Here is a 265,545-nt window from a genome sequence, read left to right as displayed (position 1 = left end):
CTCCTTGAGTTACACTTGATCTTCATCCCTCACAGCATGGTTATGAGGATCAGATGGGATAAAGTACAAAACACTATTCCATACTTGAGCCTGTCTACTGTTGTCACTCTTTGGCCTAGTGTACTAATGCTTGGGGCTCTTGGAGTCTAGTCTCCCAAGAGCCTTCCCCAGAGAACAGTTTTGCTGAGCCTCCTATAAGATCCTTTGCTTCTACCTTCACTACATTTGACCAAGTCTCCTGGTTACCTAGGAGAATTTGCCAGAAAGTGTGCATGTGACATGAGACCTGCTTGCTCTTTGGGAAAACAGGTATTGATGAATCTCTTCTCCTGTTCCCTTCTTCCTAGCATGGCCTCTTGTGGTTGCAGGGTCCCCATGCAGCCGAGGTTGACATGAGAAGGTAATCCTATAGGGAAGGAAATGTGAGAGAAACCCCTCCTTGAGGAATAAAAGAAGCATCTTGAAGTCAGTGACATGGGGAATGTGACTCCTGCCAGGCTTGCTGTGTCCTTCTATCTCCATTCAGTTTGTGCATCCTGTCTTCTGCAGCCATCTGGGAAAACTTGATGATAGCAGTTTGTAGCAAGATCCCTGCTGAGAGGATCACAATAGAGTAATCGTGAAAGCTGATCTTCTGATGCTTAAGTAGGCTGGGAATCTGCTGTGTCTTCTGTGTCCCTTTGGCTATGACCCCTGGTTCTCTGCCTGAGCCAACTTCTCTCCCCTTCTCCAGCATCCCCACTCTCATCAGACCCTTTTGAAAGCCAATTAAGAGCCCCTCTGAGTGAGCCCTCTCACACTGTCTTATTTATCCGTCAGCCTGAGGACCTACAGAAACCCATCTTCCCACACTGTACCCATCTTAGTTCATTGTCTCCCTTCCTTTAATTGTAGCCCAACATCGCAGTTGGGCTACAATTGCGATGTTGGGCTACATCACCTCAGGCCTACATCACCCTTATAATTCACATCAGTGGCCTTCTTTCTGTCATTAGAAGTCACTCTGACATTTGCCTGCATATTTTGGCCTATCTATTTTTCTCATCCTCTGAAACTTTATTTCTTCCTCCTGGAGCTTTCCAGGCCACCAGGTACCCTCCTTGCCTTTTTATTCACTTAACGTTCTTTCACTCCACCCCTAACTTTTATCTTTGTTCCAGGATTTCTGCTACTAGACCCTATTGCCTCTCAAACTCTCAAGACTGAGACTATTTTTTCAATACTCTCACCACCTTTTGGCCACCAGACATTTTTGCCACTGATTCCTACTTTATTATTGGATTATCTTCCACCTCTAACATTTGCCTTTTCCCTTCTTCCTTCAGAGCACACTCAGGTCCTATTCTCTAGCTAGACTTTGTGTCTGGACTATTTTACCTCACCTGACTCCTGACTCAGGATATCAGCCTCTTACGCATGAATCTCTCATTCATTTTTTAAAATATTATTTCTAAAAATCGAGATATGGTTCCCATAGCATAGAATTCACCCTAAGAAGTATACAATTCATAGTTTCTTTTTATATTCTCGAGGTTGTGCAATCACCACCACTAATTCCAAAACAAATTCTTCATTTCAACAAGAGTTATACCATTGACATACTGCTCATTCCTCTCTTCTCCCTGCCCCTGGCAATCACTAATATACTGTCAATCTCTCTGGATGTGCCTGTTCTACATATTTCATATAAGTGGAATATATAACTGAAATTTTGTGAATATATAACTGAAATTTCTTTCACATAACATAAGATTTTGAAAATTTATCCTTGTTGTAGCATGTACTACTTACTTCATTTCTTTTTTATGGCTGAATAATATTCCACCAAAACATTTGCATTTCCCAGGAACGTACAAGAGTTTCCTCTTGACCAATGATGTTGACACTTCTCATGTGTTTGTTGGCTAATAAATGTGTTATAGTTTGGCAAAACTTCTATTCAAGTCTTTTGCCTATTTTAAAATTGGGTAGATTGTCTTTTTGTTGTTGAATTTAAGAGTATGTTATGTATTCTGGATACTAAACCCTTATAAATATATGACTTGCAAATACTTTATCCCATTCTATGAGTTATCTGTTCCCTCTCTTGATAGTGTCCTTGGAAGCACAAAAGTTTTTAATTTTGTTGAAGACTGATTTTTCTATTTGTCCTTTGGTTGCTCAAAAATTTGGTGTCATATCTAAGAATCCATTGCCAAATCCAAAATTATGAAGATTTACTCCTGTGAGTTTTTGTAAGAGTTTCATGGTTTTAATTCTTGCATTTACGTCTTTAATTCATTGTTGTTTGATGTTTAATGTTGTTGTTTCTTTTAAGTCAATTAGTTAATTTTTATTGAGATACAGTTGACACATAATATTGTACTAGTTTATTTATTTTGCTGTACCGTGTAGTGTTCACCAACCAGGGATCAAACCTGTGCCTGCTACATTGGGAGTGCAGAGTCTTAGCCATTGGACCACCAGGGAAGTCCAACATTGTATCAGTTTTAGATGTAGACTTCATTGTTTTTATTATAATAAAATACACATAACATGGTATTTCTCATTTTAAACATTTGTAAGTGTACAATTCAGATTCAGGAATTAGATACATTCACAGTGCTGTATAATGATCACTACCATCTACTCCTAAAACTTTTTCATCTTCCTCAACATAAACTATGTACCCATGAAATAATAACTCCCTCTTTGCCCTCTCAGAACCCTAGCTTCTGGTAGCCTTTATTCTACTTTCTATCTCTGTAAATTTGCCTACTCTAGGTACCTCTTATAAGTAGATTCATAGAATATTTACCCTTCTGTGTCTAATTTCACATGTTTTAATGATTCACCTATGTTGTAGCATATATGAAAATTTTCATTTCTCTTTGGGTTGACTTATATTCCATTGTGTGTATATATACTATATTTTGTCTATTAATTCATCTTTTGATGAACACTTGGGTTGTTTGCAACTTTTGGCTATTGTGAATAATGCTGCTATGAACTTTGGTGTACAAATATATGTTCAAGTTCCTGCTTTTAATTCTTTTGGATATATACCTAGGAATAAAATTGCTGTGTCATATGGTAGTTCCAACTTTAACTTTTTTTATTTTAATTTATTTTAATATTTTATTTTAATTTATTTATTTGACTGCACTGAGTCTTAGTTGCAGCATGTGGGATCTAGTTCCCTGACCAGGGATCGAACCCAGACCCCCTGCACTGGGAGCATGGAGTCTTAGTCACTGAACCACCAGGGAAGTCCCCACCTTTAACTTTTTAAAAAACTACCAAACTGTTTTCCTCAGTGGCTGCACTATTACGTTCCCATCAGTAATGCACGAACGTTCCAATTTTTCCATATCCTTGTAAACATTTCTTATTTTCAAGTTTTATTATAGTCATCCTATTATTTGGTAGAAGTGGTATCTCATTGTGGTTTTAAAATTTTATTTATTTATTTAAAAATTTATTTTACTATTTATTTTTGGCTGCTCGGCTTTCTCTAGCTGCAGAGAGCAAGGGCTACTCTCTAACTGCAGTGCGGTGACTTCTGTTGTTGCAGCTTGTGTGTCAGTAGTTGCTCTGAGCTCTAGAGTGCAGACTTGATAGTCATGGCACTTGGGCTTAGTTGCAACGTGTGGGATAGTCCCAGATCAGGTATCAAACCTGTGTCTCCTGCATTGGCAGGGAAATTCTTTACCACTGAACCACCAGGGAACCCCTATACTGTTTTAATTAATGTAGTTTTATGGTAAGTCTTGAAGTCAGAAAGTGTGAGTCCTCCAACTTTGTTCTTCTTTTTCAAGATTGTTTTGGTTATTTGAGTCTCAGATGGTGAAAAATCTGCCTGTAATGCAGGAGACCTGGGTTTGATCCCTGGGTCGAGAAGATCCCCTGGAGAAGGGAATGGCTACCCATCCCAGGATTCTTGTCTGGATAATTCCATGAACAGAGGAGCCTGGCAGGCTATAGTCAATGGGAATGTAGAGTTGGTCATGACTGAGCAACTAACACTTTCGCTTTTTCACCAGAGAAGCCCTATACTCTTTTAATTACAATAGTTTTGTGATAAGTTTTGAAATCAAGAAGTGTGAGTCCTCCAACTTCGTTCTTCTTTTTCAAGACTGTTTTGGCTATTTGAGACTCTTCAAAAATCCATATGATTTTAAGGATGGTCTTTCCATTTCTATGAGAAAGGTAGTTGGAATTTTAATAGAGATTATGCTGAGTCTGTAGATCACTTTGGGCAATACTGACATCTTAACAATGTTGTCTTCTTTTTTTTAAATTTTATTTTATTTTTTAACTTTACAATAATGTACTGGTTTTGCCATTTATCGAAATGAATCTGCCACAGGTATACATGTGTTCCCCATCCTGAACCCTCCTCCCTCCTCCCTCCCCATAACATCCCTCCATGGACATAGGATTGTTTGTATAGTTCTTTAGTTTCTTTCAGCCATTGTTTTGTAGTTTTCAGCATATACATTATTAACCTCCTTGGTTAGATTTATTCCTAAGTATTTGATACTGTATGTGCTATTAAAAATGGAATTGCTTGCTAATTTCCTTTTTGGAAAAATGTTTATTTGCGATGTATTAAGAAACACAATGGATTTTTTGTGTGTTAATCTTGTACCCTACAACTTTGTTGAATTCATTTACAGCTCTACTAGCTTTCTTGTGGATTCTTTGGGGTCTTCTATACATAAGATCATGTCATCTATGAAGGGAAAATAGTTTCACCTTTCCTTTTCAATTTGAATGACTTCTATTTCTTTTTCTTATCAGGGAGAACTTCCAGTATAATGTTGAATGACAGTTGTGAAAGTGAACATCTTTGTTCTGTTCCTGATCATAGGGGAAATGCTTTCAGCCTTTCACCATGGAGTATGATGCTAGCTGTGGGTTTTAAAATATTATTTTATATTTATTTTATTTTGGCAGCACTGTGCAGCATGTGGGATCTTACTTCCCTGACCAAGGATCAAATTTGCACCCCCTGCATTGGAAATGTGGAGTTCTCACCACTGGACCATCAGGGAAGTCCCTAGCTATGGGTTTTTTAAAACATAAATATTCATTGTCATGTTGGGGAATTTTCCTGCTATTCCTTATTTCTGAGTTTCTGGCATAAAAATTTATCTGAGATGATCATGTGTTTTTTTTTTTTTCCTGCTTGTTTTATCAATATGATGTTTTACATTAATTGATTTTATGTTGACTCTCTGTCTCTGTCTCTCTCTCTATGTATATATATATATTACATATGTGTGTGTGCTAAGTCGCTTCAGTCATGTTCGACTTTTTGTGACCCCATGGATAGGAGCCTGCCAAGCTCCTCTAGCCATGGATTCTTTAGGCAAGAATGAGTTGTTGAATAAATGGAGTAGGTTGCCATGCCCTCCTCTAGGGGATCTTCCTTTGGGCTTCCCAGATGCTACTAGTGGTAAAGAACCTGCCTGCCAATGTGGGAGACCTAGGGACGTGGGTTCAATCTTTGGGTTGGGAAGATCCCCTAGAGGAAGGCATGGCAACTCACTCCAGTACTCTTGTCTGGAGAATCCTATGAATGGAGGAGCCTGGTAGGCTCCAGTCCATAGGATCACAAAGAGTTGGACATGACTGAAGTGACTTAGCATGCTTGCATGCATCATATATACATATATATATATGCATCATATTTATATATATATAAAATCTAGGATCAGGATCATATTAGCAGGAGTCTAGGGGTTCCTACCAGTCCATCCTAAAGGATCTGTCCTGGGTGTTCATTGGAAGGACTGATGCTGAAGCCGAAACTCCAATACTTTGACCACCTCATGCAAAGAGTTGACTCATTGGAAAAGACCCTGATGCTGGGAGGGATTGGGGGCAGGAGGAGAAGGGGACGACAGAGGATGGGATGGCTGGATGGCATCCCCGACTTGATGGACATGAGTTTGGGTAAACTCTGGGAGTTGGTGATGGACAGGGAGGCCTGGTGTGCTGCAATTCATGGGGTCACAAGGAGTCGGACATGACTGAGCAGCTGAACTGAACTGAGGATCTCCTAATAATAGGGTGTATATATATATATATATATATGTATATATATATACATACATACACACCCTAAAAGACTCTACTAGTATTTGTTGTAGAGCAGATTTGCTAGCAATGGATTTTTGGGTTTTGTTTATCTGGTCTTAATTTTTCTCCCATTTTTGTGTATATTTTTGGTGATTTGATTATAGAATTTTTCTTTCAGAACTTTGAGTATTATGTCATCCAATGCCTTCTGGCCTTCATAGCTCTGATGAGAAATCAGCTGTTAATCTTATCCCTTATACATGATGAGTCACTTTTCTCTTGCCTTTTTCAAGATTGTCATATATTCTGACAGTTTAGTATGTCTAAATGTGGACCTCTTTGTGTTTATCATACCTAGAACTTGTTAAGCTTCTTGAATGTGTAGACTAGCATTTCATTTAACTTGGAAAGTTTGGGCCATTATTTTTTTGGATATCATTTGTCCCCCTTTCTCTCTCTCCTCTCTTTCTGGGACTTCCACTCTTTGTATGTTGTATAGTTGATGTTGTCCCACAGGTCTTCTAGGCTCCATTGATTTTTCTTTATTTCTTTTTCTTTCTGTTCCTCACATTGGATAATCTTAATTGACTTATCTTCAGAATTGCTGATTTTTCTTTCACCAATTCAGATCTCCCAGTCTTTGCTTATCTTTCTGGGACTATTTTTATTTATTTATTTTTGTTGCATTGGGTCTATGTTGCTGCTTATGGGTTTTCTCTATTTGCAGTGAGCTGGGGCTACTCTTCATTATAGTGCATGGGCTTCTCATTGCAGTGGTATCTCTTGTTGTGGGGCACAGGTTCTAGGCACATGGGCTTCAGTGATTGCAGCATGCTGGCTCAGTAGTTGTGGCGTGAGGGCTCTAGGGTGTGTTGGCTTCAGTAATTACAGAATGGGGTTTTCAGTAGTTGTGGCATGTGGTCTCAGTAGTTGTGGCTTCTGCGCTCTAGAGCACAGGTACAATAATTGCAGCACATAGGGTTAGTTGCTCTGTGGCATGTGGAATCTTCCTGGACCATGGATCAAACCCATGTCCCTGGCATTGGCAGACAGGTTCTATCCACTGTACCACCAGGGAAGTCCCCTTCTGGGACTATTTTAGAGTCATTTGCTGACACACAGGACACCCACTCCCAACCACTATGGAACACTGATGACAAACCTAATCAACTGTTCAATCTTCAGCAGCTCCTTTACATCCTCCAACCTGGGAGGACCTTTTGCAGCATAAATGGAGCCAGCTTTTCTAGGGTTTCCCCTCTCTGCACAGTGAATCCCTTGTAGCTGCTGTCCTGATTTCTGGTGGTTGCTCCCCACTGGGATCCTCTTTTGTTTTATTCAGTGGAATTTCTAATGCCCGCTCCTCTATCCCCCTCTAGTTTAAATGCAGGCTAAATATTCCCCACTGGTTCCCCAGTCCTGAACCCTGTTTTATTTCCAGCCCCCTACATAATGCCTACCTTCAATCCTTGCTCCCACTCTTACAACCTTCTTCTCCACCCCAGACTAGGGCCTTTGGAGTAAACTTTCTGACCCAGTATAAGGCACAGTCTGTTGCTCCAACTGAAATAATACCTGCTACGGAAGCAGACTGAAAATTTGTGGGATTTAACTTTTTTCAGTATGGCCTGGGTACCCAGCCTTATATTTCAGTTTCCATTTTTCTTAGAGAATTTCCTATAAATAATATTTGGAACTAACTAAAACACCACCTTTGAAAGAGTTCCATGTTTAACACTAGTGGGTCTGGGCCTGCAGGATCTGAGTCTCTGGCACTGATGTGGCCTCAAGGCAACTAACAGACAAATCTCAGAAGGAATGTTCATAGGCTTTCACAGTCCTCAGTGTTTACAGGCTAAAATAGTGATGATCTAAGAATGACCACAAATCCTCATGTAACTTCCGAGAATGGCAAGCTCAGGTTGTAGGCAGAGAAAGGCCAGCTTGAGGGCTTTCTCATTTAAGTGCCCCTGACCTCAGATAGTTCAGCCTTTAAGGTGTCATAGTTTATCCCCAGAGAATACTCAGTGGGGACATGACAGTTTCTGAGATCCCAGATCCTCCATGTCCACAGAGAGGTGGGAGAGAGCAGTCTGTCTCAGGAGACCTGGATCCCAGTGCTTCAGGCCTCAGGAAAGAGCTAGAATAAGAATTTAGCCCTGGGTGAAGAGACGGACAACCCTAGGAGACCTGAATAGGAAAGCACTGAGTAGGGGATGCGGGATTAAGGATCTGCCTGCCCAGGATGGGATATTAGCATACGTTTTGTAAACAGAAGTCCCTCAGTTTCTGCACTGGAAGGAATAGTCTTCACCAAAAGTACATTGAATAAAAGAATGAGTTTTTCTCATAGGTGTTGTCCCAGGATAAAAAGCAAGGGCAGGAAGATCCCTATTAAAAGTCTACACTTTGTCAGCCTCTGTATGGAGCCCAGGCTCAGGTGAAGACAGAGTTGTCTTCATGGCATTGGGATACTGAAGTTCAGGAGGGCATGGTCATCGTGGGTCTGATCCTTGTTCTCTGGCTAGCACATCCTTTGTGGAGGATAGTCTCTATTTCCTATAATGCAGGATATTTATTCTTTTCAAATCTTTGTTTCTTCTGATAGCTGAGTGGTATCTTCTGTCTTTGCTGAGTTTTGGGTCCACATTTTGTAAATTCTGTAAATCTGGGCTTAGAGGAAGGAAGGAAGGAGTCAGCTTTACCTTATATTGAGGGCCTACTTGGGCTTCACAGAGGTGAGCAAGGCTCAGGAGGGAGGCTGACAGTGAATATCCACCCCATCATAGCTTCATTGTTCTTGCTCAGATGCCATATTTTTAAAATACTTTATTTTTTTTCATAATACTGTCATTACAAAAAAATACAAAAAAACTACTATAAAAACATTCAAGGGCTTGTCAAAGTGAGAAAACCTAAAAACCCCATCCCAGAACCTGGCTGAAGCAGTCTTAGCCTAGCTCCTTCACTATTTGACCTTTATACAATTGTGGGAGTGGGGTGGGATCACACAGGCATCAAAGGGCTAGAAATTCCCCACGCAGCCTCCATGAAGGGTAAGAAATAAGTAGCTTCATATATCACAAAAATGGGATTTGGAAGTTTAGGGGTGGCTAGGCCCTGAGTTCAGAGGTGTGGGGAGAAACCTGTGACCCTGAATCTCTTGGTGGGGAATAGCTGCCACCTGACCCCAAAGCCCTTTCTCTTCCTGATGAAGGTTGGAAGACAGACCGTGCCCTCCACCTCTTAGCCTTAATACAGCAGGCCCCCTCCCCTTCCTCTACCCTTGCACATTCCTGGGAGCCGCAGGGAAGACAGAACTTCCAGCTCTGCAGGGTCTGGGCAGGGTAGCTGTCAAGAAGGCTGCTGAGGGTCCCATTCACTTCCCTGCCCCAAATGAAAAGTGTCTCGTGCTCAATGGCCCGGTTCATGGGTTATGGACCTTCCCTTCCCATCTCAACCCTGGAGAGGCACACATAGCTCTAGGTGTGTGTTTTGTGTGCATGAATAGGTGTGTGATAACCTTGGACACTGTGGACTTGAGGGTGGGGCTGGGGTGGGAAAGCAGTGTCCATTTTATCCTCTTCCTCCCTCAATAGGAGGAAGCTGAAGGGAAGGGAAAGGAGAGGTATTAGCAAAGCTGAGAAGGGAAGGAGGACATGCTATTTACAGGCGTGGACAAGGAATCTCTATATCTTCAAGTAGCACTCAGGTCATTCTCCAGCCACTGGAGTGGGAACTGGATTCAAAGGTTGTGACATGAAAATTGACCCCTGGTCTGGGCTAGCTCTCCCCACCTCCCTCCCACTCCCCCAGGGCAGCCCAGCTTTGAAAGGGGTCAGGGATAGGAACATTTCCCCTGAAAACCAGTGGCTTTTTTTTTTTTTTTTTTTCACTTTAGAAAACGTTGCCAGTGTCCAGTGGACATCAAGCTGGGTGCACAATGGATGGGGTGAGTGTGGGGGGTATTGCTGTGGTAGACTCTGGGTTGGCTAGGGCAGAGCCTAGGAACAAGGTAGGTGCTGCTTAAGGATCTGCCGTGTCTGTGGTGTTAATCTATCTGGGAACCGAACTTTGAACTCGACAATGAGATCTCCCCGCTGGGTGGGCACCTTGGGGAAGGGAAGGCCCTCCCCACGGAGTCTCTTCACGGTGCCTGGCTTGATGACATCATTGCAGGGCAAAGGGATCACTCGGCCATCAATGGTGGGAATGTTCACGGTGCAGCCGCACAGCGCCTAGGGAAAATTAGAGAATGAGGAAAATGTAGGGTAGAGTGATTGGAAGGGAAGAAAAGTAAAAGTGGGGAAGAAAAAAATTTCCATCACTCCCACCCCCTGCCCAGTGAAAACATGATCTGATCCAGGCCCCACCTCCTTGAGGCTGATCAGGGCACTGTAGAGCACGTTGGTACCGTCTCGGCGGAAGTGTGCATGGGGCTTGTCTTTGAGCACAAAGACGATGTCGGCAGGGATGTTGTCAGGTGTGGCATCACCCTCTTTGGGGAAGGTGATCTTGGTGCCTTCCTTCCAGCCACGCTTGATGACAATATGCAGGATCTTGTCCTCGGTTCGCACAGTTCGCCCGTCAGGGTTGAGGCGCCGCCTTGTGATCTTCATGCGTTTGGTGGAGCCGTGGTAGATTTCCTCCAGGGACACCCTCAACTCATGCACCACAGGTGGGTCCTGAACCTTGCGCCGAGGGTATAGTGGTTCTGGGGCTCGCCTTGGACCCCTACTCAGCCCATTGAAGCCAAAACGGCCAAAGGCGCCAAATGGGTCGTCATCTTCATCCACATCCATGTCATCTGGGTCAAAGCCACTGAAGGGACGAGCCGAGCGACTGCTGGCAAAGAAGATATCGAAGGGGTTGGAGCCTCCAAAGAAGGAGGCAAAGGTGGCATGGGGGTCTCCATGGAAGGTGTAGTGAAAGGAGCCACTGGAGCCACCGGAGGAACCGCCACCAGTCTTCAGGCCTGGAGGGAGAAAAAGTTAGGGGCAGTGCGGCTGGTCTCCGCCCCACCCCAGTCTCCTCCCCTTGCTCTCTAGCTCTCAGTTCATCAGCCTAGAGAAAGAAGCAACATTTAACTCCCACAGAGAGGGCTGGCCTAATAGAGTAAGAAAAATCTCTGGCAAGATTAGTTTCTACTTTTTTATAAACTTAATAATAATAAGGCACATCCTGAGGGTCAAAGAGGCTGAAAAGCTAAGACTAGAAGACTTGTAGGATGCAGCCTCCAGTGCTGTAATCTCTTCCATCTACCTGTGACCCAAAGATGTCTCACTAAGCCTTGAATAGCTGGCCTGGGGTCATATTACAAGTCATACCTGGCTGCCAGATTTACTTATCTCCAAAGACAGGGCAAGAGGCAGTCACAAAGAATTTGACCATCCAGGGGGCTAGTAAGTGACTTGTCCCAAATAAGGTAGGGGTATCATCAAGGAGGAAGTCCCCTCTCAGTCTACTTCAAGCACAGTTTCCTCTTTCTGACTCCCACCCAAATGGGAAATCAGGAGGGCCCTCAAAAGTAGGAAAGATCATTAGCCTGGAGAATACTTATTTCTCTACAAAAAGTTTTAAAATGCTTCATTCCCACACTCAGGGCTCACAGTGTTGCACAGCTCCAAGGGGTACCATGCACAAAAGGGGCAAGTGTAGACTGTGCAACACCCTGGAGTACACAACACCAAGCTTTCTCCCCATACCTTATGTCAGAGCAACCAAAATGCATGAATGAACTGGAACATTGCAGTGGTGACCCCAGCGACTCTCTCTGGAGTCAGGTTCTATCTCAGGGGCCCAGATTCCTGGAGGCAGCCTTCATGGGGCATGGTGGTGATGGTGATGGGAGTAGAGGGGGGCAGGGCATGTGTGGGGAGAAGAAGGAGGTTAACACTGAGAAATGATCTAGGGTATACAGACTCAGGGCTGGGGCCCAGGCTAGGGGAAGGGACTCTTCTCTTTGGGACCTATATCTTGATATTTATTGGCTGTGGAAGCCTGAGCCTGAATTAGCCTCCTATTTCCTGGGCCCACAAGAAGAGATTTGGGTTTCACTGAAGAGGCCAAGAGGCAAGCAATTCAGTGACTTGTAACAGCTGCCTCTTCATCCTTCCTAAGATTCAAAGTCTGTTCTTTCCTTCTACTGGGGGTCTGATTGTCAGGTGAACTCAAGAAGCTTGGCAGAGCTCAGTGAGAGAAATTGGTCTGATGATGACAGGAGGGGGTAATTTCTCTGCAAGGATTCCTGCTGTACCACTACTACCCCCTTTTCAAGCTGGGAACAACTTGTCCCTAGCCAGGGTGCACAGAGTCTATATTCACAACTGTTCTGGCTGGCTACTGGGGAGGGGGCAGGGCAAACAGAAACACAACGTGCATTTCCAAGGCTGCTTCTCCCTTCCCAGGCCCTGGATGTCTCCTTAAGGTTGTTCTGTATCCCCAGGAGCCCTCCTGGGGTGTAGATCTGTGTTAGAACTAGTGTCTGGACCTAGGGCCCAAGCTTTGCCCTTCACTTAAGTTTGGTCTTGCAGAAAGAAGTCTACCAGCTTCTCTGGTGATTCAATGGTAAAGAATCTGCCTGCAATGCAGGAGTTCAATCCCTGGGTTGGGAAGATGCCCTGGAGAAGGAAATGACAACCCACTCCAGTATTCTTGCCTGCCGAGTCCCGTAGACAGAGGAGCCTGGCTGGCTATAATCCATGGGGTCACAAAAAACTTGGACACAATTTGGTGACTAAATAACCCAGCTCCTACCTTTTTCCTAATCAAGATGAGGCCAAGCAGAGGAATGAATGCAATTCCTAGACAGGTCACATGGTGGCATGGTGTCTGCACTGCTTTCCTCTTCCCAACCACTACCCTTCCCATCTCTCTACCCCAGAGAGAAACATTTCTTAGCTGAAAGAATACTGAGGATTCCAGCAACTGCCTGGTGAATCTGGGAATTGGCAAGTCTAATAGGTGAGGAGGGAATAATGGAAGGAATTTTGGCATGGAGAATAAGAAGAGAGGGTTGGGAGGACTAGGGTATACAGAGGATTGGGTCATGTAACACAAAGCAAGGGCTGGGGAGAGGAAAAGAACATTCTTTTGAGTACCTACTCTGTGTCAGGTACAGTACATATCATTAGCCCATCTAATTTTGAGACTAGAATGGGGAGACTGAGGAGGATAAAGTGGAAGAAAGGTAGATGCCACTGGGGAGGAAGGGCAGTTCCTCCTGGAAAGGAGAGTCCTCAGCTGTGACAATGTCTCTTAATATAGCCTGACAGGTGCTTGTGGCTGGCGGGTGGCAGGCGGCCCTGAGGGGCAGGCCCAGAATTAGCAGCTACATCATGCCCGTGGGATGTGCTGGGAGGAGCCGCCCTCTCAGAGGCTTTATTTGGACCTTTCCTGCCACCCTATGCGTGGCCACCAGCTACCCCAGGGAGGGGGCAAGTTGCCAGCAGCAGTTCCCGTTCCACTCTTGGATCCCTGCCACTTCCTCAGGGAGTCGAAACTCTAACTCTGTTCTGCTGGCCTGAAGTGGGCAGGAATGGGGCAGGGAAGGGGACAACCATCTCTAGCTCAGAGCTCCAGTAGTTAATTCCCCGGCTGCTTAAGGGCCAAACTTTTATGCTGATGATTGTAAATGCTCTGTCCTCAGAGAGCCACACACTCCCTTTCCTAACCTTCCCCATCAGCCAATGAAGCAGCAGGGACTTCAGGCAGGACTAATAAGGCTGGGAGGGAAAGAAGGGCGGGGAAGGCCTCTGGCTCTAGCTTCTCTAAGGCCTGAACTTGAGGAGGGAGAGGGGCAGAGAAAGGCAGGGAGAGGGATGGGGAGCTGAGACTGGGGAGTGTGTGGTCTCTTTTTTCCTCTGGATGTCAGTGCTGGGAACACTTGTGCCTCTCACCCTTTTCTCGGTCTCCAGTTCCCTGCTTTGAGAACTAGGTCACCCAGGACCCCCAACAAGGAAAGACATCCAGTATCAGGCTGGGGCACTGCCCTCTTACCTTCCTCCCCATACTGGTCATACAGGCCCCGTTTCTTAGGGTCACTCAGCACATCATAGGCCTCTGCAATCTCCTTAAACTTCTCCTCAGCGTTGGGTTCTTTGTTCTTATCTGGATGGTACTTCAAGGCCATCTTCCGATAGGCTTTCTTGATCTCATCCTCGTTGGCTCCAGACGGGATCCCAAGAATCTTGTAGTAATCCTTTCCCATCACAGCCACTGGACCGGCACTGGTCTCCTTGTTTCTGAAAGAAACCAGGGCTGATCCTTGATGCCACTGTTCCCTTCTACCCCGGTCCTATTCCTGATGATCTTGAAGTTCCTAAATGACTCACTGTGTAACTTTCAGCAGGTCATGCCTGTTCTGTGGGCCTCTGTCTCTCCATCAGTATGACGAAAGGTTTGGACTAGAAGATCTCTTCCAGCTCTGACATTCTAGGATTCTGTGATTCTTTGTTTAGCTCCTGGGTTTTCCCAACAGGAAGCTGGGGGCTGTGGCCCAAGTCTCGGGGCTATTCTAAGGCCTAGGTCCTTGGGCCAGACTGAGGACCCCCACGAGCCCAGCTGAGTGTGGCGGTACCATGGACTGACAGATCCACACACAGGAGCTGGCCAAGATCAGTGTACTGGGTGAGGTCACCTGAGCATCGTGGTCTCCTACGCCATGCCTCAGGCATGGTGCCCAGGCTAAGGGCAGCTGGGGCAGTGGCCCAGGACTGGGGACGGGCCTGGGTCTTCAGCCAGATGCCTTGGCCAGCCAGGCTGAGTCAGGTGTGGGTGCTGAATTCCTCTCTGCCATTGGAGACCCCAGGTCTTCCTACCCCCACTCCCCAAATTATGCTAAGCCTCAAGTGTGATTCAGATCAGAGGATGACTAACAGCCTTGGAAACTGCTGTTTCTAACTCCCTCATTAGCACGGGGGTGACACTGCCCTTCTAACCAGGGCAACAGTTTGCTTTACTCATTTCCCAGTGTCTACACACAAAACTGTGTTTGAAGACATGTCTGTGCTGTGTAAGCATCAGTGTTAGTGAACAAAAGCATCCTAGGGTAGGGTCTTTTTAACCTTAGTTTTTAGGAGACAGTTGGGCACTAACCAACATTTCCTCAATACCTTTTCTACCAGTTCTTCTCTCTCACCTGCTGCATGGTTTAGGATCTGGCCCAGTGCCAGGCCCATACTCCTTTGATAATCCCTTGCATGCTGGGTGCAAGGGCATTTGTTATTTATATGAGGGAGAAACACAGGACTCTTAATTCTTTCACTCTAATCTCCCTCCATCAATGTCTCTGTGGTGGATATGAAGGAAGGGCATTTTCCTGTAGCTAGAGCTATTTGGGGGAATGGCCAGAAGCCATTCTCCGACCCAAGACTTGGCCAACCCCTGCCAAAGCCCAGAGTCTTTCTAGCAATGTCCTGGGCTGGCAGCCACAGCTGAGGCCTGCTTTTCTGCCTCTGATTGCTTCAGAGAGGTATACAGAGTTTCCTGGCAGGAGTAAGGGTTATAATGGGTAAGGGGAGGCCTCAAGGCTTCAGGTAGACAAGGACAAGAGCCCTAACTCCTGCCCCCACAGGGCCTGTTACAGGTGGCTGGGTTGACTCATGGTTCTGGGAGTCATCTCACTCTGATGAAGAGAAGGCTCCAGTAAGGTGGGTACTCCCCCTTCTCCCTACCAGCATGTCATGCCTGGTGGGGGGAGGCTGCAGTTGGGGGAGGCAGAAAAGAAAGAGCATCTGGGGGAGGGCAGCCATTTTCAGAAGCAGCAGTAAAAGCCGTCTGAGAGGGAGCTGGGGGTGGTCTGCCACCATCTCTGCCTCAGCCCACACTTTCTTTCCCCTGAAACTGGGAAGGAACCCTATCACACCAAAAGGGTGCCCCCAGAGAACTACAGCACCCTTTAGGCTGAGGGTGAGTGGAATGGCTTGGTACTGCTCTCATCCTCCCCTCGCTGTCCCTGCATTACCTCTTCGTATGGCCAGTTTCCTCCCTGGCAACCACCTGCTTGCTGTTCTAGATCTATAATTCTCTTGCCTCCACAGACATAGGGCAAGCTCTTTCAGGAATTGCCTTTTTTCTTTCCTCCCTCCTTCCCTCCCTCCCATACCCATGAGCCACATGTTGGAATGACAAAGGAATCCCATGGTGTGGCACTGCCTTGGATGGAGAGAATGTTAATGTAGAGGCAGGAATGAAAAATGAGAAATAGCAAGGGGGACTGATCCAGGAAAGGGGAATGATTGATACAGAAAATGAAGTACTGAGGGAGGGGGATGAAGGATGAGAAATGGAAATGTCTGAGGTGGCAAATGGGTTACCAATGGGATGTAAAGAGTTGAAATACTAGAGGAGGTATTTGTGGAAGATGGATGCCTGAATGGTTTGGTATAGGAGATGAATGACAAGGGGGTGCAGTTCATTCAAATGTAAGGGTGGGACGGAGGGGGATTCTTATATGTAATTGGGGATGAGATGAGATGGAGGAAGCAGATAGGCAATGGAGGAGGATATGACATGAAGAATTTGACTTGGTATGGATATGAGTGCCCTTCTCCAGAGGGACTTACCGAAACTTTACAAACCCATTCAGCGTCCACGCTCGAAGTTTTAAGGGCTCCAGCTGAATTTTAAACATCAAGCTGGCTAAGAAGTCTTCTCCCCAGAAGTGTGGGAAGCTCCGGAAAGCTCCTCGGGCCTGTAGTGGGGGTGCTGCTGGGGATGGGCAGGAGAGCACTGTGCGCTTAAACATGCCCAGCCCAGCCCCTCACCTCGGATCGCTCCACCGGAGCCCGCTTGGAAAGCTGAAGCTCTGGAAAGCCACCTCCTCAGCGTCTCGGGCACTTGCCCAGCAAGCCTTGTCCGGTGCAGCAGGAGCTGGACCTGATCCCCAGGTGTGGAGAGTGAAGGGGTAGGGTCCCGAGATCACCTGCTCTCAGGTGCAGCGAGGTCTGGCTGATTGTGAATGGCTGTATGGCAGTGTGACAGTAAGGCTGGCAGTTCGAAGAGCGAGTGCTTGTGAGTGGCAGCGTGGGTACCTGTGACAGGTGTGATTGTCTGTGAGGGCCTTAGAGGCAGTGTGTTCTTCTCGCCTCTCCTGGGGAGGAGCAGACCCCAATCCCCAAGAATCTACTCAATGAAGTCACTGACGGGGAGTCTCCTCCCTCGCAGATGGGCGGGGTGGGGCGGGACAGAGCTCGGCTGGGACAAAAGGCGCGGCGAGGAGAGGAGGGGAGGGAAGGGGAGGGGGCTCCGGCGGAGGAGGGTGGTCGGTGATGTCACCGGCGCTGGCTGACTGGGCTGGCTCAGAAACGCCTCCGCAGAACCCAGTGCGACCCGGCCCGACCCTCCCCCGCTTAGACGCTGGCTGCCCACTCTAAGAGGGTCGCGGACATCAAGCACCTTGCAGACTCCGCGTCCCCACACCCCCGCGGCGGAAGAGTCGATGGGCCCTCAGTGTCCCGATCCCCGCTCCCCCCGAATTAAGACCCCTGGCTTCGCGACGCCCCAATCCCCACCCCCGGGACCCTCGAGTCCTGGCTCGGCGTCCTCACCGGTGAGGAGCTGCGGGCGCCGCCGCGGTCCGTCAGACAGCCGCTGCCCCCACCCCCGGCTCTGGCTCCGCCGCCTCCACTAGGGACAGGAGTCGCCCGCCCGCCGGCGGCAGACAGCCGGCCCGGGAACCCGCCCCCACAGCTCCGCCTCCGTACTGCCCATTGCGCCGTCTGCCCGTCACTCAGCTCAGCCTCTGTTGTAATTGGACAGCTTTCAACGAGTGGTTCTGTGGTAGCCGTCCCTTCCTCCGCCCCTGTCACCCGGCCACACGCGCACACATTCCGGGCAGTGATTGGTATGAGTCTGATTGGTGCACTCTGGAATCAATCAACCACACCTCTTCGCTATCTGGTCATGTCATTGGTGAAAGGGACAGAGGGCGGCAACTCTTCGCGCCCTTTGATTTTATTGGTTGGTCAGTGGGGCTTAGACCCGAGTTGGGGGACAACTATTTTAGTCCAATCTCCGGTTTGAGAAGGTGGGACGTACTGGCCGCTGCTCGAATCTCGGGAGAACCTTCTGGAACCCCTGCAACGTCAAAGGCAGGCTTAAAGGAAAACTGCGCCTACCAGTTGGCGGTGACTCCGGGCATTCTTTCCTTTCTTCATTTAGGAGAGTAGGGGAGAGAATAGTGCACCCTGGGAGGTGTAGTCCTTGGACCAGGGTCAAAAGGTCATTCCTTCTTACCTGTCTTCCATTGAACCGTGAACTTACCTTGCCCTGACCTGATTTAGCTTTACCTTACCGTGACCCGGAGTTGACCTGATGTGACCTAACTGAATCTCAAAATAGGCCCCGGTAGATGTGCATAGTACTCTTCCTGCTCTTTTCTTTGTAACCTGGTAGTTCTCCACAATTTTAGCACCTCCATAATTCCCTTTCTGAGTCCCCTTTTTATCCTCTGTATGTTTCTCTCATTCGTGTTCCCTCATGAGCAGCCCCTTCTCAGCAACCCGCATGATACCCATTAAAGTTCTTCCTATTATCTTTCATTTTACTTCCCCTTTGAGTTACCATTAAGGTAACACATGTTTTAGACCCGTTTGACTTTCCTCCCTTCTTGCCCCATAGGATCTCCTGTCTTTCGCCCATGATCTTTTGCCTTACTCTATTCTTAATCCTTATTTATTCCCATGAGCTCCCCTATCCTCGTCCCCCTTTTAATCCTTCATCTCAGTTCCACATGATCTTCTTTCTTAACACCCTCATAATCTCCCATTTCAGTACCCCCACCCCCATTAATTCTCAGCCCCAGTGTCCCCGATGTTCAGAGCAGGCAGGGCTGCGGAGGCGGTTGCCAGCGGAAGCCGACGCTTGAGCAGACACGGTGCCTGGCGCCCACGTCACTGTCTCCCAGGCCCATCTGTGCTAGAGGGAGCGGGGGTGGAGAGGGGGTAATCCAGGGGTGAAGAGAGGGAAGGAGTTCTTGGGAGCTTTGAGGACAAAGGAAGGGCCAGAGCAGAAGCTGTCACCTCTCTTTCCTTGTGGTTTCCCAGAGGCAGAGTATGAACACCCATGAAGTCATGCAAACTAGATGGAGCTTGAAACTGAAGCTTGGAGGGCATCAATATCTAGGACACAGAACAGAACAAGAGGGGAGTCTAGGGGTCCTAAGATCAGGTCTGCCTATTCTCTGCCTGATCTGGCTTTCTGGTTATCATGATGGGTATTCCAGGAATAAAGGGGTGTGAAGGAAGGAAAGGAAGTGTGGTAAGAGGAGGCAGGGTGAGGGGGGATAAGGAGAGGAGGGAGAGAAGATGGGGTAAGGGAGTAGAGGAGTAGAGGCAGGTGAGAACAGGTGTAGGGGGTGGGGAGAGGAGGGGGGAAGATGGGTGAGGGGGTGGAGGGAGGGGAGATGGATGAGGGAAAGGGGATGGGGGTGGAGATGGGTTGATTAGCAAAGGGATGGGATAGAGAGATGAGGTGAGAAGGCATGAGAAAGGGAGGGGAGGTTGGGTGGTGATTGAATGAAATAGTGTGACATGGAGGTGGGAAAGGGAGGGTGAGGGGGCTCAGGACTGGTACTGGCTCCTAAGGGCTCTCAATCTTCCACCTCCAGATTCATGGGGGCCTGGACTGTGGGAGGCTCTGCTTCTTCCTATTCCAGTTCTGTCTATTTTGCCTCCTCCAGCCTTGCCTGTGCCAACACGGAGGCAGAGTTTAGTCACCGGCCTTTACCTGGTCCCAGCTAATGCTTACGTGTTGGCTTAGACCTTCAAGGGGGCAGAGCTGTGCCTTCAGTTATTGGTGGCACAGATTCTGTTGTTTGCCAAGTTTGCAGTTGCTGTCCTGTGTCCCATTGTCCTGGGTATCAGGTGTGTGTGAGAGGAACCAGGGGTGCCTCAGGGTGTGGCAAAGGGTGTGAGGAAGTAGGCTCTGAAGGCAGACTGTTGACCTTGTGACGTTGCTTACTATGGTGCCTAATTTCCTCTTTTGTAAAATGGAGATAGAAAACAGCCGTACCTCATAGGATTGTTGAGGGTTAATTAAGGTGACACATGTAGTGCTGACAGCTTGGCCTGAAGTTAATGCTCAAGAAAGTTAACTTATTCTATATGTTCACAGATATCTGGATATGTGTGTGCATCTATAAACGTTGGAGTCTGGAAATTATTTGTAGTGTTGTGTTTATCATGCAATTTATGAGTGAAAGTGTATCTGTTTAATTATTTTTGCACAGTAGTGTGCTTGATTCTATGTTATTTATTGTAGGTATGTGATTTTGTGTTACTGTACATGTATGATTAAGTGTAGGCCGGTGTCTGTCTACATGACAAAAAGTGGATGAAATAAGGCTTCATGGCTGTTGGTACGCTGACACTGTCTGCCTTTGTATGCATGCATCTGTGATCTTGTCAGTTCCAAACACCCCCCATTCACCCTCTCTCCCTCTGGAGACGTCACAACCATAGATGTCCCTCATTTCCTCACCCTGAGGGAACCGGAACCGGGGGCAGGGGCGGGGGTGGGTGCCAGTGAGGAGGTGTTTAGACAGGAGCACATGTTCCCTCCCAGACTGTGTATGGGAGGGGGAGACCTCTCTCACGTATATCCTGAAGGCTCCAGAGGAAGTGCTCCCCCCAGCCTGTTCTCAGTTCCCTGTCTTGTCACCATGGCAGCAGTTGCCAGGGGCTCCCAGGGTTGCTAAGATCTGGGTGTGGGAGGCTGCCAGCACTGTTGCCAGTAGAAACAGAGAATCCTGGGGGAAAGGAAGACTACCCCCACGCTGCCGGCTTTATGCAGTGACAGGACTGTTTCTTGGACCTCTCCTGTGTCCCAAAATTGATCCTATAATTTGTATGTGGCAGTACTAGGGTTGGTGGGGGGCTTTAACAGGAAGCTGGAACTAGAATACAGAAATTCACATTCTGAAGAGATAAGGGGCTCTAGCCTGGCTATTCCTATCTTTAAGGTTGGGAGGCTCTTAGAAATTAGTGATTTCCTTATTCTGTCCACTATCACTTGTACTTCTCCCCTGGCAATATCTCTTCTTAAGTTCTCCAATGGAATGGTACTTATCTGATGTTTCACCTCCTATAGGAATACCTGTTGACCCCATTATCCACTGACTCCTTTCTGTAGTCAGACTCTCTGCATATCACCTGGATACACACTTCATGCTGACAGTTTAGCCCAGAATTCAGCCCCACAATGAGCCCCAACTTTGGCCTCAGCCTGAGACACTGATATTGGTCTTAGTCATGGATCAGGTAGTTCCCCCATCCAGCCTCAGTCTAAGCCTTCTCCTAGATCTTTTCAGATGAGCCCTAATCTTGACACTGATACTTGAACACTGACCAGTCATCTAACTCCCAGGTACTTGTCTAGTGTCTCCCTGCCTGTTCTGAACCTACACTGACTAGTTGTCATCTTTTTTTAGTCGCTAAGATGTGTCAGGCTCTTTGTGACCCCATGGAGTGTAGCCCGCCAGGCTCCGCTGTCCCTGGGATTCTCCAGCAAGAATACGGGAGTGGGTTGCTATTTCTTTCTCAAGGGGATCTTTCCAAGCCGGATTGAACCCATCGCTCCTGCTTAGCAGGTGAATTGTTTACCACTGAGCCACCGGGAAGCCCTGCAATGACTAGTACCATAAAAGTTCAAAGGGTTTTTTTTTTTTTTTTTTTTGCTTTGGGGTGAGAGAACAGTACTGGGAATGACCATCAGAGGGCGTGCAACATCAGGTTCTGAGCACATGCTTCTCAGAGCCCACCTGGAAAGGGGATAATAGGCGAATTATGATATTGGATCTCTTCTCTCAGGTCAGGGCTCCGAGCTGGAGGCACAGCAGTTGGTCTAAGAGGTTGAACTAAAGAAATTAAGGCTTCCAGCTCAGTAATGCTGATGTTTTGGGGTCATGTGGGTCTGTACAAGCTTGGATCTCCCTATAGTTCAGCAGGCCTCAGGGCTGGGGTTACTGAACTGAATTCAGTTCAGTTGCTCAGTCGTGTCTGACCCTTTGCGACCCCATGAATCGCAGCACGCCAGGCCTCCCTGTCCATCACCAACCCCAAGAATTCACTCAAACTCACGTCCATCAAGTCGGTGATGCCATCCAGCCATCTCATCCTCTGTCGTCCCCTTCTCCTCCTGCCCCCAATCCCTCCCAGCATCAGAGTCTTTTCCAAAGAGTCAACTCTTCACATGAGGTGGCCAAAGTATTGGAGTTTCAGCCTCAGCATCAGTCCTTCCAATGAACAGTAGAAGGTGCCTAACCACTTACTGGCGTCGCAGGCCTCAAGAGAACTGGAGACCTGGGAAGGCATTTCACCCTCAACGTCATATTTATGTCATATGCATGTATGGCTTCACTACCTTCCCTGGTATTCAGTTGTCTTTTGGTCCTATTGAGCAGAAATCTGCCCCTCCTCCACCTTTGATCTTAGCTCTGTTCTTGAGGTCATATCAACCTCACTGGTCCCATCTACCAGACATCAGCCATTTGCATCCCTCAAATCTGCTCCTTGATAGGGTGAACATGTCTCAGGCCTTCATGGGTTCCTCCTCTGCCTTGTTCAGTTCCAGCTACTAAGACCATGTTCCCCCAGCTGTGGTTCCAGCTACTAAGACCATGTTCCCCTGGCTGTGGTTCAGTTCATGATGCCTGGCTCTGATTAGCTTTTTCCAGGGGTGCCAGTCAGCATACTAGCCAGCCCACGTCCCTCCTCTGACCCTTTCTTTCCATGTAGCCTCAGGTTACATCTTCACCAAGTGAAGACTGCATCCTCTGCTCTCCCTGACCTGCTAAATCACATCCTGCCTGTTTTGTACCTATTATAATTTTAAAGGAATGTTATTGTTTATTAAAAAACAAAGATACTTGAAAGTAATGAAATAAAAAACATTTTGGCAATACCTTCTGAGTTTTAGGGCAGTCCTTGGATTTGGTAGTCTCTGTATTTGATGCTTCCTTAGATGGGACAAGGAGGGACTTAAGTGCTCACTTTAGCAGCACATATGCTAAAATTGGAACATTACAGAGATGATTTGCTTGGCTTCTGCACAAGGATGACATGCAAATTCATGGAGCATTCTATATTTTTGTTTTCGATGAGTATTAAAATGTAATAATGTAAAGTGACTGTGTATATGAATAAATGAGTATATTCAAAAAAAAAGAGGGACTGAAAATCTCTAACTGTCTTGGCTGTGACTTCAGCACTGTGGACAGAGGCCAATGGAAGTATCCCCAGCTATGCCTGGGAGGGGGTGGTGCATGGAGTGATACACACACAGCCTTTAGGGGCCAGAAATTCTTGCTGTTCACTCAGTGCCTTACAGTGTAGCAAGCTCTTTTCAATTACCAATTTTATCCTGTCTTCACTCAACTATCAGCCTAGGAGGCAGACAAAATGAAGTGTTTTCCAGATTTTTACAGATGAGGAAACTGAAGTTTAGCAAGGCCAGACTAAACAACCCTATGAGTGGGGTGGGAGAGAGAACACTAATTACTCCACATTTAGCAAATTTAGTGATCACTGCTCTACTCTGGCTCAAGTGCACTCCTCTTTATCTCTAGGGAAAGTCAGAGTGGGTGGAAGTTTTTGTGGAACCGAAGCTCCAGCCAACCCTGGGAACAAGTGGCAGTTGGTATGAGGAACAGAGCTGGGAGGGTCTGAAGTTCCAGTCGACTGTCTGAATGAGAGTGGGGAAACCTTTCTTGTCATGAGGGTTCACAGAGGTCCAGCTTTCATGCCTTTTTTCTCTGTCCCAGTGCTTGACTTCACTGAGCCTGGAAACAGGAGAAAGGATTTGTAGGATGTTATTGTGTCTGAGCCTGATGGAGTTCTGTGGGAAAATTCCAGGAAGGAGTGGTGTGGGAGTCTGTGAGTGAAGGGGGTGAGTTGTGCAGGTGGTTAAGAAAGCCTCTGATGGGGGCTACATGCCTGGCTACCTATGTATGCCTCTTCCCTGGGGATGGAAACAGAAGGTGCTGGACCATATAGCAACTTTATTTGAGGTGTACTTTGACAGGCAGCACAATAAATTAAGAGCATGGGCACCGAAATCAGACTGCCTGACTCCCCTACTTCCTAGCTTTGTGACTGTGGAACCTCACTTTTACTTTCTCATCTGTAATACAAATCACATAGGATTGTTTTGAAGATTAGCTTATGCAAAGCACTTAGAACTGCCCAGTACATAGTAAGTGCTAAAATATTAGCAATTAACAGTTGATTCTTGAACAATGTGGGAATTAGGGGAGCTGATGCCCCTGCCACAAAAATCCTCTTGTAACTTTATAATTGGGCCTCCATATCCCTGGTTCCACATCTGCAGATTCAACCGAGGATTGTGTGGTACTGTTGTACCTATTTATTGAAAAAAAATCTGCATATAGTTAGACCATGCAACTTAATGGCCTCTGGTCCCTCGAGTTAGCTGTATTTGTGTTTGGGGCTCCCATGGTTTCAGAGTGGAATATCTGCCTCTGATCCAAAGTCTAGAGACGCTTTCACGTCTACAGGGACTGGCTCTGTTCTTCCCAGGCAAAAGGGATGAATTGGGGATTCCATAGTCCTTTGAAAACTTTTCCAGATCTTAGTTTGTCCAACCTACCATATCACATTAAAACAATTAGCAAAGATGGCGAGGAAACTCTCAGACCAAGGAGAGCCCAGACCAGGAGAAAACAGCCAACTAGTAGTCCACACTTTGTAGTTCAGCAGAAACTGGGAAGGGAATGTCTAATACTGGCCCGTGGTGTGTGTTTGGGGGCAACACACACCAGGGAGGCTCAGAGGACTTACCTCTTCCTCAATTTCTTCAAAAACTTTGACTTTTCTCTTCTGTGCCCCCATCTCCTCTGTGTTCATGGTGGAGCCCCTGCCTCCTCCCACCCGCCCCGCCCCCTGGCAACCTAGCTGTGGGCTTCCTGGAGGCTACAGCTGCTCCTGTTTTAGATTCAGGAGTTGGCCAATGATAGGAAACCAAACTGAAACTCGGCAGGCACCCTGAACAAGAGAAAACAGAAGCCAAAATAACATCACAATCTTTTTATTATGATTTCCATTGTGCCCAGCCTCTGGGAATATTAGCTCCTTCTGGAGTGAAGGCTGAGCCATGCGGAGGAGCATGCAGCTATAGTGATGGGAAGACAGGGCCTGGGGATGTTCCCCTCAGCTGTCAAGTTACCTTCTGAAGAACAGCATTGGATCCTCCATTACTACTTGAGTGCTCTCACAGCCATTTGGCCAGAAGACAAATCAGAGGCCATCTCTCACAGGAGGCTACGCTTGATGGCCTTTGTTTCACCAAGGATATGGAAAGGCCTTGCTACTTATACCTTGATGTTCTTATCTGTGGTCATCCCAACCCATGCTACACCAACTGGAATGTTATTGGGCTTCTTAGTCACTGACCTGAGCAGATCTAACATCCTCTCTGATCTGAGTTATTGGGGCATGTGGCCCAGAGGGAAGAAAGTTTTTCCTTAGTGCTAGTGGGGTCTACTGGAGATTCTGTAACCTGTTCATTTTCTTTCAAGGTTGCCTAAAGCAGTGGCAGCAAGAAAGCAACAGCAGGGAAAACGCCTAGTCCTACCCTACTCCAGGGTGAACCATCGAGAATAGGCATGATGCATTAATACCCCCCACTCAAGGAGGCCTCTGTTGTCTGGGCTGTAAGCTAAGGGCCCAGAGAGAGATTCTGGGCAAGCTGAAACCCGGTGGTGTGGAGAAAGCAACTATTTTATTTCACTGTAAAAAGAGGGGTAAAAAGGGGTTTGGTTACAGGTGCTGCCAGGATGTCCTGAAAATCTGGCATCAGTAGTGTTTTGCCTTTAAAATGCCAAGTATATATCTGTCTTTACTCTGTTGGTTTGATGGGACCTGCAGGATCATCAGAGCCTGCTATCAGTCCTGCCCTGAGGTTCCTCTTGGCTTTGTGGTATTCATGGCTGGCCTGGGGCCCTACCAGACAGCTTCTTCTTCTTTTTTTTTTTTTAAATTGTTTTTCGCTTCAGTTGTGTCTGATTCTGTGCGACCCCATAGACGGCAGCCCACCAGGCTCCCTCATCCCTGGGATTCTCCAGGCAAGAACACTGGAGTGGGTTGCCATTTCCTTCTCCCAGACAGCTTCTTTTGAGCTTCTCTCTTGCCTTTAGGCTTCTTGGCACCACTTTTACTGAAGCCATGAGACCTGCAATGGTTGAGGTTGAGGCTTAGCAGCCTAGGCACAATCCTGAACCCAATACCCAGGGAGGTGCTCTCTTCCCAGGTGGTTTGATTCTGTGCTTCCCATATTGTTGACAGGAATGGGGGACCCCCATATTTGGTCACGCTAACAAGGCCAGGGTGACATCCCATAGGGAGCACCAGGGCCAGAAAGGCCAGTATCTGGCCTGCAGTCACACTTACTTAGGCTGAGGACAAAAAGAGGCAACATGCTTGTGGCTTCAGCCATGGCTATCCTCTAAGGAAGAGCTCTTGAAATGGATCAGTATCTATGAGCGAGGAAACCGCTCTATCCCTGGGATCAAAGGGGCCTGTTGCTCAAAAGCGTACAGCCTCCATCTACTGGCAAAGGCTGATCTCATGAGAGGAAGCCACGGGACAAATCTGAGGAGGCTATGTGGCCACAGCTATTGCCTCAGCTGACTCTCAGTCCCAAAGCTCCACTGCATCATCCAGACGTCCCTGCCTTTATATCTGAGCATGGAGAAGAGGACTGTGGGTTAAAAACAGACTGAGGACAAGTAGTCTTCAGAGGAGCATCTGTGTAACCTCAGCCTCCCTTGATTGGGGGTGGTGGTGCAGTTGGGGGTGACTGGGAAAAGAACTGATCTCTGCAATTTTGGGTAGCTAAGATGGAAACATTTTCTCATACTCCTATTACAGTCAAACACTAATTTCTGTACTTGGCAGAATTTCAGTCACAATGATGAAAGGGCTTGAAAAGGAAAGGAAATGAGCTTCACTAGGTTTGGGTTTGGGTGGAACTCCGGGAGTTGGTGATGGACAGGGAAGCCTGGCGTGCTGCGGTTCATGGGGTCGCAAACAGTCAAACATGACTGAGTGACTGAACTGAACTGAGGTTTATAAAAGTTTGAATGTCTCTATACATCCTGGAGAGAGGCCCTGTGGATTAGGACACTGCAAGGGGAAGCCTCAGAAAGGCGGGTTGGGACAGAGCTTCTATAACTCTTAACTTAGGGAGCAATGGAACCTCTCCTCTCTCCTTTGGTAAAAAGTTAGATGCCTATGGAGAAGAGACTGCTTGCTTTTCCGTCCTTTTCTGCTTCCTAGGACTCCTGTGACTTGGCACTCCACCCTTTCATGAGGACAGTGTCTCTTCTGGGCCCTTTGCAGCATGTCCCCACCAAGGAAGCTTGCTGTCCCAAAATAGGGAGGGGTGGTCCCAAATGGGTCAGATCCTACTGTGGAAGAACCCTGGGGCCTGTTTTGCCAGGCCCTGAGATACAGTTGGCCTGCTCTAGTGGCCTCCAGTCTTTACACTCACCCACAGAAAGCTAGAAGCTGCTGCTCCAGAGGTAGGCATCACCCTGGTCTGTGAAAGATCAGGGAACAAGAAGATGGACTTCCAATCCTTGTGACTGACAATGAGGCAGGAGAAAAAAGCTGTTCAGCTCTCAAAGCCTAGACTTTGCTTTTACTCAAAATGCCTTGTCCTGAGATCAAGCAGCCCAAGGCCATTGACATAAAAGGTGATTTGCCAGGAGAGTAAGCAAGAGCCCTTGTGCTTAATATGGTTTAATCTTCTCAGTGCAGAACCCCAGGATGGGCTGCTTCAGATGCAGTCCTTGGGCCCAAGAGTCATGTGCTTTCTCTTTTTTTGGCTGGACTAAATAATGGCCCCTCCTACTGATTAGTTTTGGGAGTGTGGCTATGGAGTATTTACAAAGAACGGAGCCATACACATGAACCCAGTTCATCTTCTGTCTGCTTCTTTTCAGTCTTAAATAATCCAACCCCAGAAGCTTCTTACTTGACTTTCAGGTCACGCTGTCTCTACAGGAGGAGACCATATAGTGCCCTTGCCATGCCCCAAGTTACAGCTCCCCGCTATCCCCTGAGCAACACTTAGTTGTATGCTGACTTCTGTAGAAGTGCCTAAAGGAATGGGGATGTGTTAGTTTATTTGTGACTGAGACAAGCCCCTCTCGAATAACTCCTGGTACCAAGTCAGACCTTGCTAAACCTAAGTCATGAGGTTAGAAACAGAAACTTGAACTTCAGGACCTATGCTTACCCATAGCATATGCTGACTGGAGAACTTGATAAGAACTTAGGAAGAACAGCTGGGGCTGAGAGGCCAGGCTGGTGGCCTTGTGGTAGCATCTTTTTGCCTCCAAAGTCCTCCCTTGCCAGGTCTAGGCCCTAAGCTTGTGGGGAAGAACATGCAGTGAGCAATGGGGAAAAGCAGCAACTCAGGCAATATCTTAGTAACAGGGAGAAGGGAACACCTCCTCCTTCTGTGAGGCTTTGCTGAGACTTTCTCTGTTCAAGAGAGCTGAGATCTTCAAATCATCTTAGCTTCAGCCTCTTATGCTCATTGTCATGTGGTTTGAAAGGAGTTCCTGTTTAGGGTTCTGTATGCCATACCATGGCACACTTTTCTATGTCTGCAGTTAAGCTAAAGAATGGAAAAAAATGAGCCTTCTTTCCTCTTTCATCCAGGCCTGCCCTCACTGGAGCTCAGGCTTTGGGTCTCTGTGGTAGCTGACTTGGGTGAAGCACCTAACCCAGAAGGCTGTGACTACTGCCATCATACCTGTTCCATTTAGGCCTTGGGTTCTTGGCCATGAGCACCCCCCTAAAAAACAGGGGTCAGGATGGCTCACCTTGGGTTTGGACTGGTCTGCTAAATAAAGACTTTTGGACTTAAATGACCTGGATGAGAGGGTCCTAGATTTCTGGGTCCCTGGGAGGGGCTGCCTCCCCCTTTTCTAACTGGCACTCCACAGATTAGCTGCCTTCTCTGTCACCAGGAATTGGAATTTAAATAAATAATAAATAAATAATAAGTGCAGTGGTGGTCTTCAACCATTTTCCCCACCCCAACACATCCAAGGGACATAGCACACACCTATTAGAACAGTGGTTCATCACAGAAGGGATTTTCAGTGTGGGAAGAGGGAGTCTGTCAGCATCTCTAGCAGAGTATGTGAGTCTGATATGCCCCCTTATTAAGAATCACTTGGCCAGAGACTGATCTACTGTAAATGAAAACTGGCCAAAAGAGAGACCCCCCCCCCCCAATCTATACCAGGGGCTTCACAAAAGAACTTTGGTCTTTCTTCAAAAAAAAAGAAGTCTCAGGTCTCTGATGGTATGGACAGCTAGGTGTGTGTGTTTGTGTGTGCATGTGTGGGCACACATACGTACGCAGTGGCAGGTCCAGTCTGTAGTGTGAGGGCAGGGGGTGGTCCTGCAGCAGATGCTGCCAAAGCTCCCAGGGCTTCTCCATGTGGCAATGCATTGACCACCTCTGTTGTGAGGGAAATGGTGACTTCAGTGCCATAAAGCTTAGTGATAAACTGAGATGTGGACAGTGCTCCACCCCCAGAAGTCTCAGTACCAGAGGTTAGTGGGGAAAGGGAGAAATGAAAGGAGGGAGAGAATGCCACTGTCCCCAAACTGAGCTTTTCTGCTCCATGCTATCCTGGGGGTTTCAGGTGAATGGCCAAACTGTTGGGGCGAGCAGCCAAGATGTAGATGACACTCTCCTGCAGGAAGGTAGGCCAATCCACGAATCTGGAGTGGAAGCAAAGAACAGATTTGTGAGGCTGGTTGCTGAGTCTGGAGGCTCAGGAGACCTGATCCCCACAGCATGGCTTGAGCTGGGCAAAACTCAGGGCAGTCCTGGCTTGTGTCTGACGTGGTGCTGGCAGACTGTGCTTCCAGGCTGACAGCCCTCTAGCCCTATGGATCTGGGGTCAAATGCACACTCTTGAAGTCTGGTTTCTGGGGTGGGCATTTGTTGTTTTGGGGTGATGGTGGGTAATGCTCAATCTTACTTGTGTGTGTGGGGGTCAGGGTATAGACAGCCAGGTAAGGAGGTGTCACTCACCTGGACTCAGGCTCTGTGGGCAGTGGGGCCTTGTCCTGACTCTTGCTGCTGCTGCTGGCTGGGCTGCTGTCTGCTATGGGACCCACATGGCTGACACTGTTGGGTACAAAGACATGTGGTTAGAAGTGGGACTGTGAAAGGTCTGCCCTTCCCATATTCTGGTAAATCCAAAGCTCTGGTGAACCCCTGGATATGTACATCCAGGCTTTTCTGACATGGGTGACAGAGTTTGGAGTCAACGCTGAACTATGCCTTGGCCAGTAGGAGTCACGGCCACTATCTAATTCACAGAAGGATCCTCTCCTGGCTATTGGACGAAAGGGCAGAAGAAACAGGGAGGCAGGTACCTTTCATACCAAGGGACAAAGGAGGAGGGTAGGTGAGTGGGGGCAGGGATTGGTAGGGAGTGGACCTGACACTGCAGGAAGGAGCCTCAATGGGGCGTTTGCAGAACCAAGAGTGCTGGGCACGGTGGCATTCAGCCTCGCTGATCGTGCTCCCGCTGCCCCGGGCCAGGAAGGTGGCTCGGGCTCGCTCCCGCTCCTTGACTGTTAGAAGCCTTAACAGAGAGTTCTGTGAAAGAAGAGACAAATTAAGACCTTGGAGATGAAAATATTTTGTAAACTGTCAAGCCATAGAGAATCCTACCTCCATTATCATCTCTGCAACCTCCCTTTGAAGCTGCCTGGAGCCTTTCTGGTAGCACCAACATTTGCAGTGAGGTCCAGCGCAAATCAGTCTTCCTTGGGCAGTTTCCCCAGCCCAGGCACTGGATCACCTGTCACTGGCTGGAACCTGAGCCCTTTCCTGGTACTGGTTCCTGCTCAGAGAGTACCCAGTGTTCCCCCAACCTGCCTGGCATGCTTCCCAGGGCTCTGTCACCCAATATCCCACAGACATCACCCCAGCTGGCCCTTACCTGGGGACGCAACTGCTGTAGAAGCAGGAGGGACTCGTGGGACAAAAAATCAGGCCACTCGACATGTCCTCGGTGTTCAGGGTCCAGGGCTGCAAACTGGCGGGCTGCCTGCTCCTCTTGTTCCTCACTGAGAGCTCTGTCACTGTTCCCTCTCTTTGCTGTTTGGTGGCGGTAGCGTAGGAAGTCCTCCAGCGTCAGGGAGCAGTCTGTGGGGAGGCACTGCATGCTAGCCATGCCCACCCTTCTCAGCATCTGGAGCACCTTGACTCACCTTGAGTGCACCCTCCAGAGCCCCTATGCCCACAGCTTTTGTCCAGTCTTTGTCTCCATAGCCAGGATAACACAGGCTGTGACCAGGGGTGGGTCAACAGCTTGCAAACAGGGTTCCATTTACACCCTTGCCCTCCAAATTCCAGATTATTCCTTGCATGGTTCATCCTAGAAAGTATGAAGGAGAAACCTTCCTGGCCTTCTCCATTGGCAGTACCACCCAGCCTTACCAGGGATAACTTTACACTGCTGAAAGGTCTCTGTGAGGCTGTACATTTCCTCCTCAGTTAGCAGCAAGTTGAGATTGTCCTGAAAAAGAAGAAGAGCTAAATCAATGGCCATATAGGCCAGAAAGAAAGGCCAAGGATCAAGAAGGGTGAAACAGTATTTCAGATGGAAGGCAATTATGGGATCATCTAATCCCAGCCTCCCATTCACAATCAAGGAGACTGAGGCCCCAGAAAGGGGAAAGGACTTGTTCAGAGCTGTCCAGCTCTGGCTGGGATCATCCCCAGAACCCAGTTATCCTGGCTCCACCCCCAAGTCCCTTTTACTAAAGTAGTGGCTTTTGGATTATTCTCCGAGATAGCTTAGGGGCTCCTTGGTGGTGCCTTAGGAAGCTGCTGCAAGCAATAAGGGGGAAAGTGGGTAGGGTTGTGAATCCTCAGCTCCATCAACCAGAGTAGCTCCATCTTTATCTATTTTACATATCTGGCCTCTGTGTTAGACTGTGTTCAAAGAGTATTTTAGTTTAAAAAGTTTAATTCTAACTCCAGTTTCCATATTTGGTAAAACTGTTTAATCCTAAAGTTGTATCACTTTCACTCCAGAATGGTTTTGAAAGAGATGCCATCATGAAAAATTTCCTAAAACCAAATGAATTTTTCTTTTTAGTGGTGTCATGGAAGTTTTAATTCCAAAAGAGCACTGACATGTTATTTTGTTAGCATTAATTTATAGTCTTACAGTCTTTAAACTACCAAAGATTCTTTACAGTAGATCATTTCCTCTCTAAAATACCAGAAAAGAATAGGAACAGACATTTCATGACTATTCATTTGTGGATTTCATGAAGAATCCAAACCATTCTTTCAATAAATACTTTTTGAGTACCTAGTATATACTTGGCACAATGGTGTATAACATTGTGAGACGTTCAGTACAGCTGGAGTGTAGAGTGTGACTGTGTGTGTGTGTCTGTCTTGGGAGAGGGTAGGGAGGAATGATAAATGATAAGGGAGGTGAGGTCAGCAGAAGCCTGATTGTGACGTGCCTCAAATACCCTTTATTGAGTCCTTCAAACTGGGCCTTTTTTCCTGAGAGCAAAGGGGAGTCACAGAAAGGTTTTTAAGTGTGGAGTGCTATGGTCAGCTCTTTGTCTGCTGTGTAGAGAATGGGTTACATGGGCAAAGCCTGGTGGCATGGAGGGCAGTTAGGTGGTTGATGCAATAAAGAAAAGATGAGTGGCTAAACTAAGACATGAGAATGAAGAAGAGGGGAAAGCTTTGAGAGAGACTGGGAGGTAGAGTTCAAAGGACTTGCTGACCCGCTGGATGTGAGGGGTGAGGGAGAGAAATGAGTAGGGGCTGGTAACTAGCGGGCGGTGGTGGTGTTACTATTTACAGAGGCAAGGAATGGAGGGAATAATGGGTGTGGGGAAAAAGATGAATTCATTTTGGGGCATGTTGAGTGTGAAGTACTTGTGAGACATTAAGATGGATATAAGAGACAGGAAATTTAGGTTTGGACCCACAGATTTGGGAATTATTAGTATTTAGGTGGTGGAGTAGCCACTGAAGTAGATGAAGATCCAGAGAGAGAGAATATAGTGGGAGAACCCTGAGAGACATCAGCATTTAGGTCTGGGACAAGAAACTAAGGGCACTTAGGAAGAATGGTCAGAGAAGGAAGTTGGGAAGAGAATCAGTAGAGGGTACTGGAAGCCAAGAAAAGAGAGTTGTGCAATGTAGAGGTAATGTTAACAGTGGTTATACAAGTCAAATGGCATTTTACTGATTTTCTATTTTCTCTGATTTCCATATTTTGTGTAAAAATTCTCACAAAAATATCCATACCCTAAAAAAAAATGGAGCAATAAGAAGTGCTAAATACATCAGAGAGGTCAAGTAAAAGATTCCTGAGAAAAGGTCACTGAACTTGACAGTTAGGTCACTGGTGACCTTAGAAGAGCCAGTTCAGCAGAATGATGGATACACAAGCCAAATTACAGGTGGCTGGGCAATCACAGGAGATGTACTGCCAAACAGAGTTGCTGTGAGTGAAAAAGTTAGCATTTGGAGGAGTGATGACTAGGAGAGACTGCCTGTAGAGGAGGCTCTGCTGTGTCATATTCCAGCTGGGGAGAAGGTATTCCTGTGACTAGAAGTAACTGTTCTATACTTCACTTTATGGACAATAACACATGGAGAATGTGTTATTTGTTAGAAAGCAGAACATCTTTACTTTCTCCTTGGTGGTAGGAAGAAGAGGGGATCAACTTATAATCCTTACTCTGAAATCAGTGAATAATGAAGATCTGCAGGGCAACAGATCAATAAAGCAAGACTTGAACTCTACTCAGGTTTACTGAGAAATAGACATGAATCTGTATTTTTATCTTCTCAAGAGTTAGAGGACATTTATGTATAATTTGCAAAGTTCTGAATCAACAGGTCTTTGTTACTTAAGTCACAAAATGATTACTTCAGAGATGAAGAAAAAGGCTTCAAAGAGTTATGTAGAAGGCCAAATGAGGATCTCAGGACTAAGAACTTTTCCTGAGGTAGAATCTATTCTTACTGAAAGCAAGCCAGTTAGGCTTTCAGGTTGGTTTTCCAGATGAGTACAATGAATGACAACTATCAACTATTAGATTAAATACTGTTCCAAGCAAGACTTCCCTCATTGCTCGGTTAGTAAAGAATCTGCCTGCAATGCAGGAGACCTGGGTTTGATTCCTGGGTGGGGAAGATCTCCTGGAGAAGGAAATGGCAATCCACTCCAGTATGCTTGCCTGGAGAATTCCATGGACAAAGGAGCCTAGCAGGCTACAGTCCATGTGTCTGGAAAAGTTGGACACAACTTAGCAACTAAACCACCACTGCTCCAAGCAGAATCAATTTTGAATAACTAGGTCTCATCCTATGCATTCTGTTCTCCAGCTCAGTGGTTCTCAACTGGAATGTCCTGTTCCCCCAGGACACATTTGGTAACATCTGGAGACATTTTTGGTTGTTGCCACTGCGGGTGAGTGTTACTGGTATCTAATGGGTAGAGGCTAGGGATGCTGTTAAACATCCTACAATGCAAACAGCCCCCACAACAAAGAATTACTGTGCCCCAAGTGTCAACAGTACTGAGCTAGGGAAAGCCTGTCCTAGCCCTTGTATGTACTATTGGAACACTCTTCAGGTCACTGCCCAGAAACCAGTGTTGTAAGACTGGGCCTCCAGGGAAAGGGCCCAGTCCTTAGCAGTGCAAGGCTAACCGTCCCTGCAGCCAAGGCTCACACAGTAGTGGCAGCTCCAGCCTGTTTCCGTGTGGGCCGTTTCGGTCACTTCTGCGGCACTGTCTCCCTGGATGTAGCCCATGCGGCGTAGGCAGCCATCATGGAAAACCCTGGTGCAGACCCTGCACGGGAAGAGACTTTCGGCCGTCCAGACTTCACAGACATCACACATCTCATCATTAACAACCTGGGGAAAGATGGCAGCAGTGAACAGCAGCAACATCCTAGGCCACCAAGCACAGAGCTACCTGAATGGGACTGAGTGTCCCTGGAGTAACCTAGAGGAGCAACTCCAACTGAAGCCACTGTTAGGGCAATAGAGCTTTCTCCCTGGAAGATAAGAACCAGCAGGTTCTTCCAGCTGCTCAGGCCTCTGTGACTATGTTTCTGAGCAGGGATGCTATTAGCATTTTTGGAAAGAATAATCTCTTGTGAAAGACTGTCCCAGGCATTGCAGGACCCTCAGCATCCCTGTGTTTCTTAGCACCAAATACAAGAGCAACTCCTAGTTTTGTGACCCTCTCCCTACCCCACCCAAATTTCCAAATGCCTCCTATAGAGAGCAATATTCTCTCTTAGGTGAGAGGGCTGGCAAAAGACCACCTCCCCCCATGGTATCACTCCTTATCACCTGTTTCCTCAAGTTTTATCACTAAGTCTATCCAGGATATAAGATTTTTATTCTTGGGGAAGAAATTCAAAGATTACTCTGACTCAGCTCCATCTTTCTGGTTTTAAGTCTTACTTTAACCATACCCAGGCCTCCCTGTCCTGCTCCCTGATCCTCAGAAGGTCTAAAACTGGAGGACTCTGCCCTTTTTGGACACTCACAGGCTCTCTGGGCTCCAAGCGGATATCTGGAGGCTTGTCGTCATCCAGCTTCCGGGTGGGGCGGATGAAGGCAGGGGGTGTAAAATGACTGGTCCTGTCAAACTCCTCAGGCTCCACTCCACGCCCATCCCGGAGCCTCTCCCAGGAGGCACGGTTGACACTGCTCTCTTCTTGGAGTGCTGGGGCACTTGCCTCTGCTTCTTTCTCCTCCTGCACCTCTTGGACAGAGCCCTCTACTGTGCCACGGCGAGACCCTGGAAGCTCACCTGTGCGTCGGATGGAAGGCCTGTCCCGCAGCCCATCCTTGAAGGCAGACACAGCCAGGCTCACCTTCTGCACCTGTTCTACCGTCTGCCGCTTGGACATCAACACCCCCATGGCTCTGTGGACAGAAAGCAGAGGGGCCCAGATTCAGCCAATGGTTTATCATGTTAGGCCAATGCATTTCAACCATTCATCTAAGTGGCAAATACTATTAAACAGCTTTTCCCTTTTCTGGAACTCAGTAGCATGGTGGGGTGGACAGAGCACTTGTTAAGGAATCAGAAGACCTTGGTTCTATTTCTGACTGGCCCTGTGACTTTGGTTTTCCTGTTGGTAAAATGAGGGTGACCTACTCAGCACACTTCACAGAGATTTTATGAGACTAACAGTAGACTAACGTAGACTAGAAAGCACTCTACAAACGTGAGATTGGTATCTCTGTCTCCCTTCCTGTCCCAAAGCCAATTAGGTCTAGGGGTCCCAGGCCTCTGCTACTTTGAGATAGTTGGAGACCAAAGAACCCAAGTCAGCCAAAGATGATCTAAGGCATAAAGCAAGACTGCAGCTACACCTTTCAGTCTTGGGACTGAAGGAATGCTCCTCTGACAAGTGCTAAAAACAAGAGTCCATATCAAATGCCTACTTTTTGAGTCAGAATGCATGAACTCCTATTTTTGGAGGACTGAATGCCTCATTCAGGAAACTCGGTTACCTCATACATGTAGTCAAGGTCTCAAACACTTCCTTTGCCCTCTCTAATTAGTAGCTATGCCTGTTTATGAGTCTGTCTGTCGATCACAGACAACCAGGCCATTACAAGCTTTACAGTGCTTCTCACACTTGTAAGCCTTCACTAATGTCATGCTCACCTTTTCTGCTTTGATTCTCTGGACTGTTGAACAAAGGTCTATATTCTTTACAGGTTAAAAAAGTACATTATTCTTGCTTTTCCTCTGTAGTACCAGGGCATTGGAAAGTGAGGGCACAACATGGCACACTGCAGAGCTGGTCTGCTATTTTCTAGCCTGAAGGGTCTTAGTGGAATTCAGTTGGGGAACGTCTATTCTAAGTGGAACAAAGAGTCCACTTGCTCTCAATCCATCATAATCAAGGCCTATTGAACAGTAATTTGTGCACGACACTGATAGCTTATCATTGGAAATAGAAGGCGGGGGAACAGAGTCTCACCACTCAAGCTACTTAATACCAGAACTCAAAGAAAAATAAGACAGAGTTCTGGAAATGCCTAAAGACCATACAACTCGGTGAGACTATACAACTGGGAGTCAGAGTGGACCTTGAAAGATGGGTAGGAAGTTATCCTCAGTTTGGGGAAAAAGGTGACAGAGGGAAGGAGGAGAGATTCAGGCCGATTAGAAGGCTACTATAATAGTCTAGGCAAGAGGCAGAGGGTTTAAACTGAAATGGTAGCAGCAGGAACGATACTGACTGAGTTGATTGGATACTGTGGAAACAGAAATGTAGGAATAATTGATAACTTGATTGGATCAATGGAAAGGGCGAGAGGGCAAGTTATATTTATTTCCCAGCTTTATTGAGATGCTATTGACATATAACGCTGCTTAAGTTTAAACTGTACAATGTGATGGTTTGATAATCATATTGTGAAGTGTGTACCACCATAAGGTTAGCACATTCTTTATCTCACATAATTACTATTTTGTTGTTATTATGATGAGAATGTTAAAGTCTACACTCAGCATCTTTCAAGTACACAATATAGAATTTTTAACTGTGCCGTCAGCACTCCTACATGGATTGGGGAGTCGACAGTGACTTCCATGAGGAAACAATAGTTGAACTGAGCTCTGATAGATGAAGAAGCACTAGCCAGGAGGAAGGAATCATCAAAGGTCCAAAATGGAGAAAGCATTCTTCACTCTGTTTCTACGAGTTCAGCGTTTTTAAATTCCACACACAAGTGAAGTCATACAGTATTTTATTCAGGATTTTCCCACTTGACTTATTGAGATGGCAGTTTTAAATTTAAAACTAACAAGAAGGGTAGTGCCATTTATGGAAATTGGGAAATAAGAAAGAGGGATGATGAAGTTGGATTTTATACATGTGGAATTAAAGATATCTCTGGGACATTCAGGTGTTATGCTATCCACAGCTTAAAACTTTTCAATGGCTTTCCAAAGCTTTCAGGATAAAGTGCCCCAAATCAGTTTCTTTCTTTTCCAAAATATTTATTTGGCAGCACCAGGTCTTAGTTGTAGCCCTCAGGATCTTCTATCTTTAGTTGCAGCACATGGGATCTTTAGTTGTGGCATGAGAACTCTTAGTTGTGGCATGTGAGATCTAGTTCCTTGATCGGGGACTGAAATGGAGTCTTAGCCACTGGACCATCATGAATGTTGTACCCTTTGACCAATATCCCCCCATTTCCCTCACCCCTCACCATCATGAAAGACGCCAAAATCAGTTTCTTTACCATGGCCTGTAAGGCCCTCCTCAGTCTGGTCTTCCTTTTTTATTCTGTTCTAACCACACTGGTCTTCTTTTAGTCTTTTTTTGCCATGCTTTCTCCATTTTGGACCTTTGATGATTCCTTCCTCCTGGCTAGTGCTTCTTCATCTATCAGAGCTCAGTTCAACTATTGTTTCCTCATGGAAGTCACTGTCGACTCCCCAATCCATGTAGGAGTGCTGACAGCACTGTGCTCTTCTGCTTGAGAACACGCTGTCATTATATATTCAATAGGATGATTATTTAATCAATGTCAGTTTCCTCTATTAGACTGTTTTTACCCTGTGTAGTATCTACCTCTACTGACTAGCAAAGTATCTGAAAGAGAAAAGGCATTTAATAACATTTCCCAGTTAATTAATTGTGGATAAGTCTTTTTTTGTTATTTTTCAGAGACGTCTTAATACACATAAAATCTGATGACAGCTACGTCTTCTTTCTAGAAACAACTATTTTATGTGCCACAATAGAGCAAATTCCTACTCTGTCTAGCTGCTTGCCCTGCTATCACTTGTTATTAAAGGAACCCAGCTCATTTTTTAAAATTTATAAATTTACTGGTAAGAAAGGAAAGATTCCATTTCCCCTTTTGTAAAATTTGTTTTTAAAATTAAAATATGATTAAAGAATATTTGCTGTGAATAAGTGTCATTTACAGGATGGTAGCAACAGAGATTTATTGAGGCAAGATTTATTGATCAAATTCAGGAAACTGTTTAAGGTGATTAAAAACTCATTTTTTCCCTCAGTTGTAAACAAATATTAGACCACAGAAGAATGGTTAAATTATGTTACAATGGAAGACTGAACAATATGAAAATCATTGAGGCAAAAGTAAATTGATTAATGTGGAAAGATGTTAAAAATATATGAACATTAATGAAAAAGGCAAGTTACAAAAATGCTCATGTTATCTAATCTTTGTTAAGAAAGGATGCATGTTTTTCACATTTTTGTTAATCTGTTTTTTCTCATTTTCCTACCTTGCACATTTTATAATTTAAAAAGTCACAGAGGCAACTTGGTGCCTTGCTTTAGCTATGAACCTGCTGTGACCTAGGACATGTTATTCTACTGCTATGAGCTTCAGCTCTTTATCTGTTAATGCGTATGTTCGGAATATGCAGTCTTAAGCATTTAGAATGCTCATGTTCTTTTCTACATTCTTTTAAAAGTTCATGTGAGCTCTTGAGCATATGAGGGTACACAGCTTGGGTGGGGCTATGGGTGGAGGAGAGAGTGTGTATGTTAGAGCTTTGCTGAGGCTGTGGGCCCAGGGAATCCGTCTTCCCTTTTTTTTTGGCTGTGTAGCATGGCATATGGGATCTTAGTTCTCCAACCAGGAATTGAACCCATGCCCCCTGCATTGGAAGTGAGGAGTCTTAACCACTGGACTACCAGGGAAGCCTCCAGGGGGCTCCTGAGTGGCTTGGTCTGTAGTCCAAAGACACTGCTCACATGCCTTATGAACACTACTGTGCTCTACAGTTAGGTGGAAAAGCAGGTTCCCAACTTACAATAAGAGGAACAGGCAAGGAGAATGCAAAACTAACACTAAGCCCTTCACTGAGAACCTTCCTCATGATCAATTACTATTTCCAAGGCCACAATGTTTTCCTCAGAAACCTTCCATGGTATGTTTTTCACATTTTTGACTGTGGCCCACAGTAAGATATATAGTTTACGATGTAACCCTGTACACACAAAGTTATAAACATATGTTCATAGACCTATAACTGAACCCAAAGTTTTGTGAAAGAATCCTAATTTTACTACATGTCATGCTCCCAGGTATTTTCTGTCCTCTCTATTCTAGTTCAAAGGGCAATCTTGATAGTGACTCTTTAAAATGACTTGATAATTTCATAACAGGTCTGGACCTGCAATTTGAAAAACAGCCATAGAGTAATTATACATTTTTAATTAGAGAACTGTGCTTTTGTTTTTTGACTTAAAGATGGTTACCTGGGTTGGGAAGATCCCCTGGAGAAAGGAAAGGCTACCCTCTCCAGTATTCTGGCCTGGAGAATTCCATGGACTGTATAGTCCATGGAGTTGCAAAGAGTCTGACATGACTGAGCGACTTTCACTTTTCACCTCTGAAAGACAAGGACAACATTGTGGGGTATAGGGTATGGTTTTCCCTTGACTGGAATGATGTAAGAATTGAATTCTCAAGCCTGTCTTAAGAGTCTGTGTGGTTGGAGGGTCTAGAAAATCTGGACGGTACTAACATATTTTTTTTAAAAAACACCCTTTAATTTGAAATAATTCTAGATTCATGCATGCGTGGTCAGTTGTGTCTTTTTGCCATCCCATGGACTGTAGCCTGCTAGGCTCCTCTGTTCATGGGACTTTTCAGGCAATACTGGAGTGGGCTGTCATTTCCTTCTGCAGATACTAATATACTTTTGACTGAAGAAAACCATACTGTATAACAACAGTTTGACCTGTGGGCATATGTAAAATAACATTTATCAGAGCATTTATTTTTACAGCCATAAGAAGGTGAAAATTACCTTAGTGGGAGAATTATTAGAGAACCTGTGATATATTCATGCTATAAAAATAAAGAGGAAAAAAACTGGTTTAATCCAATACAAACACTAGTTTCAGAGCAATGACTCTCACTGGCTGGGCATATAGAGGTATATATATCAGAACTCTAGGAAACGGGAAGAAATAGTGGATTGAAAAAGCATATCAATTGTAATATATTTATATTTGGAAAACAAATATTAAAAGCCATCACCTTTTCGGGGGGTATGTAACACAGACTACAAAACAGCAGAGCTTGACAGTATTCTCCTGGTTCCTGAGAAGATATAGAAGGTGCTATCTCTCTAAACAGCTGGGGGTAAACTCCTCCCACAAGTTGTAGTAGAAGATTCAGAAAGCAGTCATAAGACACTAGTGTTTATCAGCAAGAAGGCACAAGTTAAAAAAAAGGTTGATAAAAACTTATTTGGAGACCTGGAATAGCCATATCAGATTCATTTTTTCAAGAATGATTCACTGGAGGAAAAATCAATGGTGTGCATTTGATTCTTAGTGGCTTTTTTAGATAATAAGAACTCTGAACAAAGTCCAGCCAATTAGGAGGGTTATAGTCTGTAAGTGACCCAACTCATTAATAGTGTATTGGCAAACTAATCATAAGCATATCCCAACACACTGCAGTCCTGCACAACCCTTATTCTCTGTAAGGATGCTAAGAATCACTATTAAGCTACTCAATTGTTAATGATGTCACTGCAGTGGATTTTTAAGTCTGTCCTTAAAGGAATTTCAATGGAGACTGAAGATGACATCCACCATCAAAACAGACAGACAGATATACATAAAAATAAAAAAACACCTTCTAGTCCTGACCACAGGATCTTCAAGGACTGCTATTCCTTTCTGTTTTCTAGGCCACCTTATGCCCACAAGGGCAGAAAATATAGAGCAGAGGCATTAAAAAGAAGCATCAAAAATCCAAACAAGAGCCCAAGTCATTTTGTCTTGACATGGCTTTAATTTTGAGAGTCAATTGTGAGGATGCAACAGAATTAGACTTCAAGAGTGAGGCTGAAACCCTTAATGCTTAATGGAGAAGGACTGAAACTATATACAAAAGACACCTTGATTAGAAGCAAGTATTCTGAAATATCCTGCACCTGGGGTGTTTGAGAAATTAACAGAATCAGTCCTAATTTCTAGAGAAACAAGTGGCAGTGATTAGTGATGGGTAAAAACAAATGCCTGGTGAGAAAAACCTGGCCTCTCTTGTGCTGGAAGGAGTCCTAGGAAGAAGAGTTAAAAGGAAATCAAGGTGCACAAATGCCATAAATTATATCTAATGATTACTCCTTTTGCTGATGGGTAGAACTGGGGTTTTCTGCCTCCTAACAAGGATGAAGGAGGGATAAAAAGACATTGTCCCAAGAATGATGTGACTGTCAGAGGATGTGTACTTAGAGAAGGCTTGGGAAAAAACCTCATGGGAGCAGGAGCAGGTGGTGGGAGTAAGAGGGAGAGGAAGGTAGAACAGGGCTGTCTGAGTCTATGATCTGGAGAAAACTAAAACAGATGACAACCAGAACCTTTCTTCAGGGAAGAAAAGTCTTTACATGCATTTGTCAGGCAGTAATACATATGTGGGCAGCCTTAAATGTGTGCGTGCAAGGCACACCCATTCTCTGCAGAGCACATGCTTACAACAAAGTGGGATTATTTATAAGGGCAAAGTGGTGGGAGTAAGTGGAGGAGGGGTTGCTCCATAGCAGGAGCTGGTGAAGAAATAAGAAAAGGGAAGATGGTGAGGGAACCTCTTCCAAAATTCTCTATAAAGATTTGTAGCTCTGAGGAGCCTGGGAAGCAGCCCTCTCCATAGGCAGGAGTCTCTTCACTAGGCATGCTAAATGTCAAGTACATTTACTTGTCTTCATATGGTTCTTGTATGGGAATGGCAGCTATTTGAAAAAGGCTCAAAAGTAACTATAAGTGATTGTTTGGAGGTTCTGAGGACTTCCCTAGGCAGGAACAAGGTAAACTCCCCTCTAAGTTGGAGGACAAGGGAAAACAACAAGAGTGGCTTTAGCAGATATTAAAAGTAATCCCAGTTTTTCACTGAGATTGAGAGGGAGAAAAATCTAAGTGGTTCTCACTGCCTTCCACAGAGCATGTTAACTAGGCAACAGAAAAAGTTTGAGATCATGGTGTCACTACCCTTTTACATCCTCAATGTTGGCCACAGAGACTGATCAGGCCAAATCTCCAAAGTTCAGTTCTAGAAGCTATACGGTCACCTGCTCATCTCATCACATCTACTCTGCTCTTTGAGGGGACCCTGACTGCTGACTCAGGGCTAGTCAGGGTGAGAACAGGTGATCATACAGTAGTTGTGGGTGATATCTCTGACCACAGGAGAGAGCTACAGAATTTTAGAATTTGGCCAGTTTCCATAACCACAGTGATTTAAAAAAGAGAGAGACTAGTATTACCAAAGTCAACAGTCCCCTGCATTTATGCTGTATCCCTGGGCACTGTGACCGGCCCAGAGGATGGCAGTTGCTCTGAGGGCACGTGCAGTAAACTTAAAAACATATCTCCTCCCTCCTTGGTCTGGGACGGAGCAATTTAGCATGAATAGCATCTGCAAATAAGGGTGAAAAATTTCAAGGTTGTTGACAACTGGCTCCAGGTAGCATGTGCCTAAAAAGTTGTCTGAGAGCCTCAGGGAAAGCCACACACCTAATACAGAAGGTGACTAGCCATAAGGATATGGAAACCAGTAGAACTAGGGTCTCCAAAATGTAGAATGCACAGCATAGACTCTTTAAGTTCACTGTGCACATCATCAACCTTGCAACTTTAAACACAAGCAATCAAAGAGTCCTCTTACCCTCTGCTGGTCTTTGAGGAAATTCAAGCCTGAAATAGCCTGGCTGATCTCCAGTGGCTAGGTGCTGCTTTAGGAATCCAGCACCTCACCACAGTGCTCATGGAGTCTATTTCTAGTCGGCCATTCTGTTTCGGGGCATAGTCTCGGAGAAGGCAATGGCACTCCACTCCAGTACTCTTGCCTGGAAAATCCCATGGACAGAGGAGCCTGCTGCAGTCCATGGGGTCGCTAAGAGTCGGACACGACTGAGCGACTTCCCTTTCACTTTTCACTTTCATGCATTGGAGAAGGAAATGGCAACCCACTCCAGTGTTCTTGCCTGGAGAATCCCAGGGATGGGGGAGCCTGGTGGGCTTCTGTCTATGGGGTTGCACAGAGTCGGACACGACTGAAGCGACTTAGCAGCAGCAGCAGCAGTCTACAGACTACTTTTAGTTTTCATGTCTATAGATCCTGAAGGGGTCTAACTGGTATCTCCCTGTCTTTTTCCTTCTTCTAAAGATTTATTCTCTTCTTCTAAACATTTATCCAGTGCAGCAGCACTGGCTTCTGTCAGCCCAGGAAGATACAGTCACCCCCAACTGCACAGGGCTCTTCTGGGGTTTCCAAGGAGCAGAAGGGCTGAAGACTGAGTAAAAATGTCTTCTAGGCCTCAGCTCAAGAGAATGAGACATGAGGGAGGTGTTGTTGTTTAATATTTTCTGGAAGTCCAAAAGCTTTAATACACATGAGGACAAAATTATGCTAGGCTCTATAGCCTCTGGGAGCCTGGGATTAGTCTTCATGAAAAACTACAGTGCTGGCTTCCCACAGAAGCATAGCTACAGTTAAGGAATAGCACACCATCAGTGATTAGCTGGTGTGATTGCACTTAGCAAGCAGAGCTTTTCAGCAAGATGGAGACACTCCCTGTTCTCTGCTCTAGGGCCCTGAAGCACAGACTCAGCCCCATTTAATGCATTCATTACACCTGAATTATCACGACTTACTTATTTGTTGATACTACATACATTTGCTGAGTACAGCCTACTATGTGTCAGGAACAAATTAGGCACTTAGTAGCTGTTGGTAAAATGAATAAATGGAACCTTACTCAGCCTGTGAGAAAGCAGTGTGAGTATGTGTGTGTGTAGGGGGCATAAGTTTAGGATTAAAAAAAAAAGTGTTGCTTGAGCTAAATTTTGAAATATGAGTGGGAGTTACCCCAGTGGAAAAGAAAAAAAAAACCGGCATTCCAGGAAGAGATAAAAACACATGCCAAAAAGACAAATCAAAAAACAAAACAAAACAAAAAAAAAGCACACGCCAAGGCATGGAGCTATATGGGGACTCTCTCATGGGTTAGACGGTATGAAGCCAGCCAGGTGCTGGAGGGAAATAGGCAAAGAAACCTGCCTTCACATAAGAATTAGCCCAAAGAACTGGTTTGAGGTAGTATGCTGAATCTGTTTAAGGGAATATGTATTTGGATTTCAGGGAAACTCAAACCAGAGAATTGGGTTTTCTGAGGCCAGGTAGTAGGATAGCCCTGATAAGTCCCAGGGCTGACCAGTAAGTACACTGCTTGGCCTTTGGCCCAACAGGAAACTCCTCTTCATGGCCTAAGAGCTGATACGTAGTGACTGTAGTGAATCTTTGGGGCTGTCCCTCTGGGAGACCTGTAAGTCTGATTAGGAGCTCAAAAAACAAAATGAAATGAAACAAAACAAAACAAAAAAAAAATGGAGAGAAAGCCAGCTAGCCAGCCAGCACACTGTTGTTTTAGTAAGAAGACCCCAGTAAGATGAAATATTTCTCAAAACCAAATAGAGATCATGTATATAACAGGGCTTTATAAGTTATCCGACTCTAAGGTACTGTCATCATTATCATAGAGAGGGCCAAGAGTGTGGCCAGTTCACTCAAAGCATATGGGCAAAAAAAATTCTGGCAGGGCAATGCCACGGGGACTGAGAATGTGGTTGCTAGAGGAGGCACAGAACAGCAGTTGCTTTTTAGTGATGCATGATGATTCCTATAGATACTCTGTAAAGCTGTACTTCTCTCTCTCTTTTATCTTGTTATATTAAATGATTAAAGAAATGCAGACTGATCCTATTTGAATTCCTCAAGGGCTAGAAACTCTCATCTTTATCTAGCATAGTGCCTGGCAGTTGGTAGCACTTAGTAAATGTATATGGGTCTCTGAAGGGATTGCTGGAAGGGGAGAAGAATGAAAGGAGATGTTATAATGGAAAAAATAATCATGTCTCCAGCTGGACACTGATGGTCTTGGTTTCTTGGTCCAAAGCTGGTAAGCATTTCTGTCAGAATGTGGTCATTAAGATTGAGGGGTTGGAGTGGATAATGATATTCCCATTAGAAATGAATAAAGCAATTTGGGAAATGAAGACAGCAGAAACCAAGAGCACTGCTGGAAAAAAGCATGTAGGACTAGAAGATAATAGATTCTGTAGCTAAAAAGAAATATTTGCATAAATATGATCCACTTCGGAACAGGTGTACTGGAAAAAATACAAGGAGTATGAGAAATGGGCTGGGGAAGATCCTACTATTCGTATGTTTGAGAAACAGGAAGCATTGTCCAGAGATGGCAAATGTAGAGGAACCAAACCATAGGAATGTGGTCAGAAGATGAGGAAGATTAAAGACTGAAAAATCCAGACTCATTTGTGTGCACTTAAGTGAAATTGTGTGAGCCATGTTCTCTTTTATTTCTCTTTAGAGCTTTTTTTTTTTTTAAGTAAAAGGCCACCTGGTGACATCCTTCATACCCATTGAGGAATGATTTGATTTGCAGACTCATATTGCAATTAGAGGAGAGATATTCTTAGAATTTTATAATCCTAATGTTTACCCATTGCTGGACATTAAAGAAGTGATATCTAGCACCTGGAGCCATCTAACAGTTTTTCCAGGGTCATGAGTGGGTGTGATACAAGTTTAGGAATAAAACTCCAGTGATAAATCTGAATCAGAGCAAAGATCATATTTGCAGGCTTGTTCTGATTTTCTTTAAAAAAATACATCACAGTTTATTTTGGTGTGTTAAACTGATGAGAGGGGTTTGAACTGAAAGGGGATTATAAACAACTCTCTAATGGGGAGGTGCTTAACCAATATCAGCCTTTGTCAGTTTACTTCACTGAGCAGTGCATGAGATGCCACACCCAGGTTATTTGGTTTTCTTACAGGCCTGATCTCTCTTCTCACTATGTAACCCCAGGAGCCCAGGGAACTCTATTCTATTAAAGGAGAATGTCATTAGGTTTGGCTATGTGGAAGTAGAAAGGACGGGGGATAGGAAGACTCTTCCAGAATGGCTTTGTGGTGAATTCTATTGCTTAGCGCCCTCACCACTCCATTTTTGGACAAGAAACCAGTCTATCCTTGGTCTCAAATTCACACCCTTGGGATTCAGGTGGAATGAAAGCTACCACAGCCCAGGCGGTGAGATGAGGATGCCTCACTATGTCCCGCACAGACCCTTTGCATTCCTCAGACGATGGACTCCCAGTATGCTTTCCTTGGCTTTGAGCCTTTTCTGCCTCCCCCTCATCACACAGAGGCACTATTGGTCAGATGTCCGAGTGGTATCTGTGGACCAATGTCTGCTAGTGCATGTAGTCAGATGGCCACAAAGACACTGTGGGTCATGCTTCCTAACAGTGATCACTCTCTCTGTCCTCTCCCTCAAGGATTTTGCAAGCTGGGAGGGTAGTCTCAGAATACTCCATCCTCTGAAAGGTTCCACTAGTCCCCCTGAGCAAATCCCATCAAAGACCATACCCAGAGGCCTCTTCCAAACCCAATTAAGTACAGAGCCACCCAGAGGCATCATTATAGTGGGGCTGCCAGTGAAGGAGCCACACCCTGAAATCTGGGGATTCAGTGGAAATCAATTCCTGCAGTAGTCTCATCCCCAATTAAACTGTCTTCATCCACTTAATTAATCATCACATTTACTGAGTGTGTATACCACTGCAAAGCCCTATGCTTGGTATCTTATTGCAACTTATTAACAAGTAAATATTCTTGCTTCTGCCTCTCCTTGATACTTTTTCCCAAATAAACTTAGAAAAACAGATTTCAAGATCCCATGTTTTGTGACCTTGGGCAAATTGCTAAACCTCTCTTGAGTCTAAAGTGCCAAATGTTTAAAAGGGGATAATTTCATAATGCTGTTGTAAGAATTATATGAGATGTCAAGCTTCCCTGGTATAGTACTTGGCACATGGGTGCTCAATAATCTTACATATCCTTTTTTCTTCTGTCAAAGGATCTTCTTTACAGGACCTGGCTGAGTCAGTTGTTCTACTTGATTTTATTGCTTTTTAAATCTTGAGGGTCAAGCCCAGGGCCTCAAATCTCCTTTCTCTGCTTCAGAGGCATCAATGGTCCTCTCCCCTCTCTTTAAGAAGTTCTTGCCTCCAACTTGGAGCCAACTGGACTACCACAGAGAACACAAATTGTAACGGGGTGGGGGACGAATGGGCAAAGATGCAGTCCCACAAGAGCCCTGACTCTCGACCGTGAAGGAGGGACACAAGTTAGGGCACTTTGAGCCCTGACGGAGGTCAAGGCCAAAGACCTCTGAGCATATGGGAAGTTACTCCTGGCCTGGATTCCACGGCAGGATTCCTCTCCTCTCAGCCAGCGGCTCCTTCCAGGCAGTTCTAGGGTACTGCCTCGGGTCCTCTTGTATACTGGGCTCCTCTGTGGGGTCCATACCAGGTGCAGGCTCCTACGGCTCCCCTACGTTCCCAAATGGTCTTCCACCGAGACAATACTAGAGACCGCCTTTGCCCTCCCATAGGTACTCAGAGCACGGTCTCTCTGGGGATGGTGTCCTCCACATTGGGCCTCCCGGTGTAGCAAACGCAGAGAGAGCCCTGGGAGCCTCCACTAGCACAGGGGTCTTCCATGGGGGCGGTTCCGCACACCGCTTCTGGGGCTCGCCCAAAGGTAGTGGCAGGAAAACTCGGGGTTCATCCACTTACACAGGGACCCCTCGGGGACGGCTCCCACACAACACCTCTGAGTCCGCGAAGGGTTGTTCGCTGCCCGCAGACCCGCCCCTCACGGTGCCTGCCGGGTCCCCGCCGCCCCCGCCCCCGCTTACCGAGACCTTGTGGGTGCGGGACACGGGTCCGGGGCTGGCGGACTCTACACCGCGGGCCCCGCGTCGCCCATGGCCGCTCGGAAGCCGGCGTGATGGGACCGAGCGCCCGGAGCCGGCAGCGCGGGCGGAGCAGCAGGCTGAGGCGGCTGAGGCGGCGGCGGCGGCGGCGCGCGCGCCCCGAGCACACCCACCCTCCCCTCCTCGCGCGGCTGCGGCGCGTGCGCCCGCGCGAGACGACCTCCGCGGGCTGAGGGGCGCGCGCCCCGCCCCGCCCTCCGGCGCTGAGACGCGCGGCCCTCGCGCCTCAGCCGGCGACCGCGCGCGGGAATGAGGCTCCGAGGGATGGCGGGAGGGCCGCGGCTCCACCTGGGTTCCTCAGCCCGACCCGACGAGCCGTGGGTCCGGGTGCCAGTGTTCGCCCTCCACCAGCGCCAGACTCTGCGGCGCCCGGACTGCGGCAGCCCGGACGCCCGCGGCAAGGTCAGTGCCCGTCGGAGAAGGCGGCCCGGGAGGGGGCTCCGCGGGGAATGCGGCCGCTCCCAGTCCCGCCCGCGCAGTGGCTAAGCCGAAGCGCCCTGCCGCCCGCACCTGCCTGGGGAGGTGAGAATGACTCAACCAGCGGTCTCGCCGGGCTCTATCTTTCCTGCCGAGGGCAGCTGCCCATTCAGGTCTCCGAGCCCACGACCCCTGGCATTAGGGCACTCACCTTCGCAGTACCCTATGGCGAAGGGTCCAAATGAGCTTTCGCAAAGTGCTCGACTGGCCCAACTCTCAGTGAGCTGTTTCCTGAGATTATTGGCCTTTCATCTCCAGCAGCAAAGTAATGTACTTTAATGTAACCCAGTTTTTGCTGCAGCAACCTCATACCTCAGACTGTTTGAATAGACAGCTTGTCAGGAGGCCAGCAGTTCTGACGTGCTTCACCAAACACCACTCTCTGAAGCGGGCAAGGAAAAAACCGAGTCATAAAGCCCCTAGCACTAATTGTAGAGAAATAACTGAAAATATGCAAATGAAACGCCCAAACTTTTTATTTAAATTGTGTTTACATTTTTACCTACGTTCATTTTCTTGTGCATTCACTCCCTACGTCTCAAATACAATTCACATTTTTTGAACATCTAGTGTTTCGTTCTGTTATGTACTGTAGGAGACCCTCCAAAAAAGAATTCAGTTTGTTCTTAATGTCATGAAACTTACCAATAGGGAATATAAGATAAATATTTAAAGTGGGTAACCAACAAGGACCTACTGTAGAGCACAGGCAACTCTGCTCAATATTATGTAACAACCTAAATGGGAAAAGAACTTGAAAAAGGATACATGTATAAATGGATCACTTCGCAGTACACCTGAAACTAACACATCATTGTTAATCAACCATCAGATCAGATCAGTCGCTCAGTCTTGTCCGACTCTTTGCGACCCCATGAATCGCAGCAGGCCAGGCCTCCCTGTCCATCACCAACTCCCGGAATTCACTCAGACTCACGTCCATCGAGTCAGTGATGCCATCCAGCCATCTCATCCTCTGTTGTCCCCTTCTCCTCCTGCCCCCAATCCCTCCCAGCATCAGAGTCTTTTCCAATGAGTCAACTCTTCGCATGAGGTGGCCAAAGTACTGGAGTTTCAGCTTTAGCATCATTCCTTCCAAAGAAATCCCAGGGCTGATCTCCTTCAGAATGGACTGGTTGGATCTCCTTGCAGTCCAAGGGACTCTCAAGAGTCTTCTCCAACACCACAGTTCCAAAGCATCAATTCTTCGGTGCTCAGCCTTCTTCACAGTCCAACTCTCCCATCCATACATGACCACAGGAAAAACCATACTCCAGTATAAAGTAAAAAGTTAAGAAAGGGCTACATATTGCTATGACTTTTCAGCAAAGTGCCAGATACTATTCTAAACTCTTTAAATATATTAAATCATTAATTTTCACACCATCCCTTTGAGATTCTGTATTGTTTCTACCTTTTACTGGTGATGAAAATGAGGCGCAAATATGTTAAATAACTTTCTTAAGGTCCCATAGCTAATATGTGGTAGAAGTGAGATTGAAATCCAGGTATTCTGACATCAGACCCCAAATTCCTAACCATTTAGCTGTACTGCCACTAAGAAAGAACTGGCTGCTAATCATTAATATACAGAATTCTAAAATTAGTACTTGTTTCTCTTTTTTTTTTGCTTGGTAACATGAAAGAGAAGAGAGCTTTACATATAGTCTGGGGGTCCCAAGCCTTCTTTAGAATTACACTGTAATAGTGATTTCACAGATAGGGTTCTCTGAACAGTTTTCAGTAAGTGTTTTATTTCTAGGCAGTTCGACAGGCTTAAATGGAAGATGAGGCTGTAATAGTATCACTATATAAATCTTTGTTGGTTCATTCCTTCCTTCATTTAAGAAAAAAAGTGTCTCAAGCTGAGAACTAGAAGGGGTGTAAATTAGAGTAAGACACAGTTCTTTCTTTCAAGGAGATGTGATCTCACAGAGGAAACAGGTAATTGACAGAACCATCATGCAAAACAAAAAATGAGATGTGCTCAGTAGAGGAATGAAATACAGTGAAAGTTCCAAGGATTAGCGGGACAGATTACCTTGTGAATGGAGGTGCTTGGGTTAAGGAAAACACTTGTGTATTTCCTTCAGTTACTTCAGTCCTGTCCGACTCTTTGAGATCTTATGGACTGTAGCCTGCCAGGCTCCTCTGTCCATGGGATTCTCTAGGCAAGAATACTGAAGTGGGTTGCCATTTCTTTCTCCAGGGGATCTTCCCAACCCTGGGATGGAGCCCTCATTTCTTATGTCTCCTGCGTTGGCAGGTGGGTTCTTTACCACTAGTGCCCCCTGGAAAACTCATAATTTTCATTTAACTTACTGTTGATATTAAAGTATTACAGACAGTATAAAAGTTTATAAAATTCCTTTATTTTTAAAAGAAAATTACATGTAGAAAGGAAAAAAAAAGGAGAACAATTACATGCAAAGTTCTCATACTCGGAAGAGACAACTTTTTGTTATGTTGCAAGACTTATTTAGAGAAAGGAGAGCACATTGGTGAGCACAAACATTTTGAAGATGTTTACCTTATCTCTGAAGTGGGGGGCACAGAATAGAATGACGATGCACAAGGTAAGATTTTCAAGGTCAAAGGAATAGCAAAAGGAAAGCAAGGTGGGATTGAACAAGGTAGGTCTAGAGGCAGCCAGGACTCTGAGCAGGGTCAGAGGTTGCTGTGGAGTAGCCTGTACCACACAGACCTACTCTTGCAAGATAGAGATGGTGTTTTAACTTTATGTGAGTATGTGAGATATCCTTTAATTATGGCAAACATATGCCGCAAGTATTCTGGGATGGTATGATTTCAAATATTTGATTCCATTATGGCCACAAGTTCTTGTCAATGAGATTGACAAATACGGTCATCATATTCATGTTATTATCTAGAAAGTAGAGATCACTGTATGTTCAGCAAATGTTTAATAAATAAAGAGTTGCAAAAGTCGGAAAGGGGCTATTTGATAAGGAAGGAACTCAAAATACTCAGATGCTTTAATGTGTTAGGTAATAGGAAATGCCTATAAGTTTTTGAGCAGGAAGTAGCATGTTAAAGACCACCCCACGCATTTAGAGGTACTGTCTTTTAGATAAGGGACTGGGTGAGAGTGCATATGACCTTGTCATTAGTTTAAATGAAATTTTGAAATATAAACATGAGAATAAGGGTAATTTCTCCTTAGTTGTAGATAAAAACCTGTTGGAATATTAAAGAGACTGGTGGGAGAGGAGGAAGTGATGAGAATGCCACTGAACAATTTTTGTCCTTTCTATATCCTGTTGGTGACTTCCAGTGGAAGAGGGTTGTTGTTAGTTGCTCAGTAGTGTCTGACTCTTTGCAACCCACAGACTGCAGCATGCCAGGTTTCCTGGTCCTTCACCATCTCCTGGAGCTTGCTCAAACTCATGTTATTGACTTGGTGATGCCATCCAACCATCTCATCCTCTGTCGCCCCCTTTTCCTCCTGCCTTCTGCCTTTCTCAGCATCAGGGTCTTTTCCAATGAGTCGGCTCTTTGCATCAGGTGGCCAAAGTATTGGAGCTTCAGTTTCAGCATCAGTCCTTCCAATGAATAGTCAAGGTTGATTTCCTTTAGGATTGATTGGTTCGATCTCCTTGTATTTTTTTTTTTTTTTTTCACGATTGATCTCCTTGTAGTCCAGGGGGACTGCAAGAATCCCCTCCAAGATCTCTTCAAGAATCTCCTCCAACACCACAGTTCAAAAGCATCAATTCTTCAGCACTCAGCCTTCTTCATGGTCCAACTCTCACATCCATACATGACTACTCTAAAAGCCGTAGCTTTGACTAGATGGGCCTTTGTTGACAAAAATAATGTCTCTGCTTTTTATTATGCTGTCTAGGTTTGTCATAGCTTTTCTTCCAAGGAGCAAGAGTCTTTTAATTCATGGCTACAGTCACCATCTGCAGTGATTTGTTATTCAGCATTAAGTATGTTAATTGTAGGTTTTGTGTAGAAGTTCTTTATCATTTTAAGGAAGCCTCTAGGAGCTGAGGATAGCCTCCAGCCAATAGCCAGCAAGAATTCAGGGCCTTCAGCCTTATACCCACAGGAAATAAATTTTGCCAATAGTCTGAGTGAGCTTGGAAGTGTATTCTTTTTTTTTTTTAACTAATTTTTATTGGAATCTAGTTGGTTTACAATGTTGTGTTAGTTTCTGCTGTACAGCAAAGTGAATCAGTTATAGGTATACATATATCCACTCTTTTTTAGATTCTACTCCCATATAGGTCACTACAGAGTATTGAGTAGAGTTCCCTGTGCTATAAGGTTAGTTCTTATTAGTTATCTATTTTATGTGTAGTAGTATGTATGTGTCAATCCCAGTCTCTCAATTTATCCTCCCCCTCATTTCCCTCTTGGTAACCATAAGTTTTTTTTCTACATCTGTGACTATATTTCTGTTTTGTAAATTTATGCCATTTTTTTTTAAGATTCTACAAATAAGCGATATCATATGATATCTGTCTTTGTCTGACTTAGGGAGTATGCTTTTCCTTGATGGTATTAGTCTTCTATTGCTGTATCAGATTTTTACAAACACAGTGGCTTGAAACAATACAAATTTATTATCTCATAATTCTGAGGATGAATCCAAAATGAATCTTGTGGGGCTAAACATCGAGGTCAGCAGGGCTATATTCCTTCTGAAGGATATGGGGAAGAATCCATTCCTTGCCTTTTCCAGCTTCTGGAGGCCATGTATATCCTTTGGCTTCTGGCTTCTTCCTTCGTCTTCAAAACCAGCAATGGCTAGACAATTCTTTCTCATACTGCATTATTCTGACTTCTTATTTCATTGTCACAGCTCCTTCTCTAACTCACCTGCATGCCTTTTTCTCTTATATAGACCTTTGTGATTACATTGGGCCAACCCAGATAATCCAGTATAATCTCCAGTTTAAGACCCTTAATTTAATCACACCTGCAAAGCTGCTTTGCACGTTCAGTTCAGTTCAGTCACTCAGTCTTGTCCAGCTCTTTGCGACCCTGTGGACTGCAGCACGCCAGGCTTCCCGGTCCATCACCAACTCCTGGAAATTACTCAAACTCATGTCCATCGAGTTGGTGATGCCATCCAACCATCTCATCCACTGCTCTCCCCTTGTCCTCCACCTTCAATCTTTCCCAGCATCAGGGTCTTTTCAGATGAATCAGTTCTTCACATGAGGTAGCCAAAGTATTGGTGTTTTAGCTTCAACATCAGTCCTTCCAATGAATACTCAGGACTGATTTCCTTTAGGATGGACTTGTTGGATATCCTTGCAGTCCAAGGGACTCTCAAGGGTCTTCTCCAACACCGCAGTTCAAAAGCATCAATTCTTCTGTGCTCAGCTTTCTTTATAGTCCAACTCTCACATCCATACATGACTACTGGAAAAACCATATCTTTGACTAAATGGACCTTTGTTGGCAAAGTAATGTCTCTGCTCTTTAATATGCTATCTAGGTTGGTCATAGCTTTTCTTCCAAGGAGCAAGCATCTTTTAATTTCATGGCTGCAGTCACCAACTATAGTGATTTTTGAGCCCAAGAAAATAAAGTCTCTCACTGTTCCCATTATTTGCCATGACGTGATGGGACCAGATGCCATGATCTAAGTTTTCTAAATGTGGAGTTTTAAACCAACTTTTTCACTCTTCTCTTTCACTTTCATCAAGGGGCTCTTTAGTTCTTCTTCACTTTCTGACATAAGGGTGGTGTCATCTGCATATCTGAGGTTATTGATATTTCTCCCAGAAATCTTGATTCCAGCTTTTGCTTCATCCAGCCCAGCATTTCTCATGATATGCTCTGCATATAAGTTAAATTAAGTAAGGTGACAATATACAGCCTTGACATACTCCATTCCTGATTTGGAACCAGTCTGTTGTTCCGTGTCCAGTTCTAACTGTTGCTTCTTGACCTGCATACAGATTTCTCAGGAGGCAGATCAGGGGGTCTGGTATTGCCATCTCTTTAAGAATTTTCCATGGTTGTTGTGATCCACACGGTCAAAGGCTTTGGCATAGTCAATAAAGCAGAAGTAGATGTTTTTCTGGAACTCTCATGCTTTTTCAATGATTCAACGAATGTTGGAAATTTGATCTTTGGTTCCTCTGCCTTTTCTAAATCCAGCCTGAACATCTTTAAGATCTCAGTTCATGTACTGTTGAAGCCTGGCTTGGAGAATTTTGAGTGCAATTATGTGGTAGTTTGAACATTTTTTGGCATTGCCTTTCTTTGGGATTGAAATGAAAACTGACATTTTCCAGTCTTGTGGCCACTGCTGAGTTTTCCAAATTTACTGGCATATTGAGTGAAGCACTTTCACAGCATCATCTTTTAGGATTTGTAATTGCTCAACTGGATTTCCATCACTTCCACTAGCTTTGTTTGTAGTGCTTTCTAAGGCCCACTTGACTTCACAATCCAGGATGTCTGGCTCTAGGTGAGTGATCACACCATCATGGTTATCTGGGTCATGAAGATCTTTTTGTATAGTTCTTGTGTATGTTCTTGCCACCTCTTCTTAATATCTTCTGCTTCTGTTAGATCCATACCATTTCTGTTCTTAATTATGCAGATCAGGAAGCAACAATTAGAACTGAACATGGAACAATAGACTGATTCCAAATAGGAAAAGGAGTACATCAAGGCTGTATATCATCACCCTGCTTATTTAACTGCTTCATTGTATACTCCAAGGCCAAATTTGCCTGTTACTCCAGGTATGTCTTGAGTTCCTACTTTTGCATCCATCCCCCTATAATGAAAAGGATATATTTTGGGGGTGTTCGTTTTAGAACGTCTCGTAGGTCTTCAAAGAACCGTTCAACATCAGCTTCTATAGCATTACTGGTCAGGGCCGAGACTTGGATTACTGCAATATTGAACGGGTAGCCTTGGAAATGACCAGAGATTATTCTGTTGTTTTTGAGATTGCATCCAACTACTGCATTTTGGATTCTTTTGTTGACTATGATGGCTACCTTTTTTCTTCTAAGGGATTCTTGCCCGCAGTAGTAGATATAATGGTCATCTGAGTTACATTCACCCATTCCAGTCCATTTTAGTTCACTGATTCCTAAAATTTCGATGTTCACTCTTGTCATCTCCTGTTTGACCACTTTCAATTTGCCTTGATTCATGGACCTAACATTCTAGGTTCATATGCAGTGTTGCTCTTTACAGCATTGGACTTTACTTCCATCACCAGTCACATTCACAACTGGGTGTTGTTTTTGCTTTGGCTCCATCTTTTCGTTCTTTCTGGTGCTATTTCTCCACTGATCTCCAGGAACATATTGGGTTGACCTGGGGAATTCATCTTTCAGTGTCCCATCTTTTTGCCTTTTCATACTGTTCATGGGGTTCTCAGGGCAAGAATACTGAAGTGGTTTGCCATTCCCTTCTCCAGTGGACCACATTTTGTCAGAACTCTCCACCATGACTTGTCTGTCTTGGGTGGCCCTACACGGCATGGCTAATAGTTTCATTGAGTTAGACAAGGCTGTCGTCTATGTGATCAGTTTGATTAGTTTTCTGTGATTGTGGTTTTCATTCTGTTGGGTCTCTGATGAATAAGGATAAGAAGTTTAAGCTTTGCATGTAAGATAACCTATTTACAGATTCTAGGGATTAGGATCCCAGAATTAGGTTGGTGTATTTCAGAGATCATTATTCTACCTGTTAACCAGTCAAACCTCCATTTGAAAACACAGCCCAACCAACACCTTGATTGCAGCCTCTTGAGACCCTAAATATAACATGTTGCTAAACCATGTGGGAACTTTGAAAAATGTGAGATAATAAATGTGTTATTTTAAACCACTATGCTTATGGTAGTTTGTTAAAGAACATAGAAAACTAATACAATGGGCAGATTGTTCATAATATTTCCTTATCCTTTTTAACATCTGTAGTTCCTGTAGTGGTGTCCCTTGTTTTATTCCAGATAATGGGAGTTTGTTTTGTTGTTTTTTTTAATCCCTTTGGTCAGTTTGTCTAGAGATTTGTCAATTTTATTAATCATTTCAAAAAATCAACTTTTGTTTTAACCGATTTTCTCTATTGTTTTTCTATTTGTAATTTTATCAAACTTGAATCTTATTTTTACTATTTTCTTCCTTTTGTTTTCTTTGGATTTGGTTTGTTTTTCTTTTTTTTAGTTTAAAGGTGGAATCTTAAAAGTTTTGTCTGAGATCTTTCTTCTGTCTTCAATGTTTTTAAATTGAGATATAACTCACATACCATAAAATTCAACCTCTTTATATAATTCAGTGGTTTTCAGTATATTCACAGTGTTGTACAATGCTTACCAATATCTGATTTCAGAACATTCTTTCTTACTAATATAAATATCCCCAAACTTTAATATGTCATATTTTCATTTTCATTCAATTAAAAAATATTTTGTCATTTCTCTTAAGACTTAGGCTGTGCCTCTTCACAGTCCAACTTTCACATCCATACATGACCACAGGAAAAACCATAGCCCTGACTAGACGGACCTTTGTTGGCAAAGTAATGTCTCTGCTTTTGAATATGCTATCTAGGTTGGTCATAACTTTCCTTCCAAGGAGTAAGCATCTTTTAATTTCATGGCTGCAGTCACCATCTGCAGTGATTTTGGAGCCCCAAAAAATAAAGTCTGACACTGTTAAAAAAAAAAAAAAAGATTTAGGCTGTGGTACATGGGTTATTTGTAGTATCTTTAGTTTCCAATTATCTTAGGATATCCCTCTGTGTCTTTCTGTCATTGATTTCTATTTTATTTCATTATGGTTCAAGAATATATTCTGTATGACTTCATAGCTTTTAGATTCATTAACTTTTATCTTATGGCCTAGAAATATGGTCTACCTTGGTGAATCTTTCATGGATACTTTAAAAGAATTTTGTTAGCTGAGGTACTCTATGAATGTCAGTTAGGTCAAATTGGTTGACAGTATTGTTCAGGTCTTTTATATCTCTGTGATTTTCTATTTGCTTGTTCTATTGATTACTGAGAGAGTAGTGTTTACTTGTGAATTTGACTTTTAGTAATACTAGTTTTTTGGAGAAGGCAATGGCACCCCACTCCAGGACTCTTGCCTGGAAAATCCCATGGGCGGAGGAGCCTGGTGGGCTGCAGTCCATGGGGTCGCTAAGAGTCGGACACGACTGAGTGACTTCACTTTCACTTTTCACTTTCATGCATTGGAGAAGGAAATGGCAACCCACTCCAGTGTTCTTGCCTGGAGAATCCCAGGGACGGGGGAGCCTGGTGGGCTGCCATTTATGGGGTCGCACAGAGTCGGACACGACTCAAGTGACTTAGCAGCTTAGCAATACTACTTTTTGCTTTGTGTATTTTGAGTACCAGTTGTTAGTGCATATACATTTAGCATTGTGATGCTGCCTTTGTGAATTAACTCTTTTATCATTATGAAATGTAGCTCTTTATTCGTGGTAGTGGTCCTTGTTCTGAGGTTTACTTTATGTGACATTAGTATAGCCACATTAGTTTTCTTTTTATAGGTAAAATTTTTTTTAACTTAAAATTTTTATTTATTTATTTATTTTTGGTTGCTCTGGGTCTTCGTTGCAGTTCATGGGCTTTCTTTAGTTGTGGCGAGTGGGGGCTACTGTCTAGTTGCAGTGTGTGGGCTTCTTACTGCAGTATCTTCTTTTGTGTGTGGAGCACAGGCTCTGGGTTGTATGGACTTAAGTAGTTGTGGAATATGGACTCAGTAGTTGTGGTGCAGAGGCTTAGTTGCCCTATGGCATATGGGATGTTAGTTCCTGGATCAGGAATCAAACGAGTGACCCTGTAGAACTCGTGTTCCCTGCGTTGACACTTAACCACTGAACCACCAGGGAAGTCACTACTTTCGTTTTGTTTTGATTAGCGTTTCCATGGTATTTATATTTTCATCTTTTAACTTTTTATTTATGTATATCTTATTATTTAAAGTGGATTTCTTATAGATAGCATATGTGCGAGCTTAGTCACTTAGTCTGTGTCCGACTCTTTGTGACCCCATGTACTGAAGCCCTGCCTGGTTCCTCTGTCCGTGGGGATTTCCAGGCAAGAATACTGGAGTGAGTTGCCATTTCTTTCTCCGGGGGTTCTTCCCAACCCAGGGATCGAACCCAGGTCTCCCGCATAGTAGGCAGATTCTTTACCATCTGAGCCACCAGGGCAGTTGGTTACTATTTTTATCCAATCTGACAAAGTCTTTTGTTCAGTGATGTGTTTATACAACTTATATTGAACATAATTGTTGATGTGTGGATTTAGGTCTCTTCCTTTCCTTATGTTCCAGAGGAGGCAGTGGCACCCCACTCCAGTACTCTTGCCTGGAAAATCCCATGGACGGAGGAGCCTGGTAGGCTGCAGTCCATGGGGTCGCTAAGAGTCGGACATGACTGAGCGACTTCACTTTCTCTTTTCACTTTCATGCATTGGAGAAGGAAATGGCAACCCACTCCAGTGTTCTTGCCTGGAGAATCCCAGGGACGGGGAAGCCTGGTGGGCTGCCGTCTATGGGGTCACACAGAGTCGGACACGACTGAAGTGACTTAGCATTAGCATTTCCTTATGTTCTGTATTCAATCATTCTGCAATTGTTTTTAACATCTTTATTGGGAATTTGCATACCATAGAATTTACTTAAGTGTATGATTAAATGATTTTGAATTGTAGTTTTGTATAACCACCACCAGAGTTCAATTTTAGAATAGTTTTACCACCACAGAAAGATCCCTCCTGCCAGTTTGAAGTTACCACCCCCAGTTCAGTTCAGTTGCTCAGTCGTGTCCGACTCTTTGTGACTTCATGAACCACAGCACGCCAGGCCTCCCTGTCTATCACCAACTCCCAGAGTTTACAGAAACTCATGTGCATTGAGTTGGTTATGCCATCCAACCATCTCGTCCTCTGTCGTCCCCTTCTCCTCCTGCCCTCAATCTTTGCCAGCATCAGGGTCTTTTCAAATGAGTCAGCTCTTCGCATCAGGTGGCCACAGTATTGGAGTTTCAGCCTCAACATCAGTCCTTTCAGTGAACACCCAGGACTGATCTCCTTTAGGATGGACTGGTTGGATCTGCTTGTAGTCCAAGGGACTCTCAAGGGTCTTCTCCAACACCACAGTTCAAAAGCATCAATTCTGCGCTCAGCTTTCTTTATAGTTCAACTCTCACATCCATACATGACTACTGGAAAAACCATAGCCTTGACTAGATGGATCTTTGTTGACAAAGTAATGTCTCTGGTTTTTAATATGCTGTCTAGGTTGGTCATAACTTTCCTTCCAAAGAGTAAACGCCTTTTAATTTCATGGCTGCAGTCACCATCTGCAGTGATTTTGGAGCCCAGAAAAATAAAGTCAGCCACTGTTTCCCCATCTATTTGCCGTGAAATGACCGGACCAGATGCCCTGATCTTAGTTTTCTGAGTGTTGAGCTTTAAGCCAACTTTTCTTTCTCCTCTTTCACTTTCATCAAGAGGCTCTTTAGCTCTTCTTCACTTTCTGCCATAAGGATGGTATCATCTGCGTATCTGAGGTTATTGATATTTCTCCCGGCAGTCTTGATCCCAGCTTGTGCTTCTTTCAGCCCAGCGTTTCTCATGATGTACTCTGCATATAAATTAAATAAGCAGGGTGATGATATACAGCCTTGACGTACTCCTTTTCCTATTTGGAACCAGTCTGTTGTTTCATGTCCAGTTCTAGTTGTTGCTTCCTGACCTCCATACAGGTTTCTCAAGAGGCAGGTCAGGTGGTCTGGTATTCCCATCTCTTGAAGAATTTTCCACGGTTTATTGTGATCCACACAGTCAAAGGCTTTGGCATAGTCAATAAAGCAGAAATAGATGTTTTTCTGGAACTCTCTTGCTTTTTTGATGATCCAGCAGATGTTGGCAATTTGATCTGTGGTTCCTCTTCCTTTTCTAAAAGCAGCTTGAACATCTGGAAGTTCACGGTTCACATATTGCTGAAGCCTGGCTTGGAGAATTTTGAGCATTACTTTACTAGCATGTGAGATGAGTGCAATTGTGTGGTAGTTTGAGCATTCTTTGGAATTGGAATGAAAACTGACTTTTTCCAGTCCTGTGGCCACTGCTGAGTTTTCCAAATTTGCTGGCAGAGTGAGTGCAGCACTTTCACAACATCATCTTTCAGGATTTGAAATAGCTCAACTGGAATTCCATCACCTCCACTAGCTTTGTTCATGGTGATGCTTCCTAAAACCCACGACTTCACATTCCAGGATATCTGGCTCTAGGTGAGTGATCACACCTTTGTGATTATCTGGGTTGTGGAGATCTTCTTTGTACACGTCTTCTGTGTATTTTTGCCACCTCTTCTTAATATCTTCTGCTTCTGTTAGATCCATACCATTTCTGTTCTTTATTGAGCCCATCTTTGCATGAAATGTTCCCTTGGTAGCTCTAATTTTCTTGAAGAGATCTCTAGTCTTTCCCATTCTATTATTTTCCTCTATTTTTTTGCACTGATCACTTAGGAAGGCTTTCTTATTTCTCCTTGCTATTCTTTGGAACTCTGCATTCAAATGGGTATATCTTTCCTTTTCTCCTTTGCTTTTTGCTTCTCTTCTTTTCACAGCTATTTGTAAGGCCTCCTCAGACAGCCATTTTTCTTTTTTTGTTTTCTTTTTCTTGGGGATGGTCTTGATCCTCCTGTACAATGTCACGAACTTCTGTCCATAGTTCATCAGGTACTCTGTCTATCAGATCTAGTCCCTTAAGTCTATTTCTCACTTCCACTGAATAATCTTAAGGGAGTTGATTTAGGCCATACCTGAATGGTCTAGTGGTTTTCCCCACTTTCTTCAATTTAAGTCTGAATTTGGCAATAAGGAGTTCATGATCTGAGCCACAGTCAGCTCCCAGTCTTCTTTTTGCTGACTGTTTAGAGCTGCTCCATCTTTGGCTGCAAAGAATATAATCAATCTGATTTACTACCCCCAGTCAACTACAAATCTGCCTTCTGTCTGTATAGATTTACCTTTTCTGAACATTTGATATAATAGAATTGATATAATGTAATTATATAATATATGATGTTTTATACTTGGCTTTTTAAATTTAGCATGTTTTGGAGGTTCATTCATGTTGTAACATATCACTTCTTTCCTTTTTATTTTCTAGTAATCAATTGCATATACCCTATTTTTTGTTTAACTATTCACCAGCAAATGGAAGTTGGTTTATTTCAGGGTTTTGGCTATTATGAATATAATGCTGCTATGAACATTTACATACAGTCTTTGTGTAGACATATATTTTCATTTCTCCTAGATAGATACCTAGGAGTGGAATTACTAGAACATAAGAAGCGACTTAGCAGCAGCAGCAAGATACATAAGATACCTGGGTTCGATCGCTGGGTTAGGAAGATCCCCTGGAGAAGGGAATGGCTATCCACTCCAGTATTCTGGCCTGGAGAATTCCATGGGCTGTATATTCCATTGAGTTGCAAAGAGTCGGACACGACTGAGCGACTTGCACCCCAGGATATATTTATTTTTAAGTTTTAAAGAAACTGCAAACTCTTTTCTTAGGTGGCTATACCATTCTCCCCAGCAATGTTTGAGGATTCCACTTTATCTGCATATTCTCCAACACTTTTTGTTGTCTTTTTGACTATAGACATTTTAATAGATGGTAAGTGGTGTCTTATTGTGGTTTTAACTTTAATTTTCCTAATTACTAAAGATGTTGAGAATTCTTTCATGTAGTTATTGGCCATATATATACATCTTCTAAAATGTAAAACAAAATCTTTTGCCCATTTTCAAATTGTGTTGTCCTCTTATTGAATTCTTTATATATTCTGGATATAGGTCCTTTATCAGGCATCTAATTTACAGATATTTTCTGTCAGACTGTGGCTTGTCTCTTCCTTGTTTTATTGCTTAACTTTTATTGTATAACTTTTAAATTTTGATTAAGTCCACTTTAGCAATATTTTCTCTTCTGAATTATATTTTTGGTGTTGTTATGGTATGCTTATGTTTTAGGAACTTTTTACCTGATCCATGGTTATGAAGGTTTTCTCCTATAAATTTTATAGCTTTACCTTGTTTATTTAGGTCTGTGGTCCAAGTTGAATTTTTGTGTATTATGTGAGGCAAGGATATTAACTCATCTTTTCCAATTTTCCAGCTATCCAATTGTCCCAGCACCATTTGTTGAAAAGACAGTTTATTCTTCATTACATTGCTTTGGTACCTTTGTCAAAAATAAGTTGGCTCTATGTGTAAGGATATATTTCTAGACTCTCAGTTCTGTTTTATTGATCTATGTCACTGTCATGCCAGTATCATGCTATTTCAATTACTGTTGCTTTATGTTAAGTTTTGAAATTAGAAAATTTAAGTTTGTTCTCTTTCAGTATGTTTTGTTTATTCTGTCCTTTGAATTTCCATATAAAATTTAGTATCAATTTGTCAGTTTCTGAAACAAGACAGCTTGTGTTTTAAAAGGAATTGCATTGAATCCATAGATTTAGAGAGAATTGATATATAATAATATTTAGTCTTCTGTGAACATGAAATGTCTCTCCATTTATTTAGATTTTTATCTCAGAAGTATTTTGTAGTTTCCTGTATATAGCTCTTGTATTTATTTTGTTTAATCCTAATAATTGTGTTTTTAATTTTTGGATTACTCCTTGCTGGTATTTAAAAACACAAATGATTTTTATATAATCTTGAATCTGGTGACCTTCTGAACTAATTAGTTCTATATATGAGTTTTTATATGTGTGTGTGGTTTTTTTTTTTATTCCATGGTTTTTTAACATACAACATCATGTTATTAGGGAATGAAGACTGTTTTACATCTTCCTTCCCGATATACATGCCTTTTATTTCTTTTTGTTCCTTGTTGCAGTGGCTAGAATCATCAGTGCAATGTTGAACAGAAGTGGTGGGAGCAGACATTTCCTTGCTCTTGATTTTTAGGAGAAAATTATTCAATATTTCATAGTCTCCATAAAGATGATGTTATCCATGGGTTTTTCATAGATGCCATTTATCCTGTGTGCTGTGTGTGCTCATTCGCGTCTGACTCTTTGCAACCTCATGGACTGTAGACCCTCCAGGTTCTGTCAATTCTCTGTCCATGGAGTTTTCCAGCAAGAATACTAGAGTGGGTTGCCATTTCCAGACCCAGGGATTGAATCTGTGTCTCTTGTATCTCCTGCATTGGCAGGCAGATTCTTTACCACTTCGCCCCTTGGAAAACTGACATTTATTGTTGTTGGTGTTTAGTTGTTAGGTAGTGTCCGACTCTTTGTGACCCCATGGACTGCAGCATGCCAGGCTTCCCTGTCCCTCACTGTCCCCTGATTTTGCTCAAACTCATGTCCATTGAGTTGATAATGCTGTCCAACCATCTCATCCCCTGTTGCCCCCTTCTCTTCTTGCCTTCAATCTTTCCCAGCATCAGGATCTTTTCCAGTAAGTCAGATTTTTGCATCAGGTGGCCAAAATACTGGAGCTTCAGCTTCAGCCTCAGTCCTTCCAATGAATATTCAGGATTGATTTCCTTTAGAATTGACTGGTTTGATCTTGAAGTCCAAGGGACTCTGAAGAGTCTTCTCCAACACCATAATTCGAAAGCATCAATTCTTCAGCACTCAGCCTTATTTATGGTCCAACTCTCACATCTGTACATGGCTACTGGAAAAACCATAGCTTTGACTATATGGACCTTTGTTGGCAAAGTGATGTCTCTGCTTTTTAATACACTGTCTAGGTTTGTCATAGCTTTCCTTCCAAGAAGCAAGCATCTTTTAATTTCATGGCTGGAATTCTCATCTCTTCTTAGTTTGTTGAAATTTTTTTTCATGAATTGTTTGGAGTTTGTTAAATGTTCTTTCTGTGTCTGTTAAGGAGATCATGTAGTTTTTTGTCCTTTATTCAGTTAATGGTGTGTGTGTGTGTGTGTGTGTGTGTGTTAGTTGCTCAGTCGTGTCCAACTCTTCAACTGTTTGTGATCCCATGGACTGTAGCCTGCCTGTCCATGGAATTTTCCAGGCAAGAACACTGGAGTGGGTAGTCATTCCCTTCTCCAGGAGATCTTCCATTCTCAGGGATCGAATCCAGGTCTCCTGCATTGCAGGCAGATTCTTTACCATCTGAGCCAGCAAGGAAGCCTGGCTTCCTTGTAATGATGGATATTACATTAATTAACTTTATGTATTAAATAAATCTCATATTTCTGAGATAAATCCCACCTGATCATGTTTTTTAATCCTTTTTATATTTTGCTGAATTCAGTTGCCTGTTATTTTGTTGAGAATTTTTATATTTATATTCATGAGGAAAGTTGGTTTATGATTTGTTTTTCTTTTGATGTCTTTGTCCAGTATTTCTGTCATGATAATGCTGAGTTAACAGAATGAGTTGGGATGTGATCTTTCCTCTACTGTTTTCTGAAGAGTTTGGGAAAGATTGATATTATTTATTCTTTAAATTTTGATAGAATTCACATTTGAAAGTTTATCTGGGCCTTGGATTTTATTTGTTGAGAGATTTTAAATTATTTATTCAATTTCTTTACTTGATATGGATCCATTTGGACTTTCCAATTCCTCTTGAGTTATTTTTTACAATATGTATCTTACTAGGAATTTGTGTGTTTTGTATAAATTGTCCAAGTTATTGTCATGAAGTTGTTTATAACATTCCTTTATAATTCTTTTAATTTCTCTAAGGTTGCTGATGATGTCTCTTTTATTTCTACTTTAGAAATTTGTTCTCCTTACCTCTTTTTGGTGAATCTACTTGATAGTTTATCAGTTCTGTTCTTTTGATTTTATTGATTTGCTTCATTGTTTTCTATTTTATTGATTTCTATTATGTTCCTTATTTCCTTTCTTGTGCTAGCTTTGGATTTAGTTTGCTCATTGTTTCCTATTTTCTTGAGTTTAAAACCTAGGGTGTTGATTTAGGATCATTCTTTTCCAGTACAAGCATTTACCTGTGCCTTTTCTCTTGCCTTCTCATCTCCTTAGAATGCTGCTGTAGTGACTCTTTTTAAAAATTTTATTTATTTGTTTATTTTATTTTTGGCTGCACTCGATCTGTGTTGCTTTGCATGGGCTTTCTCTAGTTGTGATGAGCTGGGACAATTCTTGGTTGCGGTGAATGGGCTTCTCATTTTGGTGGCTTCTCTTGTTGTGGAGCACAGGCTCCAGAGCAAGGGATCAGGGGTTGTGGCATAGGGGTTTAGTTGCTCCAAGGCACATGGAATCTTCCTGGACCAGAGATCAAACCCATGTCCCTTTCATTGACAGTAGGATTCTTATCCACTATAGGGAAGTCCTATAGTGACTCTTTTTTAATAATTGGCATTGAAACCTCCTTCCTGTGGTTTAGGAATCACCAGTTTTATGAGTCTTGAACTTTGCCAATGGGGCAACCAATGCTTAGCTGGACATCCAGTATCCAGTACTAGCATCCACTGACCATTTCCAGTATATAGTTTTCAGTACAGCAGCATTGGCAATTTTAGCTGAAGCATCCAGGGTTCAATGACAGCAGCACCAGCCTCTTCATTGGACTGGTTATGGTGTGATTTTGGCTATGTTTACTCTGTGAAGTATCCTTTTGTTTTCATCTGTTTTCTTATTTAATGGGTTAATGCTGGAATTTTTTTTTAATCAAAAAAATCTATTTATTTTTGGCTGTGCTGGGTCTTCCTTGCTGCTCAGGCTTTTCTCTTAGTTGTGGCGAGCGGGGGCTACTCTCTAGTTGCAGTGCACTGGCTTCTCTTGTTGCGGAGTACAGACTCTAGGTTTTGCAGGTTTCAGTAGTTGCAGCACATGGGCTTGGTAGTTGTGGCTCCCGGGCTCTAGAGCACAGGCTCAGTAGTTGTGGCATACGGGCTTAGTTGCTCAATGGCATGTGGGATCTTCCTGGATCAGGCAGGGAACCTGTGTCTCCTGCATTTGGCAGGTGGATTCTTCACCACTGAGTCACCAGGGAAGCCCTCTGTTTGTTTGTTTTTTTTTTTCTGTTGTTATTAAAGCTTTATTCTGCTAAACACTATTGTTTTTGTTGTTGTTTAGTCCCTAAGTCATGTCTGACTCTTTTACATCCACCTGCTAGGCTCCTCTCTCCATGGGATTTCCCGGCAAGAATACTAGAGTGGGCTGCCATTTCCTTCTCCACCTCTATCTGTTTTTAAATCTAGGATCATCAGTCTTTCCAGGAATTTGCTGAACTACATAGTATTTTTTCAACAGACTCCTCTTCTAATTAAATCAGCCAAAGTTGTTTTCTGTTGATTGTCAGCCTGACTGCTGTATGCATGCTGCCTTATCTTGTCTCACAGTTTTGCTGTCTAAAACTTAACCTTATTTTAAAAGTTAGGCCAGATATTATATCCTTCACATCAGTTAGGTTAATACTCTTCCTTTGGGTTTACGTAGTACCCTGTGCTTATTCCTGTCATCATTTCTGCTATTTTCTAATCTCATTAATTGCTGGATTTCTGCATCTCTTACTAGACCATGAGTTTCTTAAGGACACAGACCATGTTTTATTCTCAGTGTTTCAAAGGCACAAACATAAATATTTGGTAGATATTTTTTATGCTCTGAAATTCTTTATTTGCCTCAAAACTGAATTATTTGCAGTGTTGGACTCATCAGTTATGCAGATCTGCTAAGGCCATGGAAGCCCACAGAAACCCTTGATCATTCCTTACAGCTCAGTTGCTTAGTTTCCAGCAAATGAAATTTAGCTAATTTCTAGGATGAGTGGCCTGTTTCTAAGATATTAAAAAGGCAGTTTTCTCTCTTTGAGTATGTCTGAATATTTAGGAGATTAGTTGATAGTTCAGTTCAGTTCAGTTCAGTCGTTCAGTTGTGTCCAACTCTTTGCAACCCCATGAACTGCAGCATGCCAGGCCTCCCTGTCCATCACCAACTCCCAGAGTCCACCCAAACCCATGTCTATTGAGTTGGTGATGCCATCCAACCATCTCATCCTCTGTTGTCCCCTTCTCCTCCTGCTTTCAGTTTTTCCCAGCATCAGGGTCTTTTCAAATGAGTTAGCTCTTCGCATCAGGTGGCCAAAGTATTGGAGTTTCAGCTTCAACATCAGTCCTTTCAGTGAACACCCAGGACTGATCTCCTTTAGGATGAACTGGTTGGATCTCCTTGAAGTCCAAGGGACTCTCAAGAGTCTTCTCCAACACCACAGTTCAAAATCATCAATTCTTCTGCGCTCAACTTTCTTTATAGTCCAACTCTCACATCCATACATGACCACTGGAAAAACCATAGCCTTGACTAGACAGACCTTTGTTGGCAAAGTAATGTCTCTGCTTTTTAATATGCTGTCTAGGTTGGTCATAACTTTCCTTCCAAGGAGTAAGTGTCTTTTAATTTCATGGCTGCAGTCACCATCTGCAGTGATTTTGGAGCCCAGAAAAATAAAGTCAGCCACTGTTTCCGCATCTGTTTGCCATGAAGTGGTGGGACCGGATGCCATGATCTTAGTTTTCTGAGTGTTGAGCTTTAAGCCAACTTTTTCACTCTCCTCTTTCACTTTCATCAAGAGGCTCTTTAGTTCTTCTTCACTTTCTGCCATAAGGGTGGTGTCATCTGCATATTTGAGGTTATTGATATTTCTCCCAGCAATCTTGATTCCAGCTTATGCTTCTTCCAGCCCAGCGTTTCTCATGATGTACTCTGCATATCAGTTAAATAAGCAGGGTGACAATATACAGCCTTTTCCTATTTGGAACCAGTCTGTTGTTCCATGTCCAGTTCTAACTGTTGCTTCCTGACCTGATTAGTTGATAAGTATGCTTTTTTTTTTTTCCTGCATTTACTTCTAATTTGTGCCAGAAGCATGTAACTTATTAGTGAAACTGGTTTAAAATCCAGTTCAGACCTGGAGAAAGGAGGGAAAAAAAATAACAATACACGTAAGAAAAAATCTGGCCATGGAAATACTTTTTTATATGTTCTTTGAGAACTGGTATCATATTTTATCTTTGTATTCCTCACAAGAGCTTGCACATAATATATATACGAAAATACATATTTTGAGGGGCTTCCCTGGTGGTCCAGTGGTTGAAAATCTGACTGGCAATGCAGGGGACACAGATTCGATCCCTGGTCCAGGAAGTTTCCACCTGCTATGGAGCAACTAAGCCTGTGTGCCGCAACTACTGAGCCAGCGCTGTAGAGCCCATGTTCCTCAACAAGCGATGCCACCAAAATGAGAAGCCCCTGTTTGCCCCAGCTAGAGAAAGTCCGCGCATAGCAATGAAGACCCAGCACAACCAAAAATAAATAGACATTAATATATATATATATATATATATATATATATATTTTACTCTGCGTCCCTTATTACTCTAAAATTTTTTGATTCTCTGATTTGGGGCAGCTCAGGAAATATATATTTGTGTGTGTGTGTGTATATATATATAAAATAAATATCAATAGGATATATACTTCTAGAGGAAGCAGACAAAGTGATTTTTGACCAAGAAGCTTGCAGATTTAGGTAGACTTAAAGTCTTATATAAACTGAGTGAGGAAGCTAGAAAGAATTTTTCTAAGTCTGGACTCTGAGTCTGCTCTTTGTACATGTGACAGCCCCTATTGTAAACAGTTTTGAAGTTCTTTGGTGATTGTTGGGAACACTCTTGTACAGGTTCTTAATCTGCTTTAAAAGGTCCTGTGCCTGATGAGAATAGACTGAAAACGAATTGAAGTGTCTGGAAGCCTCTGGAGAGCCAGTGAGTGGTGCTTGGAGATGATTCCTATTTCCTGTAAAGCATGTAAGAATTGGAATGAAGTGTTATAATTAGTGATCCACTAGCTCAAGAGCAAGCTCCTGGGCATTGTCATTCCTGAGAGAGGACAGGTAGATAGAGCTCCTAGGCAAGATTCTTGTTCTGTACTGGCCTTCATGAGCAAGCAGTAAACAAAGATAATAGACTTGGGAGAAAGGACTCTGTAAGCTGGCATAGAGTATGACTATAGAGTGGGAGGTATAGAAATGAAAGGCCCTGGAAAGGATACAGCAATATTAGATTAGTAATTGTTTTCCCTAAATATGCCCTCTCACACACAGAACCAGATTGCATAAGCTTCAGGGCTCATAAAATCTTAATATACCCGTGCATTCAGGTACATTAGTAATTACAGCATGTTGTGCTAATGTATCATTTGTTGTTTTTCAGTTGCTAAGTTGTGTCTGACTCTTTGTGACCCCATGGACTGTAGCAGCCCCAGCTCCTCTGTCCTCCACTATCTCCTGGAGTTTGCTCAAATTTACGTCCATTGAGTTGGTGATGCTATCTCACCATCTTATCCTCTGCTGCCCCCTTCTCCTCCTGCCTTTAATCTTGCCCAGCATCAGGATCTTTTCCAATGAGTCAGATCTTCACATCAGATGGCCAAAATATTGGAGCTTCAGCTTTAGCAACAGTCCTTCCAATTAATATTCAGGATTGATTTTCTTTAGGGTTGATTGGTTTGATCTCCTTGAAGTCCAAGGGACTGTCAAGAGTCTTCTCCAGCACCATAAGGATATTCATATAGTTCTGTGGAAGCACTAAAGAAAGGCATCTTGCTTAAGGTGGCATTTGAGTAGAAAGAGAATTTGTGTACCAGGAGAACAGGGATTTTTGTCTTTTTATCCATCACATACTCTCTACTACCTGGAACATTGCTTGGCACATATTAAGTGGTCAGTAGACATTTTGTTGAAAGAATAAGTGAGTTGGGGTAGACAGTTGGGGATAGTGTGTGTGAGGTGTAGTACCTGTTGGGGAGTGGTGAGTGATGTGGCTGGTGAATAGGTAGGCAAGAGCCAAAGCATGAGGTTTCTGTTACACTGTGCCTAATATTGGGATTGTCCTGCAGGCTATAGTGAACCCACTGAAGTCCTTAAGCTTGAGAGTATTACGATCTAATTTGATTTTAGAAACATCATTCTGGAAGCTGTGTGGAGAATGTAGCAGAGGAAGCTGAGATTTGAGTTGGGAAACTGCTGCAGTAGCCCAGCCAGGAAATGATTGGAATCTGAGTCAAGACAATGGGATTATAAGTAATATAAGGGAACATATTCAATATACAATTTAGGAAATAAAATGGCACATGACAAGCACAGTACATATTGAACTGTGAACATTCTTGAACTCTTGGATCCAGCTTAAAATTCAGTGATTCATATATTCACTCATTTGACAAATATATCATGAACACCTATTATGTGCCAGGAATTGTGTTAGACACTGAGGACATATTAAATAGCAGTGAACAGTTTACATATGTTTCCTGCTTAGAGTCTGAAAGATGTAGACAAGTAACCTGGCAGTTATAAACCTGTATTGTGTTAAGTGTTATGAGAGGAATTTAAGGTATTATAGGAACATATAGAAGGAATATCTTACACAGACTTGTGGGGTTGGTGAAAGGTTCCTGATAGAAATGATGTCTAAGCTGAAACAAGAAGAATGAGTAGAAGCTAGACAAGTGAAGGAATATGGGTGAGATGGGGGAAGGAGAGGAAGGACTCCGGAATGACTCCTCAGGCCAGGGTGAGATGACTGTGGACCATGGAGACACTGACAGAGATAGAGACAGAGGTGAAGGTCCAGGTACTGCTGAGGAAGAGGAGTTCAGTTATGCTTTGTTAGGTTTGAGAAACTTGTGGGACTTCCAGAGAGAGATGAAAGATATATGGGTTGGGAGTTCACAAGAGAGGAAAGGACTGGAGATGTAGATTTGGGAGTCATCAGGGTAGTTGCTGAAGGCATGAATATAGTTGAGACCATCCAGGGAGAGTGAATAGAGAGAACATAGAAGGAGATTAGGGACAAATTAAGAAAAAGAAGAAAGTCTTAGAAAGAGACTGAAGGAGTGACTAGACAGAAGAAAATCTGCAAAGAATGAAACCAGAAAGACAGAGGAAGGCAGAAGAACAGAGCAAGCAGTGACCAACTTAGGAATTGTTGCTGAGTTCCAGAATGATAATCATTAAAAAGTACTCATTGGATTAGGCAATGTGGGAGTTGCTGGGGTTTTAGCAAGAGCAGTTTCAGTGGAAGCATTGGTGGAAGGAACCAGACTGGACTAGGAAGTAATGGGGAATTCTGAGCTGTTTACTGCCAATACCCAGAAGAATGATAAATATCCCCATTAGAGGAAATTGGTGAGCATGTCATGCTCAGCCAAGGTTTTCCATATGCCCAGTGAGTTCTCATATGGAAAATGTCTCTTGTTGAGACTATAAATGACAATGAAGATTTATACTAAGTGTCTTGAAGACAGAAGAAAATGAAGAACCTTTTATTTATCATATTCTACCTATTGAGTACCTTCATTTATTTTACATAAATTTCCTTTAGATACCTTGGACAACATGATTGGAAAGGGCAGAGAAAGAGGGACTATCTATTTTCTAGGCTTCTGGGTGGGAATTCTGGTGAAAAACAGGGGATAAATTCTCCAGAAGATAACTACAGACTTTTGTGTTTCTGGTTTCTCTCTGTAAGATTTACCATTTATATCAAAACGGTTTGCACTGCCTGTGTAAAGTCAATATTAGACTTAAGCAGGAGTGGAAGCTCCATATTCTAGTCCTCGAAGGTACTAAATATAGTCATAAATTTTATTATCTGAAAAACAGTCATACTTATTCATCAGTTTTTAAGAATTCCAGTGATTAGAGGAATTATGAATGTTAGTAAAATGATATCTGTGAATTTGAAAGCATTTTAGCCTCATGTAGTAGACACACACTGATCTCCAGAGAGGCCATATATTATATTGGAAAAGAGTGTGGGTTCTGAAGTCAGAGAGATCTGTACTTGGATCCCAAACCTGCATTTGGTAGATTATGCCTTTGGGGTGGTCTTTTAACATCTCTGACTCTTAGTCTTCTTCTCACATGTGAAATGGTAGTTAAATAAAATAATGCATGTAAAGGTCTTGGCATAAAGTATGGACTTAATAAATGTCTGTTATTATATTGCCCAAGATTGTAAAATTGTTTGGTTCTGTAATTCAAATTTCACAAACATTGCTTTGCCCTTTATAAAATATTATCTTAAACCTATAACCACAAGGACATAGTAGAGATGGCATATACTTTTATGCACTGTATGTGGTTGTCTTTAATTTGGAATATAGTCTTTATTTATTTTGCTGCATCACATAGCTTACAGGATGCAGTAAGTTAGTTCTGTGATCAGGGATCGAACTTGTGATCCTTGCAATGGAAACACAGAATCCTAACCACTAGACCCCAAGGGAATTCCTTGGAAATAGTCTTTTTTGTTCTGCCATTGACTCACTCCTTTTTAGTTTTTTTTTTTTTTAATACTTTTTTTTTGTTTTGGTATATAGCCAATGTACAGTGTTGTGATAGTTATAGGTGAACAGTGAAGGGACTTAGCCGTACATATACGTGTATCCATTCTTCCCCAAACTCCCCTCCTATCCAGGCTGCCACATAACATTGAACAGAGTTCCATGTGCTATACAGTAAGTCCTTGTTGGTTATCCACTTCAAATATGGCAGTGTGTACATGTCTATTCCAAACTACCCACTGTCCCTTCCCCTCATCCTTCCCCCCACATCAGACATAAGCTCATTCTCTTAAGTCTGTACTCACTCCTTTTAATCTTCCTCCCATTACCTCAAATTTATCAAATGAGTTCTCTCCTCATACACCTGAACTCTCACAAATGACAGGAATCTAATTCTAACAAATTTGAGCAAAGGAAAACAAGGTTTATGTAATTGGGACGTCAAAAGTGGAGCTGAGTATAGGTTTGTAAAAAATGTCATCTCTTAGATCTGTTTTTTCTTTCTGTGTGGCCCCTTTCACTCCCACTTTCAATCCTACTGCAGCTTGGCTTCCTGAATACAGTAAGAAAATGGTGGGAACTTGGGGAAGGGTTTCAGGATTATGTTTTGCAGTTTAGCACCCTGAGAGGAAAGAAGAAAGAAAACATCTCTTTGCCAGCATCTGTATATAAAAGTTAGTTCAGGTCATTCGCTCAGTTGTGTCTGATTCTTTGCTGACCCCATGGACTGCAGCACACCATGCTTCCCTGTCCATCACCAACTCCAGAGCTTGCTCAAACTCATGTCCGTGGAGTTGGTGGTGGCATTCAGCCAGCTCTTCCTCTGTTGTTCCCTTCTCTTCCTGCCTTCAATCTTTCCCAGCATCAGGGTCTTTTCTAAAGAAAGAGTCAGTTCTTTGCATTAGGTGGCCAAAGTATTGGAGCTTCAACTTCAGCATCAGTCCTTCCAGTGAATATTCAGGACTTATTTCCTTTAGGATTGACAGGTTTGATCTCCTTACAGTCCAAGGGACTGTCAAGAGTCTTCTCCAACACCACAGTTCAAAAGCACCAATTATTTGGCGCTCAGCTTTCTTTATAGTCCAACTCTCACATCCATACATGACTACTGGAAAAACCATAGTTTTGACTAGATGGACCTTTGTCGGTGAAGTAATGTCTCTGCTTTTTAATAGGTTGTCTAGGTTGGTCATAGCTTTTCTTCCAAGGAGCAAGCGTCTTTTAATTTCATGGCTGCAATCACCATCTGCAGTGATTTTTGAGCCCAAGAAAATAAAGTCTCTCACTTTATTTTGTTTCCATTGTTTCCCCATCTATTTGCCATGAAGTGATAGGACCAGATGCCATGATCTTAGTTTTTTGAATGTTGAGTTTTAAGCCAGCTTTTTCACTCTCCTCTTTCACTTTCATCAAGAGGCTCTTTAGTTCTTCTTTGCTTTTTGTCATAAGGGTGGTGTCATCTGCATATCTAAGGTTATTGATATTTCTCTCAGCAATCTTGATTCCAGCTTGTGCTTCATCCAGCCTAGCATTTTGCATGATGTACTCTGTATATAAGTTAAATAAGTAAGGTGACAATATAAGCCTTGACATACTTCTTTGACAGTTTGGAACCAGTTCATTGTTCCATGTCCTATTCTAACTGTTGCTTCTTGACCTGCATACAGTTTTCTCAGGAGGCAGGTCAGGTGGTCTGGTATTCCCATCTTATTCAGAATTTTCCTCAGTTTGTTGTGATCCACACAGTCAAAGTCTTTAGCATAGTCAGTGATGCAGAAGTAGATTTTTTTCTGGAACTCTTGCTTTTTCTATGATCCAATGGATGTTGGCAATTTGATCTGTGGTTCCTCTGCCTTTTCTAAATGCAGCTTGAACATCTGGAATTTCTCAGTTCATGTACTGTTGAAGCCTAGTGTGGAGAATTTTGAGCATTACTTTGCTAGAGTGTGAGATGAGTGCAATTGTGTGGTAGTTTGAACATTCTTTGGCATTGCCCTTCTTTGGGATTAAATGAAAACAGCTTTTCCAGTCCTGTGGCCTTTGTTGAGTTTTCCAAATTTGCTGGTATACGGAGTGAAACACTTTCACAGCATCATCTTTTAGGATCTGTAATAGCTCAGCTGGAATTCCATCACCTCTACTAGCTTTGTTCTTAGTGATGCTTCCTAATGCCCACTTGACATGCACTCCAGGATGTCTGGCTCTAGGTGAGTGATCACACCGTCATGGTTATCTGGGTCATTAAGATCTTTTTTGTATTGTTCTTCTGTGTATTCTTGCCACGGCTTCTTAATATCTTCTGCTTCTGTTAGGTCCATACTGTTTCTGTCCTTTATTGTGCCCATCTTTGCATGAAATGTTCTCTTGGTGTCTCTAATTTTCTGGAAGAGATCTCTGGTCTTTTCCACTCTATTGTTTTCCTCTATCTCTTTGCATTGATCACTTAGGAAGACTTTCTTAATCTCTCCTTGCTATTCTTTGGAACTCAACATTCAGATGGATATATCTTTCGTTTTCTCCTTTGCCTTTCACTTCTCTCTGTTTCTCAGCTATTTGTAAGGCCTCCTCAGTTAACCATTTTGCCTTTTTGCATTTCTTCTTCTTTGAGATGGTGTTGATTACTGCCTCCTGTACAATGTTATGAACTTCTGTCCATAGTTCTTCAGGAACTCTATCTATCAGATCTAATCCCTTGAATCTATTTGTTACTTCCACTTTATAAAGTGGAAGTGTGTTACTATATTAAAGATAGAGCAAAGATGGTTAAGTAGAAACCTTTGAAATTGTTGTTTCATCTTCCTTCCTCTCTGAGCCAAGATGGTAATTTAGAAACAATATCACATTCCTGGAGAATGACTGAAGACCATTGCTGTCTTAAGGGATTTGATTTAGGTCATACATGAATGATATAGTGGTTTTCCCTACTTTCTTCAGTTTAAGTCTCAGTTCAGTTCAGTTCAGTCACTCAGTCGTGTCCGACTCTTTGCAACCCCATGAATCACAGCACGCCAGTCCTCCGTGTCCATCATCAACTCCCAGGGTTCACTCAAACTCATGTCCATCGAGTTGGTGATGCCATCCAGCCATCTCATCCTCTGTTGTCCCCTTTTCCTCCTGCCCCCAATCCCTCCCAGCATCAGAGTCTTTTCCAATGAGTCAGTTCTTCCCATGAGGTGGCCAAAGTATTGGAGTTTCAGCTTTAGCATCAGTCCTTCCAAAGAACACCTAGGACTGATCTCCTTTAGAATGGACTGGTTAGATCTCCTTGCAGTCCAAGGGACTCTCAGGAGTCTTCTCCAACACCACAGTTCAAAAGCATCAATTCTTTGGCGCTCAGCCTTCTTCACAGTCCAACTCTCACATCCATACATGACCACAAGAAAAACCATAGCCTTAACTAGACGGACCTTTGTTGGCAAAGTAATGTCTCTGCTTTTGAATATGCTATCTAGGTTGGTCATAACTTTCCTTCCAAGGAGTAAGCGTCTTTTAATTTCATGGCTGCAATCACCATCTGCAGTGATTTTGGAATTTTGCATTAAGGAGTTCATGATCTGAGCCACAATCAGCTCCCAGTCTTGTTTTTGCTGACTGTATAGAGCTTTTCCATCTTCTGCTACAAAGAATATAATCGATCTGATTTCAGTATTGACCATCTGGTGATTCCATGTATAGAGTTGTTTCTTGTGTTATTGGAAGAGGGTGAGTTCTCTTGGCAAAATTCTGTTAGCCTTTGCCCTGCTTCAGAGTTAACTGATTGAAATGCCTTTATCATGTTCTCAGTACCGTGACAACCACTGTGGCCAGAAGTATAAAACTCTACAATTGGCTAGGTCTGGGTCTCATGCCTATGCTATGGCCAGGAAGTAGAATACTATAATTGGCAGTCCCTTGAGAACTCATGGAGTGAAGGAAGGGAAGTTCTCTGAAGAAGAGGGGGAAAGGAATGTCAAGCAAATCAAAAACAAAAACAAATGTCCACTCCATCCTGTCAACCGAACCACCTCTTTCCTTAGGACTCTAGAGCTGTTGATTTCTCTTTGTTAAATTCCCTCTCATTCATTAGAGCAAATTAATTACTAATTTCTGATGATTTGTCCTTCTAAATATTTCTCATGTTTGTCTTCCTGTCCATTACAAATGCTATCTCCCTAGCTTAGATTTTTGTGACTTCACACCTGCTTGTGTTAATGAATTCCAAATTGACTTCCCTGCCCTCTCTCTGTAAAAGAGTCCCCCTAATTCTGTAGCTAAATGCAACTTCTTAAACCTCTTAATGAGATAGGCCAAGAACCAGCTACCAATAATAATGATTGTAACAAGAACTAACAAAATGCATGTGTTAAGCATTTATTATACACTAGATATATTAATAAGCCTTTATATATTTTATTTTGTTCTCAGAATAATCCTATAAGGTGTTGTGGTGGCCATGAGATTGTGCCTCTCATATTTCCTACTGCAGACTTTAATTAACTGGCAGCCCTAGCTGCTGCACTCTGAACCCACCACTGTATTTGCACAAAAACCACACTTCCCATGGACTGTTCTCAGCCTATGACTGAGCACAGCAGGGCTGCAAAGGCAGGCCGTTCCTGGGAGATTAGGACTCCTTTGACAGGCTACATTGGCTTGAGGATTTCCCATTGGCCTTGCCAAAATTTTCTTTGAATGGCATCACAGTCTAAGACTCTTCCTGGCTAACTTTCCTTCTTTCCCTCTTTCCTATACAGGGGTCAGACCTGCATCATGTTCTGAGATCTCTCCCATTTTCTCTCTCAGGAGCTCACCCTGCCACCACCATAAATTTCTTGTATATTTGTTTTCATCTTGATATCTGCTTCTTAGATAATTCAACCAGTACACATGGTCCAAGAAAACAGGTGGTAAGGTGGGGTTCTGGGCATGGTTCACCCATTTCCCAGTGGACAAAGATTATTCCCTCTTGGGTGGTTTGTGAAGCATAAGTAGTCCCTAGCACACAGTGATTTTCCAGTAGCTAAAGAGTTCACTGGAGGTGGCTTGGGAAATCTTCCTTGTTGAGGGAATTGACTTTACTCATGTGATGCTCCAACTGCAGAAGTTATGAGGGGGACAATGTATATGAAAACTGTGGAACTGGCTGGCTACTGCTAAGCTGAACTGATGCTTACTTGGCAGAGAGACAATGAGAATCAGAAGGCTATTAACAAATAGTTAAAGTCTAAGTATGAGAGCCCTTATTACTGCAGTGGAAGAGAGGATGTAACTGAATAGCAAACAGATAATCTGATTAGGTTGGCAGAGCTCCAGAGACATTTAAAAACAGTAAAGTTAGGTCTGTTATGCTAAGTTCAGGGTCCTGGCTGGGAAAACCTGGGACCCTGACTTGTGAGGTAGGGACATCTGGATGGATGCTTCGAAGGATATGGCTCTGAAGACCCCTCTCAACCATAAGAATTTGCAGAAGTGAACTGCTCTGTAACAGAGCTAGCATTTCTGTATTGACAGACATAAGATGTAGAATCTCTCCTCCCATAAGGCAGAAAGTACACCCATAAGAATCCCCACCTCCTCTCCAGGCTGCCAGGCCAGTAACTTAGAGTCAAATATTAGCACAACTTGCTGATAAGGGAGAAAAGATGTCATACACTGGAGGAACTGCAGGAATTAGCTAGCATGTACTGGCAGAAGCAAGGTGATATACATGGGATTGTATTTTGATGGTGCTTTGTCAGGGGACCTGAAGTATAAGACTAGGTAAGTAAGAATGTATACACTTCTGGACACTTTTGGGATAATAGGATTTAACACCCTAGCACGAACCTTAAGGGCCTGGGGTAGTTATTAGAGTCTTTAGCAAAGTGATAGCAATGTTGAGTAAAGTAGAAATTCTTGAGCTATCTTGGCAGATAGTAGAAGTGGCCCAATGATTAGTGGCCAGTAATGAAAGTGGCCCAAAAGTAATGGCTGTATTATGTGAGGCCACGAAACATACCCATTGATTATATTCCATGAGAGAGTTCAGGAGACAACCCATTCATGAAGGCCATCGGGAAAGTACTGGTGAGAGTAACACCAGCATTATAGTGGTCGCTCTTCTCTACAGATCAGGGCCAGTTGTAGGAGAGGTGGTCACAGAGCTGAGCTCATAAGTATCCATGGGGATGAGGAGCTTTAAGGTAATAGTATGTGTGTGCTAAATCATGTCCAACTCTGCAACCCTATGGGACTGTAGCCCGCCAGGCTCCTCTGACCATGAGATTCTCCAGGCAAGAATACTGGAGTGGGTTGCCATGCCCTTCTCCAGGGGATCTTCCTGACCCAGGGATTGAATCTGAATCTCCTGCATCTCTTGCATTGGCAGGAAGGTTCTTTACCACTAGTGCCACCTGAGAAGCCTGTTTAAGGTAATAGAGGCCACAGTAATTGTAATGACCTTCAAGGTCTAAGGGAACAGCCAAGGGACTTGAGCTGCATGAGTTGTGGCAATAGCAGTACAGCATGATGTTTCTAGGAGAAAAATAGGTAGCACAGCATGGCAAATATATCCTATGATGATTCCCCTAGTTCTTTTCCAAAGGCACCCATGGAAGCTTACTTGGGTGATTATATATTGGGAAGGGGAAAATACTCAAACATTTTTAGACCTACAGTCTGAGTTGACTTTGCTACCTGGAGACCCAAAGCATGACCATAGTTCTAATAGGTCATTTCAGTTCAGTCGCTCAGTCGTGTCCGACTCTTTGTGACCTCATGAACTGCACGCTAGGCCTCCCTGTCCATCACCAACTGCTGGAGTCTACCCAAACCCATGTCCACTGAGTCGGTGATACCATCCAACCATCTCATCCTCTGTCATCCCCTTCTCCTCCTGCCCTCAATCTTTCCCAGCATCAGGGTCTTTTCAAATAAGTCAGCTCTTTGCATCAGGTGGCCAAAGTATTGAAATATTCAACATCAGTCCTTTCAATGAACACCCAGGACTGATCTCCTTTAGGATGGACTGGTTGGATCCACTTGCAGTCCAAGGGACTCTCAAGAGTCTTCTCAACACCACAGTTCAAAAGCATCAGTTCTTCTGCTCTCAGCTTTCTTTATAGTCCAACTCTCCCATCCATATATGACTACTGGAAAAACCATAGCCTGACTAGATGAACCTTTGTGGGCAAAGTAATATCTCTGCTTTTTAATATGCTGTCTAGGTTAGTCATAACTTTCCATCCAAGGAGTAAGCGTTTTTTTAATTTCATGGCTGCAATCACCATCTGCAGTGATTTTAGAGCCCCCCCAAATAAAGTCAGCCACTGTTTCCCCATCTATTTGCCATGAAGTGATGGGACCAGATGCCATGATCTTCGTTTTCTCAATGTTGAGCTTTAAGCCAACTTTTTCACTCTCCTCTTTCACTTTCATCAAGAGGCTCTTTAGTTCTTCTTCACTTTCTGCCATAAGGGTGGTGTCATCTGCATATCTGAGGTTATTGATATTTCTCCCAGCAATCTTGATTCCAGCTTACGCTTCTTCCAGCCCAGCGTTTCTCATGATGTACTCTGCATATAAGTTAAATAAGCAGGGTGACGATATACAGCCTTGATGTACTCCTTTTCCTATTTGGAACCAGTCTGTTTTTCCATGTTCAGTTCTAACTGTTGCTTCCTGGCCTGCATACAGGTTTCTCAAGAGGCAGGCCAGGTGGTCTGGTATTCCCATCTCCTTCAGAATTTTCCACAGTTTATTGTGATCCATACAGTCAAAGGCTTTGGCATAGTCAATAAAGCAGAAATAGATGTTTTTCTGGAACTCTCTTGCTTTTTCCATGATCCAGCAGATGTTGGCAATTTGGTCTCTGGTTCCTCTTCCTTTTCTAAACCCAGCTTGAACATCTGGAAGTTCACGGTTCACGTATTGCTGAAGCCTGGCTTGGAGAATTTTGAGCATTACTTTACTAGCATGTGAGATGAGTGCAATTGTGTGGTAGTTTGAGCATCTTTTGGCATTGCCTTTCTTTCGGATTGGAATGAAAACTGACCTTTTCCAGTCCTGTGGCCACTGCTGAGTTTTCCAAATTTGCCTACAGAGACCAAATAATAAATGAAGTTCTTGCTAACGTCTGGCTCCAAATAGGCTTTCTGGGTTTGTGGATACCCTCAGTGGTTATTTCTCCTATTTTTGATTGCATTCATATACTTGGATGTTAGAGTAACCCTCACTTTGGGTTAAAGATATAGTAAAGATGGTCAAGTAGAAACCTTTGAAATTGTTCTTTCACCTTCCTTCCTCTCCGAGCCAAGATATTAAATTGGAAACAATATCACATCCCTGGAGAATGACTGAAGACCATTGCTGGCTTAAACAAGCAGTAGCCTTCATCATAGTTACTGTGCCAGATATGGTCTAATTGCTAGAACTGATCAATAAGGCTTTAAATATATGGTATATGGCCACTAATCTGACAAAAACATTCTTTTCACTTCAAATCAGAAAAGAAGGGATGGCCAACAATAACTCATTTACATTTTGATCTCAGGGCTATGTCAGCTTTCCTGTCCAGTCATTATATAGCTGAGATCTAGAGTGACTGGACATTCCACAAATCATCACACTAATCCATTTTATTGATGGTATACTGATGTGCTCTAGAGGGTGGGAGTAAAACCCTACAGGGATTCAGAAACCTGCCATTTCAGTGACGTTTTTAGAAGTCCAGTGGTCTGGAGTATATTGGCATAGCTCTCCAAAGTATAAAACAAATCGCTGCATCTTGTGTCCCCTACCACAAAGATGGAAGCACAGCACCCTCCTTGGGTTCGGGAAGCAATATTTTCTACAGCTGGGTTCATTGCTGTGGCTCACATAGAGTAGCAGAAGAGCTGCCTGCTTTGAGTGAGACCTAGAAAAGAAAGATCTCTGCCAATAGGATCTAGAGAATCCTCTGTTGTTAGAAGTGTCATTGGTAGGAAATGATGCAGTTTGGAGCATATATTAAATTCCAGTGGAACAATCACACTGTAAGCTCTTGGAATTCTGGCTTCTGTTGCCTCTGAATATCCAACCTGTCAGCAATAGGGACCAATGCTGAGCCCTTGATAGGGCACTTTTCCTTGAGCAGAGCAACCACCTACTTGGTGGCAAGTCAGCTGTTTTGGGTCTCTCCCACAATGGCAGGACCAGTGGTTCATCTTCACAGGGATATATGACTTTTTTTGGGCACTACCTGTAGTGCCTCAGTCAGCATCACTATTTAGGGGCTTAGGAAATGCCTGATCTTCAGGCAGGGATTCTCACATAACTTAGTATCCCAACATGGGAACCTCGTCAGAGTGAAGGATGTGTGGAGTGAGCCCGTGAGCATAGGTCCACTGGTCATATCACATACTGTACCATCCAGGGGCAGCTGGCCTCAGAAAATATTGAACAGCCTTTTAAAGACGCAGCTAAAGTGCCAGTGTGGTGGCAACACTGAAAGGATGGGGCACCATCCTTCAGCATGTAGTATATGTGGAGAGAACATTATGTGTGCTAGGTCCCCAGGGGGAAGAATACATGGGCCTGGGAAGAAAGGGGTGCAAGCAGAAGTAACCCCACTTACCATTACCCCCAAGGACCCAGAGAGGGGTTTTGTACTTCCTGCCTCTGCACCTCTGAGCTTTGTAGAGTTGGAGGTTCTGATATCTAAAGAAGGTGTAATTTTGCCAGGGGACACAACAGGGTTCTTACTGAACTATAAGCACTGGCTGCTGCCAGCGCATTTTGGACTTCTGTGTCCAGGGACTAGCCTGAGAGAAGAGCCACCATATTGGCAGAAGTAATTGACCCTGATCAGCAGGAAATGGTAAGGCAGTTTTTACTCAAGGTGGACAGGGAGGGAATAAGTGTGGAATTTCTGTGACGCAGTGGGGCATTTCCTTGCCCTTTTGATTGGACACATGCAGCAGTTCTAGTCTGAGAAGGGTGTGGTTATTCACAGCATGATTACCAGACCCTTCAGGAATGAAGGCTCAGGTTGACACATATGTTACTGATCAGGTTCTTGGCCTCCTTAATCAACAGAAATGGACCACAGGCCAGACAAGAAATTTAGACCTTAGGCTTTACTACGTGCTATGGGGTAAGGGTAAGGGTGTGTCCGGAGGTCTGGCCGGGAGTGGCTTAGGTGATTTGCCCACCCCTTAGGTGATATTTTGTGTAAGGAGCATGCACAGTACTCTGCTTTTGCTCCTGACTCTCCTTTTGCTCCAGGCTCTTCAAAAGTGGCAGCTGGGATTTTTGGTCTCTTTGTGTCCTTTGTCCAGAATTTGCCCTAACTGTGGCATGCGTGCAGTTATTTTTAGTCCCATATAGTTTCTTTGTATTTTGTTGCTGGAGGAGATGTGTGTCTAGTTACAAGCATTGCTGGCACTGCAGCAAAGGGTCCCAGGTCCCAGCCTGTCTCAAGGTCACCCTACCAGGTGAGTCACCAAGACAAGCCAAGGTGACAGATGACAGTGAGGGAAATTTAGAAAGGAGGAGGCAGGGTGTGAGTACCAGTTGCAGGCCTGAGATCAGTGATGGTGATGAGGATGACAGTCTGTTTGACTCAGCAGGCCCTTCCTCCCATGGAACCATGGAGGAGCTACTCCCCAGGCCCTTGTGGGGAGGGAGATGTGTGTGACCATAGGAATGTGTCTCAGAACTCCTACTGTGGGCAGCACAATCGATGTCCTCAGCTGCTGTGCTCTACAACAGCACCACAGTTTGCTCCAAGGCCCCATTTCCTGTAGTCTGTTTCCAGCCAGTGATGGTGCGCAGCAGGCCTGTTCCTGTGAGACAGAGGGCACCTCTGACAGAAGATTTTGGCCTGAGAATCCTACATCAGCTTTGCAGAAACTCTCTGAAAGTGTGGCATTCTGAGGTCCCTCCAGTACTGTCTTCCTTCTTTCCCTCACTCCTTCTTTTGGGTCAGATGTGTGTCACTATCTGGCACATCTCAGCCTTCTCCAGCTTTCTCCCCATTTTTTTTTCCCACAGGCACTTCCCCCAGTTACTTGCAAGTCTAGTCTGATCTTGGTATCTGCTTCTTGCTTCTGAACTAACACAGGTAGGTGGAAATTTACTGACTTTATAGATGAAGAAACTGTGCTTCAGTGAGGTTGAGTGACTTACTCAAGGTTATACTGTCAATAAGAGCCAAAATTTAAGTCCAAGATCATCTGGCTTCAAAGCCCACGTGCCTAGATTTCATATTTCCTTTTTTCCTGCTTCTGCAGTTTCTGTTGCCTTCATTCTCTCCCAGCCTCCTGGAAAGGCTTTTGAATATTCTAGTTTGTCCCTACCCTGCAAAGGCAGGAGGACTTTTGGGTACACTTGTAACAGAATGTGAAAGAAAGAACATTGTATGCTTGGGATCAGTTATAGTTCTTGAGGTTAAAGAGCTCCCCCCTGCAAAGGAGAAACTCAGGGGACTGTGTTGGTGAACTTCCCCTCCTCTCCTGGAGAGTGTTTCTGGAGTGTTAAACTGAAAGTTCCGAGTTTTATTTTATAAGAAAAACTGTATGACTTTAAACCATGATCTTACTAGTACCTGTCCTCCTTTTTACCCAAACTCTTCTATGAATTTTTAAGGTTTCCTCTTCTTTTTTTTTAAAAATTAATTAATTTATTTTTGGCTCTGTGGGGCTTCAGTTGCAGCATGTGGGATATTTTGTTGCATCGTGCGAGTTTTGTAGTTGTTATATCTGGGCTTAGTTGCCCCAAGGCGTGTGAGATCTTAGTTTCCTGACCAGGGATCTAACCCAGATCTGCTTCCCTGAAAGGGGGATTCTTAACCATTGGACTACCCGGGAGGTCCAGGGTTTCCTCTTCTTAATGAAATAAGACAGAATTTTTAAGGAATGAAAATCAAGAGTGTGTGGACTTTGTGGTCGAGCACCACCTGTGGAATTCATTCACCCATTTCTGGTCACAGTTTCCCTCACTGCCCTAGCCTCAAGGAGACCAATGTCTTTTACCACGCTAATTCTCACATGGACATACAGCTTTATGGAGATTCCCTGTTGAAAGCTGAAATATCTGAATGAGATGTTAGTAAAGGGTAACAAAAGGAAAACCAGCCTAGGGAGTGCCATCTGTCAGTAGCAGGCGATATGGCTTGCAAGTCAGCTTTGTTTTCAGAGTCTGCACGATGCATTCCATCTATGGACAGGTTACCTGAGATCGTCCCTTCGTGGCCCTTTGTGCGCCTCCCAAACCACTGCCTTTTACAGGAGTGAGACCAGATAGCTGTCTGCCTTGGGGCCCACTTTAATGGTTCTGTTTCAGATAAATTGTTTCCTTTCTTTGTGGAGGACCTGAGCTTGTCCTGGGGGCTTCCCAGGTGGTGCTAGTGGTAAAAGAACCTGCCTCCCAGTGCAGGAGACATAAGAGATGTGGGTTTGATCCCTGGGTCAGGAAGATCCCTTGGAGGAGGGCATGTCAACTCACTCCAATATTCTTGTCTGGAGAATCCCATGGACAGGAAAGCCAGGCAAGCTACAGTCCATAGAGTTGCAAAGAGTCAAACACGACTGAAGCAACAGCATGCACACATGCACACACACTCACCCTAGATGTTTAACACAGGGAGTCATTTCATCTGACTGCTGAAACTTGGTCTCTTTCCAGTAGGGATGAAGTTTCCACAGTATATCATAACTCAACCCCTTCTCCTCACCCATCTTCATCTTCATCATCATTTTCATCTCTAATGGATCATTCCCATATTCTCATCTGCACATAAGCATGCCATGATATATTAATACCATCTTAACAAAAAACAAACCACAGAACAAATGTACTGTGTTCTACAACCATTTTCGTTTATGACTCTTTTCTCTGTTCTCCTTTCTAGCATAATTGTTATCTGTCCCCACAGCCTCTTTCTCCATTTTTCACTGCACCCACACATCAATTAGACCTTCATCCCTACCATTCCACTGAGAATGCTCTTGTGAAGGTCCTCAGTGGCCTCCAGGTTATTAAATCCAGCATTTAATTCTCAGTCCCCATCTTGTTTGTCCACTAGGCGATATTAACATAGTCAATTACTTCCTTGGACCTTCAAATGGATGTTCACTTGACTTTGGAGATACCAGACTCCCTTGGTTTCCTGCCTGTATTCATGAAGCTTTCCTTCTTATATTCCTTATCATATTGAAGTGCCCTAGGACTCTGGCCTCAGACCTTTTCTCTACCTATGAAAGTGAAAGTGAAGTCGATCAGTCACGTCTGAGTCTTTGCAGTCCAATGGACTGCAGCCTACCAGGCTCCTCTGTCCATGGGATTTTCCAGGCAAGAGTACTGGAGTGGATTGCCATTTCCTTCTCCAGGGGATCCTCCCAACCCAGGGATCAAACCTGGGTCTCCCACATTGTAGACAGACGCTTTACCATCTGAGCCACCAGGGAAGTCACAACCTATATTCATACCCTATTAAGGGTTGGTGAACTACTTCTATAAAGGACCAGATAGTAAATATTTTTGGTTTTGTGGGCCATATGATCTCTTGCAACTACTCAAGAAGCCATAGACAATACAAACAAGAATGTTGAATTGATGATTGTCATGATTGTTAAATGTATTCAGTGCATATTATGAACCTTACACTGCAAAATAAACAATATTTGTCAACCTGGTTTTTTAGCATAGTAGTTGTTCAGTTGCTCAGTCATGTCCGACTGTTTACAATCCCATGAACTGCAGCACGCCAGGCTTCCCTGTCCTTCACTATCTCCCAGAGCTTGCTCAAACCCATGTCCATCGAGTCGGTGATACCATCCAACCATCTTGTCCTCTGTCGTCCCATTCTCCTCCTGCCTTCTGTCTTTCCCAGCATCCGGGTCTTTTCTAATGAGTAGACTCTTCTAATTAGGTGGCCAAAGTATTGGAGTTGCAGCTTCAGCATCAGTCCTTCTAATGAATATTCAGGATTGATTTCCTTTAGGATTGACTGGTTGGATCTTCTTGTAGTCCAAGGGACTCTCAAGAGTCTTCTCGAACACTGCAGCTCAAAAGCATCAGTTCTTTGGTGTTCAGCCTTCTTTATGATCCAACTCTTGCATCCATACATGACCACTGGAGAAACCATAGCTTTGACTATATGGACCTTTGTTGGCAAAGTAATGTCTCTGCTTTTTAATATGCTGTCTAGGTTGGTCATAGCTTTTCTTCCAAGGAGCAAGAGTATTCTAATTCATGGCTGCAGTCACTGTCTGCAGTGATTTCAGAGCAGAAGTCTGTTAAAATCTGTTTACTGTTTCCATTGTTTGCCTGTCTATTTGCCTTGAAGTAAATAGAACTGGATGCCATGATTTTTGTTTTTAGGATAGTTACCTGAGCGTTACTGGAGCTTAGATGGAGGAAAAGGTTCCTACCTGTGTAGGGGAAAGGAGGAGTTATATTTTGAAATGTGTATATTTCTCCAGGGTCTTGTGCCCAATTTTGTTTAAAATTCAAGGGTTTTAAAATACTCTGCTGATAAAGGTCCATCTAGTCAAAGCTATGGTTTTTCCAGTAGTTGTGTATGGATGTGAGAGTTGGACCATAAAGAAAGCTGAACACTGATGAATTGATGCTTTTGAACTGTGGTGTTGGAGAAGACTCTTGAGAGTCCCTTGGACTACAAGGAGATCCAACCAGTCAATCCTAAAGGAAATCAGTTCTGAACATTCATTGGAAGGACTGATGCTGAAGCTGAACCTCCAATACTTTGGCCACCTGATGTGAAGAATTGACTCATCTGAGAAGACCCTGATGCTGGGAAAGATTAAAGGGAGGAGAAGGGGACAACAGAAGATGAGATGGTTGGATGGCTTTACCGAGTCGATGGACATGAGTTTGAGCACGCTCTGGGAGTTGGTGATGGACAGGGAAGCCTGGCGTGCTGCGGTTCATGGGGTTGCAAAGAGTCGGACACAACTGAGCAACTAAACTGAACTGAAAAAGGCTCAAGGCTTAATTTGAACTTGTTTTTCTTATTAATGTCAGCATTCAGTGTTTTCTCACGTGGGAGAAGGATGTGTGTAGGGAATGGAGGGTGTCTTGGGTGTGGCTGGGGGGAGGAGTGAGGGACAGCTTCTTATTAGGGTCTGAGAAAAGGGGCGGTTACTTTATTTGTTGAGATGGGGTGATTAAACTCCCAAAGTGAATTTTGAGAGACAGCTGCACACAAAAAAGATGGTGATTAGAACTAATTACTGTTGTTGTAGATGTTTTGCATTTCTATGGCACTTTGTATTTACAAAGAATTTTGTAATCACTGATTAACTTTCCCACACCAGAACCAGAACAGGGGCAGCAGTACCACAGATGTTTGTATTTGTTTTCTGGGAAGAAATTTGAGCTGCTTTGGCAACATACTAGAATTAAGGAATCAAAATCCTTATTGCAGCTCTTTTAACTTCCTCTGTGACTTTGAGAGTGCAAATGTGAACACTGTTAAAATTATTCTGTAATCTTATTGAAGAATAACTCATGAAGATTATTTAGTATTTTGCTAAATTAAAAGGAGATATTATATGTAGGTATATAGTAACAATACTAACTTCTCAAAAATTGTTTCCTCCAGGTTTTAAAAAATTAAAATTAATAATAGTGGCTATATCATATTTTTACATATCAAGTGCTTAGCATAGTGCCTAACATATGTACCTAATAAGTACTTAATAAGTGTTATCCATTATTAATACTTCAACAAAGACCCATGTAACATATGCATTTTTTAAAACTTTTTTTAAATTTATTTTTTGGCTTCATTGGATCTTTATTGCCTCATGTGGGGTTTTCTCTAGCTGTAGCTAGCTGGAGCTTTTCTAGTTGTGGGATTTTCCTGGACCAGGGATTGAACCCGTGTCCCCTGCATTGGCAGGAGGATTCTTAACCACTGGACCATCTGAGAAGTCCACACATACATTCTTATTGCTTCTACTTGATTGCTTTAGTGTTCCTGTCTTGTATAAAAATGCATGCAGGTGTACGTTCACTTATTAAGCAATATTGATTGAGTGACTACTGTTTATCAGACATTGTACTTAGAGCTAGGGATACAGTGGTGAACAAAAAAGGAGTACCTGCTTGCATGAAGCTTATGTTCTGGCAGGAGGCAAAGGACTCACATTATCTAACTTCTACTAGAAGATGTTCTAGTAGGAGTTAGGCTCGCACGGAGAGGACAGAAGCATGATTAGGGTATATTTTGGATATGTATGGAAAAAATTTCTGTATTTTTACATAAAAATAGTATTTTGTTATAGCAATAGGTTAAATATTTATTTGTAAGCTATTCATTTTTATAGAAGTATTTAAATTTCCTGGTGACTCAGAAAGTAAAGAATCTGTCTGCAATGTGGGAGACCCAGGTTTGAGCCAGGAAGATCCCTTGGAGAAGGAAATGGCAACCCACTCCAGTATTCTTGCCTGGAAAATTCCATGGACAGAGGAGCCTGGTGGGCTACAGTCCATGGGGTCACAAAGAGTCAGTCATGACTGAGTGCCTAATACACACACACTCATATATTTTATTTTAAGACAAATATGCTTATGATTTTATAAAATATTTAAGGAAAACATTATTTCATTTATTATAATATCAATGCTAATGCCACCATACTGAAATTTTTAAGGATAGAAAAAGTATCCATAATTTCATTACAATATTATTCCTTCTAAATTGCCTGCTTCAACATAGGAAAAATAGGCTCAGTTTCTTGACATTTGGGCATGGCTTGGAGTTGCAGACAGCTCAGAGCTATGGTAGTAGTAGGGAAGAATATTACATAATGACATGAGATTCCCTTAGGGCCTGCTTTTATGGGATAGAGTAAAGGGAGAGGAATATTGGCCATGCTGAAAAAGAACAGGTGAAGGTGAGTAGACTGAGTCAGGATTAAATCCCTGGGACATGACAGGTGCCAGAAGACCAGAGAGAAGGTTCTGGAGGTAGAGAAGAGCTCCAGGTTCTCACTTGTCTTCTCAAACTCAGGTGATTTTTGGGGGAAATAGCTACCTCTACCCCACAACATAAAGACTTAACACTTTTCTTTCTGTTAGCGTTTTAGGGCAATGGATTGAAATGCAAGCCAGAGTACTGCCAAGATAACCCTGAAACAAGTTAATTTTGGGTTCTACAGGCTGTGAGTTTGGCCCCTTGCCCTCTTTTCCAGCTGCCACCGAAGTCTTCTCAGTCTGGGTTCTGCCTGGATACATCTAAATTGGGATGCAGTTTCCCAATTTATTCTTCACTCTTCATACACTGAAATGAGTATATGAACAATTTGTAGATTTTTAAGGTTAGAATTAGAGTTATGAAATTGAAAAATATGTCAAAAATATCATCTGGGAAGTTTCTCTCCATGTCCCTGACCCTGTCTGAAAAGTGTGTTTGTTTGTTTCTCCTGCTTAAACTGTCGGTTCTCTGATGGCAAGATTCCATAAACTAAGACCAATAGTCACACAACTCCTGGAAATCTTCATGAATATGAGGAATAAATGTCCCCGAACTTGATGGAAATGTTTTGGAGGCTCTTCTGCCTTCTTCTGGGCCCCTTTCTGAGATACTCCCTGGAGTGTCTGGGTGCAGGCTCTGGTGTGAGCACTAGTTGGAAAACCTTTAAGCTTTCTTATTTTGGGTACTAGGCTCACTGGATTCCTGGTACCTCCTTTAACAGTGCAGCCTACATGCTCTTTCATTCTGTCAGAAAATCCTATAAGGGTAAGCAGAAAATTCACTTCAGTAGAAAACTCCCATATAGTGTCTCTGATCTCAGGTTCCTTCAGTTTTACCAAAGGAGAAGTCAGCCAGGTCATCCTCTGCCATGAAGAGACCTAGGCAGGAGTCCACGGCAGTACTTCAGTGCACTGAGAAACCTGTACAAGTGTATGGCTCATCCCAGGTGCTGGGAATTTAAACTTCAGGCTTGGATGACGTCCCTAGACACGTTAGGGAGACAACCAACAGTTTTTCTACTTTACATGGAAATGCTAATTTCATTGCAAAAGAGAAGTACCAAAATAGTATTATGATTTTAACAGTGAAATGTAGGAGTGCAGAATTCGTAATGTTATAGACAAATTAAGCATGAAATGCAAATACCACATCAGAGTGTGCTGGATATCCAGATCTCTGCTGAAATTCTCTGAAGGGTTACAATGGCTAACCAGTGCATCTGACTAAGAGGGCTACTGTGTGAGGCGATTGGAGAGGGTAAAAATAAAGGATGTAGAAGAGAAGGAGGCAGTTTTAGTTTGTGACATCTCCTCAGCTCATCTGGGGAAGTTGTTCATAGATTTGAATATTTACAGGAATGAATACACTGAAATATATATCTATATATCTATGTATATATTTGAGAGTTAATAACGGTAACTTGGGAGGATAATACTTATGATTATGTGACAACTTGAAGACTGTCTTGGTACGTTTGGGCTTCTGTAACAATACTGTAGACTGGGTGGCTTTTAAATAACAGAATTGATTTCTTATGGACTGGAAGAAACACAAGCTGGAATCAAGATTGCCGGGAGAAATATCAATAACCTCAGATATGCAGATGACACCACCCTTATGGCAGAAAGTGAAGAGGAACTCAAAAGCCTCTTGATGAAAGTGAAAGTGGAGAGTGAAAAAGTTGGCTTAAAGCTCAACATTCAGAAAATGAAGATCATGGCATCCGGTCCCACCACTTCATGGGAAATAGATGGGGAAACAGTGTAAACAGTGTCAGACTTTATTTTTTGGGGCTCCAAAATCACTGCAGATGGTGACTGCAGCCATGAAATTAAAAGACGCTTACTCCTTGGAAGGAAAGTTATGACCAACCTAGACAGCATATTCAAAAGCAGAGACATTACTGTGCCAACAAAGGTCCGTCTAGTCAAGGCTATGGTTTTTCCTGTGGTCATGTATGGATGTGAGAGTTGGACTGTGAAGAAGGCTGAGCGCCAAAGAATTGATGCTTTTGAACTGTGGTGTTGGAGAAGACTCTTGAGAGTCCCTTGGACTGCAAGGAGATCCAACCAGTCCATTCTAAAGGAGATCAGCCCTGGGATTTCTTTGGAAGGAATGATGCTAAAGCTGAAACTCCAGTACTTTGGCTACCTCATGCGAAGAGTTGACTCATTGTAAAAGGCTCTGATGCTGGGAGGGATCGGGGGCAAGAGGAGAAGGGGGTGACAGAGGATGAGATGGCTGGATGGCATCACTGACTTGATGGATGTGAGTCTCAGTGAACTCCGGGAGTTGGTGATGGACAGGGAGGCCTGGCGTGCTGCGATTCATGGGGTCGCAAAGAGTCAGACACGACTGATCAGATCTGATCTGATCTGATTTCTTATGGTCCTAGAGACTGAAGTCCAAGATCAAGGTGCCAGTCAGTAGCTTCAGTGTCCAGTGAGGACCTGCTTCCTGGTTCATAGATGGCCATCTTTTTGTTGTAATCTGAGATCGTGGAAAACAGAGGGGAAGTGAGCTCTATGGTGACCCTTTTAAGGGTATATATACAGTAATCCCATTCATGAGGGTTCCACCCTCATGACCTCATCTAATCTAAATTACCTCTCAAAGGCCTCACTTCTGAATACCATCACTTTGAGGTTAGGGTTTCAATATGTGAATTTGTAGGAGGACATAAACATTTAGTCCATACAAAGACATTTGATAACCCGCAATTCTGTTTCCTTCAACCCTCTGTTCAGAGTCCTCGAATGGAGCCTAGTGCCAGTAGCACAAGTCACTCATTATTTATTGGTTGGCTCATATTTTTTTCATTCTTTCTACAAATATTTATTGAGTAGCTGATCTAATCTTACCTTTGATGGACAGGGAGGATCCAGGTGGCATTTGTGATAAAGAATCTGCTTGCCAGTGCAGGAGACTTAAGAGATGCAGGTTTGATCCCTAGATTGGGAGGATTCCCTGGAGAAGGAAATGGCCTTTGTTGGAATCCCTGACTTGTTTTGAACAGCATTAGAAAAGTCTTTATGCATACAGATTTGTTGTTTAGTCACTGAGTTATGTCCTGCTCTTTTGAGATCCCATGGACGGTAGCCAGTCAGGCTCCTCTGTTCATGGGATTTCCCAGGTAAGAACGCTGGAGTGAGTTGCCATTTCCTTCTCCAGGGGATCTTCCTCACCCATGGACTGAACCTGCAGCTCCTACATTGGCAGATGGATTCTTTACCACTGAGCCACCAGGGAAGCCCATACATATAGATGAGTGGTTGTAAAATATGACAAGTTTATTTTTATGTACTATCTTGCAATCTCAGGATTGTCTTCCATCCATGGAATTTTCTGGGCAAGAGTACTGGAGTGGGTTGCCATTTCCTTCTCCAGGGGATCTTCCTGACCTGGGGATCAAACCCATGTCTCCTTCATTGCAGGCAGACACTTTACCATCTGAGCCACCTGGGAAACCCAAACAGAGCCATTAGAGGAGACATTTTACAGTAATTTTTGTAAGAGTTCATAGTTTGGTAGCTTTCAGTGTATAAAAAATTTTGTAGAGGGGCCATTAGAGAGTGCATGATATTGTGTATTTATTTTTAAAAAATAGTTACTGTGAGATGAAAATGGCACTTTATCTGTGTAATCTTCCTCCCCAAGCCTTGTAATCTCAGTCTAATTAAAAAAATAATAGACAAATTCCAATAGAGGGACATCTTACAGTATACCTGACCAGTTGTCCTCAGCCTCAAAAACAAGGGAAGTCCTGTCACAGCTGAGAGGAGCCTCAGCAGACATGCATGACAACTAAATGTAATGTGGTGTCCTGGGTGGGATCCAGAAAAAGAAAAGGAACTTTAGATAAGAACAATGGAAATCTGAATACAATGTAGACTTTAATAGTAATAATGTATTCATATAAGTTCATTAATGATAACAAATGTGCCATACTAATATAATAATAATTAATAATAAAGAAAACTGAGGGGAGAGAGGAAAGGGAAGTACATGGGAACTTTCAGCATTGTCTCCATTTTTCAATAAATCTAAAGCTTCTAGAAAATAGTATATTAATTAAAAAATAAACTACATTTAAAAAATGAAGTTAAAGTCAAACACTTCCGAAATGTTTGGAAGCCCTAAAACACTTTATTGAAACCCAGGATTTTGCTGAGCATAGCATGAAAACTCCTGGTCTAATCAATATAAAATGATTCTTAATGTAATTCATTTTCTAGCACAGGCAGTTCTTTGCACGGTTGTCTGGGACCATAAAAAGAACTATATAGGCTGAAATTGTGATCTTAAAAATCAATGGGAAAAATTACAGTTGTTTAGTGACTTAAAAATTTTTTTTGTCAAAACATTAAAGAGTCCATTATGGTCAGTGGTAATGAATAGGGAAATGAAAAAAGCAGTAAAGCTAATATTTAGTACACTCTAATTAGAAATATTGAGATGTAAAGTTTTGTGTTTTTTTTGTAAAGAAAGCTTACCAAGATACTACCGCTAAGGATTTTCCCTTCCTCTGTCTCTAAATTCTTAACTAATGTCTTAAGGCATACAGAGTAGTCTTTCCTACTTACGAGATATTTTGGAGGGTGCGTTTTATATCTTTTTCAATAAGTCTTTCAACACTGAAGAGTTATGTAGGTGTAAGTACTTCATTGATTTTGTTAAATGAAAAATCCCCCATTATTTTTGTTCACTACTATTCAAAAGCTTCTGAGTATTAAAATCAAACTACTCACTGATTCTTTCAAGTTTCAAAATTATGGAGTAATTTGTATAAGAAAAAAAGGTTTAATTTTGCAATATTATAGTCCATATACATGGAAAGTTTGTGTTCTTTGAAACACTTTTTTTAAGAAGGTTGCATATTGTAGCAGTGGAAATAATGTTCTCACACACCATCTGAATTGTTTTGCTAGGATTCATTAGAACAGTTTCTACCAAAAGAAGAAAAAACTCATCAAGAATTGTTTGAATAGTGCTTGCCTTCTTATAATGTAACTTAGGGTATGGAGTGAGCATCTTTTCTATGCCTTTCCAAATTCTCATATTCCTTTCCAAGTCTAGATCAGGTTCCAACATTTTATCTTTTTTTTTTCAATGTTATAAAATATCTCTGAGGGTCACTTTAATGTGAACTATTTTTCCAGCATCACTTGCTCTGGGACATGATCATCCTTTCCTCATTTATGCTTTGCTCATTCCTCTCGCTGCTTTTCTAGGGTCTCTCGAATGGTGGCAGTGTCATCCATGGTCAGTTATCTCTTCCGTAACTTCGTTTATGTTTGATTCAGTTTTCATCTTCAGCATTATCACTTTTTGATCCTTTACTGTACCTCAACCTTTGTTGGCTAATTCCTTCTTTTGAGTATCTTCTTTTGTAAAGTGCTACATATCCAGAGATATGGAGACAATAAAGCAATATTCTTTGTTGTCTGTGTGTGAACTGAATAACCCATGTGCTGAGACCAGTCAGTTTGAAAGAAGTGATGAATTTGCCACTCACTATGGTGCTCATCTATTATTTATGTTGTGATTTATGGACTAAAAACTTAGAAGTGAGGTTTGTGTTTTGTGCAGTGAATAAATATCCTACGGGTAATTGAAATTTGTGTGCATATTGGTATTATTTAACTAAACTGTGGTAAGTGAAATTTGTGTATATTGAAATTGTGCCAAGTGAGGACTGTCTCTATAACTGTATGTCTAAAAGATTAGTCCTAATCCTTTTACTGTCTTACAATTTGATTCAGTTTAGTTCAGTCGCTCAGCCATGTCTGACTCTTTGCCACCCCATGGACTGCAGCACGCCAGGCTTCCCTGTCCATCACCAACTCCCGGAGCTTACTCAAACTCATGTCCATTGAGTTGGTGATGCCATCCAAACATCTCATCCTCTGTCATCCCCTTCTCCTCCTGCCTTCAATCTTTCCCAGCATCAGGGTCTTTTCCAATGAGTCAGTTCTTTGTATCAAGTGGCCAAAGTATTGGAGTTTCAGCTTCAGCATCAGTCCTTCCAATGAATATTCAGGACTGATTTCCTTTAGGATTGACTGGTTTGATCTTGCAGTTCAAGGGACTCTCAGGAGTCTTTTCCAACACCACAGTTCAAAAGCATCAGTTCTTCAGCACTCAGCTTTCTTTATGGTCCAACTCTCACATCTGTATGTAACTACTGTAAAAAACTATAGCTTTGGCTATATGCACCTTTGTTGGCAAAGTAATGTCTCTGCTTTTTAATATACTGTCTAGGCTGGTCACAGCTTTTCTTCCAAGGAGCAAGTGTCTTTTAATTTCATGGCTGCAGTCACCATCTGCAGTGATTTTGGAGCCCCCCAAAATAAAGTCTGTCACTGTTCCACTGTTTTCCCATCTATTTCCCATGAAGTGATGGGACTGGATGCCATGATCTTCGTTTTCTCAATGTTGAGCTTTAAGCCAACTTCTTCAGTCTCCTCTTTCACTTTCATCAAGAGGCTCTTTAGTTCTTCTTTACTTTCTGCCATAAGGGTGATGTCATCTGCATATCTGAGGTTATTGATATTTCTCCCAGCAATCTTGATTTCAGCTTGTGCTTCATCCAGCCTGGCATTTCGCAGGATGTGCTCTGCATAGAAGTTAAATAATAAGCAGGGTGACAATATACAGCCTTGACGTACTCCTTTCCCAATTTGGAAAAATTGTTGTTTCATGTCCGGTTCTAACTGTTGCTTCCTGACCTGCATGCAGATTTCTCAGGAGGCAAGTAAGGTGGTCTGGTATTCCCATCTCTTGAAGAATTTTCCTCAGTTTTTTGTGATCCACACAGTCAAAGATAATTTGATTAGCCATTATAAAATACTATGACTTACTGAGAAGATACATACTCATTTTAAAGGCAAACTGAAAAATTAGAGGGTTCATTTGGTCTCAGTACCTACATTCATTTTTCACACTTAAGAGTTCAGAGCACAGTCCTATAGGACAGTGAAAGTCATCATCAGACACATTTATTTTAAGAGCTAGCACTACATGACACTGTGGTGGACAAAGAAGATGAAATGTTAGAAAAAGGAAATCTTCAGATCATAAAAGCTTAAATTGTGTATGATCCGAGATATCTCCCTGCACCTACCATACCATCCCTGGTTGTCATAGAGGCTGAACCATGTTCAAAAGAGGGACTTGGGCTAAGTAACCTTTTATAATTTGAGAGAATCCCTATAATCTTAGCTAGGAAAAAACTAAGGGAAAAAAGATCTATTATTTAAACATGTAGGTGTACTGTCTTTAAAAAATTTTTTTCCCCAGAAAACTCTATGAGTTCCAAGTTGGTAGAATAAGTGACCATTTCCGTCTCCCTGAAGCAGGAACCCTTAGCTGAGGTTGTCATTGACAGGTGGATCCACACCCACTCACCCATGTTACAAATGCTTTCATTCACGCACATACAAAATCATACAACTAGCCAAGAAAATCTAATCACAAGGCAAGATATCCCTACTGACTGCAAAACCAAGTCTATCTGTAAATACTCTTTCTTAGAGAATATTTTGGAGTAAGAGGTTTATGCCATCCATGTAGGGAGGTCACCTATAGAGGCTTTTTTTCTGGTGCTGTCTTAAATGCAGAATAAACAGTTGTCAAATCTACTAATTGCTGGCTTCTTGGAGACAGTGTTCAAAAGCTCTCTCAAATGATGGTGTACTCAAAGTAGAGACTAAAATACTAAGAGAGTGGGTGGTTTGACCAACCTCACAGAAAAGTTTAAATGGTGCTTGAGGACATCAAATATTGAGATTAGAACAAGAAAAGCAATAATATACAATTAAGAAGCTAAACTGGAGTTCAGATTTTATTTCAGACTTTGCTGTTTGCTTTATTTGATAAGGGACTTTGCTTTTTTTTTTTTTAATAAGAGACTCTAGTTGGTCATTAAGTCACATGCAGGACTCCATTTTCTGGAACCTTAGATAACATTAGGGATATGATAAATATTAAGAGCTCAGAAAATGAAATAGATGAGGAAAGCTAGAGTTCAGTAAATGATTATACTTTCTAAAATGCTTATGGATAAAACAGAGCAGTGGGCTTGCATGACATCATGCTAATAACCAAAAGTGATAGTCCTGGGTGGAGCATTTGCCAGTGCTAGGGGTTAGGTTCCAAGGCCTGCTAAGATGTGGAACTTATTGAGGCAGCAAGGAACAGGATGATTAGAGAGAATTATAAAGAAAGAAAAACAGAGAGTAAAGCTGAGAAGCCAAAAGCAGTTGAGATACACCTGGTGGCAGGATCAAGGTGGAAAACGAGAGAAACAAGACAAAAAAGCAGATACAGGTTTTTGTGTGACTAGAGGCTTTCATTTCACTTAAGTAAATACCTGGGACTGGGAACTGGGCTGTATGGCAAGTTTGTTAAATTTATAAGAAATCACTAAAATGTTTTCCAAAGTGACTGTAGCATTTTGCATTTCCAACAGCAGTGTTTGAGAAAGAGCACTTGTTCTACATCCTGATTAGCATTTGACAACATCAGTTTTTTGTTGTTTTGGTTTGGTTTTTAGGCATTCTATTAGATTTATATTAGTATCTCATTGTGGTTTTAATTTGCATTTTTCTCATGACTAATAATATTAAACATCTTTTTACGTGCTGATTTGTCATCTGTGTATCTCTTTGATTAGCTGTCCAAGGCTTTTGTCCATTACAAAAATTACAGATTATTTCCTGTTCCTCTGTAACCTTGCCAGCATTTTGTGTTGTCAGCGTTCTGGATTTTGGCCATTTTAATTGGTATGTAATGGTATCTCATTGGTTTAATTTGTATTTCCCTAATTACATATGATGTGGGGCATCTTTTCATATGCTTATTGCCATCTGTATATCTTCTTTTGCCCATTTTAAAATTGGGTTGTCTGTTTTATTACTGTGGAATTTTGAGAGTTCTTCATATATTTTGGATAAAGTCCTTTGTCAAATATCTGATTTGCAAATATTTTCTGCCAATTTGTGGCTTGTCTTTTTATTTTCTTAACAATATCTTTAAAAGAGCATAAGTTTAGAATTTTGATGAAGTACAACTTATCAATGTGTTCTTTTATGAATTTTGCTTAGATAGTATGTTTTAAGACTATTCCTCACTCAAAGTCTCTTGTATTTTCTTCTAAGAGTTTTAGTATTCTGCTTTACTTTTGGGTCTGTGATCAATCTTGAGTTAATATGAAGTGTGAGGTATAGTCAAGATTCAGTTGGTCTTTATTGGGTGTGTGTGCAAATGGATGTCCAATTATCCTGGCACCATTTGTTGAAAAGACTGTCATTTCTCCATTGAGTTGGCTTTTCACTTTGATCAAAAATCATTTGGCTATATATGTTTTGGGTTTATTTCTAGCCTCTCTATTTCAGGAATTGATTATTATTTTTTCCTTAAAGGGCCAAATGTTTGTTAAATAGTTTAGGCTCTGCAGGTCAAATGGTTTCTGTTGCAGCACTCAGCTCAGTTATGGTAGCATGAAAGCAACTATAGACAATATGTAAACAAATGGCTATGACTGTGAACATGACTGTATTCCATAAAACGTAATTTACAAAAACAGGCAATCAGTCAGATTTGGCCCACAGGCCTCAGTTTGCCAATCCCTGCCCTATTCTGTTCCATTGACTTTTGTGTCTCTCTTTTCTCCAGGACCACACTATTGGTTACTGTAGTAAGTCTTTAAATCATATGACATGAGTCTTTTACTCTTTTACTCTTCTTTTCTTTGTTTGGGGTATTCTACTTTCTTTGCCTTTCTATATGAATCTGTAAGAAATCCTTTTGGAAATATACATATCAATTCGGGAGAAAATTGAAACATTAACTAAATTAATTTTTCCCATCTTTGAACTTAATATGACTCTTTATTTGGGTCTTCCCTGATTTCTTTCATCAGCAATTTTTTCCATCAGCATTTTGTAATTTCCAAATATTTGGGGATTTTCCAGAAATCTTTCTAGTCACTAAATAATGACTTGCTGTTTAAGGCTTTTATGATCAGCTCTATGTAATTTGTTTTTTAAAAATTATTATTTTTTTGCTGTGCTGAGTCTTCATTGCTGCATGGGCTTTTCTTTAGTTGCAGAGAGTATGGTGGGGGGTACTTTCTAGTTGAGGTGCACGGGCTTCTCACTGCAGTGACTTCTCTTGTTTCAGAGCACGGGATCTAGGGCACGCAGGCTTCAGTAGTTGTGGCTCCCAGGCTCTAGAGCACTGACTCAGTAGTTTTGGTGCATGGGCTTAGTTTCTTCACAGCATGTGGGATCCCCTGGTGTTAGTCGCTCAGTCGTGTCTGACTCTTTGTGACCCTATGAACTGTAGCCTGCCAGGTCCCTCTGCCCATGGAATTTTCCAGGCAAGAATACTGGTGTGGGTTGCCATTTCTTTCTCCAGGGTATCTTCCCGGCGCAGGGATTGAACCAGGGTTTCCTGCATTGCAGGCAGATTCTTTACTGTGTAAGCCACCAGGGAAGCCCCCAGGACCCCCAGGACTAGGGATTAAACCCATGTCTCCTGTATTGGCAGGTGAATCCTTTATTGCTGAGCCACCAGAGAAGTCCACAACTTCAGTTTTTTAAAAAATTGCAAAAAAAAAAAAAATTGCTATTTTTTTTTTTTAAGGCCCAGAATATGGCCTATCTTGATGAATATTCCATGTGTGCACTTGAATGTGTATTCTGCTCCTGTTGGGTGGTGTGCTTTATAAATGTCATCTGGTCAAGTTGGTTGATAGTATTGTTCAGGTCTTCTCTATCTTTGCTAATTTTCCATCTACCTATTATAGAGAGAGGAGTGTTTAAATGGCCAGGTATATTTGTGGATTTGTCTCTGCTTCTTTTCTATCAGTTTTTGCTTCATATACTCTGGAGCTCTGGGTTCTTAGGAGCATATACATTTTAAATTGTTGTCTTCTTGGGTATTTGCTCCAATCTTCACCATATAATTTTCCTCTTTACTGCTGGTAATTTTCCTTATTCTGAAGTCTGCTTATTCTGACACTGTAAAAGCCAATCCAGTTTTTTTTCTGATTAGAGTTTGTACTATCTATCAAGTAGATTTCTTGAAACTATCATGTTGTATATAGTTTGGTCTTTTAAAAATTAAATGTGAGAATTTCTATGTTTTAATTGGTATGTATAGACCATTGGTATTTACCATGATAATTAAAATGGCTGGATTTAGTTGTGCATTATATCATTTTCCTGTTTTCTCTGTTGTTCCTCTTTTCCTCTTACCTGACCTCTTTTGGAATTTTTGCATATGAATGTTTTATTTTAATTTATTTATTGGTTTTTGACCATGTAGCTTTGCATCATTTTTTAGTGGTTGCCCCAGTGATTACAATTTACACACTTAGCTTTTACAGTCTATTTAGATTTAATATTTTATCACTTAAAACACAGGAGCCTTACAACCACAAATTTCCCTTTATCATGTCTCTTTATCAGTATCTTATGTATTACATCTATAAATACAGTATTGTAATTGTTGCTTTCAACATTCATAAGTATTTTAAAGTACTTAAGAGTAGAAAAATAGTCTGTTTTTCCTGACATTTACCCTTTCTGTTCTTCCTTGATTTCTTTTTTTTTTTTTCATTTTTTTCCCTAATTTTATTTTATTTTTAAACTTTACATAATTGTATTAGTTTTGCCAAATATCAGAATGAATCCGCCACAGGTATACATGTGTTCCCCATCCCGACCTTGATTTCTTAAGTTCCACATTTCTTTCTGGGATCATGTCTCTTCAGCCAAAAGAGCTTCCTTTAGCATTTCTTTCACAGCTGAAAGAAATACTAAAATTATCTTAGTTTTCTTTCTTATGAGAATGTTTCTAGTTCATCTTCATTTTTTAATACTTTTAAAATTAAGATATAGTTGATGTACAATGTAGTAAACTATAGGTGTACAACAGTGATTTATGTTTTAAGTCTCCGTTTATAGTTACTGTAAAATATTGGCTGTATTTCCTGTGTTATATAATATATCCTGTAGCTTTATTTGTACATAATAGTTTACACCTCTTAATCCTGTATTCCTATATTGCCCCTCCCCTCTTCCCTCTCCTTACTGGCAATCACTAGTTTGTTCTCTATATGTAAGTCTGTTTCCTTTTTGTTATATTTACTAGTTTGTTTTATTTTTTTTTAGATCCACACAATATTTACCTTTCTCTGTCTTATTTCACTTAGCATAAATACCCTCTAAATCCATCTTAAGGTTAGTCAAGTTAGTCATCTTAAGGTTAGTTGTTGTAAATGGCAAAATTTCATTCTCTTTTATGGTTGACTAGTATTCCATTGTATATATACCACATCTTCTTTATCCATTCATCTGTCAATGGACATTTAGGTTGCTTCCATATCTTGGCAATTGCAAATATTGCTGCTATGAACATTGGGGTGCATATTAGTGCATCTTCATTTTTGAAGGATATTTTAACTGGTTATAACATTGTGGATGTTTAACACTTTAAAGATGTTGTTACACCATCTTCTGGCCTGTGTGGTTTTTGATGAGAAATTCAGTCATTTGAACTGTAACAGTATTTTTCTCTCATTGTTTTCAAGATTTCTTTATCGTTGGTTTTAAGAAGCTTGATTATAATGTGTCTGGATATTATTTTCTTTTAATTTGTCCTGTTTGGGGCTCATTGAATGCTTTCAATTCAGAGATTTATGACGTGTTAAATTTGGGTGATTTTCAAGCCACTGAGCAACTTCACTTTCGCTTTTCACTTTCATGCATTGGAGAAGGAAATGGCAACCCACTCCAGTGTTCTTGCCTGGAGAATCCCAGGGACGGCGGAGCCTGGTGGGCTGCTGTCTGTGGAGTCGCACAGAGTTGGACATGACTGAAGTGACTTAGCAGCAGCAGGAGCAGCAAGCCATTGTTTCTGAAATTATTATGAAGTCCTTAGAATTCTAGAATTCATAAGGATATATTAGCTAAAATTATATTTCCAGATCCTTGACTAACCTTAGGAGCCTAATAATTAAGCAAATGACTAAGTTAATTAATAAACCATCTTTGGATACCAGAATTATATCTAAGAAACAGATGCAAAAATACTGCTCACTAAACATAATTTCGATTTACTCTCATTTCTTGGAATGGCAATATATTAAAAAATATGAAAAAATATGCAAATTCACTGGATTTATTTGCTACTTTAGTTTTCTTAAGATGATATGTAGTAGATGCCCTTGGAAAAACTAGCTAAATCATTCGTGCTTTTCTGTCTTCTAGTTTTCTCCCTATGTCTGGAGAAAAGAAAAGTTGGTTACTTAAAGATGATCTTTAATATAATTGGTTGACTATTCTAGGCATTTTTTCCCTGTTTCTTCAGTAGCTGGAACAGTGCTGTGGACATACACCAAAGCACACAGTTAAAATTTGTTGAATTGACTGTGGCAGTGACAGTGAAGATAAAACCTAAGATCAAATCTGAAATATCTTTAAAGATATTTTAGGGGTACCACATGAAGTACCCCTTTCCCAAATTAAAAACACTTGTTTTCTGGGGTGTGGGTGAAAGTGAAGTGAAAGTGAAGTCTGCTCAGTCGTATCTGACTCTGTGGCCCCATGGACTGTAGCCTACCAGGCTCCTCTGTCCATGAGAATCTCCAGGCAAAAATACTGGAGTGGGTTGCCATTTCCTTCTCCAGGGGATCTTCCTGACCCAGGTTGGGTCTCCCTGGGTCTCCTGCATTGCAGGCAGACTCTTTAACCTCTGAGCCAGGGTATGGTATTAGCTTTCTAAATTAGAGGAGAGGGGGAAAGCTTACAGAAAGACAAAATTCCAATAAAGAAATTACTAGGACTGGGAGCATAAGGAAAAAAGACACCAAAAGAAAAAAAAAAATCCAAGAAGAGGATTAAAATGGATAAAAGGAAGGACAAATGAAAAGATATTTGAAAAGACATTGAATGTGATGGATAAAAGATAGCATTTTGAGATGCTGTCCTTTACCAATAAATGTTTTATTATTAGAAAAAGAACTTCCAAGGATGATGGCACCATCAATTATCAACTATTTAAAATACTAATGATGGGTAGGATTCACATTTGAGCTTCAGACACAGATTTACCTCAACAACTTCTCATTCTCTTTCCCCTCTTCCTTCTCCTCCTCACCTCTACTCTTTCCTTCCCATCCCCCCAGGACTGCATGTGCACACACCCTCAAAGATCAGAAAATCTGTAGAGAAATGCACCCACACAGACATTTATACCTAGAGATACATATGGTCTGATTTAGGAGACCCATCTCCACAGTTCATGTCCACGTGATGCAGAAAAATACACGCACAAAGAGATATCCACAACCTTAGTTTCTACACAAAAACAACATGAAATCTAAACCTCACTTCATTAAGATCGAATATATACAGAATAAAATGTACCCAGAGTAAAATAAATATTTCAGAAATCCCTCTGTTATTTCCACATACCATTACACAGAGGTTCCAGCAGTTTTATGCATGCTAACTCCTGCATGTGGATCACTCTCTCTTTCCAGTTTCACGAATTAAAATCCTCTCTCTGCTTCAGGCAGCAAGTTAAATGCTGTTTTCTACATCATGAAGCTTTCCCAGATCACTTCAGCCAAAAATAATCCCTCTCCTCTTTGTAGGAGACTCATATAGCAGTTTATCTGTACCAGACACACTCTGAGCTATTTTGAGTATTTTTGTGTGTGCATGCGTGCTCAGTCATGTCCAACTCTTTGTGACCCCATGGACTGGAGCCCATCAGGCTCCTCTGTCCATGGAATTTTCCAGGCAAGAATACTGAAGTGGGTTGCCATTTCCTTCTCTGACTGTTATTTCCTACTTTCAAGTTATTGGGATTCACTTCTGAATAAACTTTTTTGCCTCCACCCAATGCTTTATTCTATAAACAGTCTGTAATAGATACTACTCTGAAACTCCAATACTTTGGCCACCTGATGCAAAGAACTGACTCATCTGAAAAGACCCTGATGCTGCGAAAGATTGAAGGCAGGAGGAGAAGGGTACGACAGAGGATGAGATGGATGGCATCACCGACTCAATGGACATGAGTTTGAGTAAACTCCAGGAGTTGGTGATGGACAGGGAGGCCTGGCGTGCTGCAGTCCATGGGGTAGCAAAGAGTTGGACATGACTGAGTGACTGAACTGACTCTGTACTAGTGGGAGAAACACAAGAGGAAGGCAGCTTGGGCTGAGAAGCAGTGGTGCTGCTCTCCCCTGTGAGAAGGCTGGGGATTGTTGTCACTGCAGGAGCCTGATGTTTAGAATGGCCCTCCCTACCTCTGCAGTTGGTCAGCAGGATGGAGAGTAACCATGAGAAATGGAAAGGAGGGAGAACTAGGAGCCAAGTATACTACTTTCCTCAGCTGTAAAGTAGAAAGACTACATCTTAACAGGGTTCTCTGAGCCAATTGGTCTCTTCAGGAAACCCACTGTATGTAAACTGAATTATCAACTATAATTAAATTGAAAAGAGTCTAAGGCATAAATCATCATGCTAATGTAGTAGTTTTCACTGGGAAATATAATTGCAAAGGACCTGGCGTACTCCCACCTGCTGGTCAGGTTATTCTCTTTATATAGGTTTATTTACTTTGAAAGTTACCTTCTAGTCAGAAGATACTGGATGAGGCTATAATCAAACCAGGAGTGTGAATGGGGCACTCAGATGCTAATGTCACTGGGCTGTGACAGCCTGATGCCTGAGGGGCATAACCGATGAGAAGTAGGTATGATCTGGATGACATTGGACACCTTTGGACCCAGACTTGCTCTTCGGCTCTTGTTTTAAGTTCCTTTTATTTATGGTGGCCCTTTTCAAAAATGACTGAACATGTGAGTAGACTGCACTTTCAAACATCTTATAATCATATGGTATGTCTGTATTCTCTCAGTTTGATTGGATTGAAGGTTGCAAGTCTTAGTGGAATTTAGAAACTAACTGTCCACCACTAAGTTGCTATATGACCTCAGACAAACGTTACTTTACTTACAGTTCAGTTGCTAAGTTGTGTCCGTCTCTTTGTGACCCCATGGACTGCAGCACACCAGGCCTTCCTGTCCATCGCCAACTCCTGGAGTTTACTCAAACTCGTGTTCATTGAGTTGGTGATGCCATCCAACCATCTCATCCTCTGTCATCCCCTTCTCCTCTTGCCTTCAATCTTTCCCAGCATCAGGGTCTTTTCAGATGAGTCAGTTCTTCGCATCACATGGCCAAAGTATTGGAGTTTCAGCTTCAGCATCAGTCCTTCCAATGAATATTCAGGACTCGTTTCCTTTAGGATGAACTGGTTTGATATTCTTGCAGTCCAAGGGACTCTCAAGAGTCTTCTCCAACACCACAGTTCAAAAGCATCAATTCTTCGGCGCTCAGCTTTCTTTATAGTCCAATTCTCACATCCATACATGACTACTAGAAAAACCATAGCTTTGACTAGACAGACCTTTGTTGGCAAAGTAATGTCTCTGCTTTTTATTATGCTGTCTAGATTGGTCATAGCTTTTCTTCCAGGGAGCAAGTGTCTTTTAATTTCATGGCTGCAGTCACCATCTGCAGTAACTTTACTTATGGGTGACTCAGTTTCCTCATATATAACTTGGGATAATAATACCTGGGTCTGGGTTGATGATAAAGACTGAATGATGTGATGTGTAAAGGGCCTGACACATAGTAATTTTTCTCTGTCAGGATTGATTCTCCTTTCTTCCTTGTGTTCCTGAATTCTTAACTTCTGTTTATAGACCACTGTCTAAGTTAGGTCATGACCAGAGATGGTCAAACTCATCTATTATAGGAGGAATTTTTTAATAAAGTTGCTTTAAATTTGACACAACAATCCCACTTTTGGTTATGTACCTGAAAGAAAATCACTATCTCTCAGAGATATCTGAACACCCATGCCCATTGCAGTATTATTTTTAATAACCAAGACTTGGAACAATCTAAGCATCTGTTGGCAGTGAATGGATATAGAATATGATATCATGGAATATTTCTCAGCCATAAAAAAGAAGGAAATCCTGCCATTTGCAACAATACAGATGGCCCTTAACAGCATTATGCTGAGTGAACTATATCTCAAGACAGAGAATGACAAATACTATATGATCTTAGTTATGTATGGAATCTAAAAATAAATGACCAAACTCGTTCAGAGAATAGATCGGTGGTCAGGGAGAGGGAGTGGGGGAAATGGATGAAGACGATCAAGAGGTACAGAATTCGTTATAAGATTAATAAGTTCTGATGTATGTATAGTGTGATGACTGTAGTTAATGATATTATGTGTTTGAGAGTTGCCAAGAGTAGATCTTAAAAGTTCTTCAGTTCAGTCGCTCAGTCGTGTCCGACTCTTTGCGACCCCATGAACCACAGCACGGCAAGCCTCCCTGTCCATCACCAACTCCCAGAGTTCACTCAAACTCACATCCATTGAGTCAGTGATGCCATCCAGCCATCTCATCCTCTGTCGTCCCCTTCTCCTCCTGCCCCCATTCCCTCCCAGCATCAGTGTCTTTTCCAATGAGTCAACTCTTCGCATGAGGTGGCCAAAGTACTGGAGTTTCAGCTTTAGCATCATTCCTTCCAAAGAAATCCCAGGACTGATCTCCTTTAGAATGGACTGGTTGGATCTCCATGCAGTCCAAGGGACTCTCAAGAGTCTTCTCCAACACCACAGTTCAAAAGCATTAATTCTTCAGTGCTCAGCTTTCTTCACAGTCCAGCTCTCACATCCATACATGACCACAAGAAAAACCATAGCCTTGACTAGATGGACCTTTGTTGGCACAGTATTGTCTCTGCTTTTGAATATGCTGTCTAGGTTGGTCATAACTTTCCTTCCAAGGAGTAAGCGTCTTTTAATTTCATGGCTGCAGTCACCATCTGCAGTGATTTTGGAGCCCCCCAAAATAAAGTCTGACACTGTTTCCACTGTTTCCCCATCTATTTCCCATAAAGTGATGGGACCAGATGCCATGATCTTCATTTTCTGAATGTTGAGCTTTAAGCCAACTTTTTCACTCTCCTCTTTCACTTTCATCAATAAAGGGGCTTTTGAGTTCCTCTTCACTTTCTGCCATAAGGGTGGTATCATCTGCATAGCTGAGGTTATTGATATTTCTCCCGGCAATCTTGATTCCAACTTGTGCTTCTTCCAGCCCAGCGTTTCTCATGATGTACTCTGCATATAAGTTAAATAAGCAGGGTGACAATATACAGCCTTGACGTACTCTTTTTCCTATTTGGAACCAGTCTGTTGTTCTATATCCAGTTCTAACTGTTGCTTCCTGACCTGGATATATTACAGGAAAAAAAATCTAAGTGAGGTGATGAACATTACCTAAACTTATTGTGGTAACCAGTTCACAGCGCCTGCATATAACAAATCATTATATTGTTTACCTCACCGTAAACTCATAGTGTTATGTGCCAGTTGTATATCAGTGAAACTGGGGTAGGAGGAAGCACTGTTGTTCTCTGCAGTCCCGTTGCTCCCAAATGCACACCCAAAGCCCGGTGTTTGTTGCTTGAAAATTATTTTGACATTTATTGAAAATTGAATACATAGGTTACAAGACCCTGCTTGTAGAGATTCTGATTCATTAAGTCTGGCGTGAGGCCAGGAAATCTATATTTTGATAAGCCTCCCAGTAATTTTGATGTAAGGCCAGGATTGGGAGGCAGTGCAACAGATGGCCGTTTAAAGTTTCTGTCACAGAATCCTTGGGACACGTTGGGTAGGCAAGTGCTGCCCTCTGGTGCCTCTATCATTTTACTACACTTCTGCATAGCAAAGTGACTGCTGTGGAGCGCTGGTCTTCTTGTCTAACTCCCTGTCCAACACTTGGGCATTAATAAAAATGCTAGTGTCTAAAAATGTTGCTTCTGAATGGCAGCAACTGTGCCTCTCTGTCCCCATCATGTGAGACATCTAAAGATGTTCACTAGTGTTTTCTGAGAATGAGACACAGCAAAGCTCCTTCATAAGGCTTGTGTGGAGGGACAAAATCACACTAGTGTCCTGTGAGGATTTTTCCTAATTGGGCTATGATATGACCCATGTTGCATGTGAATCAATAATCCCGAACAGTTTCCCGAAGAAATTCTACTGTTATAATTGTGGCACTATAGCGTTATTACGAGAGCAGGGTCCTGCTTTAGCAAGTTTTTTCGAAACAGACAAATCTGAATCCTTTGCAGTTGTGTACCCTCCACACAGGACTCTGTGTAGAGTCCACAGAGGCCTTTGATGTACTTCATCTCCCTTGTTTGCCATTCACAGTAAAGCATGTGGCAGGAAGGGCAAATGTGACTATCCATGTCCACATCATCAAAAATGACAGCGTGTTCATTACGCAAATATGCCTTTGTTTAGGAAGACGCTGATCCCTCTGTCGCATCCACACAAGCACCCTCTGTCAGTAGGTACCCGATCAATATATAAGCCTGTACTAAAGGTCTGGTCTGCAGAAAGGTATAAGGTTGTCTTCGGCTCTACCTCCTCATCTCTGAGATGGAAGAGCAAGGTCTGGGTAAGTTGCAGTAGAGGAGTCTGTAGCAGATGGTTTTAATGGCCTAGTGGGAGAACAGCGGCCATGGATTATCTTTAAGGTAAATAGTATACAGGTTGGAGCTGGTACCAAGTTTGCCAAGTTTGATAATTTTGTCTGGGGCAAAGAGGCTATTGGGAGACTGAGCGAAGTTGCAGCAGTAGCTTCAGGAAGCAGGAGTGGGTTGGGTAGGAGATGGAGTGTTGTGTGCACCTCCTCTTTGTCCTGTTGGTAACCCTGGGGTCCTGGGGATGTCTGAAAGTACGACACCTGACGCTGGACTTATAAGCCTGACAGAAGTTTGTTAATTACTTACATTCATAGCCCGGGGTTGGGGAGGACCCTGCGCACCACACAGTGCTACATTGGGTCAGGTTAACGGGAGACTGAGAGCGCTTGCAGCAGCACAGAGCAGGAAGCATGAACTTGGTTGGGGAGGAATAATGACAACTGTAAAAAATTCAAGTCACTTTTTAGGTATCTTGACTTGCTGCTAAAAAGCCGATGCAAGCTGCTTTTTAACTAATTATTAATAACCTGTCATTCGGGCTTCCTGGGTGGCTCAGATGGTAAAGAATCCACCTGCAATGCAGGAGACCTGCATTTGATTCCTGGGGGGAAGATCCCCTGGAGGAGGGAATGGCAACCAATTCCAGTATTCTTGCCTGGAGAATTCCATGGACAGAGGAGCCTGGCAGGCTACAGTCCATGGGGCTGCAAAGAATCGGACACGACTGAGCGACTAACACATATACACAACCTGTCATTCAGTTCTCTTTAATTGGAAATGTCTTCTCATTCCTATATTACAGAATTTACAAGTTTAGGAAAAATTTTGAAATGGTTCAAATTCATCCCATTTTCAGGATGAGACTCTTCTTAAATTATCTTAAATTTAAGGATCTATTTTATTTTGATTTTCTTCTGTAAAAAAGGACATTGAAGAAAAATATTCAGTAATCTGTTTCTTTGCCAAATTATTTTCAGAATATTCTTCCTTATAGATAGCAAAAAAATTCCTCATGCCAATGACTGGTTTTTTTTTAAAATTGTGGTAAAATATATACAACATGAACTTTATTCTTTTAACCACTTTTAAGTGTACATCAGTGACATTAAGTACATTCCCAGTGCTGTGCAGCCATCACCACTGTCCATTTTCAGAACCTTTTCATCATCTCATATGGAAATTTCGTACCCATTAAATAACACCTTACACCCTTCTTTCCAAGCTCCTAGTAATGCTGGTTCTTGTTTCAACCCTTTTTTAAAATTTTTGGCTGTGCTGGGTCTTCGTTGCTGTGCACAAAGCAACAAAGTTTGTCTAGTTGTGGCGAGCAGGGTCTATTCTCTAGTTGTGGTGTGCAGGCTTCTCACTGTGGTGGTTTTTCTTGTTGTGGAGCATGGGCTCTAGAGCACTCAGTAGTTGCAATTATTGGGCTCTAGAGCATGGGCTCAGTAGTTGTGGTACATGGGCTTAGTTGCCTCCTGACATATGGAATCTTCCCGGACCAGGGATTGAACTCATGTCCCTGCATTGGCAGGCAAATTCTCAACCACTGGACCACCAGGAAAGTCCTGATTCAACTCTTAATAAGGTGGGTTTTTGATTGTGAATTAGTTTTTGTGTTTGAAACTAGATTTTTTAACTGACTTGAGAGCAGGCAGGTAATATAACTCAAATGTCTTTGTACCTTTGAGACTGGGCAGCTTAAGGATGAACACAGATTGTTGGCTCACCACATCTGTTCAGTGGTAGATTGAATGCTGGAGGAAGGACCAAATAGCCTCTTCAGAGATTTTGAGCCTGAGAATTTGGGGGCTATGGGACCATTCTCATCAGGGCAAGAATTTCTTAGGAAATTCAGAAATCCTGGAGTCTTAGAGGCATATCACAATGTTGACAGGGATCATGAAGTTAACATTAATATGTAAATCAGTGGACATGGGGATGGTGGGTACTAAGAATGAGCAGAAAAAAGCTTGACCTGCCTAAAGGTGTTCAGATTCAGATTTTCATAAACATTTCAGCCAACCACTCCAGCCATGGTGGATTCAACCCAAGAGCCCAAGTTTGTGGTCCTTAGTCTTGCCAGTAACTCACCTCAATGAGTGGATACTCCACAGGATACTACTGAGAGTTGTAAAGGCCATTCTGGAAAACCAAGCTCCAGAAGTGAGCCTCAATCATGTTCCTCCTTGGAAGGCACTGTTTACAGTTTCTTCTTGTCCATCAAAAGCTTGATCACACAGACTGGGAGCACTCCTTTAACTCAGAAAGTTGTTTAAAAGAACAGAAGCTATGTCCTTTTCTTGCCACAATAATTACAGTCCTTTTCATGACTGCCCACCTATTGCCTGTGACATCAAACTTCACTGTCCAAGACTTAATAGGATAATGTATACACTGTCCTCTTGTGTGTTTCCTAGTTATCTTCTCAGAACAGTGATATATATAGTTCATGGAGTTTGTCTGACCAATCCACTATCTCTCTTTTAGGGCACACAGTGTACATAAAGACTCAGTTATCTGGGGATAGATGCCAGACTGTTATCTGAGAGCTGAAGGCTGAGCCATCAGGATAGAGAGAATAGAGAGGGCATGAAGGAGTATTTGCTTCCTGTGACTTGGAATCTTTAGGCTCAGGCTCTGCAACCCATGTAGTCAACCAGACACCCTCACCTTAACACTGTGTCACATGAGCTTCTCCTAGACAAATAAAGGTCTGTGATGCCATGCATGACTTAGGAAACAGGAGGGCTTTGTGATGCAGTCTGCTGGTTTGGTTCTATGCTCTGTGAGGCAGAGACAATAGGTCTAGGATTTGGAGGTGTTAGGTTCTAAGACCCTTAAAGCCTAGGAAGCCTAGGAAGAGGGATGGCTAGTAAGGTTTAGATTATGTTGAGCCCTACTTTTATTTTGTGGGATGTTGGATATCCCTTTTACACTTATGGCTCCATCATTATTATTGCATTAATTATTTGGCAAGTGAAAAAGAACCACCGAGGTTTAAAGTTGGGACCTAACAGGAACTGCTGCCGGGTAGGGAAACACTATGACCATGACTGAACCAATTACACCTCAGACAAGGTTTTATCCCTTCACTGTTTCTCATTACCCTTACCCCTGCTTTTTTTTTTTTTTTTAATGGAGGAAGTTTCCTGACTGGATCCCAGTACACCTTCAGATTTGGGCGATCCTTTCAGCTGGTGGATTTTTAGAGCCTTGGATGGCTAAAGTCCTTTGTCTACTAGACCACCCGTCCTTTATTCCATTTTCCCCTTTCTCTCGTCTTATTCTGATTTCCCACAGAACTTGTTCAGGGAATGGGGGTGGAGGTATGGAGTGTGAAGAGGTTTGAAATGAATCAGAAATAAGAAGAGAAAGGAAATGATGGGGTGAAAAAGGTAGAGCAGGGAAAAAGGTAGCAGAATGTGTAGAATTGAAGCAGAAGAAGTTTGGGAAATATTTGCAGGTTTTGTCCCAGTTTAGACACTTCACACTCTATTTTGTCTTTAAGCGTCACCAGAAAGTCAAACAAAGGGCTAAAGAGAAAACACCAAGAGGTAAAGTCCCAGTCTCTGCTCTGACTTCCCTCCCCTGGGGGTGAGACTTGCATGGACCCTGGCCCTCAGTGACCCCTGGTGCCAGGCGCTGGGTGCTCTAACCATTGCTCCAGTTCCCCAAGTTGACAGATCCTCCAAGAAGACTTTTTGGGTGGGAAATGAGAACCTGGGAATGTTCCAAAATTCTCCACCTTTCCCCTGGGAGTGAAGAGGAAGTAGGGGAGATGTCCTCAACTGTGTCATTTACTAGTTTTATGACCCAGTAGAGGTCATTTCATCTCCCAGTCTTGTTATCCATAAAATGGGCATCTGATGATGCTATCTCACTCATAGTGTGGTTGTGAAGGTAAATGAAAGTAGGTCTAGGAGAGCACATCATACCTGGTTAAGTTGTACCCAGATGTGCCCTCAGAGTGCTGACTGGGGAGGGGGGTTGTCTGCAGTCACCCGTCATTCAACTCCTTCAACCTCCTGTAGGATATCCCTGAATTCCTTCCTGTTCCGTGTAACGTTAGTCTCCTGGTTTATCAGCTAGGAGACATTCCCGGAAAGAAGCTGACAAGCCCTTGGAGCTGCTTTCGATCATGCGAAGGTGATCTCTTGCTCTTTGCAGTCTCCCACCTCCTAGTATGGCCTGTGGTAATTTCTGTGTTTGGCCTGCGGCAGGGTTGGGCAGAAGGAGAATGGCTGAGAGGGAGCCAGACACATGGAGCCTGGAGCCGTGGGTGAGAGTTGGTGGAGGAGAGGGTGGGGTCAGACGTCTCAGTGGAGAGGGGTCTTCCAGCTGTGCTCTGGGCTAGGCTCACAAAGGTGCTGGAAGTCAGGATTTGACAGAATTTAACGATGTGGGTTTTCTCCCAACCATGAGACAAGTTACCCAGTCAGGAGAATGGATAGTTAAGTGCATAAACAAGTCATCGTTTTCATATTCTCTTTACAGCCGCTCCCTTTCAAGGGCAGACCCCTGGACCCTGCTGACATTACCTCCTCTGGTTCTGTCTTCAGGAAGGCCAGTTCCTGGGACAACCCTCAGGCAGGAGCTTGTCATATTATTCCCTTCTTAAGAGCTCTGCAGAATGAGGAATTGACTCTTAAGAGATGTGTGCATCTAATCCCCAGAATGCAGAGCTCCCACAGGACTTCCGTGGCCCCAAGTGAGGCTGACTCCAGGTTCTACCTGGTGATATCTCTGGTGCTGCCCCATCAGCTAACCATTGGCTCCCCCACCTGCCTGGTTCCCTTCTCCTAACTCAGCTTCTCAGCACAGGTCAGCAGAGAGCTCACCCGCCTCCCAGTTTCTCAAGGCCCTGTGTTCCCACCAGTTGTCTGAGACCTTGTCCAGTTTAGCTAGCCCTAACCTGCTAAATGTTTCTGTAGAAAAGCAGTGGTAATAACAGCACCGGGGGTAGAAAGCAAGAGCTCATAGGTCTGTCTCAGGCCACACACTGGCAAAGAGGCAGATGTTACTGCGTTGGTAACAAATGATTGCCATGCTTCCCTTCCCAGCCAGGGCTGGCTTCCTCAGGAAGGGAGTGTGCGGCGGCTCCTGTGTGCAGACCCCTGCTGCCAAATCTGCAATTCTGTGGCTCTGGAGATTCAGCAGTTGATATCGGGTGAGACTACGCTGACCACCCCTACTTCTTCGGGGCCATCTCAGGGCTCCTCTTGCCTAGAGGTTTTGTCCATGTCTAGTCTCTCTTTTGATCAGAGTCAGGAGTCCCTGCCCTTCAAACAGCTTTCACTTCCATCAGCAACCCGCACAGTGTCACAACTAACAAATCAGAAATCTGTAACCCAGTCAGCTGCCAAGTCAGCCACTAAGCCAGCCACCAAGTCTGTCAGTGCAATCAGCATCCGCCAATACTGGGCTGGTCACCAGCAGCTAAGGCAGGAATGTCGAGGGCCAGAGTTGCCGTTGGACGCAGGAGCTCTGTCTTCTTCGAGCGTTGAAGAGCCTAGGATTCCTGTGAACCAGCATGTCAAGAAGAAGAGCAACTCTGAAGGTATTCTGAAGAAACAAGGTCAGTAGCCCTTGAAAATCTGATTCCCTTTCTTTCCCTGAACATCAAGCTCACAAACCTAAAATACCCCATTACCTTGATTCCCTTCGTCTAATGTTCCCGTCTCCCCCAGTCGCTGATATATCTTTAAGTATTTGTATGTAATGTATGCATTTCTATCTATGCCTGAGGATTCCCAAGATTTTGGAAGGTTCCTATGGCAGCTTATGTCATACCACCCCAAAATTTTCCAGTCCTGGGTGGAAACACTACCATTTCTTTCATCATGAATACTATCTCTAAGGCCTCTGTTGAAAAGATGGGCTTTTATTTCCCTTGACCTGAGGTTCATGGGAGGTAAGCCAGTCTACCCAAACTTTCTGTTTTTGAAGGATGCACTGTGGACCCTGTGCAAATATCACTGCAAAAAAATCCCAAACCCTATGATCCTGGCTCTATCCTCTTCCACATTTCAGTTTGTAAGTCGTCCGTGTCCACTGCTTGGGGGATTCACTGAGGCCTTAGTGTGCTGGCTGCAGCAGAAGACAGCTGTCTTTCCTTAGTTCCTCTTTTCTGCTCATTGAGTCCCTGGTCTATTCCTAAATGTCTTACCCCAAAAGGCGATCTTGATCTCTTTTTTTCCCCCCAATGATTTATTAATCTCCAGACTGTCTAAAATTTCCTCTACCTCAGTTAGACCCACGTTCTTCCCACTCTCCTGAATTTGGGCTTCTTCATTTTTCTATCAGCAAGCCTCTATTAATGTCCCATTTTTGACTCTGGTCAATTGTGAAGCCTTGCATTGGCACCTCCACTTCAGTGGCAGCTCCAGCTTCCATGGGGCTTGCTAGCTGTTGCCCAGAGATCTCTGTAGATGTAGCAAACCCTACAGCCTGAGTCCTGAGATGTGTTGAAGCCTGTCTCCTGAGACCCAGGGGCCTACCTGTTTGGAGAAGTCCATTTAAAAATCCTCAGGAGCCAAGGTAGTATTATTTTTATGGAGCATGTCCCGAGCTGCTGGAGTTCCACCTTTAGAAATGGTTTATTTGGCAATTTAATTTACCATTGCTGGGGTCTGCCCTAGAAGATACAGCAGTCCCTCCAGTTGCTCTTCTCCCCTGATGATCAGCAGCCTCTGTCCCAGGGCAGCATACTGACCAGTATGAGTGTCCCCTAGCCTGCAGACCTGGAGACCTGAGGGGATAGTGACATCTTCTGATCTGTTGTGGCCAGCAGGGCCAGCCCATAGTTGCTTGTCCAGGCCACGATGATGTTGTAGGGCCATCTTGATTAAAGATGTGAGAAAATCTGCTAGGGGGTTGTCCCTACACACATCTATTGGAACATCTGCAGTGGTTGGAACCTAAATCACTGGGTCCACAGAATTCCAAGGGCCCTGGAAGCAGCTCAGTTCCCTGCATCCCAGAAAATAAGCCTCTAGACACAGAGGCAGCAGTCAGTCCCAACACAGATCAGGAAGTGATACCCTGAATACTGTCAGGCCTGAACCTGCAGCAGTAAGCCTCACCAGATGCTGTTACCAATCACCTTGTTTAGATAACTCCCTGCAGTAGCAGGGAGAATAGGGACATAGGGAAATGCAAAGCTTCAGAGAACCACAGAGAAGGGGTGCAGTGCCAAATCTCTCTCCATCCAGAGAGAGCATTTGCTGTGCCAGGGTTCTAGTAGGACACTTTTAAGTTGAAACTCCAAGAGCCCCTGACTTCTCAAATGTATCTTCAGGATCTTTCTTAGGTAAAATTTTAGTTTGGCCAGGATGGTTGCCTTGAGTGAGTAGGGACTAGCAAGGTTCTATCTGGATCTGTAGAGCCACCATCTCCAAACTCTCAGCTTAGTGTCCCCTGTCCGTACCTTCACCAGCATCTCCCTTACCTTGAGTTCCTAGAGCATCCTCCAAGATTCCCTGGGACCAAAGGACTAGATGAGAATAGTCTGTAAGGCTGTTAGAACAAGGTGAATGACCTCACCCAAACAAGGATTCCTGCGAATGCCGTGTCTGGAAGTGTTCAGGGCTTAAAGGGCCAGACCTTATAGGACCAACTTGGTGTTCCACAGTTTGCATTTAAAAGGATCCACATATTTTTCAGATCCAGACTTTGCAGGGCCAAAATTTATAGGGCCACCCTTTCTAGGGGCAAGAGCTGCAGCGTCTGGTAAAGACAGCTCATACTTACAAGAGCCTATCCTTCCAGAAGCTGTAGAAGCCGACCTGGGAAATAAGCTGAAGCATTTTACACAGTGGATTAACCCTGACATGAAAGGTCAAGGGCGTAAGGAATGCATTCTCCGCTGTAAGGATGAGAAAGTGGCCAAAACCAAGACAAAAAAGGCTGAGAAGAGTCCACCTTCCACCAAACGCCCCATGAAGGGAGCTAAGTTGGAGAAGGAGGAGGGCTTCTTTGATGCCCTCCAGTGCCTGGACAGTGAGTTCCAGCGACAGTCCATGGAGTCCGTGAGGTCCAGCCAGTCCTGTTTCCTGCCCCTCTCCAGTGGCAGCTCCAAGCGCAGTCCTCTGCTGACTTGTGCCACTCAGCCAGAAAATCCATCCCATGTCTCAGTTTCCACCTCAGCAGAAGGTACTTGTCTACCCCAGGAGAGTACCCAGTCCAGGAAGAAGGAGCTCAGGGGTTCCCAGACTTCTGCATCCTCCTGAAAAGGCTGTCATCATCTCATTTCCATTAATATTCTGGTGTTCATTCCCTCTCTGAATAAACTCTATACCTTTAAGCAAAGAACCATGTGTTTGTGCCTCCTTGTTTTCAATGTGGTATGTGATGGAGAGAGTAGAGGAGTTAGATCGTACACCCCATATGGTATGGAGCTTAAACCCATTTCACAGGTAGGTAAGCATTCTGCCTGACTCTTTCAGCTCAGAAAGGAAGACCCATATCTAAGGTACACTGAAGGTAAAGATCATGCTTGACTTCTGTCCTGGCTTCCCTGCTGTCTTTGGGCCCCAGAGAAGCAAATTGTGCATGATGATAGTACAAGAAGTGATAGCTAGGAATCTAATGCATTTTTGGCACAGTTCATCGATAACTACTGTATATTCCCACAATCTGGAGGGAAGACTTTTAGAGGAGTGTTGCAGTGCTTCTTCTTTGAGGAGGTGCTTTGTGTTTATCAAAAGCACATAGCTAATATGACAGATGTCAGAAGCAAATTATAGAATCTCCCCTCTCTGCACCTTGTTGTTATTGATTGGATTTTAAGAGGTAACCTGTCTGGGAGCTTGCTATAGCTCTGTTGACTCTTTGACCCTCATTGCCTTTCAGTTGCATGGAATAAATGCCTCCTAGAATGAAAATCAGTTGATGATAATGTCCCCAATAAAAATAATAAAATGAGTCACAATAAAAATGACTTTGATAATCATCTTGCATTCAACAATTAAAGTATTTGAGTACTTACTGCATGTCAGAAACTATGTCAGACACAGCAGTCACCTAAACACAGGCCTCACCTCCATGGAGATCATTATCTTATGCGGTGGACAGTCTCACATGCCCAAATTGTCTAATCAGAACTGTATATAGTTGGATATCCAGTATTTATTTCAGAAATGAACTGATTCCTTGTACTGCCACCACCACCCAATCACACGTACCAGACCTGCTCCCACATAGTTAATGGTACCTTTCTCTTGCCAGTTGTTCAGGCCAAAATATTGGTGCCATCCTTGACTTTTGCTTCTAAAAAGTCTGCTTTTGGTCTATCAATAAATCCTGTTGTTTCTACCTTCAAAATTCAAAAAACAATTCCTTCTTGTCTTCTCTGCTGCTACCAATACTACAGTAGTTTCATAATCTGCTTCTTCCTGAAACCGTACTTCCAACAGTCTATTCTCCACACAGTGCACATGGAGGGCCCTGGCTGGAGAAAGAGAGAAATGGAGAGAGATGTATAACGATGGGACCAGATGAGGTCACTAGAGGAATGAATATAAATGAAGGAGAGGTCTAAAGACTGGGCTCTGGGATATTCCAGTGTTAGGAAATTGGGAAGAAAAAAAGGAAGAGTAAGCAGAGGAAACTGAAAAGCAGAAACCAGGGAGGAAGGAGGAAATCTGGAAGAGTGTGGCATACTGGCATATTACAAGGAGAAAGTGATCAACTGCAATAAAAGTTGTGAATTGGCCAAGAAAGATGAGGATGCAGAGTCCCCATTAGATTTAGCAACACTAATGGCCTTGATAAAAACATATTCATCTGTGATGGAGGTGAAGGCATGACTGGAGTGGATTCAAGAGCGAATGAAACGAGAGTAATTGGTGATAGCAAGTGTAATCAGTTCCTTCAAAGAGGTTTGTTCCATGGAGGTGCAGACAAATGGGGAGAAAGCTGTAGATAAACCCCAGAGAGTGTTTTTATTTTTTTTTAAATGAGAGACATAATATGTTGGATGTTGAGAGAAAGGATGAAATCAAGGAGAGAGAAACTGATGATGCAGGGAGAACTGCTGGAGCCATGTGGTGGTGTAGAGGTGAGGAGATGGCAGCGAATGTCCAAGTCCAGGAGATGATCTTGGAAAAAATAGACACTTTGCTGGCGGTTAGTAGAGAGAAGGAAGCATTGAGGTGAGACCTAGTGTATTAAGAGGAGAAAGGTTGCTGTCACATGTAATGGAGTTTGGGCAGTGGCTCAAAAGGCTAGGTGAGGAGCTGGAAAGGTACCGTGGCTGGGGGTGGAAGGAGTGGTATGGAGAGCCAAAGCTGAAGTAGAGTAGAGGCAGATTCTGGAAGTTACCACGGCAAGTTTCTGTTAGGGCCTAAGGATTTGGTGGTCAGCTGAGGCCCAGGTGGGTATGGAAGGGTCGTGGTGGTTGAACATATTCTTGGAACACAAGCACTAAGGAAAGATCACAGAGAAACTAGACGCCCAGAATATGAGGAAAAGGATGGGCCTAGGGACACAGGAAGGGGGCAGGTATGGTATCCTAATGTTAAGAGACCAGGGAGTTTCAGGGGCTGGAGGAAAGAAGTAGGAAGCAGAATAAGGCTGCCCTGAGCGGATGGGAGGGCTCTGTTCTGGACACTTCATTTCTCTCAGAAGGTGGCACCTCTGCATTCCCACCTTCTGACCTACCAGAGGGGAGAGTAAGGGCAGAAAGGGCTGTGGCCTCCTCACGGTGTGCTGTGGGGGCTGTGGGATGCCCTGCCTCACTGATTCTGAAGGAAATTCAGGATGGCTCCACATACCACAACCAGCAGCGGGGCTGGGAGTCTCCTCCTCTAATAGGATCCAGTACTTAGCACAGTGTGTCCACTGCCAGCTGGATGCAGAAAAGGCAGGATGGGAAGAAGCATGGATGTGTCCCACCTCTGAATGGTGACTCTGTGCCTAAGGGGTGGCAGCCCAGCCCCTTTTGTGGCCCCCAGGGCGAGGAGGCACAAGGCCCAGGCTGGCTGAACCATATCTTCCAGAGTTTTCCTAAAGCATCCCCAAAGGTCATAAGAGGTCTTGTGACAGGCAGATCCTCCCTTCCTGGTGGGAGTTGGGCTGAGAGCCATGTAGGAGAATGCCCAGGAAAAGGAATGTAACTCGGAAAGGTCAGGTGGGAAGTCGAGGTTAATGGTGCACACATTTTGGCTGAAGTGGAGCAGGTCCTTCCCTTGGTGCCCTGCAGGCTTCCAATTGCCTCAGCAGATTCCTGTTATGGGTATTTCAGACAACTGACCATCATGACTGAGTGTCTCTTGTACCTGCTCACTTCATCCTAGCAGGAAGGTTATTGCTGAGCTCCAGAGTGAATGTTTGAGGCTTCATCTTGTTCTTGCTCAGTCCTGTCATGTCAGCCTCTTGCCAGCAGGGCACCAGGACTCCCAGAACAGGAACTGAAACTCCCTGCCCTGCTGAAATTCCCAGCCTGTTGGAGATGCTCAGACTCAAGGGCTTAGTTATGTCTATTCATCCGTGCAATTTCTAGTCCCTCTCCTCTGTGAGTCTTTGAGTAAATATCCCCTGCCCCTAAATTCCTACATCCTTGACTAACTTTACCATCGCCACTGTGTCCAGGCTCAATCTGTGCAAAGATAATTAATAATGTATGGACATGGTAGTGGAAAAAAGCATGTTACAAAAATATTCATGCTATAGTCTCATATAAAAATATGAATAGACTTAAAGAGCAGTTTTAGGTTTGCAGAATATTAAGCAGTATGTAAAGAGTTCTCATATACCTCCTCATCCTTGGTCACATATGCAGTTTCCCCTATTGCTAACATCTTTCATTTAGCGGTGTACATTTGTTAAAATTGATAAGACAATACTGATAGATTTTATTATAAACTAACATTCATAGTTTATGTTAGGGTTCACTCTGTGTTATACCTGATATGGGTTTTGACTAATGTATAATGACATACATTCACCATTACAGTATCAGAAGAGTTTCATTGCCCTAAAAATTCCATTTGTTCCACCTATTCATCCCTTTCTCCCTTCCCCCCAAACCCTGGAAACCATTGATATTTTTTTTAAAATTAAAAAACTTATTTGTTTAACTGTGTTGGTTTTTAGTTGCTGTGTGCAAGATCTTCATTGTGACATGTAGGATCTCTTGTTGAGTTGGCACGTGGGCTCTCTAGTTGTGGCGCACAGGCTCAGCAGTTGTAGCACGCAGGCCTGGTTGCCCTGTGGCATGTGGGATCTTAGTCCCCCAAACAGAGATGGAACCTGTGTCCCTCCCATTGCAAAGTGAACTCTCAACTACTGGATTACTAGGGAGGTCCCTTTAAAATTTTTTTAATTTTATATTGGAGTATAGTTGATTAACAATATTCTGTTAGTTTCAGGTATACAGCAAAGTGATTCCATTATAAATGTATCTATTCTTTTTCAAATTCCTTTCCCATTTAGATTATTACAGACTATTGAGCTGAGTTCCCTGTGCTATGCAGTAGGTCTTTGTTGGTTACTTATTTTAAATATAGCATGTCAACCCCAACTCCGAATTCATTCCTCACCTCCTCACCAGGAGTTTGTTCTGTAAGTCTATGAGTGTGTTTCTGTTTTGTAGGTAAAGTCACTTTGTGTGTGTGTGTGTGTGTGTGTGTGTGTGTGTGTATATTCTGCATATAAGTGATATCATATGATTTTTGTCTTTATCTGACTTACTTTGATTAGTATCGTAATCTCTAAGTCCATCCATGTTACTGCAAATTATATTGTTTCTTTCTATTTAATGGATGAGTAATATTCTTTTATATGTATGTATGTTCACTTCAGTTCAGTCGCTCAGTCGTGTCTAACTCTTTGTGACCCCATGAACCGCAGCACGCCAGCCTCCCTGTCCATCACCAACTCCTGGAGTGCACCCAAACCCATGTACATTGAGTCGGTGATGCCATCCAACCATCTCATCCTCTGTCGTCCCCTTCTCCTCCTGCCCTCAATCTTACCCAGCATCAGGGTCTTTTCGAATGAGTCAGCTCTTCCCAGAAGGTGGCCAAAGTATTGGAGTTTCAGCTTCAACATCAGTCCTTTCAATGAACACCCAGGACTGATCTCCTTTAGGATGGACTGGTTGTATCTGCTTGTAGTCCAGGGGACTCTCAAGAGTCTTCTCCAACACCACAGTTCAAAAGCATCAATTCTTCTGCACTCAGCTTTCTTTATAGTCCAACTCTCACATCCATACATGACCACTGGAAAAACCATAGCCTTGACTAGACAGACCTTTGTTGGCAAAGTAATGTCTCTGCTTTTGAAGATGCTGTCTAGGTTGGTCATAACTTTCCTTCCAAGGAGTAAGTGTCTTAATTTCATGGCTGCAATCACCATCTGCAGTGATTTTGGAGCCCAAAAATTAAAGTCTGACACTGTTTCCACTGTTTCCCCATCTATTTGCCATGAAGTGATGGAACCGGATGCCATGATCTTAGTTTTCTGAATGTTGAGCTTTAAGCCAACTTTTTCACTCTCCTTTTTCACTTTCATCAAGAGGGTCTTTAGTTCTTCACTTTCTGCCATAAGGGTGGTGTAATGTGCACATCTGAGATTATTGATATTTCTCCTGGCAATCTTGATTCTAGCTTGTGCTTCTTCCAGCCCAGCGCTTCTCATGATGTGCTCTGCATCTAAGTAAAATAAGCAAGGTGACAATATACAGCCTTAACGTACTCCTTTTCCTATTTGGAACCAGTCTGTTGTTCCATGTCCAGTTCTAACTGTTGCTTCCTGGCCTGCATACAGGTTTCTCAAGAGGCAGGTCAGGTGGTCTGATGCCCATCTCTTTCAGAATTTTCCACAGTTTATTGTGATCCAAACAGTCAAAGGCTTTGGCATAGTCAGTAAAGCAGAAATAGATGTTTTTCTGGAACTCTCTTTCTTTTTTGATGATCCAGCAGATGTTGACAATTTGATCTCTGGTTCCTCGCCTCTTCTAAAACCAGCTTGAACATCTGAAAGTTCACGGTTCATGTATTGCTGAAGCCTGGCTTGGAGAATTTTGAGCATTACCTTACTAGCATGTGAGATGAGTGCAATTGTGTGGTAGTTTGAGTATTCTTTGGTATTGCCTTTCTTTGGGATTGGAGTGAAAACTGACCTTTTCCAGTCCTGTGGCCACTGCTGAGTTTTCCAAATTTGCTGGCATATTGAGTGCAGCACTTTCACAGCATCATCTTTCAGGATTTGAAACAGCTCAATTGGAATTCCATCACCTCCACTAGCTTTATTCATAGTGATGCTTCCTAAGGCCCATTTGACTTCACATTCCAGGATGTCTGGCTCTAGGTGAGTGATCACACCATCATGATTATCTGGGTTGTGAAGATCTTTTTTGTACACTTCTTCTGTATATTCTTGCCACCTCTTCTTAATATCTTCTGCTTCTGTTAGGTCCATACCATTTCTGTCCTTTATTGAGCCCATCTTTGCATGAAATGTTCCCTTGGTATCTCTAATTTTCTTGAAGAGATATCTAGTCTTGCCCATTCTGTTGTTTTCCTCTATTTCTTTGCACTGATCACTGAGGAAGGCTTTCTTATCTCTTCTTGCTATTCTTTGGAACTCTGCATTCAAATCTTTCCTTTTCTCCTTTGCCTTTCACTTCCCTTCTTTTCACAGCTATTTGTAAGACCTCCTCAGACAGCCATTTTGCTTTTTTGCATCTCTTTTTCTTAGGGATGGTCTTGATTCCTGTGTCCTGTACAATGTCATGAATCTCTGTCCATAGTTCATCAGGCACTCTATCTATCAGATCTAGTCCCTTAAATCTATTTCTCACTTAGGCTGTATAGTCATAAGGGATTTGATTTAGATTATACTGGAATGGTCTAGTGGTTTTCCCCACTTTCTTCAATTTAAGTCCGAATTTGGCAATAAGGAGTTCATGATCCAAGCCACAGTCAGCTCCTGGTCTTGTTTTTGCTGACTGTATAGAGCTTTTCCATCTTTGGCTGCACAGAATCATCTGATTTCAGTGTTGACCATCCTGTCATGTCCATGTTTGTATGTAGCACATCTTTATCCATTCATCTGTCAGTGGATATGTTGGCTATTGTATTGGCTATATTAAACAGCAATGCAATGAATGTTGAGGCGCATGTATTATTTCAAATTATGTTTTTCTCTGGATATATTTTCAGGAGTGGGATTGCTAGATCATATGGTAGCTCTAATTTTAGTCACTTAAGAAACATCAATACTGTTCTCCATAGTGGCTATACAAGTTTACATTCCTGCCCAAGGTGTAGGAGGGTACCCTTTGCTCCACACCCTCTGCAGCATTTATTGTTTGTAGACTTCTCGATGATGGCCATTCTGACTGGTATTTCATTGTAGTTTTGATTTGTATTTTTCTAATAATTAATGATGTTGAGTACCTTTTCATTTGTCTTCTTTGGAGAAATGTCTATTGAGTTTTTTCATTGTATTTTTGATATTTCATTGTAGTTTTGATTTGTATTTTTCTAATAATTAATGATGTTGAGTACCTTTTCATTTGTCTTCTTTGGAGAAATGTCTATTGAGGTCTTCTGTACTTTTGCCTGGAAAATCCCATGGATGGAGGAGCCTAAGTGAGCTGCAGTCCATGGGGTCACGAAGAATCGGACACTACAGAGCGACTTCACTTTCACTTTTCACTTTCATGCACTGGAGAAGGAAATGGCAACCCACTCCAGTGTTCTTGCCTGGAGAATCCCAGGGACGGGGGAGCCTGGTGGGCTGCCATCTATGGGGTCGCACAGAGTTGGACACGACTGAAGCGACTTAGCAGCAGCAGCCCATCTTTTGATTGAGTTGTTTTGTTGATATTGAGTTGCAAGAGCTGTTTGTAAATTTTGGAGATTAATTCCTTGTCTGTTGCATCATAAATATTTTCTCCCATTCTGTGGGTGGTCTTTTCATTTGCTTATCATTTCCTTTGCTGTGCAAATACTTTTGAGTTTAAGTCCCATTTGTTAATATTTTTTTGTGTCTAGCTTTTTTGCTTAGCATAGTGCATTCAAAGTTCATACATGTTGTAACAAGTATTAGAATTCAGTTACTTATTATGGTTAAATAATAGTCCATTGTATGTATATATTGCATTTTGTTTATCTGTTTATACATTGATGGATGTTTGGGTTGGTTCCACCTTTTTGTTATTGCAAAATTGCTGAGATTGAATGTTGATGAGCAGGTATCTGAGCCCCTGTTTTCGATTCCTTAGGTATATACCTAGGCATGGAATTGCTGGATCATATGGTAATTCTATATTTAACTTTCAAAGAAACTACCACCAAATTGTTTTCCACAGAAAATTCACCATTTTGCATTCCCACCAGCAATCTACAAGGGTTCTGGTTTTTCCACATCCTCACCAACGTGTGTTTCCTTTTTTTAAAAAAATAATCATCATTCTCATGGGTTTTAAATGGTATCTCATTGTGACTTTGATTTGCATTACTCTAATGACTAATGTGAAGAGGAAATAAAACGCCTCTTGATGAAAGTGAAAGAGGAGAGTGAAAAAGTTGGCTTAAATCTCAACATTCAGAAACTAAGATCATGGCATCTGGTTCCATCACTTCATGGTAAATAGATGGGGAAACAGTGGAAACAGTGTCAGACTTTATTTTTTTGGTCTCCAAAATCACAGCAGATGGTGATTGCAGCCATGAAATTAAAAGATGCTTACTCCTTAGAAGGAAAGTTATGACCAACCTAGATAGCATATTGAAAAGCAGAGACATTACTTTGCCAACAAAGGTCCGTCTAGTCAAGGCTATGGTTTTTCCAGTGGTCATGTATGGATGTGAGAGTAGCACTGTGAAGAAAGCTGAGCACTGAAGAATTGATGCTTTTGAACTGTGGTGTTGGAGAAGACTCTTGCATGTCCCTTGGACTGCAAGGAGATCCAACCAGTCTTTTCTAAAGGAGATCAGCCCTGGGATTTCTTTGGAAGGACTGATACTAAAGCTGAAACTCTAGTACTTTGGCCACCTCATGCAAAGAGTTGACTCATTGGAAAAGACTCTGATGCTGGGAGGGATTGGGGGCAAGAGGAGAAGGGGACGACGGAGGATGAGATGGGGGGATGGTATCACTGACTCGATGGCCATGAGTTTGGGTGAACTCCAGGAGTTGGTGATGGACAGGGAGGCCTGGTGTGCTGCAATTCATGGGGTTGCAAAGAGTCTGACATGACTGAGCGACTGAACTGAATGACTAATGATGAACATATTAATATCTATTTATATCTTTGGAGAATTGTCTGTTCAAGTCCATTGCCCATTTTTGAATTGGGTTTTTTGTTTGTTGTTGGTTAACCACTAGTAGTTTTATTGTCTCCATAGATTTGCCTTTTTTTAAGTATCATATAGTTGGAATCCTATAGAATGTAGCTTTTCAGATTTGCTTCGTTCACTTCAGTTCAGTTCAGTCGCTCAGTCATGTCTGACTCTTTGCGACCCATGAATTGCAGCACGCCAGGCCTCCCTGTCCATCACCAACTCCCGGAGTTCACTCAAACTCATGTCCATAGAGTCGGTGATGCCATCCAGCCATCTCATCCTCTGTCATCCTCTTCTCTCCTGCCCCCGATCCTTCCCAGCATCAGAGTCTTTTCCAGTGAATCAGCTCTTCGCATCAGGTGCCCAAAGTACTGGAGTTTCAGCTTTAGCATCAGTCCTTCCAATGAACACCCAGGACTGATCTACTTTAGGATGGACTGGTTGGACCTCCTTGCAGTCCAAGGGACTCTCAAGAGTCTTCTCCAACACCACAGTTCAAAAGGATCAATTCTTTGGCGCTCAGCTTTCTTCACAGTCCAACTCTCACATTCATACATGGCCACTGGAAAAACCGTAGCCTTGACTAGATGGACCTTTGTTGACAAAGTAATGTCTCTGCTTTTGAATATGCTGTCTACGTTGGTCATAACTTTCCTTCCAAGGAGTAAGTGTCATTTAATTTCATGGCTGCAATCACCATCTGCTGTGATTTTGGAGACCAAAAAAATAAAGTCTGACACTGTTTCCCCATCTATTTGCCATGAAGTGATGGAACCAGATGCCATGATCTTAGTTTTCTGAATGTTGAGCTTTAAGCCAACTTTTTCCACTCTCCTCTTTCACTTTCATCAAGAGGGTCTTTAGTTTTTCTTCACTTTCTGCCATAAGGGTGATGTCATGTGCACATCTGAGATTATTGATATTTCTCCCGGCAATCTTGATTCTAGCTTGTGCTTCTTCCAGCCCAGCGTTTCTCATGATGTACTCTGCATCTAAGTTAAATAAGTAGAGTGACAATATACAGCCTTGACATACTCCTTTTCCTGTTTGGAACCAGTCTGTTGTTCCATGTCCAGTTCTAACTGTTGCTTCCTGGCCTGCATACAGGTTTCTCAAGAGGCAGGTCAGGTGGTCTGATGCCCATCTCTTTCAGAATTTTCCACAGTTTATTGTGATCCAAACAGTCAAAGGCTTTGGCATAGTCAGTAAAGCAGAAATAGATGTTTTTCTGGAACTCTCTTTCTTTTTTGATGATCCAGCAGATGTTGGCAATTTGATCTCTGGTTCCTCGCCTCTTCTAAAACCAGCTTGAACATCTGAAAGTTCACGGTTCATGTATTGCTGAAGCCTGGCTTGGAGAATTTTGAGCATTACCTTACTAGCATGTGAGATGAGTGCAATTGTGTGGTAGTTTGAGTATTCTTTGGTATTGCCTTTCTTTGGGATTGGAATGAAAACTGACCTTTTCCAGTCCTGTGGCCACTGCTGAGTTTTCCAAATTTGCTGGCATATTGAGTGCAGCACTTTCACAGCATCATCTTTCAGGATTTGAAACAGCTCAATTGGAATTCCATCACCTCCACTAGCTTTATTCATAGTGATGCTTCCTAAGGCCCATTTGACTTCACATTCTGGCTGTAGGTGAGTGATCACACCATTGTGATTATTTGGGTCATGAAGCTCTTTTTTTTACAGTTCTTCTGTGTATTCTTTCCACCTCTTAATATCTTCTGCTTCTGTTAGGTCCATGCAATTTCTGTCCTTTATCAAGCCCATCTTTACATGAAATGTTCCCTTGGTATCTCTGATTTTCTTGAAGAGATATCTAGTCTTTCCTATTCTGTTATTTTCCTCTATTTCTTTGCATTGATCACTGAGGAAAGCTTTCTTATCCCTCCTTGCTATTCTATGGAACTCTGTATTCAGATGCTTATGTCTTTCCTTTTCTCCACTGCTTTTTGCTTCTCTTCTTTTCACTGCTATTTGTAAGGCCTCCTTAGACAGCCATTTTGCTTTTTTGCATTTCTTTTCCATGGGATCGTCTTGATGCCTGTCTCATGTACAGTGTCACCAACCTCCGTCCATAGTTCATCAGACACTCTATCTATCAGATCTAGTCCCTTAAATCTATTTCTCACTTCCACTGTGTAATCATAAGGGATTTGACTAGGTCATACCTGAATGGTCTAGTGGTTTTCCCCACTTTCTTCAATTTCAGTCTGAATTTGGCAATAAGGAGTTCATGATCTGAGCCACAGTCAGCTCCCAATCTTGTTTTTGCTGACTGTATAGAGCTTCTCCATCTTTGGCTGCAAAGAATATAATCAATATGATTTCGTTGATGACCATCTGGTGATGTCCATGTGTAGAGTCTTCTCTTGTGTTGTTGGAAGAGGGTGTTTGCTATGACCAGTGCGTTCTCTTGGCAAAATTCTATTAGGCTTTGCCCTGCTTCATTCTGTACTCCAAGGCCAAATTCGCCTGTTACTCCAGGTGTTTCTTCCTACTTTTGCATTCCAGTCCCCTATAATAAAAAGGACATCTTTTTTCGGTGTTAGTTCTAAAAGGTCTTGTAGGTCTTCATAGAACCGTTCAGCTTCAGCTTCTTCAGTGTTACTGGTTGGGGCATAGGCTTGGATTACCGTGAAACTGAATGGTTTGCCTTGGAAACGAACAGAGATCATTCTGTCATTTTGTCATTCTTTCACTTAGCAATATATATTTTGTCCATGTCTTAAATGGCTTGATAGCTCATTTCTTTTTTAATGCTGAGTAATATTCCATTGTATAGATTTACCACAGTTTGATTATTCATTCAGCTATTGGAGGATATATTGCCTGTATATATTTATGTTTTTCATCTTTTCAGTTATCTGTACTTTGTAATTTTCCCACATTACAAATTAATTATATTCTTCATTATATAATTTTTTAAAATCTCAGGGTTGGCAACATGATGACTTCTTTTCGTTTTACATATAACATTCTGTGACTCAGAAGACATTGCTTTATTGCCCTGGGTTCAGTTTCCATGTCTATAAATAAATATTGGAACAGAGAGTTACCAAGTTCCCTGGCTGTCATAAACATCTAGAATGATCATGTTTATTTTAAAATTCATTTAAAAGTGTGTGTGTGTGTGTGTGTGTGTGTGTGTGTGTGTGTTAGTTGCTTAGTCGTGTCTGACTCTTTGCACCCCCATAGACTGCAGCCCCACCAGGCCCCTCTGTCCATGGGATTCTCCAGGCAAGAACACTGGAGTGGGTTGCCATTTCCTTCTCCAAAAGGAACTATAGAAATAAAGTAAATGAAGTCACTCAGTCATGTCCAACTCTTTGCGACTCCATGGACTGTAGCCTACCAGGCTCCCCTATCCATGGAATTTTCCAGGCAAGAGTACTGGAGTGGGTTGCCATTTCCTTCTCCAAAAGTCCATGGACCTAATTGCAGCATCCATTGATAGGGCATTAGCCATGAGGCAGTGGAGGAGTATGGGTGTATGTATAAATGTTTTATAGACTGCATGTAGGAATTTCTTGAAGTGAAAGGCTGGACCTGTAGTCCACAGACACTGCCCACAGGCTTCATGCACACAGGCTGTGAAAGCCCCCAACTTACAGCAAAAGGAACTGGCACTCCACACCCAAGAAAGAGAGTGCAAAACCCAGCCCTTCACTGTGGACCTTTCTCATGATCAGTTACTATTTCCACGGCCACCGTGTTTTCCTCAGAAACCTTCTGTGAAATGTTTTTCACATTTTTTTTTTATTGTGACCCATAGTAAGAAATGTAGTTTATGATGTGGTTCTCTATACACAGTTATAAACATATGTTCAGAGATCTATAACTGAACTCAATTTTTTATGGAGCAATCCTAATTTTACTACATGTGATTTCCCCTGATATTTTCTAACCTCTCTATCCTAGTTCATTAAAACAATCCTGATTGTGACTCTCTAAAATGATTTCATGACTTCCTAATGGGTCTGGACATGTAATTTTAAAAACATAGCCTTAGGATCATTATATATTTTTGATTAGTGAACTATACTTTTGTCTTTTGATTTAAATATAGTTACCTCTAGAAGACAAGGGCAACATTGTGGGCTAAGGTATGCTTTCCCTTTGACTGGAGTGATGTGAGCACAGCATTCTCAAGCTTGTTTTTAGAGTCTGTGTGGTTGGAAGTTCTAGCAGATCTGTTCTGATACTGATATACCTTTGGCTGAAGAAAACCCTGCTTTGTATAAGAGCCTGATCCTCTAACTTGTGGACATATGTAAAAGCATATTTATTGGAGCATTGCTTTTAGTGATTTAAAGGAAGAAACAACCTCAATAGGAATAGGAAGTGTAGAGCAATGATTATTAAATGGTGAGCTGGCTGGATCCTAGGCAGATGGGAAGTGTATGTAAGAAACTTCAGGAAGAGAGGGAGAAATGAATGGATTGAAAAAGCATATCCATTATATTATGCATGTTTATATTTAGAAAACAAATATTAAAAAGTCATTACCTCCCCACCGCTTTTTGGTAACAGACTACAAAACAGCAAAGGTTTACAGTATCTTCTTGGTTTGAGGGGGATACATAGAAGTTACTAGCTTTCTAAATAGTTTCTGGAAAGCCCCTTCCTGGAGTTATAGCAAAAGTTTTAGGAAATAGACAATAAGATTCTTATGTTAAAAAATTGAGAAACACTGTCCAAAGGCCTGGGAAAACATACTTGAAAAAAATTTTAAGAATGATTCCTTAGAAGAAAATCAATAACATATGCATTTGGTTCTTACTGACTTTTTCATACAACACAGTAAGAATTATTGAACAACAGCCAACCAATTAGGAGGGTTATTCTGTAAGTGAACTGACTCATTAATAGTGTATCAGCAAACTAACCACAGATACTTTCTAATACATTGTAGTCTTGCTGAAACAATTATTCTCTAAGGATAATAAGAATCACTATTTAGCTATACTCAGTTGTTAATCAGTGGCTTTAGAAATCAGTTTTTAGAGGAATTTTGGTGAACTAGAGCCACCATCCACCAATAAAGCAAACTACACACACACACACACACACACACACCCCACCCCTCAACACTTGCCGGCCCTGACCATGGGCTCTAAGAACCTTTCTGTTCCTTTTACCTGAGACGGCTCCATTTTCTTGGCCATTTTTTTTCCCTCTAAAAGCAGAAAATGTAAAATAGAACTTTAAAATAAATACATCCAAATCCAAATAATCTCAAGTCATTTTAAATTGATGTTGCTTAGACTTTGAGAGTAAATTGTGAGGGGACAACAGATGACATGGTTGTCTGTGTAGAAAATCTAAAGAACTGACAAACTGGAACCAATAAGTGATTATTGCAAGGTTGTAGGATATAATGTTAATATAAAAAGCTCATTGCTTTCCTGTATACCAGTAATGAACATGTGGAATCTGAAATTAAAAACTCATTCCATTAGTACCTCCAAAAATTACTTAGATATAAATCTAACAATAAATTTAAGATATATATGAGGAAAATGACAAAACTCTGATGAATACCAAAGAAAAGCCAAATACATAGAGACATTCCATATTCAAGGAAAGGAAGACTCAATGTTATCAAGACGTCAGTTCTTGCCAATTGTTCTCTAGAGTCAATATAATCCCAATCAAAATCCCAGCAAGTCGTTTTGTAAATATCAACAAACTGATTCTAAAGCTTAAATGGAGAAACAGAAGACCCAGAATAGCTAACTCAATTTTGAAGAAGAATAAAGCCAGGGAGGCAAAAAGTGGGACAAAAGATATAACAGGGCCATCTTATCTGGCTGTTAAGAGCTAGAGGAAATAAGATGACAACATGAATCTTCCCTTGGTAATGTTTCAGCCAAAAAACTGCCTATGTGTTTGTAAGACAGTAAAATATACATGGCAACTTGGGTTGTATGGCAGTGTATATTAAAAGAAACATGTATATTCTCTGCAGAGAACTTGCTTATTTATAATGGCGAAGTTTGTGGGGTGGGTATTGCTCTGCCACAATACAAGGGAAAGAGAGAATCAGAATGTGGTTTAGGAACACCTCTCTGTAAAGAAAAATTACTGAGAAAGTCTGAGGAGGAACCTCCTAATCAGTAGCAACCGGATGTTATGTTAAATGCAAATATAAAAGATGAGCCTTTGCTTTCATTTGATTCTTGACATGAGAATGACAGCTGTTGGGGAAAAGACTCAAAAGTAGCAGTGATCTCATGAAAAATGAGAAGACTTCATTAGGCAAAAACAAAGCAAAAGAGAGTTCTGCCAAGAGAACTCTCTGGTCATAGCAAACACCTTCTTTCAACAACACAAGAGAAGACTCTACACATGGACATCACCAGGTGGTCAACACCAAAATCAGATTAATTATATTCTTTGCAGCCAAAGATGGAAAAGCTCTATACAGTCAGCAAAAACAAGACCAGGAGCTGACTATGGCTCAGATCATGAACTCCTTATTGCCCAATTCAGACTTAAATTGAAGAAAGTGGGGAAAACCACTAGACCATTCAGGTATCATCTAACTCAAATCCCTTATGATTATACAGTGGAAGTGAGAAATGATTTAAAGGACTATATCTGATAGATAGAGTGCCTGATGAACTATGGACAGAGGTTCATGACATTGTACAAGACACAGGAATCAAGACCATCCCTAAGAAAAAGAGATGCAAAAAAGCAAAATGGCTGTCTGAGGAGGTCTTACAAATAGCTGTGAAAAGAAGGGAAGTGAAAAGCAAAGAAGAAAAGGAAAGATATACCCATTTGAATGCAGAGTTCCAAAGAATAGCAAGGAGAGAGAAGAAAGCCTTCCTCAGTGATCAATGCAAAGAAATAGAGGAAAACAACAGAGTGGAAAAGATTAGAGATCTCTTCAAGAAAATTAGAGATACCAAGGGAACATTTCATGCAAAGATGGGCTCAATAAAGGACAGAAATGGTATGGACCTAACAGAAGCAGAAGATATTAAGAAGAGGTGGCAAGAATACACAGAAGTGTACAAAAAAGATCTTCACGACCCAGATAATCATGATGGTGTGATCACTCACCTAGAGCCAGACATCCTGGAATGTGAAGTCAAGTGAGCCTTAGAAAGCATCACTATGAACAAAGCTAGTGGAGGTGATGGAATTCCAATTGAGCTGTTTCAAATCCTGAAAGATGATGCTGTGAAAATGCTGCACTCAATATGCCAGCAAATTTGGAAAACTCAGTAGTGGCCACAGGACTGGAAAAGGTCAGTTTTCATTGCAACCCCAAAGAAAGGCAATGCCAAAGAATGCTCAAGCTACTGCACAATTTCACTGATCTCACACGCTAGTAAAGTAATGCTGAAAATTCTCCAAGCCAGGCTTCAGCAATACGTGAACCGTGAACTTCCAGATGTTCAAGCTGGTTTTAGAAAAGGCAGAAGAACCAGAGATCAAATTGCCAACATCCTCTGGATCATGGAAAAAGCAAGAGAGTTCCAGAAAAACATCTATTTCTGCTTTATTGACTATGCCAAAGCCTTTGACTGTATGGATCACAATAAACTGTGGAAAATTCTGAAAGAGGTGGGAATACCCGACCTGCCTCTTAAGAACCTGTATGTAGGCCAGGAAGCAACAATTAGAACTGGACATGGAACAACAGACTGGTTCCAAATAGGAAAAGGAGTACATCAAGGCTGTATATTGTCACCCTGCTTATTTAACTTATATGCAGAGTACATTATGAGAAACGCTGGGCTGGAGGAAGCACAAGCTGAAATCAAGATTGCTGGGAGAAATATCAATAACCTCAGATATGCAGATGACACCACCCTTATGGCAGAAAGTGAAGAGGAACTAAAAAGCCTCTTGATGAAAGTGAAAGTGAAGAGTGAAAAAACTGGCTTAAAGCTCAACATTCAGAAAACGAAGATTATGGCATCTGGTCCCATCACTTCGTGCCAAATAGATGGGGAAACAGTGGAAACAGTGGTTGACTTTATTTTTTTGGCCTCCAAAATCACTGCAGATGGTGATTGCAGCCATGAAATTAAAAGACGCTTACTCCTTGGAAGGAAAGTTATGACCAACCTAGACAGCATATTAAAAAGCGGAGACATTATTTGTCAACAAAAGTCTGTCTAGTCAAGGCTATGGTTTTTCCAATAGTCATGTTATGGATGTGAGAGTTGGACTATAAAGAAAGCTGAGCGCCGAACAATTGATGCTTTTGAACTGTGGTGTTGGAGAAGACTCTTGAGTCCCCTGGACTGCAAGGAGATCTAACCAGTCCATCCTAAAGAAGATCAGTCCTGGGGGTTCATTGAAAGGACTAATGTTGAAGCTGAAACTCCAATACTTTGGCCACCTGAGGCAAAGAGCTGGCTCATTCGAAAAGACCCTGATGCTGGGAAAGATTGAGTGCAGGAGGAGAAGGGGATGACAGAGAATGAGATGATTGAATGGCATCACCGATTCAATGGACATGGGTTTGGGTGGACTCTGGGAGTTGGTGATGGACAGGGAGGACTGGCGTGCTGCAGTTCATGGGGTCGCAAAGAGTCAGACATGACTGAGCGACTGAACTGTGCTGAACTGAACTGAAACCTCTGAAAGAGAGGATAGGTGGAAACAACCGAAGAGGGTTCCGAAGGTGGGAAAATAAGTTGTAACTTTTCATTGAGGTTTAAGGGAGGCAGGTGAAGCTTGATGGCCCTCACTGCCTTCCTCAGAGCGTGTGTTCTTCGTTGAATGAATGCTGTATCAATGACTCTGCAACAGAGAAGTTTCAGATCATGGAATCAGTACCTTTTCCTTTCCTCGAAAGTGGGCCAGAATGACTGATCAGACCAAGTCTTTAAAACTCACTTCTAGAAAATACAGTCACCAACTCATCACATCGATCTGGCTTCTGCAGAGGTGGAGCCTGAATGGTGAGTCAGGGCTAGTGGAGAAGGGGCAACATATAGACTTGCTACAGGTGATTTCTCTGACCACAGGGGAGAGCTACAGACTTTTGGAATTTAGCCTGTTTCCACAAAGTAAAATGGTAAGACCCAAATTAGCAAATTCAAAAGCTTCCTGCATTTATCCTAAATTCGGAGGCACTGTGGCCTGGCTTACAAGATGGTAGCTACCCTGTAGACATGTGCAGGAAGCTTAAAAATGCATCTCCTCTGTCCTGGGTTTGAGCTAGGGAAATTTAGCATGAGCAGCATCTGCACATTAGGGTGAAAATTTTCAAGTTGATTGATAATTGGCTTTTGGAAGCATGTGCCTGAAAGATGGTGTGAGAGCCTGAGGGAAAGCCACATACCTAACACAAAATGGAAAACCAGCAGAACTTAGGGTCTATAAGAAATGCAGAATGCACATAACACCACCACTACACAAATGGGTGTTATCGACCCAGATGAGACTCTAAGCATAACCAGAAGAAAAAGTCTTTTTAATTCCTCCTCGAGACTCCGGCTCTTTGAGGAAATCCAAGCCCTAAGTGATCTGCCTTTTTTCTAGTGTCTGACTGTTGGTTTAGGAATCAAGTGCCTCACCGCAGTGCTTTTGGAGCCTATTCCTAGCCAAAGTCATCTAGCATTAGCCTTTTAGTTTCCTCCTCTGTAGATACAGTGTCTCTCTGTTTACTCCTGTTTATATAGTACAGTGAACTGGCTTCAGCCAGCCCAGGAAAACATGGCTATCCTAAATTAACTAAATTTTGGGGGTTTCCAAAGATTGAAGCTGAATCTTCCTGGACTCAGCTCAAGAGAATGAAGTAGATGGGAGGTGCTGATGTTGTTTAACACTAACTGAAATTTCCCAAAGCACTAATAAACATGAGCTCCAAATTTTGGCATGATCTTTAGCCCTTAGAGGCCTGGAAGGAGTCTTCATGAGAAGCAAGAGTGCTGACTTCCCACAGAAGCAGAGCAGCAGTTAAGGAACATCACACTATCAGTGACTGACTGCTATGATTGTACTTAGGAAGCAGAAGTTTTCAGCAAGATGGAGAGACACTCCTTGTTCTCTGCTCTGGTCCCCTGAAGCACAGATTCAGCCCTGTTTAATGCACTCTGCACTCCATTTATCTTTATCACCATTCATTAGTTTGCTGGCTCTACAGATATTGTTGAGTCCAGACTAGTATGTGACAGGCACAGATTAGTCTCTCAATAAATGTTGGTAAAATGAGTAAATGGAACCTCACCCAGCCTGTAGAATGCAGTGTGAATATGAGTATAGAGGGAGCTTTAGTGGAGATTTTTTCAAGTTAATTTTTTTATTGAAGGTTAATTGCTTTACAAAATTTTGTTCTTTTCTGTCAAACCTCAACATGAATCAGCCATTGGTATACATATATATCCCCTGCCTTTTGAACCTCCCTCCCATCTTTCACCCCGTCTCACCCCTCTAGATTGATACAGAGCCCCTGTTTGAGTTTCCTGAGTTATAGAGCAAATTCCTGTTGGCTGTCTGTTTTACATATGGAAATGTAAGTTGCCATGTTACTTTTTCCATACATCTCACCCTCTCTTCCCCTCTCCCCATGTCCATAAGCCTATTTTCTATGTCTGTTTCTCCATTGCTGTCCTGTAAATTCTTCAGTACCATTTTTCTAGATTCCATATATATGTGTTAGAATATGATATTTATCTTTCTGTTTTTGACTTACTTCACTCCATATAATAGGTTCTAGGTTCATCCACCTCATCAGAACTGACTTAAATGCATTCCTTTTTATGACTGAGTAATATCCCATTGTGTATATGTACCACAACTTTAGATAATTTTTTAAGGTATTTTTGCATAGGCTAAATCTTAAAAGACAAGAGTTTCTACAATGGATAAAGGAAGAGTTATTCCAGGAGGAGGTTGAAGCACACACAAAAGCAGGCACATAGATCAACAGGGACCCTACTGTGACTCAGAATGAAACCAGACTGGATGCTGGTAGAAATAAGCAAGGAAATCTAGTTTCACATAGAATTATCAGCTCAAAGAATTGACTGAAAATAGTATGCTTAAAGTGATTAGAAGGAAATGTCCTTGGATTTCAGGAATTAAAAATAAGTTGCCCCAGAGAATTGCATTTTCTGAGGCCAGTGTGGTAGGCAGCCTCTGAGATGACTCCCATTGAGCCCTGCCTCCTGATACTCATAGCACTGTATGACCACCTCCTCTTCAGTACCTTGCTTTTGATAATACATTATGGTAACATTGAGGGGTGTCACCTTCCATAATTCACTTACTTCTGTCTTGTTAGCCAACTCCCGATTGCCTTCTTGGTGTGTGTATACTTCTATGAAGTAACCTGCCATGTTGGAGAGGCCCACCTGGCAAGGCACTGAAGGTGGCCCGTGACACATAAGCAATGAGGAAAAGAAGCTCTCATTCCAGAAGAGCCTGAGGAACTGAATTATGCCACAACCGCTGAATGAACTTGGAAGCATATCTCCAGTGGAAACTTTGGATGAGACTGCATCCAAATCAAGGTGGGCTGACACCTTGATTTTGGCCGTGTGGCAGAAGATCCAGGTATGTCTGGATTCTTGACCCACAGATACCATGAGACAATAAGTATGTGCTATTGTAGCTTGCTAAGTATTGTGGTGAGTTATTATTAAGCAGTATTAATAGAGACAGGAAGTGAGGAAGCTCTGAAAATTCCAGGGCTCTAAATGTCTTCACTGCAGTTACGATAGTGGCCTTGGGCACAGCATTCCTGTGCTTCACCAGTTTTGTGGTAAAGTGTGTGTTCAAATTCTTTCCTCTTTTTAAAATTGCACTGTTTGCTTTCTTATTATTGAGCCTTGAGAGTTCTTTATATATTCTGCATATGAATCCTTTCTGAGATGTATGCAAATATTTTCACCCACTATGTGACTTACATTCTCATTTTCTTAACAGTGTCTTTCAGAGGTAAGATATCTTAAATGTTTGATGAAGTACAGCTTACTTGTTTTGTCTTGTATAGATCATACTTCTGGAGTTATATCTAAGAAATCTTTGCCTTACTCATATTTATGGGTTTTCTATAAATTTTAACATTTAGACTTTGCATTCAATTTGTGATCCATTTTTAATACTGTTTTTGTATATACTGTGAAGTAGGGATTGAAATTCATTTTCTTGGATATCTGATAACCAGTTATTCCAGCATCATTTGTTGATATATTGAATCTTCTGATCCATGGACAAAATATATCTATTTTTTGAGTATAATTTAAAACGTTATCTAAATAGGAAAAGGAGTACATCAAGGCTGTATATTGTCACCCTGCTTATTTAACTTATATGCAGAGTACATCATGAGAAACGCTGGGCTGGAAGAAGCACAAGCTGGAATCAAGATTGCTGGGAGAAATATCAATAACCTCAGATATGCAGATGACACCACCCTTATGGCAGAAAATGAAGAGGAACTAAAGACCCTCTTGATGAAAGTGAAAGAGGAGAGTGAAAGAGTTGGCTTAAAGCTCAACATTGAGAAAACGAAGATCATGGCATCTGGTCCCATCACTTCATGGGAAAGAGATGGGGAAACAGTGGTTGACTTTATTTTTTTGGTCTCCAAAATCACTGCAGATGGTGATTGCAGCCATGAAATTAAAAGATGGTTACTCCTTGGAAGGAAAGTTATGACCAACCTAGATAGCATATTGAAAAGCAGAGACATTACTTTTCCAACAAAGGTCCGTCTAGTCAAGGCTATGGTTTTTCCAGTGGTCATGTATGGATGCGAGAGTTGGACTGTGAAGAAAGCTGAGCACTGAAGAATTAATCCTTTTGAACTGTGGTGGAGAAGACTCTTGCGTGTCCCTTGGACTGCAAGGAGATCCAACCAGTCCATTCTAAAGGAGATCAGCCCTGGGTGTTCTTTGGAAGGAATGATGCTAAAGCTGAAACTCCAGTACTTTGGCCACCTCATGCGAAGAGTTGACTCATTGGAAAAGACTCTGATGCTGGGAGGGATTGGGGGCAGGAGGAAAAGGGGACGACAGGGGATGAGATGGCTGGATGGCATCACTGACTCGATGGACGTGAGTTTGAGTGAACTCCGGGAGATGGTGATGGACAGGGAGGCCTGGCATGCTGAGATTCATGGGGTCGCAAAGAGTCGGACACGACTAAGCAACTGAACTGAACTGAACTGAGGAGTGTTTTAAAGATGCAGTGTATTATTATTATTCTTATATTTTTGCTAAGTTTATCCCTAACTATTTCATGTTTTTATACTGTTTCAATGGTATTGATTTTTTCAAATTTAAATTTCCGTTTGTTCATTACCAGTATACCAAAATACAGCTGAATCTGTATATCTGCTTTGTATCTTACAACCTTGCTAAATTCACTTACAGCTCTAATAGTGCTTTTTTTTTTTTTCAAATTCCACAGGATTTTCTGCGTAGACAATCATACCATTTGTGAATAAAGTCAATTTTCCTTTCCAGTCTGGTTGCCTTTTGTTTCTTCCTCTAATGCCATAGCATTTGCTAGGACCTTCTGTACAATGTTTAATAGAAGTTGCAAAAGTGGATATCCTTGAATTGTTACTAATCTTAGAGGAGAGGCATCTAGTCTCTCACCATTAAGTATGACCTTACCAATGGGGTTTTCATAGATGCCTTTTATCAGGTGAAGGAATTCCTTTCCTAGTTTGCTGAGATTTAAAAAAATTGGGAATTCATGTTGGATTTTGTCAAATGTTTTTTTCTACACTGTTGAAATGATATATTTTTTTTAGTTTGTTAATGTTATAAATTGCATCAATATGATGCTTTTCAAATGTTAAATCAACCTTATATTTCTGTGATAACCTCACTTGGTCATGATGTATTATCCTTTTTATAAATTTTTTGTTTCAATTTGCAAAACCTTTTCTTAAAAGCTTTGTATCTATGCGCATGAGTGATACTTAACTGTACTTTTTTAAAAAATAATATATTTTTCTGGTTTTGGCATCAAGGTACTACTGGCCTTATGGAACAAGTTGGGAAATATTCCTTCCTTTTCAATTTTACAAATGAGTTTGTAGAGAATTATTATTGTTTCTTCCTTAAATGTTTGGTAGAAACAATCAGCAAAGACACTTGACTCTGGATTTTTCTTTGTGGGAAGGTCTTTGACTAAAAATTCAATTTGCTTTATAGATATAAGGCTACTGAGGTTGTCTGTTTCTTTTTGTGTGAGCCTTGGTAGTTTGTGTTTTGCAAGGAATTTGTCATTGTCATCTAAGTTGTTGATTTATTGGCATAAAGTTGCTCATCATAGTCTCTTATTCTTTTATTATCTCTAGAGTTGCTGGTGATGTCATCTCTCTCATTCCCTGTATTGGTAATTTTGATCCTCTCTTTTTCCTGATTGCTTCCCTGATAGCTCAGTAGGTAAAGAATCCATGCAATGCAGGAGATCCTGGTTCAATTCCTGGATTGGGAAGATGCCCTGGAGAAGGAATAGGCTACCCACTCCAGTATTCTTGGGCTTCCCTTGTGGCTCAGCTGGTAAAGAATCTGCCTGAAATGCAGGAGACCTGGGTTCAATTCCTGGATTGGGAAGATCCCCTGGAGAAGGGAAAGGCTACCCACTCCAGTATTCTTGCCTAGAGAATTCCATGGACTGGTCGAAAAGAGTTGGACACAACTGAGCAACTTTCACTTCACTTTTCCTGATCAGTCTGGCTAGAATTTATCAATTTTATTGATAATCTCAAAGAAATAGCCTTTGAAATTCTCAATTTTCTCTATTATTTTTCTGTTTTCTATTTTACGGATTTCCCTTCTCGTATCTATTATTTCCTTCTTTCTCCTTACTTTGAATTTTATTTGTTTTTTTGTTTCTTAAGATGAAAGCTGAAATTGTTGATTTGAGTGTTTTCTTCTTTTAAATATACCTGATTAGTACTACATATTTCTCTCACTCTATGTCCCACAAATTTTTATTCTGATTTCAGTCAGAATATATTTTAAAAGTTTAAAGTACTTTTAGTTTCCTTTTAAATTTTTTTTCCTTTTACTGATTTATTTAGGAGTGTGTTATTTGGCCACCTGATGTGAAAAACTGACTCATTTGAAAAGACCCTGATGTTGGGAAAGATTGAAGGCAGGAGGAGAAGGGGACGACAGAGGATGAGATGGTTGGATGGCATCACTGACTCAATGGACATGAGTCTGAGTAAACTCCAGGAGTTGGTGATGGACAGGGAGGCCTGGCGTGCTGCAGTCCATGGGGTCGCAAAGCGTTGGGTACGACTGAGCAACTGAACTGAACTGAACTGAACTGATTTGATTCCAAATATTTGATGATTTCCAGATGTATTTATGTAATTGATTTCTAATTTAATTCCATTATGGTCAGAGGACATATTTTGTATAGTTGTGTTAGGGTTTGCTGTTTAACTCTTCAACATTTTAACAACTAACTTCAAGTGATACTATAACACTACACATGTAGGAGACATTAACAGTAGTATATTTCACTTTCTCCATTCTCTGCCTTTATGATATTGTCATACATTTTGCTCATACATGTATTTCAAACCACATAATATGTTGTTATTTCTGTTCAGGCAGTCAATTATTTTCAGAGATATAAATAATAGGAAAAATATATGTTCACCTATGGTCTTACCATTTATAGTTCATTCCTTTCTGTGATTTTATTTCCAATTGGTATAATTTTCCTTCTGTCTAATGACTTCCTTTAAAATTCTGGATTCCTGATGACATATTCTTTCAATTTTTGTATGTACAAAGTCTTTAAGTTATTAAAAAAATAACTTTATTGAGCTATAATTCACATACTACATTAGTTCACCCATTTCAAGTTTACAATTAAATGTTTTTTAGTGTATTCAGAGTTGTGTAACCATCACCATATAAATTTCAGAATTTTTTTTACTCCAGTAAGAAACCCTGTATCTGCTTTCCCTCACTGCTGCTAGGCTTAGGAAACTAATATACTATTTATGTATATTTGCCTTTCTGGACATTTTATTGATATATAAATAGAATAATACCATATGGGATATTTTGTGACTGGATTCTTTCACTTAGCATAATGTTTTTGTGGTTTATCCATATTATAGCATATATCAGTACTTTATTTCTTTTAATTTCCAAATAATATTCCATTTTATGCATATGACATTTTATTAATCCATTCATCAACTGATAAACAGTTGGATTATTTCCAGTTTTGCCTATTATGACTTTCAATTCAGTGACTAAACTCTTTCACTATCCTACACCTTTATCATACATATGCTCACTTCTCTTCCTAGCCAGACTGGAGTCCATGGACTAGTACTGAAAATGGCCTTTTTCAGTTCGATTCAGTTCAGTTGCTCAGTTGTGTCTGACTCTTTGCGACCCCAGGGACTGCAATGTGCCATGCTTCCCTGTCCATCACCAACTCCCAGAACTTACTCAAACTAATGTCCATTGAGTTGGTGATGCCATCCAACCACCTCATCCTCTGTTGTCCCCTTCTCCTCCCACCTTCAATCATTCCCAGCATCAGGGTTTTTTCCCAATGAGTCAGTTCTACGCATCAGGTGGACAAAATATTGGAGTTTCAGCTATAGCATCAGTCCTTCCAATGAATATTCAGGACTGATTTCCTCTTGGATGGACTGGTTGGATCTCCTTGCTGTCCAAGGGACTCTTAAGAGTTTTCTCCAACACCACAGTGCAAAAGCATCAATTCTTTGGTGCTCAGCTTTCTTTATAGTCCAACTCTCATATCCACACATGACTACTGGGAAAACCAAAGCTTTAACTAGATGGACCTTTGTTGGCAAAGTAATATCTCTGCTTTTTAATATGCTGTCTAGGTTGGTCATAGCTTTTCTTCCAAGGAGCAAGCATTTTTAAGTTTTTTGGCTGCAGTCATTATCTGCAGTGATTTTGGAGACCAAAAAATAAAGTCTCTCACTGTTTCCATTGTTTCCCTATCTACCATATTGCTCCTCTTTTTTGTCCATAATCCTTGCTTAGTGAAACTCACACCTTGGCTAACCTAAATTATCTGTTTAGTTCACACAGCTACTGAACCTTACAGGAGAAATCATTTAACAGTGCTGACTGGATTCATTGCACTTGTTAACTATAATTCTCAAATGGTCACTTGTACTAACACTTTTTTCACTCCTAAGCCAGCCATTTCACACCCCCATTTTATTTTATAGTTGTGCCACCCTCCCCCTTAACACTCAGATGAGGAACAACTACAATTTTGTATAGAAAATAAGTACAGTTGGAAAAGAAAGGTTCTCATTTTCCCAGTGACTCAATGGTCATGAGTTTGAGCAAACTCCAGGAGATGGTAAAGGACAGGGAAGCCTGATATGCTGCAGTCCATGGGGTCACAAAGAGTCGGACAGAACTGAGTGACTAAACAACATTTTCCCATAAAATTCTGCCAATATTTCTCCTTCTGTATTCTTTTCTATGAACTAAACTGCCTTTAAGTTTTCTCTCCCTCCTTCCATCATTTTCTTCATATCTAGATCATTCTTATCAACACACAAATATATGCTAGACTACCAAAGTTAACATACACACTCTTATATACACACAACCTTGATCTTGTATTGTTTCTGTTTACAAGTCTTTTGTTCTCCTTCACAGTAAAATTTCTTGAAAGTGTTGTATATTTATACTCATTTGCTCTATTTTTTCACTTTCCATTGTTTGATGAACCTCCTCTAACCAGGTTTTTTACCCACAGCTCTGCTGAAATGGACCTTTGTCAGCGTCACAATGACTCATATCTCACTAAAGTCAATGGTCATTTTACATCTTCACTTTAGTAGACCTTCTGTTGGCATTTGACACAGTTGACCATTTCCTTTTTCTTGAAATACTTCTAGAAGAACACCACACTCTTCCTTTTCTTTAAACTCACCATCCATCCTTTCTGATTTCCTTTGCTGTCTCTTCCTCCTCTACCAGACTCTAAGTGTCGAAGTAACCCTAGATTACTTCAACACTTCAATTACTGCTTAATTTTCTTTTCTTTTCTAATTTTATTTTTTATCTGGCCACATATCTCAATTATGTCTAGCTAATGACTCTGATCCTCAGAGGATGAGATGGTTAGATAGCATCACATACTCAGTGGACATGAATTTAAACAAACTCTGGGGGATAGTGGAGGACAGAGGAGCCTGTTGTGCTGCAGTCCATGGGGTCACAAAGAGTTGGACATAACTTAGAGATTAAACAGCACCAAAAACAAAATGACTCTGAAGTTTATAGTTCTAGCTGAGATCTACACCCTGACTTCCAGACCTGTACATCCAATTCCATATATATTTTTGCTTGAAAATATAATAGGTACCAAAAAAAAAAAAAAAAGAAAATATAATAGGTACCTCAGACATAATATAGTCAAGTAAAGAAGTATTCATTCCTGAGCTCCCAGAATCCATATTCCATAAGTTTTCACCTTATCATTCACAGTACCATCCATCCAATTCCTCAGGGCAATAATAAACTAAGAATTTTAATTCTTTATTTTACCTTCACACCTAATATTCAATTTACCAGTAGATGTGTTTCCAAATATGTTCTAAATTGCACAGCTTCTTAACAAATCTACTGCTAAAAACCCAGTCTAAGCCCCAACTATGTCTAGTATGGGCTAGATATAGCATCCCAATACTTTGAGCTAGGCAATGTGATCCTAATGGTCATTTTTAAAATTCTTGTTCCCCTAAAGTCTGTCCCTTATAAAGCAATCTTTCTGAAGAGTAAAAACTGACAATATTACTCTTATAATATCCTTTATAGCTAATTTTCTCTCATGCATTGCATTTAGTTGTCTTGTCTCTTCTTGTTGGGAGGATACAGACCAGTTATTTTATAGAGTATCCATTTATTTTATAGAGTATCCATTTGTTCAGTGTTTCCTCATGATTAGATTCAAGTTATGCAATTTTGACAGTTATGCAACCAAAGTGATAGTGTTCTTTTCAGTGCATTGTATCAGGAAGCAAATGATTTGATTTGTCCCAATATTAATGATGTTAAATTGAATTAAGACGGTGCCTTAACTTATGGCAAGATACTCTGAGTCTGAAAGTATTCTGCTGCTAAGTCACTTCAGTCGTGTCCGACCCTGTGTGACCCCATAGACAGCAGCCCACCAGGCTCCCCTGTCCCTGGGATTCTCTAGGCAAGAAGACTGGAGTGGATTGCCATTTCCTTCTCCAATGCATGAAAATGAAAAGTCAAAGTGAAGTCACTCAGTATTCCTCATCAAATTTTCAGTCACTATTTGTAGCAATCATTATAGACTTTCTATCATTATTTCTTCTATATTTATAAGTTGGCATTCTTCTGGAAGGAAGAACTTCCCTCTTTTCATATTATTTATATCAGTATGGATTAATTGATTCTTAACCTTATGTTATGCATTATTATCACTATTTTGATGCTCAAATTGTCCTTTACTTGGCCAGAGGTAGCTCCTTTAAGTTGTCTCTTGTGTTCTTTTGATATGTCTTCATGAATTTTTGAGGACTTAACATACTTTTTGGCACAAGATATTCTAGGTTAATCTTATACTTCTTTTTTTTTTAATTTAATTTTATTTCTAAACTTTACCTAATTGTATTAGTTTTGTCTCAGTCTCACATTTAGAGAAATATTGATATTTATTCTGACAGATAGTTAATTTGCTGGCAGATCAGTACATTTTTTTTCAAGGGTTTTTCTAACCTTTGTTGGGGTGGGATTAGAGTGACCTTATCAAGGTCTAGAGTTTTTTATCCTACAGTGTGAACTTTTTGGAAGGGCTTTTGAGTGTCCTTGATGTTTCAGTAAGTTCCCTCCATTTTGACCCATTGGGTTCCTATATCCAGCAGTGCCATTAAACCTCCTGAAATTCCATTCAGTTCACAGCTCCAGCAGCTGTCCTAAGCTAGATTTCACAGAGTCTCATCCTGTATATGTGCAGATTATCATTTTGACCAGAGACTTAGTGGACACACTATATATATTTCCACTTGGAAAACCACTTCAATATTCTTGCTTTGAGAACCCCATGAACAGTGTGAAAAGGCAAAAAGATATGACACTGAAAGATGAACTCCCTAGGTTGTTAGGTGCCCAATAGGCTATGGGAGAAGAGTGGAGAAATAATTCCAGAAAGAATGAGGAGATGGAGCCAAAGCAAAAACAATACCCAGTTGTGAATGTGACCGGTGACAGAAGTAAAGTCTGATGTTTTAAAGAACAATACTGCATAGAAACCTGGAATGTTAGGTCCATGAATCAAGGTAAATTCAAAGTGGTCAAACAGGAGATGGCAAGAGTGAACATGGACGTTTTAGGAATCAGTGAACTAAAATGGACTAGAATGGGCAAATTTAACTCAGATGACCATTATATCTACTACTGTGGGCAAGAATCCCTTAGAAGAAATGGAGTAGCCCTCATAGTCAACAAAAGAGTCTGAAATGTAGTACTTGGATGCAATCTCAAAAATAATAGAATGATCTGTTTGTTTCCAAGGCAAACCGTTTAGTATCACAGTAATCCAAGTCTATGTCCCAACCAGTAATGCTGAAGAAGCTGAAGTTGAATAGTTCTATGAAGACCTACAAGACCTTCTAGAACCAACATGCAAAAAGATGTCCTCTTCATTATAGGGGACTGGAATGCAAAAGTAGGAAGTTAAGAAACACCTGGAGTAACAGGCAAATTTGTCCTTGGAGTACAAAATGAAGCAGGGCAAAGGCTAACAGTTTTGCCAAGAGAAAGTACTAGTCATGGAAACACCCTCTTCCAGCAACACAAGAGATGATGCTACACATGAACATTACCAGATGGTCAATACTGAAATCAGTTTCATTATATTCTTTGCAGCCAAAGATGAGGAAGCTCAATATAGTCAGCAAAAACAAGACCTAGAGCTGACTGTAGCACAGATCATGAACTCCTTATTGCAAAATTCAGATTTAAATTGAAGAAAGTAGGGGAAACCACTAGACCATTCAGGTATGATCTAAATCAAATTCCTTATGATTATACAGTGGAAGTGACAAATTCCAGGGATTAGATCCGATAGACAGAGTGACTGAAGAACTATGGACGGAGGTTCATGACATTGTACAGGAGGCAGCAATCAAGACCATCCCCAAGAAAAAGAAATGCAAAAAGGCAAAATGGTTGTCTGAGGAGGCCTTACAAATAGCTGAGAAAAGAAGAGAAGCTAAAGGCAAAGGAGAAAAGGAATGCAGAGTTCCAGAGAATAGCAAGGAGACACAAGAAAGCCTTCCTCAGTGATCAGTGCAAAGAAATAGAGGAAAACAATAGAATGGGAAAGACTATAGAGATCTCTTCAAGAAAATTAGAGCTACCAAGGGAACATTTCATGCAAAGATGGGCACAATAAAGGACAGAAATGGTATAGACCTAACAGAAGCAGAGGATATTAAGAAGAGATGGCAAGAATATATAGAAGAACTATACAAAAAGATCTTCATGACCTAGATATGGTGTGATCACTCACCTAGAGCCAGACATTCTGGAATGCAAAGTCAAGTGGGCCTTAGGAAGTGTCACTACAAACAAAGCTAGTGGAGGTGATGGAATTCCAGTTGAGCTATTCCAAATCCTGAAAGATGATGCTGTGAAAGTGCTGCACTCAATATGCCAGTAAATTCGGAAAACTCAACAGTGGCCACACGACTGGAAAATGTCAGTTTTCATTCCAACCCCAAAGAAAGGCAATGCCAAAGAATGTTCAAACTACTGCATAATTGCACTCATTTCACATGCTAAGTAACACTCAAAATTCTTCAAGCCAGACTTCAACAGTACATGAAATGAGAATGTCAAGCCAGATTTAGAAAAGGCAGAGAAAGCAGAGATCAAATTGCCAACATCTGCTGGATCATCAAAAATACAAGAGAGTTCCAGAAAAACATCAACTTCTGCTTTATTACACCAAAGCCTTTGACTGTGTGGATCACAATAAACTGTGGAAAATTCTGAAAGAGATGGGACTACCAGACCGCCTGACCTGCCTCCTGAGAAATCTGTATGCAGGCCAAGAAGCAACAGTTAGAACTGGACATGGAACAACAGACTGGTTCCAAATTGGGAAAGGAGTGCATCAAGACTGTATATTGTCACTCTGTTTATTTAACTTATATGCAGAGTACATCATGCGAAATGCCGGGCTGGATGAAGCACAAGCTGGAATCAAGTTTTCTGAGAGAAATATCGATAACCTCAGATATGCAGATGACACCACCCTTATGGCAGAAAGCGAAGAAGAACTAAAGACCCTCTTGATGAAGGTGAAAGAGAGTGAAAAAGTTGGCTTAAAGCTCAGCATTCAGAAAACTAACATCATGGCATCCGGTTCTATCATTTCATGGCAAATAGATGGGGAAACAACGGAAACGGTGAGAAACTTTATTTTTCTGGGCTCTAAAATCACTGCAGATGGTTACTGCAGCCATAAAAGATTCTTGCTCCTTGGAAGAAAAGCTATGACCAACCTAGACAGCATATTAAAAAACAGAGAGATTACATTGTCGACAAAGTTCCATGTAGTCAAAGCTATGTTTTTCCAGTAGTCATGTATGGATATGAGAATTGAACTATAAAGAAAGCTGAGCATGGAAGAATTGATGCTTTTGAACTGTGGTGTTGGAGAAGACTCTTGAGAGTCCCTTGGACTATAAGGAGATACAACCGGTCCATCCTAAAGGAAATCAGTCCTGAATGTTCATTGGAAGGACTGATGTTGAAGCTGAAACTCCAGTACTTTGGCCATCTGATGTGAAGAACTAACTCACTGGAAAAGACCCTGGTGCTGTGAAAGGTTGAAGGCAGGAGGAGAAGGGGACGACAGAGGATCAGATGGTTGGATGGCATCACCGATACAATGGACATGAGTTTGAGCAAGCTCCAGGAGTTGGTGATGGACAGGGCAGCGTGATATGCTGCAGTCCATGGGTCTCAGAGTTGGACATGACTGAGCAACTGAACTGAAGTGAACTGATACGTATTTCCAATGCTGTTTTCTGCACAGCTGAAGAATGGCTCAGAAATGGTTATCCATACTTCAGTCTGTGAGTTGAGAGGGTGGAGCTGGGAGTCAAAGGAATCCAAGGCAGCTAGAATTCACAGTGCAGATTATCTGAGAAGAGAGGGCTGGATATAGAGAGAAATCTTGGGATATGAAGAAGGTCCGCCTCAAATGTGCAGCCGAGGATTGGTCAGAATATGCTTCTGAGAAAAGTACCAGAGGAAGGGTTAAAAAAGACACCTGAAAAAATATAAGGGCATAGTACTCAGAGGTCACATACAGAGGCAGATAGAGAGCCTATTCCAACAGTTAAAATAGAGAACTTCGTAATAACTAGGGCATTGGGTTGAGTACCAAGAAAGGCCCTACCTCAGTAGTAAGTAAAAATCTTGGACTAAATGTTGATGACTAATGAGGCTTGTGAGGAATACCTGAAAGAATCAAATTGTTTCCAAGTAACTTAACTGAATTGCAAAACAAAACTCAAGAATATTTATAGAAAAAAAAAAAAAAGAATATTTATAGAGAAAAGCGGTGGACTGGGAATCTCTTAAGCCCTTGTTCTCCCATGGAACACCAAAAAACTACCAGAAACTGGTATAAAATCCTTATAAAAACTACAAAAAATTGTCAAAAGGCTATAACAACCAAGCAAATATTCAATCAAGAAAAGTCGCATTCAAAACAGTAAAATATTTCATGACGTTTGTACTTTTTGCCCCACTCCCCTTCTGAGTGCAGTGTAGTTCTGGTGTAGAGGAAGTGGCAGCCCAATACACAGTTCCCTCCCTTGAAACAAAGGGAGCAGTTAGTTGTTCATTCACTAAGTCATGTCTGACTTGAGCAGAGCGGTCCTTATTTGAATGTTACGACTATCTTAGGGCTGCCTAAGGATTGGGCTCTATACCTCTAATTCAGGTCTTAGACAGAGAGAAATGGTGGATACTGCTCATGTAAATTATAAATAAGGGGACTACAGACCTCCTGGGTAAGAGATTATGGATGGAGACATAAAGTAGACCACTGAAGGCCCAAAGAAGAAGCTAAAGTGAGATTCTTTGGGAGACTGAGACACTTAAATGTAGCCATGTGTATGAGGGAATTGAAAAAGCCATAAATATGTCCAGCCAAGACACCTGTTTAGAAGAGACCCGAGAAGACCTTAAACTTTTCCACTGAGCTGATCGCTAGGCTAACAGCATGCCCAGCTAATGAGAGGACTACTCCAGCATAGAGCCAATCTGCGAAGACTGAGAGAGGTAGCTATTTTTACAGATGCCCAACCTTCAACAAAAAAGTCACAAAGGATACCGATAAATAGGAGATCATGGCCTATTTAAAGGAAGAAAATAAACTGTTAAAAACTATCCCTGAAGAAGCACAGGCATTAATTAGATTTACTAAATAAAGACATTAAAACAGCTCTCTGAAATATGCTGAAGGAAACTAAATGAAAACACAGGTAAAGAACTAAAGGAAATAAGAAATATATGAACAAAATGAGAATGTCAACAAAGAGAAATAAAAAGAAACTAGAAATTCTAGAGCTAAAAAATACAGTAAGTGGATGGAAAGATTCCCTAGAGGGATTTAACAGCAGATTTATGCAGGCAGAAGAAAGGAACAGCAGACTTAAAGATAGGAGATTTGAAATTATCAAGTTTAAGGAGCAAAAAAAGGGAATGTTTTCCCTCTAAGATCGGTAACAAGGCAAATATGTCTGCTCTCACCACTTCTTGTCAGCATTATACTGAATGTTCTAGTCAGTGCAATAATGGAGAAATAAAAGGCATTCAGGTTGGAAAAGAAGATGTAGAATTGTCAGATATTATCATCAATTTGGAAAATTCTAAAGAATTTACAAAACATAGCTACTACAACTAATAAGTGAATTTAGCAAGATTGAAACATAGAAGATAAATATTCAATTTCTATTTCTATATACAAACAACAAACATTAGAAATTGAAATAAAAAACAATATCACTTTGAATAACATCATAGATTTGACATAGGGATAAATTCACAAAATATGTACAAGAATTGTACAAAGAAACTAAAAAATTTCTAGGAGAAAATAAAAATACCCTAAAAAAATGGAGAGATGTACCATTTCTGTGAATTGAAAGACAATATTGTTAAGATATCAATTCACTTGTAGGAATTTTTCTTACATATATACCCATATGTATATACAAGGGTTTATATATATGAGATTTTTATTCCATGCAAAAGGTCCCTTGAACTGTGGTGTTGGAGAAGACTCCTGAGAGTCCCTTGGACTGCAAGGAGATCCAACCAGTCCATTCTGAAGGAGATCAGCCCTGGGATTTCTTTGGAAGGAATGATGCTAAAGCTGAAACTCCAGTACTTTGGCCACCTCATGCGAAGAGTTGACTCATTGGAAAAGACTCTGATGCTGGGAGGGATTGGGGGCAGGAGGAGAAGGGGACAACAGAGGATGAGATGGCTGGATGGCATCACTGACTCGATGGACATGAGTCTGAGTGAACTCTAGGAGTTGGTGATGGACAGGGAGGCCTGGCGTGCTGCGATTCATGGGGTTGCAAAGAGTCAGACATGACTGAGCGACTGAACTGAACTGAACTGAACTGAAGTAGATATCCATGAATAGAGAACTGAAGGTGACTTGTGTTATATCAAGGAAGACATGACAGCCATTTTAAAAAGTGACATGCACAAGATATATTTAATTATCAAATTAAATAAGAGAGAAAACTGTCTATACTATTGTTCTTAGAGAAATACATGCAAATCCATTTGGTTTTGACTATATTAGACTAGTTAAGAAAGATACACAGGAATCTGATAGAAATGACTGTCTCAAGGGAAGAAAAATGGGAGATGAGAGATTGAGAAGAAAACATATTTTATACATACCTTATTCTGCCTATTGAATTTTGTACCATGCATACTGAAGTGTGAAAGTCGCTCAGTTGTGCTGACTCTTTGAGACCCCATGGACTATACAGTCTGCGGAATTCTCCAGGCCAGAATACTGGAGTGGGTAGCCTTTCCCTTCTCCAGGGGTCTTCCCAACCCAGGGATCGAACCCAGGTCTCCCACATTGCAGGTGGATTCTTTACCAGCTGAGCCACAAGGGAAGCCCACCATGTATATGTATGTCTACTTACAAAAAACAGAACAAAACAATCTCAGTGATTGAAATCAGTTAAATGCATTGATCCTTTATCAAGAGGCCCAACTTCTCCAATCTTTATCCCACAAGTCCTCCCCAGTCTGCCCACCTATGCCTCTGCTAGAAATGGACCACATTTCTAACTGCCAGATGTGCTAGTGGCCCATTCCTCAGTGTTCTGCGTTTGTTAGCAAGTTTCTCTCCCACCTAGAATACACTCCTTTTGCCTGTAGCCTGCACTTTTAGACCTAACTCTTACGTTAGTCTATCCAGGAGCCCTCTCTAACCACGCTAATCCTCACTGTGCTTTCTCTCCTCTGGAATGGGATGTTTGTGACCTGGGCCTCACAAGTGAGTACATGATCCCGTATGTTTTGGATTGTTGGCTCTTGCTTTGTGTGATGTCTTATGTTGGAAAATAGGCTGTCTGGATAGCAGAAAGGCAGCATGACTCAAATGTCTTTGTACTCTTAACACTGCTTTGCTTAGGGCTGAGCATAGATTGAGGGCTCACCAGTCTTCAGTTGGGAGAAGGAAATGGCAACCCACTCCAGAATTCTTGCCTGGAGAGTCCTGTGGACAGAGGAGCCTGGAGGGCTGCTGCCCATAGGGTCGCACAGAGTCGGACATCACTGAAGTGACTTAGCCTGCATGTATGCATTGGAGAAGGAAATGGCAACCCACTCCAGTATTCTTGCCTGGAGAATCCCAGGGACAGAGGAGCCTGGTTGGGCTGCTATCTATGGGGTTGCATAGAGTTGGATATGACTGAAACGATTTAGCAGCAGCAACAGCAGTCTTCAGTTGGGTGAAAGATTAGATACTGGAGGAAGGACCAAGGAGTATCTTCAGAGATTTTGAGCTCAAGGATTTTTGGCTGTGAGACCACTGTCACCAGGGAAAGATTTTTTTCCTCAAAGAAACTTAAAAATTAGAGTGTTAGAGAAATATGACAATATCCACAGAGGTCAGGTAAGTAACATAAATGTGTAAATAAATGGTCAGCATATAGGAGTGATGGGCCCTGGTGATGAATTAGAAAACAACTGGCTTGCTTAAAGTTTTAAAAAATTCTAGTTAAAAAACAAGCAAACAAACAAAATTCCTTTAGGCAAACAGCAGACATCCAGAATAGATGAGTAGATCTAACCACAATCAGCAACTACTTTATGACTTTAAGTCAGAAGTGGTCACTGATACATCTCTGCAGGTACACACCTCTGCAGGTACACATCTCTGCAGGTACGCATCTCTGTGAGAAGACAGAATTCTGTAACATAGTTAAAAACAGCTCTAGAAAACTAACTCTTAAAAGAGATGCACAAGGAAATCTCATTAATATGTCTCAATGGAAGGCAATGTTTACAGTCTCTTCTCACTCATCCGCAAGCTTGAGGCCACACAGTCTGGGAGGCATTCCTTTCTGATTCCCACAATGTCGTTTTAAAGATGCTACCACTTTTACCTGTCCCTGCCACTTCAGCCATGGTCCCTTCATACACCTCTGATTTCCCATCACCCACTGCCTGTAACATCAAAGCTCTCCATTTCCAAGCCATAACCAGACTGGCCATCAGGCTGGTGGAGGGTATGGAGAGTGAAGACAGAGTGGGACCACAGACACTGCCTGTGAGTGGCACCTTCATTCCTTACAACCAGACCCCCTCATCTGCAGACGGAATTACCACATGGACTTCCTAGACAGGTGAAGCTCTCTGACACCATACCTACCTTGTGGAACAGAAGGGCTTTGTGATGCAGTCTGGTGGCTTGGTTCCGTCATCTGTGAGGTTGGAGACAGCAATGTGTAGCAAGCATTGGAAGTCAGTAGGTGCCAGGACTCTGAATGCCTACATTCATAGGGATGGTTGGTCTCCTCGTGATTATGAGGTTTAGACCATGATGAGCCAGACTTTTGTTCTCTGGGATTTGGGGTATCCCCTATATACCTATGGCTCCATCTTCATTATTATTCTAATCATCTGGCAAGTGAAAAAGAGTTACCATGGATTAACGGAACATAAAAGGAGCTGCTGCCGGGTAGGGAAACACTATGACCAGGACTGAACTAGTTAAGCCTTAGATAAGATGCGTTAAGCTCCCAGTGTCTTTCCTTTTATCCTTCCTCTCAACCTGTCTACCTCCCCACCCATATTATTATTTTTTTTTTTACCATCCATTAGTTACTCTTATATGGTATTTCTCTTCTCAGCGCCTAGAAATCATTTCTTACCAGACCATCCCTGCAGTATATTCTAATTGAAAAATCAAGAACATCTCTATCTGGCTTGGGTTGAGACTTAGATGAAATGGATTGTGCCTCACTGGATCTTAGAAGACTTACCTTTATGGGAGATTTTTCTTGTTTGTGGTCCATTAAGGCATTTGTAAATTGAAGTCCTTTGGTTATTAAATCTACACAACTTTATTCTGTTCCATCCTTTCTCTTGTTCCATTATAAGCTTGATACAGAACTTCTCTTAGGAAATAAATGGGAGGTGTGGAGGAGGACAGAAGAGCCTCAAAATGAATCAGAAATAAGACAAATATTGAGACAAAAAAAATATGAGTATGAAAAGTTAGGAAATTAAGTAAAATACAGGTAAATTAAAAAGGATTAGGTAATCTATATTAGCTTTGTCTTGGTTTGGACGTGAAAAAGAAAATGGTGTCCCAACTTCACACTCCAACTCTTTTGTCTTTAAGCGTCACCGAAAAGTCAGACAAAGGGCTAGAGATGCAGCATCAAGAGGTAAAGTCCTAGTCTCTGCCCTGACTTCCCTCCCCTGGGGGTGAGGTTCCCATGGACCCTGTCCCCCAGTGACCCTTAGTGCCAGGCACCAGGTGCTCTAACTGCTGAAGGCTCCAATCCCCAAGTTGACAGATTCTCCCAGAAGACTTTTATGGGGGTGGGGTAGGGGTCTGCAGTCTCCTGTCGTTCAAGGCTTTTAGATTCCTGTAGGATGTCCCTGAATCCCCTTCTGTTCTGTGTAACACTGTCTTCTGGTTTCTCAGCTAGGAGACATTCCCGGAAAGAAGCTGACAAACTGTGGGAGCTGCTCTCAGTCATGCGAAGGTGATCTCTTGCTCTTTGCAGTCTCCCACCTCCTAGTATGGCCTGTGGTAATTTCTGTGTTTGGCCTGCGGCAGGGTTGGGCAGAAGGAGAATGGCTGAGAGGGAGCCAGACACATGGAGCCTGGAGCCGTGGGTGAGAGTTGGTGGAGGAGAGGGTGGGGTCAGACGTCTCAGTGGAGAGGGGTCTTCCAGCTGTGCTCTGGGCTAGGCTCACAAAGGTGCTGGAAGTCAGGATTTGACAGAATTTAACGATGTGGGTTTTCTCCCAACCATGAGACAAGTTACCCAGTCAGGAGAGTGGATAGTTAAGTGCATAAACAAGTCATAGTTTTCACATTCTCTTTACAGCCGCTCCCTTTCAAGGGCAGACCCCTGGACCCTGCTGACATTACCTCCTCTGGTTCTGTCTTCAGGAAGGCCAGTTCCTGGGACAACCCTCAGGCAGGAGCTTGTCATATTATCCCCTTCTTAAGAGCTCTGCAGAATGAGGAATTGACTCTTAAGAGATGTGTACATCTAATCCCCAGAATGCAGAGCTCCCACAGGACTTCCGTGGCCCCAAGCGAGGCTGACTCCAGGTTCTACCTGGTGATATCTCTGGTGCTGCCCCATCAGCTAACCATTGGCTCCCCCACCTGCCTGGTTCCCTTCTCCTAATTCAGCTTCTCAGCACAGGTCAGCAGAGAGCTCACCCGCCTCCCAGTTTCTCAAGGCCCTGTATTTCCATCCGTTGTCTGAGACCTTGCCCAACAAGCTCCAGGCTCTCAGCCCAGCCCACTACAGCTTGCCAAATGGCATTTCCCTAGGAAGAAAAGTAGACACTTAAACACCCAGTGGTTGCAGGCCCCAGAGTTTACTGGACTAGGGGAGGGCAGGCCCAGGGCCACACACTGGCCAAGAGTAACAAACAGTAACAAACTGTCCATCAGTAACATACATTTGCTATGTTTCCCTTCCCAGCCAGGGCTGGCTACCTCAGGAGGGGAATGTGCGGCAGATCCTGTGTGCAGATCCCTGCTGCCAAACCTGCAACACCATGGCTCTGGAGATTCAGCAGTTGTTGGGTGAGAACACCCTGATCTCCCCCACTTCAGGGGATACCTCTCAGGGCTCTTCTTGCCAAGAGGTTTTGTCCATGTCTAATGTGACTTTTGAGCAGAGTCTGGAGCATCGTTCCCCACACTCCAAAGACCTTTCACTTCCATCTGCAACCCTCACAGTGTCACAGAAATCCTTAGTCCAGTCAGTGGCCCAGTCACCTGGTGCAGCCGGCATCCATGATTACTGGGCTGAACATCTCAAGCTAAGGCAGGGATTCCAAGTGCTAGAGGGTCCCTCAGGGACTGAGGAGCCTAGAATTTCAGTGAATCTGCAGGAGATGATGCAGAGCAACCTCAGCCTCATCTGTGGGAACCAAGTCCAGCAGCCCTTAAATCCCCAGGTCTCTCTGCTGACCCTGAAACAAGAAATTACTACCCTGACACATCCAGTGGCCTTGCCGATGGTCACTGTCCTCCCTGCCCACCTGCCGTTCCTGAGTCCTGAAGTCCTGAGACTTCTTGAGGTCCATGTGAAAAAATGGACGCATTTCCAGAGGTGGGGGCTCCCCAGGCGTGTAGAAGAGTCCCTGAGGCAGCTGATGCCAAAGCCGCCACTATTTTACCAAACTGTATATAAGCAACCAGTTTCTTTCATCCACAATAATACTTCTCGTTTCTCTGTTGAGAAATTTGGGACCATTTCATACCAGAACTGGGGTTCAGGTATGGCTGGCCAGCCTACCCAGGCCTTCTGGGTTTCTGAATGGTGCATTACAGATCCAGAACAAAGACGCCTCTACCAGCAAATTCCCAACCATAAGGCTTTAGCCTTGCCCTCTTCAGCTGTTAAAGAATTAAGTGGCCTATATCTAATGTCTGGGCAACAGGCTAGTGACTCAGTGGGCCCCGTGCAGCCAAAATACAGCCAGCTATTCTGTGGCCTGCCTTCTCTGCACAGTGAGTCACTGGTTGACACCTTCTTGGCTTCTCAAGGCCTCTCCAAAGATGAGAGCATGTCCAAGCCCCACTTGAAGGATCCCTTTCTCTTCAAGGAACTCTCCTTCTTCCCTTTGCTGCCTAAAACTCCAACCCAGTCAACTCCACTCTCTTCTCTGTCTTCACAAGATTGTGTTGCTCCGTCTGCTCACCAACAAGCTCACATCAATGTCCCATTTCTGACTCTGGACGAGTGTGAAGCCTTGGAGTGGCACCTGCTGCAGAGGCAGCTCCAGCTTCAGTGGGACTTGCCAGATGTTTTCCAGAGAGATCAACATGTCCAGAGCCCCGTGGAGTGTAAGCCTGGTGACAAAGCCCAGTCTTCTGAGACTCTGAAAACTTTCTGGCCGGGGAAGCATGTCTCAGTCCTCACAAGGGAGCTACTCTTCCCGCAGCACACCAGGAGGGTGCTGGAATACCACCTCCAGAGACAGCTGATTCACCACCGCTGGGGCCTGCCCCAGAAGATCCAGCAGTCCATCCAGTTGCTCCTGTCCCCCACTAATCAGCAGACTATATCCTGGAGCAGCACAGCCCTAGACAGTGTGAATGGCCCCCAGCCTACATCTCTGGAGGCCACTGGAGCTGATGACCCATTCTCACCTATTGTGGACGCATTGTCAGTCCCCATGCCACACTTATTTGACCAGGCCAAGGCAATATTGCGGGGCCATATCGACTCCAAATGTGGACAAATTCACCAGGGCAACATCCCTGCCTGTGTATATAGTTCTTGGGAGTGCATAATTCCTGGGGGCCTAGAAGTGACTCCCTTCAGCTGCATCCTGGAAAGCAAGCCCCTGGAACTCCAGGCAGCAGCTGACCAGGACCTTCAACAGGAAGTTATACCCGGGATGCCAGTGGCCCTTGATCAGCAGCAACAGGTCTCACCAAAAGCTGTCACTGAACATCCTAAGCTGCCCGGAGTCCTGTCAGAGGCAGCCATTGAGAAACTGGAGATAACTTTACGGCACAAGTATCTGGCCTTCTTGTCAGGGCTGCCTGCTCTTTATTGTGTGGCTCTCTCCAGGGCCATGGCCCCAGCAACCACGTCAATCACATCCCCAGCTATGATCACAGAGATGGTGCCTGAGCCTGTTGAATTCTCAACAGAACCTCTGACTCAAGTGACCTCGCCTGAAGAGCAGGGTCCAAGTCCTGGGCCAGGCTTTCAAGAGGCCAGTGAGGCTCTTTCAAACACTGCAGAAGAATTCCAGGTTGATGCGCAGGTGAAAGGAGTAGTTGAGATGCTGCCTATAGAAAGCCAAACAGAGCCTGAGAGGCCCTCTTCACTTGGGGAGCACATCTTGGCCAAAATGAATTTCCATCTGAGAAAGAAGATCCTAGAGGCACAAATTGGAATTCCCTTAAAGGCAAGAGAGTCCAGGGAACAAGTTGTAGGAACGTCAGAGGATGTATGTACACAGGAGTCTCTTGAGAGTTTAAACAACCAAGGACAACCACTGCTCCAGGAACTCCCCATCCCACCAGATGTGCCATGTGCCCCAGACCCAGAGTGGCTCCACCTCAAAGAACAGCTGGCCACTGAGTCAAAGGCGGTGCACCAGAAACAGAAGCAACCCAGTTCCAGCATAGTACCCCATAGTTCTGTCCACTGGGCTTCCGGTATCTTAGTCAGTGGGGACATGACAGAGGCCCAGGTGCTTTGTGTTCAGCTGGAGGCCAGTGTGAACAACCCCAGTCTGGAGGAGCCTTGGAGCCCTGAGCCCCGGAGCCCTGAGCTCCATAGTCCTGACAAGAGCAAGGACTCAGCCCAAGTCCCTACACTGGCAGAAAAGAGAGAGGAGCCAGGCAAACCCAGATTGGCTGGGAACCATGGAGAAGGTGATGCTGGGTTCACACTCTCCTCCACAAGAGAAAAAAACCACTCTGTTGAAGGCCAGAGGCCAGAAGGGATACTTCTGAATAGGACACCGCGCAGCCCCTGGCAACGGAGACATCGCTTTCACCTTGATGCTTCCTGTCAACATAGTCCTCGGCATCACCCTCAGCGTAAACTCCCAGAGCTACCTCCTGGAGTCCCTAGGGGGAAGGATTCTCAGAAGAAGGACCTGCAAGACAGTCAAGCCAAGCTCAGTGTTATCCTCAAACCAGCAAGGGTTCCCGAGAATGCCCAGCCTGTGGTGCCCCAAGCATCACGAGGCCAGCCTTTCCCGGGCCAGCTCAATGTGGGTAAGCCATTGGAGGGCCAAGCTTTACAAGGTCAGGTCTTTGCGAGGCAGGTAGTTCAAGGCCATACTCACAAGAGGCCCAGCCTTCCAGAATATGGCCTGATAAATAAGATGAAATCTCTTCTGCACTGTATTACACCCAAGACAAAAGGCAAAGGGCATGAGGCATCCATGTCCTCTGCATCTGAGAAAGTGGCCAGCACCAGAAAAGAAAATGTGGAAGAAAACTTGGCTCCAGCCAAAAGTCCCAAGGGACGAACTAAGACAGAGAAGACAAGAGGGGACCCCAAGGCCCAGTTTCCACCCCCTGAGAAGCAGATGAGCCTGGCTTTCATGGATGTTACCCACTCCCCAGGCAGTAAGCTCCGGCACCACTCCCGCTCCCATCAGCTCCACTTGGCCTCAGTCCTGGGTGCCCCCCGCCACTGTCCTCGGCACTGTCCTCGAGTGGCTTGTGCCACCCAACCAAAGAACCCACCCTAACTCTCAGCTCTCACCTCTCACCTCAGAAGGAAACTCTAGTCTGCTCAAGAAGACCCAACACAGTCAGAAGACTTTGTAGTCTCCCCAGTGTCTGCATCCCTTGATGAGGACTGCTCCTGTCATTTTTATTAATGTGCAGGTGGGCAGAATACCACCCCAATACACTTTATATATCTCTAAGCAGAGAGTTGTATGTCTGCTGCTTTTCTCCACCATGGTGTGCTCAGGGAAGGCATAATGGAGGTAAATGTCCTTCCTATCTAGGGAAGGAGCTTTAACCCACTCTTAAGCTGGGACAGCATTCCACACCCACTCCCCCAACCCCCCGCCGCAACCCCAAACCCCCTGGACTGTGGATAAAAGGGACTTGAGCAGAGAAGGAAGGCCCTTGTCTAAGATACATTGAAGTTAAAGGTCAGACTTGAATTTGATTAATATCATGGTGTCCTTGGCCCAGAGAAGCAATGTGGAGGGCAGTACTGTCAAGAACGAGTGGCCAGGAATTTTTTGCCCCAGGCAAAATTCACTGATGACTTCTATATGTATGTCACAATCTGGAAGGGAGATATTTAGGAGAGTGCCAGTGTTCCAATCTTGAGGAGGTGCTTTGTATTATCAATAGCATATAGATAATATGATAAATACCAAAAACAAATGATAGAATCTCCCCTTCTGCTCCTGTCGGTTATGTTAGATCTTTCTGGAGAACTCACCTGGGAGGCGGCTGTAGTTCTCTTGCCTGTATCCCACCTCCTCTGTCTATCAGCTGCGTGGAATAAGTGACACTGGGAATGAACATCACAGTAGGACATGGAAACTCCCAAGGGTAGGCAGGAGAGAAGCAGGAAGGGAGAGCATGTAGATGGAAGTCTGAGTACTTGGGATAGAAGCTGACATGGTCCTGAAGAGGGCATAATAAGAGAAAAGACTGGTTTGCTTGAACCAGGAAGCCAACCCAGTGCCCACTTGCTTTTGGGGGATGGGGACGAATAAACTGAGTTTTGGTGGTTCATAGTGTGATGAAGAGCAGTGAGTTGAACCTTGTTGTCCAAGGGCAATGCAAATTAAAATTTCTGAACACTCACCCTCCGCCCTACAAAATTGTTCAGTGTTAGGGATTGGTATAACTATAAACCCGTGTTTTTGCTCAGCTCAAACATGAAATCAGTGACTGTGTTCTAATCTTGATATATCTCAACTTTGCCCCCTTTTTTCTGTGTTTACTGTCTCTGTTTGTTAAATTACTCACTCATTCTTGCCTAAATAATACAATAGTGTCTCATATGCCCAGGGCCTAGGATAGTGGTTGGCATAATAATACCTTAATGGTACTTGAATACAAAGTCTGGGCTGTGGAGGCAAACAAATCATTACATTAGTATGTTGAGTGCTATGGAATAAGGAGTCCTGCCATGGGATTACTGGGGTACTCAGCTCAGAAGGACCCCAGAAGGGTCACAATAAAATAACCTTGATTATGCTGTGCACCTTAAACTCACACAGTGCTGTATGTCAATAGTATCTCAAAATGGAAGGAAGATAAAATAAACTTAAAAAATAACTTCGAGAACTATTTTACATTCAATTAAAATGTTTATTTATTATATGCAAATAGCTATAACTAACATGGCAAAGACATAGAATTTAAAAGTGGAACTCGTGATTTCACGGGATAGACAGTCTACATGCCCAGATTGTCTAATCAACACATATACTTGAATGTCCAATATTCATCTTAAACTATAGAACAGTACATTCTTGATTCCCTGTGCCCATCCATTATCTCATTACACGTATGAAACATGCTCCAATCACAGTATTCATAACATCAGTTAATGGCAGTGGCATCTTTGCAGTTGTTCAGGACAAAAACATTGATGTCTTCCTTGACATTTTTTCCCTAACTGTCCATGTCCAGTCCACTCTGTTGTCTCTACCTTCTGAAATGAATTCATAACACAACCACTTCTCACTCACTCTGCTGCTATTATTACTGCAGTAGTGTAATAACTAACCCCAACTTCTGCCTGAGACCATACTTCTAACAGTCTGTTCTCAACACAGAAGCTTAATACTCATCAGGGAAGGTCCTGACTATAGACAACTAGATAGAAAGGTAGATTAAGGTTAGATGATGATGATGATGATGATGAAGAAGATGAAGGAGGAGGGGGAGAGGGAGGAGGGGAGGAGAAAGAAAGGCATGTAAAACCATGAGACTGGATAAGATCATCCAGACAATGATTGTTAATGAAGGAACGATCTAAGGACCAGGCCTGGTACACCCCAACATTAAGAATTTGGAGGAAAAAGTAGGAACCGATAAGCAGAGACTGAGAAGTAGTCAGTGAGGTGGGAGGAAAACCATGATGCAGGAGAGAAAGAGAGAACTGCAAGAGAGGCAGGGTCATGGTGCAGAAGTATAACATAATAGGAGTAAGTCCCAGGTTGAGGGGTTGGCCTTGGCTAAAAGCACAGATGCTTCACTGGTGGTAAGTAGAGAAAAAGTAACAGTAGTGAGGAAGGACTCTGTGTCTCATGCAAAGAATGGTTTCTCTATGGTTAAGGGAGCAAGGCAAATACCTGAAGGGGTGATAAGGAACTAGGAAAGATCATGGCTGGGGGCAGGGGGTTGATACCAAGAGCCAAAGCCAGAGATGAAGAGGAATTCTGGAAGTTACCATGGCAAGGTTTTTTTTTGTTAGGGCCTAAGAAATTGGTAGTAGCATGTGAATCCTGGTGAGCAGGAAAGCACAGTTGAGGTTAGTGGTCACGTGGGAGGAAGTGTGGCATCCTAATTGTCAGCCAGGGGCCAGGGAGTTTCAGGGGCTGGAGGAGAGAAGTAGGAAGCAGAAAGACAAAGGTTGCCCTGAGCGGATGGGAGGGCTCTGTTCTGGACACTTCATTTCTCTCAGAAGGTGGCACCTCTGCATTCCCACCTTCTGACCTACCAGAGGGGAGAGTAAGGGCAGAAAGGGCTGTGGTCTCCTCACGGTGTGCTATGGGGGCTGTGGGATGCCCTGCCTCACTGATTCTGAAGGAAATTCAGGATGGCTCCACATACCACAACCAGCAGTGGGGCCGGGAGTCTCCTCCTCTGATAGGACCCAGTACTTAGCACAGTGTGTCGACTGCCAGCTGGATGCAGAAAAGGCAGGATGGGAAGAAGCATGGATGTGTCCCACCTCTGAATGGTGACTCTGTGCCTAAGGGGTGGCAGCCCAGCCCCTTTTGTGGCCCCCAGGGCGAGGAGGCACAAGGCCCAGGCCAGCTGAACCACATCTTCCAGAGTTTTCCTAAAGCATCCCCAAAGGTCATAAGAGGTCTTGTGACAGGCATATCCTCCCTTCCTGGTGGGAGTTGGGCTGAGAGCCATGTAGGAGGATGCCCAGGAGAAGGAATGTGACTCAAAAGGGTCACAGCAGTGACAGGTGGGAAGCTGAGGTTAATGTGCCCACATTCTGGGCTGAGGTGGAGCAAGTCCTTTCTTTGGTCTTCCACAAGCTGCCTGCTCTAGAAAACCATGAATTCGCTGTGCTGACCAAGTTTTGCAACAAAGAGCCAGGGGCAGAGAGTTGATCTGAAACAAAGACCTTCAGGATTCTTAAGTCTCAGCAGAGTCAAGAGCTGAGTGAAGTGTCAGAGCCTATGATTCATGTAGGATGTTGCAGGGAGATGAAGCCTTGCTCATCCCATCCTATAACCCTAGCACCGGTCCCACCTTCCAGCTCCCCCTCAGCTCAAGAGGTAAAATGAGAATGAAAACTCTCATGGCAGGGCACACCTCAAGTATTCACTGTTCCATAATTGGTGGTAGATGCTAGGAATATATCAACGTTTGCTTGGGAAACTTGGAATTTGCCTCTGCCCTCTGAGATACCATGTTGTCATGGCACAAGGCTCTGACCTTTTGGAGTCCTTCTCTTGGTCTCTGCAGAGAGCATTTCAGAATTCTGGAGAGAGGATTTAAGTCATCTGACCTCTCCTGCACTGGAGAAGAATGGCTTCTCCACAAAATCCCTTTTCCTGTTAAACACCAAGTCCTAGCAAATAGGGAGCATGGCATCTTCATTTTTGTACATGTATAGATTTTAACACAGCCTCTCATGGGCTTGATTCTCATCAACATTTCTAGTCTTAATTTCTAAGATTAAAATCTGTTAATACAAAAAGAAAACAATTAAAATTATCCTTATGATTTTATCTTAAAATATATAATTATATAAACTGTTTTATTCAGGTAAGTTAGGGTTTACATCCTCACCACTCTGTGGCCTGTTTTTTCTCCTCCTCCATGCAAATCCGGTAAGAAGATGACTGCTTACTGTAACTCAGTTACTCACCAGTAAACAGTTAATGCTTAATTTCTGGGTGCTGCTTCCTTTTGTGTACAAGCTGTCTCGTTTTCCCTGGAGGTACTATGTACTTTAACACCTCTGTGTGTTTCTTCAGGCTTTTCCAGACACCCACTGTCCTACTTTAACTTTGAAAAACTTAACCCATCCTTTAAGGCACGGTGGAAATGTGCTCTTGGCTGACGTCTTCCTCCAGAAGCAGAGTTTTCTACATCCTCTGTGTTATTCTACTTTCCCTGCCCTGAAATAGGTATGTATGACTCTCAGTGGTGGGATCAGGCATCCATAAAAGCACAGTGTCTGGTCCATAATAATCACTTAATATGTGTTAAATTGAGCTAACCTAATGAATTAAACTGGCATAAGGTAAATATGCTGACTAGCTAGATAATAGACCATTCATTATTCAGCCAACTCTTATTTAGGATTCCATAGAATCACAGGTATTTGAAAGATAATCTAGTTCTGGCTCATATATTTTGTGTTTTATGGAGAATTTAATTTGAAGAAAGGCTTCTATGGCATAAAACATCATGAAAACCACTGATTCTGGACAAACTATTTTCAGATCAGTGAATTGAAGATTTTTTAATATAAAGTCTAGGTAATTTGATTTCTCTTGAAAAATTTAAAGACCCAGCAATAAGGTTTTGGTTTCTCATTCTTGAAAAGTGTCAATCTTCTGGAACCTTCTCCAGTTTAGCACAGTCCTCATTATTCCCTAAAGTTTCCCTGATGCAGAAACTATGTATGAAGAGCAGCACTAAACCCCGCAAATAGTGACTCTGGCATACCATGGAAATACACCTGGCCTTTTTCCTGCATTTGTGTTCTAGCCTGTCACTGAAGACAACTGAACTTGAGTCTTCAGATTTGCAACAGATGTGTTTCTAAGAAATATTGTGGAAAAATATTGTTGACAAATTCCATCTGAAATGTATGTAGTTTGCTATTCAGAGGAATCAACTGTAACTATACACTTAACTCTTTTGTACATCAAATGAGCAGACTTGATTATATTTGTTTCCTTGACAAGAGCTACATCTTAGCCTGGCATATAATTCCAAGAGCTCAATTTGTCCTATTAAAATTCTGTAAAAATTTATTTTATTATGACATTTACTTTTGCACAGGAGAAGCTCAAGTTTAGTGTAAATGTTCTTCCTTTGCAAGTAATCTTTTTGTTTGGCTTTCTTTTCCTGCATAGATAAGATCATTCTTTTTATATAGCTTTTAATCACAAAAATGAAACTGTTGTCAAGACAAATTAAAAACTGAGCAACATTAAATTAATTTTTGTCAGGGGCTTGGTCTCATTAGAGCTTTAGATTTAGACTTTTTTTTCACCCTAGCAAGTTTTCCTTTGGGTATATAGTTTTAAATTTTAAATTTCATATAAAATTTACACATGCTAAGTGGTAAACTGCTCAATGATTTTTTATTTTAGAACATTTTCATCATCTCCCAAAGTCCCTTTGTTCTTATTTGCAGTTGATCCCTGCTCCCAGCCACACCACCCCTTGCCCACCCCCAACCCCCTGCCCCAGCTCTAGCCAAACTTAAGCCAGAAATACACTTGACCCAGTCATGACCTCAACCTTGGGCAGTCATCAGCCCTCCTTATTCACTCATCACTGAGGTCATCACTTCCCAACAATGCCGCTGGACATGGGTGTGGCCATCACTCCACATGGAGTGAACTTCCTTCCACAACTTGTCCCCTGCCCTGGCAGAACCTTACTGAGCTGGGGAGTGATTGAAGCTGCTTTAGACAAGAATGCTTCAGACTCTCACTGTTCCTACTTAAAGTTCAGCTGTTTTTTTAAGCACAAATATTTCACAGATTATTGTTTGCAGTTGTTTTGAGGAAAATGCTTTGCTGACTTCCTAAGTCAGCCATTAGCTAGAAGGCTTACTTTGATTTTTTTTTTTCCCCTCAATGATATCAGTGCAGCTAGTTGGAACTTTGTAATCAATTGCTGTCTCTCTTTATCTTATCATCATCATCTCTGTTTCTTCTACTCTGCAGTGTCTTTGAGATGGGCTTTAGTTAGCTATCAGAGAAGGCAATGGCACTCCACTCCAATACTCTTGCCTGGAAAATCCCATGGATGGAGGAGCCTGGTGGGCTGCAGTCCATGGGGTCGCTAAGAGTCGGGCACGACTGAGCAACTATTAGGTTTAAGTTTGTAATGTGTCCTTGCTGTCTACCTCTTTACATCAGTCTGGCATCTCAGTTTATTTTTATCATTTTTTTCTTAATTTTATAAAGTTTCTTTCATGTTTTTTATTTGATTTCATAGTATTAATAAGAAAAAATTGTCTCTATTTTTGGAACAATGGTATTCTTTGATTTTCAAATGCTGCGTTTTATATAATTTTCCTAATTTACTCAACTTTGAACAAAGAGGATAGATCTAGTCTGATATTTGCCAGCTGATAGGTCTCATATTCTATTTAGATTCTTTCACCATCCACCAGTGTACTGTTACAATTCTCTTTCAAGAAAGAAGCTAAAAGCCAAGCAGATGCACCCATCCCAGCATTGAAGTTTTTAATGTCTAGAAGACATTTATCCAGTTCAGCATTACTTTATTGAGTCATGACTTTGTTCCCATTACCTGGTTTTCTAACTCTGAACTAGTGTATTTACTACTGAAAACGTTGAGTCAACATGGTAACTCTGCTTTGTTGGAAGTAGAGCATGGGTAATCCAGTCTCCAGTGTGGATTTCTCTTTCTGTACCCTGCCCCCCCCAACTCATGTCTTGACACCACAGGGTATAATACTGATGGGCCAAGTTCAATTACTGGATGTTATAAGACTCCAAAGTGAATCTAGGAATGAAGCACTGAAGAATCCTCAGGGAAGAATTCTCTTAGAGAGGAAGATTCCCCTCAGGAACTAGGTCTCTAATATGATGGTCAATGTTTATGGCTGTGTGCTGTCTTTCAGAGACACTTACATGAGCTCACTGGCCATCATTTCTCAGTATGACCCATCTACATAACAGAACTAATTCCTTCCAGTGATTAAAAAACACCATTGATATCACTGATTTATATCTTTAGTTTCCTCTGCTATTGTATTTTCCTACCACATCAGTATTAAGTTTGAGGGGGAAATTAACTGCCTGCTACCATATACTGAAAGTATCCAAATACTGGCTAACTAATAGAACCCTTAAGGATAAAGAATCTGCTTGTCAATACAGGAGATGAAAGAGACACAGGTTCCATCCCTGGGTTGGGAAGATCCCCTGGAGGAGAGCATGGAGACCCACTCCAATATTCTTGCTTGGAAAATGCCATGGACAGAGGAGCCTGGCAGGACTACAGTCCATGGGGTTGCAGAGTTGGGCATAACTGAGCATGCATGTACTAAGCTTTTCAGCTTATATCCCTGAAAAATACATTTACTGCTATAGTTTCTATGCACAGAAATATTTGGAGGAGTGTGTACTAGAGCAGCAAACATCAAATTTTAATATACAGTGCTTCTAAACATTTCATGTGCATATGGATCCCCTGAGGATGCTATTAAAATGCAGATTCTGTGGTTCTCACAAGATCCCTGGTGATGTGGATACTGATGTTAAGAGCAGTACCGTGCTAGAAGAGTTGGCATGCTCTGTCCGTGATTTGGGGCCCAAATCACTCGTAGTGTGTAGTCTTTTATTTGCCAACTTGGGCATTTTCATGGTGTCAGACTTAAATGAGTTACTTTTCAGGATAAGACTGCTTTTATTCCTCAGCCTGCTTGTTGCTCACTGTTTTCTAGACCTCTCCTCCAACGTAATTACTTTCTTATTCTAATATTTTCTTTAGAGAATCTTCTTCATGATTGGCAGTTTCAGTTTATATGTTGTAGCTCAGGATTACAAGGCATTTAGCTAGAAATGCCCAAAGAGTAAACTTGAGCTTTCATGTAGAAGAAAGGTAATGGTGGTGTTTTCAGTGATAGCACCACCTGAAAATAGCTTGTTGGGGTGGTTTGGTCAGTGGATACAGGCAGGAAAGCAACCATGCCCAGGAAGCTTTAAATACCTTAAATGTTTGGAAAAAGCAAATTAATGCAAGCAGCATTGACACCAGTTCTGTAGCCTTGGACAATTCATTATAGTTGTTTTTAATACTTTAAGTTTCATGAAATAACTAAAAATTAAATTTCACTTATGTCTTAAAATAGTCAGCTCTGTTCAATAATGTTCAAGTTTTGTATATTCTCTACCAAAAACTAGTCTTTTAAGTATCTTTCATCTTACTTTTTAAGAAGCAGTTTGTTGCTGCCGTAGCCTATAGCCATCTCTCCTTTCCTTCCTGCCTTCTTCCCTCCCTGCCTCTTAGCATTTAATGCTCTCCTTTTCAGTCCCGTCATATAAAAAAATCCCTTATGGCCGCTTCAACACTCCCTACTGAATTTCCAGCCTCCTAACTCTTCTGGGTCCCAAACTGTGCCTAATTAAGCTTTTCATGAATTTCCATATCATTCTGATTAAGCATCGTCCAGTAGACCCTGTCCCCGTGGATCCAGCTTCTGACTTCAGGGAGCAAGTGTTTTAATATTTATTGGTATAGCTCTATTTTTATTATTTCCAGCATGAACTCATCTGTTATTATTTTGCTGTCTCTAGTCTTTCTGAACATTCATAATTGTCCTTTTTTCTGTCTACTAAATTATGTTCCACTATTATAGGAAATCTCACTTGAAGACAGACCTAGCAATACATTTATCAAGATTAACTTTTAATACAAATATTTCACAGCCCTTATCTACCTACTTTGACTTACTCAGTTTTTATGATTATTATTTTTTATTACATACTAACTTATTTATTTATGTTCTTTTTTTATGTGTACTATCAAGGTTAGTCCATAAACCTGCAATTCTCCAAATAGTATTTACTGCAATAATAATAGGAATGTCAATTAATACAATAGACTAGAGAGTACCGACATAGACAATTATATGTATATAAAACTCTGTATGTTTAAAGAGGTTCAGAAAGGGTTGTTTAAGATAGGGTATTATAGAAACAGGGTAACATTTCAGTAGTTTAAGGTGAATCCCTCCTTTATTGTGTTTCAAAGTCAATCAATATGGAATAAAAATGTAAACATTGAACCAAATTATAATAGAAATTGACAAAGATTAAATGGTGGCTCAGTCAGTAGAGCGTCTGTCTATAATGTGGGAGACCTGGGTTCAATCCCTGGGTTGGGAAGAATCCCTGGAGAAGGAAATGGCAACCCACTCCAGTACTCTTGCCTAGAAAATCCCACGGATGGAGGAGCCTGGTGTCCATGGGGTTGCAAAGAGTTGGTTACGACTGAGCAACTTCACTTTCACTTTCATGAAATATATAGATAGAGGATAACTTATTCCTTTTGGAAGAAATTTAAAAAGATGTAAATGGATGATTGATAGCTTCAAGAATATATGTATTTGAGATTTCTATACCACTAAAAAACCCCAAAGGGGCTGATATATACAATATTTTTAAAAATTCACATTTATGAAGAAGACATTCAAATTTGGAAGGATTAATAAAAAAGAGGGTATCAATGCATTTCACTAGACTCTAAGCTCTGAGAGGACAGGGACATTTCCTGATACTTCACAGAAAATGCCTGATGGCTCAGCTGGTAAAGAATCCACCTGCAATGCAGGAGACATAGGAGACATGGGTTCGATCCCTGGGTCAGGAAAATCCCCTAGAGAAGGAAATGCAACCCATTCCAGTATTCTTGCTTGGAGAGTCTCATGGAGAGAGGAGCCTGGAGGGCTACAATGCATGGGGTCGCAAAGAGTTGGACATGACTGAGCACATGGCACTCATAGATAATAGGTATATAATCAGTATTGAGTAAATAAATGATTAGGGGGCCACAAATAAAAAGTAAAATCTTATTACTGCAAGATCTTAAAGTCTTATTGCTGTATGGATAAATAAGTGAAATAAATAACTCTGGACATGGGCTAAAACATGCCAACTATAATAGTTAAAAAAAGCATAAAGTATCAGCAGTGTTATCGTAGAATTGGTACATATTCCTTATAGTGGCTCTTTAAATTGGTGACCTTTTGAAGGTAACATGTTAATTTGTAATAAGGACATATCATACCTCATGCATAAATTTATCCTAATGAAGTAGCCAAGGTTAAATATTAATATTTCATATGTACAGATTAAATAGATATAAATAGTGAATATTTCTATATTCTATATATATTTATATGCTAAAGATATTCAATCTAACTTTATAATATTTAATTTTAGGAGAATGGTTGCTTGCATTTTCACTTTGCACAAAGGGTTTGTTATGAAACCAAGCAAATATTATTAAACAGAATGCATAGTATTATGTTCTGATTGAAGCTATAAAAATTCTATTAGCACATAAAAGACATATGCATGCATGCATAAATAAAATCAGTTTTATGTGGGTTGTAGACTTGTTTTACTATTATTTTATATATTTTTAATATCAGTTTTAATTAAGAAATTAAATATAAAATGGTTTCTCTATATAATATTTATCCATATATTTCCATAAATTTATACATATTTAGTTTACATTTTTATGAGCCTAGTAAAGCTGTTGGATGGCATCAGTGACTCGATGGACATGAGTTTGTGTAAGCTCTGGGAATTGGTGATGGACAGGGAAGCCTGGCTTGCAGTCCATGGGGTTACAAAGAGTTGGACACGACTGGGCAACTGAACTGAGTGAAGCTGTTGGTCTCCTAGGGAAATTGTAGTTGTTACTTACTGACCGATAGGCTCTCCACTAATATTGATAAATTCACTGTGGTCGTGGTTTAGTCACTAAGTTGTGTCAGACTCTTTTGCGACCCCATGGACTGTAGCCCACCGGGCTCCTCTGTCCATAGGATTTCCTAAGCAAGAATACTGGAGTGGGTTTCCATGCTTTCTCCTCCAGGGGATCTTCCCAACCCAGGGATTGAACCTGCGTCTCCTAAATCTCCTGCATTGCAGGAGGATTCTTTACCCACTGAGCCACCAGGGAAGCCTGATATACTCATTAATGAATATTTACAAGAGAGCAGGAAACGTGATGTCAACTAAAGATTGAGGGGAAGCTTGGAAGAAAAGTTCTTGAGGCATTGTCTACCTTAGCAGACCTATGAAGCAGAAAGCGTGTCATGTTTCCTGCATATAGAGAACAAGGCTTAGAGGCATCCCAAGCTGTAGTTGCCGCAACAACGGATGGGACCATTTTTGAATGGATTGACTGGTGGGTACCCACTAGGAGATAATTTGCAACACTGAAAATATTAACTGCTTATTTTTATGTCTTGGATTTACATGTGTTAAAGAAATAACTGGTTTATTGAGATAATTTACAAACCACAGCACCCCTTTAAAGTGTATAATGCAGGGGTTTTTAGTATATTTACTGAATTGTACAATTATCACTTCTATCAAATTTTGAATCTTTTTTATAATTTTATTTATTTATTTTTGGCTGTGCTGGGTATTTGTTGTTGCACAAGCTTTTCTCTAGTTGCAGAGAGTGTAGGCTACTCTCTAGTTGTGGCGTGTGGGCTTCTCATTGTGGTGGCTTCTCAGCACGGGCTCTAGGAGTGAGGGCCCGGTAGTTGCAGCTCTTGGGCTCTAGAGCACAGGCTCAATAGTTGTGGTACACAGGCTTAGTTGCTCCATAACATGCTGGATCCTCAGACCAGGGATCAAACTCATGTCTCCTGCACTGGGAGGCAGATTCTTTACCACTGAGCCAGCAGGGAAGCCCTCTATTGATTTTTATACCACTAAAGAAAACCTGTACCCATTAGCAGTCACTCCCTATTTCTCCTCCCTGCAGCCTGCAGTAACCACTGATCTACTTTCTCTGTCAGTTCAGTTCAGCTCAGTTCAGTCGCTCAGTTGTGTCTGACTCTTTGCGACCCCATGAACCACAGCACGCCAGGCCTCCCTGTCCATCACCAGCTCCCAGAGTCTACCCAAACTCATGTCCATTGAGTTGGTGATGCCATCCAGCCATCTCATCTTGTGTTGTAGTTTCTCTATAAATTTCCCCATTTAAGACATTGCATATAAATGGAATCATATGATTTAAGTGGTCTTTTGTGTCTGGTTTCTTTTTCTTTTTTTGGCCACACTGAGCATCATGTGGGATCTTAGTTCCCCGACCAGGGATGGGAACACATGCTCCCTGCATTGGAAGCTTGGAGTCTTAACTACTGGACCACCAGGAAAGTCCCTGTGTTTGTCTTCTTTCATTTAGCATAATGTTTTTAAGGTTTTAATGTTATAGCATGGATCAGTGTTTCATTTTTTATGGATAAATAATTCCTTTGTTGGTTGATAATACCACATTTTGTTTATCCATTTGTCAACAGACGGACATTTGGATTGTTCCAACTTTTTGTCTTCTATGATCATATTGCTATGAGCATTTGCTTATGAGTGTTTGTGTGGATGAGTGTTTGTGTGAATATATATTTGTTTTCAATCCTCCTGGGAATAGAATTGTGGGATCATATTGGAACTCTGTATTCCGGGGAATAGCTAGACTCTTCCAAAGCAGCTACATCATTTTAAAATTGACTTGAATTGACTATAAGTCAAGGTACTTAAAATTCATTCCCATACTAGTGATGAATTTTCATTGATTTTACCCAGAACCATCTTGTCCCCAAAGGTACTATTTGTAAATCATCTGACAAGAATTAAGAGTATATAGTTTGACATAGATAATAACTTGATTTTTCTCTTCATTTTTATTTAAAGGTAACTGACAAGTATAGGGGTAGAACCCATTGATTTTGCTGAAATTGTGGTTAACAAAGTATTAGAGTAGAATTTAAAAGAACAAAATAATGTGAAATTGAAGCTGTCATCATCATCATTATTAAAGAGTTTAGAATGGCTAAATGTTTCATAATGAAAATATTTTGTCTTTACATAAATTACAGAGCAGAGAAGAAGAAGTGTTGGATATAATTCCATTAGATTTTTCAAAAAATCCCTTTGTAGTGGTAGGCACTCTTTTCCTTGGCCTTGTTCTTTGAGTTTCAGATCAATGAATAGAAGCAAACAGCAACTCATCTAAGAAATATGGGAAAACCACAAGAAGGTTTGGTTTTGGCTGAAATGCATGAAAAATTAGAGAAATCATCTCTGAATTGTTTTTATTAGTCAGTGGCTCCTGCATCCTTGGGGTATACATTTTGGTAGACATGCCAAGTCTCCCACATCTTTGCTGTTCGTATCCTGTTTCAGGGCTGCTTGCAGATACAGGATTACCTGTAAAACTGGTCACACTTTAATGACTATCCACTCTATTACATTACTTTGTCAATTACTGTGCTAATATCTTATTTTTCTATATATTTTTTATTAAATATTCTAATATGTGAAAAAATTCCTTTCATATATTTAATTTGTAAACTTTTTATTCTCCATCCTTCCCTGATTGCTTTCCAGACAATATTTAGAATAATTTTCTCATAAAAAATTCTCTAGAATTTTCTTATCAAATTCTTTGCATGACTTTAAGTTATTTTGGAAGAATTGTCAGCATTTATAAACACTTTGCTGACAAAGGTCTGTATAGTCAAAGCTATGTTTTTTTCAGTAGCCATGTATGGATGTGAGAGTTGGACCATTAAGAAGGCTGAGCACCAAAGAATTGATAGAAGACTCTTGAGAGTCCCTTAGAGAGCAAGGAGATCAAAGCAGTCAATCCTAAAGGAAATCAGTCCTGAATATTCATTGGAAGGACTGATGTTTAAGCTGAAGCTCCAATACTTTGGCCACCTGATGCAAAGAGCTGACTCACTGAAAAAGACCCTGATGCTGGGAGAGATTGAGGGCAGGAGGAGAAGGGGACAACAGAGGATGAGATGATGGTTGGATGGCATCACTGATTCAATGGACATGAGTTTGAGCAAACTCTGGGAGATAGTGAAGGACAGGGAATCCTGGTGTGCTATAGTTCACGGGGTCACAAAGAATCAGACATGACTTAGTGACTGAACAACAACAACAACAACAAAATACCTACTTGGCTTTTTATTGGAATTACTTAGATCAATTTGAAGAGAGCTGCCATCTTTCCAATTCATAAATATACCTTTCCATTTAAAATTTTTTTCTAATCTTTTATTGCTGATACAAAGAAATAAAGTTAATTTGTATATATAAAAAAGATACTAGGCCACTCACATAGGGCATATTAAGGGAATGTGATATTAGTTTTGTAGGATGGCAAACACCTACACTCAGCCTGTATGAGAAGTAGAAGTTGGAGTTGGGGGGAGGGACTATCTTGAAATGAGTCATTGGTATACGCTTATGGAAAGGGAAGTGTCCTTGACCTCAAGTCAAGAGGAAAGGGTGATGAGAACCACTAGGAGAGTTTTGGCCCATGTCCCCTGTGGTTTAGGAGCCACAGGGCCTTATGTCCTTTTTCTGTTCTTTGAGTCCATGTGTGTGTGTGTTCTAAGTTGCTTCAGGTGTGTCAAACTCTGTGCAACCCTATGGACTGCAACCTGCCAGACTCCTCTGTCCAAGGGGTTCTCCAGGCAGAATACTGGAATGTGTTGCCGTGCCCTCCTCCAGAAGATCTTCCGGAACCAGGGATCGAACCTGCATCTCTTACATCTACCTGCATTGGCAGGTGGGTTCTTTACCACTTGTGCCACCTGGGAAGCCCTCTTTGAGTCCATTCTGCCTCCTAAATATGGTTGTTCTGATAGTTGTCATGTGTCCATGTTAAGATGGCCACTTTGTATAGGCTGATGTATGCCAGTTGCTCTGAAGCCTTGATAATGCTAACTGCTGCTAATTCACTTCAGTCGTGTCCGACTCTGTGTGACTCCATAGACGACAGCCCACCAGGCTCTGTCGTCCCTGGAATTCTCCAGGCAAGAACACTGGAATGGGTTGCCAACTACTAGAAATGAATACACACATTTACTTTTCTTTAAAAATATAATTGATAATCAAGAAAATGCTTTTTTAATAAACTTGTAAGAGTTCAGAGTCCATACAAATCTATGGATTCTTAATCAACTTGATACAAGAAGTAGCAAATATGAACAAAATATGTTCCCTCCACTTTGGAAATTGATTCTTTGGAGAGATTTAGCCTCTTGATGAACCCATATTATCTTTTTACTGTTAGGAAAAAACCATTCAATCTCATTGAAAGGAGAATATATAATACTGCATCTGGGAAGAAAATTAGATGAGTTAGAGCTTGCATGGTGTAGAAATGACAATTTTTGATTAACAAATTGTCAGCATGGGGGCACATTCCTTCAATTTTCAGCAATTTGAAATCCCAGCATTAATCAGCTTTTGCTGAATGCCACCCACTGTTCATACAGCAGTGAGGAAGGCAGTAATGAAAAATTGAAGAACTAGCATTAGATCAGAGATCATGCTGGCTACAGTGTCTTTGTTTTGTGTGAAGACTTTTTTTTTATTATTCTGAAATTGGTCAAAACATGCATTGTCCTCCTCAAATGACTTCTGTGAATGCTTCTTTTAGAACAATAAATGGTGCTAATAAGTTGGCCAGCCTCCCACCAACTAGACATTTAATATATGTTGTATGAGCACATGAATAAGAATTCAGAATTATAGAAACATAGGGAGTGTTCCCCACTCATGGTTGTCTTTTTCTGGAATTCAAAATAAATCAAACTATCATAGTGCTCTCAGGAAGCTTAAACCTATTTATAAAATAATGACTTTGTTTTTATAAATTGGTTTAATTTAATCCATGCTTTTATTTTTTTATTGCTTCTTAGGTTCCTACAATGTGTAAGGCACTGCAGGGACGAAGTGGATGCACAAAAATGGCCCTGCTGTAAAAGAGTTTATAGTATCCATATACATTCCATTGTTTGGTCCACAGTTTTTTACTTTGTCTATATTCTTTTTTTGGCTGTACTGGGTCTTCGTTGCTGCGAGGGCTTTTTCTCTCGTTGTGGCAAGGGGAAGCTCCTCTATTAAGTTGCGGTGCCCGGGCTCTAGGGTGTGCAGGCTTCAGTAGTTGCTGCAGGTGGGCTCAGTAGCTGTGGCTCCTGGGCTCTAGGGCACAGGCTCAACAGTTGTGGCACACAGGCTTAGTTGCTCCAAGGCATGTGGGATCTTCCTGGATCAGGGATCGAACCCATGTTTCCTGCATTGGCAGCGGATTCTTTTATCTCTGAGCTACCAAGGAATCCCCATATATTCTTCCTCCACATTTTTGATCTACTGAATAAATTTGCCAATATTTAAAAAAAAAATTTATTGGAATATAGTTGCCTTACAATGTTGTGATAGTTTCTACCATACAGCAAAATGAATCAGCTACATGTATACACATATCCTCTTTTTCTTGGATTTCCTTCCCATGTCGGTCGTCACAGAGCACTGAGTAGAATTTCCTGTGCTATATAATACATTCTCATTAGTTGTATGTTTTATAAATAGTATCAATAGTTTATATGTGTCAGTCCCAATTTCCCAATTCATTCTGCATACCCTTCCCCACCTCCTCCCCTTGGTATCCATACTTTTGTTCTCAACGTCTGCATGTCTATTTCTGCTTTGTAAGTAAGATAGTCTATAACAATTTTTTCAGATTCCAAATACATAGATTAATATACATTTATTTTTATCTTTCTTACTTCACTCTGTATGACAGTCTCTACAAATGACCCAATTTTGTTCCTTTTTATGACAGTAATAATTCATGGTATATATGTATTACATCTTATTTATCCATTCCTCTGTTAATGGACATTTAGGTTGTTTCCCATGTCCTGGCTATTGTGAACAGCGCTATAGTGAACATTGGTGGGTATGTGTCTTTTTGAATTATGGTTTTCTCTGGGTATATGCCCAGGAGTGGAAACATGCAATGTTATTCACTCGTGACTGCGACACTGGTCACTTCTCTGTCTGTAAACTCTTGTTTTGTGTTTTTTTTTTTTTCTAAAACAAAGGCTGGGGACTGCTAGTTCCTCACTTCTGATATTCTTGGTCTCCCTTGGCACCAAACTATATTACATTTTCAGAAAGACTTCTTACGGCTAAGTAGTATATAGACTGTCACCTAGAGGGAGAAAAAATTTGATTGACACAGGACTAGATGTTGTGACCTGGGCAACTTTGTTATTGCCTATAACTGTGAGTAGTTCCATAGAGCAAAGAAGAATGAGAAATGGAAGTTCAATCATTTGTGGTTCAAAGAAAAGAGAGCCCATCTGTAGAGTGGCCTTCTCAGTAGAGTGGTTTAGTAATGTGTGATGAAAACCTCAAACAGGAAGTCTTAAGTTGGGGTTGATGACTGCCTTAGAGGCTCTGTGAATTTCCTGAAATTATGAATAACATTTTATATTTAAGAAGCTGTGTGTTTTCCTGCATAGATAATCTATAGCTTTCACTGGATTCTAAGATAGACATGAATTCCTAAAAAAGTTGTGAACTATTGGCCTAAGGCAGGGGTTGGTGAATTTTTTCTGAAAAGCACAAGGTAGTAAATATTTTAGGCTTTGAAGAGCATTTAGTCTCTGTAAACAGATGGGTGTGGCTGTAGCCCCGGGGCCTTAGGTTTCCCACTTCTGATTTAGGCTATGATTTGTTAAGATGGAACTTTCAAAATACTGTGCTGAAGTACATTCAAGTTTTCACTTTTATATAAATTATATTTACTTTGCTGTACACATGAAACTAACAACACAGCATTGTACATTAACTATAATTGTTTTAAAAAATCATACTTAACATATGAATTTTATTTACTTAATTTTGTTTTTTTCTTACTGAAGTATAATTTACATGGAATAAAATGAACAATTCTTAAATGTACAGCTTAGTGAATTTTTGCATGTGTAAATACCCATGTAGCCACCACCCACATCAAGATATAGAATATTTCCATCAATTCAGAAATGTCTCTTATATTCCTCTTTAGTCATAATCTTCTCCCTCCCCCAGAAATAACCATTCTTCTTTCTTCTATCATCATAACTTAGCTTTACCTTTTCTCTTAAAAAGAAATTTGACTGCGCCGCATGCATGTGGGATTATTAATTCCCTGAGCAAGGATCAAATCTGTGCCCCCTGCAATGGATGTGTGGAGTCTTAACCACTTGACATTAGTGAAAGTGAAAGTGAAGTCGCTCAGTGGTGTCCGACTCTTTGCGACCCCATGGACAGTAGGCTGCGCCAGGCTCCTCCGTCCATGGGATTTTCTAGGCAAGAGTACTGGAGTAGGTTGCCATTTCCTTCTCCAATTTTATCTTTCCTTGAGCTTCATTTACATGAGATTGTAGAGCAATGTGTTTTTGTGTATGTGTGTTTGGCTTCTTTTACTCAACATAATGTTTTGAGATTCATCTGTTTTTGAATACACAGACTTTTTGTTTAGATGTCCTGGTTAATTTATAATATTGTTATTCCTAAAGACCCTTCTTGCTTAAATAGCAAGATTTTCTTGGTCCTTTTGGTGTTTGTGTCACTGGACTAAGGGCCACAAGAAAATGCAGGAGAATTCCTATCTCCACCCTCCTACCACATGGAGTTAAACCACAAAAACAGAAATTGCAATTCAAGAGCTGCTACAAATAACAGATTACATCAACAAATTGAAACAAATTGAAACTGAGTATTCTTTGTCATTGGAGAGAGTAAAGGTCTAGACATAGTATTAAGGAGCGAAGGCTCTTCTTTCTCTTTACCCTCAGATTGGTGGGAACTAATTTGGTTTAATACTGCCATTTGTCCATAGAATCCTAAGGAAGTGTCTAATGCCCTTTAATCCGGTGCTTCTCAGATTTTAATGTGCATGCAAACCACCTGGGGGTTTTGTTAAGATGCAGATTATGAGTCAGCTGGTCCTGGTGTAGCCTGAGAATCTGTGTATCTGGCCAGTCCCTACAGAGCACTGATGCTGCTTGCATGTGAAACAAACTTTGAGTAGCAGGACTCTCATCTAGTAATCATTATTGATATGGTTTAGACCAGAGATGATGGTATCTGCGGGCAGTGATAATACAAACTCAGAAATAAGATATTGATGAGTTAAAATGGGTTAGAAATTCTGGAGAAACTGGAATAGTACATGAAGAACAGAAGATACCAAGGATGATTCCTAGGAGTTCTCCTTATGAAATTAGATGAATGATGGTAGCTCTGGATACCTATCCAGATTATTATCCAGCTCTGGATTGCTTCTGCCCCTGAATTTTTTGTAGCCATGGGAACTTACTAATGTGGGTTCCTGCTGGAGCAACATGTATTTTCCACCATTCCTATGTCTAGACTTTCAAGGTTTTCCTCTATTAGGTTTACAGTAGATTTTTCTTAAGAAAGGCCTGCACTCTCTGTGTCATAATAGTTACCTACTTAGTTCTCATGATTCTACCTAACTACCTCTACTTTTATGCAGTAAATGTTGACATACCATTTGCTCTTAGATTGATAACACATTTTGGGGCCTACCATCTTCACGTGGACTTAGGTCCATCCCATCTTCCAGTGCTGTTTTGTTAAGCAGGTTATTACTTCGTGGCAACTTGACCTTCCTCCAACAGACAGATATTTTTATGAAAACATCTGGTTTTGTTGATTTTCATCTCTTACTTCAGCTTGCCCACAATCTCTCTAGGAACTGTTTTTCATAACAGTTCACGTTCATGTGTGTGTTACCTCTTTGCTGAGCCCCAACTCACACACACATACTACTTATTTGGGGACTTCATTTACACAATGATTCCAATGACTTATCCCATATTTTATAACAGTTTAGTTCAGTTCAGTCCCTCAGTCGTGTCCGACTCTTTGTGACCCCATGAATTGCAGCACGCCAGGCCTCCCTGTCCATCACCAACTCCCGGAGTTCACCCAAACTCATGTGCATCGAGTCGGTGATGCCATCCAGCCATCTCATCCTCTGTCATCCCCTTCTCCTGCCCCCAATCCCTCCCAGCATCAGAGTCTTTTCCAATGAGTCAACTCTTCGCATGAGGTGGCCAAAGTATTGGAATTTCAGCTTTAGCATCAGTTCTTCCACAGCCTAAATTAGTAGTAACAGTTTATATAGCACTTTTGCCCATTATAGCCTTCCTACCCTTCTCTATAATTCCAAAGCCCTGTTTTCAGATGTTTCACAAATAACATTTTCAGTACAAAAGTCTTTTTTAGTTTTATATTTTTAAAAATTCTGTGTATTTGAAAAATTTCTTATGTGTAAGTGGTATTTATAGCATATAGACAATTTGAAAGATAATTATAAAGCATAGAGACTAACTGGAAATCACTTGTATAGCTATCAATTATCTTAAGAAATAAAATATTTTCCAATGAATAAAAATCCTTTCAGTACATTACCCTGTTTCTAAAATAGAGACCATAAATGGCCTGACCCTTGTGATAACCATCATCCTGTTTTTATTTACAGTTTTACCACATATGTATGCATCTTAAAAAATTGCTTCATTTTGCCTCTTTAAAAAATCTTCATGACTGGAATCATTCTGTTTACCTTACTTTGTGATTTGCTTCTTTTGTTTAATATTACACTGGTGTTAAGGCATATGGTTATGGTGCATTAATTTAATTAATGTATAGTATCCCAAATCATTGATATGTCACACTTTTTGTATTTATCAGGTCTATTACTTTTGGACATTGAGGCTGTCCAATTTTGGCATATTGTAAATAATGCTTTTACGAGCAGTGCTCAATTCAGTGTTTAGAATGCATAGGACATAGATGGGAAGGGTCAAGGATCCCAAAGTACCAAGCAGAAGGGATGTGAATGGAGGAGAGAATGGATGGCCAGAGATGCATTCTTTGGGTATTCCTAGAGAACATGCAAAGTAGGCTTTCAGTTAATCTCTTTTAAAAGAGGGGGCAGTGGGTAATGGACTTCTAAGACTTCTCTTAAAAGATGTTGGTCTGAGCAGCTTCAATTTCTGCAGTCACTTGGCCTTCGGTGCTGTTCTTCTACGCTGCAACCCTGTAGCTGGGGCATTCAACTTTATAACCCAAATTCCTGGCTATGATTCAGGTCAGCTTTTGTATCCTACTATCATAGTTGCTTGTGATAATTTGGCTGGCATCTATAGTAATACAGTCATTCACTTCCATAGAGTTAACAGCTTTTAGAACAATTTTCAAGGTACTTTCAGTCAAGCACATGACCCCATATAATACTATGCATTTTACTTTGTCTTCATAAAAACAAAGCTTTTCTCTTATGGCTTTTTCACAATTAAGGCTGAGAAAAGAGAATTTTATTTTGGGTTAATAATTTCCATTAGACTAATTGGTTTGTCAAGTAGAAACAAAAAACACATTGAAGGGGGTTAATATTTAAAAAATAAGGTGGGGGGTAGTGAAAGGCAAGGTGTTCCCTTTGTCAATTTTAAGTGACTCTGAATGGATGAAGTCGAAACTAACTTACAGCAGCTGGGTCTTCATGCTGTTTTCTAGACTTGATGATGACTTCTCTCTATTCTTCATTTTTTTCACTTAAAAATTTTTTTTGAATATATGGATGTGAGAGTTGGACTATAAAGAAAGCTGAGTGCAGAAGAATTGATGGTTTTGAACTGTGGTGTTGGAGAAGACTCTTGAGACTCCCTTGGACTGCAAGGAGATCCAACCAGTCCATCCTAAAGGAGATCAGTCCTGGGTGTTCATTGTAAGGACTGATGTTGAAGCTGAAACTTCAATATTTTGGCCACCTGATGCAAAGAGCTGACTCATTTGAAAAGCCCCTGATGTTGGGAAAGATTGAAGGCAGGAGGAGAAGGGGACAACAGAGGATGAGGTGGTTAGATGGCATCACTGACTCAGTGGACATGAGTTTGGGTAAACTCTGGGAGTTGGTGATGGACAGGGAGAGCTGGCGTGCTGCGGTTCATGGGGTTGCAGAGTCAGACAGACTGAGCAACTGAACTGAACTGAATTGCTTTACAGAATTTTGTTGTTTTCTGTCAAACCTCAACAGTGTTCTTCAATGCATGAATCTGTATTCTCTCATTTAGCTTTGTGACTCTTCAAGATTGGGTGACAGTGGCAGCTATCCTGAACACTTAGCTAGTAATGTGAAGCTCAGTTTGGCCTTTGAAGTAGCAAAAAGAGGTAGAAAGGGCATGAAGTGTTGAAACTTAGCATCTTACATATTTATATCATTGTAACTGTATTAAAGTACACAAAGCTATATTAAAGTATACAAAATTAAATGAGAATTTTGACAGTTGATGCTACCAATAATTTAATTATTTAGAAAATGGAGAATTGTTTGGTCAGATGTAGCAAAGAATTTTGGGGGGTTTGTCATTGAGATTTTTTTTTTTTTTTTTTTTGTGGGAAGAAAAAGGAAATGATTCTTTGCAGTTTGAATGATCTGACACCACCAAGTATATTTGTGTAGATGCATCCTCTTTTCCTTTAACAGACACTGATTATCAAGTGCTGTATTGTTGAATACAGTATTTAGATTAAAGGGTCTTTTATATTGTTCATCTCCTGAGAGATAATCACAGACTAACTTAATATTTCCTGCAGTCTCTTTAAGAGGCTTTATAGATATCATGAAAAGAAGATTTTCAGAGAATTGCTTCTTTTTAAATTTCCTCTGTTGATTGTTTTATAGTTATGGAATTATGTTTCATGGTTGTTTGTTCTTAAAAGATTCTTGTTTCTTAAAACAAAACAATGAATTTGGGGAAAAGTTTTCTCAAGCAAAACTTGGTCACTTTATGGAAACTTTATGGAAATACTTATATAATTCTAATACCTAGAATGTGCTAGAAAAATTTGTTGATACCATTAAGATCAATGTATTTTACCTTTCCTTCTGTTGGTTAAGTCTTAAAGAAATTTTCACACCAAGATTTCTGAGTGCTGTGTTTGGAGGATTCTTTCATCTACTTGGCACAGATAGAAATGTCATCTTGACCTTGTTTCTGAAGGATGTTTTAACCTCACTAATTAAGCAACCTCCATTGCTATTCAGCGAAGGTCTCTTGAGGGTGAAGGGCCTTTGATAAGGGAAATTCCCTAATTGGATAGGACCTTTCATCATGAAACAGTCATAACATGTTGATTATAGTTTTACCATTAGGAATTCCATTGCTTAACACAACTGGATTATAATAAGAATTTGATTAACCTAAGTCAATTTTAGCCTGGAGATATTTGGAGCCATTGAAAAAAGATCAAGTAATCTTAGTAATCCAGGAGTCTATAGAAAGAACATTGGCTTTTGATTCATGATAGCAAAAATAAATATTGTACAGTACAGTTTGGGTTTGAATAAAATAGCAGTACTCCAGTGATTGTTAATGCTTCTTAATCTCTCAAATTACATTAAAATTTTTTGCTATGAAAATATTCATGAATACACAAAAAGAAGAGTGTAATGAATTCCCATGTACATCACTCAGCTTCAATAATTACTATTTTTTTTTCAGTCTTCTGTCATCAGTCTCCACTTTCTTGTTTGTTTTCTGGAATCACTTAAAGAAAATTCTGCATATATTATTTCAACCATAAACACTTTAGTATTCACTCCTGTCAATCTATTTTTATGCTGTTAAAATAACTGCAAATGCTAAAACTTACATAGTGCTTTATAGTTCTAGCCTGCCTTCATTAGATTATCACAAAAATTTGATATATATTATCACCAGTATTGAGCAGATTAAAAAAAAAAAAAGGTTTTGAGTGGTTAAATGACATTCTCAGGGGCAGTGGGTTTCAAACCTGGGTCTCATAAATATTTAAGTCATTTTACACTTTGTAGTAGAAGTGACTATGCTATGTAAAAAGCTCTTCCTTGGGTATTTGGCTTCAACTGCTCTGGGCAGAAGCTCCCTTCTTTTGGTCTTGTGGCACCTGTGGACCCACTGAAGAGTGTGCACATAGCCAGAGGAGAGTGGCCTTTGGGGATGTGTATTACACATGTCTTTTTATTCTGATATTTTGACATCTGGGGCTTTGCTGACCCTCCCCCGCATCCACACACACACACACCCGACATCTTTATCCATTCCTCAGTCGATGGACTTTAAGGTTGCTTCCCTCTCTTGGCTATTGTAAATAGTGCTCTTATAAACACTGGGGCACGTGTATCTTTTTGAAGTATGGTTTTCTCCGGGTATGTGCCCAGGAGTGGGATTGCAAGGTCATATGGTAGTTCTGATTTTAGTTTTTTAGGGAACCTCCAAACTGTTCTCCACAGTGGCTATGCCAGTTTACATACCAGCAGTATATAGGAGGGTTCCTTTTTCTCCATGCCCTTTCCAGAATTCTTTATTTGTAGACCTTTTAAGAGCAATATTGCATAGGAACCTGGAATGTCAGGTCCATGAATCAAGGCAAATTGGAAGTGGTCAAACAGGAGATGGCAAGAGTGAACGTCAACATTCTAGGAATCAGTGAACTAAAATGGACTGGAATGGGTGAATTTAACTCAGATAACCATTATATCTACTACTGCGGGAAGGAATCCCTCAGAAGAAATGGAGTAGCCATCATGGTCAACAAAAGAGTCTGAAATGCAGTACTTGGATGCAATCTCAAAAACGACAGAATGGTCTCTGTTCGTTTCCAAGGCAAACCATTCAATATCACAGTAATCCAAGTCTATGCCCCAACCAGTAACGCTGAAGAAGCTGAAGTTGAATGGTTCTATGGAGATCTACAAGGCCTTTTAAAACTAACACCCAAAAAAGATGTCCTTTTCATTATAGGGGATTTGCAATGCAAAAGTAGGAAGTCAAGAAACACCTGGAGTAACAGGCAAATTTGGCCTTGGAATACGGATTGAAGCATGGCAAAGACTAATAGAGTTTTGCCAAGAAAATGGACTGGTCATAGCAAACACCCTCTTCCAACAACACAAGAGAAGACTCTACACAGGGACATCACCAGATGGTCAACACCGAAATCAGATTGATTATATTCTTTGCAGCCAAAGATGGAGAAGCTCTATTCAGTCAGCAAAAACAAGATTGGGAGCTGACTGTGGCTCAGATCATGAACTCCTTATTGCCAAATTCAGACTGAAATTGAAGAAAGTAGGGAAAACCACTAGACCATTCAGGTATGACCTAAATCAAATACCTTATGATTATACAGTGGAAATGAGAAATAGATTTAAGGGACTAGATCTGATAGATAGAGTGCCTGATAACTATGGATGGAGGTTCGTGACATTGTACAGGAGACAGGGATCAAGACCATTGAGAGCGTCATTTCCTAGGCAGCTTGATAAAGAGTCTAGGGGTCCTCAGGGAGAGAGGGGTCTGGAATTCTCAAGGAGGAAGAAAGGACAAACTTTTTTTCCTTCTCTACATTCCTTAGGATTATATAACAATAATGTATCCTGCCTGAGGACAGTCTCTGGATTAAACCTTCTGGCTAATTCTGTTATCTTAAAATGTAAATTATGGGAGTAGGTTTGGTGAGATCTTTACAACCTCCAGACATTCTTTGGATTCATTGGAGAGTATATAACTTCATTGCTAACACTAGCAAGGGGGTACTCTTTTTGCCCCCTTCTGATGCCTATGTCAGATGCTTTCTCTATCTCCTTTATACTTTAATAAAACTTTATTACACAAAAGCTCTTAGCAATCAAACCTCGTCTCTGGCCCTGGATTGAATTCTTCTCCTCCGGGGGCCGAGAATCCCGGTGTCTCCGCGTGATTCAGCAACAACCTTTCACCATCCCCATGGAAAAGAAATGCAAAAAAGCAAAATGGCTGTCTGAAGAAGCCTTACAAATAGCTGTGAAAAGAAGAGAAGCGAAAAGCAAAGGAGAAAAGGAAAGATAAAAGCATCTGAATGCAGAGTTCCAAAGAATAGCAAGAAGAGATAAGAAAGCCTTCCTCAGCAATTGATGCAAAGAAATAGAGGAACACAAAAGAATGGGAAAAACTAGAGATCTCTTCAAGAAAATTAGAGATACCAAGGGAACATTTCATGCAAAGATGGGCTCGATGAAAGACAGAAATGATATGGACCTAACAGAAGCAGAAGATATTAAGAAGAGGTGGCAAGAATACACAGAACTGTACAAAAAAGATCTTCACGACCAAGATAATCATGATGGTGTGATCACTCACCTAGAGCCAGATATCCTGGAATGTGAAGTCAAGTGGGCCTTAGGAAGCATCACTACGAACAAAGCTAGTGAAGGTGATGGAATTCCAGTTGAGCTATTTCAAATTCTGAAAGATGATGTTGTGAAAGTGCTGCACTCACTATGCCAGCAAATTTGGAAAACTCAGCAGTGGCCACAGGACTGGAAAAGGTCAGTTTTCATTCCAATCCCAAAGAAAGGCAATGCCAAAGAATGCTCAAACTACTGCACAATTGCACTCATCTCACACGCCAGTAAAGTAATGCTCAAAATTTTCCAAGCCAGGTTTCAGCAATACGTGAACCGTGAACTTCCAGATGTTCAAGCTGGTTTTAGAAAAGGTAGAGGAACCAGAGATCAAATTGCCAACATCCGCTGGATCATCAAAAAAGCAAGAGAGTTCCAGAAAAACATCTATTTCTGCTTTATTGACTATGCCAAAGCCTTTGACTGTGTGGATCACAATAAACTGTGGGAAATTCTGAAAGAGATGGGGATACCAGACCACCTGACCTGCCTCTTGAGAAATCTGTATGCAGGTCAGGAAGCAACAGTTAGAACTGGACATGGAACAACAGACTGGTTCCAAATAGGAAAAGGAGTACTTCAAGGCTGCTTGTCACCCTGCTTATTTAACTTATATGCAGAATACATCATGAGAAACTCTGGGCTGGAAGAAGCACAAGCTGGAATCAAGATTGATGGGAGAAATATCAATAACCTCAGATATGCAGATGACACCACCCTTATGGCAGAAAGTGAAGAGGAACTCAAAAGCCTCTTGATGAAAGTGAAAGTGGAGAGTGAAAAAGTTGGCTTAAAGCTCAACCTTCAGAAAACGAAGATCATGGCATCCGGTCCCATCACTTCATGGGAAATAGATGGGGAAACAGTGGAAACAGTGTCAGACTTTATTTTTTGGGGCTCCAAAATCACTGCAGGTGGTGATTGCAGCCATGAAATTAAAAGATGCTTACTCCTTGGAAGGAAAGTTATGACCAACCTAGATAGCATATTGAAAAGCAGAGACATTACTTTTCCAACAAAGGTCTGTCTAGTCAAGGCTATGGTTTTTCTTGTGGTCATGTATGGATGTGAAAGTTGGACTGTGAAGAAAGCTGAGCACCAAAGAATTGATGTTTTTGAACTGTGGTGTTGGAGAAGACTCTTGAGAGTCCCTTGGACTGCAAGGAGATCCAACCAGTCCATTCTGAAGGAGATCAGCCCTGGTATTTCTTTGGAGGGAATGATGCTGAAGCTGAAACTTCAGTACTTTGGCCACCTGATGCGAAGAGTTGACTCATTGGAAAAGACTTTGATGCTGGGAGGGATTGGGGGCAGGAGGGGAAGGGGATGACAGAGGATGAGATGGCTGGATGGCATCACACACTTAATGGACGTGAGTCTCAGTGAACTCCGGGAGTTGGTAATGGACAGGGAGGCCTGGAGTGCTGCAATTCATGGGGTCGCAAAGACTCGCACACGACTGAGGGACTGAACTGAATTGAGACCTTTTAATGATGGCCGTGAGGGCATCTCTTTTGATTTTACTATCTCCTGGAGTTTCTTTTGTTTTGTGTAAAATCTATCTCACTTCTAGAAAGCCGAGAAATGGTATACCGAGAACGACTGTTCCCTGGCCTTACAGCACAGTCTACTGTGATTTTATGAGGTTAATTGTACTTCTTCACATTCTTCATAACACCTAGCACATTTAGTATACAATTAGGTCATTCAGGAATAAGCTCCAAATAATACTTGGTGGCTTAAAGTATCTTTGCCAAAGATTTGTTGTTCAGTTGCTAAGTCGTGTCCATCCCTTTGCGACCCAATGGATTGCAACACACCAGGCTTCCCTGTCCTCTACTATCTCCCGGAGTTTGCTCACGTTCATGCCCACTGAGTCGGTGATGCTATCTAACCATTTCCTCTGCTGCCCTCCTCTCCTTTTGCCTTCAGTCTTTCCAAGCATTAGGGTCTTTCCCAATGAGTCAGCTCTTCATATCAGGTGGCCAATGTATTGTAGCCTCAGCTTTAGTATCAGTCCTTCCAATGAATATTCAGGGTTGATTTCCTTTAGGACTTGTTTAATCTCCTTGCACTCCAAGGGACCTTCAAGAGGCTTCTCCAGCACCACAATTTGAAAGCATCAATTTGTCGGTGCTCAAGCTTTTTTATGGTTCAATTCTCACATCTGTACATGATTACTGGAAAAATCATAGCTTTGACTATATGGACCTTTGTCGGCAGAGTGATGTCTTTGCTTTTTAATATGCTGTCTAGGTTTGTCATAGCTTGCCAAAGATACCTGAAAAAAAATTTTAAGATAAAAGTAATGAAATAAGAAACACTGAGGGAATATTGGTTTGGAATATGTGCAGTGTGTAGGGTCACCACATGCACATTATTAATCACTATTTGAAGTTTTGCAGCTTCTTTTTAATTGGACACATAATGATTTCATGTCATAAAAATTGAGATTTTATATTTGTAAATGAGAATAGCTTAGAATAACTGAATATATAGACAATCAATTCCCTATGATTATTGGAAGTAAATGGACTCTGCAGTCCTAGGTATTTGATGATGAACTGTTACCGTTTTCAGTTTGCAGTGAAGTGGGAGGTCATGGTGGTAGCTGTGGTTTACTGGAAGCAGTTGGCTTCCCTGGAAAGTTAAATGATGTTTTTGTACTTGTTTGTTTTTATTGGTACATTTCTTTTAAAAATTTAAAATAAAAGACTGCTTTGTAGTTAAGTCTTATTCCCTGGTATCACAAAGTTGAATATTTCTGGAATAGATGCAATAGTACAATTCCTGTCATTTAATTTAATTGGTATATTTTAAATGTACATGTGTGTGTGCTCTGTTGCTCAGTCATGTCTGACTCTTTGTGACCTCGTGGACTGTAGCCCACCAGGCTCCTCTGTCCATGGAATTTTTTAGGCATGAATACTGGAGCGGGTTGTCATTTCCTCCTCCAGGGGATATTCCTGACCCTGGGATCGAACCCGCATCTCCTGCATATCCTTCATTGCAAGTGGATCTTTTTTAACCTGATGAGGCATCAGGGAAGCCCATTTTAAATGTATAATACATTAAAATGATTATGGTTAGTTATTTGTAGTGAGAGATAGAAAATAATGTCCAAGACAAGTTTTTCCTCAAGATACATATCATCTAATTTGAGAAAAAAGTAATATCACATACACATGAAAGTTAAAGTGTTAGTCACTCAGTAGTTTCCGACTCTTTGTGACCCCATGGACTGTAGCCTGCTAGGCTCCTCTAACCGTGGGATTCTCCAGGCAAGAATACTGGAGTGCGTTGCTGTGCCCTCCTGCAGGGGATCTTCTCGACCCAGGTGTCGTACTTACATCTCTCCTGTCTCCTGCATTGGCAAGCAGGTTCTTCACCACTAGCGCCACCACATGCAGAAATCTAAATGGTATTCTCACCGTCTGAAGAAGAAAGAGATGGTGGAGCTTTAGGAGTGGGAGTGGCCTCTTGGAAAAGGGTTTAATCTCAGATAGTCCTTGAAGGACTGGTAGGATTTAGGTGGGCAGAAAAAGGAAAAAGGAACGCCAGGTGAGAGCAGATTCTTCCATATTGTGATTTTAAAAAAATTTTATAGTTGCCCAAAGCTTCCTTACATGTCAGCTTCTTATTAAAATCCATGAGGTGCCCAGGGCAGGTATTAATATTCACATCTGTTGAATAGGACATTTTAAACCAGAAAATGACTTGAGAACTTACTAAGTTTGTCAATATAGGATAGGGGGTTGGAAAATTGCAGTCAGCTGCCTGTTATTTTTAAAATGCCTACAACCTGAAAATGATTTTACAACTTTAATTTGTTGTATTTTAATGGTTATATGGTAACCTCTATTATATCTTTGATTTTGCCTCTTAGCCTGTGATCAGATACAAAATAAAATACAAATTAAATCCTGCAGTGCCTAAACTATCAGTATTTGTGATCTTACCTTTAAGAAAAAGCGTGTTGATCACTGACTTAGGATCTTTATGATCAAATGAAACATTTTTAGCTTATTAAAATGAAATCAAGATGTGGCATTATTATAACATACTTCAGTATGGATCATCCTGTAAATATAGTTTTGTATCTGTATGTTTTCCATCTAAATTTGTACTATGTTCTTTTTATCCATTAAAAAAAAAAACATTGTTTAGATGCTTGCTTGCTATTCCATTATAGAAATTTTATATAATTTATTTAAATATTACTCTATGTTGAACCTACAGAACACACAGATTGCTTCTAATTTCACTCATGAGAAATATGACAGTAAAAAATGTTCTTGCACTCAAATGTTTACATTTTTTATTGTTTAATTGGAATGAAGCCATAGAAAGGAATTACTGGCTTAAAAGTTACAAAATGAACATTTTTAAAGATTTCAAATAAAAATTGTTAAACTGTCCTCAATAAGACTGTATAATTTATTCTCCTTATAGTGATGTATGGAAATGCTTATTTTGCCACACCATTGGAAACTTCAGTGCTCTGTTAACCATATAGCCAATATTATGTAGAGGGTATCTTATTTTAATTTGTTTCCTAATGATTACTTATATTTATTTATTTATTTTTGGCTGCACTGGTTCTTCATTGCTTTATGTGGGCTTTCTCTAGTTGTGGCGAGTGGGGGATGCTCTTTGTCGCAATGCCCAGGCTTCTCACTGCAGTGGCTTCTTTTGTTGTGGAGCACGTGCTCTTAGGCACGCAGGCTCAGTAGCTGCAGCATATGGGCTCTAGGGCTGGCGGGCTTCAGTACAGGCTCAGTAGTTGTGGTGCAAGGGCTTAGCTGCTCTGTGCATGTGGTAGCCTCCTGGACCAGGGATTGAACCTGGGTCTCTGGCATGGCAAGGCAGATTCCCATCCATTGGGTGACCAGGGAAGTCCTTTGATCATTTTTGACATTAATTTTTAAAAATATTCTTAATGGCATTTTGCATTTTTTGGTTTCTTATGTGCATGCGTGTTTATGTGTGGATTTTTCCCCTCCTTTTACTATTTAAGCATACATCTTATTTCATAGATTTGTACATATTCTTTAGAGATATTATAATACTAATGCTTAGTCTTTAAAATATTTTGTACAAATTAATCCAAGTATATAATTTATGAAGTTTTTCAGTTAATTCTCTTGAGTTTTCTTGATATACTGAGTACATATTATGTACAAAATATATATGACTTAAAATGATAAGCATATAAAGTTCTTACACTTGAAAATCTCTGATTAAAGATAATATATGAGACAATCATTTACCAATTCTGGAGAGTCACATACAAAGCTCTTTATGGAACTCATCTGCTCTCAGATGGCATTTAAGTCATGACCTATTGATGTTCTAGAAGAAAGTGGTTGTACTCAATTTCTTCCTGTGGAACTTTGCATATATGAGATACAAGGTCCAGAAATGGATCTGAATGGAAAAAAGTCAGGTGATATTGAATAGACATGAATTCAAGCTACTCAAGTATTTTTCACTCATTTACCACAGATACACAGTGCTATACTTACAGATCACTGGGCTCACCGACTTCTGTTAGATTTCCAACATTAGCATGCTTCCCTTCCTGTTTGTTACTTCACAGATGTCCCTCTTTCTAATTATACTTCTATCTATAATCTCCATCATTTATGTAGCAGTTGGTAGACCGAGTAGACTTCTCAGAGTCCTACAAACTTTTATATGAGAAAAATCAGTTAATAGGAAGACATAATAAATTTACTTCATAATACCCAACTTTCTTTTCTTTGAACTGAGCTCTCCTGGGTCTTTGTGGAGGTGCATAGCCTCTTCCCTGTGGGGCATGGACTTCTCTTGTGGACTTCTTCTGGGTCTTTGTTGAGATGCATAACCTCTTCCCTGTGGGGCACGGACTTCTCCTGTGGGCTTCTCCTGTTGCAGAGTGCAGACTCAGTGGTTGCGCCATGTGGGCTTAGTTGCCCCGCAGGTTGTGGGATCTTAGTTCCCACACCAGGGATCAAACCCATGACCCCTGCATTGGAAGGTGGATTCTTAATCACTGGACCACCAGGAAAGTCCCTAGCCCAATTTTACTTTAGGCCTAGTTTGTTATTAGGTGTAAGCCCTGTTACAGATAGAAATTCTCTCCCTCTCTCTGCCTTTCTTTGTGTTTTTCATCTGTGAATATTGTGATTATGGTCCCTTTGATCAGCTTGCTATAAATATTTGGATTTCATTTATAAGTCTTACTAAAATAAAATGAAGGAAAAAGTGAATATAGGGTATGCTGGGGCTAATGATAAGCAACTATTAGATTTTTACTACTGACTTTGTCCATGAGACAAAAAAAGCTCCCATGGGTGATATAGAACTGACAAAAGGGCGATTCTACTAGAACCTCAGTTTTCCTAGGTTACTGATGGTGTTGAATGATAGACAGGTCAGATCAATTCCTTAATCAGGAGATCATTTTAGAAGGAGGTTGTGTCTCTGATTACACTGATTTGTAATAGAGGCTCCAGAGAGAGAGAGCTTCATAAGAATAGATTGTTGTCAATAGGAAGAATTTAAGACACTCCCCACCTTGCCGCCCCCCCCCCCCCCCCCCCAATTCTGGGTTGTTTCCAAAGGCCAAGATCACATTAGTTAAAGTACAGAGGCAGAAATGACCATTGAATTGAGCTTATTTTGCTGCATTTTCAATTTCTTTCTGACACTGAGATTCTAGTACTGTGTTTCCTGGTACCTATGGCAACATCTCCATTTTCCTTGGCTCTCCTGGCACTTTCTTAGAGGATTATCTGCTTCAGTCCTACTTGATATCTTCCATTTATATTTTACTTCTATGTCTTAAATAAACTATTCAGTCAATTCAAATGTGAATTCAAAACCAGTTACATTGCATTATTTATTGTACCCTAGTCAGTACTTCAATAGTTTAATATATAGAGAGGTGATCAAACAGGTAAATATCTGACAGGCCTGTGAACACCCTGGTGTGTCATTGTTTTACTACAATTCTTTTTTTTTTTTTTCAAATATATTTTTATTGAAGGATAATTGCTGTACAGAAATTTGTTTTCTGTCAAACCTCAGCATGAATCAGCCATAGGTATGCATATATCCCCGCCCTTTTGAAACTCCCTCCCATCTCCCTCCCCATCCCACCCCTCTAGATTGATACAGAGCCCCTGTTTGAGTTTCCTGAGCCATACAGAAAATTCCCATTGGCTATCTATTTTACATATGGTGATGTAAGTTTCCATGTTACTCTTTCCATACATCTCACCATCTCCTCCCCTCTCCCCATGTGCATAAGTCTATTTTCTATGTCTGTTTCTCATTGTTGCCCTGTAAATAAATTCTTCAGTACCATTTTTCTAGATTCCGTATATATGTATTCAGTTCAGTTCAGTTCAGTTGCTCAGTCGTGTCCGACTCTTTGTGACCCTATGAACTGCAGCATGCCAGGCCTCTCTGTCCATCACCAACTGCCAGAGTCTACCCAAACCCATGTCCATTGAGTCGGTGATGCCATCCAACCATCTTATCCTCTGTGGTCCCCTTCTCCTCCTGCCCTCAATCTTTCCCAGCATCAGGGGCTTTTCAAATGAGTCAGCTCTTTGCATCAGGTGGCCAAAGTGTTGGAGTTTCAGCTTAATCATCAGTCCTTCCAATGAACACCCAGGACTGATCTGCTTTAGGATGGACTGGTTGGATCTCCTTGCAGTCCAAGGGATTCTCAAGAGTCTTCTCCAACACCACAGTTCAATGCATTAGAATATGGTATTTATCTTTCTTTTTCTGACTCACTTCACTCTGTATAATAGGTTCTAGGTTCATCCACCTCATTAGAACTGACTCAAATGCGTTCCTTTTTGTGGCTGAGTAATATTCCCTCTAAAATCAGGAACAAGACAAGGGGGTCCACTTTTGCCACTATTATTCAACATAGTTCTGGTAGTTCTAGCTACAGCAATAAGAGAAGAAAATGAAATAAAAGGATCAGAAAAGAAGAAATAAAGCTCTCACTGTTTGCAGATGTACATAAAAAACCCTAAAGATGGTATCAGAAAATTACTAGAGCTAATCAGTGAATTTAGCAAAGTTGCAAGATATAAAATCAATACACAGAAATCAATTGCATTCAGTCCATTCTGAAGCAGATCAGCCCTGGGATTTCTTTGGAAGGAGTGATGCTAAAACTGAAACTCCAGTACTTTGGCCACCTGATGCGAAGAGTTGACTCATTGGAAAGGACTCTGATGCTGGGAGGGATTGGGGGCAGGAGAAGAAGGGGACAACAGAGGATGAGATGGCTAGATGGCATCACTGACTCGATGGACATGAGTCTGAGTGAACTCTGGGAGTTGGTGATGGACAGAGAGGCCTGGCATGCTGCAATTCATGGGATCGCAAAGAGTTGGACACGACTGAGCAACTGCACTGTACTGAACTGAACTGAATAATGAAAAATCAGAAAGAGAAATTAAGGAAGCAATCCCATTCACCACTGCAACAAAAAGAATTAAATATCTAGGAATAAACTTACCTAAGGAGGCAAAAGAACTGTACACAGAAAATTAGAAGTCACTAATGAAAGAAATCATGCGCTGTGACTGGCGCATTTAGCGTGGGCAGCTGTGACTGGCACATTTAGCGTGGCTGAGAGGAGCTACCCCATGTCCGGGGTCAGGCGCAGAAGCCGGGAGGACCCCATGCCCGAGGGGAGGCAGCCAAGAGGAGTTACCCCACGACCGAGGTCAGGGGCAGCGGCCGAGAGTGCCAGGTTGTGACAGTGCAGGAACGGTGGAGAGGAGCTACCCCACATCCGAGGTCAGGGGCGGCGGCCGGGAGGAGCTACCCTGCGTCGGAAGCCAGGGGCTGCAGCCGAGAGGAGCTACCCCACCTCCAAGGAGCGGTGGCTGCGCGGGTGCAGGAGGCCTTAGAGGAGTTATTCCACGTTCAAGGTCAGAAGGGGCGGTGGTGAGGAGATACCCCTTGTCCAAGGTAAGGAGCAGTGGCTGCACTTTGCTGGAGCAGCCGTGAAGAAATACCCCACGTCCAAGGTAAGAGAAACCCAAGTAAGATGGTAGGTGTTGCAAGAGGGCATCAGAGGGCAGACACACTGAAACCATACTCACAGAAAACTAGTCAATCTAATTACACTAGGACCACAGCCTTGTCTAACTCAATGAAACTAAGCCATGCCCGTGGGGCCACCCAAGACGGGCGGGTCATGGTGGAGAGGTCTGACAGAGTGTAGTCCATTGGAGAAAGGAATGGCAAACCATTTCAGTATTCTTGCCTTGAGAACCCCATGAACAGTATGAAAAGGCAAAATGATAGGCTACTTAAAGAGGAACTCCCCAGGTCAGTAGGTGCCCAATATGCTACTGGAGATCAGTGGAGAAATAACTCCAGAAAGAATGAAGGGATGGAGCCAAAGCAAAAACAATGCCCATTTGTGGATGTGACTGGTGATAGAAGCAAGGTCCAATGCTGTAAAGAGCAATATTGCATAGGAACCTGGAATGTCAGGTCCATGAATCAAGGCAAATTGGAAGTGGTCAAACAGTAGATGGCAAGAGTGAACGTTGACATTCTAGGAATCAGTGAACTAAAATGGACTGGAATGGGTGAATTTAACTCAGATGACCATTATATCTACTACTGCAGGAAGGAATCCCTCAAAGAAATGGAATAGCCATCATGGCCAACAAAAGAGTTCAGAATGCAGTACTTGGATGCAATCTCAAAAAAGACAGAATGATCTCTGTTCGTTTCCGAGGCAAACCATTCAATATCACAGTAATCCAAGTCTATTCCCCAACCACTAATGCTGAAGAAGCTGAAGTTGAATGGTTCTATGGAGACCTATAAGGCCTTTTAGAACTAACACCCAAAAAAGATGTCCTTTTCATTATAGGGGACTGCAATGCAAAAGTAGGAAGTCAAGAAACACCTGGAGTAACAGGCAAATTTGGCCTTGGAATACGGAATGAAGCACGGCAAAGACTAATAGAGTTCTGCCAAGAAAATGCACTGGTCATAGCAAACACCCTCTTCCAACAACACAAGAGAAGACTCTACACAGGGACATCACCAGATGGTCAACACCGAAATCAGATTGATTATATTCTTTGCAGCCAAAGATAGAGAAGCTCTATACAGTCAACAAAAACAAGACTGGGAGCTGACTGTGGCTCAGATCATGAACTCCTTATTGCCAAATTCAGACTGAAATTGAAGAAAGTAGGGAAAACCACAAGACCATTCAGGTATGACCTAAATCAAATACCTTATGATTATACAGTGGTAGTGAGAAATAGATTTAAGGGACTAGATCTGATAGATAGAGTGCCTGATGAACTATGGATGGAGGTTCGTGACATTGTACAGGAGACAGGGATCAAGACCATCCCCATGGAAAAGAAATGCAAAAAAGCAAAATGGCTGTCTGGGGAGGGCTTACAAATAGCTGTGAAAAGAAGAGAAGCGAAAAGCAAAGGAGAAAAGGAAAGATATACACATCTGAATGCAGAGTTCCAAAGAATAGCAAGAAGAGATAAGAAAGCCTTCTTCAGCGATGAATGCAAAGAAATAGAGGAACACAACAGAATGGGAAAGACTAGAGATCTCTTCAAGAAGATTAGAGATACCAAGGGAACATTTCATGCAAAGATGGGCTCAATAAAGGACAGAAATGGTATGGACCTAACAGAAGCAGAAGATATTAAGAAGAGGTGGCAAGAATACACAGAACTGTACAAAAAAGATCTTCACAACCCAGATAATCACGATGGTGTGATCACTCACCTAGAGCCAGATATCCTGGAATGTGAAGTCAAATGGGCCTTAGAAAGCATCACTGTGAACAAAGCTAGTGAAGGTGATGGAATTCCAGTTGAGCTATTTCAAATTCTGAAGGATGATGCTGTGAAAGTGCTGCACTCAATATGCCAGCAAATTTGGAAAACTCAGCAGTGGCCACAGGACTGGAAAAGGTCAGTTTTCATTCCAATCTCAAAGAGAGGCAATGCCAAAGAATACTCAAACTACTACACAATTTCACTGATCTAACACGCTAGTAAAGTAGTGCTCAAAATTCTCCAAGCCAGGCTTCAGCAATATGTGAACCGTGAACTTCCAGATGTTCAAGCTGGTTTTAGAAAAGGCAGAGGAGCCAGAGACCAAATTGCCAACATCTGCTGGATCATGGAAAAAGCAAGAGAGTTCCAGAAAAACATCTATTTCTGCTTTATTGACTATGCCAAAGCCTTTGACTGTGTGGATCACAATACACTGTGGAAAATTCTGGAAGAGATGGGGATACCAGACCACCTGATCTGCCTCTTGAGAAATTTGCATGCAGGTCAGGAAGCAACAGTTGGAACTGGACATGGAACAACAGACTGGTTCCAAATAGGAAAAGGAGTATGTCAAGGCTGTATATTGTCACCCTGCTTATTTACCTTATATGCAGAGTACATCATGAGAAACGCTGGGCGGGAAAAAGCACAAGCTGGAATCAAAATTGCCAGGAGAAATATCAAACCTCAGATATGCAGATGACACCACCCTTATGGCAGAAAGTGAAGAGGAACTAAAAAGCCTCTTGATGAAAGTGAAAGAGGAGAGTGAAAAAGTTGGCTTAAAGCTCAACCTTCAGAAAATGAAGATCATGGCATCTGGTCCCATCACTTCATGGGAAATGGATGGGGAAACAGTGGAAACCGTGTCAGACTTTATTTTTGGGGGCTCCAAAATCACTGTAGATGGTGATTGCAGCCATGAAATTAAAAGACGCTTACTCCTTGGAAGGAAAGTTATGACCAACCTAGATAGCATATTGAAAAGCAGAGACATTACTTTGCCAACAAAGGTCCGTCTAGTCAAGGCTATGATTTTTCCAGTGGTCATGTATGGATGTGAGAGTTGGACTGTGAAGAAAGCTGAGCGCTGAAGAATTGATGCTTTTGAACTGTGGTGTTGGAGAAGACTCTTGAGAGTCCCTTGGACTGCAAGGAGATCCAACCAGTCCTTTCTGAAGGAGATCAGCCCTGGGATTTCTTTGGAAGGAATGATGCTGAAGCTGAAACTCCAGTACTTTGGCCACCTCATGTGAAGAGTTGACTCATTGGAAAAGACTCTGATGCTGGGAGGGATTGGGGGCAGGAGGAGAAGGGGACCACAGAGGATGAGATGACTGGATGGCATCACTCACTCGATGGACGTGAGTCTGAGTGAACTCCGGGAGTTGGTGATGGACAGGGAGGCCTGGTGTGCTGCGATTTATGAGGTCGCAAAGTCGGACACGACTGAGCGACTAAACTGAATTGAATGAAAGAAATCAAAGATGACATAAGCAGATGGAGAGATATTCCATGTTCCTGGGTAGGAAGAATGAATACTGTGCAAATGACTATACTACCAAACACAATCTACAGATTCAATGCGATCCCTATCAAATTACCCGTGGCATTTTTCACAGAACTAGAACAAAAAATTTTACAGTTCATATGGAAACACAAAAGACCCCGAATAGCCAAAGCAGTCTTGAGAAAGAGGAATGGAGCTGGAGGAATTAACCTTCCTTACTTCATATTATACTACAAAGCTATAGTCATCAAGATGATATGGTACTGGCACAAAAACAGAAAGAGAGACCAATGGAAAAAGATAGAAAGCCCAGAAATAAACCCATGCACCTATGGGTATGTCATTTTCACAGTATTGATTCCTCCGACCGAGGAACATGGAATATCTCTCCATCTGTTTATGTCATCTTTGATTTCTTTCATTAGTGTCTTATAATTTTCTTAGGGGGAATGCATTAAATTTTTCACCATTGAGAATAATGTTTGCTGTAGGCTTATCATATATGGCCTTCATTATGTTGAGGTAGGTTTTTCCTATGCACATTTTTTGAAGAGTTTTAACCATAAATGGGTGCTGAATTTTGTCAAAGGCTTTTTCTGTATCTATTGAGATTATCATATGGTTTTTATCTTTTAATGTTAATATGGTATATCACATTGATTTATTTGTGTATATTGAAGAATCCTTGCATCCCTGGAATAAAGCCAACTTGATCATGTTGTATGAGCTTTTTGATGTGTTGCTGAATTCTGTTAGCTAAAATTTTGTTGAGCATTTTTGCATCTGTGTTCATCAGTGATATTGGCATGTAGTTTTCTTTTTTTTGTTGTCTTTGTCTGGTTTTGGAATCAGGGTGATGGTGGCCTTATAGAATGAGTTTGGAAGTGTTCCTCTGTAATTTTTTGAAAGAGTTTTAGAAAGATAGGGATTAGCTCTTCTTTAAATGTTTGATAGAATTCTCCTGTGAAGCCATCTGGTCCTGGGCTTTTGTTTTTTGGGAGATTTTTGAGCACAGCTTCAATTTCAGTGCTTATAATCGGAGCACTAATTAGCACATTCAGTTCAGTTCAGTTCAGTTGCTCAGTTGTGTCCGACTCTTTGTGACCCCATGAATCACAGCACGCCAGGCCTCTCTGTCCATCACCAACTCCCAGAGTTCACTCAGACTCACGTCCATCGAGTCAGTGATGTGCCATCCAGCCATATCATCCTCTGTTGTCCCCTTCTCCTCCTGCCCCCAATCCCTCCCAGCATCAGAGTCTTTTCTTGAGTCAACTCTTCCCATGAGGTGGCCAAAGTACTGGAGTTTCAGCTTTAGCATCATTCCTTCCAAAGAAATCCCAGGGCTGATCTCCTTCAGAAAGGACTGGTTGGATCTCCTTGCAGTCCAAGGGACTCTCAAGAGTCTTCTCCAACACCACAGTTCAAAAACATCAGTTCTTGTGTTCAGCCTTCTTCACAGTCCAATTCTCACATCCATACATGACCACAGGAAAAACCATAGCCTTGACTAGATGGACCTTTGTTGGCAAAGTAATGTCTCTGCTTTTCAATATGCTCTCTAGGTTGGTCATAACTTTCCTTCCAAGGAGTAAGCGTCTTTTAATTTCATGGCTGCAATCACCATCTACAGTGATTTTGGAGCCCCCAAAAATAAAGTCTGACACGGTTTCCACTGTTTCCCCATCCATTTCCCATGAAGTGATGGGACCAGATGCCATGATATTCATTTTCTGAAGGTTGAGCTTTAAGCCAACTTTTTCACTCTCCTCTTTCACTTTCATCAAGAGGCTTTTTAGTTCCTCTTCACTTTCTGCCATAAGGGTGGTGTCATCTGCATATCTGAGGTTATTGATATTTCTCCCAGCAATCTTGATTCCAGCTTGTGCTTCTTCCAGCCCAGCTTTTCTCATGATGTACTCTGCATATAAGGTAAATAAGCAGGGTGACAATATACAGCCTTGACATACTCCTTTTCCTATTTGGAACCAGTCTGTTGTTCCATGTCCAGTTCTAACTGTTGCTTCCTGACCTGCATGCAAATTTCTCAAGAGGCAGATCAGGTGGTCTGGTATCCCCATCTCTTCCAGAATTTTCCACAGTGCATTGTGATCCACACAGTCAAAGGCTTTGGCATAGTCAATAAAGCAGAAATAGATGTTTTTCTGGAACTCTCTTGCTTTTTCCATGATCCAGCAGATGTTGGCAATTTGATCTCTGGCTCCTCTGCCTTTTCTAAAACCAGCTTGAACATCTGGAAGTTCACGGTTCACGTATTGTTGAAGCCTGGCTTGGAGAATTTTGAGCATTACTTTACTAGTGTGTGAGATGCGTGCAATTGTGTGGTAGTTTGAGTATTTTGGCACTGCCTTTCTTTGGGATTGGAATGAAAACTGACCTTTTCCAGTCCTGTGGCCACTGCTGAGTTTTCCAAATTTGCTGGCATATTGAGTGCAGCACTTTCACAGCATCATCTTTCAAGATTTGGAATAGCTCAACTGGAATTCCATCACCTCCACTAGCTTTGTTTGTTGTGATGCTTTCTAAGGCCCACTTGACTTCACATTCCAGGATGTCTGGTTCTAGGTGAGTGATCACACCATCGTGATTATCTGGGTCGTGAAGATCTTTTTTGTACAGTTCTTCTGTGTATTCTTGCCATCTCTTCTTAATATCTTCTGCTTCTGTTAGGTCCATACCATTTCTGTCCTTTATCGAGCCCATGTTTGCTTGAAATGTTCCCTTGTTCCTAATTTCGATTTCTTCCTGGTTCAGTCTTGGAAGATTGAACTTTTCTAAGAATCTGTCCATTTCTTTCAGGTCATCTATTTTATTGTGATATAGTTTTTTAATGGTCTCTTACAGTCCTTTGTATTTCTGCATTGTCTGTTGTAACCTCTCCTTTTTCATTTCTAAGTTTGTTGATTTGATTTTTTCTTTCTTTCTTGATGAGTTTAGTAAAGTTTTGTCAATTTTGTTTATCTTCTCAAAGAACCAGCTTTTATTTTTATGAATGTTTACTATTGTTTCTTTCATTTGTTTTTCTTTTATTTCTGCCCAGATCTTTATGAGTTCTTTCCTTCTATTAATTTTTTTAATTTTTGTTGTTCTTTTTCCAGTTGTTTTAGGTGTAAAGTTAAATTGTCTTTTTTATGTTTTTCTTGTTTCTTGAGGTAGGATTGTATTGCTATAAACTTCCCTCTTAGAACTGCTTTTGCTGCATGCCATAGGCTTTGAGTTGTCATGTTTTCTTTGTCGTTTGTTTCTAGAAATTTTTTGATTTCCCTTCTGATTTCTTCAGTAACCTGTTGGTTATTTAGAAATGTGTTGTTTAGTCTCCATGTGTTTATGTCTCTTACAGTTTTTTTCCTTGTAATTGATATCTAGCCTCATAGCATTGTGGTCAGAGAAGATGCTTGATATGATTTCAATTTTCTTAAATTTACTGAGGTTTTATTTGTGACCCAAGATGTGGTCTATCCTGGAGAATATTCCATGTGCACCTGAGGAAGGTGTGTTCTGCATTTGGATGGAATGTCCTGAAGATATCAGTGAGATCTGTCTCATCTAATGTATCATTTATGACTTGTGTTTCCTAATTAATTTTCTGTCTTGATGATCTGTCCATTGATGTGAGTGGGGTGTTAAAGTCTCCTACTATTATATTGTTACTCTCAGTTTCTCCTTTTATGTCTGTTAGTGTTTGTGTTATGTATTGAGGTGCTCCTATGTTGGGTGCATAGATATTTACAATTGTTATGTCTTCCTCTTGATTTGATCACCTGATCATTATGTAGCATCCTTCCTTATATCTTGGAATCTTCTTTATTTTAAGGTCTATTTTGTCTGATATGAGGACTGCTACTCGAGCTTTCTTTTGCTTCCCATTTGCATGGAATGTATTTTTTTCATCCGCTCACTCTCGGTCTATATGTGTCTTTAGGTCTGACGTGGGTTTCTTGTAGACAGCATATGTATGGGTCTTGCAGTGTATCCATTCAGTCAGTTTAATCCATTTACATTTAAAGTAATTATTGATATATATTTTCCTATTGCCATTTTCTTAATTGTTTGGGGTTGATTTTGTAGATCTTTTTTCTTCTGTTTTGTTTCTTGACTATATGAGTCCCTTTAACATTTTTTGTAAAGCTGGTTTGGTGGTACTGAATTCTCTTAAGTTTTACTTGTCTGAAAAGCTTTTTATTTCTCCATCAATTTTGAATGCAATCCTTGCCAGGTACAGTAATATTGGTTGTAGATTTTTCCCCTTCAGTACTTTAAATATATCCTGCCATTCCCTTCTGGCCTGCAGAGTTTCTGCTGAAAGATCAGCTGTTAAGCATATGGCATTTCCCTTGTATGTTACTTGTTGCCTCTCCCTTGCTGCTTTTAATATCCTTTCTTTGTGTTTAGTCTTTGTTAGTTTGATTAGTGTGTTTCTTGGCATGTTTCTCCTTGGGTGTATCCTGTATGGACTCTTTGTGCCTCTTGGACTTGTGTAGCCTGTATTGGACTCTTTGTGCCTCTTGGACTTGACTATTTCCTTTTCCATGTTGGGGAAATTTTCAGCTCTAATCTCTTCAAAAATTTTCTCATATCCTTTCTTTTTCTCTTCTTCTTCTGGGACCCCTATAATTCGAATGTTGGTGCGTTTGATATTGTGCCAGAGGTCTCTGAAACTATCCTCAGTTCTTTTCATTCTTCTTACTTAATTCTGCTCTGCAGAAGTTATTTCCGCCATTTTATCTTCCAGCTCACTGGTTTGTTCTTCTGTTTCAGATATTCCGCTATTGGTTCCTTCTAGAGCATTTTTAATTTCAGTAATTGTGTTGTTTGTCTCTGTATGTTTATTCTTTAATTCTTCTAGGTCCTTGTTAACTGATTCTTGCATTTTCTTCAATTTGTTTTCAAGGTTTTTTTATCATCTTTCCTATTATAATTTTTAATTATTTTTCAGGGAATTTGCCTATTTCCTTTTCATTTCTTTGGACTTCTGTGTTTCTAGTTTGTTCCTTCATTTGTGTAGTATTTCTCTACCTTTCATTATTATTTTTTAAAGTTATTGTTTGAGGTCTCCTTTTCCCAGGCTTCAAGGTAAGTTGAATCCTTAAAGAAGGTTGAATTCTTTCCTTAAAGAAGGTTGAATTCTTTCTTCCTTTTGGTTTCTGCCATCCTAAGATTGGTCCAGTGGTTTGTGTGAGCTTCATATAGGGTGAGATTTGCACTGAGTTTTTGTTTGTTTTTCCTTTGATGGGCAAGGCTGAGTGAGGTGGTAATCCTATCTGATGATGATTGGGTTTGTATTTTTGTTTTGTTTGTTGTTTAGATGAGATGTCCTGCACAGGGTGCTACTTTTGATTGGGTCATGCAGGGTCTTGTATTCAAATGGTTTTTTTGTGTGTGTGAGTTCTCACTATTGATACTCCCTAGGGTTAGTTCTCTGGAGTCAGTTCTCCTACTCCAAAGGCTCAGGGCTTGATCTCTGGTCAGGAACGAAGATTCCACAAGTGGTTTTTTTGTGGTATTCAGATCAGATCAGATCAGTCTGTCAGTCGTGTCTGACTCTTTGCGACCCCATGAATCACAGCACACCAGGCCTCCCTGTCCATCACCAAGATTAAAACAAATTTCTAAAAATGAGAAACCAAAGATGAACCCGAGAGAAATCAGGCAAATAGTAATTAAAATAATGGAATACACACATATACATATACACCCATGAGAAAAGTGAAAGCATTCCAACAAAAGTAAAGTACAGTAGATTGACCTGGCGAACAAAGAAAATAAAAAATTATATTTACGAGTTAAGAACAAAACTAACTTAAGCACAAACTGGAAAACCAAACTAAAGCCAGGTGCCAAGTGGGGAATAAAGCAATGAATACGCTGCTGCCCTAGCCACCAACTCCCCTGAATACCTGGTGCTGCCAGAACCCCTACGACCCAGGCAGCTGCACCACCTCCACACCTGGCCCTCACAGAGGCAAACCCAAGCCCTCCAGGGCAGCCTCAGGAGCTAAACCCCAGTGGACGACCCACATGTAGATGTGGAATAAAACCACAATTGAAACCCAGGGGCAGTGTGGCTAAGGAAGAAGACCCAAAACCTTCCCCCCAGCTGTATTAGCTGCAGATTAAAACTACACGATCAACTAAGCAGACTCTGTGTCTATGGAATATACAAAAGGTCATTGAGAGTTCCCACAAAAGAAAATGCTCCAGTATTCTTGCCTGGAGAACCCCCTCTCTTGTAGAGAAGCCTGGAAAGACACAGTCTACAGGGTCAAGAGTCAGACACGACCAAAGTGACCCTGAGTGCATAGAGGCAAGACTTTTTGCCTGTGGCAGCTCTGTTCCAGTGAGAGTTGAACGTGAAGGTGGCGCATCTGCTTGGCTTGTGGGGACCCTGGTGGCGCCAAGTGTGCGGGGACTCAGACTGCCTTTGTCACAGGAGTTATGGCCCTATCAGAGTCTTTTTTTGAGCTTCTTGTAGCTGGTGATCAGAAGGCCCCTTTGGCCAGTCTTTCTCCTTAACTCTGCCCGTTCAGGCATTTAGAGGGCTCCTTTGCCTGGGGTCCTTCTCTATTGTTTGGTGCATCAGTCTCTTAAAGGAGCTCCCTGGGTGTGGTCCTACTCTGTAGTTCAGTGCATCCGGCATATGATGGGCCAGCCTCTCTACTGCTCAGCTGTGGATGCTGAAGTGTGTGGGGAGCAAGAGGCTATGGTGATGGCTCAATCCCCTGTGCATGACTAAGCAGTATCTCCTTGCTTCCATGGCTGCCTGGCTTTCCTCCACCTGCATTTCCCACTAGCATCTCCTCCCTCACATCCCCTCAATCCCTCTCTCCGCAGTCAACAGCAGCGCTTGCCCTGGGATTGCTCCACAATCCCTAAACTCCAGCTCCCAGCTGCTGCCCCTTCCAGGAGACCAGCATTCCTGTCCAGAGTATGTGTGACTGTGGCAAGGACTGTCTGATTCTCATTCCATTTAGGCTTCCACAGATCAGCTGTTTCACTCTCAGCCTTAAATGTTTCTCCTCTGACTCAGACAATTGCCCTGCTGTGGGTATCAGACCCCTGCTTCAGTTCCCCCACCTGCTGAGGGCAGGTCCAGTCCTACTAACACTCCTGTTTTTCCCCCTAGTTCCTTCATCCTACTGAGTTTTGCGTGGTTCTATATATTCTTCTCCACTGGTCAGGTACTCCTGTCTGCTCTCAGTTGGTGTTCTGTGCGCACTTCTGTGTCTGAAGTGATGTCTTCCTGATGTATCCATGGAGAGAGATGTACTCAATGTCCTCCTAGTCCTCTGCCATCTTCTTCTCCTACTACAATTCTTTGAACAATGGTATCTCTTGAGGAGAGCCTGGCTAATTTTAGGATTTATTCAATTATGAGGAAAAAAAAAAGTTCTATTCTCAAAGTGATAATGATGGGAACTTCCGATGGTGGTTGAATGATTTGAGAAAAACATGTTAGAGAAATGTAAAACCTGTCCTTACGTTGCATTTCTCACATAAGTGAATTTGTTTTCATGAAAATATGAAACACCATTCGTGTGCTCATGAAAACACTCAGTAGAAACCTCATTATTATTAAGCACACATGAAAATGAAAACACTAACAATTATCCTGACTTATCTACTATCACTGTTTTTCTAAGCATCCTAAAATGAAACTTTGACATCTTTAGATCTTTGCCCCTATAATTTTTTACTTTTTAACTTGATTTTTATGGTCTAGAAATTGTATTAGGTGTGGTCATTGTGTGTGTTTCCGAACGTTCCATTTGTAGCCTCTGTCTGTTTGGAAGGGCAGGACCAGAAGGTGAGGAGGGATGGGGTGGTGGGGTTAGTGGATATGTAGGGGCTTCCCTCATAGCTCAATTGGTGAAGAATCCGCCTGCAATGCAGGAGACCCTGATTCAATTCCAGGGTCGGGAAGATCCCCCGGAGAGGAAGGGATAGGCTACCCACTCTAGTATTCTTGGGCTTTCTTTGTGGCTCAGCTGGTAAAGAATCTGCCTGCAATGTGGGACACCTGGGTTCGATCCCTGTGTTGGGAAGATTCCCTGGAGAGGGGAAAGGCTACCCACTCTAGTATTCTGGCCTGGAGAATTCCATGGACTCCATAGTGCAGGGGGTCACGAAGAGTTGGACACAACTGAGCGACTTTGACTTTCAGGGGTAAGGTAAATTTGAGGGTTGAATTTTTGTAAACTTCATAAAAAGTACATTTCACAATCTACTCTAATAAACTATTATTAGATAGTCCTCTTTTGTCCTCTTTCTCTTTTCCACAGTTTGGTCTTTGAATAATTATTGTCATATTAGTTTGGAATGTGTAAACTCAGTTCCTGCAAGAATGTCATCCTGGATGTGGTTAAAAAAACTTTGGAAAAATTGTAGACAGTAAGAGAATGTTGATGTTGTCCACCCATATCTCTTTCAGCCCTAAATGACATCATGAAGTGAAGAGGAAGCTTGCTGTTAGCTGTGCGTTGATTTGTGCTTCCTTATAAATCCTTGCCATCGTTTCCATTTTATTCAGAGAATTCTGGCAATCATTAAATATTTCCCAGAAAATAGCTTCTGGTAACTTCATTTAAGGCTAAACCAAGGTGACTTGTAGCAGACTGCTATCGCCTTCTCTCCTTTGGTCCCAGCTCCTATTGGCTTCCTTCCTGGGCTACTCATGTCATATGCACAGGCCTACAGATGCTCAGGAGAAACCCAGTGCTGGGATGGGGTTGGGGTCAGTAAATTTTGTCAACAAATAAATGTATGTAGGCACTGGGGGGGAGAAAAAAAGGACAAAAAGAAAAAAAGAGAAAAAAAAAAAGACTAAAGGAAGTCTTCATGACATCTCAAATGTACTTAGGAATTCATTAAAAAGTTCAGAAAAAAAAAATTTGGAAAACTTTAATGAAATGCCTTTCAGTTATTTTGGCCTCTGTCCTTAGAACACCATTTACTAGAATTATACAAGCTAAGGAAAGATAAACATTTAGGAGTTATCAGAGATGAAGTTACCCATTTCAAGAGTCTCTATATTTCAAAAGTTATTTTATTAGGTCTAGTCCACTTTGTGAAATCTGAGTTCTTTGAATGAAATCTAAGGTTTATAATAATCTTAGATTATTAGATTATGAAACGGGGGGATCCACAGAAAAACTGCGGAATACATAGAACAAATGTTTGTATATGGGCCCTGGAACTTTTTAGGTTTCAAAACAAAATTTGAAATAGTTTGAGGAAATTCCTTTTTCCAACTGTAAATATAAAGATTAATAATTTGTTTATTACTGGGAGACATGAATTGGGAGCATAAAAGACATACTGAAATCTACATTGTTTTAAAAAATCATCTTCAAAGGTATTGCATTATCAATAAATGCATTGGTGGGCAAGAATTATATCTCATTGTATGGTGCAAATGTGACCTGTTGCTTTCTTTTTAAAGTTAACTTTCATGTTATTCTCTCATCTTCTATAACATTAAAGAGTTGCAAATTAAGGAATACAGAGAACAACATTAGAAATCCTGATTCTGTATTTCCAGTTACTGTATTAGTTTAAAAAAAAAAAAAAAATGAGTGTCTTAGTTCATTGCTAAGCTGAGGCTCTTGGGTTTTGGTGAAAAGAACCTATTTGAATACCTCAGCCTTTGTATTCTGAATGATATAATCCTTTCCAAAGGAATAGGGATGATTTTAGAATTTTATAGATCTCTTTCTGACTGATATAGTTTGTCTCATTTTGTACTTCTGGGAATAGGAGCTTTAATCTTTTTTGGTCTAAAAAGTGGGATTAATATTTTAACATCTTTTCATATTATAGAATTGGGAACAACTTTCATGTCACACAGAAATGTACATTTCTCCATTATTTTAGGTGAATATAAATGTATCTCTGATCTAACAATGCACACATTGCATTCTCTAGAGCTAAAAGTCATTTTTGAGTTTTGAGATAAAATATAGGCTTCCCTAGGAAAAAATTCATTGTGTTCTTAGAACATGATCTGCCTATTGTTAGAAAACAAGTTTGGGAAAAAGTTGTATGTGTCCTGACCAGTTCTAAAATAAATAGGAATTTGCTAACAAGGAAATATTGACATAATTATCATTCCAAATTTACCAATATTAAAATGAACATAACCATCTAATAGTTGTTTACAATTATTTATAATTTATAAATACTGCCTGCTTTCAAAAAGGCTTTGAGACATTTTATTGTTACACGCACACATACACACACACACACACACATATACAACTGAACAATTCAAAATTAAACTAAGAATGTTTTTCATCAGAAACCAACTAGAGAAAGAGCAGCAATGGAATTGAGGTCAAACTCAATTTTTTAAGTCCTGCATTTTAGCACTAAATGTAATTTACATTTACAGTGGTTTCAGTTTGAAACCACTGGCAGGGAAACAAGATGGGAAATATTATACCATGAAACCATGGTCCCTTTTGCCTTCTAATAGGAGGCTTGGCAATTCTTCATTAAAGGGAAAATTAATACATAGGCAATGACACCCCACTCCAGTACTCTTGCCTGAAAAATCCCATGGATGGAGGAGCCTGGCAGGCTGCAGTCCGTGGGGTCGGTAGGAGTCAGACACGACTGAACGACTTCACTTTCACTTTTCACTTTCATGCATTGGAGAAGGAAATGGCAACCCACTCCAGTGTTCTTGCCTGGAGAATCCCAGGGACAGGGGAGCCTGGTGGGCTGCCGTCTCTGGGGTTGCACAGAGTTGTACACAACTGAAGCGACTTAGCAGCAGCAGCAGCAGCAAGCACAATTTATCGTTCTTCTGTATTGCTGAGGAACAGAAAAACTTAGCAACCAGACAAAATTGCACAAGATTCTGGTTAGTTGGTATTTTCTTATTTTAAAAAATGTTAATTAAAGTATCATTAATAGAATTTCGGCATTATTCTTTTATCCTATCACCATTTCCTTGTGATGACTTTAATTCTCCTGTAAGTTGAATTATTCTGTTTTTATTGGGTTTGAAGAATTTTTAGAAGCACTGATACTACCTTCAGGGTATAATGGTTTGAAATTAAGAAAATTTTTTGCCAATGCATTTCTTCATATATAGCAGTGTTAGCAAACTATCTCTGTAAAGGGACAGGGAACAAATATTTTAGGTTATGCAGGTCATATGTGTCTGTTGCAGCTGCTCAGCTGTGTTTCTATAGCGTGAAAGTGAATGGGTGTGACTGTGTTCCAAAAAAACTTTATCTATGGACAGTGATTCTTTCACACAGCAGGGCCTAATACCCTTTCCTTTGGAACATAGCTGGTCTTTAACTTCAGACATTCTCACTATTCCTTCACTTATGTGACAGATTTAAAAACTGTATCTGTTATTCTCAAGTTTGATGGCATCTCTCTCCTTTGAAAAACCTAAAGTACAAGTCAAGGTTACTTTAAAGACTTTTCATGCATTTATCATGCTTAGAATCTAGGCTGAACTGTATCTCTGCCACAAATCTATGGCCTTGTCTTTCCTTTTTTATATTGAAGATTGTCTGTTTTTGTGGCTGTACTATCACTTCTGACCTGTGCAAAATAAAAGAAGCTTACAAAAGAGTCATAGTATTTCACACGTCTGCCCTTATCTGCTCATGTTTTCAGGAAAATAGAATTTCTAGCAACAAAGACTTTGAAAATATACTTAAATAAGCCTATTTAAAAATTTCCCTATTAAAGTAAGACATAAATTCTTTTCAAATTTAGATGGAGATAATCAAGGGGTAATTGCATATGAAATTTTGGCATCTCATACAAAAACAATGCATTTTGCATCCATCTCTGCCCCATCTACCCCTCTAAATAATGATAAAGTAAAAAAAGTATGTTTTAAGTATTTATATTTCCTTGTTTTTATCATTTGTTTGTAGTGCATTTTAATTTTTACTTGACATTACTATGGTACATTGCAATCTACTTTTCTTCAGTCACTTATTATGAGAGAAGAGTAAGTTGGATCACTCTGGAAGGAATATTTTCTCTCTTTTAATTCAGATATTTAATTGTATGTACTCTGGGTTTCTGTGTACTACAACAATGTCGGATGTGTTGATTTCAGCAGGACCTGTGTCAGGGCACTGCAGTGGCTTCTACGTAGCCCATGTATTCCATAGGGTCTTTTCACAAATTGCAGACCATGCCACACCCTTAGACTTAAGTCACAGTAGAGTATATTTCATGCCAAGGAGGTAGTTATGCACTGATTTTAGCTGTTTCTGGATGCTAAAATAGAAAAGAAATGCCTCTTGTTTCTTTTTTCCTCCTCTCTTTTCTCTAATTATTCAAAATATAACAGACAGATTATGTAACCTTGGCATTCCCCTGAGAATATTGCTGGGAATATTCAAAAGCATTCCTTAGGACCTTGTGAAGTACTTTAAACAGTTAAAAATACAAAAGACAGTCCAATAGGATTCCTCTAGGAATCTTTTTTATAAGCTGAAGAATCCTTTCAAAATGTGAGTAATTCCTCAATAGAACAGACTAGAAAGTCCAGAAATAAACTGAAATATATACGAGAATTTAGTACATGCTAAAGGTGGTATTTAAATCCGAGGGGAAGAGATTGTTACATAAATGATGTTGAGATAACTAGGTAGAAATTTGGGACAAAATAAAGCTGAATCTGTCAGCTCACACCTGACCCAAAATAAATTCCAGATGAATCAGAGCTTTAAAATGACAAATAAAACTGTGAAAAAGACTAGAAATAAAAAAGCATTCTGTGGCCTGAGCTGACATAGTACATGCTACGCAATGTCCTTGTAAGGTCACAGTGAAATTGTGGAAACTTTGGTAGGACAAGCGGGATCCAACTCTTCCCCTGAGGCTGGGAAAAGATTTGGTTAGGCAGAAGGGAAAAAAGCTAAAGGATGTTTGGTATTTACATTTTGTCACAGTGACAAGCTATCAAGTTAGTCATGCAATCAAATATGGCATATTTGGAGAACAGTAGGAACCCTGATTCGGAGAAAGCAATGGCACCCCACTCCAGTACTCTTGCCTGGAAAATCCCATGGATAGAGGAGCCTGATGGGTTACAGTCCATGGGGTTGCTAAGAGTCTGACACGACTGAGTGACTTCACTTTCACTTTTCACTTTCATGCATTGGAGAGGGAAATGGCAACCCACTCCAGTGTTCTTGCCTGGAGAATCCCAGGGATGGGGGAGCCTGGTGGGCTGCTGTCTATGGGGTTGCACAGAGTCGGACACGACTGAAGCGACTTAACAGCAGCAGCAGCAGCAGGAACCCTGATTGAGACCAAAGGGAGAAATGTTTGTATGTATAAGGTGAGATCAGATTGCAGATTTTGGATGTCCGGACAGAGTTTACCCTTCATTCTCTTTTTTACTGGGGCATCTCCAGGGGTTGATGAGCTAGGGTGAAGGTGTTCTCAATCTCATGACTGACATTTTTGACCAGATTGTTTCGTTATGGGTGGCTGGGCCCGTGTAACATAGGATGTTTAGCAGCACCCCTGGCCTCTAATGGATGGTAGTGGCATCTCCCATTTTTCAGATTGTGACAACTAAAAATTGTTATTGCCAAATGTCTCCTGGGGAACAAAATTACCACTGGTTGAGAAACACTAAGCTCCAAAATGATAGAATAATTAGTGTGTAAGAAGGACTGTCCAGCTGTGGTTGTATAGAATAAACTGGAGTTTCTTAGGACAGGAGCCTGAGAGAATGTATTAAGAGGCTAGGTATGGTATATTACTGGGCTTCCTAGGTGGTTCCATGGTAAAGAATCTGCTTGCCAATGCAAGAGATGTGGGTTCAATCCTTAGGAGAAGGAAATGGCAACCCACTCCAGTATTTTTGCCTGGGTAATCCCATGGACAGAGGATCCTGGTGGGCTACAGTCCATGGGGTCACAAAAGAGTCAGACACAACTTAGTGACTAAACAACAACCATGGTATATTGTTATAGTAAGGGCCTCCAATAAAGTACATCTCCCTGTGTTCATGACCTTGTATAATCCCCTCCCCATTGACTTAGGGCTTGGCCATGTGACTTGCTTTGATCAATGGAATATTAACAAATATGATAGATGCTGAGGCTCGAAAAGCATTTGTGCACTGCTACTAAACCTCTCGAAACACTGCCACTATGTGACAAAGCCAGTGTGAGCCTTCTGAAGACACACGTCCCCCTAACAGCCAGCACCAACTTCCAAACGATGAGTGAGGCGCTTTAAGACCATGAAGCCACAATAAAGCTACCATGACTGCATGATCCCAGGCAAGCCACCAGAAAAACCACCTACCTGAGCCCTACCCAGGTTGATGGCAATGAAATTATGCAAATAAAATGGTTGCTGTTTTAAATTACTTTGCTGTGTTGTTATGAAGTGATAGAAACTGTTGTAATATGTCTGAAGTAGATTAAAATCAGTGGAAATGAGAAGGTGTGTACATAAGACATTTGGAATAATCCGTGTTTCTTGATGACTCTTCAGTGAAGGGGCTTATTTAAAGGACAAAGAAGGTCAAAACAATATAAGAATTTAAAACTGAGTATAAAGGTCAGTGTGTGTTAAGGAAGGAAATTGGACGAGCAGTATTCAAGAAAACATTTCTGAAAAAAAAAGAAAAGAACATTTCTGCCTAAACAGTTAAAAATATTAACTCATCTATTTTGAAAAATACAGATACTTATTAATTGCTAACAGAATAATGATAATGTTTCAAAGATTCAGTTTAATAAGTATGTTTGTAAAGCTTTAAAGGCATTACCGAGGTAGCTACTTTTTACTTTATGTGGAAAAATCAATCTTTAGAATAAACAGGAAAGCACATAAACTCAAAATCAATAACAATTTATATTGCACTAATAATAAAATTCATTTCAATGTATTAGCTCTCTACTTGTACAGAATTATATTCACTTAGCAATTAGATTGCTAAGACAGGAGCTTCTTAATAGAACACCTCTCATAATTTACCATTTAAATTTACAGATGGCAAGTATCAGTGGCATTTACAGCTTGACAGATGCTATGAGTGTTGACCTTATTTTTACTATGCAAGAAGAAAGAGTTCTTCAGATGTTTAGCATTTAGCTTTCTGTTTAAGAACACCAACTTGAAGAAATGTGTCAGTCAAATTGTCTATTTTTATTATATTAAAAGCAAAGTAGTAAGCAATAAAGAGAATCCAGAATGAGAATAAATGTGATACAGTCATAACTAAAAGAAATGGAAATAAAAAGTTTAAAAAGTGGAGGGAATTGATGTGAATAAAGTAAAACAACCCAAATGCATATTCACAAGGTATGAGAATCACCAAAGGAACATTACATAAGCCATATGACAGAGTGATGGTCTCTTGAAAATAAGACAAAATTAATAAAAGGATCATTTCAATTCAGTTCAGTCGCTCAGTCGTGTCCGACTCTTTGCAACCCCATGGACTGCAACACGCCAGGCCTCCCTGTCCATCACCAACTCCTGGAGTCTACCCAAACTCATGTCCATTGAATCAATGATGCCATCCAACCATCTCATCCTCTGTCGTCCCCTTCTCCTCCTGCCCTCAATCTTTCCCAGCATCAGGGTCTTTTCAAATGAGTCAGCTCTTTGCATCAGGTGGCCAGAGTATTGGAGTTTCAGCTTCAACATCAGTCCCTCCAATGAACACTCAGGACTGATCTCCTTTAGAATGGACTGGTTGGATTTCCTTGCAGTCCAAGGGACTCAAGAGTCTTCTCCAACACCACAGTTCAAAGGTATCAATTCTTCGGCGCTCAGCTTTCTTTATAGTCTAACTCTCACATCCATACATGACTATTGGAAAAACCATAGCTTTGACTAGATGGACCTTTGTTGGCAAAGTAATGTCTCTGCTTTTCAATATGCTATCTAGGTTGGTCATAACTTTCCTTCCAAGGAGTAAGCGTCTTTCAATTTCATAGCTACAGTCACCATCTGCAGTGATTTTGAGCCCCCCAAAATAATAAAGTCAGCCACTGTTTCCACTGTTTCCCCATCTATCTGCCATGAAGTGATGGGACCAGATGCCATGATCTTAGTTTTCTGAATGTTGAGCTTTAAGCCAACTTTTTCACTCTCCTTTTCACTTTTGAAGATCTTATACCCATTAAGTAGCCAGTATTAAAGAAACAATAACACTGTTGAAATAAGGGTTTAAGATCAAAAGTTAACACGCATCTGCATATATAATTCCCGTAAGGTTTGTTAAAAGGGAAAACAAAAGCTACCTCGGTCCTTGTTTAAATATTGCTCTCTGCCAAGAACCAGGTGGGTCCGACCCCGAGGAAAGCAAGGAGGAGGTGGGTGACGAGGATGAGGCGGCGGCTCTGGCTGCCCCTGGGACCTGGTGAGCCCCAGCAGGCCTGATAGGACTTCCAGGCATGCTTCAGGGGCGAGGGCAAGTTCAGAGTCTGAATTTGGGGAGAAAGTTATACTTGCTTGAATCTGGGCCCTGAAAAGGGCACTCTGTAGTTAGAGTGTAGTTACACAGCGTTTGGAGATTCTTCCCTGACTTGCTTTAGGAGACCCAGCTTCTCAGCGACTTGGTTATGTCACCTTCTACTCTAGGCCTCTAGGCTGCACCTGAGGGTCAGTCCTGTGGCCCCGCTGTTAGCCAGTTTGGCATTCTGTAGTAGTTTTTGTATTTGTTGTTTTCCTGCTGGTGTGTAGAGAACAAGACATTATCGTGCATTTATATTGCTAGACACAGATATTCATCGATACCTATTTTACAAGTTCATTCATCTAATTTTCATAATTAGATGGGGTCATACACTTTTTTTATTTCTGATCGATGAAGAATTTTAGACCTAAAAATGTTAAGGGACTTGTCCAGTTAATAAAAGAGCATTTGATCCTCAGATGTTGTAAACCAAAAAGCTCTCACTTTTAAACCAAAAATAAAATGATAAAATCGTGAAAAATAGACACTCTACTCCTGTGGCTCCTACAGAAATAACGTAACATCAAGTTACTTGAGGGACATATAGTCAGGTTTTATTGAGATTAATTTGTATCTGTCTCTGCCTGGAGTCATGGTAGGTCTTGAGCTATTTTCACTTCTTCCTCAGGAGCTACAAACATGTTAATACTAGAAAATGTTTTTCTGCTCTCTGGATTCCTGTTGATATTTTATGGATCTCTGGCTGCCGTTGTTAGGAAGATCTGAAAGGTATGATTTTGGTTGACAGTTCCTGTATTTGAGGCATAAGACTTAGCAAAAGAAATAGCTGCAGAAGGCAGCAGTGGCCTGGCTCACCATTCGCAGCTTAGACCTGAGGGCTGCTGCTGCTAAGTCGCTTCAGTCGTGTCCAACTCTGTGCAACCCCAGAGATGGCAGCCCACCAGGCTCCCCCGTCCCTGGGATTCTCCAGGCAAGAACACTGGAGTGGGTTGCCATTTCCTTCTCCAATGCATGAAAGGGAAAAGTGAAAGTGAAGTCGCTCAGTCGTGTCCGACTCTTAGCGACCCCATGGACTGTAGCCCACCAGGCTCCTCCATCCATGGGGTTTTCCAGGCAAGAGTACTGGAGTGGGGTGCCATTGCCTTCTCCGGACCTGAGGGCTGGGGGTCCTCAATTCCCCCTCTGCCCAGCTTCTCCCTCCAGTTTGGAAGGTTTGGAGTATACTGGGCGTGGAAGGTAACTCATTGCAGTATAAGATGGCTTGTGTAGACAATGTGTATGTGTGTGATACCCATCTTTTCTATTATTTACAAATGAGTGAAAATGCAGTGCTTTCACCAGGGAAGTAGAAAAATTTAAATTTTGCTATAAGTCATATACTTTGAATCATCTTTCATCTGTAACTTGGTTTGGGTCCAGCTGGCTGAAAAAGGTAACAATATTAGGAATAAGGAGAGGTGAGCCCACACCATATTTTATACATACACACACTGAATTACTTTTCAGAGTTGTCAAGTCTCAGTAGGAAATATTTGACACAACTTTCAAATGATCAAAATAACCTTCTTAAGGTCATTGTTAAACCAGGACTTAATATCATTGGTGACATTATTATTATCACAATGCTCTTCCAACTCTTCATAAGTTATTAAATTTAACGTCACCAGTGTCATTTGGTAGACTTGTGTCCTAAGCCCTATGACTATTTTCTGTGAGATTAACAAGCACAACATTTGCCTTACTGTACTTGTTCAAGTAAAGAAGAACTGAACTGAATTGCTTCATCTGATTGTTTACTTGGCAGCCATTAGCTGCTTGGGTAAATTGGGTTGCTTCTATTCCATGTTCTCATACAGCTGTTCACCTTCCCTTCCTCCCATTCAAATGTGATTAAAAAAAAGAAAAACTTTTGTCATTGACTGTTATTGCCATTATTTCAGCCAAATTATTCTGCACACATTAGAGTGCCGGTTTTGTGCCAGGCACTGTCTTACACACTGTCCTAGGTCCCTATGAGACAAAGAGGGAGAGGATATGTAGTTTTGTTACCAAAAAAGGGGTCTGGCTGCTTGCTGTTTAAAAGCCAATAAAGAGGCCAGGTTGGTGGAAAGTTTGCTTTATTTCAGATGCTGACAATGGGTGTGGGGGGTTGGACATCTGTCCAAAGGCCGAGTCCCGCTGCACCCCCCCACCCCCTTTCCAGAAGCAGAGGTAAGAGCTTTTATAGACAGAGGGAGGGGCACCATGCAAAAAAAGTCATCTCTCACAATTGTCTTCATATTGGTCATCAGTGGTCTGACCAGTGTCGTCTTGGTTGTTTTAGGTACAGTTAATCTTCAATACCAGGGTCAATTTCTTTCCATTTCTTTGAGGCCAAATTTCAGAATTGTGGCAGCTTATTTCATGGCTACAGTCTGTTTATCAGGTAGTTAATTTCTTCCACCTGGTGGGGGTTTCGGTCTCTACAAGACAGCTCACAGGATATGGCTCAGAGTATTATCTATAGTCCTTGAGAAGGAACTAAAGGCCATTGACTTTGCTTAATGAGTACATTATTATTTGGTCTCCTTGGACTGTTTTAATTTCTGCAAGTTTTCATTTCTCTGATTAAACTTATTCTTTGACTAAAGCTTTTCCAAAGATAAAAGAGGCATTCAGGGGCAAGGACCATAGCGTCCTGCTCCATTTTGATTTGTGCTCTCAAGAATTTCATAGTGTGAGTGAAAAATTTCTCACAAATTTCCTTGAAGAGCTTGTAAAGGCAGGAGAGTTATTTGCAGGAAGCTCCTTATATTGTGGGCATAGCCTGACCAACAGACTGAGAACAGGAACTTTCTTTGAAGCCTTCTTGAGTTCTTATCTTAAAAAATCATGTACTGTATTTGTTCATTTTACTCTATATTGGGGCTTGTTTTAACTTAAAATGTTATATTTTCTTCCAAGGGGAAAATTGTCTCTCTGGGAAGGTGTGCCATTTCATCTGGTGGCTTAGTTTCCACCTGGCATTCCATCTCCCCCCAGGTCACCCTGTCTCATGCCTATCCTGGGAGGTGTTCATGTACACTTTGAGGAGAATATGAGAATGTTTGGTTCCTGTAGAGGCAAAATGTAGTGGTGATTTCCATTTCAAAGATAAATTCAAGCTCTTAGATCAAAATATTAAGCAAATGTGGGTTAAATTCCTCAGTCATCAATAATGGTGATAATTAGAAAATAATATTGCATTGGAAAAGGATAAAAATGGTCTCTGGGATGTTGTTAATACATTCTTAAGTTCATTTCCTCTTAGAAAACTGAGGGACTCTTTTCCTTAAAGGCCAAGGAGGGGAGTGTCTTGAGCAGCCATGTAATCTATTGACCTGGGCTGGGCCAGTGTAAATGGTTAAGAGTGTCAGCCTAGGCTGTCACCATTTCCTAGTAAGCTGGAACAAGGTCAACCGACAGGTGAAACCAGAATGGGCAAGGCAATGTAGTTATGTAAGAGAACTCTGGAAGGAGGATTGTATTAGGCCAAAAAAGCATATGAAGTGGTTGGAGAATGTCTGGGGAGAAACAGAGAGCTGCTGCTGCTGCTAAGTCACTACAGTCGTGTCCGACTCTGTGCAACCCCATAGACGGAAGCCCACCAGGCTTCCCCGTCCCTGGGATTCTCCAGGCAAGAACACTGGAGTGGGTTGCCATTTCCCTCTCCAACGTGTGAAAGTGAAAAGTGAAAGCGAAGTCGCTCAGTCATGTCCGACTCTTAGCAACCCCATGGACTGCAGCCTACCAGGCTCCTCTGTCCATGGGATTTTCCAGGCAAGAGTACTGGAGTGGGGTGCCATTGCCTTCTCCGAAACAGAGCAGACCTGTAATAACCTGGCCTAGCCAGTTTCTGGTGCCAGGGGCATTATCTTGGTGAAAGTGGGGTTTGTACCTAGTAGGTACTTAGTAAATGTACTCAGTATTTGCTGAATGAATCAAATAAACCTGTGTTCTTTGATTCCTTGCTTCATATACTGAGACTGCAGCTCATGCTGCCTGCTTTCTCTTCATTTCTTTTGTTGGTTCCATGTATTTTCTTTTTTTTCTAATTTTATTTTGTTGGTTCCCTCTCTATACTTTGGGAAAAGGAAATGGCAACCCACTCCAGCATTCTTGCCTGGGAAATCCCATGGTCAGAGGAGCCTGGAGGGCTACAGTCCAGAGGGTTGCAAAGAGTCAGACACAACTGAGCAATGAAGCATGCATCCCTGTACTTTCCAGTTCCTAGTGAGAGCTGGTATGTTCTGAGATTGGCAAGGAGAGGATATAGGGTGTGTGTGCGCGTGCATATGGGTGCATGTGTGTGCACTTACACACACGTGCATATTGAGCATTTGACTGAGGCAGGTGCATGGCAGGAATTCATCTCTCAGAGTCAGAGCCAACACTTTCCAGACTTTTCTCCTTTACATTTGTAGTGATAATGTCATTTGTGGACTGATTCACATCAATAAATTAAGTTAGAATCTCACATCCTCAGAAGCAGAAACACAGGGTTCCAGCAGCACTGGAACCTCAGTGCATTTGTGAATGGGCACTGATTTTTTCCCCCATAACCAGACCACACTCAGAGTGGGTGCTTCCAGTGTAATAGCAGTTAGTGTGATTTGGTCACCTGCCAGACAGGGCTAGGGTGGGATTTGTTCAGGCACTAAAATTGAACCTGTGTGGTCAGCTGTTTCACATGATTTGTATCCTTTCTGCATGTACAGTGTTGAAGAGTCTTCTGAATAATTTAGAATCAAGAAATTTAGTTGGGAAGAACCGAAACTACCCATGTGCGACCCGAATATGGGTTGTCAAATGTTTTATTTCAGCCTGACAAATAACTATAAAGATGATGACTAAAATAGAGAGGAAAAGAGCAACAGGTTCCACAGGGCCAGACCCACTTCACTAGGAGATTTTAAAAACACACACACAGCTACAAGTGGGCAGAGGCATAGTTTCAGCACTGGTCATGGTTTCCTTTACATTTCCCTTTCTTGGGTTCCACGTTAGGGCTTTCCCCACTTCGCCTACATGATATGGTGCTTTGCAAGATGGGAAAGGGAGAGAAGAGAGGTGGATGCCAAGAGAAACAAACACAGAATCAGGGTTGGAGACATGGAGTGAGGCCTCAGTTTCCCCTCTCTTCCTGCTCAATGAGGTTATGGCCCTGAGGCAGCTTTTGATGTGAGAGTTAAATCGGCTCTTCTCTGGTTGATCTCAGCTCTTGAGTATCTTCCAAATGTGAGCATCTGGGTGCTTTGGAGTGTGTTTATAGTGTATGAAGATAAAAACCCATTTCTTTTACTCATATGGCCAGTAGTGTCTGATGCTCATCCAAGGAGATAAAAGATTTGTTCCAGCCTTGAGACATAATGGTGGGTTGACCCTCAGTCCTGGAAGAAGTTCAGGGGTGTTTTTGACTGTGTGTGATGCTTTCCTTTGGCACTGGCTTTGGACCCCATCAGTGTTCTAGCCATGAGTTTTCCAGTTAGTCTCTGCCTTTTATGCATTCAGAACTGGAGGTATATAGAGATAGATATATAGGTAAATGAATACCTTTATCTCTATATCTTTATCTGTATATCTCTCTATGTATCTTTATTTTCTAACGGTTGCTGGTATGTTGCTTTTTGTTTTCTCTCTTCAGTATATCCTTTATCACAATTACTATATTACCCTACTCCTGAGTGGGAGAAACCTGTCTGTTAAGACAACAGCTCTGTCTTGAAGCTTTCAAACCTTGCTCCTGGACCCAGCGGGAGTCTGTGTGTGGCTTAGTTTTTATGAGCTCTGCTTGCTGATGGTGACCCTTTCTGGTTCTAATATTTGAGTTACATCTCAAGATAGTAATTTCTTTTTGGCCTCTTGGCCCCAGAAAGGTATGCTGGCTTTCCCATCCTTAGAGGACTGTCAATGTTGGCCGTTGGGACAATGGCTGGCTCTGATGCTCAGACCTCACTGATTTTTCCGAGTTTGCTGTCAGGTTTTGATGAGAGATTGTTTACTCTGCCTTACGGTGTGGGCAAAAAGAGAAATGCTTAAAATGGGGTGTCACTGGAAGACTGTGTTCCAAGAACCACAGACTCTTTTCTGACTTGTTTTTTAGCCTGAAGATTTCATTTACTCCAATCTTGAATCACTGTTCAAATTTATACTCATACTACTCCTGTCACTTTGAGCACATAAACATCTTCTCCTGTTTCTCCATTTCTTCCCAGATTACATGATCTTATTTCATTTGTAAAATGGAAGTAGCTGAATCAGGCTAATCTGCTTTGAATGGAAGCGTGGTGGCTGATGGCAGAGAGACCTTTTAGATGCTAGGAGAGGTTAAGTTGCTGTAGTGATTCAAATGTCTACTTTTTTCTCCTGAGAGAGTATATACAATATACTTTCTTGCTTCATGTGTAGCTTGTTAAAGCTTAGGTGGCATCTGACTGTGGTATGTCGTTGGAAGGAAGAAATGGGAAGAGATTATTTATCATGGTATTCAGGCTGCTTCCATCTGGCTGTATTAGTCTTATGCCACATTGTGAGATGGGAAGTAAGCACTGTTTCAGCTGAGGAAAGTTGTAATGGTGGAATAACACATATGATTTCTTTGAAATCAGTTCCTCAAAAGGACAGTTTCATTGCTTTAGCTGGTGAATATTTGGGGTCTTCCAAATTTGTAATTGCTTTTGTCAAATTACAAAAAGCAAAAAGTGAATTTTAAATCTTAAGACCTTAGTCTGTATTTCTTAATATAAAGATGTATAGATACAGTAGCTCAAGCATCTTTCTATAATTATTTCTCTAACTCCCTCAGTATTCATGTGCCTGCTGATGTCCCAGGCACTAGAATGACACTGACCTTTCAGAAAATTATTGTCTCATCTTTTTAAATAACTAGGAGTTTCTGACACTTGAAGGACCTAGCATGCTATATAATAAATGGAAAAATACCTCTGGGCACATCCTCGGACTATGTCAACAATGCTTCTAAGTCAGGGGTCCTTCGGGTCTTTACTTGTATGCATGGGAGTCTTAGAAGATTAAATATTTTTGTTTTCATTTTCAGTTCAGTTCAGTGGCTCAGTCATGTCTGACTCTTTGCGACCCCATGAATCGCAGCATGCCAGGCCTCCCTGTCCATCACCAACTCCCGGAGTTCACTCAGACTCACATCCATCGAGTCAGTGATCCAGCCATCTCATCCTCTGTCATCCCCTTCTCCTCCGGCCCCCAATCGCTCCCAGCATCAGAGTCTTTTCCAATGAGTCAACTCTTCCCATGAGGTGGCCAAAGTACTGGAGTTTCAGCTTTAGCGTCATTCCTTCCAAAGAAATCCCAGGGCTGATCTCCTTCAGAATGGACTGGTTGGATCTTCTTGCAGTCCAAGGGACTCTCAAGAATCTTCTCCAACACCACAGTTCAAAAGCATCAATTCTTCAGCGCTCAGCTTTCTTCACAGTCCAACTCTCACATCCATACATGACCACTGGAAAAACCATAGCCTTGACTAGATGGACCTTTGTTGGCAAAGTAATGTCTCTGCTTTTCAATATGCTGTCTAGGTTGGTCATAACTTTCCTTCCAAGGAGTAAGCGTCTTTTAATTTCATGGCTGCAGTCACCATCTGGAGTGATTTTGGAGCCCAGAAATATAAAGTCTGACACTGTTTCCACTGTTTCAGCATCTATTTCCCATGAAATGATGGGACCAGATGCCATGATCTTCGTTTTCTGAATGTTGAGGTTTAAGCCAACTTTTTCACTCTCCTCTTTCACTTTCATCGAGGCTTTTTAGTTCCTCTTCACTCTCTGCCATAAGAGTGGTGTCATCTGCATATCTGAGGTTATTGATATTTCTCCCAGCAATCTTTATTCCAGCTTGTGCTTCTTCCAGCCCAGGTTTTCTCATGATGTACTCTGCATAGAAGTTAAATAAGCAGGGGGACAATATACAGCCTTGATGTACTCCTTTTCCTGTTTGGAACCAGTCTGTTGTTCCATGTCCAGTTCTAACTGTTGCTTCCTGACCTGCATGTAGGTTTCTCAAGAGGCAGATCAGGTGGTCTGGTATTCTCATCTCTTTCAGAATTTTCTGAAAGGGGATCTTCCCAAACCAGGGATCGAACCCAGGTCTCCCTCATTGCAGGTGGATTCTTTACCAGCTGAGCCACAAGGGAAGCCCATAAGGAGCTTACATCTGGCTTATGTTTGTTCATAGTTAAGTAGCATGATACAAACAATGTTTACATCATTTATAGAGTCCCTGGGAAATATTTTCTTTAATAAGGTCTGTATGTTACTCAAGTGTGAAAAATACTGTTCTAAAGGAACTTGAACTCCTTGAGAACTGTAAAAGATTGAAAACATTATTTTCTCCATTTTTCCTGCTTATTGATCTTGTCTGTCATTTAAATTGAGGGCATGATATTGTTAAAGAAGTTCATCTTAAATTGGTCCTAGTCTTAAGGATCATCTTTGTCTTTTGCCCACAGAAGAAACTCCTCTTGCCTTTTCCCTCTGTCATTCATGTTCGATCCCTGGTTTGGGAAGATCCCCTGGAGCATGGAAAGGCTACCCCACTCCAGTATTCTGGCCTGGAGAATTCCATGGACTGTATAGTTACATATGTATATAATATGTAATAGTTTTTTTTAAAGGGCTTCCTTCAATTCCTTCATCTAAAAAACGTTGTTTTTTTTTTTTTTTTTTAATCTACTTGTGCCTAGGGCTGCACTAAGAATTGTGTGCTTTAAATTGTATCCAGTCAAAAATCAAAGTTTCTTGGTCAGTTACTCTCTTTCCAGAGGTGATGGCACCATTGAGTGTAATGAATGGGAATCACAAGGTAGATAGTCTGGGTTGAGCTCTCACTAGAGGTCAGAAATCAAGCAGACCAACTAAATTCAGGGGGTTTCTTCCTCTCTTCAGTAGGGAAATTATCTTCATTTATCTTGTGTGGTGGTGTTATAGTTTAGTAAGAGAGACTCTAGGCCCTGGTTGGATTATCTCCTGGTACTGCCCCCCGCCCATCTTCACCATCTCGTGGGTTGTGTGATGTCACGAAGTGGGGGACTCAAAACCTCTGGGTCATTCGGGAAACATTGACTTGTTAGAGTGGAGTTGGGGCACAGTGCCAATCTCTGCTTTATCTGCTGGGGGCAGGGACAGATGCTGCCATGCAGGATGTATGCCCAGTGTTGCCAGCAATGTCAACTTATGAAGCATGGTGAAATATCCAACCTTTCCATATAAATTTCCAATTTTGCGTATTTTGTGAGGTGGAAAAGATACTGTTTCCAGTTTGAAGTCCCTGTTTCCTACATGTGAACATGCCCTGGTAAATTCGTGTCAGTTGTGAACTTGCTTTGAAGACCTGTGGTTCAATGGTGCCCTAACTTAGAAATAGATGGGGGAAACAGTGGAAACAGTGTCAGACTGTATGTTTCTGGGCTCCAAAATCACTGCAGATGGTGATTGCAGCCATGAAATTAAAAGATGTTTACTCCTTTGAAGGAAAGTTACCACCAACCTAGAGAGCATATTCAAAAGCAGAGACATTACTTTGCCAACAAAGGTCCATCTAGTCAAAGCTATGGTTTTTCCTGTGGTCATGTATGGATGTGAGAGTTGGACTGTGAAGAAAGCTGAGCACCGAAGAATTGATGCTTTTGAACTGTGGTGCTGGAGAAGACTCTTGCATGTCCCTTGGACTGCAAGGAGATCCAACCAGTCCATTCTAAAGGAGATCAGTCCTGGGTGTTCTTTGGAAGGAATGATGCTAAAGCTGAAACTCCAGTACTTTGGCCACCTCATGGGAAGAGTTGACTCATTGGAAAAGACTGATGCTGGCAGGGATTGGGGACAGGAGGAGAAGGGGACGACAGAGGATGAGATGGCTGGATGGCATCACTGACTCGATGGACGTGAGTCTGAGTGAACTCCGGGAGTTGGTGATGGACAGGGAGGCCTGGCATGCTGCGATTCATGGGGTCGCAAAGAGTCGGACACGACAGAGAGACTGAACTAGAACTAGAACTTAGAACTTTAATCTTGTTACTTGTTCCCCTTCCAATTTTGTGGGATAGTATTTTGACCCAAAGGTAGTCTGTCTTTACTCTCTTTTTCACTCTTGGATGTTCTTGTACTTTTTAGATTTACCTTGTTCAGGCTCAACATGTGTTGCTGTACAGTATTTTCTGCCTCCAGATTATGCTGCTCTATTAGGTGTATTCTTGTGGGAGGAAGGCCGAGCTCTGAAAGCTTTGAGATGACCAGAACATCTTATACCCCACTGTCTTTCCTTATCTTTATTTAAAGCTAAAAGTACTTATCTGTCACATTTTTAAACATGTTAAAAAATCAATTGGAATGGCATTATTTCTGATTAAAAATAAGGAAATTTAGTGATGAGAGTTATGTTTTGTGGTACCACAGTGGTATTTCCTTTCATTGTTGGGATATTTTGTCCTTCAGGTAAAAAAAAAAAAAAAAAAAACTTTTAGGGGATGAAAAGATGCTCAACATCACTAGTCATCAGAGAAGTACAGCTCAAATTGCAGTGAAATATAATTTCATATCTGCCATGATGGCTGTTACCAAAACACAGAAAGTAGTAAGTGCTAGTGAGAATGTCAAGAAATTGGGACCTTTGTACACTGTTGCTGGGAATGAAAAGTGTGGCCACTATGGAAAACAATATGGAGATTCCTCAGAAAAATTAGAAATAGAACTACCATATGATTCAGCAATCTCACTTCTGCATGCATAGAGCTAAAGGATTGAAATCAGCATCTTGAAGAGACATCTGTATACCTGTGGTATTTGCAGCACTAGTCACAGTAGCCAAGAGGTGGAAACATTTCAAGCGTTCATTGACAGACGAATGAAGAAAGAAAATGGGATGTACACATACAATAGAATATCACTCAGTATGTGACAATATGGGTGAACCTTGAGAACATTATACTAAGTGAAATAAACTAGTCACAGGAAGGCCAATCATGTGTAATTCCACTTATATGACGTATCTAAAGTAGCCAGCTCTTAGAAAGTATAATGATGGTTGCCAGAGGCTAGGGGATTGGGAAATGAAGAGTTGCTGTTCAGCAGTTTATAGTTTCAGTTGTTTAACATGAACAAGCTCTAGAGGTTTGCCATGTGATATGGTGCACGTGACAATACCTTATACTTGCAAGTTTGTTAAGAAGGTAGGTATCACATTATATGTTTCTGTATATTTGCAAGTTTGTTAAGAAGGTAGGTATCACATTATATATTTCTTAAACACAAGAAAAGCAAACATTATGGAAATATGAAATTTCTTTTTTATAGAGATAAGAAATTTGGATAGCCACAAAAGATCTGTGTCTTGTATCTTTTTGGGTCAGTACCAAATACAGGCTCCACCAAGGGTTGCCCCTTTGTTTTCTCAGGTCTCACTGTGTAGCGTGTGGGGTCTTAGTTCCCTGACCAGGGATTGAACCTGGGCCCCCCAGATTGGAAGCACAGTCTTAACTACTGAACCACCAGAGAAGTCCCAAGGGTTGCCCTTCAAAGATACTCACACCTGTGTGTGTGTGTGTGTGTGTTTTCCTTTGAGGCATGGGCATCCCAGTTGGTGCAGTGGTAAAGAATCTACATGCCAAGGCAGGAGATGCAAGAGACACAGGTTTGATCCCTGGGTTGGGGACATCACCTGGAGAAGGAGATGACACTCCTTTCAGTATTCTTGCCTGGAAAATTTTGTGGGCAGAGGAGCCTGGTGGCCTACAGTCCATGGGGCTGCAAAGAGTTGGACGTGACTGAGTGGCTTAGCACATACATACATATGAGCCATGGTACCTGCTTGTCATCATTTATAACTACACAGTTATGGAGCCTACCTAAGTGGCCTTTTTATCATAATGGTATCTCTGACCTAGAGTATTATGTCTGACCAGAAAACAAAAAAGTGCAAGTGAGTTATTCATTCTGAAACCTGAATGCAGTGGTAGAAGTCTCCCCTGCCAGCAGCCTCCTTGATCCCCAGGTGGAGGGTCCCCAGGTGGAGGGTCAGGAGGTTGTGGCAGCATGGGCTGGCTTGTTGCCAGTCCCTTAGGTGTGGCGGCTGTACAGTTCATCCCTTCATGTGACAGTCACCTCATAATTCTCGTTCCTGTAAAATAGAGTTACAGTCTACTCTGGCTGAGGTATAAGAATTTGTGAGGAGTCAACTAACATTTGCTTAGAAAAATCCATGTTTTAGGATGTTCATAGGTCATGTTTTCAGACAAACATGCCATAAACTAGTGTTAGCCTTTGTGATGCAAACAGTTTTTCTTTTCCTTCTTGGGATCTGTTGGCATAGCATGTACTTCAGTTTGGCAGATATGGTTAGCTTGGGGATGTTAATGAATGTATTACAGTACATGAATTTCTGCTCTAACATAGTATATGCATTCCAGAAAAACCTAATATTCTGCAAACACACATAGGACAAATGGGGGAAAAAAGTAGGAATGGGGCCAGTCTCTCCATATCTGTATAGCTTTGCAACCAGAATACTCAAAAAATAGTAACCATCCTAATAAGATGTTAGCACAATAAAAAGTCCCATGTTACATTCTTAATAGAGACATAAAACAATCCAGAATACCAGTGCAGAATAAACTGTTGATTTTTTTAAAAAAATTTATTTTTAATTGAAGGATAATTGCTTTACAGAATTTTGTTGTTTTCTGTCAAACCTCAACATGAATCAGCCATAGGTATACATATATCTGCTCCCTTTTGAAACTCCCTCTCATCTCCCTCCCCATCCCACCCCTCTAGGTTGATACAGAGCCCCTGTTTGAGTTTGCTGAGCCATATAGCAAATTCCCATTGGCTATCTATTTTACATATGGTAATGTAAGTTTGCATGTTACTCTTTCTATACATCTCACCCTCTCCTCCCCTCTCCTCATGAGCATAAGTCTATTCTGTATGTCTGTTTCTCCACTGTTGCCCTGCAAATAAATTCTTCAGTACCATTTTTCTAGATCTGTATATATGCATTCAGATCAGATCAGATCAGTTCAGTCGCTCAGTCGTGTCCGACTCTTTGCGACCCCATGAATCGCAGCATGCCAGGCCTCCCTGTCCATTACCAACTCCCGGAGTTCACTGAGACTCACGTCCACTGAGTCAGCGATGCCATCCAGCCATCTCATCCTCTGTCGTCCCCTTCTCCTCCTACCCTCAATCCCTCCCAGCATCAGAGTCTTTTCCAATGAGTCAACTCTTCACATGAGGTGGCCAAAGTACTGGAGTTTCAACTTCAGCACCATTCCTTCCAAAGAAATCCCAGGGCTGATCTCCTTCAGAATGGACTGGTTGGATCTCCTTGCAGTCCAAGGGACTCTCAAGAGTCTTCTCCAACACCACAGTTCAAAAGCATCAATTCTTCCGCGCTCAGCCTTCTTCACTGAGCTTCACTCAGTCCAACTCTCACATCCATACATGACCACAGGAAAAACCATAGCCTTGACTAGATGAACCTTTGTTGGCAATGTCTCTGCTTTTGAATATGCTATCTAGGTTGGTCATAACTTTCCTTCCAAGGACTAAGTGTCTTTTAATTTCATGGCTGCAGTCACCATCTGTAGTGATTTTGGAGCCCAGAAAAATAAAGTCTGACACTGTTTCCACTGTTTCCCCATCTATTTCCCATGAAGTGGTGGGACCGGATGCCATGATCTTCGTTTTCTGAAGGTTGAGCTTTAAGCCAACTTTTTCACTCTCCTCTTTCACTTTCATCAGGAGGCTTTTTAGTTCCTCTTCACTTTCTGCCATAAGGGTGGTGTCATCTGCATATCTGAGGTTATTGATATTTCTCCCGGCAATCTTGATTCCAGTTTGTGTTTCTTCCAGTCCAGCATTTCTCATGATGTACTCTGCATATAAGTTAAATAAGCAGGGTGACAATATACAGCCTTGACATACTCCTTTTTCTATTTGGAACCAGTCTGTTGTTCCATGTCCAGTTCTAACTGTTGCTTCCTGACCTGCATACAAATTTCTCAAGAGGCAGATCAGGTGGTCTGGTATTCCCATCTCTTTCAGAATTTTCCACAGTTTATTGTGATCCACACAGTCAAAGGCTTTGGCATAGTCAATAAAGCAGAAATAGATGTTTTTCTGGAACTCTCTTGCTTTTTCCATGATCCAGCGGATGTTGGCACTTTGATCTCTGGTTCCTCTGCCTTTTCTAAAACCAGCTTGAACATCAGGAAGTTCACGGTTCACATATTGCTGAAGCCTGGCTTGGAGAATTTTGAGCATTACTTTACTAGCATGTGAGTTGAGTGCAATTGTGTGGTAGTTTGAGCATTCTTTGGCATTGCCTTTCTTTGGGATTGGAATGAAAACTGACCTTTTCCAGTCCTGTGGCCACTGCTGAGTTTTCCAAATTTGCTGGCATATTGAGTGCAACACTTTCACAGCATCATCTTTCAGGATTTGGAATAGTTCCACTGGAATTCCATCACCTCCACTAGCTTTGTTTGTAGTGATGCTTTCTAAGGGCCACTTGACTTCACATTCCAGGATGTCTGGCTCTAGGTGAGTGATCACACCATTGTGATTATCTGGGTCATGAAGATCTTTTTTGTACAGTTCTTCTGTGTATTCTTGCCATCTCTTCTTAATATCTTCTGCTTCTGTTAGGTCCATACCATTTCTGTCCTTTATCGAGCTCATCTTTGCATGAAATGTTTCTTTGGTATCTCTGATTTTCTTGAAGAGATCCCTAGTCTTTCCCATTCTGTTGTTTTCCTCTATTTGTTTGCATTGATCACTGAAGAAGGCTTTCTTATCTCTTCTTGTTATTCTTTGGAACTCTGCATTCAGATGTTTATATCTTTCCTTTTCTCCTTTGCTTTTCGCTTCTCTTCTTTTCACAGCTATTTGTAAGGCCTCCCCAGACAGCCATTTTGCTTTCTTGCATTTCTATTCCATGGGAATGGTCTTGATCCATTAGAATACGATATTTATCTCTTTCTGACTTACTTCACTCTATGTAATAGGTTCTAGGTTCATCCACCTCATTAGAACTCACCCAAATGCATTTCTTTTTATGGCTGAGTAATATTCCATTGTGTATATGTACCATAACTTCTTTATCCATTCATCTGTTGATGGACATCTAGGTTGCTTCCATGTTCTAGCTATTGTAAATAGTGCTGCAATGAACAATGGGATACATGTGTATTTTTCAATTTTGGTTTCCCTAGGGTATATGCCTAGGAGTGGGATTGCTGGGTCATATGATGATTTTATTCCTAGATTTTTAAGGAATCTCCATACTGTCTTCCATAGTGGCTGTATCCATTTATATTCCCACCAACAGTGCAATAGTGTTCCCTTTTCTGCACACCCTACCAGCATTTATTGTAGACTTTTTGATGAGGGCCATTCTGACTGGTGTGAGGTGACGTGCCATTGTAATTTTGATTTGCATTTTCTAATGATGAGTGATATTGAGCATCTTTTCATGTGTTTGTTAGATATTTGTATGTCTTCTTTGGAGAAATGTCTGTTTAGGTCTTTTTCCCAGTTCTTGATTGGTTATTATTATTATTATTTTTTTTTTCTGGTATTGAGTTGTACGAGCTGCTTGTATATTTTGGAAATTAACCCTTTGTCAGTTGTTTGATTTGCTATTATTTTCTTCCATTCTGACAGTTGTCTTTTCACCTTGCTTGTAGTTCCCTTGCTGTGAAAAAGCCTTTTAAGTTCAATCAGGTCCCCCTTGTTTACTTTTGTTTTTATTCCCATTACTCTAGGAGGTGGGTCATAGAGGATCTTGCTTTGATTTATGTCATCGAGTGTTCTGCCCATGTTTTCCTCTAAGAGTTTTATAGTTTCTGGTCTTACATTTAGGTCTTTAATCCATTTTGAATTTATCTTTGTGTATGGTGTTAGGAAGTGTTCTAATTTCATTCTTTTACATGTAGCTGTCTAGTTTTCCCAGCACCATTTATTGAAGAGGCTGTCTTTGTCCCATTGTATATTCTTGCCTCCTTTGTCAAAAATAAGGGCCCTGTAGGTGCGTGGGTTTATTTCTGGGCTTTCTATCTTGTTCCATTGGTATATATTTCTGTTTTTGTGTCAGTACTGTACTGTCTTGATGACTGTAGCTTTGTAGTATAATATGAAGTCAGGAAGGTTAATTCCTCCAGCTCCATTCTTCTTTCTCAAGACTGCTTTGGCTATTCAGGGTATTTTGTGTTTCCATATGAACTGTGAAATTTTTTGTTCTAGTTCTGTGAAAAATGCCATTGGTAATTTGATAGGGATCGCATTGAATCAGTAGATTGGTAGTACAGTCATTTTCACAGTATTGATTCTTTCTACCCAGGAACATGGAATATCTCTCTATCTGTTTATGTCATCTTTGATTTCTTTCATTAGTATCTTATAATTTTCTGTGTGCAGTTCTTTTGCCTCCTTAGGTAAGTTTATTCTTAGATGTTTAATTCTTTTTGTTGCAGTGGTGAATGGGATTGCTTCCTTAATTTCTCATTCTGATTTTTCATTATTAGTATATAGAAATGAAATTGATTTCTGTGTATTGCTTTAGTATCCTGCAACTTTGCTAAATTTACTGATTAGCTCTAGTAATTTTCTGATACCATCTTTAGGGTTTTCTATGTACAGTATCATGTCATCTGCAAACAGTGAGAGCTTAACTTTTTCTTTTCCAATCCTTTTATTTCTTTTCCTTTTTCTTCTCTGATTGCTGTAGCTAGAACCAGAACTATGTTGAATAATAGTGGTGAAAGTGGACCCCCTTGTCTTGTTCCTGATCTTAGGGGGAATGCTTTCAGTTTTTCACCATTGAGAATAATGTTTGCTATAGACTTATCATATATGGCCTTTAGTATGTTGAGGTAGGTTTCTTCTATGCCCATTTTTGGAAAAGTTTTAACCGTAAATGGGTGCTGAATTTTGTCAAAGGCTTTTTCTGCATCTATTGAGATTTTCGTATGGTTTTTGTCTTTCAATTTGTTAATATGGTGTATCACATTGATTGATTTGTGTATATTGAAGAATCTTTGAAACCCTGGAATAAATCCAACTTGATCATGGTGTATGAGCTTTTTGATGTGTTGCTGAATTCTGTTAGCTAAAATTTTGTTGAGGATTTTTGCATCTATGTTCATCAGTGATATTGGTGTGTAGTTTTCTTTTTTTGTGTTGTCTTTGTCTGGTTTTGGTATCAGGGTAATGGTGAGCTTGTAGAATGAGTTTGGAAGTGTTCCTTCCTCTGCAATTTTTTGAAAGAGTTTTAGAAGGATAGGCATTAGCTCTACTCTAAATGTTTGATAGAATTCTCCTGTGAAGCCATGTGGTCCTGGGCTTTTGTTTTTTTGGGAGATTCTTGAGCACAGCTTCAATCTCAGTGCTTGTAATTGGGTGTTCCTAATTTCTATTTCTTCCTAGTTCAGTCTTGGAAGACTGAACTTTTCTAAGAATCTGTCCATTTCTTCCAGGTTATCTATTTTATTGCCATATAGTTTTTCATAATTGTCTCTTATAATACTTTGTATTTCTGCATTGTCTGTTGTAAACTCTCCTTTTTAATTTCTAATTTTGTTGATTTGATTTTTCTCTTTTGTTTACTTGATGAGTTTGGTAAAGTTTTATCAATTTTGTTTATCTTCTCAAAGAACCAGCTTTTATTTTATGAATGTTTACTATTGTTTCTTTCATTTCATTTTCCTTTATTTCTGCTCAGATCTTTATGATTTATTTCTATTAATTTTTATTTGTTGTTGTTGTTCTTTTTCCAGTTGTTTTAGGTGTAAAGTTAAGTTGTCTTTTCGATGTTTTTCTTGTTTCTTGAGGTAGGATTGTATTGCTATAAACTTCCCTCTTAGAAATGCTTTTGCTGTAGCTCATAGGTTTTGAGTTGTCATGTTTTCATTTTCATTTGTTTCTGGATACTTTTTGATTTCCCTTCTGATTTCTTCAGTAACCTGTTGGTTATTCAGAAATGTGTTGTTTAGTCTCCATGTGTTTAAGTTTCTTACAGTTTTTTTCTTGTAATTGATATCTAGCCTCATAGCATTGTGGTCAAAGAAGATGCTTGATATGATTTCAATTTTCTTAAATTTACTGAGGTTTGATTTGTGACCCAAGATGTGGTCTATCCTGGAGAATGTTCCATGTGCACCTGAGAAGGTGTGTTCTGCATTTGGATGGAATGTCCTAAAGATACAATGAGATCCATCTCATCTAATGTATCATTTATGACTTGTGTTTCCTAATTAATTTTCTGTCTTGATGATCTCTCCATTGGTGTGATTGAGGTGTTCAAGTCTCCTACTATTATTGTGTTACTGTCAATTTCTCCTTTTATGTCTATTAGTGTTTGTGTTATGTATTGAGGTGCTCCTATGTTGGGTGCATAGATCTTTACAATTGTGTTCTTCCTCTTGGATTGATCCCTTGATTGTTATGTAGTGTCCTTCCTTATCTCTTGGAATCTTCTTTATTTTAAGGTCTATTTTGTCTGATATGAGGATTGCTACTCCAGATTTCTTTTGCTTCCCATTTGCGTGGAATATATTTTTCCATCCTCTCGCTTTCAGTCATATGTGTCTTTAGGTCTGAAGTGGGTTTCTTGTAGACAGCAAATATATGGGTCTTGTTTTTGTATCCATTCAATCAGTCTGTGTCTTTTGGTTGGAGCATTTAATCCATTTACATTTAAAGTAATTATTGATATACATTTTCCTATTGCCATTTTCTTAATTGTTTGGGGTTGATTTTGTAGATCTTTTTTCTTCTGTTTTATTTCTTGACCATATGAGTTCCTTTAACATTTGTTGTAAAGCTGGTTTGGTGGTACTGAATTCTCTTGAGTTTTGCTTGTTTGAAAAGCTTTTTATTCTTGCATCAGTTTTGAATGAGATCCTTGCTGGGTACAGTAATCTTAGCTGTAGATTTTTCCCTTTCAATACTTTAAATATATCCTGCCATTCCCTTTTGGCCTGCAGAGTTTCTGCTGAAAGATCAGCTGTTAAGCATATGTGGTTTCCCTTGTATGTTACTTGTTGCTTCTCCCTTGCTGCTTTTAATATTCTTTCTTTGTGTTTAGTCTTTGTTAGTTTGATTAGTGTGTGTCTTGGCATGTTTCTCCTTGGGTGTATCCTGTATTGGACTCTTTGTGCATCTTGTACTTGATTGACTATTTCCTTTTCCATGTTGAGGAAATTTTCAGCTCTAATCTCTTCAAAAATTTTCTCATATCCTTTCTTTTTCTCTACTTCTTCTGGGACCCCTATAATTCAAATGTTGGTGTGTTTGATATTGTGCCAGATTCTCTGAGATTTTCCTCAATTCTTTTCATTCTTCTTACTTTATTCTGCTCTGCAGAAGTTATTTCCGCCATTTTATCTTCCAGCTCACTGGTTTGTTCTTCTGTTTCAGATAGTCTGCTATTGATTCCTTCTAGAGCATTTTTAATTTCAGTAATTGTGTTGTCTCTGTATGTTTATTCTTTAATTCTTCTAGGTCTTTGTTAATTGATTCTTACATTTTCTCCATTTTGTTGTCAAGGTTTTTGATCATCTATACTATCATTATTCTTCATTCTTCTTCAGGGAGCTTGCCTATTTCCTCTTCATTTATTTGGACTTCTGTGTTTCTAGTTTGTTCCTTCATTTACGTAGTATTTCTCTGCCTTTCCTTATTTTTTTTTAAAGAAGTTATTGTGTTTGAGGTCTCCTTTTCCCAGGCTTCAGGGAAAGGTGAATTCTTTCCTTAAAGGAGGTTGAATTCTTTCTTCCTTTTGGTTTCTGCCCTCCTAAGGTTCGTCCTTGGTGGCTCAGAGGTTAAAGCGTCTGCCTCCAATGTGGGAGACCCAGGTTCAATCCCTGGGTCGGGAAGATCCCCTGGAGAAGGAAATGGTAACCCACTCCAGTATTCTTGCCTGGAGAATCCCATGGATGGAGAAGCCTGGTAGGCTACAGTCCATGGGGTTGCAAAGAGTTGGACACGACTGAGAGACTTTTTTGTTTTTGTTTTTTTGTAAGGTTGATCCAGTGGTTTGTGTAAGCTTCATATAGGTTTTTGTTTGTTTGTTTGTTTTTCCTCTGATGGGAAAGGCTAAGTGAGGTGGTAATCCTGTCTGTTGATGATTTGGTTTGTATTTTTGTTGTTTAGATGAGGCATCCTGCACAGGGTGCTACTGGTGGTTGGGTGATGCAGGGTCTTGCATTCCAGTGGTTTCTTTTGTGTGAGTTCTCACTATTTGATACTCCCTAGGGTTAGTTCTCTGGTAGTCTAGGATCTTGGAGTCAGTGCTCCCACTCCAAAGGCCTAGGGCTTGATCTCTGGTCAGGAATGAAGATTCCACAAGTGGTTTGTTATGGCATTAAGTGAGATTAAAACAGATATCCAAAATCAAGATACCAAAGATGAAACCCAGACAAATGGCAATTACAATATCAGATGAATAATTATTAAAATAATGGAATATACATATATACTTACACATCCATGAACGAAGTCAAAATAGTCCAACAAAAATAAAGTACAGTAGATTGACCCAGCAAACTAATGAAATAAAAAATTATATTTATGAGTTAAGAACAAAACTAAGTTAAGCACAAACTGGAAAACAAAACTAAAGCAAGGTGCCAGATGGGGAATAAAGAAATGGAATAAAAACTAACAAATATGTTGAGAGGGAAGGAAAGAAAGAAAAGAAAGAATAGATATGTGAAGTTAAATAAAAGATGAAAAAGATTTATATACATTAAAGATTAACTGCAAGGGGAAAAGAACAGTAGGAAAGGCAAACAAAGGAATAAATGTAGAAAAAATATAATAGGTTTTAAAAAATTTAAAAAGTTAAAATTATAAAAAAGAAAGAGAGGAAAAAAAAAACAACAGAAGAAGAAAGAAAAAAGGAAAAGAAAAGGAAAACTCCACAGAATTGCAATAGCCCAACGTAGAGACAGAGGAAACAATAAAAAGTGTGACTGAATATACACATATACATATACACCCATAATCAAAATCAAAATAGTGCAACAAAAATAAAGTACAATCGATTGACCTGGCAAACAAAGGAAACCAAAAATTATATCTACCAGAGCAAAACTAATTAAAGCAGAAACAGGAAAGCAAAACTAAAGCAAAGTGCCAGTTGGGGAATAAAGCAATGAAAATAAAACTAACAAATATTTTGAGGTGAAGGAGATAAAGAAAAGAAAGAATAGATATGCAAAGTTAAATAGAGGTAGATAAAGAAGATATATATGTTAAAGATTAATTGCAAGGGGATAAGAACAGTAGGAAAACTAACAGAAATACATGTAGATAAAATAATAATAGATAAATTAAAAATTAAAATTAAAAAAAGAGAAAAGAAAATAAAAAAGGAAAACTCCACAGAACTGCCAATGCCCAGCACAGGGGCAGAGGTTTATAACAATAATAAAAAATGTGACTGTGAAAAAAAAACCAAAACAACTCAAAGGCTTAATTGGATTTTATAGTCCTATAAAATGGAGAACGACAACAGAGTGGGGAAAAAAGGGAAAATCCAAAAGAATCTATAGAACAGTCAAAAAATAAGAGTAATAAAAGTCTTTCTTGAGTCACTGCTGTCAGAGTCCTTTCCCTCATTGGGAGTCACAGTCCACCTTACTTCCCTAGGGTGCCCTCTAACACTGTGCTATCTCTGGACCTGCTGTGGGGGCAACTCAGATTCTAATCTCATCCTATTCCTATGCGTTCTTGCCTCCAATGTCCACAGCTATCTAAACTACTGTGTTTTCTTTCGTGGGAGCTCTCAATGACCTTTTATATCTTCCATAGACACAGAGTCTGCCTAGTTGATTGTGTGGATTTAATCTGCAGCTAATATAGCTGGTGGGAAGGTTTTGCATTTTCTTCCTTAGCTATACTTCCCCTGAGTTTCAACTGTGGTTTTATTTCCACCACTACATGTGGTTTTTCCACTGGGGTTTGCTCCTGAGGCTGCCCTGCAGGACTTGGATTTGCCCCTGTGAGGGCCAGGTGTGGAGGTGGTGCAGCTTCTTGGGTCACAGGGGTTCTGGAAGCACCAGGTACTCAGGGGAGTTGGTGGCTAGAGCAGCAGGATATATAGTGCTCTAGAAGAGTATAGCAACCAGTATTGGCCAATACGCTCCAGTGTTCTTGCCTGGAGAACTCCCTTCCCTGACAGAGAAACCTGGCAGGCCACAGTCTACTGGGTTGCAAAGAGTTGGACATGACTGAAGCAACCTTGTGCACATAGATGCAAGACTTTTTTTGCCTGTGCAGCTCTGCCCCAGTGAGAGTTGAGCATGAAGGTGGCACAGCTGCTTGGCTTGTGGGGACCCTGGCAGCACCAAGTGTGCAGGGACATGGACTGCTACTGCAGGAGTTATGGCCCTATCAGAGTATTTTTTCGAGCCTCTTGTAGCTGGCTATCAGAAGGCCTCTTTGGCTAGTCTTTTTCCGTAGCTCCTCCCATTCAGGCATTTAGCGGGCTCCCTCGCCTGGGGTCCTTCTGTTGTTTGGCGTGTCAGGTACCTAGATGGGGGCCCCTGGGGTGGCGCATCAATCTCTTAAAGGAGCACCTTGGGTGGGGTCCTACTCTGTAGTTCAGTGCATCCGGCATTTGATGGGCCAGCCTCTCTATTGTTCAGCTGCTGATGTTGGTGTGTGGGGGGAGTGAGAGGCTATGGTGATGGCTGTATCCCCTATGCATGACTCAGCGGTATCGCCTTGCTTCCATGGCTGCCTGATTTCCTCCACTGGCATTTCCCACCAGGATCTCCTCCCTCGCATCCCCTCAGTTTGTCTCTCCACAGTCAACAGCAGCGCTCGCCCTGGGATTGCTCCACAATCCCTAAACTCCAGCTCCCAGCTGTTGCGCCTTCCAGGAGACTAGCATTCCTGTCTGGCGAATATATGGCTGCAGCAAGGACTGTCTGATTCTCATTCCATTTAAGCTTCCACAGATCAGCTGTTTCACTCTCAGCCTTGAATGTTTCTCCTCTGACTCAGACAATTGCCCCAATGTGGGGATCAGACCCCTGCTTCAGTTTCCCCCAGCCTCCCAGGGAAGGTCCAGTCCTACTAACACTCCTGTTTTCCCCCCAGTTCCTTTGTCCTACCAAGTTTTGTGTGGTTCTGTATATTCTTTTCTGCTGCTCAGGTACTCTGGTCTGCTCTCAGCTGGTGTTCTGCCTGCATTTCTATATCTGAAGGTGTGTTCCTGATGTATCCTTGGAGAGAGATGTATTTGTCTACCTACTCCTCAGCCATCTTGTTCGAGCCTCAACTGTTGATGTTTTAAACAGCAAAAATATAGGATTTTGTGGGTTCTTTTTTAAAGTGAAGGTAATTTGATGGATGGAGGTATATGGACTGTGACCACCGAGTCATTGGGAAAAGGACAGCATGCCCAAAGACAAAGCTTGTGGACAGTCTGTGCCAGGAGGAAGTGCCCAGGGAGTGGGCATTGAGCTCAGCACTGTGTGTTCACTTTCAGCTGACTGCATTCAGCTGTAGTAATGGGCTTGTATTGGGTGGCTGTTACTTGGGCCCAGAGCATTGAAATGCTGCGAAATGCAACTTCCATTCCTGCATCATTCACCTGTTGACCTAGGGGACAAGCTAATTGATGCTGTAGGAACATGCACTGTGTCTGAGCAGTCCTAGTCTTCAGTCCAAATTCACGGGAGGCTAAAGCATGGCATCAAGCCAGAAATGAGAGTTAGATTAATTCTGTGTGTACAGATCTGGAGGATTTATATTGGTCTGAATAGATAGTGCATTGCCTCTCTCCTAAAAGATTACAGAGAATAAGCTGTCTTCAGGCTAATAAAACCTGTCCACAAAAGTCTTTATAGCTATTAGACAGGCTGTTACAATCCTAATGAACCCTGGCAAGAATTAAAATGTTATGTTATAGGTGAGCATTTGGGCCCTTAAAAAGTGACCTATTCTGTTGAATGATATTTAAAATTAAAATTCTTATTCAGCAGCCAAGTAAGAATTCAGTTCTTACTGAATTCAACTTATTCAACTGTAAGTAAGCTGAATAATCTTACTCAACTCTTTTAAGCAGTGCTAACATATATTCACTGTGAAGCTGGTACATTTGTTTATGTAATTAACTCCAGTGAAAGTACAATGATATATAACTAATTATATTAGTTAGGGTTATCCAGAGAAACAACTAAGAAGATGTGAGTGGGTGTGAGTATATAGAGGCGGGGGCTGGATTTATTTTAAGAAATTGACTCACATGATTGTGGAGGCTGGCAAGTTTGAAATCTGCAGGGTGGGTCGGCAGACTGGAGACCCTGGGAAGAGTTGATAATAGCAGTTTGAGTCCAAAGGCAGTGGACTGGCAGAATTCCTGCTGTTGTGGGTGGTCAGTCTTCATTTAAAGGTCTTCCACTCGTTGGAAGAGGCCTACCCACATTATGGAGGGTAATCTACTTTACTCAAAATCTATAAATTTCATGTACAATCTATTAGTCTCATGCACCATCTAGACATGGATGACCAAATATTTTAAGCATTGCAGCCTAGCTAAAGTGACACATAAAATTAACCCTTGCAGCTGCTAAAAAATGTTTTTCAGATACTCTGTTTTTAAGATTTCCTATGTTATAGGAATCAGTTTTGGAGAGATCAGAGAGCATTTTTAAAAAAATTGCTTCCATCTGATAAAATATGCACCAGAAAATTTTCAAATATTTATTTGAATCTGGGAAAAATCCCTGTATATATGTTATATTCCCCTGGCACCCCTTCCAAATGCCTAAACACTTCAGAACCACATACCAAGTTTCTGGGGTGGTTGTAAAGTTATTAACATTTTTCTATCTGTCAAGAAAAGTCTTGGCCTACCTGTGTTCATGACTTTGAGATGCCACCCTGGGAAAAGAGGGCTTACTAATCTTGGTGTCTACCCCTCCATTCTCACTCTACAATCTCACTTATCACATATCCTTAACTTCAAACTGAGCCCCCTCACAGGAGAGACATCTTGGATTTAAGAAGCCTCAGCCATCTGGCAAGTCATGCCAGCACTTTTCTTTGCTGCACTTTCCCAGGCAGACTAACTGCTTGCTTGCTCATTTCTTTTCCCTCCTTCTCCATCCTTCCTTCTGCAAATACTGTGGAAAAGACACTATCTAACAAGTCCAAAGGTGACGTTTTAATGAGAAATAGTACAAAACTCCCTCCAGAAGGAACTAGTTCTTACTTTACTGTCCCCAACTGCTCATTTTTGTCCTTGAGTTGGTGGATGTCCTTGAGTAGGGATGCAGGGGTCAAGAAGCAACAGTTAGAACCAGACATGGAAAAATGGACTGGTTCTAAATTGGGAAAGGAGTACGACAAGGTTGTATATTGTCACCCTGCTTATTTAACTTATATGCAGAGTACATCATGTGAAATGCCAGGCTGGATGAAGCACAAGCTGGAATTCAGATTACTGGGAGTAATATCAATAACCTCAGATATGCAGATGACACCACCCTTATGGCAGAAAGTGAAGAGGAACTAAAGAGCCTCTTGATGAAAGTGAAAGAGGAGAGTGAAAAAGCTGGCTTAAAATCAACATTCAGAAAACTTAAGCTCATGGCAGCTGGTCCCATAACTTCATGGCAAATAGATGGGGAAACAGTGAGAAACTTTATTTTCTTGGTCTCCAAAATCACTGCAGATGGTGACTGCAGCCATGGAATTAAAAGACGCTTGCTCCTTGGAAAAGTTATGACCAACCTGGATAGCATATTAAAAAGCAGAGACATTATCTTGCCAACAAAGGTTCTCGTCAAAGCTGTGGTTTTTCCAGCGGTCATGTATGGATGTGAGAGTTGGACCATAAAGAAAGTTGAGTGCTGAAGAATTGATGCTTTTGAAGTGTGGTGTTGGAGAAGATTCTTGAGAGTCCCTTGGACAGCAAGGAGATCAAACCAGTACATCCTAAAGGAAATCAGTCCCGAAGATTCATTGGAAGGACTAATGTTGAAGCTGAAACTCCCATACTTTGGCCATCTGATGTGAAGAACTGACTCATTGGAAAAGACCCTGATGCTGGGAAGGATTGAAGGCAGGAGTAGGGGATGACAGAAGATGAGATGGTTGGGTGGCATCACCCACTCTATTGACTGAGTTTGAGCTAGCTCCAGGAGATGGTTGAAGGACAGGGAAGCCTGGTGTGCTGCAGTCCATGGGGTCGCAAAGAGTTGGACATGACTGAGCAGCTGAAGTGAACTGACTGAACAGGGATGCAGTTAGAGAGGCATAGGGATGCCCAGAATGTTGTAACAGATATGAGTCCTAAAATGTCTATGCTCAGATTCCTGGGATGGGGCATTCCTCAGGTCCCAGGAGCTTGGCAGACACTGGTTTTAAGTTGCATCTTTTGTCAGGCTCTGAAGACCAGTAGTATTAGCCACCCCTGGGAGCTTTTCTGGGAGAAGGCAATGGCAACCCACTCCAGAACTCTTGCCTGGAAAATCCCATGGACGGAGGTGCCTGGTAGGCTGCAGTTCATGGGGTCGCTAAGAGTCGGACACGACTGAGCAACTTCACTTTCACTTTTCACTTTCATGCATGGAGAAGGAAATGGCAACCCACTCCAGTGTTCTTGCCTGGAGCATCCCAGGGATGGGGGAGCCCAGTGGGCTGCTGTCTATGGGGTCGCACAGAGTCGGACACGACTGAAGCGACTTAGCAGCAGCAGCAGCAGCAGCAGCAGCAACAGCAGGGAGCTTTTCTAGGCATGCAGGCTTTAGGTCCTGCCACAGACCTACTGAAGCATCTTTGGAGATTTGTGTGTTAAACTCTCCTGAGGAAATGAGAAATGAGGGTGTGGTGTGTGACCACACTTGGTTGGGAGTTGCTTTTCAAAAGGTAGAAGAGCCCTAGAAAGAGAATGTGGAACTGAGGTAGGAACGATAAATCATGCACTTCAGATTTTGCAGAGGGTTGCCTCTGGTTACTTGAAATCTGTATTCATGATTGGATTTACCATGAAGATAAGAAATTTATATTTCCAAGTATATTGTGTAATATTTTGTGAATGTGTTCTTCAGAGACAAATGCACATAGAGAAAAGGACAGAGAGTTGGGGTACAGCTTGCCTAGTCTTTCCAGATGGAAAGATTTGCATACTTGCATACTCAGCACCCAGATCAGGAAACAGCATGTTACTAGAAGCCCCCATGCTCCCTTCCCATCACTATAGCCCTTCTCTGTCCCCGTGCACAAGCTCTTGCCTGTTCTTTTTCTTACTACATGGGTTTGGCTTCTAGCATTCAAAACTGTTGCTTGTGAACTTTTGTAGATCTTTCATTTCCATTGCTATAGATATTCATTGGGTGAAGATACCACAATTCATTTATCCATTTTACTGTTCATGGCCATTTGGGTACTTGGTACTTTGTGGTTGTTGCATATAGTGCTGCCATGGGTAGTCCATCATACATCTTTTGGTAAACATATGGAGTCACTCGATGCCTTGCTTTTAATAACTGTTAAAATAACTTCAGCTTTCCTTGTATACTTAGGGTCATCATTATGAAGCTGAGTTTCATCCTGGGCTGTGGTATAGTGATATCCCCAGGATTTGTGGGGATGGTAGTTCAGCTTGGCTTTTTGAGTTCTTGTGTGCATTTTCATTTGTGTTCTTGCTGTCAGGCTACTGTGTTACAATTTATGATGGTCAATCCTTCTTTCCTTCCTGGGTACCTGAAAACTCAGAAAGCAAAATGATCAGGTATACTAGAATTGTATTTTAATCCCTGTTATTCCTGTGCCAAGGAGGGATATCTCACAGGCTGCTGTTCATTCTTTCTTGATTTTCAGTCTGCTTTTGGATTCTTCATGGTACCAAATACATGAATTTCAGATGACTGGAGTACTGCTGTCATTTTGAAATCATTATTATTATTTTTAACCATTTTATTCCTTTTCCATTTTGATGTATATTTTAACTCCTTTCCCTCTTTTGTTCATTTTGAAAGTTCGCCAAAGTAGACACTGTAGTTCTAAATTACCTTTATAGAAATCATGCCATTTCAAAAGGTCAACACGAAACATGGATTTATAGTATCACTAATACATGTGAGAAGTAGTTGTCTGGCCAAGAGTGGGCATAGTATTATGCTGATATGAAGCCACAAGAGTCTGGCAAGATTCGGGCTTGCTTCTGTGTCTTGGGCCCTCAGTGCAATGGTTGGTCACTGAAATTATTTTTAATGCTTTTTTTTTTTTTTCTGAGTCTTGAGAAAATGCTACAGAAACTGTACGTGGAGGGAAACAGATACTACCACTTTGTGGGTTCTCCTTGTCCATTCAAGATTACTGTACTAACTTTATTACAGCTCCTTCTTTAGCACCACTTGCTTTTAAAGAAACCACTCTGCATTTATTTCTGTTTTGATTAGTAGCTTTTAAACCAGTTGTACTGCCCCAGAAGGATGTTATCCACACAGGTGAGAGAGGGCAACTCATACCTCAGGGACCCAGAACTGGAAACCACGGAAGAATAAAGGATTGGGATGAAAAATGTAAACTGAGATAAATGTAAATACACAGTTGATTGAAATTGCCTTTTCCTTATCTGATGAACCAGTGAATTAAGTGATGAATCAATTAAGACTGACTTAAAAAAATAATTTCATTAATCAATAGCTGGGTCTTCATTGCTGTGCAGGCTTTTCTCTAGTTGCGGAGAGGGGGGGCTACTCTTTGTTGCAACGCACAGGCTTCTCATTGTGGTGGCTTCTTTTGTTGAGGAGCTTGGGCTCTAGGGTGTGGCACGTGGGTTCAGTGGTTGTGGCTCCCAGGCTCTAGAGCACATGGGTGCGTGGGCTTAGTTGCTCCACAGCATGTGGGATCTTCCTGGACCAGGGAGCAAACCAATGTCTCCTGCATCAGCAGGTGGATTTTTCTTTTTACCACTGAGCCACCTGGGAAGCCCAAGACTGACTTTTCTTTTCTTAGCTTTCCTGAGGTTTGAGGTCAGATTACTTCAGGACATAGTGTTTGCAAATCTGAAGATTGTGTGCTGTTTTAGTGAGGTGTAGCTCTGGGAGCTTAAAAGTGGACTAGTTTTCAGGGCAACTGATCCTGGTATAATGTGAAAAAGTCAGGTCTTAATAGGATTTTTGGCTACTTTCTTTTTAAAATAACATTTCAGAAAATCACCCTTCGGTTCTTCAGAAAATCAAATGAAAAAGTAATTAAACTTTCCTGCAGGTTTATGGGGAAGCAGTGAAGTGCAAAGTTGATGAGCAGTGAAGTGTAACTCAGGAAACTTCTACCTTGTGGAAAATATTAATACACCCCAGGCATCACTGAATGAGACCAAGACACTCTCAAAGGGTTTTAACCATTGAAATGTCAAAATTGAAGATATCAACAGCATTTTGTTTTAAAGAAGAAATGTGTTCAAGAAAACTGTAAGAAAATTTCTTTTTTTTTAATTTTAGTTTGATATTTTTTTGGTCTCTCTTTGCATTAAACAGAAAGACTGGAAAACTATCTCTGTAGGAGACTTGGCATCAGCCTTAGTTTGACACAATATGTTTCTCACCTACATAGTTTTGAAGAATTTATTTAAAAAAAAATCTTTTTCTTTCAGGAAAAATGCAAAGCTGAGGAAGCCCTCAGTGACCTGTATAAAACAGAACTGACATATCTACAGTGATGATAAAGAAACTCAAAAAGGTAGGTACAGGGCAGCTGGACTCTGAGGATATTTCAGTGTGTATGAATTATTAGCAACCTAAAACATATGTAATCATATTGAAGCAGTGGATGGATCAGATTTCAGAATCAAATTGGACTCCCTGGCAAGAAAAAAAATTTAAAGGCCTCTAATTTCTTTTTCTGTTTCTAAGGGAAGACTACCATTTAAAAAAAAGTATTTATTTTTAATTGAAGGATGATTGCTTTATAATATTGTGTTGGTTTCTGTCATACATCAACATGAATCAGCCATAGGCAAACATATATCCCCTCCCTCTTGAACCTCCCTCCCACCCTATCTCACCCTTCTAGGTTGTCACAGAGCCCCAGTTTGAGTTCCCCGACTCATACAGCAAATTCTCAATGGCTATCTATTTTATATATGGTAATGTATATATTTCCATGATACTCTCCATTTGTCCCACTCTCTCCTTCTGCACCATGTCTACGAGTCTGTTCTCTATGTCTGCATCTCCATTGCTGCCCTGCAAATAGGTTCATCAGTATCATCTTTCTAGATTTCATGCATATGTGTTAATATACAATATTTATTTTTCACTTTCTGACTTACTTCACTCTGTATAATAGGTTCTAGATTCATCCACCTCATTAGCACTGACTCAAATTCATTCCTTTTTATGGCTGAGTAATAATCCGTTTTATATACACACACACACACACACACACACACACACATGCCATGGCTTAATATATGCATCTGTTGATGGACATCTAGGTTGCTTCCATGTCCTAGCTATTATAGATAGTGCTGCAATGAACATTGGGGTACCAGCCTACCTTTTGCATAGGTGTGATAGAAACCTATATGCAGGTCAGGAAGCAACAGTTAGAACTGGACATGGAACAACAGACTGGTTCCAAATAGGAAAAGGAGTACGTCAAGGCTGTATATTGTCACCCTGCTTATTTAACTTCTATGCAGAGTACATCACGACAAACGCTGGGCTGGAAGAAGCACAAGCTGGAATCAAGATTGCTAGGAGAAATATCAATAACCTCAGATATGCAGATGACACCACCCTTATGGCAGAAAGTGAAGAGGAACTAAAACGCCTCTTGATGAAAGTGAAAGAGGAGAGTGAAAAAGTAGGCTTAAAGCTCAACATTCAGAAAACTAAGATCATGGCATCTGGTCCCATCACTTCATGGGAAATAGATGGGGAAACAGTGGAAACAGTGTCAGACTTTATTTTTTGGGCTCCAAAATCACTGCAGATGGTGATTGCATCCATGAAATTAAAAGATTCTTACTCCTTGGAAGGAAAGTTATGACCAACCTAGAGAGCATATTGAAAAGCAGAGACATTACTTTGCCAACAAGGGTCCGTCTAGTCAAGGCTATGGTTTTTCCAGTAGTCATGTATGGATGTGAGAGTTGGACTGTGAAGAAAGCTGAGTGCCGAAGAACTGATACTTTTGAACTGTGGTGCTGGAGAAGACTCTTGAGAGTCCCTTGGACTGCAAGGAGATCCAACCAGTCCATTCTAAAGGAGATCAGTCCTGGGTATTCTTTGGAAGGAATGATGCTAAAGCTGAAACCCCAATACTCTGGCCACCTCATGCGAAAAATTGACTCATTGGAAAAGACTCTGATGCTGGGAGGGATTGGGGACAGGAGGAGAAGGGGATGCTAGAGGATGAGATGGCTGGATGGCATCTCTGACTCGATGGACGTGAGTTTGAATGAACTCCAGGAGATGGTGATGGACAGGGAGGCCTGGCTTTGCTGCGATTCATGGGGTCGCAAAGAGTCGGACACGACTGAGCGACTGAACTGAACTGAACTGAATTGAATAGATATTTCTGAACCCTTGAACAGTTGTCCATCAGACCTCAGTTTTCTTTTATTGTCTTTACCAACCAACTACCCTTAGGCCCTAGGTGTCCAGTGGACTGTCTGCTCATGACAGCAGGGACACCGTCTTTCCTAGTCATGTAGCCCTACACCCAGCTTACTGCGAGGTACATGTATTCAGTGAATATTTATTAAATGAAAAGAATATTTCTTTTCCCTGTGAAAGTTCCAGATCTAGAGGATCCCTGATCAGCAAGAAGTGGGAGAGAACCTGTTGAAGTGAAAGCAAAAGCGTGATTGGTTTTGGCCTTTGCTCTGTTTGGTTTCTCATGAGTAGGTTGGTTTCATTCTGCTGTGCTGGTAGATGTTTACCAACAGGCTCTGCAGAGAGGGAGAAAGGAAGGAGGAATTTGTAGTATTTGACAATTTCCATGGAATAATTACTCCACCATTTCTGATTTCAAGCTACCAAGCTGACATCACTGAATGTAGAGTTGGGGAAGAGATGCTTAAAATAAATAGGCTGTCACTTGCTGGTACACATTGGCTCTGGCACAGAACTGGATTCACTTTCTGCATGTGGATTTTCTCTATAACTAATGGAAATATCTCAGCTAAAATGAAAATGGGTGCTTAAAAAATAATCATCCCTGAAAGTGGCATTGTAAAATTTGGGTACCTCACTTTGCTTTCCCAGTTGTTCATAATATAATCTTTAGTGCTCTTTCCAGTGTTCATACTGAATGAGTTTTGACAATTAAGTACATTTTGTGGGCTATTGCCATCTAAACCTCTGGAATTTTAAAAAATTCTTCCCAGTATCCTCCTTGGAAAATTATCAATGTCAACCTTATATCTGATTTCCAGAGGTCATTAGACTATACATACTATGCTTTTATTACAGAATTTGAACCAATTCTTTGCTTTATGCTAGAGTCACTGGTGCTCCTAGACACTTTTTACTTATTTCAACATCATCCCAAATCTTTAGACTAAGAGAATGTTTGCAAGAGAACACAGAATTTCTTGCCTTGATACAGCATATGATGAAGACCATATAGGCACTTAACAGTAAGAGTCAGGGGTGACAAGACCAGAGTCCTTATTAAGACTATGCTAATTTTTGCCTGTAACATGTGAGACAGTTGTTTTCATCATTCTGTTTGTTAATGTCTCATCTGTAAAAAGGGATTAATAATAAACTGTCCTATCTTACCATAATTGACATTTTATTGACTGTAGTTAATTATGCTGTTTTTCATAATTAAAAAAATAAAATTCTCAAACTTTCCCTGAGGAAGGTACAAATTTTCCTCTTTTATAGCTGAAGACAGAGTTACATGTTTAATAACTTGTTCAAAGTCCCTCAGCTAATGAGCAATGGGTTGTCTTTCTCTTTACACAATTAGTGCTTTCTTGCTTGTTCCTGACTTCCTGCCTGCCTGATAGGTTGTGCGAGAGTCAAAGATGATTCATGTGAGAGCCTCTTATTGGCTGTAAAGTACTATACAGATTCCTGTCTAACTAGGCAAATAGATCTGTTTAGCTCAAGGTGTCTCCTTGAAAGATCATCTTCCTCAGAGCTCTGTGCGTGAAGCTGTGACCTTGATTACTAGGCGCATGGGGCATAGATGTTCAAAGAGAAGCCTTAGCTTTCCTTTGGGGAATCATTCAGTTATTTTTTAAAAAGACAAACAATGTTTTGCTGCTTTTGAAATCAGTCAGTTCAGTCACTCAGTCATGTCCGACTCTTTGTGACCTCATGGACTGCAGCATGCCAGGCTTCCCTGTGTGCCACCAACTCCCAGTGCTTGCTCAAACTCATGCCCATTGAGTCGGTGATGCCATCCAACCATCTCATCCTCTGTTGGCCCCTTCTTCTCCTGCCTTCAGTCTTCTCAAACTCATGTCCATTGAGTCGGTGATGCCATCCAACCATCTCATTCTCTGTCGGCCCCTTCTTCTCCTGCCTTCAATCTTTCCCAGCATCAGGGTCTTTTCTAATGAGTCAGTTCTTCACATCAGGTGGCCAAAGTATTGGAGCTTCAGCTTCAGTACTTCCAATGAATATTCAGGACTGATTTCCTTTAGGATTGACTGGTTTGATCTCCTTGCAGTTCAAGGGACTCTCAAGAATCTTCTCCCAACACCACATTTTAAAAGCATCAATTCTTGTGGAATCAGCTCTGGCTTATCTGCTCTTCTATAGAGTAAGAGCAGGTATGGGCTGGAGAGGCAGTGTGCCTTACTATACAATTTGAGTCTCTATTTTCAACACTCCTTCTCACTTTCTGGGGTTCTACATGACCATTTGTTTCTTCTTTGCTCTACAGCAGAACCTTCCACACACATCTTTTGGATCTCCTTTTCCCCAACCCTCCTCCCTTTGTTAGCACATTGCCATCCAGTTTCCTTTTTCTAGCAATGTGTTAGGTCACTTGACTGCTGATGGACTCCTCTCCCATTCTTTTAAATTTTATTGGTTTATTTCCTTTGGAATTCCATATTAATGATCTCACAAGGGAAAGAAGACAAATTCATGTGTTCTATCCACCACACTGAACTGGAAGCCTCCAATGATTTCTTCTTCCTTTTTAAAGAAACAAACTTAAAAGCTTTTGAATAGCAAAGGAAACCACACACAAAACAAAAAGGCAACCTACTGAATGAGAGAAAATATTTGGAAATGGTATAACTTATAAGGGGTGGCTCTAGTGGTAAAGAACCCACCTGCCAATTCAGGAGATGTAAGAGATGTGGGTTCAGTCCCTGGGTTGAAAAGATTCCCTGGAGAAGGGCATGGCAACCCACTCCAGTATTCTTGCCTAGAGAATCCCATGGACAGAGGAGCCTAGCAGGCTACAGTCCATAGGGTTGCAGAGAGTTAGGCACCACTGCAGTGACTTAGCATGCGTAAGGGGTTAATATTCAATGTATATAAACAGCTCATTTAACTCAACATCAAAAAAACAAACAACCTGATAAAAAATGGGTAAAGAACTGAATAGACATTTTTACAAAGAATAAATGTAGATGGCCATTCGGCACATGAAAAGGTACTCAACATTACTAATCATCAGGGAAATGCAAGTCAAAACCACAGTGAGCTATCTCCTCACACCTGTCAGAATGGCTGTCATCAAAAATACCACAAATAAAAAATGTTAGGATCTAGAGAAAAGGGACCCCTGATATACTATTGGTGGGAATGTAAATATATATAGAATGGAAAATTACTCAGCCATAAAAAGAATGAAATTTTGCCATTTGCAGTAACATGGATGGACTTGGAGGACATTATGCTAAGTGAAATAAGTCAGACAGAGAAAGACAAAATCTATATGATATCACTTATATGTGAAATCCAAAAAATACAAGAAACTAGTGGACGTAACAAAAAAGAAGCAGACTCACTGATATAGAGAACAAACTAGTGGCTACCCATGGGGAGAGGGGAGGGAGGAGGGGCAATATAGGGGCAGGATTAAAAGGTGCAAACTGCTGGTTATAAAATAAGCTACAAGGATATATTGTACAACATGGAGAATATAGCCAATATTTACAATAACTGTAAATGGAAAGTGAACGTCACTCAGTTGTGTCCAACTCTTTGCAGCTGTATAGTCCACGGAATTCTCCAGGCCAGAATACTGGAGTGGGTAGCCTTTCCCTTCTCCAGGGGATCTTCCCAACCCAGGGATCGAACCCAGGTCTCCTGCATTGCAGGCAGATTCTTTACCAACTGAGCTATGAAGGAAGCCACTATAAATGAAGTATAACCTTTAAAAATTGTGAGTCATTATATTGTATACCTATCATTTATATAATATATATCAGTTCAGTTCAGTTCAGTCACTCAGTCATGTCCAACTCTTTGTGACCCCATGAATCACAGCACTCCAGGCTTCCCTGTCCATCACCAACTCCCAGAGTTCACTCAGACTCACGTCCATCGAGTCAGTGATGCCATCCAGCCATCTCATCCTCTGTCGTCCCCTTCTCCTCCTGCCCCCAATCCCTCCCAGCATCAGAGTCTTTTCCAATGAGTCAACTCTTCGCATGAGGTGGCCTAAGTACTGGAGTTTCAGCTTTAGCATCATTCCTTCCAAAGAAATCCCAGGGCTGATCTCCTTCCGAATGGACTGGTTGGATCTCCTTGCAGTCCAAGGGACTCTCAAGAGTCTTTTCCAACACCACAGTTCAAAGCATCAATTCTTCAGCACTCAGCCTTCTTCACAGTCCAACTCTCACATCCATACATGACCACAGGAAAAACCATAGCCTTGACTAGACGAACCTTTGTTGGCAAAGTAATGTCTCTGCTTTTGAATATGCTATCTAGGTTGGTCATAACTTTCCTTCCAAGGAGTAAGCGTCTTTTAATTTCAGGGCTGCAGTCACCATCTGCAGTGATTTTGGAGCCCCCCCCAAAAATAAAGTCTGACACTGTTTCCACTGCTACCATAAAATTTTAAAAAACTTAAAAGCATCTTGTAAGTTTAATTTTATTTCTTTTGTGGACTTACTGGGTTTTAACTTGTATGTTTGTTTTAGTTTTGTGCTTTTTCTAAGAACGCTAGCAAAAATATAACTTATTTTATGTTTTTATGTATTTAATTATAATGAAAGTACTCTTTGGGCAGATAAGAATAGTTTACTTTTAAAAGGGTATTTATATAATTTGAGTTTGAGAAAATCTGATCTATAGCTATATTATTAATTTAGATTCTATATATTAATAGAGTTGATTTTTCAATTCAGGATTTTTTCTCCTTCATTCCCTATCAAAAATATGAATAGATTAAAAAAAATAAAATTCTGACTAGTAATGACATGGAGCTGAATTTGTACTATATTGTAGTAGAATGACTTCCTTAGGTTTCTTACAGATTGATCTAAAATCAGTTTCAGAAAGAGAGTTTCATAAATGATGAGACTAACAGAAAAAATGTACAGAAACTTGCACACATGGAGTTAGCTAGGTAGATTGAGAGATGATATGAAATTCCTGTTCCGGGATGAAGACTTTAAAATTGAGCAGTATATTTAGAGAGAGTTTGGTGGTTACATTACCCTTTTAGTTAATTTTAAACATTAGCTAATGGCACCAAAATACTTTTGACTTAGATTTATACGGCTTATGTTTAAGATTACCCTCTTTTATTTTTTAGCTTATTTTTACTTTATTACTTTGTAAAAAATGTATTTTATGTTGGAGTATAGTTGATTGACAATGTTGTGTTAGTTTCAGGTGTACAGCACAGGGATTCAGTTATACATATATGGGTACCTGTTCTTTTTCAAATTCTTTTCCCATTTAGGTTATTACAGAATATTAAGCAGAGTTCTCTGTGCTGTACAGTAGGTCCTTTTTGTATATCTGTTTTTTTCCTTTGACTCTGAATTTAATAAGTATAAAAATAATCCATGGGAAGAATAACTGAAATGAAACAAAATATCAAAACATTGTTTCCAGAGCTTCCTGAAGTAAAATATTTCCTTTTTTTAAATATAAATTTATTTATTTTAATAGGAGGCTAATTACTTTACAATATTGCATTCGTTTTGTCATACATCAACATGAATCTGCCACGGGTGTACACATGTTCCCCATCCTAAACCCCCTCCCACCTCCCTCCCCATACCATCCCTCTGGGTCATCCCAGTGCACCAGCCCCAAGCATCCTGTATCATGCATCGAACCTGGACTGTATATCTGTTTTAAATGCAGCAGTATGTACATACCAATCCGAAACTCCCAGTCTATCCCTCCCCTCCATCCTTACCCCTCCCTGGTAGCCATAAATTCATTCCCTAAGTCAATGAGTCTGGAGATTATCATGTCAAGTGAAGGAAGTCACACAGAGAAAGACAAATATCATTTGATACCACTTATGTGTGGATTCTAAAAGAAAAGATACCAATGAACTAATTTACCCTCTCTTCTCTAATAACACCCATGTCTTACTATTATATCTGGAGACCTGTGTACCCCGCCTCTTTCTGATGACGTCATGTATGCCAGCTGATTAGGATGGTGCCCAGTGTGTACTGGGGACTAAATAAGTTGTAGCCATTGTTTTTATTTCAATATAAACTTAATTATGGGAATCAAATGGAAAAGCAAAAGTAAATTTAAAAAATGCAGTTTCTTTGATTCTTTTATTCTCCTCTTTGATGTTAACTTCTCTCTCACTTATAAAATGTTAGAATTTCCCAACTCTAGAAGTTAGGAGTTCCAGCCTCTGTGTGAGGCACCTCCCTGTTAAGTCTCTCCCTTAGGAGTCTTCCACACACGTCACCACTTAGTGGCAGAAAACTCATCTCAGATGTCAAACCATTCCAGAGCCGCATTTCTAATTGCCTGCTGTTCTTACCATGTTGATTAGAGATGTGACTCCCAGAAAGGTTCAGTTGACCCTTATTTTGTCTTGTGCAGCCTGAGGCAGTGTATTCTTTCTGTGTCAGCTCTTCAGGTATTTGGAGAGAGAAACCATTACAATTTAAACTCAGTGCACTGACCTGAGGGCTTTAAGTATCATGTCATCAGCTGAGTTTCTTATCCAGGTTCTCGGCATCCCTTTTCAGTAGAAATAATATCCAGAAATGGATAGCTGTTCAGAATATGGTCTGATCACATTAGAGGAGAAAGGTTCATATGTTCTGTGTGCCTTTTTCTTACACAATTTGAGATTGCATTTATGTCCTGGACATTCTAATTCTTTTTGTATCAGGAAATAAAGAAGGTAATTAAAAAAAATAGTTTATTTTATTAATTGCTTGATTTAAATGTCTTTATCTTAATTGATTGTTGCATAGAATGAACTGATATTGCTCTGAGCATTTTATTTCCCCTGATGCTTAACCATGGAATACACTGTGGCTCTTGGCAAGAATGAAAATGTCAGTCTTCTTGATTCCCTTGCTGTCTGATTTCACTGCTGTGTTGTCTTCAACATTGCCGGCCTTCAGGTACAAAGGTCCTCTCCTTTGTCACCAGGTCATTCTGTCTCCCTGCATGGGTGAGGACTGTGGCTCTCTGGCCCTCTGGGATCCCATGCAGAGGATGAATTGTGACGTTGACACCCTGCCCAAAAACTGCTTTGACAGTAGGCTGTCTACCCTGAGAGACTACAATAAGTAGGACTCAGAGGTGGAGTACCAGCACCAGAGGGGATTCCAGAGATCACAGGGTTTGCAGGAGAGTTTTGAAGGTGATTTTGAGACACAGACATAAGCCCTTCAATCACTGCTCACCTAGGTTCCATCTTCAGTAGAAAAGCATGTATCATCCTGTTTGACCTTTATCTGTCATGGGCATTGTTTTAAAGGTTATACATATGAAACACAGGAGTGTGTTTTTCTCTACCAAGTTAGGGAAAACTCACAGGTTTCCTTTTGGGGCCATTTTGTTCCATAACATCATTGACTGTAGATTCAGGTACATATATTTCTTCTTTTTACTTTGTGATATATATGTGTAATGAAAGACTGTTTTATAATAGCTGACTAAAAATTAGAAAAAAAAAAAGCTTCCTGAATATAAGGGATGAAGAGATGTATGGATCAGAAGGTGCAGCTTCCATCCTGGGTTGGAAGCCCTGGGATCTGCCAGTGAAGACAGCGCTGTTAGCTCTTCAAGAAAGCTCATCTTAGCTCTTTCATCACAGGTAGTTGGTTTTGCAGGCACTTGTATTCATGAACACTTAATTTTTGAGCCACATAACTTACTAGGAAGAAAGCTGACACTACCTTTGTCATCCATGGTGGCTTTCTTTCCCTAAACGGATGGTGGATGATAACCACAAATGCTGTGGTTCACAGAAGCCTCACAAGATTGTGCTGGCTGGGGCTGCTGCAGTGGGGAAGCCAAGTTTCCTCATGAGACTTTGCAAGGATGACTTTGAGGAAATACAGGTGCCACCCTGGGTACGGTTCCTTTTTCAGTGAATAATGGGAAGAAGACCTTCTTTAGCTTGATTCTGTTTTCTATAGGGATTATATACACACATACACAGGTCTTGCTCTTTCTTTCTGTATGATACATGGGCTTCCCAGGTGGCTTAGGTGGTAAAGAATCCACCTGCAATGCAGGAGACCTGGGTTCGACCCCTGGGTTGAGAAGATCCCCTGGAGGAGGGCATGGCAACCCACTCCAGTATTCTTGCCTGGAGAATCCCACGGACAGAGGAGCCTGGCGGACTACAGTCCATGGGGTCACAAAGAGTTGTACATGACTGAGGGACTAAGCACAGCATGCATGCATACACCGGTCTTGCTTTTTCTCTTGGTATGATACATGTGTATATAAGTAGGGGCGTGTGTATAGAATAGTCCTCCTCTGTTCTGGCTAAGGCCTAAATTGGGGAAAGGAAGACTGACAAATAACTTAGATATATATTTACCCAGTGAGATCAACCAAACCAAATTTAGAGCCCGAGATGACAGATTCGCTTATGCAGCAGCACTTCCTGAGTCTTCCTGTGAGTCATATGCTGTTGTAGGACTGTGGATGCACAATAAACAAAGTTGGCTAAATCCTAGGCTGAAAGGAACTTACATCCCAAAGGAGGGAACTGGATGAAAAGCAAATTAAAAAAATAAAGTTTGGGAGAGGTATAGTTCTACACAGGGTGCCTAAGGAAAGACTTTGTGATCAGGTGTCATCTTTTCTTGGTAACGTGATCTTACTGATGCCCAGTTTGCCATTATGGTCAAAACTGTAGCTGCATGTATGTTCCTTCCACTTCTTCACAATGGGGTATATGAGTAATACCTCTCAGAACCAGGAAAAAGTACTGTCTTGACTTCCCAAATTTGCATAATCTGAAAAAGGCATTGAAAATATGCAAATTATCATTTATTTTTTCTCATCTAAAGAGTTCTTATTTTGATAACCAGAAATGTTAGAACAGATTGATTACCCTCTTCACAATGGGTATTTTTGTAAATTTGTGGTTCCCTGTTATATCCTTCAAGATACCAAAGTTGAAAGTTCATTTCAATTTAATTCGTGAAAAGATACTGGTTCAGTTGCTAGAGAGCATGGCATATATACGTATCATATACATGTACATATATACATAGAATATTCTTGCATATATACATTTATATGTATACACATAGACATGTTTATGTGCATGTACACACACAGATATAACTGAGTCCATCTAATAACATGGACAAATAGAACATGGATTTTCCTTTTATCTGTAGATTAACTCCTTCCCTAGGTCAGCCAGCCTGCAGATGTGTGTCTGTGTGCACATGTATGATCTGACATATAGTTTGTGAAGGTCACTCTTCTTGAAAGCCAGGTTCATTCCTCTCTACTTCATTGAACTTTGACTTATTGGCCCTTGTCTAATCCAAAGAGAGCTTGAAAGTGAAAACCAATGGAATAGTTTTTTAGAAACTGATTTCCAAATGAAAACTCTTATTATAGAAGAACCATATTGCAATGCTGGGATACCACTGCGCAGGATAGGCAAGATGCTTTGAGTTCTGTTGAGAGAGACGAACCATTTAAAAAATGTATGTGGTTGACCATGAACCTATGGGCATCTTATCTTTGACAAAGGCGGCAAGAACACATTATGGAGAAAAAACAGTCTCTTCAATGAGTGGTGCTGGAAAAACTGGACAGCTACGTGTTAAAGATTGAAATTAGGATGCTTCCTAACACCATACACACAAAAAACTCAAAATGGATTAAATACCCAATGTAAGGCCAGAAACTATAAAACTCTTAGAGGAAAGCATAGGCAGAACACTCTTTGACATGAATTTCAGCAAGATCCTTTTTCACCTACCTCCTAGAATAATGAAAATAAAAATAAAGACATGGGACCTAACTGAACTTAAAAGCTTTTGCACAGCAAAGGAAACTAAACAAGATAAAAAAGAACTCTCAGAATGGAAGAAAATAATTTCAAATGAAGCAAGTGATAAAGGATTAATCTCCAAAATATATAAGCAGCTCATGCAGCTCAATATCAGAAAAACTAACAACCCAATTAAAAATTGGGCAGAAGACCTAACAGACAATTCTTTAAAGAAATAATACAGATGGCCAATAAACACATGAAAAGATGCTCAACATCGCTCATTATTAGAGACATGCAAATCAGAATTGTAATGAGGTATCACCTCACCACCGGTCAGAATGGCTATCATCAAAAAATCCACAAACAATAAATGCTGGAGTGGATGCTGGAGAGGGTGTGGAAAAAAGGGACCTCTTGTACTATTGGCGGGAATAGGTAATTGATGCAGCCATGATGGAGAACAATATGGAGATTCCTTAAAAACTCTAGGAACAAAACCACCATGTGACCCAGCTGTCCCATTACTGGCATATACCCTGAGAAAACCGCAATTCTAAAAGACACATGTACCCCAATGTTCACTGTAGCACTATTTACAATAGCTAGGACATGGAAGCCACCTAGATATTCATCAACAGATGAATGGATAAAGAAATCATGGTACACGTATACACAATGGACTATTACTCAGCCATGGACAGGAACGAACTGGAGTCAGTTTTAGTGAGGTGGATGAACCTAGTGCCTATTATACAGAGTAAAATAAGTCAGAGAAAAACTAATATTGTGTATTAACACATATATATGGGATCTAGAAAAGTGGCACTGATGAATCAATGTGCAGGGCAGTAATAGAGATGCAGACATAGAGCAAAGACTTGTGGACACAGTGGGGGAAGGAGAGGGTAGGACAAACTGAGAAAGTAGCATTGAAACATAAACATTACCATATGTGAAACAGATAGCCAGTGGAAATTTGCTATATGATGCAGGAAGCTTAATGTCATGCTCTGTGACAACCTAGAGGGGTGGGATGATGGGGTGGGAGGGAGGTTCGAAAGGGAGGGGACACACACACACACACACACACGCTTGTGGCTCGTTCACATTGTTGTATGACAGAAACCAACACAACATTCTAAAGCAATTATCCTCCAATTAAAAAAAATACATGTGGTTGACATGGCCCTGTTTAAGATCCTGTGACGTGCTGCACTAGGTTTAGTTAGGAAATGTGGGTGGAGGTATGTCCTTCCTCTGGTGACGCCCCCCGCCCCGTCCCATACTCTGTGCATGTGCCCTGTGATTTTCCACATGGTTAGTTCTTCCCCCCACCCACAATACTCCCTACCCACCACCCCCTAAATAATCTGTCTCTGATGTGCATCTCATTCCATCTTTCTCTGTGTCCCACATATGGGATCTGGTAGCTTGCTGCTGCTGCTAAGTCGCTTCAGTCGTCTCTGATTCTGTGCGACCCTATAGACGGAAGCCCACCAGGCTCCTCTGTCCATGGAATTCTCCAGGCAAGAACACTGGAGTGGGTTGCCATTTCCTTCTCCAATGCATGAAAGTGAAAAGTGAAAGTGAAGTCGCTCAGTCATGTCCGACTCTTAGCAACCCCATGGACTGCAGCCTACCAGGCTTCTCCGTCCATGGGATTTTTCCAGGCAAGAGTACTGGAGTGGGGTGCCATTGCCTTCTCCAGCTTGTTGCTGAGGCTGAAAGTTTTTTAAAAATTGTGCTTTCAGCCTTGTTCTAGTTATGCTTTGGGGTTTGTATATATTCTTGGAATTATTTGGTGGAGAGAATGATGGCTCTTCTAAATCAGTAGCCCAGATTCTTATCCTGTTCCCTTTCACCAGGTTACTCTAGGCCTTGGGGATGGCTGTTTCACAATAATAGGCTGCCATTAGATTCTTCTCAATCAGGGCTTATTTTAGAAGATGAGAAAAAAAAAGTGAGCATAAAAGAGATGAAGAATGAGGCAGCACCAAACTGATTGATTAGAACTGTTACATAATGAGATTTTCTGTTTTCCAGATTCATAAGTATTGCCAAGTCTTACTTCAGAAGTGCAGATGGTGTTTTGCTGGTGTATGATGTTATGTGTGAGAAAATCTCTCTTAATATACAAGAATGGGTAGATATGATTGAGGTGAGAAATCAAACAGAGAAGCAAAAAAGTTACACTGGAGAGTTACAGGCTGTCCTGGAGAATGCTATTTTTTTCCTTTGTCAAAATGAACTTGATTCCAAGCCACTGATCCAGACTATCAAAAAGAATTGGGTGTGAGAAGCAGGGTTCTCAGGGGCATCTGGCCATATTGACCTCTGCCTTAGTAGCTGGGGAAGTTCCCACAGAGCCAAGGACGCTACTAAAGTGAGCTTCTGGGGAAAAAAAAATAACTTCTTAATTTCCTTATAGATAAAATCAGAATCCCATTGGCAGTAAGCAAAAATTCAGGCAGCCCAAGAAGGAGCAGCACCTCTCACAAACAAGGGGGCAGTGGGGCTGAGTGTGGAGTGTGATTGGAGGTGTAATAGGGGCTTCCACATGTGCTGGAAGCATAGATGAAAAGCTCCCTGGGTGTGAGCTTGTGCCAGGTCCAGATTCCATAACAGCCATGTTTTCAATTTTATTCTTTGAGGTAGTGATTTGGGTGATTTACACATCCCAAGGTACCACTGAAATACCTTTGGTATTTTAAGGATATGTGGGTGACTATCTGTGCTTTCTTTTGCTCTGGTAAGATGGTGTCTTTCATCTGAGAGGCTTTCATATCCTTTGGTTTCATGGTAAATATTTTTTTTAAAGTAGGAAATGATTTTGACCACAGTTAGTGTGCTACCAACAGTCATTAATCACTATAAAACTAGAGTTCAAGCCATGGTTCATCATACTCTCTTGGGAAAAAAACCAAACCCCGTGGCTAATACAATTTTTCAAGTAAGTCTATTGTCTGTAATTTTTTAACAGGCATTAAGTGAAGAGGTGGCTGAACGGAGAACTGATTGCTATCTGATCTCAAGTAAGCCTCTAGATTCTTCAGTTGGTCCTGTTTCATACCCTGTGAAACACTGGAATGAGTATTCTTTTTAACTAAAGAAGTAAGAAATGACTGGTTCAGGGACTTACCTGGCAGTCCAGTGGTTAAGACTGTGCTTCCATTGCAGGGGGCGCTGGTTCAATCCCTGGTCAGGGAACTAAGATCCCAAATGCTGAGATATGGCCAATTAAAAAAAAAAGGAAAGCAAAGACTGGTTGAAATTAACGATAAGATTCAGGCAATAATAATGCATGTTGTTCAACTGAAATATGACTTAAAATGATTGTAAATACAATGAAAGTGTGTTGACTTTTATATTGTATTTTATTTCACATAATTTTCCCCATGTTGTGTTCATCTCTGTAACTTGTATGAGAAAGAAAGTAAGAAATATAATGCTATTCTCACTTTTTATGAGAAACCTGAGGCATAGAAAGTGTATGACACTTGTTTTTGGTTATTGAAAGGTTAGGGGTGGAAGGGGGAATTTGACCTCCTGATTCAATACTGGTTGCTCCTTTGATTAAACATGAATATGCAGAAGATTAAGAAAAAAACAGATTTTGCTATCAAGAAAGGATCTCCAAGGTCGTTAGTGTGTAGCTGAGAGGGATCTGCCGGAGGGGATAGAAGACCTTCCTGGGATAGACGAGTGAGTTCAGAGAACCCAGTGAGAATGGATAACTCTTGCTCACTCATACCCACAGATATATAAGCTTTATAGCAAAACCTTTTATTGCTGAAACTGTTGGTTCATTTTAAGACTTTAGATTATATTCAAGGAAAGGAGGCACAGAAGACAGGGTCAGCCCCTGGGTTGAAATAGCCCTGAGTGACCAGCTGTCATGGCCTGTACCAGGAGCCCCACTGCCATAATTTGCTAAATAAGCATCTACATGTGATGTGACCTTTTTAGCTATTTGTATTACCTTTCATATGGTCTGAAAAGGAAGAAAACTGTATTCAAAATGAATTCTTGAATTTGTTATGGAGAAAAAATTAGATGCCACTTGGCATTTGACTTTCACTAATCACGATGAAACTTTGCCATGGCTTAAATTTTCTGATTTGAGGCAGTTGTACTGGGATGATTTGTATGGTCACTATAAGTGGGTAGAAACTCATGGTGAGATCGTTGGGATAGGCCAGAGGATTGAGAAGCTGTCGAATGTTAGTGGTGAATGGACCCTCTGAATTAATAATTAATACACTTTGACTGAAAACAACCAAGTTATAAAATCTTACAATAAAATTAAGGCCATTTACTTACCTGTCATGAATAATTTATTGTTTGAATATTTATGTGAGATATCTTTCTGACTTTTACATCTTTAAAAATATTTTTGGGATACCTGTTTTGTGCATGTACTGGGCTAGTGCTCGCAGTATATCCACTAACAAAGCAAGGAGCCCTACCCTTATGGAGCTTATGCTCCAGTGTGGGAGACATAACACAGGGCAAACATAAGTAAAATACATAGAATGATAGAAAGTGATCAATGTTATAGAAACAAAAAGAGGGAAAGGTGACAGGCCTCATAGTGAGGCAGTGGGCTAAAGACAGTGTAGCCCCTGACGGGTAGCCGTACCAGAAGGTGACATTTGAGTCAGGACTTGGAGGAGGTGCCAGGATTTATTTTACCTGTATGCCTGTGGGAAGTCATTTAGACGCACAGACTTTTGGCTCACTTAAGTGAATGTTTGACTCATGGCTTCCATGTGATGCCCCCTTGGATCTTGAGTGGTTCCCCACCAAATGCAATTACTTAAAACATTAATGGGTAGGGGATCTAGTTTTGGGGGAGGCCATTCATTTCCTTCTCCCCTTTGCTTTTACTTCACTCTGGTGCCTTCCATTGGAGGAAAATGGTCTGAAGAGAAAGGAAGTCGAATATAGTTTCATTGCTTTTGAGGCTTATTTTTTGATGCTGTCTCAGGTGTGGCACCAGAGTAGATGAGCACTTGGATGCCTTTTGGCACCACAAAGAGTCATTCCCCACATCTCAGTCAGGGCTGCTGCCTCTCTTGTTCAGACACCAGAAACCTATTTTTCTAGTCAGGTTGTCCTCTGTTCTCATCCCGCTTGCTGAGCGGAGAATGTGCCCTTACTGACGCCTTAATTTTACACATAGGGAAATGGAGGCAGAAACAGGAAGACCCCTGCCTGATTTCACACAGCCAGTGAGCCGCGAGGTGGTGGGAGGGGCGGGGTCTCCAGCTTAACTCCGCCTCTCACATTTTCCCGCTGTGCTGCCGGCTCCTCTGTGCATGCCAGGGCTGAGGGACAGAGTGCAGTGCTGATTTGGGAGCATTATCCTGAGAATCTGTAGCTTTGAATGATTGCTCATTGACTCCTCACAAGGAGAAAGTTGACCTTTAGGGCCTTTGTATTTTGCTTTTGTTATAAACCAGATAACAGCAAGTGTGGAACTTTCAAACTCCAATTTTGCCCCATCATAGGGAATTCTTGTGTGTTTTGTATCTGGAATAATGAAGTTGACTCATAATCACCACTATTTGGAGTGAAAATTGTTCAAAATTATGTGGGTGCTGCAGCCAAATAAAATTTTGTGGGCACGCCTCTTGAGTTTGTATTGTTTGTGCAGTGGCAGGGGTGATAGAGTCAGTTTAGACCCTGGTCCTGGCCTTACAAGGTCTTATTTAACTCACCTGGCAGTGGGAAAAAGTTGGGCTCCTTTTACAGATAGTTTGAGGTTTGAAGATATTGTCTATAAATCAAGTGGCACATAAAGGGCTTTTGGAAATGGTAGCTGTTGTCATCATCATCCTGGTAACTTATGAAATGTTCGACATGTGCACAGTTTTTTTCTTCTCTTTGAGGTAAGATGTAGCCCATGAGAGGATTCCTCTGTGTTGGCATGAAACAAGGCTGATCTTCATGATGCTGCTGAAGCAGAGGGACAAAAATGTGTCCCAGTATACCTTGGAGAAAAACTGGCTGTGATAAGAGAGAGAGTGGGTCCAAACTGGAAGGGGTCTTTCACTGTTGTCTAACTTTACTGAAGAGGTTGTTTGACAAACCTCCACTCTGTTTGTTGGGTCTTTTGTCCTTATACAGGCAGTACTCCCAGTGGCCCCCTTCTGCCCCGTGAAGGTAAGTAATTGCACCAAGAATTAAATCCCTTGTAGAGATAAAACCATCACATGATCTTTTCCCCCTGCTGAGTATCAATGACAAAGAGGAGGCAAAATTATCCCATCTTCCTCCTCGCTCTTCCCGTTTCTGAAATTCTTTTCTTGCCCTGGAATCCAGGTAAAGGAAAAATAATGGGTATCCTATCTGGAAAAGATGGGTTTGATTCTGGAAGATCTCTGTGCCAGGGGGCAGTAGATGGTGCAGTGTATCATCTTGGTAAAGAGGTGAAGAGAGTTGGAAAACTTGTTCTTTTCTCCAGGATTCGTACTCAGTTGGAACAGTATACAATTATTTTTGGTTATGTGTTTGTATTGAAGTTGAATACCATTTCTGTCCCCATTATTACTGTGAGCAGTGTTTATTCTCTTGTTATTATTATGTCACTGTGTCAGAATGCTACGTGGGTCTCTTATGACTTGTCCTACCTGAACAAGGTACGTATAGTCAAAGCTATAAACCATAGTAGTCATGTACAGATGTGAGAGCTGGACCATAAAGAAGACTGAGTGCTGAAGAATTGAGGCTTTCAAATTATGGTGCTGGAGAAGACTCTTGAGAGTCTCTTGGACAGCAAGGAGATCAAACCAGTCAATCCTAAAAGAAATCAACCCTGAATATTGATTGGAAAGACTGATGCTGAAGCTCCAATACTTTGGCCACCTGATTGAAGAGCCGAGTCATTGGAAAAGACTCTGTTGCTGGGAAAGATTGAAGACAGGAGGAGAAGGGGACAACAGAGGATGAGATGGTTGGATGGCATTGCTGACTCAGTGGACATGAGTTTGAGCAAACTCTGGGAGATGGTGAAGGACAGGGAAGCCTGGTGTGCTGCAGCCCATGGGGTCACAAAGAGTTGGACACGACTGAGCAACTGAACAACAACCTGAACAAG

At 41.6% G+C, this 265,545-nt stretch overlaps 4 protein-coding genes, 2 long non-coding RNA genes and 1 other non-coding gene across 20 annotated transcripts in view; 5 read left to right on the top strand and 2 right to left on the bottom strand.

Annotated features, from left to right (window-relative positions):
- Positions 1-5,146, top strand: part of LOC132346032 (uncharacterized) — a 14,427-nt gene extending 9,281 nt beyond the window's left edge. For both annotated transcript variants that reach the window (XR_009495745.1, XR_009495746.1), the window contains exon 3: positions 4,939-5,146. This is a non-coding gene — a long non-coding RNA (uncharacterized lncRNA). The remainder of the gene's footprint in view (positions 1-4,938) is intronic.
- A 3,734-nt stretch (positions 5,147-8,880) lies between these two features.
- DNAJB5 (DnaJ heat shock protein family (Hsp40) member B5) lies at positions 8,881-17,720 on the bottom strand. 4 transcript variants are annotated; one of them, XM_015472533.3, is made up of 5 exons: positions 17,616-17,696; positions 16,632-16,776; positions 14,065-14,309; positions 10,440-11,041; positions 8,881-10,304 (listed from the first exon to the last, which is right to left on the bottom strand). In XM_015472533.3, exons 2-5 carry the CDS (start codon positions 16,697-16,699, stop codon positions 10,071-10,073), a joined length of 1,149 nt encoding a protein of 382 aa, XP_015328019.1. In that variant the 5' UTR covers positions 16,700-16,776; positions 17,616-17,696; the 3' UTR covers positions 8,881-10,070. The 4 variants fall into 4 exon arrangements, with proteins under 4 accessions (XP_015328019.1, XP_015328018.1, XP_024851665.1 ...); XM_015472532.3 differs by having other exon boundaries at positions 16,632-16,773; XM_024995897.2 differs by having other exon boundaries at positions 16,632-17,696.
- A 5,329-nt stretch (positions 17,721-23,049) lies between these two features.
- LOC112447959 (U6 spliceosomal RNA) lies at positions 23,050-23,156 on the top strand. Its single transcript, XR_003036212.1, has one exon. It is a non-coding gene; the product is annotated as a U6 spliceosomal RNA (small nuclear RNA).
- Positions 23,157-25,094: 1,938 nt separating this feature from the next.
- PHF24 (PHD finger protein 24) lies at positions 25,095-49,794 on the bottom strand. 5 transcript variants are annotated; one of them, XM_002689673.6, is made up of 8 exons: positions 49,644-49,794; positions 35,673-36,054; positions 34,843-35,028; positions 31,564-31,642; positions 31,064-31,269; positions 30,557-30,717; positions 30,145-30,240; positions 25,095-29,828 (listed from the first exon to the last, which is right to left on the bottom strand). In XM_002689673.6, the coding sequence occupies exons 2-8, from the start codon at positions 36,048-36,050 to the stop codon at positions 29,732-29,734; spliced, it is 1,203 nt and encodes a 400-aa protein (XP_002689719.1). In that variant the 5' UTR covers positions 36,051-36,054; positions 49,644-49,794; the 3' UTR covers positions 25,095-29,731. The 5 variants fall into 5 exon arrangements, with proteins under 5 accessions (XP_002689719.1, XP_005210188.1, XP_059745452.1 ...); XM_005210131.4 differs by lacking the exon at positions 49,644-49,794 and adding an exon at positions 48,938-49,154; XM_059889469.1 differs by lacking the exon at positions 49,644-49,794 and adding an exon at positions 48,938-49,106 and having other exon boundaries at positions 35,939-36,054.
- LOC785500 (protein SPATA31F1) lies at positions 49,329-161,878 on the top strand. 2 transcript variants are annotated; one of them, XM_059889468.1, is made up of 6 exons: positions 49,329-49,417; positions 84,847-84,916; positions 138,967-139,238; positions 156,615-156,660; positions 156,924-156,984; positions 157,945-161,878. In XM_059889468.1, the coding sequence occupies exons 3-6, from the start codon at positions 139,122-139,124 to the stop codon at positions 161,693-161,695; spliced, it is 3,975 nt and encodes a 1,324-aa protein (XP_059745451.1). In that variant the 5' UTR covers positions 49,329-49,417; positions 84,847-84,916; positions 138,967-139,121; the 3' UTR covers positions 161,696-161,878. The 2 variants fall into 2 exon arrangements, with proteins under 2 accessions (XP_059745451.1, XP_002689718.1); XM_002689672.6 differs by lacking the exons at positions 49,329-49,417; positions 84,847-84,916; positions 138,967-139,238 and adding an exon at positions 155,672-155,948.
- FAM205C (family with sequence similarity 205 member C) lies at positions 113,194-118,719 on the top strand. 5 transcript variants are annotated; one of them, XM_024995976.2, is made up of 5 exons: positions 113,194-113,439; positions 113,927-113,963; positions 114,495-114,555; positions 115,470-115,984; positions 118,177-118,719. In XM_024995976.2, exons 1-5 carry the CDS (start codon positions 113,296-113,298, stop codon positions 118,635-118,637), a joined length of 1,218 nt encoding a protein of 405 aa, XP_024851744.1. In that variant the 5' UTR covers positions 113,194-113,295; the 3' UTR covers positions 118,638-118,719.
- An 84,425-nt stretch (positions 161,879-246,303) lies between the features above and the next one.
- On the top strand, positions 246,304-249,897 carry LOC132345960 (uncharacterized). The gene is made up of 3 exons (XR_009495588.1): positions 246,304-246,514; positions 246,697-246,782; positions 247,747-249,897. It is a non-coding gene; the product is annotated as an uncharacterized lncRNA (long non-coding RNA).
- The last annotated feature ends 15,648 nt before the right edge of the window (positions 249,898-265,545 follow it).

The sequence above is a fragment of the Bos taurus genome, chromosome 8 (assembly GCF_002263795.3).
Source record: "Bos taurus isolate L1 Dominette 01449 registration number 42190680 breed Hereford chromosome 8, ARS-UCD2.0, whole genome shotgun sequence".
NCBI lineage: Eukaryota > Metazoa > Chordata > Mammalia > Artiodactyla > Bovidae > Bos > Bos taurus.
This window is presented reverse-complemented; position numbering and strand designations above follow the sequence as displayed.

Excerpts from the sequence above, each read along its gene's own strand:
- DNAJB5 (XM_024995897.2), bottom strand. The coding sequence starts at position 16,813 with ATGTTTAAGCGCACAGTGCTCTCCTGCCCATCCCCAGCAGCACCCCCA. Across the intron at positions 11,042-14,064 it reads TGACCAGTATGGGGAGGAAG|GCCTGAAGACTGGTGGCGGT; the intron begins GTAAGAGGGCAG and ends TTCTCCCTCCAG. Across the intron at positions 10,305-10,439 it reads CCCTGATCAGCCTCAAGGAG|GCGCTGTGCGGCTGCACCGT; the intron begins GTGGGGCCTGGA and ends AATTTTCCCTAG.
- LOC785500 (XM_002689672.6), top strand. The coding sequence starts at position 155,808 with ATGATGAGCCAGACTTTTGTTCTCTGGGATTTGGGGTATCCCCTATAT. Across the intron at positions 155,949-156,614 it reads ATAAAAGGAGCTGCTGCCGG|CGTCACCGAAAAGTCAGACA; the intron begins GTAGGGAAACAC and ends TTTGTCTTTAAG. Across the intron at positions 156,985-157,944 it reads CTGCTCTCAGTCATGCGAAG|CCAGGGCTGGCTACCTCAGG; the intron begins GTGATCTCTTGC and ends TTCCCTTCCCAG.
- PHF24 (XM_002689673.6), bottom strand. The coding sequence starts at position 36,050 with ATGGGGGTGTTGATGTCCAAGCGGCAGACGGTAGAACAGGTGCAGAAG. Across the intron at positions 31,270-31,563 it reads GCAGTGTAAAGTTATCCCTG|ACTGCTCCCTGACGCTGGAG; the intron begins GTAAGGCTGGGT and ends GCCTCCCCACAG. Across the intron at positions 30,241-30,556 it reads GCTCCTTCCTGCAGTGTCAG|TGTCAGCCATGTGGGTCCCA; the intron begins GTCCACTCCCTA and ends TGTACCCAACAG.
- FAM205C (XM_024995975.2), top strand. The coding sequence starts at position 113,296 with ATGTTGAGCCCTACTTTTATTTTGTGGGATGTTGGATATCCCTTTTAC. Across the intron at positions 114,556-115,469 it reads CTGCTTTCGATCATGCGAAG|CCAGGGCTGGCTTCCTCAGG; the intron begins GTGATCTCTTGC and ends TTCCCTTCCCAG. Across the intron at positions 115,985-118,179 it reads AGGTATTCTGAAGAAACAAG|CTGTAGAAGCCGACCTGGGA; the intron begins GTCAGTAGCCCT and ends TCCTTCCAGAAG.